This window comes from Trachypithecus francoisi, unplaced genomic scaffold (genome assembly GCF_009764315.1).
Source record: "Trachypithecus francoisi isolate TF-2019V2 unplaced genomic scaffold, Tfra_2.0 Lachesis_group4, whole genome shotgun sequence".
Lineage (NCBI taxonomy): Eukaryota > Metazoa > Chordata > Mammalia > Primates > Cercopithecidae > Trachypithecus > Trachypithecus francoisi.
The window spans coordinates 107,466,385-107,754,110 of NW_022681469.1; the positions used below are offsets into that span (position 1 = coordinate 107,466,385).

Below are 287,726 nucleotides of genomic sequence, written 5' to 3' on the forward strand. Positions count from 1 at the left end.
GAAACAGGAGGATCTGCCTCCAAGAAAGCTCCCTCACAAGGCCAGCAAGTTGGAGTAGTTGTTGGCAAGAGGCCTCAGTTCCTCATCACATCAGTCTCTCCATAGACTACTTGAGCATCCTCACAACATGGTGGTTGGCTTCGTCCAGAGTGAGTGAACCAGGACAGCAAGGGAGACACTGCAGTTTTTGTGTCGTAGCCTTGGAAGCCACACTCCATCTGTTTCACAACACCCTATTGTTAAACAGGTCCATCCTATTTGAAGTGAGAGCAGGGCTATGCAAAGGCAGAAATACCCTGAGGGGAGGATCCTTGGGTGCTATCTTGGGGTGGCTACTCTGGTTCTCTGTGAGACTTTGCTTGATATCGTGCCCTCCCTTGGCCACCTTCTCTTCCTGGTCTTGCCTCCCTACTTTCCAACTAGTTTTTCCTAGGAGCAATTTCTACCAGGGGATTTTCACTTTTACATGGATTCTCCCCCAAAGATCTGCTTCTACAGAACACAGCCTAAGACATGCAACATAGATGGGCAGCCCACCCATTTTCTGATTAGCCCTCTGGCTTTCTGCTGGGATGGGAGCACTCTGTGAGCCTCACCCACCTTGGCTGTGGCCCTGACCCGCTCCTTGGGGGCTTCATTCTCTCCTTTGTCTCAACAGTCGTTGGCTAGGGCCCTATTAGAATAGAGCCACTACCCAGAACCAATGATATCCTTTAGCAAACCCTCAGCTGACATCACCCCATCTAACATCCAACTCATCCTTTATAGCAGCTACTATTGTCTTTATTCTACAGGAGAGGGAACTGAGATTTAGACAAATTAAGTAACATATACAAGTGTGCATTGCTAGCACCAGAGCCATGACTTAAACCCATGTCTGGAAGGTCCAGAGCTCATGACCTTCACCTACATTGTGTTTGCTTTCTGGTCGTTCTCTCCACCTGCTGCCAAGCTGTGTCTGCAGGTCTGACCCCCACAAGGACAGAGTCAGATGGGGATGGAGCTGATGTTGACCACAGTTCCTTGCACGGCCAGCCATCCAATCCTGTTTTCTGGGTCCTCTCCCCTCCTCACCCACTACTCCTGACTTCCTGCCTCTCCATACCCACAGTGGAAACTCTTACCATGCATCTGTGCTTCCTGCCTGAACCAACCCAAAGCTGTGGTCACCCTGGTCGGGGCACATAGATGGAGCGGTTAACCCCACCCTTTGCCCTGTTGCCACCTGGGTTCAAGAAGTCAACATCCCTCATGCCACCAGGCTCCTGGCCTCGCTGTAGCAGATGGAAAGGTCTCTTCTTGGTTAAAAGATTTTGCTCCCCTGAAAATGTGCTTGAGTCTACGTAGGTTGGCACTGGGGTTTTTGTTTGAGGACAACGTCTGAGGGAAGGGGAGACAGCGTCCTGTGTGAGCTGCTTCAGGGAAGGAGTAAGCCGAGCCCTCTCCAATAGGGGCCAGTCCAATCCCTCAAGGGGAGATTAGGGCTTAGAGAAACCAGTCCTGGGGCTTTGGAACCTTCTCACTTGTAAAACACAATGGCTCCCAGGGCAGCACACTAATTAGCCAGTTGTTCTGCATAAATTTGCCTCTTAAATTCAAGAGACTCACACTCCTTGAACGTATCATAAAGCCAGGTTCAATTTTAGAGTTAAACTCCCTAAAAGGAATAGAGCATTCCAGCCCCCCTTATTCTCCCAGTCACTGCCCTTCTGCCTCCCAATTTCTAATACCATGCCTGAGTCATGCAGGGGTCATGTGTGTGTCATTTTCTGATTGAACTATAATTAACACACTATAAAAATGCACAGATTTTAGGCATTCCGTTCAGCGAGTTTTGATAATTGCATACCCTCAGGTAGCCGCCACCCAAACAAAACACAGACCGACTCTGTCTGATAGCAGTGGAACAAGAGCCGTACGTGTAATTTGAGTTTCTAGGAGCCACATTTGGAAAAGTAAAAAGAAACAAGTGAAAATTACTTTAATACTGTCTTTTTAACCCAGTGTATTTAAAACATTATGATTTGAATACAAAATGATAATAACTTTTTCTCTTTTTTCGGCAACAAGTCTTTGAAACTTTGTGCATGTTTTGTGCTTACAGCACATCTCAATTTGGAGGCTAATTTTTAAAAGTTCAAGTTAGTGCTGTGGCTAGTGCCTGTCATTCTAGGAGTTTGGGATGCTGAGGTGGGAGGGTTGGTTGAGGCCAGGAGTTCAAGACCAGCCTGAACACTACAGTGAGACCTCTTCTCTACAAAAAAAAGTTTAAAATGAGCTGGGCATGGTGGTGCACACCTACAGTCCCAGCTACTCCAGAGGCTAAGGCAGGAGGATTGCTTGAGCCCAGGAGTTCAAGGCTGCGGTGAGCTGTGATCATGCCACTGCACTCCAGCCAGTATGACAGAACGAGACCCTGCCTCTAAGAAAAACTTAAGTAAAATTAAAAATTTAGTCTCTCAGTCATACCGGCCACAATTCAAGTCACATTTTATGAGGTTAGTGGCCACCATATCAGATAGCAAAGATTAGATGCCACCATCAGCCCAGAAAGTTCTCTCTCCTCTTTTAGTCAATTTCCTTCTTCTCCTCCAGATGACCACTTTCTATCATTACAGATTGCTTTGTTTGCTCTGGGCTTCATATAAATGGGTTTATACAGCCTATACTCTTGTCTCCTGCTTTGTTTGTTCAGTATAGTTTTTGTTTGGTTTCTTTGAGATAAGATCTCAATTTGTCACCCAGGCTGGAGTGCAGTGGTACAATCATAGCTCACTGCAGCCTCAACTTCCCGGGCTCAAGAGATCCTCCCGCCTCAGCCTCTCAGGTAGCTGGGATTACAGGCATGCACCACAATGCCTGGTTAATTTTTGTATTTTTTTTTTTGTAGAGACGAGGTTTCACTATGTTGCCCAGGCTGGTCTTGATCTCCTAGTTTCATGTGATCTGCTCCCTCAGCCTCCCAAAGTGCTGGGATTATAGGCATGAGCCACTGTGCCCAGTCTCAGTATAGTTTTTAAGAACTATCCACATCATTATTCATATTAGTAGATCTTTTTTTTTTTTTTTATTGCTGCGTAGTATTCCACTGCATAAACACACCAAGATGGACCCAGATGCATGATACTCATTTGGACTGTTTTCAGTCTGGGGTTCTTCTGAACAAGGCTGCTATCCACATCCTACTACATGTCATTTAATGAACGTATGTTTTCATTTCTCTTGTGTAAACACCAAAGGGGAATTGCCGAGTCATAGGGTAGGCATGTATTTCACTTTGTAATCAGCAGCACTCCTGAGAAATGGTGCCATTCCACGTTCCAAACAGCAGCATGGAGCTGTCCATGTTCCCCACATCTTTGCCAGCCTTTGGGACTGTTGATCATTTAAAATTTAGCCACTGTGTCCACCGTGGTGATCACGTTCATTTCCTTGATGACTCAAGACATTGGGAATCTTTTTTTTTTTGAGACAGAATCTCACTCTTTCACCCAGACTGGAGTGCAGTGGCGTGACCTCAGCTCACTGCAACCTCCGCCTCCCAGGTTCAAGCAATTCTCCTGCCTCAGCCTCCCAAGTAGCTGGGATTACAGGCACCCACCACCATGCCCAGCTAAATTTTGTATTTTTAGTAGAGATGAGGTTTCACCGTGTTAGGATGGTCTCAATCTCCTGACCTCGTGATCCACCCGCCTTGGCCTCCCAAAGTGCTGGGATTATAGGCATGAGTCACCGCGCCCAGCCGGGAATCTTTTATATATTCATTGGCCATTCTTAGATCTTCTATGAAGGGACCTGATTAAATCTTTTGTTCATTTTTTAGGAGTTGTTCTCTTCAGGGTTAATTTGTAGGAGTTCTCTACATATTCTGCACAAATCCTTTGTCAGATACATGTGCTGCCAATTTTCTTTCCACTCTGTGGCTTATCTTGATTTTAATTTTTTTGAAACAGGGTCTCACCCTGTCCCCTAGGCTGGAGTGCAGGGGTGTGATCACAGCTCACAGTAGCCACAACCACCTGAGCTCAAGCGATCCTCCCACCTCAACCTTCAGAGTAGCTGGGACTACCACGCCCAGCTAATTTTTGTATTTTTTATAGTGATGGGGTCTCACTCTGTTGCACAGGCTGGTCTCAAACTCCTGAGCTCAAGCAATCCTCCCACCTCAGCCTTCAGAGTAGCTGAGACTACAGGCATGTGCCACCATGCCCAGATAATTTTTTTTTATTTTTTGTAGAGTTGGGGTTTCACTATGTTGTCTGGGCTGGTCTCGAACTCCAGAGCGCAAGCCATCCTCCTGCCTCGGCCTCCCAAAGTTCTGGGATGACAGCCTCTGTGGCTTATCTTCATGATGTCTTTTGAGGAGCATTTTCAAATGCCTGGGTAACAGAGCAAGATCTTATCTCTTTAAAAAATTACAATTCTCTATTCACAACAACCCACTGTTCATCTCCGTTGCCAACATTCCCTGCAGACAGGGATCAAAGCCAGCACCCCTATTGCAAGGCCTCTGCCATCCAACAGAACAGGCTTAACAGCAGCGTGGGTTGTGGTGTATTTTTCAGTCAATTCTGTACCGTAGCTACCCGGCTTCAACTTTTACAACCTGTTGTCCCACAAAGCAATCTCCTGCCACTCCCTAACCTCATGAAAATGAAATGGGAGCCCTGCAAAAGCAAATAATTAGTTTGAATCCGTTTGTAGCTGGTCTTTTGTTTCACTCAAAGACTGGAGTTCAAAAAGTCATTTCTCCTAACCAAACAGAAATATTTGCCCATCATTTAAACGTTCTGTAGCTCTCAGGGGTCTGCCTCACCTTAAATTGCTTGTTACGCAAAGTGTTCCAAGATGAAATTTGGCTTTGGTGTTTGGGGACGGGCTTTCGAAGGATTTATTAACCGACTCTGTGTCTCGCCTCCCTGGTATTTCAAGCTCCATCTTCTCCTTGTTATCTTTCATGCGGGGCCAGGACTGGTGGTGATTTTCCCTTTGTGAATCTTGTTTTCAGTAGAAACCTCACAGACACACAGAAATCTCCTCAGGCATGCGTGTGGGCAGCGGTATCCCGCCAGCCTTCTGCCTCCCGGCTCTGCGGAGATTGTAATCGTGTAATTACAGTAACACTCTGCATCCTCATCACACATTTCATCTAAGGTTGCCAAACGTTTCACAAACTATTGTATGACCTCTTTCATTTTACAAGTGGAGAAACCAAGGCTGGAAGACACTGGTGAGACGTCATGTCAGGGAGTGCCTCTGCCTCCCTGGGCTTGCTCCAGGCACAGCGGTCTTTCTGCTCCGATGGATGCAACGACACCCAGCATTTGTTGTTTTCACATAACGCATGTCCGATGTTGCTCTCAGAGCCTTTCACACATTAACAAAGTTCATCCTTGGCCGGGCGCGGTGGCTCACACCTGTAATCCCAGCACTTTGGGAGGCTGAGGCAGGCGGATCACAAGGTCAGGAGTTCGACACCAGCCTGGCCAACATGGCGAAACCCTGTCTCTCTTAAAAATACAAAAATTAGCTGGGCGTGGTGGCACATGCCTATAATCCCAGCTACTCAGGAGGCTGAGGCAGGAGAATTGCTTGAACCCGGGAGACAGAGGTTGCAGTGAGCCAAGATCGAACCACTGCATTCCAGCCTGGGCAACAGCAAGACTCTGTCTCAAAGAAAAAAAAAAAATCAAGGTTCATCCTCAGTTTAGTTTCATCCCTGTGTACCAGTGGCTAAAACGAGTCACAGAAAGGCTAAGAACATAGCCCAAGGACACAAAGCTATAACTGTCTAACAGGTTTTCCTTGTCTGCTGCCTAGATAGAGCCAATTTATCAAGACAGGGGAATTGCAATAGAGAAAGAGTAATTTACACACAGCCAGCTCTGTGGGAGACCAGAGTTTTATCATGACTCAAATCAGTCTCCCCAAAGATTCAGCGATCGGAGTTTTTAAGGATAATTTGGTGGGTAGGGGGCCAGTGAATCGGGAGTTCTGACTGGTCAGGAAGGAGATTAAATCATAGGGAGTTGAAACTGACTTCCTGTACGAGTCAGTTCCTGGGTGGGGCCCACAAGACCAGATGAGCCAGTTTATTGATCTGGGTGGTGTCAGCTGATCCATCCAGCGAGAGCACAGGGTCTGCAAAATATCTCAAGTGCTGATCTTGGTTTTACAATAGTGATGTTATCCCCAAAAGCACTTTGGGGAGGTTTAGAATCTTGCAGCCTCCAGCTGTGTGACTCCTAAACCCTGATTTATAATCTTATGGCTAATTTGTTCATCCTACAAAGGCACTCTAGTCCCCAGGCAGGAAGAGGATTTGGTTTGGGAAAGGGCTGTTATCATCTTTGTTTCAAACTATAAACTAAGTTCCTCCCAAAGGTAGTTTGACCTACGCCCAGGAATGAACATAGACAACTTGGAGGCCACCAGGCAAAGGAAAGGAAATGAGCAGCTTTTTACTGACTATTGTAAAGTCACAAGTACATCAAGCCCTAAAAACCCTCAAGATCACACAGTGATGGCTGCAGCTCCAGCCACTGTGTTCTCATTCTAAGCAGAAAAGGGAGGGACAGAGGGTGCAAGCCACACTGTTCCCTCTTCACAGGAAAGAGTGTGAGTGTGAGACCAGTTATGTGACTGGTCATTTGTAACCAAAGGATGTCAGAATGAAATGCAGTGGGGGAAGATGGCCATAAAAGCCGGCTGCGTGTTTATTCCATTTTAAAATAAGTACACGATTTCACACATGCGACCTAAATCTGTATGCAAAACGGAATCAACCCCAGAAGCAAAAGAGAAAAAAAAAATTGTCTGGACTTCCTCTTGTCTTAGAACGCATCCTCTAAGGATTTTTCTGTAAGGCCAAGTAAAATTACAAGGTTGGTTTTTTTTTTCTTCGGTGAAGTCACAAAATTACGGTAGCATAAAGGGCACATGAAAGGCCAGTGATCATGGCCTCAAATTAACATTTGTTAATACCAGAGGAAGAAATGCCATGGAGGAAGCCTCCAACATCAGATGCTTTCTCCACCTCAGCCCCGTCCAAGTGCACAAAGAGGTAAGGATTCCGGGGACCTTGGCGACCTTGGGAACAGGTGCCAGAATGAGACTGAGAAACCCTGACCCAACCCTTCCTCCTGGAGATTCCTCATCCATGAAATTGTCAGGCTGCAAATGTCTCTGAAACTCTGCATCTAACCACCTAGAAAACCTTCAGTGTCCTTCCTTGCTTGATTTGATAGCATTCAACAAATATGTGGAAACCTCCAATGTACCAGCCTCAGGGTAAGGGCACGTGATGGTGAACATAACAGACCCCGTCCCTAATCTCACAGTCCTTGTGGTCTGGAGGGGAGATGGCCTCTGAGAATACGAGTGTAGCATATGCGAGAAACGTGGAACTGATCAACAAGAATCCTGGCTACAGAGGCTCAAACCAAAGGGGGTTTATTTTTCTCACCTAACCAGAAAGGTCAAGTCATAGCTCCCTGTGTTGAATCAGCCACGTGGTAACATCAAAACCCACATTTCCCTCAAGATCACAGAGTGATGGTTGCAGCTCCGGCCACTGTGTTCTCATTCTAAGCAGAAAAGGGAGGGACAGAGGATACAAGCTGTACTGTTCCCTCTTCACAGGAAAGAAAGCATTTTCTCAGAGCCTTCCACTATGTCCCAGGGCCGGCCCAGCTGCAAGACAGGTTGGGAGAGCCAGTATTTAGCTAGGCACATGGCCACCTCAAACAAAACCAGAATTCTTTTAGCAAGGGAGAGGGAATGTGGGGAATGGGTATTTCATAGCCAGCTGTTCCACTTAATCTACTGCTATGTAAGAAACCACCCCCAAACATAAGGATATAAAACAATTGTATATGCTCAGAGACTGTGTGGGCCAGAAATTTGGACAGGGCACAGCAGGGATGGCTTGTCTCTCTCCCTGAAGTATAGGGGTTCGGTTGGGGAAATGATTTGGGTGGCTTAAATGTCTAGGGTTGGAATCATTGAGAGGTTTCTCTCCTCATGTCTGGCTCCTGGGCTGGAAAGTCTTGAAGACTGGTCCCTCCATGTGGCTTGAGCTTCCTCACAATATGGCGGCTGAGAGCCCAGCAGGGGCTACTGAGATGGGTGTCCTGAGAGTGTGCATTCCGAGAAACCAGGTGGGCACTGCATGGCCGCGGCTGATCTAGTCTTAGAGTCATACAGCATCACTTCCACCATATTCTATTGCTTACAAGCAAGTCCTTAAGACTCAGCCAAGTTCAAAGGGAAAGGAATTTGACTCTACATCGTGATGGGGGAGTGGTCAAGTGGATGTTACTTTCCAAGGATGACCTCAGCAACAGCTGTCCTTCTACTGTCCAATAGCTGTACATTGTGGAAGTACAAGGAAAAGGACAGCTATTGCCGAGATAATCCTTGGGAAATAAAATCCAGCAGTGTTGATCACAGGCACCCGAGCAGGATGTGGGGGTTTGGGGAAGCCTTGAGAGGAATCGTTGTCTAAGCTGAAAACTGATGAACAAATAGGAATGAGCCAGTGGAAAGAGGGTGGTCAAAGGTCACCTGTGGTAGACAAAGGGTGTGCCAGCCAGGCGTGGTGGCTCACACCTGTAATCCCAGCATTTTGGGAGGCTGAGGCGGGTGAACCACTTGAGCCCAGGAGTTCGAGACCAACCTGGGCGGCATGGAGAAACCCTGTACCTACCAAAAATACAAAAATTAGCCAGGCGTGGTGGTGCATGCCTGGAGTCCCAGCTACTCAGGAGGCTGAGCGCAAGAATCACTTGAACCTAGGAGCCATAATTTGCAGTGAGCCAAGATCCTGCCACTGCACTCCAGCCTGGGTGACAGAGTAAGACTCCGTTTCAAAAGAAAAAAAAAAAAAAAGTGGCCGGGTACAGTGGCTCACACCTGTAATCCTAGCACTTTGGGAGGCTGAGTTGGGCAGATTGCTTGAGCTCAGGAGTTTGAGACCAGTCTGGGCAACATGACAAAACCCTGTCTCTACAAAAAAAAAAAAAATCCAGGTGTGGTGGCACGCACCTGTAATCCCAGCTACTCAGGAGGCTGAGACACGAGAATCACTTGAACCTGGGAGGCAGACATTGCAGTGAGCTGAGATCACGCCACTGCACTCCAGCCTGGGCAACAGGGTGAGACTCTGTCTCAAAACAAAAAACAAAAACAAAACAAAAAAACAGATGTGCCAGGGTCATGAGGCAGGGAAGGGCATGGCCACTGGAGAAATGGAGGTTCCTGGGGCCAGAGTGGGAAGGACGGGTGGAGTCGGCAGGAAAATGTGGCTTAGCAGGTGGGCAGAAGCCAGGCCACACCGACCCCTGGGGCCAGAGAAGGGGCTTGTGCTTCATTCCGGGAGCAGGAGGAGTTCAGGGTGGGGTTTCCTTGAGAGGAGCAAAGGGATGGGTGTTCATGTTAGGAGGACCATGGGCCACAGTGGGAGGAGTGGAGGGCAGACACATGAAGGCGGGTTGATGGGGAGGAGGCTGCCATAGGAATTGAAAAGGCATCGGTGTGGGGTGGGGAGAAGCAGACCAGGATGGGGATGAAGTTTTAAGGTGAGCTCTCAGGACTTGCTAATTCCCTGAATTGCACTTGCAGTGGGAGAGGAGACAGGCAGGAAAGATGAACCCTGAGTCTGAGCCTGAGCCTGAGCACCTGGGGGATCTGATGCAGTGGACAGGCCCTTCACAAGAGGCTGTCATGGAGCGGCTTGTTAATAATGGAAGAGGAATCTTTCTAAAGTCTTTGTAAAACGCAAATCCATCCAAGTCCTCCCCTGCTTGGAAGCCTCTGTGAGTCCCCTTTGTCCTGCAGAGAAAGGCTACTCAATTTCCCTAACCTGGCCCATCAAAGCATCCTCCTGATTCCTTGGGATCCCTTCTTCCCACTCCTTCAACCCTATGGAATGACTCCGGAGCACCCAGCAATTCCTCTCTCTCTCAAATCCACGTCTTTGCCAGGCCGCTCCCCTGGTCTTCTCCTTGCCACTTTTCAGGACTCAGTAGAAAGGTCACTTCCTCCAGGGCCAGGGTTTCTGTCCCATCTCACCACTTCCCGTGGGGCTTTTATCTTGGCTTGGACCTGTGAGTTCCCAGATCCCAGCTTTGTGTCTCCTGCTCACTGGGGTACGGCCAAGTCCTGGGATGGGGTAACCACTCCACAAGGCTTTGGAACGTCCAATCAGTGCAGTAAATCCTGGAGACGAGGAGGACACAGGGGTACTAGAGGAGAAGGGTGAGGGATTGGGGTCAGAGTGTGGAGATGCCCAAAGTAACAAATTCGTTTGGCTTCTGCAGGAAGCCATTAGCTCTGTGCAGCTGCTAGTCTGCTTTCAGTTCCAAAAACTCAAAAGTTGCAGGTTCTTCAGATGCCGCTGGGCAATGGTAGGTTTCTGGCTGGCCCAATCTGACTGTGGCTCGACTTGGAAGTTAAGAGTACATAATGTTCCCACTTCTATGAACAGCTCAGAAGGAATCCAAAAAGCAGAAGTCAAAAACAGGGATTGGGAAGTAAGCACCCATACTTGGTAGAAACAGAACTCAAGCTATTCACTTTTATCATCCCTTTAAAACAACAAGAAAATCCTTAGAAAAAAGATCACATGGTTTCTTAAACAGATGCTCCCAGCAATGGGACAGAGGGGCCTCGTGGTCACACGAGGCTTTGGAGTCAGACTTGCTGACTGTAATTTTCCACTTTAAGCCTCAACGTCCTCATCTCTCATATGGGAACAGTGTTGGCTCGGGATGAAATGAAGTGTGTGCTCAGAGCCTGGGGTGACGCACCTGCCTTGACATGTTTGAATGCAACATGAGCTGCCCTTACTGTGTGGTTCTCACAGTCTTCAGTGACTTCAGAGTAACCACAGTGACAACAGTTTCATTTTTCCATGCACCCACCAGTACCCTGCCATGGGACAATAGTGCATGAATAAATGCAGCCAATTTACAAGCATGCCGGCTCATGCCTGTAATCTCAGCACTTTGGGAGGCCGAGGTGGGAGGATCGTTACAGTCCAGGAGTTCAAGACCAGCCTGTGCAACAGAGTGAGACCCATGTCTCTACAAAATAAATAATAAATAAATCAATAAAATTTAATTAGCTATGTGTGGTAATGCCTGCCTGTGGTCCCAACTACTCAGAAGGCTGAGGCAGGAGAATTGCTTGAGCCCAGGAGATGGAGATTACAGTGAGATGAGTTCATGCCACTGCACTCCATCCTGGGCAAGAGAGCAAAACCCCATCTCAAAAAAAAACTAAATTCGAAAAAATAAATAAGTAAATGTAGCCAATTACCAAAAGGCTTCCACCTCACCTGTCCCAGCACCACCCTGGGAGGCACATTGAATATAACAAGTGCCAGGGCCGGGTGCGGTAGCTCACACCTGTAATTCCAGCACTTTGGGAGGCTGAGGTGGGTGGATCACCTGAGGTCAGGAGTTCGAGACCAGCTTGGCCAACATGGTGAAACCCCGTCTCTACTAAAAATACAAAAATTAGCCAGGCATGGTGGCGGGCGCCCATAATCCCAGCTACTTGGGAGGCTGAGGCAGGAGAATTGCTTGAACCTGGGAGGTGGAGGTTGCAGTGAGCTGAGATCACGCCATTGCACTCCAGCTGGGCAACAAGAACGAAACTCTTTCTCAAACAAACAAGTGCCAAGCGCTTACATGATGCTCAATAAACACTCTGTGCTTTGTTTGTTTGTTTTGTTTCGTTCTGAGACGGAGTCTCGCTCTGTTGCCCAGGCTGGAGTGCAGTGGTGCGATCTCAGCTCACTGCAAGCTCCACCTCCCAGGTTCATGCCATTCTTCTGCCTCAGTCTCCTGAGTAGCTGGGACTACAGGCGCCCGCCACCACGCCCAGCTAATTTTTTGTATTTTTAGTAGAGTCGGGGTTTCACCGTGTTAGCCAGGATGGTATCGATCTCCTGACCTCGTGATCCACCTGCCTCGGCCTCCCAAAGTGCTGGGATTACAGGCTTGAGCCACTGCGCCCGGCCCCCTCCGTGATTTTAACATTTCCTTTTTGTTGGGGGAAAGTGAGAATCTCAGAGGCAGGATGACAGGCTCAGGCAGGAAGATGAGGCCTCAGATAATGTCTTTTCACGTAAGGCCTGTAATGTTGTTTCCTCTCATTAGGGATTGTTTTTGTTGCTACTGGCGCGTTTTCCAAGCTGTGTTAAATTTTAAGACCTAGTTAAACTTGTATGTCTTCAGGCTAAGTGGAAACTCGGTAGATTATTTTTTCCAAATTAAAATCATAATAAAACTGATTTGGATAAAATAAAAGAAAACAAGCTCGAGGAAACCCAAACGTATCTGTTTGTCAGTTTTACCATTACAAATGGAATTAAGCCAAACATGTAAGTGGTTTTTCACCAGCCTTCCTTCTGTGGGTCCTCTGTGTGTGTGTATTCTCTGTGCAGAATGTTCTTGGGTATAATTTATCCTCCTCTAATTTATTAGATTATGTCTACATACTGCTGTACTTATTTTAACAAAGAGGTTTTTAAACAAATAGAAGTAAATGTAGATTTAATTTATTTCATCAGGCGAAGAATTCTCAAGAAAATCAATTTTCATTTGCACAGGTATTCTGGTCGTCAGGCACCCCCGTTATTATACACCTGTTCCTCCTTTGCTGGCGTTTCCATGACAGATAGCTTCATTTCTCTGCCACGATTCTATTACTTACAGAAAAATATGTTTAAGGAGCATCAAAGGTCTTACTTAAACTGACAAAAGTCACCAAAGCTTGTGTTCAGGTTGACACGGTCTTTCACTTACTCCAGCGAATGGAAACCACTGGGAAATTCACATGCCCGTGGCGGTGTGGCATGTCCATTTTTATTTGCAGCTCTTCCTGTTTTGTTAATTTATAGAAGACCTTTAATGCTATCTAAATGGAAGCATGGATCTTGGCCCAGCATGAGAAGGTCTGATGAGGGACTTTCTCTCTCTTTGCTTGGAAACTGGGCTCTCTTCAGAAGTAGGATGTATCTGGGGTACCCACCGCCAAAGTTCTAAAGTGGATAGAGATTAGGTCTATGCCGAAATGCTCCAGGTCAGCCCATTATTTTCCAACCTCAGAGCTCATTGACAGATATAAATTAGATCATCCCTTCTATCCTCTGCTTAAAACCCTTGCAATGGCTTTCCATTTTCTTTTCCTTTTTTTTTTTTTTTTTTTTTTGAGACAGGGTCTTGCTCTGTCACCCAGGCTGGAGTGCAGTGGTGCAGTCATAGTTCACTGCAGCCCTGAACTCCTGGGTTTAAGGGAGCCTCTTTCCCTGGGTCACTCCCCTGGTTTCTCCTTGCCACTTTTCAGGACTCAGTAGAAAGGTCACTGCCTCCAGTGCCAGGGTCTCTGTTCCATCTCACCACTTCCTATGGGGCTTTTATCTTGGCTTGGACCTGTGAGTTCCCAGAGGCCAGCTTTGTGTCTCCTGCTTACTGCTGTACGGCCAAGTCCTGGGATGGGGTAGCCACTCCACAAGGCTTTGGAACGTCCAATCAATGCAGTAAACTGGGACTACAGGTGAGCACCACCATGCCTGGCTAATTTTTAAAATTTTTTATAGAGTCAGGGTCTTGCTGTGTTGCCCAGGCTGACTTTTCCATTTCCTTTCCAAACTCCTCCTTCAGCATGTGCTGGAGTCAGCTTGCCTTGGCTTTTAAGAGTTGAACGTGAACGTGCACATCTCTTCCCAGCTCTGTGTTCAGGGTTGACACTGGTAGCTTGAAGTCGGCCATGATGGGAGTATTTACACCATGGAAACTGGTAAACATGACAAACTAGTGCTCCTTCTTTTTTTAGAGCTGGTTGTATTTCCCAGCACACCACTGCCTTAACTCCTACCATTCTCCCCATCACTCTCCACGGTCTAGTCACACGGACCTTCTTTTTGTTCCTTGAACACATCAAACTCTTTTTTTTTTTTTTTTTTTTTTTTTGAGACGGAATCTCGCTCTGTCGCCCAGGCTGGAGTGCAGTGACCAGATCTTGGCTCACTGCAAGCTCCACCTCCCAGGTTTACACCATTCTCCTGCCTCAGCCTCCCCAGTAGCTGGGACTACAGGTGCCCGCCACCTCGCCCAGCTAGTTTTTTTTGAATTTTTTAGTAGAGACGGGGTTTCACAGTGTTAGCCAGGATGGTCTCGATCTCCTGACCTCGTGATCCGCCCGTCTCGGCCTCCCAAAGTGCTGGAATTACAGGCTTGAGCCACCGCGCCCGGCCCAAACTCTTAATTAGGACTTCTTTTTTTTTTTTTGGAGACAGAGTCTCACTCTCTCGCCCAGCCTGGAGTGCAGTGGCGTGATCTCGACTCACTGCCAGCTCCACTTCCTGAGTTCAAGCAATTCTGCTGTCTCAGCCACCTGAGTAACTGGAACTCCAGGCTTGTGCCACTACGCCTGGCTAATTTTTGTATTTTTTAGTACAGATGGGGTTTCACCATATTGGTCAGGCTGGTCTCAAACTCCTGACCTTAGGTGATCCACCTGCCTCAGCCTCCCAAAGTGGTGGGATTACAGGTGTGAGCCACCATGCCCAGCCAATTAGGACTTTTGTGTCTTCAAGTCCTTTAGCATAGAGCACTCCTGCCCCCTGTAATAGCAGCTGCCCACTCTCCATGACCTTCAGTGAACACAGGCTTCCAAAGCCCAACTGCCAGGACCACATTTATACCAGAGAACATTCTCAGGCCACCATTTGCTACCAGAGTGACAGGGAATGGAGGCACCCCCCACCCCCAACCATACCCATAATCCCTTAGCAAAGGCTCACAGGGACTGGTGAAGAAAAGCCCCACCACGGTGGCCCCTAGGGTGGGTAAGTCTAAGATCACGTTTTACCCGGCACCCTTCAATGACTGTTCCTCTTCCCCACCTCATTTACCATTCCTCCAATGGTGTTTCTTGGGATCGCCTCCCAAATAAGCTTATTTACACTTCCACTTCTGTGTCGAAGTCCGCTTCTAGGGGAACCGAAACCAACATACCCCGCTTTCCCTTGCCTGGTTCCTTCTTCTCCTTCATGTCTGAGCTCAGCCCTCTCCTGGAAGATGCTCATCCTGGTAACCAGCCACCTCATTGTTCCCCAACCAAACTCCAGGACCTGTGAATGCCAGAGCTTCGTTTTGAACTCAGATCTCTCTGGCTCTCAGACCAAGGACTCCGGAAGCACTATCACTGGGGGCCTTGAAAAGTCAGATTCTGCTTCAGTAGTTCCGCAGTGAGGCCCATGAATCCAAAATCCGGTGGTCCCCAACCTTTTTGGCACCAGGGACTGGTTTCATGGAAGACAATTTTCCCACGGACTGGAGGGGTTTTAGGGGGGATGCCTCGGGGATGATTCAAATGCATTACGTTTATTGTGCACTTTCTATTATTATTACACTGTAATATACAATGAAATAGTTATACTCAACACCATATAGAATCAGCAGGAACCCTGAGCTTATTTTCCTGCAACTAGACAGTCCCATCTAGGGATGATGGGAGACTGTGACAGATCAACCAGCATTAGATTCTCATAAGGAGCGTACAACCTAGAACTCGCATGCACAGTTCACAGTAGGGTTTGCGTTCCTATGAGAATCTAATGCCGCCGTCGATCTGACAGGAGGCAGAGTTCAGGTGGTAATGCGAGGGATGGGGAGTAGCTGTAACTACAGATGACGCTTCACTCACTCACCCGCCGGTCACCTCCTGGCAGGCGTTGGGGACACCTGCCATAACATACTTTTTTTTCTTTTGAGACAGAGTTTTGCTCTTGTTGCCCAGGCTGGAGTGCAATGGTGCGATCTTGGCTCACTGCAACCTCCGCCTCCTGGGTTCAAAGGATTCTCCTGGCTCAGCCTCCTGAGTAGCTGGGGTTACAGGCACACACCACCATGCCTGGCTAATTTTTTGTATTTTTAGTAGAGACGGGGTTTCACCATGTTGGCCAGGCTGGTCTCGAACTCCTGACCTCAGGTGATCCACCTGCCTTGGCCTCCCAAAGTGCTGGGATTACAGGTGTGAGCCACCGCACCTGGCCCCTACATATTTTTAATAAGCTTCCCCAAGGAATTTTTATTTATGATAAATAGTCACAGAAGAAAATGCTCAGGGTGGTTTGATAGTGGAATGTGTTCTCTTTGTAATACTACTTTACCATTTAATTTATTATGTGTTTATTCATTCAGCAAAGATTTGTCAAACTGAGGATTCAATGTTTGACAGGCATGGGGCTTCTGTACACACTTGTTATTTTTATGATTGGAAAATCAATTGATCCTGTTTTAACATAAATAGAAACCTCTGCTGATTGAGCGAGGGATGACAGTTTTCTGGGCTGTCCATAGATTGGTTCTATCTGGTGCCCTTCCCAGCAGCCTGGCCTCTCTAGGGCTGCCTTGGCTATCCCTGTAATTCAGGGGTCAGTTAGGTGGGTTTCTCCAGGACTTCCTACCAGCTGCTCCATTAGAATTTACTAAGTATCCCAGGAGAGGAGGCTATACAATCAAGTGACTTCAGGGACCACTGCGCATCCTCATCTTGGAGATGATACCATACACGTCGGCCTATTCAAGGTTCTGATAAGTCCTGCAGCGAGAATGACAAAAAGCCAGAGCAAACACCTGCTTTTATTTTTTCCATCTGTGTCTTAAACAGTGGTGTTTTGTGAGTCCCCCAAAGGAAGGCTTTTTATCTAGTTCCAAACATACTTGACCATGGAGCCTTTTTTTCCATGAAGAATCTCCTTCCTTCAATCCCAAAATATTATATATCTCCTTTGTGCCAGGCACCATAGTGGATCCCGGGAATGACGATAATGAACGAAATAGATACAGCCTCTATTCTTAGAGATCTTGCATGTATCAGGGAAGACAGACACCAAGGCATGCTTATAACTGATGCATTCCACAACCATGTGATCTGGGAGAATTCCAGGGTCAAGAGCCAGGGTATTGGAAGCCGACCTGCCTACAGGTGACCAGGATGGAACCTGCTTTGGGAAACACTGTTCTAGGGTAAGGGATCTCACACATTTTTTGGGGGGAGATCTTTTCATGACTGAAAGACTCAAAAGGTTACTCATTTTTATCCTCTGCCATTGCATATTCTTCTAGAAGAATGTTTCTGCTTCCATGAGTCATGAGACACAAAAAAGCCATGTTCAGAGTTGTGTTACCTTTATAAGCAAATCATTTCACATCAGGAATGAATATAGCACTTTCAAATTGGTAGTCACAAAAGCCCACTGAAAGGTGTTTGTGGAGTGCAGGGTGGGAAGGTTCTTGTATTAGTTCATTTTCACGCTGCTGATAAAGACATCAGAGACTGGGTGATTCATAAAGGAAAAGAGGTTTAATGGACTCAGTTCCACATGGCTGGGGAGGCCTCACAATCATGGCAGAAGACAAAAGGCACGTCTTACATGGCAGCAGGCAAGAGAGAATGAGAACCAAGCAGAAGAGGTTTCCCTTTATAAAATCATCAGATCTCATGACACTTATTCACTACCATGAGAAGAGTATGGGGGAAACTGCCCCCATGATGCAATTATCTCCCACCAGCTCCTCCCAGAACATGTGAGAATTATGGGAGCTACAATTCAAGATGAGATTTGGGTGGGGACACAGCCGAAACATATCAGTCCCTGTTGCTGGAATGCTGGCTGAGAATCCTGGGTTCAAATCCCAGAACCACCACTGAGCTAGTTTCTCCCACAATAATCCTAGCCACTTCCTTGTTCAGATATTTTAAGATGAGGAAAAAAGAAGACTGATTCTCTCAGCAACCAAAATCCACCTGGGTATACAGCCTACCATCTCTTTGGGGGGACTCTGAGGGTTTTTTGTTTGTTTGTTTGTTTGTTTGTTTTTTGAGACGGAGTCTCGCTCTGTCATCTAGGCTGGCTAGAGTGCAGTGGCGTGATCTCGGCTCACTGCAAGCTCCGCCTCCCGGGTTCACACCATTCTCCTGCCTCAGCCTCCCGAGTAGCTGGGACTACAGGTGCCCGCCGCCACGCCCAGCTAATTTTTTGCATTTTTAGTAGAGACGGGGTTTCACCGTGTTAGCCAGGATGGTCTCGATTTCCTGACCTCGTGGTCTGCCCGCCTCAGCCTCCCAAAGTGCTGGGATTACAGTCGTGAGCCACCGTGCCCGGCCTCCAAGGGGTTTTCTAACTCTTTCCAGCTTCAGATCCCATCCCAGGAGTACACAGTAAAACCGGACATGGAGGAGGAGGAGGAACCCTGATAATATTCAGGAAAACCCACTCCTGGTGAGCAGACTGTCTTCGATTCAATAAACCAAAGACTGATCTTGTCACATTCAGATGTGTAATTAATGCCTGCTACCTCACGAAAAGCGTCTATACCAGGTAGACCGTAATTTACTTTTCCATAAAACTTGAACACTTTTGCTAGAAACACTGTTTTTTTTTTCACAACACATTGAAAGACTATTATCCAGGCAGCCTCTCTTTTGCAGGGAGGTGGGGAGGGAGAATCTTTTAAGGGACTGGCATTCCATGTTGGTACTTGAGCGTCTTAGCAGTGGGATGCATTGCCCTCTCACAGGGATGACTGCCTGACTAATGAGGTCACTCCCAGCAACATCTACATTTTGGACTTTATTGTGTGAGCTGCCCTAAATTGAGGTGATCTCCTGTCTAGACCAGGCTGCACTTTGGTTATTTATTTGCAATGAGACACCAAGAGACTGAGAGTGGTAAAAAAAAAAAAAAAAAAAAACTCTTCCCTAATATATGGTGTTTTGGGGTTTTTTTGTTTGTTTGTTTTTTCTTTGTTTTTCTGAGATGGAGTCTCACTCCATTGCCCGGGGTGGAGGGTAATGGCGCCATCTCAGCTCACTGCAACCTCAGCCTCCCGGGTTCAAGCAATTCTCCTGCTTCAGCCTCCTGAGTACCTGGGATTATAGGCATGCGCCACCACGCCCAGCTAATGTTGTATTTTTAGCAGAGACAGAGTTTCTCCATGTTCGTCAGGCTGGTCTTGAACTTCTGACCTCAGGTGATCCGCTGCCTCAGCCTCCCAAAGTGCTGGGATTACAGGCATGAGCCACCATGCCCAGCCTTGTTTTTTTTTTTTTTTTTTTTTTTGTATTTTTAGTAGAGACAGGATTTCACCGTGTTGGCCAGGCTGGTCTCGATCCTCTGACCTCAAGTGATCCACCTGCCTTGGCCTCCCAAAGTGCTGGAATTACAGTGTAAGCCACCGTGCCTGGCCTCACATCCCCTCCTTTTAACAGGATAAACTAAACAGACCTCAAGAATGTGACCTCCAGGCCGGGCGCGGTGGCTCAAGCCTGTAATCCCAGCACTTTGGGAGGCCGAGGCGGGCGGATCACGAGGTCAGGAGATCGAGACCATCCTGGCTAACACTGTGAAACCCCGTCTCTACTAAAAAATACAAAAAACTAGCCGGGCGAGGTGGCGGACGCCTGTAGTCCCAGCTACTCGGAGGCTGAGGCAGGAGAATGACGTGAACCCGGGAGGCGGAGCTTGCAGTGAGCTGAGATCCGGCCACTGCACTCCAGCCTGGCCGACAGAGCGAGATTCCATCTCAAAAAAAAAAAAAAAAAAGAGATGAGGTCTCACTATGTTACCCAGATTGATTTCATACACCTAGGCTCAAGTGATCCTCCCACCTCAGCCTCCCAAACTGCTGTGATTACAGGCGTGAGCCACCACACCTGGCCAACCTCCTCCTCTTATCTGTGGGAAACCTTGGAGCATTACTGAAGAAATAATTGTGATGTCCAAATCCTGCACTATCCATGCAAGGTGGTAGGTGTTGAAGTAGAAAATGATAAGACCTAAATCGTCAACAAAAGCCAAAGAGAGCAGTAAAAAATGTATGAGCACTAAATGAATTGATTTTCATAAAATTAGCATTATACTGTATAATAATGTTTCCCAATATAAAATCTTTTTCATATTCATATTTATAACATTGTAAAGATTAAATCGTACCTTTGTGATTATTTTAATCTTTTTTTAACCTTATTCTGTTCCAAAGATAAAGCTTGGTTTTGTTTTTTTGTGGGGTTTTTTTTTTTTTTGGCCTTTATCTTTAGAATGTTCTAATGACATTCTGAATTCTTCCAACAGGGAGATATTGTTACTTTAATAATGGCTATGCACAACACATACAGGAATCTGTCAGGGAGTTGGGAATGAAAAGGCTACTTAGATACCCAGCTTGAAAAGCTTTCATGTTTTTATGTTTCATTTGCAACAATCTTCCTTCTTTGCACAGGAGGTGAGGAGATCAGGCCGGGTGTGGTGCCTCACGCCTGTAATCCCAACACTTTGGGTAGCCAACGTGGGAGGATCACTTGAGCCTCGGAGTTTGAGACCATCCTGAGCCACATAGCAAGTCCCCCTTTTCTACAAAAATAAAAATAAAAATTAGCTGAGCATGGTAGCATCCATCTGTGGTCTCAGCAAAAGCTCAGGAGGTTAAGGCAGGAGGATCACTTGAGCCCAGGAGGTAGAGGCTATGGTGAGCTATGATTGAAACATTGCACTGCAGCCTGGGCAATAGAGCAAGGCCTTACTCTAAAAAAGTAAACAATTAAAAAAAAAAAGGAAGGAAGAAAATAGGAAATCAACCAATACAGCTCTCACCACCTCCTACATCCGGTTCTGGGGTTCTGGGTGGTGGTGCACCTGCCTCCGAAGTAGGGTCAGGACAAGCAGGCATGGCTGCACAGCCGTGCTCCCCCTGGCTGGCTCCCGCAGGCTCCCGATGCCTTTGGGAGGTCAGCCTCTCAAGCTGCGTGCCCAGAAACTACACAAACCCCAACAGGCCATGCAGGAAATGAGACCCACAGCCACGTCACCAGCCTCATTTTTGCAAGCTGATGGAGGTGGGGAAACCCAACCCTTCTTCCTTTAGCAGCAATAGCTTTTTTTTTTTGCATCATGCTTTTTTTTTTTTCATACTTACCAATATTTTTAAGTTTGAGCTTTGTTTCAAATTTTTGACCTGAGTAATGATGCTATGCACACAGTTTGCCCAATCTTTTCCCAGCTACCTCTTGGGTCCTATATTAGTGTGCTGGGCCTGCCGTGACAAAGTACCGCAAACTGGGCAACTTAACAGAAATGGATGGCCTCATGGGGCTGGAGGCCAGAAGGCCAAGATCAAGGTTCCGGCAGGGTTGGTTCCTTCTGGGGGCGGAGAACCTGCCCCAGGCCTCTCCCCAGCTCTCGGTGGTCCTCCACAATCTGCAGTGATCCTCGCCTTGTGGACACATCCCTCTGATCTCCACTGTTGTCCTCACTTGGTGCCCTCCTGTGTGTCTGTCTCCATGTCCACATTTCCCCTTTCATGAAGACACCAGTCACCTTGGTCCCCAAGGACCTGGACTTGATCATCTACCAAGACCCTATTTTCAAATAAGACAGCATTTGCAGGCATTGGGGGTTAGGACATCATCTTTTGGGGGTTTAACATCGTTTGGGGGGGATATGATTTAGCCCTAACAGGCACCCTCCTTGCCTGGGTCTCTTCCGTCACCACCCCGGTGCAGGCCACGAGCTCGCTCCATCTGACTTAAAGAGCCCGTCCCCTCCTCCACTCTATACTGTCTCTGATTCCTTCTCCTGCCGGAGGGTGGAGTGGCAGGTGCCCCAGGAAGCTGACTCAGAGAGGGAGGAGACTGCGCAGGAGATCTGTCAAGGGGTTCTCTTAGGACTGGCATTCGGGGAAGGGAAAAGTACAGAATTAGGCAGGAAGAATATTGAGCTTTGAGGCAGCCTCCATGAAGGCTCCAGATAGCACTTAAGGGAGTCTGGAAATGGGGTGGAGGGACTCTCAGAGCTGAGTCTGGGCCTTTTTATCCCATGTTGATCATGCATCAGCTGCTGGCTGTCCTGGAATGCGTATGCCTCAGAGCCAGCACGTTCCCCACAGCCACTATCCCTGAGGGATGGGGAGCCAAGGCTTTCTGCCAGCAGCGCCCCCACCATCCGGGGACTGGGCCTTCATTTCTGCAGGGCCATGTGGTAGGAGCAGTCCAGGCCCCTGTGAGCAGCCAGGGTGGTCTTTATTTCTATTATTTTGTAAGATAGGGTCTCTCTCTGTCACCCAGGCTAGAGTGCAGGGACATGATTGTAGCTCACTGAAGCCTTGAACTTCTGGGTTCAAGCAATCCTCCCACCTCAGCCTCCTGAGGTGTGCCCAGCCTCCTGAGCTGGGACTACAGGTGTGCACCACCACGCCTGGCCAATTATTTTTTGTAGAGTTGGTGCGGGCGGGGGGGAAATCTCACTTTGTTGCTCAGGCTGGTCTCGAACTCATGAGCTCAAGTGATTCTCCTGACTCAGCTTCCCAAAGTGCTGGGATTACAGGCATGAGCCACCATGCATGGCCCCAGCTTGTCCTTCTAAAAGACAAATTTCACCAAGTTACTCCCTTTGCATCCTTCAGGGGTTCCCATTGCTCTTAGGATAAAGACTAAAGTGTCTTAGCTTGACCCTCCGAGCCTGGCCCTTGCCCCCTCCACACCTCCTCTTGCCCTGCACCCCTCCCTTTCCACTCTGACTTCCTGCTTGCTGTGAGCTCCCTGCCACAGGGCCTTTGCAAATGCTTATTCCCCAGCCTGGATGGCTTTTTTTTTTTTTTTTTAACCTAATTGACTCTGTCTCATCTTTTGGGCCATTTCTCAGAGAAGCGCCCCTCCTTTTGACCAAGTCAAACCCTCCTACTGTAGACTGTGAGAATGCTGTGTAACTCTTCTTTGTAGAAATTTGTAGCTGGGTATGGTGGCTCACATCTGTAATCCCAGTACTTTGGGAAGCTCAGGTGGGAGGATCGCTTGAGTCCAAGACCAGCCTGGATAACATAGGGAGACCTCTTCTCTACAAAAAACAATCTTTTAATGGCACACACCTGTGGTTCCAGCGATTCAAAAGGCTAAAATGGGAGCATCACTTGGTCCAGGAATTAGAAGCTGCAATGAGCTCTGATCAAATCACTGCACTGCAGCCTGGGCAACAGAGTGAGACCCTGTCTCAAAAGATAAATACATTAGTTTTTTTTTTTTTTTTTGAAGCAAGTTCCTTCTCTGTTTCCCAGACTGAAGTGCAATGCACCATCATAGCTCACTGCAGCCTCAACCTCTTGGGCTCAAGGGATCCTGCCACCCTAGACTCCCGAGACTCTGAGACTACAGGTCCACACCACTACGCCTGGATAATTTTTTTTTTTTTTTTTGAGACAGAGTCTCGCTCTGTCACCCAGGCAGGAGTGCAGTGGTGTGATCTTGGCTCATTGCGAACTCCACCTCCCAGGTTCACGCCATTCTCCTGCCTCAGCTTCCTGAGTAGCTGGGACTACAGGCGCCCGCCACCATGCCCAGCTAACTTTTTGTATTTTTAGTAGAGACAGGGTTTCACCGTGTTAGCCAGGACGGTCTCGGTCTCCTGACCTGGTGATCCGCCAGCCTCGGCCTCCAAAAGTGCTGGGATTACAGGCGTGAGCCACCACGCCCGGCATTTTTTTTTTTTTTTAAGAGACAGGGTTTTGCCATGTTGCCCAGGCTGGTCTCAAACTCCTGAGCTCAGGTGATCCACCTACCTCAGCCTCCCAAAGCACTGGGATTATAGACGTGAGTCACAGTGTGCGGCCTAAATTTTTGATTTTTTACATTTGTTTATGCAACTAGTTGGTTATTGTCTAGCTTCTCACTGCATCATAAGTGCAATGAGAATAGGGCCACATCTGATTTTTCTCCTGGATTGTCCTCTCAGAGCCTCGTACGGACCTGGTCCATAGTAGGTACCCCATGCATTAATGAATTAATGAATTAATGAATGCACTCATCAGTAACTTCCACGATGGAGCATATCACAGGAAATCAGAAGTGCATTCATATTCACTGTTTAAAAAAATAAAAAAGGAAAGAGGTTGATGGGTTCCTGTCCCCTAAAGCTGTAAGAGATTGGCTGTCCAGCAGGTTAACAAACAGCGGTGGGTCTTGAGAGACACGAGGGAGCCATTTGTCCCAGCGAGGATGGAATTCGCAGGTTGTGGGGATTTAGTAAATGTCCCCCTAGTGGACAGAGAAAGAATGCGCTGCCCCAAGCTGGGCCTGACCCGGCCACCTCCCTCCGGAGGGGTCTCCTGATGGGGGGGGTGGGGTACCACTGCCATCTGCCTGCAATGCAACCCAGAGATCTTTTCCAGTGGTTTGCATTCCTGCCATGCATGTCCCGGGCTAATATATTAAGAGCCAGAAGGAGGGAGGGCAGGAGTTCCTTGCCTGACGAATGACCCGCAGAGTCCCATTCGTGTAGCCCAATTGGAGCTGGCCATGATCCCGGTCAAGCTGCCAACGAGGTACCCTCTGGTGCCTCCCCACTTTCAGCAGAATCATTCCCTTCCCACCACATCCCATCATGCCTGCTTCCTGCTGGTCCCCAGACCCTTCTCTGACACTGTCGGCACCCGTCACCGGTCCCTGTGCATGGGCGCTGAGCTCCGGCATGCAGTATCTTCTGACATTTGCAGCTGCCCAGTGAGGTAGGCTCTGTCCCTCCCATTGTACAGATGGGGAAACTGAGGCCAAGTGACTTGCCCCAGCTTGAACTCTACTCAGTTAGTGGTCTTCTTGGAAGCCTCCCACTGGGGAGCTGAAATCTTAAACAATGGAACTCGTGGAGCTAGAGAAGTAGAAGGATGGTTACCAAAGGCTGGGAAGGGGAGTGGGAGGGGATGTGAGGGGGGAGTGGGGAGGACCGATGGGCACAAAAAATAATTAGAAAGAATGAATAAGACCTAGTATTTGCTGGCAAACAGGGTGACTGTAGTCAAAAATAATTCAATTGTACATTTCAAAGTAACCAAAAGAAGCCAGGCACAGTGGCTCATGCGTGTAATCCCTGCACTTTGGGAAGCAGAGGTAGGCAGATCACCTGCGGTCAGCAGTTCGAGACCAGCCTGGTCAACATAGCGAAAACCCATCTCTACTAAAACTACAAAAGTTAGCCAGGCATGGTGACAGGTGCCTGTAATCCCAGGTACTCAGGAGGCTGAGGCAGGAGAATCACTTGAACCTGGAAGGTGGAGGTTGCAGTAAGCCGAGATCATACCATTGTACTCCAGCCTGGGCAACAGAGGGAGAATCTGTCTCCAAAAAAAAAAAAAAGTAATCAAAACAGTAAAATTGGTCGGTTGTAACACAAAGGATAAGTGTTTGAGGGGATGGAGACCCCATTTACCCTGACGTGATTATTATGAATTGCATGCCTGGATCACGATATCTCATGTACCCCAAAAATATATACACCAACTATGTACCCACAAAAATTAAAAATAAGATTAAAAGAAAAAGTGTCCCATGAGTACTAGCTCCCCGACATGGGAACTGCGGCAGGCAGGAGTCTTGTAAAAAATGAAAGGGTTTGAGGGTGAAGGTCTGTTAAGAAGACGGGACAGCAGGTATTAGTGATTGACTTCTGCCCTTATCAACCACCCCACTTTCTAAAGCCTCCAACTGGGGCGAAGGAGCGCTCGATGCTGGTCTTTCTGTAGAGCCAGGGCCTGAGGAGCCCCAGGGGAGGACACACCAGGTCTCTGGCCATCTCTGCCAGAAACCTCTGGTGGTTCCATCCCACCAACAGCAACCTCTCACTCTCCGTTTTTTTTTTTTTTTTTTTTTTTTTGAGACAGAGTCTCACTCTGTCACCCAGGCTGGAGTGTAATGGCTCGATCTTGGCTCACTGCAACCCCTGCCTCCTAAGTTCAGTGGATTCTCCTGCCGCAGCCTCCTGAGTAGCTGCGATTACAGGCACCTGCCACCACACCCGGCTAATTTTGTATTTTTTTTTTTTTAGTAGAGATGGAGTTTCACCATGTTGGTCAGGCTGGTCTCGAACTCCTGACCTCATGATCCACCCACTGCAGCCTCCCAAAGTGCTGGGATTACCTGCGTAAGCCACCACATCTGGCCTTACTTGCCTTCTTTTTTTGCCTTCTTGGTTCCTGCCACACCAAGACAAAGCTTTCACCAGCCCTTTGAAGGAAGGTTGGCTCATGCCGGAGTATGGGGTCAGAATGACAAGCCTGCTCCTGTTCCTGGCTCCGGGCGTGGCCATGGACATGAGACAACGGCCTCCAGAGCCTCTGAGTGTTTTGTTTTGTTTTGTTTTGTTGTGTCCAAACCCTAAATGGCAGGTCAAGCTAAGAGCCGGCTGACAGGGAGAAGAAACACCCCTCGCCCCTGTGGCCTTCTGTTCCCCGCCCTGCACAGAAAGTAAATGTTATGCGGTAAATTCTTTCCTAACACATCATCAGTGCATGACCAAAGCATTCTCCCCCCACCGATAGGATCATCCATCAATGCCAGCAAGTGAAGATCCAGGTTTCCTGAGCTTCTGGCAAAACTCGGTGGCTGAAAGCACACACCTGTTTCAAGGAGGCTCTGCCAGGGTAGGACGATGACAGCATCGGCCAAGAGAACTCCATGGGGGAAGGTGTGGAGCTGGGCAGCTCTTCCTCAAGGTGAAAAGAGAGAACTCACGTCTCCTGCAGCCAGCAGCCCTGTTAGGTGGCACCCCAATGGCACAGCCATTGCTTCCACTGGGGCTAGAGTCTAGGTTTTCTCCCCCAGGTAAGAGGAGCCCACCTTGATTTGCTGCTGCAGTCTAAGAAGCCTAGACTTTTCTCAGGGAGAGAGGCAGGTGAGGCTAATGAGAAGGTGTGGACATGGGCTTCTAAAACACGAAAATGAGAAATGACACTTTTCAGCTCAGCAAAATATGAAAGCAAGACCACTCCTGAATCTCTGAATGCTTGCTTCGTAGCCTGCGGGCAAAGCTGTCATTTTGGACTAAACTCAGCCGGCGAGGAACTAATGCTGATGTCTCATCATTTTCTTCCACTTCTCCTGACTTTTTGTCTTGTTAATACATCATAGCTAATTCTTCCTCGTGTTAACAGTGGCCTCGTTTCACGCCCCAGCATTCTGCAAGCGTGACATTGAGTTCTGTGGGAGAAGGTTCCACTGTCACGCTTAGATAAATGAATAAGGTGAGATCGTCCACATTTTCCCGGCCCCACATCTCATCTCAAAATATTAAGCCCCTGCTTTTCAAATATACGGTCGGCATCTCGTGTGCGTTTTGTAAGGACAAAATAGTAAATATTATCTTCCTCTTCTCTGGCCATCAGTTGAGGACATGCGGGAAAAGAGTGTCGTAATTCTTCTCTTTATGAAGGTGGAAGGCATTACCTGCAGGAGATTAGCTCAGTCTGACCTTGACTCTCATGTGGTTTTGACTCCACGTTTCAACTATTTCAAAGAAGAAGGACTTTGAAGTGTTGAGGTAGGAGCCTATATCATCTCTTTGCGGGTTTGCAGGTAAGGAGGCTTGCGTCTGTGAATCTCTGAGAACCTCTTTATAATTTCTGAAACAAAAATGGGCTAAACCTACGTTAGTCAGAACTATGCTTTCCTAACGATGGGCTCTGAAAAAAACAAACAAACAAAAACAGCCGACGCAGAGGGAAAATATCACTTCATTCATCGGGTTTCTATTTGGGTTTGTTTCTTTCTTGTTTCTTTTTTTTTTTTTTCTTTTTGATCTATAAGATGCCAACAACTGATTTGACTGATTTCCTCTATTATTTCCAGAATGCTTAGCATTCTGCACGCACTGGGGTTTTCATATATTCATTTCTATTTTTGCTTTCATTGGGTTCATTTCAGAGCAATTTATCAGGTTTAAGCTGGAAGCTGTTTTCATCCTAAGAACCCTGGATTTAAAATCAGGGACCTGAATTCCTGAATCAGGCTTCTACGTGTTTTTCCCAATGAGTTTTCTATTCTGAGACGTGATTTTGTCACCTGGAGATGAGACAGGGGACAAGGGCCCTTCATACCTGCCTGTCTCCCGACCACTAAGAGTCCTTTGTAGGCTGTAAAGCTCTGGTCACTGCTCCCGTCTATCACTTAGTGACTTCAGGATCCCACCAGTGTCACCCCTGACATGTCATCAGAATGTTGTCACCTAAAGCTCCCAGCTCAGTCTTGGTCCTCTTCTCCAACTCCGAGATCGTGTCTCCCTCTGATGTCAGGAACATGAAGGGGTGTTGGATGGGACAGGGTCACTGATGACACAGAAATGGGAGAACCTCCCTTATCCCCCTCTCAGGGCATGCAACAGGGGTATGGCTCGATTCTTTTTTTTTTTTTTTGAGACAGAGTCTTGCTCTGTCACCCAGGCTGGAGTGCAGTGGCGGAATCTCGGCTCACTGCAAGGGGTATGGCTTGATTCTTTGGTGCCCCGGCTGCTCAAACCCCTGGGGGAGCATACAGACAGGCAGTTTGTGGGGAGCGTTTTGAGGCTGTGACCCCCAGCAGCATCTAGCGTTGAGGGCTTACAGCTCCCAAAGCCCCAGTGGGCGTGTCTTACGGTGGACTCTTTCAGCTTTGCTGTCTGCAGGCAGCTTGGGGTCATCAACCCAATTACACCCTCTGCCTTATCTCAAGGACAGAGCGCTACTTTCTGTATCCCAGGTTCTTGCCCTAGAGTACCAGAAAAATCAGATCACACATGGGCTTGGAGAATGGGTGCAAGGCTTTTTGGTTTTTTTCGTTTGTTTCTTTGTTGATTTGTTTTTGAGACATAGTCTCACTCTATCCCCCAGGCTGGAGTACAGTGGCACGATCTCGGCTCACTGCAACCTCCAACTCCCGGGTTCAAGCAATTTTCTGCCTCAGCCTCCTGAGTAGCTGGGATTGCAGGCACTCGCCACCATGACCGGCTAATTTTTATATTTTTAAAGAGACGGGGTTTCACCATCTTGGCCAGGCTGATCTTGAACTCCTGACCTCGTGATCCACCCACCTCAGCCTCCCAAAGTGCTGGGATTACAGGCGTGAGCCACTGCACCCGGCCAGGTGCAAGGTTTTATTGAGTGGTGGAGGTGGCTCCTAGCAAGATGGATGAGGAAAGACAAGGGGAATGGAGTGGGAAGGTGGTCTTTTCCTGGAGTCGGGCCACCCAGCAGCCAGACTCTCCTCCAGCCACCCCCGGCCAAATTCCCCTTGGCATCAGCATAGTTCTGCCATTGCTTGCTGCTGGCATCTGCGGGTGTCTGTTGGTGTGCTCTTCTGCTCCCCTTAACATCCAGCCACTTGTGTCTGTGCCCACTAGGGTCTGGGGTTTTCATGGGCACAGGATGGGGAATGAGGTGGGCCAAAAGGCAACTTTTTGGGTGTGAAAACAGAAATACCTGTCCTCATTCAGGTCCATAGGCACAGGTTCAAGGGTGGAGCTCTTGCCAAGGACACCGCCCTTCTCTACCCAGCACTTCCCTGCCCCCACTTCCATATCACCACCTCCAGGGACTCTCTAGGACCCACCATGGTCCCCATCTCTTCACTGTCCCACTGCAGGCCCCCTATCTCGGGACACCCACACCCATTCACCTCCATCTTCAGTCAGACAGGCATGCCTATTCCATCTGCTGTCACCACAAACCGTGGTGGCATCTTGTCCACATTGGAATTGCAAGCAACCCCCTCCAGAACTAGCTCAGCATCTCACACACCCCCTACCAGGACTGGTATCTCTTCCTTGCTTCTGACTCCTTCCCTGTGTCCGTGAGATGCCTGATTCCTCATTCTCACCAGGGCGTCCTGGCCTGTCTGTGCTCAGCTTCCTGGTGATACCCAGAACCCCCTGGTTCCTACATTGCCCCCTCCAGGAGACCAACGGCTCCTGGTTAATGGTGCCGTCAACACTCTCCTTGGGCCATCTCCCTATCTATGTCTTCTAGTGTGTCTTCTTACTCTATCCATTTGATGAATTGCAAACTACACACTCTGCTTATATTTGCATAGGAAGTTGGTAATTAGCTGCAGAGCATTTTGTTAAACTTCTACATGAAAGATGGTGGAGGAAAATTAATTGCATCGTATTGTATTGTACTCCTGAGAGAGTGGCGCGCTCCCTGGCCAGGCTCCGATCTGCCGGCTATATTACCATCCTGAAAATTGCTATTCTTGCCTTTGATTACTGGGTCTTTTCAGCCTCAGAATTAGTTTTCAGGGTACAGAGCAGTTTCTACCAACTCGATCTTTTTTCAGGAGGGTCTTATTTACCAAAGTTAATTTTGCTCATATTGCAACGTGCTTGAAAATAAGTATGAATCTTGTTTATTTTCGGTTGCTGTGTTCCACCAGCAAGTAGCAATTGGGACTAAATTACTAGCGTTCAAGGAATGTGCTCACATATTTCAGAGCTGTTGAGACACATTTGGCTGGACAAAGCCGAGTTCAAACAAAGCCATAAACCCAACCAGGGTTTGGTTTAGGACCTCCCTCTAGACAGTGAGTTCCTTGGTGCTGCACCTCAGCTGACAGGGTGGGTGGGGAGTGTTGTATTCGTTTTAGCTTCCAGAGCCGATCACAGTTTCACCGTCTGCCTCTCCCACACCCCTGGCAGGCAGGCTGAGGACAGCATCCACTTACTGGTACCTAGCCCATTAGAAATGCAAACCTTTTTATTTCCTTGTAAATATATCCCTGCTTCTTTCCAAGGCTGTCCTAAAGGAATGGGGCTGCCGAGGAGGGATGTTGTACCTTGCTCAATGTGGTTATTCTCAGTTTCTTCCCCAAAAACAAAGGAGCTCTTTCCCCTTGTTGTCATGGCAATGGCAGGGTTGCAAGACAGAGGGCGCTAGCGCACAGACTTCTTGAGACTTAGACTTCCAATGGGGATGTCATAACTTCTGCTGCCTCCTATTGGCCAAAGCAAATCACATGATCAGCTTAGATTCAAGAGGTGGGAAACAGACCTCACCTCTTGGTGGGAGATGTTACTGAGTCAGAAAGCAAAGGGATTTAGAAGTAAGGGGGCATGGGGAAGTCAATGGACAGATGTCTATGGTGGGCTTCCCACTTGCTGGGAAAATGATCCCAGTAAGCTTCCTGCCCTCATGCAGTTTGCAATTGGCTAACGACAAAGCCTACAGGGGCACGTGCAGTGGCCACTGTGAGAAGTGCTACCTTGGAGAAGAGTTCAGGAGTCTGAGAAACCAGAGCATAGCCACTTGCTTTTGGCTGAAGACCCAGACAAGGGCTTGGGGAGGAAGTGGCACTTCAGCTGCAGCCTGAAATCTTTTTATTTTTTGGAGACAGAGTCTTGCTTTATTACTTAGGTGGGAGTGCAGTGGTGCAATCATAGCTCACTGCAGCCTTGAACTCCTAAGCTCAAGCGATCCTCTTGCTTCAGCCTCCCAGGTAGCTTTGACTACAGGTCAAACGTGCCACCACACCGGGCTCATTTTTAAAATTTTTTGTAGAGATAGGATCTCACTATGTTGTCCAGGCTGCTCTTGAACTCCTGGGTTTAAGCGATCCTCCCACCTCAGGCTCCCAAAGTACTGGGATTATAGGTGTGAGCCACTGTGACTGGCCTGAAATCTTGACTCTTGCAGCCGAGATAGAGCCTTTCTTATTGGCCTCAAACCAGGGCTTATCCCACCTCTGTTATTTAACATGTATAGATTTCCTGGGTTACACCATAAACCTTAAAAGCCCTGTCACTGGAAATGTTGTGGGTCGATTCTGGGTTTTCCTTTGGACTTAATTTCAGGGAGCTGTATCTTCCTCTCTGATTGATGACTGCTTGGCAGGGCCTCCTAACTCTATGTCTAAGCATTTCTGTCCCTCGTAAGTACCTCCGAGCTCCTCGATCCCACCTGGGAGTGAATGCCCTGCCAGTGATCCCTTAGACATGCTGGGATGCTTTTGGAACTGGGAGATCCTATGGTGAATGCTTCTGTAAAGCCAAGAATCATTTTATTTGTTTATTTATTTATTTACTTGCTTATTGATGTATTATTTTGGGGACATGATCTTGCTCTTGCACCCAGGCTAGAGTGCAATCACAGCTCACTGCATCCTCGAACTTTTGAGCTGCAGTGAAAATTTTTAATGTTTTTAAATGTTTTTAATGTGGATAATTGGCTTCTCGATTAATGTGGACAATTTTTTAGTGTGGATCATTGGCTTCCAGATTACTCAAACTTTTTTTTTTTTGAGATGGAGTCTTGCTCTGTCGCCAGGCTGGAGTGCAGTGACATGATCTTGGCTCACTGCAACTTCCGCCTCCTGGGTTCCAGTGATTCTCCTGCCTCAGCCTCCTGAACAGCTGGGACTACAGGTGCGCACCACCACGCCTAGCTAATTTTTGTATTTTTAGTAGAGAGGGGTTTCACTGTGTTGACCAGGATGGTCTCGATCTCTTGACTTCGTGATCTGCCCACCTCAGCCTCCCAAAGTGCTGGGATTACAGGCGTGAGCCACTGTGCTGGGCCCAGATTACTCAAACATTTTAAGTTCAGATTTTTACATTCAAAAGGAAATGCTCAGTAATCCTCTAGACTGATGGCAAACATGACCCTGTTTCTCTAGACCCCTCTCTTTTTTTTTTTTTTTTTTTTTTTTTTTTTTTTTTTTTTTGAGGCGGAGTCTCGCTCTGTCGCCCGGACTGGAGTGCAGTGGCCAGATCTCAGCTCACTGCAAGCTCCGCCTCCCGGGTTTCCGCCATTCTCCTGCCTCAGCCTCCCGAGTAGCTGGGACTACAGGCGCCCGCCACCTCGCCCGGCTAGTTTTTGTATTTTTTAGTAGAGACGGGGTTTCACCGTATTAGCCAGGATGGTCTCGATCTCCTGACCTCGTGATCCGCCCGTCTCGGCCTCCCAAAGTGCTGGGATTACAGGCTTGAGCCACCGCGCCCGGCCTCTAGACCCCTCTCTAAATCCAGGCCTTCTAATCCCTTTGCTTTCTGACTGTAGCATCTCCCACTAGGAGGTGGGGTTTGTTTCCCACCTCTTGAATCTAAGATGATCATGTGATTTGCTTTGGCCAATAGGAGGCAGCAGAAGTTATGACATCCCCATTGGGAATCTAAGTCTCAAGAACTCTGTGCACTAGTGCCCTCTGTCTTGCAACCCTGCTGTTGCCATGACAACAAGCCCAGGCTCTCTGCTGGAGCATGGGAGGCCACGTGAATCATAGCCCATCAAGGACCTGCCAATGGCCACCCAAGCTCTGGCATAGGTGAGCTCAGCCCAGTTCAGCAGAGCCACCCAGCCCACCCATAGACCCCTGAGCAATGATAAATGGTTGGGGTGTATATTCATTTGCTAGAGCCATCAAAACAACGTACCACAGACCGGGCCCCTTAAATGATAGAAATTCATTTTCTCCAATTCTGGAGGGCTGGAAGTCCAAGATCGAGGTGTCTGCAGGGTTGGTTTCTCCTGAGCCCTCTCTCCTTGACTTGTAGAAGCCATCTTCTCCCCGTGTCTTCACATGGTTGTCCCTCTGTGCATGTCTGTGTCCTGATCTCCTTTTTTGTTTGTTTGTTTGTTTTTAATTTTTTGAGTCATGTACTACTGCCCAGACTGGAGTGTAGTGGCATGATCATAGCTCACTGCAGCCTCAACCTCTTGAGCTCAAGCTTCCTCCAGCCTCGACCTCCTGAGTAGCTGGGACTACAGGCACACAGAGCCATGCCTGGCTAATTTATTTTATTTTTATTAGAGAAGTCTTGCTATGTTACCTAGGCTGGTCTTGAACTCCTGGCCTCCAGCAATCCTCTCTTCTGAGCCTCCCAAAGTGCTGGAATTACAGGCATGAGCCACTGTGCCTGGCCTGATCTTCTTCTTCTTCTTTCTTCTTCTTCCTTCTTTCTTCTTCTTCTTTTTTTTATTTTTTTTTATTTTTTTTTGAGACAGAGTCTCACAGTCACCCAGGCTGGAGTGCAATGGTGCAATCTCTACTCTCTGCAACCTCCATCTCCGAGGTTCAAGTGCTTCTCCTGCCTCAGCCTCCCCAGTGGCTGGGATTACAGGCTTGTGCCACCACAGCTAGCTAATTTTTAAATTTTTAGTAGAGACAGGGTTTCACCGTATTGCTCAGGCTGGTCTCAAACTCCTGACCTCAAGTGATGCGCCCACTTCGGCCTCCCAAAGTGTTGGGATTACCGGTGTGAGCCACCGCACCCAGCCTGATCTTCTCTTCTTATAAGGACACCAGTCCTATTGGGTTAGGACGCAACCTAACGTCCTCGCTTCACCTTAATTACCTCTGTAAAGACCCTATATCCAAATGTAGTCACGTTCTGAGGTCCTGGGGGTTAAGATGTCAACATACGAACTGGGAAGGGGCAAGACACAATTCAACCCAAACCAGGGTGTTTTGTTTCCAAACATCACTGTTGGCATGAGTAGGAACTACTCTTAGTCAGTGCCAGGCACCGCATCTACACTGGGATTCTAAGCAAGGACAAACCAGAATTGTCCTCCTGGTTGTCAAGGAGCTCATGGGCTGTGAGTACTTCTTCAGGAACCTGCGCCGGGACCAGCCACATACATATGCACCACACACACGCATCCCAGCCTAGAACCTTCACTCCCTACCCCTCAAACTCAGAATCTGCCTTTGCCAAACAGACTCCAAAGAAACACAGGAAGAAAGAGAAAACGTCCCACTCCCCTTGTAGCTGAAATCTCGGTCACACAATCGGCAGTTACATTTCCCTGCCCCAGGCTACAGCTTGTTCTGTTTTAATTAACTTGCCTTTTATTGAATTTCCATATTCGTCACCAAACACCAACGCATCTCTACATGTGTCTATAATGTCAGCGATCACACTGCATGTCGCTCTGGGTCACGCATGACCTCTGATGGTGGGAAGGAACAGTAAAGCCCACATTGGGAGTTATTTGTGCTTTGATCTTGCTTCGGTAGGGTTGGGGTGAGGCTGCAGGGAGAAGGCATGCGGAGATACGGGGGATCTGGACATGCCGGCAGCCTCGAATCCACTCTCGCTAGCAGCACGGGGAGCATCGAGAGCCTTCGGGGCTTGGTTTTGCTGCATAAAGAGAGACTCGCATGGCACTGGTGGCTGCATGTAATGTACACTTTATTCCTTTATTTGTAAGAGCAAGAAACGTAAATGGTAATGGGGAACACAAAACGCACAAATCGAGTTGAAACAGAGGGCTACCTTCTCACCAAGGCCTTGTAGGGATAAGGCTGGACTGACAGTAACAAAGTGAGGCCAGCGCTCTCAGCATAGATGTATATATTCTACCCCTCCCTGGGAAAACCTTGGAGTCCCATCTGAATGGAAGGATGTCAGCTTTGGGAGTTGAGGGAATTTTGTCGGCTTGGTTCACTGCCCTGTCTTCCATGTCTAGAGATCATGCTTGGCACAGAACAAGTTGCTTGATGATTTTTTCCTTAATGAATGTTTTTCCTCTCTTCACGTGAGGGTCTGTCCTGGGTTGCATTCTGCAGACACGGATCTGAGATGAGGATTGGGGCACCGCAGAAGAAACTGAGGAGGGAGTGAGGGAGAGCGGGGAGCTGGCAGGGAAGGGGTGGAGCCCGGCAAGGCTGTGAGGTCCGGGAAGGCTCTGTTGAGTGTGGCTTCAGCCTGGGCCCATGGAGAGGGAGCACTGGAGGGAGAATTAGGGCTCCAAGTTGCCCTCCCGCCCCCTACCTCTTCACTCATTGGCAGTGTCCCTCTGGGGAACACCAACCCTCAAGTGCTCCAGCCAACTGTGCCTTCCAGGCCATCATCTCCAGGAGCCCAAGGGAGAGGTGAGGTGCAGGCCCGTTGGGAGCCAAAGCATGCTAAAGTGGGGACAGGTGCACCCGGAAATGCAGAAGGGATCCACGGGACCCCAGGGAGAAGTTTAATTTGGGAACCTGAAAGCCAGATGGGAGTCAGTGAGTTGGTTCATTACCCTCCAGTGTGGTTAATTTTATGTGTCAACTGGGCTAGGCCATGGTACGCAGATATATGGTAAACAGCAGCCTAGCTGTGGCTGTAAAGAGAATTTTTAGATGAGATGAATATTTAAGTCAGTAGATTCTGAGTCAAGCAAATTACTGCCCCACTCCATAATGTGGGTAGGGGCTCATCCTACCAACTGAAGGTTTTAAGAGAAAAAAGAGGTCAGGCACAGTGACTCATTCCTGTAATCCCAGCATATTGGGAGGCCGAGACAGGCAGATCACTTGAGGCTAGGAGTTCGAGTCCAGCCTGGCCAACATGGTGAAACCCCATCTCTACTAAAAATATAAAAATTAGCTGGACGTGGTGGCGCACATCTGTGGTCCCAGCTACTCAGGAGGCTGAGGCACAAGAATCACTTGAACCTGGAAGGCGGAGGTTGCAGTGAGCCGAGATCGTGCCACTGCACTCCAGCCTGGGTGACAGAGCAAGACTCTCAAAAAAGAGAGAGAGAGACAGGAAAAAAAAAAAAGACTGACATGGAATTCTGCCTGCAGACTCTCTTCAAACTGTTCAGGCTATTGATGCAGCGTCACCTCTTCCTTAGGCCTCAATTGCTGGCCTGCCCTGCAGACTTTGGACTTACCGGTCTCCACAATTGCATGAGCCAATTTCCTAGAATAAATCTCACTGTCTTTCACTCTCTGTGTGTATCTCTCTGTCTCTCACATAGTATATCATACACATGTATATACCTACATACATATATAGAGAGACAGACACACATACACACATACATATGTATATAATGTTGGTCCTGTGTCTTTGGAGAATCCAGACTTATCCACCCCCTAAAAGATCTTGGCCATGAACGCTCAATGCGCTCAGATTGGAACACGGAGAATATGCACATGGCAAACCTGGATGGGAACCTAGAGATCATTGTCATATCTGAGTCTGCAGAGCCAGCTGCCTGCAGGGGCCAGGCAGGTAGCTCAGATGTATGAAGTGGGCAGGTGTAGGAGATAAGAAGAGGACTGTGACAAACCAAAGAAGCAGTCAAAGCTGTTCTTGTCATCTGTTGGTGTGTGAGAAATCACCCCAAAACTTCGTGGCTTAAACGATAATCATCATATTATTTCTCATGATTCCGTGTGTTGCCTGGGCTTAGCTGGGCGGTTCTTCTGCTCTCTCTCTATGAATACATATCAGCTAGGGCTGTATCACTGGGAGGCTCAGCTGGGCTGTAATGTCCAAGATTGCTCGTTGACATGGCTGGCAGTAGGCATGGACTGCTCTTGGGGGGCTTCTCCGTGTGGTTCCCCATGCAGTGAGGGCTTGCTCACAACATGGCATCTGGGTTCAGAGAGGGAGCATCCCAGGAGGTAAAGGCAGAAGCTGCAGATACCTTAAGGTACAGCTTTGGAATTATGTAGTGTCACTCCTGCTGCATTCTGTTGGTCAAAAGGCCAGCCTGGATTCAGGGTTGGAGGTGACCACCCCATTGCATGGATACCAGGAGGAGTACCTCGTTGGGCTGGGAGGCTCATCTTTGCAAACTGACCATCAAAAAAGGGAATTCAGGTTTAGATTGTATTAAAAAAATATTGTTAAGGCCCAGTTAAATAACTGCTGGCCAAATGTGGTCTATAGACTAAGAGTTTGCAATCCCTGTTTCTAGTCCAACACCTTAATTTTCCCAGATGAAGACCCCAAGATCCAGTGCAAGATTGAGGATGGGAGGAACTTTTTTTTTAATTGAGGTGAAATTCAGATAATATAAACGTAAGCATTTTAATTGCACAATTCACTTTGAAATTTAAAGTTTACAACTCAGTGGCATTTAGTACATTCACAATATTGGGCAACCAACACCACTATCTAGTTCCAAAACATTTCATCACCACAAAATAAAGCCCCACATTCATTAAGCCGTCATTCTGCACTCCCTCTCTGCAGCCCCTGGCACACACAAATCTGTTTTCTATCTCTATGGATTTACCTATTCTGAGTATTTCATATAAATGGAATTATACAATATGTGATCTTTTGTCTCTGGCTTCTTTCACTCTGCATAATGTCCTCGAGTTTCATCCACATTGTAGTGTGTGTCAGTGCATCTCTCCTTTTGATGGCTGAGTAACATTCCATTGTATGGATACTACACAATTATTTATCCACTCATTCATTGGTGGACATGGGGGTTGCTCCCACCTTTTGGTTATTGCAAATAGCGCTTCTAAGAACATTCATGGAGAAGGATTTGTTTGGGTGCAGGAATTTATTTTTGAGACCCTGCAGACAGCTAGAGGCAGATCCTAAGTGAAAATGTAGGTTCTCTGATTCCCAGGCTGATGCGTATTCTAAACTGTGTTAGAATTAGACACAGCCAAGAGGTGCAAGGGGTGGAGGTGGGGAGATGCCAGGTCCTGGCTATTTCCAAGGTGATTTTCACAGTGAATCAGAACCAGAAAATTGCCGCTGTGTCAGATTCTTCCCAGATATTCAGACAAGTCTCATATACAAATAAAGCCACCCGACAATGAAGATTCAAAGATGAGAGGAGCGTTTGATCTTATTCTTTCCTTTTCAAGATAAACACACACACACACACACACACGCACACACCACCCTCGCATCAGCTGGGCCCTGAAACAGCACCAAATGTTTTGAAATCTTAGGGACGGTTCTCAAAAAATTCCTCCCAGTGAAGCTCTTCCAGAATGTTCTATTGAGCCATGGGGCTTCTTTTGTCTTTCCAAACCTAGGACAGCTCCTACAGCAAATGACAGCTGCTGAGAAAACATGAAGAGAGTAGCCAGAAGAGAAAGAACCTGACATCTCCAGCTTTAAAACCCAGACATTGCACAGGTCCCCAGAATGACCTTTGTTGCTATATTTTAGAAGAAGCCTGATCACCCCCAGGGGCCCCTGCAGGTTGCAGGCTTTGAGTTCCAGGCTCTGGAGCTTGCTATATGTTGGTTGTTATGCAAAATTAATTATTTTGGTCATTTGAATGTTTTCCTCCAAACATAATATAATCTCATTACAGACTACTCCATACCAGAGTGAATCTCGAGCCAAATTCCATTTAGGAAATTGAAGATAATTTAGAGTTATATGATTTGCAAAAAAAAAAAAAAAAAAAAAAAAGGAGAAGTCCCTTTCTCTGCTAAATGCTAATTTGGTCTGTCTGCATAATGTAAAAGTGACATTCGTTTGGTTGGGGAATTGCCGTAAGTGTGTAGGCGACTTGGGGCAGCAGAGGGGTGGTTCAGAATTTTTCAATGAGTTCATCTGGAAAGAGTCAGTGCATGATAATTCTGGGAGGCAGGGGGCAGAGGACAGAGAGCCAACAGGCTTTCCAGAGACTAGAACTTGTCTGCTGGTGGGAGGATGCTCCAGCAGGCAAGTCCATGGGAGATATGTCATTTATGGCTAAGAGGCTGCTGTGAACAATAGAGAGGTGCTGGGACATTTGGACGAAGCAGGAGGAGAAGGAGAGAGGCTGGATCACCTGGGCTGGCCCAATTTTAGCTCACACAGGGTGCATGAGTCAGCTCAGGCTGCCCTAACAAGCACCACGAACAGGGTGGTTTCAACAACAGACGTTTATTTTCTCACAGTTCTGGAGGCTGGAAATCCAAGATCAAGGTATTGATCACTAGGGTTGGTTTCTCCTGAGGCCTCCTTCCTTGGCTTGCAGACAGCCGTCTTCTCCCCACATCCTCCTATGGGCATCCCTTTGTGTGGGTCTGTGTCTTAACCCATTTATGCCTGAGGTTGCAATTTTTTGAATTTTTGCAGTCAGACTTCTGCGATGACCTTGAGCAGTAGGATATAAATAATTCTCACATGCTTAGTGTTCCAGTAATGGAACACTAGGCATAAGTGGGTATTAATCTCCTCTTCTCATAAGGACACCAGGCAGATTGGATTAAAGCCCACCCCGATGACCTCATTTTACCTTAGCCCCTCTTTAAAGACCCTCTCTTCAAATGCGGTCACATTCTGTGCTACTGAGAGTTAGGGCTTCAGTAGAGGAATTTGCAGGGGACAGCATTCAGCCCATCACAGATAATGCAGCCAAAGTGCCGTGCATCCAGCTCCCACCACATCACACCCAGATGCCCACAGCAGCCTCACCGGTTCCTGCCCTCACCCTTCCTGGAGCACTCAGGAGGTAGTGACCAGGTTGAATGATTTTTTTTTTTTTTTTTTGAAATGGAGTCTTACTCTGTCACCAGGCTGGAGTACAGTGGCGCGATCTCGGCTCACTGCGACCTCTGCCTCCCAGGTTCAAGCGATTCTCCTGCCTCAGCCTCCCGAGTAGCTGGGATTACAGGCATGCGTCACCACACCCAGCTAATTTTTGTATTTTTAGTAGAGACGGGGTTTCGCCACGTTGGGCAGGATGGTCTCCATCTCTTGACCTCGTGATCCACCCACCTCAGCCTCCCAAAGTGCTGGGATTACAGGCATGAGCCACCGTGCCCAGCCGAGTGATGTTCTTAAAACATCCATCAGCTCTTGTCTCTCTCTCCCAGACCTCCTGTGACTTTCCACTGAGTTTTGAATGATGCAAACCCCTCAACAGAGCTCCAGAGCTGGCCCCTGCCTGGATCTCCAGCTCTGACCTCCAGTCATCGTGGTGCTCAAGAAACTGGACTCTTTGTTTTCCCTGCCCCTCCCAGCCCTCCAAGGTCTTTCCTTTTCTGCCTCAAGGTATTTCACGGAGGTCTTCTGCCGGGAGATGCTCTCTGGCTCCCTCTGCTCCTGGTCTGGCTAACTCACTCCTTGGGATCTCTACTTGAATGTCACTTCCTCAGGACAACCTTCCCTGGTTCTCTCTCCTCGGATCTACAGGAGCCCCCACTGCCGGGCACAGGGCAGGCATTCATTAGGTACTTGCTCAACAGAAGGGAAAAGGAATGAATGAATGAATCAATAAATGAACAATCAAGTGAATAAACAAGTAAATATCTCCAAGCAGAGTGCATTGCCTTTCAGCCCCTCCAGTGAAAGCTGAAAGCCTTAACCAGGGAGTCTTGACCTTGACGTTGGTGCATAGATTACAGAGCTCCCGGAAACTAGAGTTGCTCTCATTCTTCTCCACCCTGGTGAAGGACCTACCAGGGGCTGGGCACAATGACTCACACCTTTTAATCCCAGCACTTTGGGGAGGGGGTGGCTGAGGTGGGAAGATCACTTGAGCCCAGGAGTTCAAGACCAGCCAGGGCAATGTAGTGAGACCCCATCTCTACAAAAATAAAAAATTTGCCAGGCATGGTGGTGAACACCTGTAGTCCCTGCTACTCAGGAGGCTGTGGCAGGAGGATTGCTTGAGCCCAGGAGGTAGAGGCTGCAGGGAGCTATGATTGTACCAGTGTACTCCAGTCTGGAAAACAGGAAGACCCTGTCTCTTAAAGAAAAAACAGAAACAAACAAAAAAAGTACCTACCAGGAAGAGTTCACCTGTGTCATCTGTTCCTAAGATTTCACCACCTACCCTCCCAACCCACTGCAAGTGACCATCCACAGCTATGAGGGTCTGTGATTCTCCCACCCCAACTTCTCTCTTGCTAGATCTATCAAATCATAAATCACAGAGTGAGGCTGAGAGATGTTTCAAGTAGCAGTGATCGTCCCCAGTAGGTTTCTCCCTCATTTCTTTTTCTTGGGTTATTACCACTCAAAAGCCTGTTCAAGCCAATCACCACCTCCAACTTGGCATTATGGTTGTGAGCTAATCAACAACCCTCATAGAATTTGACAACCTTGTTCAGACTCATGTAAGTACAATTGCTAGTGGAATGTGAGTAAAACAAATTAATAAATGATTCCTTGAAAGGTTGGCTCTCATTCCCTATGAAATGATACAGTCCGAGGTGAGGTCCCTCCAGATGCACATGCTGAGGGCAAAGAGTTGAGAGTAAGGAGTTTATTGGGAAATGGATCCCCAGGAAGCATTGATAGGTGAATAGGAAGTAAGGAGAGAAAGGGGAGTGTGGTGGGTCAGATGTTCACATCTTAATTCCTGAAACCTATGAATGTTACCATATGATATAGTTTGGATATTTGTCCCTACCCAAATCTCAGGTTGAAATGTAATCCCTAGTATTGGAGGTGAGGCCTGGCGGGAGGGGATGTCTCATGAATGGTTTTGCACCATCCCCTTGGTGCTGTCTTTGCCATAGCGATATGGTTTGACTGTGTCCCCACCCAAATCTCATCTTCAATTATAGCTCCCATAATTCCCATGTGTCATGCGAGGGACCTGGTGGAAGTAATTGAATCATCGGGGTGGGTCTTCCCTATGCTGTTCTGGTGATAGTGAATAAGTCTCACGTTCCACATTGTAGCGTGTGTCAGTGCATCTCTCCTTTTGATGGCTGAGTAATATTCCATTATATGGATACTGCATAATTATTTTACAGCACATAATTTTTTTGACCTGATGGTTTTATAAAGGGGAGTTCCCTTGCACACACTCTCTTGCCTGCCTCATTACAAGACGTGTTTTTCTTCCCCTTCACCCTCCGCTATGATTGTGAGACCTCCCCAGCCTTGTAGAACTGTAAGTCCATTGAACCTCTTTTTCTTTATAAATTACCTAGTCTTGGGTGTGTCTTTATTACCAGCATGAGAACAGACTAATACACATAGTGAGTGGGTTCTTGTGAGATCTAGTCATTTAAAAGTTAAAAGTCATTAAAAGTCCCCCAACTCTCTTTTGCTTTCAAGATGCCTCCTCCCCCTTCACCTTCCACCATGATTGGAAGCTTTCTGAGGCCTCCCCAAAAGCAGATGCCGCTGTGCTTCCTGTACAGCCTGCAGAACCATGAGCCAATTAAACCTCTTTTCTTATAAATTACTCAGTGTCAGGTATTTCTTTATAGCAATACAAGAATGACCTAATACACTTTAGGTGGAAAAAATGGGGACTTTGCAGATGTGATTAAATTGAAGTCCTTGGGATAGGGAGATTATCCAGGATTATCTGAATGAGTCCTTAATACTATCATGTGTATCCTTATAAAAGGGAAATAGAGATTTGACTACAGAAATCTTCACCCTTCTCCACCTTGATGAAGGACCTACCAGGGGGCCAGGTGTGGTTGGCTCACACCTGTAACCCCAGCACTTTGGGAGGCTGAGACAGGAAGATCACTCGAGCTAGTAAAAGTAGCTCAAGGTAGGCCAGGCACAATCTAGGCTTAACAAATATTTGTTGCGTAACAGAAGAGAAGGCAAGGTGAAGAAGGAGGCAGAAACTGGAGTGATGCAGGCACAAACCAAGAAACTCCAAGGATTAGCCAACAGCCACCAGAAACTGGAAAAGGCTAGGAATAGCTTCACCTCTAGAGACTATCGAGGGAGCATGGCTCTGTAGACACTTATTTCAGCTCAGCGATATTGATTTTTGGACTTCTGGCCTCCAGAACGAGGAGGGAATAATATCTACTGTTTCAAGTCACCAAGTTTTTGGTCTTACATTATGGCAGCCACAGGAAGCTAATACAGGAAGAAACCTAGTAATGTGTGGGTTACCAAGCAGCTCACTGCTGTGGGAGAGTGAAGCTTGGTCCTGCTGGGGACTCCGGAAAACAGTGTGACACGTGGCTCAGACTCATCCCAGCTGTGAGCAAGGGAGCTGGGAAATGTCTGCACTGATTCCCATCGGTCATTGGTTGAAGGATGTTCCTGAGGGAGGAGGGGGTGTTCAACTTTCTGTCCCATGTGTGAGCCAAGCAGGTGCCAACAGTCAGAGAGAGCTCTCAGGAAGGGTTGCAGCCGCTGCAGTTACTCCACTGCATGAGTCCACGTGCATAAAAATGAGGAGAGCTGAGGGCCTGTAGGCAGAGCACCAATAATGTCTGCTACATACACAAAAATAAATGGGAAACCTCAAAAGCAGATACCCAGACTGGGGCAAAAAGGTTGAGCCTACTACATTCAAACCTTTTTCAATGAATAAATCAGGAAGATGATAGATGAAGTTGAAAACTAACCCATAGCTCCAATGTTACCTATTCAATCAGCCTAGAAAGGAAAGAAGAATTAGCACTGGTTGAATGTCTATATCCATCAAATGCTGGCATCCATCTTTTCATTTACTGGGGCCATAATTCTATTTGGAGTAGTGCATTAGTTTCCTAGGGCTGCTGTAAAAAAAAAAAAAAAATGACCACAAGCTGTGTGGCTCAAAGCAGCAGAAATGTATTCTTGCAGAGTTCTGGAGGCCAGAAGTCTCAGATCTAGGTGTTAGGAAGGTTAGTTCCTTCTGGTTCTGAAGGAGAATCTGTTCCGTGACTCTTCTAGCTCCTGATGATCATTGCTGGTTCTTGCTGTTCACGGACTTGTAGATGCATCACTGCAATCTCTGCCTCCATATTCACATGGTCTTTCTCTCTGTGTGTCTCTCTGTATCCTCTCCCCTTCTTATATAGAAACCCATCATTAGATTTACAGCCAACCCTAAATCCAGAATGATTTCACCTTGAGATCCTTAACTAATTTCATCTGCAAAGACCCTATTTCCAAATACACTCACATTCTGAGTTTCCAGTAGACATGAATTTTTGGAGGAAACTGTTTAACCCACTACAACTCGTTTTTACAAATGAGGACGCTGAGGTTGCCCATGGTCACAGAGCTGGTGGGTGATGGAAGTATGACTCTGGCCTAATTTTGTATGACATCAAAACATTGGAGCTGCTATATGTGGGTTGTAGAGATATTTAAAGCCTCTGAGAGAAGGCTTCTAATAAAAGTAGCTCAAGATAGGCCAGGCACAATCTAGGCTTAATATTTGTTGTATAACTGAAATGAATATTCCCAGGGGACCCCACATTCCAGGCTCTAGACACAATGCATTTCTTTTTTATTTCTACATAATGGGACACTCCGCCCTGGGAAATTGGGAGGAAGGCATGATCCAGCCCAGGTCAATTGTCCACAGTTTGTGCTTCTGTCTACTGCTGTTGTGCTTGGCATTAGAAAAACCCTCAGCCATGGCCGGGCGCGGTGGCTCAAGCCTGTAATCCCAGCACTTTGGGAGGCCGAGACGGGCGGATCACGAGGTCAGGAGATCGAGACCATCTTGGCTGACACAGTGAAACCCCGTCTCTACTAAAAATACAAAAACTAGCCGGGCGAGGTGGCGGGCGCCTGTAGTCCCAGCTCCTCGGGAGGCTGAGGCAGGAGAATGGCGTAAACCCGAGAGGCGGAGCTTGCAGTGAGCTGAGATCCGGCCACTGCGCTCCAGTCCGGGCGACAGAGCAAGACTCCGCCTCAAAAAAAAAAAAAAGAAAAACCCTCAGCCATAATAAATTTTATATTTTATCGCCTTTTTACCTGTTTCTCAAACAGTTTCAAGGACACTGGAGCATCTTTTATCCTTAATGGTTTGTTTTCCCAAAGTTTATTTTTGGAAACAAATGAGTAAACAAGAGACACCAAACCCAGCTTGATACCAATAACCCTGAACCAAACAAATTAGATCTCCTTTTCAGTTTCTTTGCTGCTTCCAATGCTTTAAAGGGTCTTATGAGTCATTAATTTGTTGGCTCTTGTAGAAGTATTTATGCAGGGCCATTAAGTAGCACAAACTCTGAAGGAAAATTGAGACACTTTATGCACGTCGCCTCTGACCCTACCTGACAATCTCCCTGTTAGAGGAAAACACAGACAGGACTTTTGGCTTTGGGGGACCCACTTCATTGTGGCCTGGTTTTCAATCTCCAGGAAATAGTTTTCTCGCCCTCTTTCACATCTCTAGCCAAAAGCAGAAAATAAAACACAAGGGCAGAACTCTCAACTCTAAGGGGGTGAAATCTGGGTCCCAGAGCAAAAATTAGTCACACCCCAAAAACTGACTTCTCCAAGCAGAAATGACAAATTCTCATCTCTGTCATACGCTCTGAGCCACAGTAGAAGGCAATGCAGTTTTGACACCAGCCACCTGGACTTGGGTCACATTTCACAGGTTAAGGGCACAGTCTTCCACAAGACTGTCCTCCCTTCAGGCACCCACTGCAGGCTCCAGGGCTCCCAGGCCACCCACACTTCTGACCAACTGGCTACACATCCGGGGGCTCCCATTACTCTCTCAGGTTCAATAACTCATAGACCAACTCAAAGCACTAAAAAAGCACTGTACTTTCTATAATTGTTTATTATAAAGGAGGAACCATCTCAAAAAACACCCATGGGAGGGCCCAATTCACAAAGCTTCTGTGTCACCCTCTGAGCACTCAGAAGCATGACTCCCATCCCAGGGAGCTCAACTGAGTCTCAGCATTCAGAGGTCTTTTTGTAGTTTCGTTATGTAGGCAAGATTGACTAGATAATTGGCTACATGATTGAACTCAATCTCCAGCAACCCCTCCACTCCCCAGACATCATCAGGCTGATGTCACTGGTCCAAAGTCCCAACCCTCTGATCACACGGTTGGTCTTTCTGGTGTGGCTGGCCACCGTCCCGAGTCACCTTGTTAGCATAAACTCAGGCAATCCCATCACTTGGGAAATTCCAAGGATTAGAAGCTTCCTCTTAGGAACCAGAAACGAGGGTCAGACAAATGATTTATTATAGGACACACATATATACAACAGACAGAGCTGAAATTAATAAAGTGTCCTCTCTCTCTTCCTGTTAATAAAAATCTTCTGTCACTGGTCAATTTTCTAGCTCATAAAAAAAAGGGATTCTTGTTTGCTGGGATCATATTTATGGGACAGATGAGGAAGAGGGAAGAGGAGCCCAAGAACCAGGGGTTGGGAAGGGGAGCAAGAAGTGAGGTCCTTTGGAGCTTTTGGGGTTGGAGACAGAAGGAAGGGGATTTCAATAAATGTTCAAGAGGGCTTAAAATGGATTCTCTGGAATATGTTTGGCTTAAGAATGAAATTCGTTTTAATTTCTTTTCATGGTGGGCCTGTGCTGTTAAATATTTTTTTCCAGGAGAGACTGAGCTAGGAGGCTCATCCCCCTGGAATTTATCATTATTTTATCCATACCAACCTTCTTTTTCTAACAGTGAGCTTTTCTTTCTTTCTTTCTTTCTTTCTTTCTTTCTTTCTTTCTTTCTTTCTTTCTTTCTTTCTTTCTTTCTTTCTTTCTTTCTTTCTTTCTTTCTTTCTTTCTCTTTCCTTCCTTCCTTCTTTTCTCTCTCCCTTCTCTCTCTCTCTTTCTTTTTTTAGAGAGGGTCTTGCTCTGTCACCCAGGCTGCAGTACAGTGGCACAATCATAGCTCACTGCAGCCTCAAACTCCTGTGCTCAAACAATCCTCCCTCCTCAGCCTCCCAACTAGCTGGGACTACAAGTCCACACCACCATGCCTCACTAAGTTTTTTTTATTTTTTTATAGAGACAAGATCTCACTATGTTGCCCAGTCTACTCTCAAACTCCTGGCCTCAAGCAATCCTTCTGCACGACCTTCCAGAGTACTGGGTTACAGGCATGAGCCACTGTGCCAGGCAAGGGAGAAGACATTTGAAAGCACAGGTCCAAAGTCAAAAAAAAAATTCAAATGAGTTTCCTTCCTAAGCCGTGTCTCTCCAAGCATTCTATGACCTGTGCATCCATCCATGCCCCCTTTGCTGGCCGCCTTCCCTTCCTGTCTCACTTCCCATCTCTCCTACCAGGGTTTCCTGGGATCATTTCCCAAATAAACCACTTGCATGTGAGGATTTCCTGAGGAATAACTGAGATTCTATATCGAGGACTCTGCAGGGCACACAGGAAGCCTCCTTAAATAACAAGTGCCGTCATGCATTTCCACCTCTGTGAAACTTAGAAGGGCTTCATGGAGACGTCATTGAGATCAGCATGTGAGGGAAAGTTGGGAGTTGTCCAGGTAGAAGCTAGGGCTGCACCACTGTGGTGGATGAAGTCACCAAAGGAGGGGTGGGAAGGAAGGAGGAAAGAGCGCCAAGAGCAGCCCGCGGAGTCGAAGAGTTGCCCAAGGTCATCAACAAGAAACAGAAATCTTTGGTCTCCTGAACTCCCCACCCCCAGCAGGAATAGACTTAATTCCTCAAGCCCTGTGGCCCTGGTCCCTAGCTCTGTGGTCCTCTCTGCCTCAAGGTCTGTCCCCAGCAACCCATCCCAGAGGCCACAGTTTGGGTAGGAAACGTGGTGACTTGTTCACCTAGCCTGAACTTTTTTCTTTTCTTTATTTTTGTTCCTGTTATTTCTCTTACTTTGTGCATAAAGCTTTATTGCAATCAAAGCAGCATTTTATATTTACAAGCTGCCTTTCATCAGACACTGATCTGACACTCACCAGAGTCTGGGAACTTTGAAGAAGCCACACAACAAGCTCCTCTAATCTCAAAGGCAAGCGTTGGGGCGGAGAGGAAACAGGACACACACACACACACAGACAGACACTCGTCACCCCCAGTGCCAGGTTCTGAGTTAAGCATTTTACCAATATTGTTTCACTGACCTCTCACAGCAAACCAGTGAGATAGGGACTATAATTCCCACTTTACAGATATGGAAAAGAGCTGAAAAGTGAATTTCCTGGTTTCTCAATGCAAAGCCATTTGACCCAGACCCTACATCCCCCAGAGGGTTTCCCACATGGATTTATGACATTATCTCCAAATAAGGTCATACACACGGTCACAGAGCTACTCTGACAGTTTTAAAAGGAGACAACTTTCTTCACGCAACTGTAGATGATGTCTCCATATCGGCCCATGCCACCCATCCTGCAAAATGAATCAAAGCATTTAAAAAATAAATCCTCTAGTCAACTTGTGAAAAGCACAATTATATTGCATTGTGTGTTAAAAGAGTAAATTATTTCAGGAAAATACTTTAAATATATGCAGCATTGTAACTATTTTTGGCATGTTGTCCCATGTTAAGAATTGCAAGGATCTTTAAAAAACAGCTGAAGGCCAGGTGAGGTGGTTCTATGCCTGTAATCCTAGTGCTTTGGGAGGCTGAGGCAGGAGGATTGCTTGAGCCCAGGAGTTTGAGACCAGCCTGGGCAACATAGTGAGACCCCATCTCCACAAAAAATAAAATAACATTAAATAAAATTAGCTAGGCATGGTGGTGTGAGCCTATAGTCCAAGCTATTGGAGAGGCCAAGACTGGAGGAGTGCTTGAGTCCAGGAGTTTGAGACCAGACTGGACAACATATCAAGATCCCATCTCTGAAAAAAAAACATTATAAAAAAAAAAAAAAAAGGTGTCCCTGGCTCCTGGGATTCCCAAGAGAGCCTCTCTCAGACCTCTTCCCTTTGCCTTTTCTTCTTTTTTTGGGTCAGGAAACCCAGAAGTAGGTCCCTAGACAAAGATTCAAGGGTAAGTCATTTTTATGGGAGGGGGTTCCAGAAATCCCCAGCAGGGGAGTAAGGAAGTGAGATGCGAAAGGCAAGGCAATGGACCACGTATTCATCCTGGATCCAGTCCCCATGGTAGGCAGCCAGAACGCAGTCCTACTGGGAACCTCCAGGAGACAGGACAGAACGCACCTTGGAGTTACCCTTCCAGGGAGGCGAGATAACTGGGTTATTGATCCTCCAACTCCACCAGTTGTGGGCTGAGAGCTGCTCCTAGGGTCACTCATATAAAACAGAGAATGCCTTCAGGCAGAAAGTCCCAGGTGGTTACAGCTGATGCTAGTGGAGTCTTTGCACCCAGAAGTGATAAGCACGGGGGCACTTGGGTAGAGCCTGGCAGCCTCACCTCCTTTAAAGCTCCCTCAGGGGCATGCACTTCCTCATTCAAAACAATTCGCTCTCTTTTTCTAGAAATTGCTGATCTCAGTGGGCTTATGTAAGAAAGCCATATCCTCTCCACTTTCCCCTAATCCATGTAAAAAATAAAACACATCTTAAAATAGGTGTGTCACAGGCTCAAGAATGTGAGCCCCAGCCAGGCGCAGTGGCTCATGCCTGTAATCCCAGCACTTTGGAAGTCCGTGGCAGGAGGATCGCCTGAGCCCAGGAGTTTGAAACCAGCTTGGCCAACGTAGCAAGACCTCATCTCCACAAAAATAAAAATTAAAAAATTATCTGGGTGTGGTGGCGCGCACCTGTAGTCCTGCTGCTCAGGAGGTTGAGGCAGGAGGATTGCTTGAGCCCAGGAGTTTGAAACCAGCTTGGCCAACGTAGCAAGACCTCATCTCCACAAAAATAAAAATTAAAAAATTATCTGGGTGTGGTGGCGCGCACCTGTAGTCCTGCTGCTCAGGAGGTTGAGGCAGGAGGATTGCTTGAGCCCAGGAGTTCAAGGCTACAGTAAGCTGGGATCACACCCCTGCACTCCAGCATAGGCAGCAGAGCAAGACCCTGCCTCTAAAAAAGTAAAAAAATAAAAAAGAAGAAAAAGGAGAAGGAGAAGGAGGAGAAGGAGAAGGAAGAAGAAGGAGGAGGAGAAGGAGGAGGAGAAGAATGAGGAGGAGAAGAAGGAGAAGAAGAAGGAGAAGGAGAAGGAGAAGAAGAAGGAGGAGGAGGAGGAGGAGGAGGAGAAGGAAAAGAAGGAGGAGGAGGAGGAGAAGGAGAAAGAGGAGGAGGAGAAGCAGAAGAAGGAAGAGGAGGAGGAGGAGGAAGAAGAAGAAGAGAAGAAGAATGTCAGCCCCTAGGGGATAGGAATGATGTAAGCAGGCTGTTTCTCCCCCTTTTCATTCCTGACACCTCACTCCTCCCAAAGGCTCAATAATACAGCCACCTTAACAAAACTTTCCACTCTGAGGTGGGCAGGGAAGGAGGTGGAGGAGAAAGGGGAGGAGGTTGGGCGGTAGCAACAGGTTGAGACTGCACCACTGTCCTCATTTCACAGAAGAGAAACTGAAAGAGCTGCACCATGGGCCCCGGATCCCACGATGCACTCACAGTGGAACTAAGTGACTCAGACTGGGTCCTTCTAGCCTGTGTTTGCTCTGCCTAAAGGTTTTTGGACTGAAACACTGCAGCCCTGTGATTGCCATCCAGGGCTGTCTGCACATGGGCCCCAAAGAGCAGGGCTGGGGTAGAGCAGAGAGTGCCAATCAACAGGGCCCAGGCCATCTCAATTCCACTCTGAAGCATGTGTGCACAGTGTCGGAAGGGAGGCGGGAATGGGTAAGACCCATGCCATGCTCATGACTAAACTGGTATGCACATCAGAGAAAAATTTGTGTCCGAGTAGGCTTCAGAGGGTGTCAGAAAAGTGGGGTGGGCATTGGCACCCCAAGGGTGGACCGCACAGGGAGCCACCTACTCCAGGCTCCTGCAGAAAAGGGTCCGTTGCCTGTAGAGAATTTAAAATTAGCAATAAAACCAATGAAGAGTCGGACTATTTCTATTATCACCACGCACCAGCAATTCTACACAATTCCCATGATCAACTATTCCTTATTGAAAAAGAAAAAAGCCTTTGTTTGGTCTCAGTTCTAAACAATTGCTGTGGCCACTGTTGGGTTTTAATAATAGCTATGTGCACTCTGGATTAGCGCAGTTTTTATTACTCGAGCTTTAATACGTATTGTATACTACCTGAGAGTTAATTCCGAGAACTCCTGGTCCTACCATCGGCCCCCAACATCCCCCCAACTCAGTTGCTCCTCAACAGTGAGTTCCCATGGCAACAAGACAAGGTTGTCCACTCTGGCCACTGCTGGAGCCTCTATCCAGGGCAGTTAGGAAAGAAAAAGAAATGAAAGACTTCCGGATTGGAAAAGAAGAAGTAAAACAATCCTTATCCTCACATGACATGAGTTTGTAGAAAATCTCAAGGAACCTGCTAAAACTATTGAAGCTAAATATGAGTCCTGTAAAGTTGAAGGATACAAAATCAATATGCAAAAATCAATTGTGTTTCTAGATGATAACAATAAACCATTCAAAAATAAAACAATTCATGTACAATAGCATTAAAAAGAATAGGATACTTAGGAATAACTAAGAAGTATAAGACTTGTACACTGTAAACTACAACGCATTGTTGAAAGCAATTAAAGAGAATCTAAATAAATAGGAAGACAGCCCATGTTCATACTCCTCAAGCTGATTTACAGGTTCAACACAATTTCCTATCAAAATCCCAGCTGTTTTTCTTTTTTTCTTTGCAGAAGTTGAACAAGCTTATCCTAAAATTCATATGGAAATTCAAGGGCCCCAGAATATTCAAGACAGTCTTGAAAATGAAGAACGAAGTTGAAGGACTCACACCTCCTAATTTCAAAACTTAATACGAAATGACAGTATTCAAGATAGTGTGGTACTAGCATAAAGATAGACATAGACAAAATTGAATAAAACCGACAGTCCAAAAATAATGGATTTTTGACAAGCGTGTCAAGGCACTTCAATGAGCAAAGAATTGTTTCAATCATGGTGATGGATGGATGATGGACTCATGGATATCTACATGCAAAAGAATGAATTTGGATCTCTACCTCACACCATACATAAATATTCCATCAAAGTGGATGATAGTGGCCAGGTGAAGTGGCTCACGCCTGTAATCCCAGCACTTTGGAAGGCTGAGGCAGGTGGATCACTTGAGGTCAGGAATTCAAGACCAGCCTGGCCAACAGGGTGAAACCCCGTTAGCCGGCCATGGTCATGGGTACCTGTAATTCCAGCAACTTGGGAGGCTGAGGTGGGAGAATTGCTTGACCTGGGGAGGTAGAGATTGCAGTGAGCTGAGATCACACCACTGCACTCCAGCCTGAGCCACAGAGTGAGACTTTGTCTCAAAAATAAATAAATAAATAAAATAAAGTGGATCTTAGGCCTAAATGTAAAGGTTAAAACTGTAAAAATTTCAGAAGAAAACATGGGAATAAATATTTGTGACCTTGGGTTCACCAGTGATTTCTTAGCTATTTCACCCAAAGCACAAGTGATTAAAACAAATTAAAATTTCTGTGTTACAAACGATACCATCTAGAAAGTGAAAAAGCCCACAGAGTGGGGGAAAACACATGCAAATCACAAATCTGATGTGGGACTTGTAGCCAGCATATATAAAGAACTCTTCTAACTCAATAATAAAAAGACAACCCCATTTTTTAAATGGGCAAAGGATTTGAACAGACGTTTCTCTAAAGAAGATATACAAATGACCGGTAAACACATAAAAGGTTCTTAACATCATTAGTCATTAGACAAATGCAAGTCAAAACCACAATGAAGATACCACCTTACACCATTTAAGTGACTACCATAAAGAAAAGTGTTGGGGAAATTAGAATGCTTGGGCACTGTGGGAGTGGATGTAAAATAGTGCAGCTGCTTTGGAAAACAGTTTAGCAGCTCCTGAGAATATTAAACGTGCAGTTACCATATGACCTAGCAATTCCACTCTTAGGTATCTACCCGAGAGAAACAAAAACATCTGTCAACACAAAGCCTGCACATCGGTGTTTGTAGTGTTATTCACAACAGCCAACAAGTAGAAACAATATCAGTTCATCTGCTGATAAACAGATAAACAACTTGTCATCTATTTCTAGAAACAGATCATTGTTGGCAAAAAAAGGAAAGAAATACTGATACCTGCTACCACGTGGGTGAACTCTGAAAACATTACACTAAGGGAAAGAAGCCAGACTCAAAAGTCTGGCTATTGTATGATTCTGTTTATAGAAAATTCCCAGAACAGGTAACTCCACAGAAATAAAGAGAAGAGTGATCGTTGGTGAGGAGTAGAGAGGGGTGACGGAGGAGATGTGGGAAGAGGAGGTGGAGAACGGAGAATGACTGCTGATGGGTACGAGGTTTGTTTGGGGGATGAAGAAAATGTTCTAAAATTAGATAACAGGGCACAAAATATTCTAAGTCTGAAGTTGAAAAGCCTAAGTGTGTGCACGCTCAGAGATTCACGTAATTCTTGTCTGTAACCCCTGCAGTTCTACAGGTTCCTGCAGTTCTACAGGTTCCTGCGTTTAAAAGGTAGATTCCAAATAAATCAGAATAAGAACAATGAAAAGGACAACAAAACGGAGCTTGAGTTAGTTAATTGCTGCCGTTTTTGTGATCACTTGTAGTTCATGTTTAACTTTTAAAACACTGAAACAGGCGGTGAATCCCAAATTGCAATATTTTTGTTTGGTGGGTACAAATTTCAGTATTTACCCAGAATCTTTTCCTAAATTTGCATAACACCTTTAAAACTGAAAAATCAGCTGGGTACAGTGGCGCATGCCTGTAATCCCAGTGCTTTGGGAGACAGAGGCAAGAGGATTGCTTGAGCTCAGGAGCTCAAGACCAACCTAGGCAAGATTGTGAGACCGCGGCTCCATAAAAACAAAAAAAATTAGCTGGGCATGGTGCCATTCCCCTGTAGTACTAGCAACTCCAAAGGCTAAGGCAGGAGGATTGCTTGAGCCCAGGAGGTTGAGGCTGCAGTGAGCCGTGATCGCACCACTGCACTCTAGCCTGGGCAACAGAGCAAGACCCTGTCTCTAAATGAATTAATTAAATAAAAGAAAATTGAAAAATCCATTCTTTTTGTAACCGATCATTGTTTTAAAGCCATAGAACAGATTAAAATAATGATTGCTACAGATTATGATATAATTATTACTAAATATAATTTCAAAATACAAAGGAAGTTGTTCAGAATGCTTTGTTCCGGGTCTCGAATATGTAGTGACGTTACCGGGATGGGCCAGGTCATGAAGGAGTAGAACACCACACTTTAAAGGAACTAGCTGTATCCACAGTCATGTGTGCGGGCCCAGAGATCTTCACAGTTATTAATAAAATATTGATATCTTTCATTTATCTTGTCAAGTGCTTTAAAATTGTATGGGCCATTTCCACACAGTAATTTCATCTCAGCATCCCCTGAGACAAAAACTGGTGCTGAAAACCAATGGAGTGTGTGTGTGTGTGTGTGTGTGTGAAAGAGAGAGAGGGAGAGAGGGTGTGTTTGGCTGGTCTTGTTTTATTTTGGTTTAATTTTGCTCCGTGCGTTCCCCCCAGCTCTGCCCATTGGCAGTGCACAGAATGGGGGTCTTGGACTGTTTGCCAAATGAAGCCCCTTCCCCCTCCATGGTGGTTTGCCTATTTATTCAGTGTATTTGCCTCTTGTATTTCGTGCTGAATATTATTGAAACTTATTGATGTCCCCAGCATTGGCTTCTCTCTGATCAGAGTGATTTGTTCTACCTCTCACTTCTTTTCTATTTATTTATTTATTTGCTTTGAGACGGAGTCTCGCTCTGTCACCCAGGCTGGAGTACAGTGGCATCATGTCGGCTCACTGTAGCCTCCACTTCCTGGGCTCAAGTGATTCTCATGTTTCAGCCACCCGAGTAGCTGGAATTACAGGTGTGTGCCACCATGCCTGGCTAAATTTTTTTGTATTTTTAATAGAGACGGGGTTTCACCATATCGGCCAGCCTGGTCTCGAACTCCTGGCCCCAAGTGATCTGCCTGCCTCGGTCCCCCAACGTGCTGGGATTACAGGCGTGAGCCACCATGCCTGGCCATTCCTCTCACTTCTAACCATTCTTTTCTTTCTCCAGCGCTCCCTGCCTGACCTTGTAAAGTTTCTCTTCCTCCTGTTTTCCTCCCTCGGCTAATCCTTTCCTCGCAGCCCTGCCATTTCTCTCTGTGTTCTTACACTCTGAACTCAGTCATTTTAGCAGAAACATTTCAAATAGACACAATCCTTTGATTGAGAAAATCAAAGGTCAGAAACACGTCGATTTGCAAACATGCTATGCATGGTTTGAGTCCAAGCAGCTAACAATGCATTTGATTTTACAGGATGCAAAATATGCTAAGGCTAAAGTTAAAAAGTGTGTGTGTGTGTGAGCTCAGAGGTTCATGAAATTCTTCTAAATAGTTGCAACGTAACTGTCCACATCTGCAGTTACGTTGCAGTAACCACACTGATAAAGTGACAGTTGGTTTTCACTTTAATCACGGAATGTTTACTTCTTCCTTGGCTGGAGTGATTGTGTGAGTACTGCTGTGCCCAGCAGAACCTTAGGGAAATACGCTGGAGTGTGTTATGCACGTCGATACTGAGAGATGCCTCATAAAAAAAACCCAGACTACTATAAAACAGTTTGAGAACCGCTGGTGTGTGGACAACTGTGTTTAAAGTGGCCAATTCTATAAGCTGCAACATTCGTGTTTTTAATGAGCCCTGACTTGTGTACTCAAACATTGTGTGCTAAAAAACAGACATAACTCAAAGCTGTTTATACGGCCGGAGTGTTTCCAGTTTCTTCCTCTAAAAGCGAAGGGAGGGGAAAAAGCAATCGGCAGGCGTGGTGATGGATGAGCAGGGCTAAATATTTTCCATCTTTAAACAGGGGGAACCAAAAGCAAATATTGGACCACTGTTAAATTCTCGGCAGAGGAGAGCAGACTCAGAGGTGATGGAGCACCCTCCAGGCCTCAGGTAACCTAGAGCGTTTTAAAGCCTAATCAGTTACATGCTGGTAATACAGTCCTCGAAGACAAACAAAGCATCCATTACACGCTCGCCGTGACGTCTCACACACATTTCTGGTCATTACTGTGATTTTTTCATTATTTATAGAGAGCCGCAAGCACATATGCCACACTGTAAATGGATGTAGCGTGCCAATTACCCTAATGTTGATTAACTGGGAAAGAAAAGGGTGGTCAAGTTTCAGGGACTGTCATCTCTCCCCTTGGAAAGGAAAACCAGACAGTACACAGCCATGAGCGGTGAATCGGATGTTGCCACATTTCTCCGACATCTATCTGCCTCGCGCAGAAAACAGAGCCTCTAGGGGACCACCTGGAGCTGTCCTCAAGGCTTTGATCAAAAAGCCCTGAGTTCATTTTAGTCAGGGTAGTCTCATGAGCGTACAATCGTTTTGCACATTTCGTGCAGAAATGCCTCCATCCCAGCACCGTGGTGGAGTGAATTCCAAGGTCTCCTTTCGCCCCATGAGATATATAGATGGCTATCATCATATTTCATAGCTCAAGCAATTGAGAACTGTTGAATGTGTATTACCAGCCTACAGATGGAAAGTATTTTCCTCCTGGATATGAGCCGTGCTTTCTGCAAGAATATTTTTTTAAAAAAAAAAACAACCAACACGTCAGGGGTCGTTGAAGGTGTTCAGCAGACAGGAAAGTAAATGGACCTCTCCGTGGGTTATTTTTTTATCGGTGTGGGGTAATGTAGACACACTGATGCCTTTCTGGAATCATCTCTGCATAGGGAGATGGCATGGAAACAATCTGAAATTGAGAGGCATGAGCTTGCAGAGGCAGAGAGAGCAATAACCACGTAGAAGTATAAAGTACGTAAAACATAATTAAAGGCCTATAGGGTTCTGTTTTGCTCTTGATGCCATTTTGGGGGGTATTAATATATACCACGGCAATGAGGTGTGGCATCTGGGGAAAAAGCAATATATTAATTCTCAGATCAATAGTTTGTGAAATGCTTTCTTGCCGTCCCAAGCGTGTGACTATTTCACTGATAGGGAATGATTTTCCCGGAGTTAAAGGCAGCTGCCACTGGCTGAGATTGCTGTCTGGAGGGGAGGGAAGGAAGGGGGACTGCCCTAGCAATGGAGGGGTCATTTAAGAGACAGAACCACATCCTCTCCTGGGTTCCCTCTCTCATTCCATTTCATTCTCCACAAAATCCAGCAATGGCTCCTAACACAGCATTGAGACCAAGGTATGGCTTCAGCCTCTCTGTTCTCCCTGTTTTTTTTATCTCTTTGGGGCGGGGGGATGCAGACAACTCTTAAGCTACTATAAATGGCTGAAGTTTGTAGGGGGGAGAACCACGGAAGATGGAGAACATTGGGAGACATATGGAGGCGTATGGGGCACAGTAGTGAGGAAAGGAGAGTGAAGCAAGCCGAGCTGACAGTTTCAAAAATTGAACTGATTTAACGAACCACGTCTGATCCTGCAGCTGCAGCACGGACCCCTGCTGCTGCCCTCATTGTTTTTTTGTGTTTTTTTTTGTTTTTTTTTTTTTTTTTTGAGACGGAGTCTCGCTCTGTTGCCCAAGCTAGAGTGTGGAGTGCAGTGGCGCAATCTCGGCTCACTGCAATCTCCACCTCCCGGGTTCATGCCATTCTTCTGCCTCAGCCTCCCGAGTAGCTGGGACTACAGGTGCCCGCCACCGCACCCAGCTAATTTTTTTGTATTTTTAGTAGAGACGGGGTTTCACCGTGTTAGCCAGGATGGTCTCGATCTCCTGACCTCGTGATCCACCTGCCTTGGCCTCCCAAAGTGCTGGGATGACAGGCATGAGCCACCACTCCCGGCCTCTGTCCTCCCTGTTTCTAAGATGATCCCTCAGCTCAAAGTGATCCCGTTTTGAGAGAAGACATGTTACACACACCACCTCCAGGCAGGCCACAGCCAGTGACTGACGGACGCTGAAGCCCATCAGCCCAACAGGCAATTCATGCTCCAGAGCTCCCGGGAGAAGGGGTCAAGGCTCAACACCAGCTGGCATCACCTCCCCATCCAGCTCTTCCTCTCTGCTCTTCCCCTCCTCTCACTTTCCTGCTCCTGAGAGCACCCCCCAATTAACCACTCACACGAGAAACCCCTCTCAGGGTCTAGTCCAGTTGTCTGTGTTCAGATGGAAAAAGAGCGTGCACATGTCTGTCCACATATGGATGCATGCACTAGGGGCAGATACCACTTTTCTTTCTCAGCTTCCCCAGGGGGAGAGGTGGGTATACTGGTCTCCTCCCAGAGGGTACACAGAGCAGACAGAGAGGGGATAGTGGAGCAGGGCCAGACCTGCGTCTCGGGCTGCCCTTGCAAAAACCGAGTGCCACACCATGTCCTGCAGAGAGACCGGAAGCACGGGCTTTCCCAAGCTGCTTTTAAGTTCCGGGTGCAGTGACAGTGAGCTGAGATGCTGCGACATGACCCCTTCCCAGAGGCAGCAGGTGGACTTCCAGGCTGCGTAGGAATATGGCAGACACTCAGCCGAGCCAGGGGAAAGCAGACCGTGAGTTATACCTAAGCTGGAAATCAGCATGAATTCCAGCAGGGCCAGCACCATCAGGCAAGGAAGAGGCATTGTCGTAGAGACCCAAGAACCAGAGCACAGAGGCTTGGGACCCCAAGACTTCCTCTGGGACCCTCCAGACCCTATGAGCCACTCTCCTCCTGCACACTCAGAAAGCATCCAAAGGTGGGAAGCTGAGGGAGGGGACAGCTGCAAGAGAGACTCAACATATAAATCCAGAAAGACTGAGCACCGTCTAAAAGGACTAATCAATTTCTGGACTTTAAGTCAGGGAGAGCTAAAAGTTTTACTTTTCCTACTATCAGGGAGGAGGGGCCCAGAAGAAAGACAAGATGTTTTCCAGATAAAAGAGGGGTTTTCTCTAAACACAAGAAGGGTTTGAGTATGTGACCTGTGACTATACCACAGATCCATGCTACGATCACTTGACTGCTTGAATACAGGGAGGTAAGGAACTGATCTGCTCTGCCCTGGTATTTATTATTCAGTAGTGCACACACACACATGCACACACACACATGCACGCACACAAATGCACACACACATGCACACACACATGCACATATGCATGAATGCACCTATGCACGTATGCACATATGCACATGCACATGCTTCTTGTAGAAATGATTTTATTTTATGAAAGAATTACACAGTTGTGGCAATAGACATTTGCCAAAATAGATGGGCACACACTGAAAATTAAGCACACCCATGTAGCCCCTGCTCACTCCCTTCCTAGTTGAGCTCCTTAGAAATGACCATTTTTGATCAAATAAGACTTCCAGATGGATCTGGCTTAAAAATTAGTCCCATCCAGTACTTCAACAATTCTTTTCAGTTGTTTTAGCAGCTGGGATCTTTCCACTAGCTAGCCAGGGTTTTTACTGAAAGCTCAGATATTGGAAGGGATTTCAAAAAGTTCATGGAAAATGTATATTTTGAAAACACCATGCATGGATTTATTTATTTATTTTTTGCACCACAATGAACGTATATGAAAGTTTATAACATGTCTGAACAGGATCCAGTTTGCAGCACTAAAAAGGCTAAGGAATCAGTTTATGAAAAGTCCCTATTGGAGTAACATGAATTCTCCTAAAATTGAAGCAAGAAGCAACATCAAAATTATGGTGAAACTTGAGTGGAAAAATGGCGAAATCATGGATGCTTTGTAAAAAGTTTATGGGGGCAGTGCCCCCAAAGAAACCAGCAGTTTAGAAATGGACAGCTCATTTTAAGAAGGGATAAGACAATGGTGAAGATGAAGCCCCCACATCAAGTCGTGAGAAAGAAACTCATCTTGTCCACACCCTAATTGAAGAGGACTGATGATTAACAGCAGAAACAAGGGCCAACACCACAGACATCTCACCTGGTTCAGCTCACACCCATTCTGGCTGAAAAATTAGAATTGATCAAACTTTCCACTCGATGGGTGCCAAAACCATTGCACCCACATCGGCTACAGAAAACAGCAGAGCTTTTGGGGGAAATTTTAAACAAGTGGGATCAAGATCCTGAAGCTTGTCTTCAAAGAATTGTAACAAGAAATGAAACATGGCTTCACTGGTACCATCCTGAAGACAAAGCACAATCAAAGTAATGGCTACCAAGAGGTAGAAGGAGTCCAGTCAAAGCAAAGCAAGAGTGAACCAGTCAAGAGCAAAGGCCGTGGCAAGAGTTTTAGGGGATGCTCAAGACGTGTTGCTTGTTCTATTTCTGGATGGCCAAAGTACAATAGTATCTGCTTATTGTGAGAGTATTTTGAGAAAGCCAGAGCTTTAGCAGAAATACACTAGGGAAAACTTCATCAGACAGTCCTTCTCCTCCATGACAATGCTCCTGCTCATTCCTCTCATCAAAGAAGGGCAATTTTGTGAGAGTTTCAGTGGGAAATCCTCAGGCATCTACCATACAGTCCTGATTTGACTCCTTCTGACTTCTCTTTGTTTCCTAACCTTAAAAAATCTGTAAAGGGCACTCATTCTCCTTCAGTTAATAATGCAAAAAAGACTGCATTGACATGATGAAATCCCAAGGACCCTCAGTTCTTTAGGCGTGAACTCAATGACTGGTATCATAATTTTCAAAAGTGTTGATCTTCATGGAGCTTGTGTTGGGAAATAGCATTTATATCTTTTATTTTTATCTTTTAATTTCATTTCTCAATGAATTTTTTGAAGTCTCCTTGTATACCGACATTTTTGTAGGTCTCTTGCACAATTACTATTTTTTAAAATTGTCTTATTTATTTATATTTAAAAGAATTATTTTCACTTATTTATTTCAGTCTTTCTGAGATCCTTTTTCCTAGATTTTTTTTTTTTTTTGAGACCTGGCTCTATTGTTCAGGCTGGAATGCAGTGGTTCAATCATGGCTCATGGCAGCCTCCAACTCCAGGGCTCAAGGAGTCCTCACACCTCAGCCTCATGAGTAGCTAGGACCATACATGTATACACAGCCAATTTTTAGGTTTGTTTTTGCTTTTGTTTTTAAGAGATGGGATCTTGCTATGTTTCCCAGGCTGCTCTTGAACTCCTGGCCTCAAGCAATCGATCCTCTTGCTTCAGCCTCCCAAAGTGCTGGGATTATAGGTATGAGCCACAGCACTTGGCCCCTGGATTTCTTTTTCGTTTTATTGTCGTCCATTCTCAAGGAACTTTTTTCTTGAGGAATGCTTGGGAAGTAAATTTCCAAAGTTCTCTGTGTGTTGAGGAATGTGTTTATTTTGCTCTCACACTTAATTGATAATTTGGTTGAATACAGAACTCTAAGTTTAAAGTAAATGTCCCTGAGAACACTGATGTATGACTTCCTTGTCTTCTAGCAGCTAATGTTGCTGATGAGAATTCTGAATCCCACTGGGAACTTGGCATCAGTGTGGATGATTTTTCTCTCTCCAAGATTTTAGAGACTTCTCATTATCCATCTTTTTTTTTTTTTCTTTCCTGAAATTTCATGAGGCTATATGTAGGTACAGATCTTTTTCATTCATCCTACTTGGCCCTCGGTGGCCTGTCTCCTCATGAAGAATCATGTCATTCTTCAGCTCTGACAAATATTATCGTTATCTCATGATTAATTCCTCCCTCCACCTTCTCTCTTCTTGCCGGAACTCTTACTAAGTAGACACAGGTCTTTATAAATTCATCACTTATGTCTCAACTTTTCTCTCAAACTTTTCATTTCTTTTCGGGTTTTATTTTGTTCTCGCTTTCCAGCCCAGGGGGATAGACTTCACAGACATCTTCTTCCAGCCCTTCTATTGTATTTTAAAATTTATTTTATTATTTGGACAACCCTACTTTTAATTTCCATGACCTGTTCCTTCATTCAGGCAGCCTGTTTCATAGTCATTTGTTCTTATGTGATGGATGTGATCTCTGCTTGAATCTCTCTGTGGGTTCTCATTAGAGGATCTTTTTGGATCATTATGTTTCATTCCCTTCTCATCATTGTTTGTTCCCTTCCTGCCCTTGGGAGATGATTGTCCAATTTGTTCATCTTTTTTTTTCTTTTTCTTTTTCTTTTTTTAATTATACTTTAAGTTCTAGGGTACATGTGCATAACGTGCAGGTTTGTTACATATGTATACTTGTGCCATGTTGGTGTGCTGCACCCATCAACTCGTCAGCACCCATCAACTCGTCATTTACATCAGGTATAACTCCCAGTGCCATCCTTCCCCCCTCCCCCCTCCCCATGATAGGCCCCGGTGTGTGATGTTCCCCTTCCCGAGTCCAAGTCATCTCATTGTTCAGTTCCCACCTATGAGTGAGAACATGCGGTGTTTGGTTTTCTGTTCTTGCGATAGTTTGCTGAGAATGATGGTTTCCAACTGCATCCATGTCCCTACAAAGGACACAAACTCATCCTTTTTTATGGCTGCATAGTATTCCATGGTGTATCTGTGCCACATTTTCTTAATCCAGTCTGTCACTGATGGACATTTGGGTTGCTTCCAAGTCTTTGCTATTGTGAATAGTGCCACAATAAACATACGTGTGCGTGTGTCTTTATAGCAACATGATTTGTAATCCTTTGGGTATATACCCAGTAATGGGATGGCTGGGTCATATGGTACTTCTAGTTCTAGATCCTTGAGGAATCGCCATACTGTTTTCCGTAATGGTTGAACTAGTTTACAATCCCACCAACAGTGTAAAAGTGTTCCTATTTCTCCACATCCTCTCCAACACCTGTTGTTTCCTGACTTTTGAATGATCGCCATTCTAACTGGTGTGAGATGGTATCTCATTGTGGTTTTGATTTGCATTTCTCTGATGGCCAGTGATGATGAGCATTTTTTCATGTGTCTGTTGGCTGTATGAATGTCTTCCAATGTGTTCATCTAAGGCCCACCCTTTCAAGCTGCTGATCTCTGTCCATGTTTGGGAAGGTCCGTGTTGACTCGTGTGGAGTTTCCTTTGCCTTTTCCAACTTCTGTATGGAAGAGAGGCCAGCTGGGGTATCGGGAGCAGGAGGGCTGTGTCAACAGGCAGCCTTGACTGCAGGGCTATGCTCTGAGAAATCTGGCCTGGGGACCCGCGTCCTTCAGTGCACCGGTCTGCGGCGGGATAAGAGCAGAAATGGAGACGAAGCATTTGGAAACTTTTATAGCACTTTTGACATTGACACAATAACCAAGCGTGACTGCCCAGCTTGTGTCTTAGTGTCTTTTTTAAAATTCTATTTTCTAGTAATTAATTTTTATTGTATTTCACAAAAGTATCAGCCCGTAACAGATTAGAATTTTTTTTTAAAGGCAGGTGGGAGTGGGGGTGTCTTTTGCTGCAGATGGTTCCAGAAGCCCTGCTTTTGGGAACCCAGGCAGGGAGAGGCTCTCCCGGCTACCCCTCTGTTACCACATGAGGAAGGGCTTTGGGGCCCATGCCCCCATTCTAAGAGCACTTGCCCCTCTGAGCAGCTTTTCAAAAATTGATTCATAATATTTTATATATTTAGGGTGTATATGTGACTTTTTTTTTTTTTTTTTTTTTTTTTTTTTTTTTTTTTTTTTTTGAGACAGGATCTCATTCTTGTTGCCTAGGCTGGAGTGCAGTGATGTGATCATGACTCACTGCAGCCTCAACTTTCTGGGCTCAAGCGATCAACCCCATCAACCTCCTGAGAAGCTGGAACCACAGGTGCGTGCCACCACACCCAGCTAATTTTTTTTTATTTTTTCTAGAGATGGGGTCTTGCTGTGCTGCCCAGCCTGGCCTTGAAGTCCTGGGCTCAAGCGATCCTCCCACCTCAGCCTCCTGAGTAGCTGGAACCACAGGCACATGCCACCACATCCAGCTAGCTTTTTAAATTTTCTGTAGCGATGGGGTCTTGCTATGCTGCCCCGGCTGGGCTCGAACTCCTGGGCTCTAGCAATCCTCCCACCTTGGCCTCCCAAAATGCCGGGATTATAGGCATGAGCCACTGTGCTCAGTCTTTTGTTACATGCATAGAACGTGGAATGATCAGGTCAGGGTATTTGAGGCATCCATCACCTTGAGTATTCATCATTTCTCCGTGTTGGGAATAATTCAAATCTTCTCTTCTAGCTAATTTGAGATATACAATACATTGTTGCTAGCTGCAATCGGCCTACTCTGCTGTCCAGCATTAGAACTTGTACCTTCTGTTTAACTGCATGTCCGTACCCATCAAACCAGAGTTTTCACAGGAAAGATCTCTCTGGCTTCGGCCTGGGGGAGAAGCTGAAGCGTCACAGTCAGGGATTGGGGGAGGGAAGTGGGATGGCTGTACCTGCCCTAACAGTCCTTCAGATGATGCTCCCATCAGTCACTCTGTGTCTGCCCTTCCTCTGAGCCTGCCTTCAGTTCAATCCTGACAGATTTGAGGGGTTCTACAGTAGGAGAGCCACCCTCAGCTTTGCTGCCAACTCCCTGCTGCAGGCTCTGAGCCAGGGTTTCCTGTCCACTGCCTCCTGCCTTCCAGAAATGCTTCTCACCTCTTATCTGCATTCTTTCCAGGCACCTTTTTATAACCTATCCCCCACTGTTCTTGGCAGGTAAATTTTGTGTTTAGTTCACTATTACTTTTTTAGAGACAGGGTCTCAGTCTGTCACTTAGGCTGGAGTACAGTGGTGCGATCATGGCTCACTGCAGCCCCAATCTTCTAGGCTCCAGGAGTCCTCCCACCTCAGCCTCCTGAGTAGCTGGGACAACAGGCATCCGCCAGCTTGTCCAGCTAATTTTTTTGGATTTTTGGTAGAGTCAGGGTCTCCCTATGTTGCCCAAGCTGGTCTTGAACACCTGACCTCAAGTGACCTGCCCGCCTCGGCCTCCCAAAGTGCTGAGATCACAGGCCTGAGCCACTGTGCCCAGTAGATTGTTGCCATCTTTGTGTCTATGATTCAAACACTTTGGAATCCCCTTCTCTCCGGGATCACAGAGGAATCAAGATACAAAATGGTGTATCTAGGCATGAGGAACTCAGTGGGGCTGATGGTAATGTTCTATATAATACAGCACCACCCAATAGAAATAAAATGTGTAATTTTAAATTTCCTACTGGCAATACCAAAAAGAAACCAAGCAAATGCATGTTACTAATATATTTTATTTAACCCAACTTATCAAAAATATTATTTCACCATGCAGTCAATATAAACATTATTAACGAGACGTTTTGTATTCTTTTTTACACACGAAGTCTTCAATATCTGGTTTCTGTTACACTCACAGCACATCAATGCAGACACCATATTTTCCTCGGAGATACTTGACCTGTATTTAGATTTCATTAACTTTACAGTTGAAAGAGTAGATGAACATGTTCAAACGGCTCCAGATGTACTTAAAAGCTTTTCAATAACAGAATCAAGTGTTAGTTTTTGGATTTAGATGAAAAATTATTAAAATTGGTCAGGTGCAGTGGCTCATGCCTGTAATTCCAGCACTTTGGGAAGCCGAGGTGGGCAGATCACTGGAGGTCAGGAGTTCGAGACCAGCCTGGCCATCATGGTGAAACCCCGTCTCTACTAAAAATACAAAAATTAGCTGGATGTGGTGGCGGGCGCCTGTAAACCCAGCCACTCAGGAGGCAGAGGCAGGAGAATTGCTTGAACTGAGGAGGTGGAGGCTGCATTGAGCCGAGATCGCACCACTGCACTCCAGCCTGGACTACAGAGTAAGACTGCTTCTCAAATAATAATAATAATAATAATAATAGAAGAGAATTAAAACTTCGCTTCCTAATCTCACCAGCCTCCTGTCAAAGTGCTCAACAGTCAAATGTGACTAGTGGCCATCACATTGGACCACACTGTTCTATGTCCTCATAAGGACGTGGCTTACACAATATGTACATTTGTCAAAACTCATTACATCACATAGTTTTTAAATCATTTATTTATGTATGTACGTATTTATTTGAGATGGAGTTTCGCTCTGTCACCCAGGTTGGAGTGCAGTGGTGCAATCACAGCTCACTGCAGCCTCGAACTCTTGGGCTCAAGGAATCCTTCCGCTTCAGCCTCTGGAGTAGCTGAGACTACAAGCACCTGCCACTGTGCCCAGCTTCATTGCATCGTATGGTTAAAATCTGCTTGTAAATTTCACCTAAACAAACCTCTCTAGTAAATGATATGCAAGATGGAGTGTTTAACAGAGACATATACTGATGATGTCTGCAACTTACTGTGAAATACACCCCAAAAAAAAAAAGACAGGAGGTTGGGAGGCCGAGGCGGATGGATCACGAGGTCAGGAGATCGAGACCATCCTACTAACATGGTGAAACCTCGTCTCTAATAAAAATGCAAAAAATTAGCCAGGAATGGTGGCAGGCGCCTGTAGTCCCAGCTACTCGGGAGGCTGAGGCAGGAGAATAGCGTGAATCTGGGAGGCGGAGCTTGCAGTGAGCAGAGATCATGCCACTGTACTCCAGCCTGGGGGACAGAGCAAGACTCCATCTCAAAAAGAAAAAAAAAGGGCAGGAGGACTGATGGAGAGATAGATAGATAGATCTGTGATAAAGCCAGTAGAACAAAATGCTAGTTGTAGAATCAAGTGGTGGGGTATATGGGGATTCAATGGAAATTCATTAGATGATTATTCTAACTTTTCTGAACATTTAAAATTTTTAATAAGATGTTGGGGGAGAAAGAGGCTTGTCTTACGGAACTAGACCCACATGCAGTCCCATCTACAAAACTCAGAAACATAACACTGAGTGAAAGGGTCCAGGCTGCGGAAAGAACCCACGCATGCTGCCGTTTACATACAGTTCACAAACAGGCAAACTGGCCGATGCTGTCAGAGGCAGGAATGTGGCTACGCTTGGTGGGGGAGTGACAGGAACCAGACACAAGGAGGTTTCTGGGGCACAGATGAAGTTCCATGTTTTGATGAATGAAGTGTGGGTGTGGGTTACACTCGCATTTAGGATAATGGCTTCCAGTTCTATCCAAGTTGCTGCAAAAATTCATCAGACTTTGCAGCATTTGTGGACTTTACTTTATACATATCTCTAGAGACATGTTTCGCTGTTTTAAGGCATTGCCCTCATTTCATATCTTGCAGGAGGGAAATCTGAGCTCTTCTTTAAAATGACAGGCCAGATGCCGTGGCTCATGTCTGTAATCCTGACACTTTAGGAGGCTCAAGCAAGAGGATCACTTGAGGTCAGGAGTTCAAGACCAGCCTGGGCAACGTAGTCAGACCTCATCTCTATAGAAGATTAAAAAATTAGCCAGGCATGGTGGCATGTACTTGTAGTCCCAGCTTCTAGAGAGGCCAAGGAGGCAGGATGGCTTGAGCCCAGGAGGTCAAAGCTGCAGTGAACTGTGATCAAGTCACTGTACTCCAACCTAAGCGGCAGAGCGAGACCCTGTCTCAAAAATAATAAAATAAAATAAATTAAAGTAAAATAAAATGCTGGCCAGGTGCATTGGCTCAAGCCTGTAATCCCAACACTTTGGGAGGCCGAGGCGGACGGATCACAAGGTCAGGAGTTTGAGATCAGCCTGACCAACATGGTAAAACCCCATCTCTACTAAAAATACAAAACTTAGCCAGGCGTAGTGGTGCATGCCTGTAGTCCCAGCTACTCAGGAGACTGAGGCAGGACAATCGCTTGAACCCGGGAGGTGGAGGTTGCTGTGAGCCGAGATCACGCCACTGCACTCCAGCCTGGGCAACAGAGCAAGACTCCATAATTAATAAATAAATAAACAAATAAATACCACTGCCTGATTTAGAGGTTTCATAGAGTACAAGCAGCTTCCCCGGTCCTGGGTACGCAGTGAGATGTGTCCTTAGGGACGAAGGCCTAGAAGGCTGTGGGTCTTGGTGTTCATTTTAGAAACTTTCTTTGCGGCCCTTGCTTGCATTTCTGAACACGCTTTACAGGAAGCAAACCGGTGTCTTCCTTCATCCCTAGCACATGCGCATCAGTGCAAACACATTCCTCACTGGTATTTCAGATTCTTCCGTGCTTGGACCAAAATTCCATTTTTTATTTATCATCTTGCTGAAAGTTTAATTTACTGAAGACCTTTCCTTCTAGCACCTCGAGGAACTTTTCTCAGAACACTTAAAACATGAAACAGAAGCCTACATTCTCTAGCCATAATGAGGGGATCAAAAGAGAGGGAGAGAGATGAGAGGAGAGTGGTAAACTGAGGCAGAGTAGAATGAGAGGTGCAGAAGCTGGGGAAACGGGCGGGGAGGGGGGCGGCGCGGGAGGCAGGGGTCAATTGCAGCAAGAAAATAGAAACTAAGGTTTTCTGGGTAGGCACGGTTCATCCAGATTTTTATTTCAATAGCTTTAGGGGTACATGCGGTTTTGGGTTACGTGGATGAAGTGTGTAGTGGTGAAGTCCAGGCTTTTAGTGCTCCTGTCCCCGGAATAGTACACAGAGTACAGTGTACATTGTACCCAGCAGGTGATTTGTCATCCCCTACCCCCTCCCATTCTTCCCCCTTCTGAGTCTCCAATGTCCACGATCCCACTCTGCCTGCTTTTGCCTACCCATAGCATAGCTCTCGCTTTTAAGTAAGAATGTGTAGTATTTGGTTTTCCACTCCTGAGTTACTTCACTTAAGATAATGGCCTCCAGTTCCATCCAAGTGCAAGTTGCTGCAAAAGACTTTATTTCGTTCTTTTTCGTGGCTGAGTAGTATTCCATGGTGAGCGTGTGTGTGTGTGTGTGTGTGTGTGTGTGTGTGTATCACATTTTCTTTCATCCAGATTTTTGAGTCCACAATCCCTGTACACCCTTGGGACCATCCCACCCACGACGCTGGCCATTTGGGGTAAATTATCAAAATGCTGACATCCAGCCAGACACGGTGGCTCACGCCTGTAGTCCCAGCACTTTGGGAGGCTGAGGTGGGCAGATCACTTGAGGTCAGGAGTTCGAGGCCAGCCAGGCCATCATGTTGAAACCCCATTTCTACTAAAAATGCAAACATTAACCAGGTTTGGTGGTGCATGCCTGTAGTCCCAGCTACTTGGGAGGCTGAGGTGGCAGAATCGCTTGAACCCAGGAGGTGCAGCTTGCAGTGAGCTGAGATCATGCCACTGCACTCCAGCCTGGGTGACAGAGCGAGACTCTGTCTCAAAAAATAAAAATAAAGTAAAATGATGACATCCAAATCACAATTTCTCTTAGAAACATAGTTCACCAGAACATCGAGGGCACAAGCTGATGATGGATATCTTGAACCCCAAAGCTTTTGGGGTGAGGAAGGCCTTTGCAGGGGTGTTGACCACCCAGCATGCCCAGGAAGCTTCCAGAACAGGGGCTGAGGGAGGAAAGAGGCTTGGGGTGTAGGAGGCTGCAAGATTTTATGTGGGACACCCCGTTCCCCCGCACACATACACATTGCAGTGACAGGCTCTGGAATTTCTTGAGAAATTCGGCTAGACCTCGGCTAGAGCCGGAGGCCTGGAGAACCTAGAAAGGGGATAGCCCCTTCCAAGGCCCCACCTGGACTCTGCCTGGGGTCACAGCTAGGTGGGGACTGACGCCCAGGCTGGTCCAGCCTCACCCCAACTGATGCAGGTGGCCTGGACCCGGAGACTCTCCCCATCCCCGGCTCCCTGATCTGTCCCCAAGCACCCCCACCCCAGGCCCTGTCCCCACTCCCACCCCCACCTCCTTACCGCCCTCCTCCCGAGGCACCGACTCCGCCCCCTCCCTCTCTTCCTTATCTTTTTCTAACCTTTCGCATTTTTTAGTCTCATTTCCTGTCGGGTTTTGCATTTCCCTCCCCCGCCCCTCCTAGCCTATGACATACTTTCTCTCCTTTTTTCTCTCCTGCCTTCTCTGGCCTTCGGACTCCTGCCCGCGCCGCCCGCAGCCCCCTCCTGGCCCTGCAGCCCCTGGGCGGGCGGCGTCCCTCGGAGGACGGGTCCGTGCCCGCGGGGACGGAGGGCCCGGTCGCCTGGAGGAAGCCGGAGGCCTGCGCGGAGGAGGCGCCCCGCGCAGCTGGCGGAGCATGAGCGCCCCAGGTAGGCGCAGCCGGGATGGGGGAGCTGGCAGAGGGGGAGCACGAGGCGGGGAGTTGGGTAAAGAGAGGAGGATACGGGGAGGAGATGGGGGGCATCAGTGAGATGACATGGTAGTGGGGCTTGGGGGAGATGGGAGTGGCTCCTGCTGGCCCCGCGATGATGGGGGTATCCGTCCCTCTCCATCTCTGTCCCCCTGCCCCACTTCTCTCTCTTACTCTTATCTCCCCCTTTTCCCTTCCAACCCTTTTTCTCCCTCACTTTCCACCTCCTGTACCTCTCCTCCCTGTCTCTCTGACCATCTCTGAGTATCACTGCCCAGCAAAACCCCCACCTCCTCCTACTGGACAGGAAAAAATCAGGGGTCAGGAGGCTGCAGCCCCCTGGTGCACCTGCCCCAGAGGGAGGAAGAGAAACTTTTCTGACACCTGAAAGGCCCGGAAGTTTGCAGACCACAGCCCAGCCTGACTCAGAGGCTCCTGGGAAGGTGGGGCCTGGCTCAGGGAGGAAGGGCAGCCCCACCAAAAGCGGGTGTGGAGCTGGGAGATGGGAGAGGACAGCCCCCACCGCAGGGACTCTACTAGAAAGGGAGTGGTGGGGGCACAGGAGGGGGCCCAGGTTCCCCACGGAAACCCGGACCAGGACCAGTCCCCAGCGGCCTCAGGCCTGAAAGCCACCTACCCCAGGAGGCCCCTCCAGGCCCGATGGGGCCACCAGGCCTTCTGCTGAGCCCCCTCTGAAGATAGGGGCAGAGAGGGTGTTTCTGTCCCTCGGGGGCTCTGAGCACCGCTGGAGGCTGTCACGGGGACCCAGGTTCATGGACAGTGGTCCCAGCTGTGAGCTTCAGGGCTGCCCACACAAACTCGGTCTTGGACCAAACTGACCTCTGTCTGTCCCGCCTGCTCTCAAAGCCTTTGATTTGTAGTTCAAAAATGTTTCTCCTGATGTTTCTGACTCGTCTTGAAGGTATAAGGTTACCAGCCTACCAGAAAGGGGAGAGAAACAGTCGATCGTTCATTCCACGTTTATTAAGTGCTCAACCTGTGCATACTACGTGCCGGAAATCCCAGGAGCCGGGAATTAATATGAGGACAGGAATTTCTCCGTCAGTGTCCATTTTTGTGCTTCATATGAGGACAGGAATCCGTAAGGGTCCATTTCTGTGCTTTCGCGGAATCTCCCGTTCTTTCCCCAGCAAGGCATCTGTAAAGAGATGATACCCCTGCCTCGGGCCGGGGCTGCCCTGAGGAGAGTAACAGTGACCGGGACTCAGCGTAGCCAAGGCCAGGGACTGCTTGGACCGGTGTAGATGTTACTTGCCTGGGTATCAGATAGGCAGGCTGTGGCTCCCCTGGCCCCAGCAGTCTTCAGTTAATGCATGAATGGTCCTTGATGTGATTTTTTAAAAAATCGTGGTGAAATACACATGACATAAAAGGAGCTCACTGAACCGCCTTGAAGCGCACAGTGGAGTGGCATTAAGCCCATTCACATTGTCTTGCAGTGGTCACCACCATCCAGCTCTTCCCAAACTGAAACTGTGTCCCCCATTAAACATCTCCCTGGCTCCCTCCTCAGTCCCTGGCAGTCACCCTTCTTCATTCTGTCTCTAGGAATCTGATGATTTTCCGGACCCCGTATAAGGGGGCTCATACAACCTGTGTCCTTCCCGTGCCTGGCTTATTTCTCTGAGCCTCATGTCCTCAAGGTTCATCTGTGTTGTAGCCTGTGACCGAATCTCCTTCCTTTTTCAGGATGAATAATATTCTGTCGTGCAGATAGACTATATTTTGTGTATCTGCTCATCCTTTATGTGATTTTTTAAAAATGACTTCTGGCCGGGCGCAGTAGCTCACACCTGTAATCCCAGCACTTTGGGAGACCAAGGCAGGTGGATCACCTGAGGTCAGGAGTTCGAAACCAGCCTGGCCAAAGTGGTGAAACACGATCTCTACTAAAAATACACACAAAAAATTAGCCCGACGTGGTGGTGCATGCCTGTAGTCCCAGCTACTTAGGAGGCTGAGGCAGGAGAATCGCTTTGAACTGGGGAGGTGGAGGTTGCAGTGAGCTGAGATCGCACCACTGCACTCCAGCCTGGGCGACAGAGCAAGACTCTGTCTCAAAAAAAAGACTTCTAAACCTAACTCTTGTAAAGATGACAACGCTTGTGTGAATCCATCAGTGGGCGTGTGTGGGTGGCTTTGTACTTGGTGGCACAGGGGACGCAGGAGGGATGTGAGAAGCTGTGCTCCAACCTGAGTAGGTTCATCACACAGTCTGTGTATGCTGTGGTCAGAGTGTGGCTGAGATGCACATGAGATGGAAAAGAAATAGGAGGAGTGGGGAGGGAAGTAGGGAGTGAACTTGGGAGATGGTAGGACTCAGAAGGTCCAGGGATCCCTGGAAGGTTCCAGGCTGAGATGGTGCTGAAAATCTCAGGGAGGAAGGACAGCCCCACCGAAAGGGGGTGCAGAGCTGGGAGATGAGATAGGACAGCCCTCTGTGGACACTGTACTAGGAAAGGGGTGGCAGGGTCACAGGAAGGGGTCCAGGTTCTAGGAGTCCAGGAGTTCGAGACCAGCCTGGGCAACATGGCAAGACCTTGTCTTTATAAAAAATACCAAAAAATTAGCCAGACATGGTGGTGTGCATCTATAGTCCCAGCTACTTGAAGGCTGAGGCAGTAGGATCATTTGAGCCTGGGATGTGGAAGTTGCAGTAAGCTGAGATGGTGCCACTGCACTCCAGCTTGGGCTACAAAGCAAGGCAATGTATCAAAAAAAAAAAAAAAAAAGCGAGGGGCAGTGTCTAGACTTCTTTATCCTATACAATAATTCTGGGCCCTTCCAATAAAAGACTTGCTTCCTGGGACTGAGGGGCTGTGTGACTATGGTTTGGTGGTGGCTGGCAGGGGCCGTGGAGATGAAGATACACTTGTGATCATAGCTCCTCATAGCATGTCATGCAGGAAAGGCCAAATGGGGTCCTGATTTTCAGATGGCGATGATGAAAAGGCATGTCAAGTGCTGAAAAATGCAGCCTCTTGAATCCATTTTTAAAACCCCCTTTAGGCATGGCGGCTCACGCCTGTAATCCTAGCACTTGAGGTCAGGAGTTTGAGACCAGCCTGGGCAACATGGTGAAACCCTGTCTCTACTAAAAATACAAAAATGAGGTGGGCGCCTGTAATTCCAGCTACTCGGGAAGCTGAGGCAGGAGAATCGCTTGAACCTAGGAGGCAGAGGTTGCAGTGAGCCGAGATTGCCCCACTGCACTCCAGCCTGGGCAACAGAGTGAGACTCTGTCTCCAAAAAAAAGAAAAAACAAACAAACAAAACCACTTTCCATTTCCTCTTGCCCAGCCCCTGCACTCTCTGCTTTGCAGGCCGTGCTCCCAGCGGCATTCCATCTTTTGGGTTGGAGCCCATGAAGGCATGGGTTCGAGGCATGACTACTGATCAGTGCTAGCCGTGTGACCTTGGCTTGCCGTGTGACCTTGGCTTGCCGTGTGACCTTGGACAGGCTTCCCGTCACATAAGCTCTCCGAGAGTCATTTCCCTAATGAAATCAGGATATCGATACTGGTTATTTTCAGTATTGTCAGTTACACCAAGCATAAAATGAGAAAATACGGCGTATGACATAGGATACCTTTGCCGTGATGACTAAGGTCTGCAGCAGATCAGAGGCTGGACTCTGGAGTCCAGACCCAGGGCTGCAGTACCAGCCTCCCCGCAAACACCAGTTGGATGGACCTCGTTACTTTTTTCTGGTGCAACCTCCGATTCCTTATCTGCAGTCTCAGTCTTACAGGGGAATTATGAGCCCGAGGAAATCACAGACCGAGCTGATGTTCCGTCAATCTACCCTGCAGAAAAACTCTCACTCTTGGTGGTTGCAGTACCCAAATCAGTCTAGAAAATATCTTGATTGGCTGGGCACGGTGGCTCATGGCTGTAATCCCAGCACTTCGGGAGGCCAAGGTGGGTGGATCCCTTGAGTCCAGGAGCTCCAGACCAGCTAGCCTGGGCAACATGGTGAGATCATGTCTCTACAAAAAAAAAAAAAAAAACTAAAAAATTAGCCAGGCATAGTGGTCCCTCCTTACTTGGGAGGCCGAGGCAGGAGGATCATTTGGGCCTGGGATGCAGAAGTTGCAGTGAGCCGAGATCACACCACTGCACTCCAGCTTGGGCAACAGAGTGAGACTCTGCCTCAAACAAAAAAAAAGAAAGAAAGAAAATATTTTGTTCAATTGATTGAAATACAGAAACAAAAAGAGAAGGGAAAGGCAACCTTCGAGGAGGCCCCTTAAACATGCTCTTCTGCTAAAGAAAAATTAGAAGGCAACCAGGCGCAGTGGCTCACACCTGTAATCCCAGCACTTTGGGAGGCCAAGGTGGGCAGATTCCCTGCGGTCAGGAGTTCGAGACCAGTCTGGCCAACATGGTGAAACCCCATCTCTACTAAAAATACAGAAAAAATTACGCAAGCATGGTGGTGGTCGCCTGTAATCCCAGCTATTCGGGAGGCTGAGGCAGGGGTATTGCTTGAACCAGGGAGTTGGAGTTGCAGTGAGCCGAGATCGCGCCACTGCACTCCAGCCTGGGTGATAGAGTGAGACTCAGTCTCAAAAAAAAAAAAAAAAAGAAAAGAAAAGAAAAGAAAAGAAGGGGAATTAGAAGGCACAGATTCCAGATGCCAGCCTCTTCCTATGGCAGGCCATATAAGAAAAGCACAGCCAGGGCACTGCACACTCCATACAAAGAGCAGGCCCCATGCCTTGTCCGTACTCTCTCCTTGAGGGACTGCCGCTCTCTGGGTCAGTGGTTTTGATGGGGTGATTATTTTTGGGAGGGTAACCTTTTGGGTTGTGATTTGTTCAAGGGCTCAGAGATTATAATGGTCGCTGTCACATATGTGTAATAGGTGTTGGTGGCCGAGAGCCAGAGGGTGATAAAAGTCCTTCCAGTCCCGTCTGTGTGGCTGTCACTTCTTCTTCCCCTCTCCTGCTCCTCGAAGCACACTCGTTCCTCCAAAGTGCCGGGTTCCTCCTGGCCCAGCCGGGGCCATTCCTCAGTGGACATTATTCCTTGCAAGTCTGGGAGCCAGAAAGGGGCATGTGCAGTATCCATGCTCGCGAACAGGGTCCATCCTCCTCTGTGTGGTTTCTGTGTCTAGCGTGTCATCTTCCTTCCTGCCTCTCTGCAACTCAGGAATTTGCTGTCTTTATACCCAAGTATGACAGCACCAGCGGGGCTGCCCTGTGCCATGTCCTTGGTCCTGGTGGTGCCAAAGGCAACACCTGCCAGGACAGTGCTGATTAGGATCGCTGCCATTCCCTGGAACTGGCCTCATTCATTAAGAGGCAAGATGAAAAAAAAAAAAAAAAAAGCCAGGCACAAGGGCTCACGCCTGTAATCCCAGCACTCCAGCACTTTGGGAGGCCAAAGCAGGAGGATTGCTTGAACTCAGGAGTTGGAGACCAGCCTGGGCAACATAGCAAGACCCCATCTCTATAAAAAATTTAAAAATGAGGCAGGTGTGGTGGTATCCACCTGTGGTTCCAGCTACTCAGGAGGCTGAGGTGGGAGGACTGCTGGAGCCCAGGAAGCTGAGGCTGCAGGGAGCCGCAATTGCACCACTGCACTCCAACATGGGCAACAGAGTAAGACCCTGTCTCAAAAAAAAAAAAAGGCAAAGCTGCTTTCTGGAGAGATCTACAGACTTAGAGCCTGGCAGACAAGGTGTCTATTCCGGCTCCACTACCTGTACTCTCTGTGACCCCAACAAAGTCACATGATGATTTTGAGCCTCAACTGCTGCACGTGTAAAATGGATATAAAATTACCACCCCTAGCTGGGCACGGTGGGTCACGCCTGCAATCCCAGCACTTTGGGAGGCCGAGGCGGGCGGATCACCCGAGGTCAGGAGTTTGAGACCAGCCTGGCTACCGTGGCAAAACCCTGTCTCTACTAAAAGTACAAAAATTAGCCTGGCGTGGTGGTGGGCACCTGTAATCCCAGCTACTTGGGAAGCTGAGGCAGGAGAATCACTTGAACCCGGGAGGCGGAGGTTGCAGTGAGCCAAGATTGTACCACTGCACTCCAGCCTGGGTGACAGAGCGAGACTCTATCACAAAATAATAATAATAATGAGGCCGGGCGCGGTGGCTCAAGCCTGTAATCCCAGCACTTTGGGAGGCCGAGGCGGGCAGATCACGAGGTCAGGAGATCGAGACCATTGTTGCTAACATGGTGAAACCCCGTCTCTACTAAAAAACACAAAACACTAGCCGGGCGAGGTAGCGGGTGCCTGTAGTCCCAGCTACTCGGGAGGCTGAGGCAGGAGAATGGCGTGAACCCGGGAGGCGGAGCTTGCAGTGAGCTGAGATCCGGCCACTGCACTCCAGCCCAGGCCACAGAGCGAGACTCCGTTTCAAAAAAAATAATAATAATAATAATTAATAATAATAATAATGATGATGATGATGCCACCCCTAGATTAGCATAGACCAAAGTGTTTCCAAACACACCAAATGTGTCAAGGGGTTCTGCAGCTTCTGCTTTTAAGTTTTACTTCTGACTTGCTCATTCAGAGGCCAGGAGGGAGAACAGAGAGAGATGAAATGCAAAACAGAATATATGCAGCAAAGAGCTATTTCCTTAATTTACTAAGAACTCTTGTAAACCAATTAGACACGGGAACTGGCACACTTTTTCTTGAAAGCTCCAAATAGTAAATATTTTAGGCCTTGTGAGCCAGAGGGTCTCTGTCGAAGCTACCAACTCTGTCCTTGTGGGGTGGAGGCGGCTGTAGATGGGAGTGAATGTGGCCACCTTTGGCCCAGTGGACGGCACAGGACTGGACCCTCAGTGGGAGTGTCCAGACCCCAAAATTAGAGAATTCAACCAATGGAAAAAATGGTGAAGGGGTACACACACACAGAATATCAGCCGGTCAGTCAACATGCTTCATTTACAATTAAATCCATGTGAAGTAATACACTAGGGACATAGCGTTTTCCACCTGTCAGACTGGCAAACATCGAAAAGTTTGATAGGCCTGGCATGGCAGCTTACACCACGCACGTGATCCCAACATTTTGGGAAGCCCAGGTGGGAGGATCACTTCAGCCTAGGAGTTCGAGATCAGCCTGGGCAGCATAGTGAGATCCCACCTCTACAAAAAAACTTTAAAAAATTAGCCAGACATGGTGACATGCACCGGTAGTAGTCCCAGCTTCTCCAGAGGCTAAGATGGGAGGATCACTGGAGCCCAGGAGTTTGAGGATGCAGTGAGCTAGGATTGCACCACTGCACTCCAGCCTGGGCAATAGAGCAAGACCCTATCTCTAAAAATAAAATAAAAAGAAAGGTAAAAGTGATTGCCCATCAGTAATAATAATAATAATAATAACTTTTAAAAATTAAGGTATAACACACACACAGTACAGTCTTAAGCATACATACAGCTTGATGGGCTTTTAAATGTCTTTCCGGAGCCAATCACCCAAATCAAGATTTGGGTCCCTTCTAGGTTCTGGGGAAGTCCCATATTCCCTCCCAGTCGTTACCCCTCCCCGTCCCCTTCCAACCTCTATCACCATCCCTGTCCTTGAACTTCACATGGACAGAGTCACATTCAATGTTTCTTTTTCCTTGCTACACAGTATTTCATGGTACAAATTTACCTCAATAGGGGCAGGCGCTGTGGCTCATGCCTGTAATCTCAGCACTTTGGAAGGCCAAGGCAGGCTGATTGCTTTGAGCTCAGGAATTCAAGTCCGGCCTGGGCAACATGGTGAAACCATCTCTACAAAAATTCAAAAATTAGCCAAGCGTTGGTGGCTTGTGCCTATAATTCCAGCTCCTTGGGAGGCCGAGGCTGGAGAACTGCTTGAGCCCAAGAAAGAGGAGGTTACAGTGAGCCAAGATCGTGCCACTGCACTCCAGCCTGGGTGACAGAGTGAGACCTGTCTCAAAAAAAACACAAAAATTTACCACAATTTACTTATCCACCTGACCGTTGATAAACATTTCTGTTGCTTGCAGTTCGGGGCTATCATGACGAAACCACTGTGAACATTCTTATACGTGTCTTGGTGGTGATGGCCCTTTAAAAAAAAAATAAAAATCTGGAAGCAGCCTGGGCACAATGGCTCATGCCTATCATCCCAGCACTTTGGGAGGCTGAGGCAGGAGGATCACTTGAGCCTACTTGTTTGAGACCAGCCTGGGCAACATAGCGAGACCTCATCTCTATAAAAAAGGTAAAAGTTAGCTGGGTGTGGTGGCCATGCCTGTGGGCCTAGCTACTTGGGAGGCTGAGGTGGGAGAATCTCTTGAGCTCAGGAGGTAGAGGATGCAGTGAGCTGTGATTGCACCACTGCACTCCAGCCTGGGCAACAGAGGGAGACCCTGTCTCTGAAATATAAAAAATCCAAGGGTAAACAGAGGCCCTGTGCCGGCGTTTTCTGCAGTTTAGTATATTGCTATGTCGGTGGGTAAATGTTGGTATGAAGTAAAACTGTAACGTTATTGACATCAGTGCTTCGTTGCCTGCCTCTGCGTAAGGATTATGTGATTCATGGAAGTCTTCTAAGAAAAAATGGCCTATTTTTAAAGGGATTCAAGTATCGTTGGTTCCGGGGGAAATGTTCAGTAGAATAATAACGATACCTCACACTGCCTTCCGACACTCGTGACTTCAGTTCTCAGACGCATTTCAGAAACCAACGTGTTAACCAGCAGAGAGCCTCTGGGAGCTGACACGGTGATCCCTGTTTGCCGACGAACAGGCACCGTGATCCCTGTTTTAGTTCCTGAGGCACACAGAGGTTCTTGGCTCTTTGTAGGAGAGTTCTCTATCTTTGACAAGTGTTTCTCCCGCTTCTTAGTGGACGGCCTTTTACCGGGCCCTGTTCCGAGTTTTCTGAGCTCGGGGAGGTCTTAGACTGGCGAAGAGCATGACGTAGTGGAGAAAGGATCCAGCTGCGGTACAAGCAGAAGGCCGTCTGTGCGCCGGGGACGGGGTCACCCTGTCTCCTCACTCATTTTATGTGGAAGTTCGATATAATTTTGTCTTGCTCTGTTGCCCAGGCTGGAGTGCAATGGTGCCATCATAGCTCACTGCAACCTCAACCTCCTGGGTTCAAGCAATCCTCTCACCTCAGCCTTCCAAGTAGCTATGACTAAAGGCACGTGACACCATGACCGGCTAATTTTTTTAATTTTTTGTAGAGATGTGGGTCTTGCTATGTTGCCCAGGCTGGTCTCGAACTCCTAGGCTCCAACTATCCTCCCACCTCAGCCCCCAAAGTTCTGGGATTACAGACGTGAGCCACCATGCCCAGTCCCGTATCTTTCTTAACTAATTTATACATATATACATATTATTTTTTAAAAATTATATATGTAATTATATGTCTAATTATATAATTATATATAATTATATTTGTATAATATATAATTATATTTATATAATTATATATATAATTTAATAATTTTATATATACACTTTTATTTTATTTGAGTTAGAGTCTCACTCTTGTTGCCCAGGCTGGAGTGCAGTGGCACAATCTTGGCTCACTGCAACTTCCACCTCCTGAGTTCAGACAATTCTGCCTCAGCCTCCTGAGTAGCTGAAATTACAGGTGTGCACCACTACACCCAGCTAATTTTGTATTTTTAGTAGAGACAGTGTTTTACCATGTTGGCCAGGCTGGTCTCGAACCCCTGACCTCAGGTGATCTGCCCACCTCAGCCTCTCAAAGTGCTAGGATGACAGGCATGAGCCACCGTGCCCAGCTGTAATTTAAAAATATATTTTAAAACTCAACCTTATGTCTTGTGGCAGAGTCAGACTGATGGGCCTCAGAGGCCCTCCTGCCACTGCACTGGTGGCTCTACTTCCCCCTCCCACCTGCCTGGTGCCTTCTGCCTCTGCGCCTGGCACCTCGCCTGAGATGGTGATCCGGCCACCTGCCAAGGCCCGCTCTGCACAGGCACCAGAGTCCACCTCTCTCCAATCAAAGACGCTTCTCGAGCAACTGCCTTCTCTCTCTGCTGCATCTTCCATTCTGTATTCCCTCTCTCCGGGGACCATTCCTATCCGAGTGCTGATCTACTGCGGTTTCACCCACTTTAAAACAAACAAACGACAAACCTGTCTTGATTTTACATTCCCCTCCAGCCTTCGCCGCATTTCTCTGCACCCCCTTTGTACTCATTTGCTGGGGTTGTCATAACAAAATCCCACAGACTGGGACATTTATTGCCTTGCATTTTTGGAGGCTGGAAGTCCTAGCAAGGTGCTGGCTGGGCTGGTTCTTTCTGAAGCCTGTCTCTGCAGCTGCCAGGTGCCGTCTTCTCCCTGTGTCCTTGCCTGGGCTTTTCTCTTGGGTGTGTGTCCCCTGGGTCTCTGTGCCTCCAATTTCCTCTTAGTATAAAGACACAGGTCAGATTGGATTAGGGCCCACTCCAATCACTCCACTTTAATTTCATCACCTCTTTAAAGACCCTGTCTTCAAATACAGCCCCATTCTGAGGTCCTGGGGGTTAGGACGTCCATAATAGGAATTTGGAGGGACAGAATTCAGCCCGTAACACCTTTATAGTAAAGTGTTGTCTGTACTCCCTGTCCTAATTCTTCTCCTCCCCTTCCATCTTGAGCCCACTTTAGTCAGGCTTTGGCCCCAGTACTCAATTTAAACAGCTCTAGTCAAAACCACCCGTGTGGCCAGGTGTGGGCTCACGCCTGTAATCTCAGCACTTTGGGAGACCAAGGCAGGAGGATCCCTTGAGGCTATGAATTTGAGACCAGTCTGGGCAACAGAGGAGATGCCATCTCTATAGGGGGGGGAAAAAAAAGGCATGTATTGTGGTGTGCACCTGTGGTCCCAGCTACTCAGGAGGCTGAAGTGGGAGGATCACTTGAACCCAGGAGGTAAGGCTGTAGTGAGCTATGCTATGATCACACCACTGCATTCTGGCCTGGATGATAGAGTAAGATTCTGTCTCAAATAAATAAATAAATAAATAAAAATAAATAAAACAAAAACACAAAGTCACCAATGCCGTTATCTGATGGTCCATCCTCAGTCCTCATAGATTTTGATATCAGCAGGATCTCATAAGAACCATTCTTCTCTCCTCTTTGAAACACACGTTCCTTTATCTTTGGGGCTTCTCCCTCTTGTTTTTTTTTGCCCCCTCTTTGCTAACTACTCCTTCCTGGCCTCTCTTTTCTGACTCCTCTGTCTCCCTCACCTCGGAGGTGAAACTGCCGGGAGCTCAGTCTGTAGGCCTCTTTCCCCGGGTGGTCTCCTCCCACCTCTTGCTTTAAAAGTCATCTATATGCCAATGACTCCCAAGTTCATATCTTCTGCCCAGGCTCTCCTCTTGAACTTTAGACTTTAATATCCAACTGTCTTCACGTGTCTGCCTGGACATGGAGTGAATCCAAAATCGAACTTGTGATTTTCCGCACTCTGTCTTCCATCCTGCGCGGGGCTCGGACTTAAGATCCTTGGAACTGTCCTTCACTTCTCTGTTGGTAGTTTGCCCGTTTGCTGGGCAGAGAAAAGAAAATTTGCTCTGGCTCAGTCATGAAGAATGTCATTCTCAGGCATCTTTTGATAGGGAAATCTTTTCTTTTTTTTTCTTTTTTTTTTTTTTTTACGCACGTCTCACTCTCGCCCAGGCTGGAATGCAGTAGCATGATCTCGGCTCACTGCAACTTCCGCCTCCTGGGTTCAAGCGATCCTCCTGCCTCAGCTTCCCAAGTAGCTGAGACTGTAGGCGTGCACCACCATGCCCAGCTAATTTTGGTATTTTTTTGTAGAGACAGGGTTTTGCCATGTCACCGAGGCTGGTCTCGAACTCCTGGATTCAAGTGATCTGCCCCCCTCGGCCTCCCAAAAGTGCTGGGATTATAGGCGTGAGCCACCTTGCCCTGCCTTGATGGGGGAATTCTTTCTGCAGTAGATGGGACACCGCACAGTGCCCTGGAGAGGCCACTGGGCTCAGAAAGAGGGATTTGGTTTTCGGCCACTGACCCATTGAGCAGTCTGGGCCAAGTTCCCCTTCACCTCTGGAGCTCAGTTTCCTCGTAAGTCAAATGAGAAGACTGGACAGGACTTGGGGTGGTAAATGCGTTGCATCTGGCAAGCCATTTCCAATCAACTAGTAATGGCTTGCTGGAGGGCCACGTTGAGGACCCAAGCTCAGGGATCGATCACCGATGTTTGCCCCTGGGTGTGAATCTGAATGTGGAAGCTGGGCTGCCCCGTCAGTCATCTGCTCTTGCTCTGCATGACCCAGAGCCCTTCCAGCCTTGCAAATCCATGATGTAAAGACGCATGCACGTGAATGTTCACCGCAGCACTGTATTCACAATAGCAAAGACATGAAATCAACCTAAATGCCCATCAATGACAGACTGGATACAGAAAGCGTGGTACATATACACCATGGAATACTATGCAGCCATGAAAAAGAATGAGAGCATGTCTTCTGCAGGAACATGGATACAACTGGAGACCATTATCCTAAGTGAATTAATACAGGTACAGAAAACCAAATACCGTATGTTCTCCCTTATAAGTGGGAGTTAATGCTGAGAGCACATGGATGCAAAGACAGGACCAACACACACTGGGGCCTTCTTGAGGGCAGAGCATGGGAAGAGAGAGAATCAGAAAAAAAGTAACTACTGGGGGCTGGGCATGGTGACTCACACCTGTAATCCCAGCACTTTGGGTGGCCAAGGCAGGCAGATCACTTGAAGTCAGGAGTTCAAGACCAGCCTGGCCAACATGGCAAAAACCCATCTCTACTAAAAATACAAAAATTAGCCAGGTGTGGTGGCAGGTGTCTGTAATCCCAGCTACTTGGGAGGCTGAGGCAGGAGAATCACTTGAACCCAGGAGGTGGAGGTTGCAGTGAGCCAAGATCGTGCCACTGTACTCCAGCCTGGGTGACAGAGCAAGACTCCACCTTGAGAAAAAAAAAAAGTAACTACTGGGTACTAGGCTTAGTACCTGAGTGATGAAATAATCTATAGAACAAACCCCCATGACACTGGTACTAGGCTTAGTACCTGAGTGATGAAATAATCTATAGAACAAACCCCATGACACTAGTACTAGGCTTAGTACCTGGGTGATGAAAATCTATAGAACAAACCCCCATGACACTAGTACTAGGCTTAGTACCTGAGTGATGAAATAATCTATAGAACAAACCCCATGACACTAGTACTAGGCTTAGTACCTGGGTGATGAAAATCTATAGAACAACCCCATGACACTAGTACTAGGCTTAGTACCTGAGTGATGAAATAATCTATAGAACAAACCCCATGACACTAGTATTAGGCTTAGTACCTGGGTGATGAAAATCTATAGAACAAACCCCCATGACACTAGTACTAGGCTTAGTACCTGAGTGATGAAATAATCTATAGAACAAACCCCATGACACTAGTACTAGGCTTAGTACCTGGGTGATGAAAATCTATAGAACAAACCCCCATGACACTAGTACTAGGCTTAGTACCTGAGTGATGAAATAATCTATAGAACAAACCCCATGACACTAGTACTAGGCTTAGTACCTGGGTGATGAAAATCTATAGAACAAACCCCCATGACACTAGTGCTAGGCTTAGTACCTAAGTGATGAAATAATCTATAGAACAAACCCCATGACACTAGTACTAGGCTTAGTACCTGGGTGATGAAATAATCTATAAAACAAACCCCCATGACACTAGTTTACCTATATAGCAAACCTGCAGGTATACCCCAGAGCCTAAAATAAAAGTTAAAAAAGAATGCACGATGACCTGGTGACCTGGAACAAATCACTTCACTGTCCCAAGATTTTGTTTCGTCACAAATAAGAGGGAGATAAATCATTCCTGCCTTTTGCCACTACACAAAATTGCTCTCAGGACAATGTAAGTAGATGAAACATGGCGCTGGAGGTGTATATGCACCGTTATATAAAGGGGAAGTTTTGTTTTTGTTAATCGATCTCCCCAGTTGTGGATTCCTGTTGGACACGCACTCCTCTGAACCATCTGACCGGGTGGTTTGAAAGCCCTTGCTTTCCCTGTTAATGGATTCCGTTTGCTGCCGCCCACTCTGGGAAGACAATGTCATTTGGATTTCCCTGGTGCGGAGGAGAAAGGGGATTAATATGGGTGTTGGATATGGGATGTGATCCTTCTGTGCTTGGAAGATCTCAGCATTTTTTTTTTTTTTTTTACTGTAAGTTCTGGGATACCTGTGCAGAACATGCAGGTTTGTTACATAGGTATACGTGTACCATGGTGGTTTGCTGCACCCATCAACCTGTCATCTAGGTTTTAAGCCCCGCACGCATTAGGTATTTGTTCTAATGCTCTCCCTCCCCTTGCCCCCCAACCCCGGACAGGGCCAGTGTGTGATGTTCCCCTCCTTGTGTCCATGAATCTCAGCATTCTTTTTTTTTTTTTTTTTCTTTTTTTGGAGACAGAGTCTCTCTCTGTCGCCCAGGCTGGAGTGCAGAGGCGTGATCTCGCTCACTGCAAGCTCCACCTCCTGGGTTCAAACGATTCTCCTGCCTCAGCCTCCGGACTAGCTGGAACTATAGGCACCCGCCACCATGCCCGGCTAATTTTTTGTATTTTTTTTTTTTAGTAGAGATGAGGTTTCACCGTGTTGGTCAGTAAGGTCTAGATCTCCTGACCTCGTGATCTGCCCGCCGCCTCAGCCTCCCAAAGTGCTGGGATTACAGGTGTGAGCCACCGCGCCTGGCCAGATCTCAGCATTCTTAACAGCCCCTAGGCAGGTGGCAGCCTGGAGGTCACTCAGCTAATCAGTGACCAGGGGAGTCTTGCATCATAGAACCCACAGCTTCCGGTTCCCACCCACTGTTCCCCCCACTTAACAATGCTCCTGTACAACAGGTGGGGACAAAAATCTTCCCAAAGTAAATTTTTATCTCCCTTAAGGATTCTTTCTTGTTATCCAAATCTCTGGAGTTAAATTAATTCTCCAGTCGGGCAGCTAGGAGCAGTCGGTCTCCCTGGCATGCTGCCGAGTGCAGCCCTGGTTAATTTCTGGAGAGGGCACGTGCCCTGCAGTCTGTGGGAACCCAGAGGAGATATCCAGATATATCTATTTTTGTTATCTGATGAAAATGTCCCTGTTCCTAAATCTACAAGCCCTCTTTCTTTCACCTTGAATCTTGTGAATGCCCTGTGTTTTCCGCCCAAATCCCAAACAGAGCCTCTATCTGCAGCCTCCTGTATCTGTTAACTTTTCCCAGAGACCCGGGGGAGCCATCTGTTCTTCTATTATTTGGTTTAAGTAAAGCTTTGGGGCATTTCTTCTTGCCAGTGGTATGTTCCGAGCCGGATTCATTGCCCAGGCCCTTATTTATTAGCGTGTGTGTTTTATTGTAATGAGTTTCATTTCCTTCTGTCTTTTAGTCTGGACTTCATTCTGGAGCCTCTGTCATGAACAATGTTTGGTGCTGTATGAAATGAGATGCATTCAAAACCCTTGTAAGACATAAAGGGCTTTTTTTCTGGTTTGATTTTTTTTTTCCTTCTTCTTCTTCTTTTTTTTTTTTTTTTTTAGTGGCAGATAAATAAAGGACCTGCGTTTCCTGTAGGACTGGAAACAGTGAATCAGATTTTTGTTTTGTTTAAAACCTGAAAATCTCAAGCAGGAGTTGAGAGTGTCTGGACGGAGTTGAATGCTGTGTTTAGGTGTTCAAGGTGTTACCCCGTTCCCGGCGAGCCATTCCATGGGAGAGGGGGTGGCCACCCACGGGGACTGATTTGAGAGGTACCGGAAAGCTTGCTTGAGTCAAAAGATGGCCCGGGGCAGACTGGGCACTTCCTCTGTTGACTTGCCTGTCCCAGGAGGACATTTTAGTGATTCAGCGTCTGCTGTGATTCACGGAACAGCCAGGGCCATGAGTGTGTGGTCTGCTACATGCCGGCCATGTGACCTTGGGTAAACCATTGAACTGCTCAGCACTTGTCTTCCTATCTGTGACACGGGGATAAGACCAGCACCCTTCTCCTGGGAAGTTAAATGAAACACTGGCAACTCATTAGCAGAGGGACTTAGAGCATCATTTTCCCTTTCCCTTCCCTTCCCTTCCCTTCCCTTCCCCTTCCCTTCCCCTTCCCTTCCCCTTCCCTTCCCCTTCCTTCCCCTTTCCTTCCCCTTTCCTTGACAGCGTCTTGCTCTGTCTCCCAGGCTGGAGTGCAGTGATAGGATCATGACTCACTACAGCCTCCACCTCCCTGTCTCAAGTGATCCTCCCAGTACAGCCTCCTGAGTAGCTGGGACTACAGGCATGCACCACCACTGCCCAGCTAATTTTTGGTTTTTGTTTTGTTTTGTAGAGACAGGGTGTTGCCATCTCTAATTCTAAAATGAAGTGTGAACCCTTTACAGAGCCCTTCGATCTCTCTGCTAGTCCCCATTCATTAGCACCCGTTACTGTCATGACCACTTAACACCATACCCAGAGCCTACCACGCACAGAACACTCTGAGTTGCTAGGAATAAAAAGACAAAAAGACAGGGTCCCTGCCCCAGCAAGCCTGTCATCCGGGGAGGAGACAGACGTATAAACAGTCAGTTGCGAAGTAATGGAGTTGCTATAATGGATGCTGAAATGAAGACAGACCTTGGGGAGAGGAACAGACAGGTCTGCCTGAAGGAGTCAGGAAAGACCTCCCAGAGCTGACAGAAGCTGAAATGAGACTGGGAAAATAAATAGGTTTTTGCCTGGCAGAGCAGTAGGCGAAGCGGCAGGCACAGAGCTGTGGTGGTGTGGTTAGTGTCAGTGCTGGAAAAAAGATGTGAGGACGTGGAAATGGGGCAGGGGAAGCCACAGGAACCCTGGGGTGCTGTGTCAAGGAGGGCAGATGCCATCCTGTGGGCAAGGGTGCATCGCTGGGGTGTTTTGAGCAGCGACTGCAAGCCAGGATGGATGCACGGGTTATAGAGATCACAGACAGCAGAGACGACAACAGATGGAACCCTCAAGGCAAGAGGCAGGCCCCCATTTAATGGGCCACGGGCCAGGGATAGTTTGATTGTGATTTTAGATAAACTTTGTATTGAAGTAGCGAATGCACACAAGAGACCTGCACTCATCCTAAGTGTGGAGCTCGGTGGATTTTCACAAAGTGAACGCATCCGTGTCGCCCAGTGACACCCAGATCAAGAAACAGAACATGACCAGCTAAAAAATAACATTGTAATATAATAATAACATTTAATAGGATAAGAATTTTTTAGTGTAAGTATATCCCAAATATTGCATAGGATATTCTTGTGCTAAAAAAAAAAAAAAAAAAAAAAAAAAAATTCGTTTGGGCTGGACACAGTGGCTCACACCTGTAATCCCAGGGCTTTGGGAGGCCAAGGCGGGCAGATCACCTGAGGTTGGGTGTCTGAGACCAGCCTGGCCAACACGGTGAAACCCCATCTGTACTGAAAATATAAAAATTAGCTGGGTGTGCTGGTGGGTGCCTGTAATCCCAGCTACTCGGGAGGCTGAGGCAGGAGAATCACTTGAACCTGGGAGGCAGAGGTTGCAGTGAGCCGAGATCCTGCCATTGCACTCCAGCCTGGCCTGGGCAACAGAATGAGATTCTGTCTCAAAAAATCATTTGTTTTTAATTCAAAATTTAAATGTAATTGAGTGTCCTCTATTTTATCTGGCAAGCCTAGCTTAATCCATGTTGTTGCTTACTGCGGTCGCTCATTCATTTTTTATTGCCAATAATTCATTTTTTATTGCAAATGAGTAGTATAACATTTTATTTATACTACTATTGATGGATATTTGACTTGTTTCCAATTTTTGGCTACACTGAATAATGCTGCTAGAAGTATTCATTTTTTTGTAGAGTTGGGAGGTCTCACTATGTTGCCCAGGCTGGTCTCAATCTCCTGGGCTCAGGTAATCCTCCTGCCTTGGCCTCCCAAAGTGCTGAGATTAAAGGTATGAGCCACCATGCCCAGCCAGGCATTCATTCTTATGCGTCTTTTGGAAACATGTGTTTGGCCACTCAAGAGTGGATTTTCTGGATCTTTGAATATGTTGATGTTCTGCTCTAATAAATACTACCAAATAGATTTTAAGGGTGTTGTTTCAATCTACACTCCCATAAGTAGTGTATGAGAGTTCCAGTTGCTCCACACTCTTACTCACACATGATATTGTCTGTGTCTTCATTTTAGCCACTCTTGTGGGTGTTTAGGCAAAACAAATAATTTTGTGGCTTTAATGTGCATTTTGCTTATGACTAATTAGCATATGTTTTCATGTGTTTATTGTTCATTTCAGATAGCCTCCTTTGCAAAGTGCCTGTTTAAGTGTTTTGCCCATTTTTCTCTTGAGTTGTCTTTTACTTATTGAATTGTAGTAGTTCTTTATATATGATAGACATGAGTTCTTTATCAGATGTATGTATTGTGGATTTTTTTTCAGTTTATGGCTTAGCTTTTTACTCTCTTAATAGTCTGCTGATGAACAGAAGTTTTTAATTTTAATGCAGTCCAATTAATGTGTGTATTTTTTTCTTATAGTTAATTTGTTTTGATTCCTGTTTAAGAAGCATTCACCTATCCTAAGGCTTATGTTTCTTTCTAAAAGCCTTATTGTTTCATCTTTCACTTTACGTCTGTAATGCATCTAGAATGGGTTTTTTCCATTAAAATCAACTTTATGGAGGTATAATTTACATACAATAAACTCAGTGAGTTTTGATCAATGTATATACTCCATGTAACCACAATCAAGATTTAGAGCATTTCCGTCACCCCCAAAAAGTTGCCTCAAGTCCTTTTGCTACTCAGAGTGTGTTCCAGGGACCACCATCAGCCTCCCCTTGGAGCTGCTCCCCTGAGGCAGACTCTCAGGCCCTACCCCAGACCAACTGCATTTTAACAAGGTTCCCAGGTACTCTGTATGCCCATTAAAGGTTTAGAGACAATCTGGGCTCTTTTGGAGAAAGGTGACAAGCCAAAAATGCTGCTTCTATTGTTATAAATAGTGTAGCCTGAAGCAAGTCTAAGGTAAATGATAGATGATAGAGTTTAGAGAGAAAAATGAGAGAAGAACCAAGTTGGGAAGAAATTGCAAAGTCATTACAAAAACACCCCTTATTTTCCTGGACCAAACACCTATTCTCCCTGAGGCCTGGCCCCACTGACATTATGGCAGGCATGACACCTGCAGATTGAGGGGCAGGATTTTCCACTGGAGAGACTATTGGCTCCCAGGGAAGCTGCTCCTGGTCTTCATTCTGGACCACAATGGAGAAAGCCATTCCGGTGACCACATCCAGAAGAGAGCTTAATTTTAGGTTGCAGTTGTTTTCTTTGTTTTTAAGCTTGCTTTCTATTTTTATCTAAACAATATATGTACTTGGTTTACAAAAGTCAAACACAGCCAGGTGTGGTGGCTCCTGCCTGTAATCCCAGCACTTTGGGAGGCCAAGGCAGGTGGATCACCTGAGCCCAGGAGTTTGAGACAAGCCTGGGAAACACGGCAAAACCCTGTTTCTACCAAAAAAAAATACAAAAAATTATCCAGGCATGGTGGCACGCACCTGTGGTCCCAGTTACTCGAGAGGCTGAAGTGAGAGGATCACCTGAGCCCAGAAAGTCGAGGCTGCAGTGAGCCATGATCATGCCACTGTACTCCAGCCTAAGCAACCGAGTGAGACCTTGTCTAAAAATAGAAATAGATATAAAACATCAAATACTATCACATGACTTAAACTAAAAAATAGCAGTCCTCTAACCTGCCCCTCCCCACTTCCAAATCCCATTCTTCCAACATTTTAATCATCTACCCTTCCAGATGGCACCTTATCCCCACACCTGTTGTCCCCGTAATTTTCCAGTGAGTAAACCTACCTTCTCCTATCAGTTGGGGAGGGAATCTGGGGGCTCACCTGCTCTTTTTACATGTCCTCCACTTATCTGCTGGTCTCAGCCCTGCCCTGCACACCACCTCTTGCAGTACAAGGTGCTTCCATTTTCTGAGCCCTTCTAGGGTTCTGCAGAGAAAACTGTCTCTCTCCTTGCCAGCTCTTCCACCATGAGGCAGTCAGATTTCATCCTTCTCTAATGTGAAGTCTGTAAACGTTTTGAAATTATAAGTTAGATTTCTTGAAAATTTCAGACAAAAGGATATACAGATACTCCTTGACTTATGATAGGGCTACATCCCGATGAACCCATCTTAAGTTGAAAATATGTGAGTCGAAAATGCATTTAGTAGGCTGGGCGCAGTGGCTCACGCCTGTAATCCCAGCACTTTGGGAGACCGAGGCAGGTGGATCACCTGAAGTCAGGAATTCAGGACCAGCCTGGTCAACATGGTGAAACCCCATCTTTACTAAAAAATACAAACATTAGCTGGGCATGGTGGCAGGTGCCTGTAATCCCAGCTACTCAGGAGGCTGAAACAGGAGAATTGCTTGAACCCGGGAGGCAGAGGTTGCAGTGAGCTGAGATTGCGCCACTGTACTCCAGCATGGATGACAAGAGCAAAGCTTCATCTCAAAAAAACAAACAAACAAAAAATGCATTTAGTGCAAACCTGCTGAACATCCTAGGTTTGCCTGGGATACCTTAAATATGCTCAAAACACTTACATTAGCCTACAATTGGGCAAAATCCTCTCACACAAAGCCTATTTCCTAATAAAGTGTTTAATATCTCATGGCGTTTATTGAATACCATACTGAAAGTGAAAAACAAAATGGTTGTTTGGGTACTCAAGGTAGAGTTTTTACTAAATGCCTATCACTTTTGCATCATTGTAAAGTCAAAAAATTGTAAGTCGAGCCATCATAAATCAGGGATGATCTGTATAGATCCATATATAAGAAATGCTAGCAATAAGATTTCACACTAAAGTATATGGTATTTATTTATGTGAATGACTTATGGGAGAAATCCAGTTACATTTATTTCCAAAGGAATATCCAGTTGTTTTTGCAGCATCTTTTCCCCACTGATTTGCAATGCCAAGTTTCTTATATATCAAAATTTTCAAATAATCGTGGCTTCAAATCTGAACCCAAATTCTGTTTCATTCCTTAGATCTACTTGTCCTTCTTTGAACAAATACCAAGCTCTCTTCCCCCTGGCCTTGTTTTCTGACTTCTCAGGTGTTTTCTTGTTTTTTCTTCTTTCTTTTTTTTTTTTTTTTGAAACAGGGTCTCACTCTATCACCCAGGCTGGAGTGCAGTGGTGCCATCATAGCTCACTGTAGCCTCAACCTCCCGGACTCGAGCCATCCTACCACCTTAGCCTTCCAAGTAACTGGGACTATAGGCACACAACACCACACCCACCTAAATTTTGTATTTTTTTGTAGAGACACAGTCTCAATATGTTACCCAGCCTGGTCTCAAACTCCTGGCCTCAAGCGATACTCCCACCTCAGCCTTCTAAAACGTTGGCGTTACAGATGTGAGCTACTGTGCCTGGCCGACCTCTCAGGTTTTAACTGAGCGTTTTATGTTCTGTCATAGCATATCAACTATATTTCTTTTTAAATATTTTTAGTGGTTGTCCTAGAATTTAGAAAATGCATTTTTAGCTAATCCAAATTCACCTTCAAATAATGCTATACTGTTTCACATATAGTGAAGATAACTTGTAGCAGAATTCCCAATTCCTTCTTCCTGACTCTGTGAGATGGCTGTCAATCACTTCACTGATTCATTTGCTAGAATTACCTGATACATCATTACTGTTATTACTTTAAAAACAGTTATCTTCTAGGCCGGGCGCAGTGGCTCACACCTGTAATCCCAGCACTTTGGGAGGCTGAGGCAGGCAGATCACGAGGTCAGGAGATCGAGACCATCCTGGCTAACACGGTGAAACCCTGTCTTTACCAAAAATACAAAACATTAGCCAGGCATGGTGGCGGGCGCCTGTAGTCCCAGCTACTCAGGAGGCTGAGGCAGGAGAATGGCATGAACCCGGGAGGCGGAGCTTGCAGTGAGCCAAGGTCGCACCACTGCACTCCAGCCTGGGCAACAAAGCAAGACTCTGTCTCAAAAAAAAAAAAAAAGAAAGAAAAAAAAGAGAAACAGTTATCTTCTAGATCAATTAAGAATTTTTAAAAATATCTTATTTGACTTTTACTTATTTCTTCTCAATTGTTCTTCCTTTCTTTATATCATTTTTCTTCTCCTGAAGACATTCTTTTAACATTTCTTGCAGAGCAAGTCTGCTATGAATTCTCTCTATTTTTGCTTATCTGAGAGTCTTTATTTCTCCTTCACATTCAAGGACTCCCTCACAGAATTCTATTCTAAGTTAGTGTTTTTTTCTGTCAATATTTTACTCCACTTCCTTCTTGCTCACATGGTTTCTGATGAGATGTCTGCAGTAATTCTTATCATTATTCACTTACAGATAAGGTAGGATTTTTTTTCCCCTCTTTGACTCCTTTTGAGATTTTTCTCCTTATTTTTGGTTTTCTGGAGCTGGACAGGATATGCCTTGGGGTGTATTGTTATTTGTCCTGCTTGGTGTTCTCTGAACTTCCTGGATTTGTGTCATTCATTTTGCAAAATTTTTGGTCGTTACTACTTGAAGTATTTCTTTTGCTTCCTTCTCTTTTCTTCTCCCTCTGCTTATCCAAGTATGCCTTACACACTTTTGATATTATTTGATACTTCTTAGATGTTCTGCCCTGATTTTGTTTTAATTTTTATTTTTAGCTCTGGGGTACGTGTGCAGGATGTGTAGGTTTTTTACATAGGTAAACGTGTGCCATGGTGATTTGCTGCACCTGTCAACCCATCACCTAGGTATAAAGCCTGGCATGCATTAGCTATTTTTTCTAATGTTCTCCCTCCCCTTACCCCACCACCCAACAGGACCTAGTGTATGTTGTTCCCCTCCCTGTGTCCATGCATTTTCATTGTTCAACTTCCACTCCATCTTCATCCATGTCCCTGCAAAGGATATGATCTCATTCCTTTTTATGGCTGCATAATATTCCATGGTGTATAGGTACCACATTTTTTTATCCAGTCTATCATTGATGGGCATTTAGGTTGATTCTGTGTCTTTGTGATTGTAAACAGTGCTGAAATGAACATACACATGCATGTATCTTTGTAATAGAATGATTTACATTCCTTTGGGTATATACCCAGTAATGGGATTGCTGGGTCAAATGGTATTCTGGTTCTATGTCTTTGAGGAATCGCCACACCATCTCCATGATGGGCGAACTAATTTACATTCCCACCAACAGTGTAAAAGCGTTCCTATTTCTCTGCAACCTCGCCAGCGTCTGTTGTTTCTTGACTTTTTAATAATAGCCATTCTGACTGGTGTGAGATGGTATCTCACTGTGGTTTTGATTTGCATTTCTCTAATGATCAGTGATGTTGAGCTTTGTTTCATGTTTGTTGGCTGCATCAATGTCGTCTTTGGAGAAGTGTCTGTTCATGTTCTTTGCCTATTTTTTAATGGGGTTGTTTGTTTTTTTCTTGTTGTGAATTTGTTTGAGTTCCCTGTATATTCTGGATTCTGATTTTTTTAAATTCCTTTTTCTCTTTGCATTTCAGTATGGGACATTATATTCATCTGTATTCAAGCTCACCGATTCTCTCCTTGGCCATGTGCAGTCTACTGATGAACTAATTGAAGGCATTCTTCCTTTCTATTCTGTGATTTTTATTTCTGGCATATCCTTCTGATTCCTTCATAGAGTTTCCATTTGTCTGCTTACTTTATCCATCTGTTCTTACATACTGTCTAATTTTTTTTCCATTTGAGCCCTCAACATATTAGTCATAATTATTTTAAATTCCCTATCTGTGTCCCATCTGAGTCTGGTTCTGATCATCAATTTGTCTTTTCAGAGGGTGTTTTCTCTTGCCTTTTGGTATACCTTGTACTTTTTTGTTGACAGCCATACATCCTGTATTGGGTAATAGTAACTGAGAAAAATGAGCTGTTAGTGTGAAGATTCTTTGAATCTTGCTAAGATTCAGGTTCTGTTTAATGTTTGTTGTATTTCAAGGTACTAGGAGCTTCAGACTCCTCAAATGTCCTTGCTTTTGTCTAGTTTCTTGACTTTGGGCTTCCCTATATATTCCTCCTTAGAGCAAGTCTGTGATTTGCAGCTCTTTCAGCTCTAACCCACTGTGATTATACTGGAGCCCTGGTGTAACTGGAGTGTACTGGTAAAGTACACTCTTTATACTGGGGTGTACTGGTAAAGTGTGGGGGAGGGGAACTGTAACCTGTAACTAGAGTGTACTGTAACCTGTATACTGGAGTATACTGGTAAAGTGTGGGGGAGGGGAAATGTTCTATAATCTGTGATTACATGTAATTCTTTTAATGAGCCTGTGTTTCAGAGCTGTGTTCTCACATGGTGAAAGGGGTGAAAGAACTCTCTGGAATACCTTCTATAAAGGCACTAATCTAATTTGCAAGGGCCCCACCCTCATGACCTAATCACCTCTCAAAGGCCTCACCACCTAACACCATCGCCTTTGGGGAGAGGAATTCAAGCCTATGAATTTGGGGGAAGACACACACATTGAGACCACAGCAATAGTCTCCTAGAAATGGTAGTCTCTATCTACTTTCCTTCTTCCAAAATTTTGTCAACATCTCTCATCTACTGTGATCATCTCTGTTCTTTATGTTCATATGAAAACACACACATATTTCATTTCTTAACCAGTGAATTGCTCCATTTTCAGGAGGGAGCAGAGAGAAATATATATGCATTTCACTGGAAATCCAGCGGGAAGCATTTTCTCCTGGTGCCCCTTTCTCTTACTCCTCAAAGTGTGGTCCTCAGACCAGCAGCACTGACGTCTCTTGGGCCTGTGTTGGAAATGCAGACTCCCAGGCCCCACCCCAGACCTTGTGAATGACTTCAACAAGAGCCCAGAGGGTTCCTACACACAGTAAACCTGGAGAAGCTCTGCTCAGTCCACAAGCTTCACCTGGGCCCCCTTTCTCCTCCGCTGCCTCTCCTCTCACCCTTCATGTGGGTCCTTGTTAAAGCTAGGAGCTCTGGTGCAATGGTTCCCAGCCCTGGCTGCTGGTCAGAATCCCCTTTTAAAATTGCCATTGCCTAGGCCCTACCACAACTAATTGCTTCATTATCTGGGGTAATGGAGTTTTAAAAACTCCACAAGTGATTCTAACACATGCCAAGGAGAAGCAAAGAGAGCACAAAACAGGCCCTGCCCTTAAAAAGTTCCCAGCCTGAACATGGGAGAACATTCTGGAGATTAGGAAACAGCCCTTGAGGGAAAAGAGTAGATTTCTGCACATTTAACATAAGTGACATGTAGTTCCAAGAGCACAGAATTTTTTTTTTTTCAGACAGAGTTTCGCTCTTATTGCCCAGGCTGGCTGGAATTACAGGCGCCCACCACCATGCCTGGCTAATTTTTGTATTTTCAGTAGAGACAGGGTTTCACCATGTTGGCCAGGCTGGTCTCAAACTCCTGACCTCAGGTCATCCGCCTGCCTCGGCCTCTCAAAGTACTGGGATTACAGGTGTGAGCCACTGCATCTGGCCTCACAGATTATTTTGCATTCAAATACTTGGACTTCTGGTAAATGTTCCAGAACCTTGTTTTCCTGGGACCTTGGATTCAGCTGAAGCTCTCAATGTTTTGCGTCATCTGATGGGTTGCCAGAAGTTTCCAGGTTTGCCACGATTTCATGATGCTCAGAGACAAAGGGTCTCTGCTGTGACCCCCACCGGTTCTCCCCCTGTGTTTCGTGTGCACCTGAGTCAAAGTGTCTGAGGAGGGCTGGGCTGTGTTCTCAGCCAGGAGCCCGCACTGGTCACAACGTCCATTTCCTCCCACGCCACCATCCTTGCTGCCAAGCTCAGGCCCAGGGTGATGATGTTATAGGAAAGGGGTCTCGATCCAGACCCCCAGAGATGGTTCTTGGATCTTGTGCAAGAAAGAATACAGGGCGAGTCCACAGTGCAAAGCAAAATCCAGTTTATTAAGAGAGTGAAGTGGGCTGGGCATGGTGGCTCATGCCTGCAATCCCATGAGCCACCCTCAGCACTTTGGGAGGCTGAGGTGAGCGGATCACCTGAGGTCAGGAGTTCGAGATCAGCCTGACCAACATGGTGAAATCCCGTCTCTACTAAAAATACAAAAATTAGCTGGGCATGGTGGCGTGTGCCTGGAGTTCCAGCTACTTGGAAGGCTGAGGCAGGAGAATCACTTGAACCCAGAAGGTGGAGGTTGCAGTGAGCCGAGATCGCACCACTGCACTCTAGCCTGGTGACAGAGCGAGACTCCGTCTCAAAAAAAAAAAAAAGAGGTGAAAGAATAACTACCTGCATAGACAGTAGGGCGATCCTGAAAGTAAGAGGAGGGATGCGTCTACCTAGGTACAATACTTGTTTATATATAGGATTAAAAAAGAATCATGGGGAAATGTGCTGTGCTACAAAGGTTTATGATAAAGGATTAATTTTCTTAATTACTGTATTTTGCAAGAATTGATATTGCTATCTTTAAAGCAAAATTAGGAATGCTTTTGTTCTAAAGATATCAGAGGGCCAGGTGGGGTGGCTCAAGCCTATAATCCCAGCACTTTGGGAGGCCAAGGCAGGAGGATCACCTGAGCCCAGGAGATCGAGATCAGCCTGGCCAACATGGCGAAACCCCATCTCTACTAAAAACATAAAAATTAGCCAGGCATGGTGACATGTGCTGTAGTCCCAGCTACTCGGGAGGTTGAGGCAGGAGAATCACTTGAATCCGGGAGATGGAGGTTGCAGGGAATTGAGATCGCACCTCTGCACTCCAGCTGGGGCAGCAAAGTGAGACTCCATCTCAAAAAAAAAAAAAAAAAAAAAAAAGATACCAGAATATCAGGACACTCCCAAGTCTGGGTCTGTTTATTAAACACTATCACTGTGTTCTCTTAACCGTTAACATCTAGAAACCAGGAATGCCTAACTTTCTGGGAATGCAGCAGCCCACCAAGTCCCAGCCTCATTTTCCTCAGCCTCACTCAAGATGGAGTCGCTGTGGTTCGAATGCCTCAGACAATAATACTGTCAAACCAAAAATCAATCATTCCAGGAGCCTTAGTGGGACCCAGCACTGATGTGAAAAGAAATGCAAAAGCCCTGTTTCCTCCTGATGTTTCTCCCAGACACTCACGGCTTGGCACCTCCGGCATCCTGTTTGATCTACAGGGGCCAGGTTGTCCACACCCTCCATCCCGGGCAGCCTGAGCCAGGCAGCCTGTCCCCCTCAGAGGTAAAGCAGGACTCCACTGCCCACCCTGCCCTTCCTGCTGGCTGTGCATCCAATTTCTACCTTTTTCTATGAACTTGTGGCGTCCAATAAAGAGGTGGAAGATGAGGGATACTCTGAGTCCGGTTCTCCAGGACTGTTTCTTACCTGCCAATTGGAGGCTCACCTAAGTTTCCACTGAGATGCTGTGAGATTTCATGGAGGGTGCGGTGAGGGTGATTTTGTTACTGGAAAGGGACCCGGATCCAGACCCCAAGAGGGGTTCTTGAATCTCATGCAAGAAGGAATTCAGGGTGAGTCCATAGAATAAATTTAAAGCAAGTTTATTAAGAAAGTAGAGGAATAGGCCAGGCGGGTGCGGGGGCTCACGCCTTTAATCCCAGCACTTTGGGAGGCCAAGGTGGGCAGATCACTTGAGGTCAGGAGTTCGAGACCAGCCTGGCCAACACGGTGAAACCTCTCTCTACTAAAAATACAAAAAATTAGCTGGACGTGATGGTGGGCACCTGTAATACTCAGGAGGCTGAAGCAGGAGAATCGCTTGAATCCAGAAGGCAGAGGTTGCAGTAAGCTGAGATCAGGCCATTGCACTCCAGCCTGGGCAACAAGAATGAAACTCCATCTCAAAAAAAAAAAAGTAGAGGAATAAAAGAATGGCTAGTCCATAGACAGAGCAGCCCCGAGGGCTGCCAGTTGCCCATTTTTATGGTTATTTCTTGATGGTATGCTAAATAAGGGGTGGATTATTCATGCCTCCTCCTTTTTAGACCACACGGGGTAACTTCTTGACGTTGCCATAGCGTTTGTAAAGTGCCATGGCGCTGGTGGGAGTATAGCAATGAGGATGACCACAGGTCACTCTTGTTGCCATGTTGGTTTCAGTGGGTTTTAGCCAGCTTCTTTACCGCAACCTGTTTTATCAGCAAGGTCTTTACGCCAACCTCCCATCTCATCCTGTGACTTAGAATGCCTGACCATCTGGGAATGCAGGCCAGTAGGTTTCAGCCTTATTTTACCCAGTTCCTCTTCAAGATGGAGTTACTCTTGTTCAAATGCCTCTGAGAGTTTGCGATTCCTGGACACAGTCCCAGGGGAAGGGTCAAGTGCCTAATACAGCTATCTTTTCTTTTATTAGAGACAGGGTCTTGCTCTGTCACCCGGGCTAGAGTGCAACGGCTCGATCACAGCCCACTGCAGTCTCGAACTCCTGGGCTCAAGCAATCCTCCCGCCTCAGCCTCCTAAGTAGCTGGGACTACAAGTGTGTGCCACCACCCCCGGCTAATTTTAAAATGTTTGGTAGAGATGAGGTCTCACTTTGTTGCCCAAGCTGGTCTCAAACTCCTGGCCTAAGCGATCCTCCTTCCTTAGCCTCCCAAAGTTCACAGGTGTGGGCCACTGTACCCAGCTGGCTGCTATCATCAGTAAGAGTCTCAACACATTCTGTTATTTCCCTGGGGTGGTTCTGGAATGAGAGTCTGGAAGTGTTGCCAGCCAGAGTTACCTGACGCAGCCAGGTGAGGAGAAGGCAGACCTGGGGCCACTCCAGTGCCAAAGTCTCCAGGGGGGATCATGGGCTGGTGTGTCCCCCCAGATCCATATGTTGCAGGTCTAACTCCCAGGACCTCACAGTGTGACTGTATTTGGAGACAGGGTCTTTTAAGAGGTGATTAAGTTAAATGAGGTCATGGGGGTGAGCCCTAATCCCATGTGACTGGTGTCCTTATAAGAGGAGGAAATGAGGTCTGACCCAGTGGCTCACGCCTGTAATCTTAGCACTTTGGGAGGTGGAGGCGGAGGCGGGCAGATCACCTGAGGTCAGGAGTTCGAGACCAGCCTGGCCAACATGGTGAAACCCCATCTCTACCAAAAATACAAAAATTAGCCAGGCGTGGTGGCACCTGCCTGTAATCCCAGCTACTCGAGAGGCTGAGGCAGGAGAATCGCTGGAACCCAGGAGGCAGAGGCTGCGGTGAGCCGAGATGGCGCCACTGCACTCCAGCTTGGGTGACAGAGCAAGACTCCGTCTCAGAAAAAAAAAAAAAAAAAAAAAGATCAGAGAGAGATGCTCACAGAACAACTACCTCGTGAGGTCATAGGGAGAAGATGCTGTCTACAGGCCTGGGAGAGAGGCCTCAGGAGACGCCTACCCTGCTGTCACCTTGATCTCGGACACCAGCCTCCAGGACTCCGAGATGATAACATGTCTGTTGTTGAAGCCGCCTTGTCTATGGCACTTTGTTATTAACGCATGAATCCCGGGAAACTCATCTAGGGGCTTGCTGGCCCTTCCCTGCTCTGGAGTGACTACTGCCTCCACGTCTGGAGCCTCCATCTCCTGGGCTTCCATCCACAGGATGGGAGGCGGACCCTGTCACTAGCCACCAGAAGTGCTGGTGCACCAATCCGTTTTCCCGCTTGCTGCAACGCAGGCTTTGGGGGCTCCGCAGAGCTGTTTCTGATGTACATGCAGCCCGCGGGTCTCCAGGGCAGCACGGAAGGGCCTGCCGTTCCATCCTGTGCCCTCGCCATCGCCACTGTCATCCCCCCTATTATTCAGCTCCTCTGTGGGCACGATGCTGAGTTAATTTTTTTTCTTAATTGGCTCTGCCCGACCCACCGCTGGAGCTTCCGGGAGTTCATTTTAAAGTCAGAGAGAGAAGAAGCAGGAGCCAACTCAGTCCCTGGTTCAATTGCATGTTAAACCTAGTTTGATGTCCTCCCCACTTGCCACATCTCTTTTATGACAGTTGGAAGCAGATGATGACAGTTCCAGGCGCCCTGCCTCTGCACCACAGGGTCAGGAGGACCAGAGACCTCATTACCCGGCCTGCCACTGCCCTCTCACTCTCCTGCGTCTTCCAATAGATTCCAGGATGCACCTAAAAGGGAAGAGGCAAGGGGTCCTTTTACAGATGACCAGATGGTGGGCTGGGCGCGTGCCCGAGGTCAGCCTCTGCATAAAAGACTTCAACACCCCTCCCCAGTTGCTGTTAAGTAGGCTTCCCCATGACTTTATGCACTCAAGCCCAGCTCCCTCCCTCCCCAGGCCATGTCTGGCTCTGCTTCTGTCTGAACACTGACCTGCCTGCCTTCCTCTTGGCCTGGGCAGATTCCACCCTCCTGCACACTCACTGATGCCCAACAAACCTTTCCTTTCCTGGCTGCTCCCTCTGGTATTCCCACTCCCTTCCCGGAATTTCTTTTGCATTTTGTGATTAAAGAAGAAATCATGGTGTGAATGTGATATGGTGCAGCTGCCGTGGAAAACAGCTGGGCTGTTCGGCAAAAGTTTAACACAAAATTACCATATGAGGCTGGGCGCGGTGGCTCAGGCCTGTAATCCCAGCTCTTTGGGAGGCAGAGACAGGTGAATCACTGAGGTCAGGAGTTCGAGACCAGCCTGGCCAAAATGGTGAAACCGTGGGTCTATTAAAAACACAAAAGTTAGCCAGGCATGGTGGTGGGCGCCTGTAGTCCCAGTTACTTGGGAGGCTGAGGCTGAGGCAGGAGAATCACTGGAATCCAGGAGGCAGAGGTTGCAGTGAGCCGAGATTGCGCTACTGCACTCCAGCCTAGGTGACAGAGTGAGACTCTGTCTCAAAAAAAAAAAAAAATAGTGTGGTGTCTCCTATTGATGGGCATTTAAGATGACTTCCAACCTTTTGCTGTCTTTTGTGTGTCCATGGACGTGCAGAGGAATGAATGTTTCTCTAGGTTGGGCGCCAAATAGGAATTGCTGGGCATCTTGTCCATTCAGGTTGCTATAACAGAATATTATAGACTGGACAGCTTACAAACAACAAACATTTATTTCTTATGGTTCTGGAGGATGAGAAGTCCAAGAACAAGGCACCAGTAGATTTAGCATCTGGTGAGGGCCCGCTTCATCATAGATGGTATCTTCTGGCCATGTCCTCCCGTGGTGAAGCGGGCAGGGGGTCTCTCTAGGATGTCTCTCTGGGGCCTCTCTTGTAAGTGTCCGAATCCCATCCCAGAGGGTTCAGCCCCCCTGACCTAACTGACTCCCAAAGCTGAGGTACTCTCCCTCATCTCCTAGTACCATCTCCTTGGGGTTAGGATCTCAACATAGGATTTCAGGGAGACACAATCACACAGCAGCACCTGGTGTCAGATGTGTGGTGGCGTGTGTTCAGGGATATTGCCAAATTGCCCTCAAAAACTGACTGGAACCATTTAGATTCCCCTGAAGACAGTGGGAGAGTCCTTTATTTCCCTGCACCCTTGCCAAAATTTTATATGATCCGGCTTGAAAATGTTTGCCACTCAGATGGCGGAAACATGCTAAGGATAATGATAGCAACTGCCTGTGTTTACCAGCCGCCGATCCTGTCCCAGGTGCTATACCATAATGAGAGCAGAAACTGCTAGAACCAATGAGCAGTGATTGCACCATTGCACTCCAGCCTGTCTGAGTGATGGGAGTGAGACTCGTCTCAAAAAAAAAAGAAAAAAATTCACTTCACAGGGTTGTTGTGGGATTAAGTGAATGGATATCACAGCTCATTGCAGCCTCAACCTCCCGGTCTCAAGCCATCTTCTCACCTTATTTTTTGACTTTTTTTGTAGAGACGGGGGTCTCACTATGTTGCCCAGGCTGGTCTCAAACTCCTGGGCTCAAGCGAACTTCTGCCTTGGCCTCCCAAAGTGCTGGGATTACAGGCATGAGCCACAGTGCCTGGTAGAGGTGAGCTCTCTTCTCATTCCTGTTTTGCACCTCCAACTCAAGTGCAGAATGGAATCTCAATGTTCCAATCCTTTTCCTTATTAGCGAGCCTAATCATCACTGCCACGTTCATTGGTTGTGTAAAGTTCTGTGAACTCCTGCTCTGTTCCCTTCTTTTCTTTCTCACCACGTGCCTTGTCTCTTTCTTATTGACAGTCTGCACATTAATCTCTATTTCATATATTACAGATGTTTTCCTGGACCATAACTTACACTTTAACTTTGTTGTGCTGTTTTTCACCACATAGAAGTGGTAAATTACAATGTACGCGAAGGCATCAATCTTTTCCTCAATGATATTAGCATACGATGCCTTCTTTAGGAAGGCCTTTCCTATACCAAGGTTATCGGCGTATTTAACAGCTTTTTTTTTCTTCTAATACTTTGGAATTTATTATTTCATTTGTAAGTCATTCATCTATCTGCAAATTATGCAAAGAGGCAGGTAGGAACATAATTTTTTCTGAATCGTTAGCAAATTATCCATCAGCACTTGAATACTCCTATTTTCTACCTTAGTTTGAAATGTCACCCTAATCATATGCTAAATTTTTACACCTACACTGACTGTCTGCTAGACTTTTGTTCATTGATCTAATTATCTGTTTCTGTACCACTGTGGCCTGTAGTCTTACAATATGTTTTAATTTCTGGAGAGATACAAGTTGACTTTGGATTTAGCCACCTTATTGCACTCTCATATTGGTTCTAGCAGTTTCTGTTCTCATTATGGTTCATTTTTAAATAATTTTAAATATTCTGGTTTATAGATTAGAGGGGGTATTCTTTTGTCACTTTAAAAATTTTAGTATGTCTTTGTCAGCAAATATGCCATATGCTATTTCTGCTTTTCATTATTACTTGAAATTTCCTTTGTGGCTAATTCGTGTTGAATTTTTGTAGAATTTCCATGTGTAATTGAAAAGAGTTTTTTTCTCCCATTTGTTGGGTACAGAGTTCTGTAGCTCTATTAGAGCAAACATACTCATTATTTGAATCATCTCTCCCTGTACTTGCCGTCCCTGTCTCAGAGGACTGCAGGAAGTCTCTTTACTGTGGCACTGTCTTTACTGATTTCTTCCTGTATTTCTATCAGTTTTGCTTTATGTGCTTCGAAGCCAGATTGTGAGGCATGCAAGCATTCATGGTTGTTAACAGACTCCTCTTAATAGCATGAAAAGTGGCCAGGCACAGTGACTCACATCTGTAATCCCAGCACTTTGGGAAGCTGAGGCAGGAGGATCGCTTAAACTCAGGAGTTTGAGACTGGCCTGGGCAACATAGTAAGACCCTGCCTGTCTCTACAAAAGATTAAAAAATTAGCTGGGCATGGTGGTGCACACTTGTAGTCTCAGCTACTCAGGAGGCTGAGGCGGGGGGATTGATTGAGCCCAGGAAGTCAAGGCTGCAGTGAACCATGGTTGTACCACTGCACTGCAGCCTGGGCAACAGAGCAAGACCCTGTCTCAAAAACAGCATAAAAATCTTACTTGTTACTTTTCATGCTTTTTTTCCTCAAATTCTATTAGGTTGGTGCAAAAGTAATTGTGGTTCTTACCATTATATAATGGCAAGGATTGGAATTACTTTTGCACAAACCTAATGTATTCTCATATGGACAGTAGGCATATTGGATTAGGGCTCCACTTAGCTCTCATTTTAGCTTAGTTACCTCTTTAGAGAACTTATCTCCAAATACAGTCACATTCTGAGCTACGGAAGGTTAGGACTTCAACATGTGCTTTTGGGTGGATGCTGTGCAGCCCGTAACAGGCAACTACCATTGTTCCTTATATCCTATTTCTTCCGCTTAGAGTCTTTCTTCCTCCCTGCCAGTGTATTTCTTTTGGTGATTGTTTCATTGAATGTCTATGGATGGGAAACTTTTTCAGTCCTTGCATGTGTGAAATTTTTTTTCTGTGTTTATACTTGAAGTCATTGTCAAGCTGAATATAGAATTCTAGTTTCAAAACTGTTTTTCCTCAGAATGTTAAAGATACTGTCTTCTCGGACCTGGCATTGCCAGTTGATCCATCTGATTCTACAGCTTTGCAGGTAACAGATCCCTGCAAGCTTTCAAGACTTTTTCTTGCAAGCCTGGCATCTAGACTTCAGCATCACGTGAATTGCCGTGTTTTTTTTTTTCTCTTCCTTCTTCCGGGCACTTTGTGCGTCTTTTTGATCTCAGGATTCCTATCTTTTTTCAATTCTGGGAACTTTTCTTCTAGAGTTGTGTTGAGTTTATCTTCCTCTCTGTTCTTTTCATTTTCTCCTGCTGGGTCACCTGTAAGATACATGTGGGAACTTCCGGATCTATCTTCCACATCTCTTAACTTTTCTTTTATCCTATCCAGGCCACCCCCAATGCCTTTTTTCTCTGGATTGGGGAAGAATTCCTCAATTCCGTCTCCTAACTCAGTGATTTGGTCATAAGCTGCGTCCATTCTGTAAATTCAGTCCATCTACTGTCTGGTTTTGTTGTTGTTGTTTTGGTGATGTTTTGTTTTAATTTCTATTAGTGGAGCCAATGCTCTCTTTCTGAGGACATGAAACATGCATATTCTAAAGGCTTGTTCTGCTGACCCTGTGAACGCTTTCCCTGACTGTGCTTGGTTGTTTCTCTTATGGCATTGACTTTCCTCCAGTGTCTAGTGTTTCCTGGTGAGAGGACCATGTTCACATTGGACATCCTCTCTAAATGGTGTGCTCTGACTGCATCTGTGCCTACAACCTTTTTGTGAGTACGAGATGATCCCTGCTGTGTTGTAGGGACTTCAGGGACTCCTTTTCTAGGATCTGAGGCTTTCTGTTCCTCCTGGGTCTCACCTGCACAGCCCAACCCTCCCCACAAGCACTGTCCTGCCTCTCTGACCACCAGGCCCACAGTCTGTCTGCAGGAGGGAAGACATCTCTCTGGGGTGCTGCCTGGCAATGGAATGGGGTGAGGAGAGTTGGCAGAAGGTTCAACCTGGGCGGCTGTCCCTGTCTCAGGCAGAGCTCTAACTCGTCACCCTAGAGCTATCCTTTGTGTCTGGCATCTCCAGTCTTGCTGTTGGTCTTTCCTGCAGCCTTCTGGACTCGGGTTTTCTCTTTTAGCTCGATTCTGTCTGCTCGCCATAAAATGATTTCTCGTAATTTCATATCCACTGGGTTGGGAGTGGAAGAGAAGGGAGAAATTACAGCATCTACAGTTTGCCTTCTTCATATAATCTCACCTTGTGGTTTAAGTGTCATTATTACATTACCGGGTCATATGGAACATTTAGTTAATTAAAAGCCCACAATGTTTTTCTTCCCTTTCCTTCTTTCCTTCCTTTTTCTTTCTTTCTTTTCCTTCCTGTTTTCCTTCCTTCTTTATTATATTAACCATCTTTCCCAACTTTGTGTGACCTGCTAAAATCTGATAAAGTCGGTCCTTCCTTCCTTCCTTCCTTCCTTCCTTCCCTCTTTTCTTCCTTCCTTCTCTCTTTCCTTCCCTCTTTCCTCCCTTCCCTCTTTCCTTCCTTTCTTCTTTCCTTCCTTCCTTCTTTCCTTCTTTCCTTCCTTCCTTCCTTCCTTTCTTCCTTCCTTCCTTCACAAGCCTCTGCCATGCCAATTCTCCCCCATCCTGCCCTTGGGCAAAATTTTAAGGCAAAATTCAACACTTTACATTAATTTCTGTTGAATTCCATCTCGTGGTTTGGGCCCTATCTTCTTGCCTGTCAAGTCTTTTTGAATATTGATGAGTGCATTTATCATGTTAACCATTTTTCCCAACTTTATGTGACCTGCAAATCTGATAAGGTTCTCCGTTATGTCATCACACACATCATGGCCAAAGGTGTTGAACAAAACAGGATCCAGAAATGAGCTCTTTCGTCTAACCCCTTAGACCTTCTCCAAGGCTTTTAAAATGTATTCAGCACAAAGATAACGCTATTATCGATACCGTTTAGGTAATGCTGTTCAACCACCTGTGAGTTCACCTATCAGGAAAACCAGTCCCACTTCTATCATCTTGTTCTCAAGGTTATCATAGAAAATTGATCAGACTGTAATCCCAGCACTTTGGGAGGCCGAGACGGGCGGATCACGAGGTCAGGAGATCGAGACCATCCTGGCTAATACGGTGAAACCCCGTCTCTACTAAAAATACAAAAACTAGCCGGGCGAGGTGGCGGGCGCCTGTAGTCCCAGCTACTCGGGAGGCTGAGGCAGGAGAATGGCGGAAACCCGGGAGGCGGAGCTTGCAGTGAGCTGAGATCTGGCCACTGCACTCCAGTCCGGGCGACAGAGCGAGACTCCGCCTCAAAAAAAAAAAAAAAAAAAAAAAAAAAAGAAAATTGATCAGAAGCTAAAATCAAGAGGTACAATTGTCTTCTTGTTTTTTGATTCTCTGGTGTATTGGTTGGTCTTCCAAGCTGAAGTATGAGTTTTTTGGAGGAGGGTATTGATGTCATTTCATTCAATGTTGTTTCATTGTAATGTCAATGAGAAAAAAAGTTGATTCCTGGCTGGGACCACTGCCTGTGTGGAGTCTGTGAGTCTCCATGTGTCTGTGTGGTTTTTCTCCAGGTATTGTGGTTTCCTCTCGTATCCCAAACGTGTGCATATTAGGTTCATTGGTGTGTCTACATGGCTCCAGTCTGAGTGAATGTGGAGTGTGAGAGTTGCCCCGTGATGGTGTCCTGTCCTGGGCTGGTGCCCATCTTATGTCCTGAGCTGCTGCGATGGGCTCTGACCACCCGAGACCCTGAACTGCAATAAATGGATAATTATTTGCTATTCTTAATGAATGTTTCTTAAGCTCACAGTTATTGTATATATAGCACACATTTATTTCCATGTTTAATACTAGAAGTGTTCTGGTCTTGAGAAGTTTGATAGGCCAGGTACAATGATTGATGCCTGACATCCCAGCACGTTGTGAGGCTAAGGCAGGAAGATCGCTTGAACCTGAGAGGTCGAAGCTACAGTGAGGGAGCCATGATTCCACCACCGCATTCCAGTGTGGGTAATAGAGTGAGACCCTATAGAAGGAGAAGGAGGAGAAGGAGAAAGAAGAAAGAAGAAGAAAGAAGAAGAAAGAAGAAGAAAGAAGAAGAAAGAAGAAGAAAGAAGAAGAAAGAAGAAGAGGAAGAGGAAGAGGAAGAAGAAGAAGAAGAAGAAGAGCAGGAGGAGGAGGAGGAGGAAGAGGAGGAGGAAGAGGAGGAGAAGAAGTGGTAGTAGTAGTAGTTGTTTGGTGATGTTTTTGGAGTAGGAACTTAATTCCTGTTTGTATTCATTAGCCTGTGGTAAAATTCGTTTCATTACAGGTCATTTTGCTTAAAGTCACAGTTTCTAAGAACCAATGGGGAATGCCGATTGAGGACTTACCGTACAGCTGTGCACATGCACTCACTGGCGTGGAAACTGTTGCATTATTTGAGCTCAGGATTCCTATATTTTTTCAGATCTGGGAATTTTTTTCCAGAGTTTCTTTGAATTTCTCTTCCTCTCCATTCTTTTAATTTTCTCCATCTGTATCACCTGTAAGACAACCATTGCAACTTCTCAATCTATCTTCCACGTCTCTTAACTTTTCTTGCATCCTGTCTGGCTCCTTCCACCACCACCTTTTTCCACTGGATTCTAGGAGAGTTCCTCAGTTTCCTCTTCTAGAATAAATCTATAGAATGTATAAATCTGAACTCACCACCCACAGTGGAGGAGCTGTTGTGGTTTTGATTTCATAGGCAGGGAAGTGGCTTGATGGTTTATTGTGCTCTGGACCAGGCCACCCTGCTGGTTGCAGGAGAGCTTGTTTGACTGTCTCGTCCCAAGCCCTCTGCACTTCCACCCGCTCCCTCCCCTTTCCAGAATTTGGGAGCAGGCTCAGAAAATGCCATGCCCTGAAATTCCACCTGATAGGAACTGAAGAGAAATGCATGTTCCCAGCAGGGATCAGTTGCCCTAAAAGATGAATGGAGCCGAGTTTCCACAGTGCCTGGGTCCTTCCCACACCTCATCAGTAGACTCCAAGCCAGAATGTAACTGAATGCAAAGTGATCTCATTTATTGAGCTTATCCATCATGGATATTGGTGCCATGACTGAAGGGGGTGTTCTTGTCCAAGAGTAAGACTTGTGCATGTGCTTTTCCCCTCCACTCTGCATGGGAGGGAATGGCCTGATGCTGCCAATCAGTCCTCATTCTCTGAACAGATGTATCCCCAGCGTGCATGTGAGTTCATCAGGCTTCTCCAGGCCATCACATGGCCTGTGATGATGTTTCTCAAAGTAAATGCCACACAGAACACTAGATCGTGAGTTGCTCCATCAACCAAGGGTGCCATGGTCAGATAAGCTGGGAAATGCTGCCTGCTGCACCTCTCTTGGCGAAATTCATGTGCAAAGGCTCTGAGAAGTCACGCAATACCCAGCCTTACCAATCCATTTGGCCACATTATACACCCCACTCCTCACTGTTTTTTTGGCGAAACACACTGTCTACTAGGGACACAGTTCTGTGTCGTTAACAGGAAATGTTTACTGAGTTTCTATGTGGCAGGCCCTGAACTAAGCTTTCTTATGTATGATTTCATTTGCTCCTTAAAGCAACCCTGTGAAGTTTATGTATTGTCATCATTCCCATTCGACAGGTAAAGCATTCAAGGCTTGGAGAGTTCAAGCCACTTTCCCTCCTCACTTAGCCAATAGTGGTAGTGCCAGGTTCAAACCCAGGCCTGTCTCCCTCCAAAGTCCAGTTTATCATGCTTCCCCAGAAGACAATGGCCACTTATAATAAAAAAGTAAATGAGGGCCAGGTGCAGTGGCTCACGCCTGTAATCCCAGTGCTTTGGGAGACCGAGGCAGGAGGATCACTTGAGCTCAGGAGTTCAAGTCCAGCCTAGGCAACATAACGAGACCCCATCTCTACAAAAAATAATAATAATGTTTTTTTTTAATTAGCCAGGCATGGTGGTGAGATCCTGTAGTAGTAGCTACTCGGGAGGCTGAGGTGGGAGGATTGCTTGAGCCCAGGAGGTCAAGGCTGCAGTGAGCTGTGATTATACCACTGCACTCCAGCTTGGGTGACAGAGGAAGACCCTGTCCCAAATAAATAAGCATTATGGTTTATGAGTCAGCCTCTTAAGCATTCAGTGACCAGAATGAAGGAGGAAATGGTAAATTCCTTGAGCTTACAAAACAGAGCCCCATATCCTGAGTGCAGGGTGACCCCACTAAGGTGTAGCCAGGTTCCTGGTCTCTTCCTGGATACTTTCCTTACCTTCCTATGGCCAGCCTCTGTTGTCAAAAGAAATCCAGCATGCTTGCTAGGCTCATTAGAGGCCTGTGTTAAGCCAGGGGCAGCAGCACCTTCCTATAACCCCAGCTACTTGGGAGGCTGAGGCAGGAGGATAGTTGAGCCTAGGAGTTCAAGACCAGCCTGGGCAACACAGCAAGACCCTGTCTCATAAAAAAATTACATTAAATATGTATCTATTTAATCTATTGTTATTAATTATTATATAATTTATAATAAATTAAATAATAATTTATAGTAATCTGTTGTTATTAATTTATTATATATTAATATTATATTTATTATACATACATATTTAATTTATTATATATAATATATGATATATATTATTGATATCAATATCAATATCAATTATGATATCAATATATATATCAATGATATATATTGTTATATTATATATGTGTATATGTAGTTATATATGATATATAGTTATATGTGTATATGTAGTTATATATGACGTATAGCTATATATTGACATTGATATATATATATATTTTTTTTTTTTTTTTTTTCCTGTGTGGCAGGCCCTGAACTAAGCTTTTCTTTTTTTTTTTTTTTTGACGGTGAAAAATATATATTTATTCTCATATATTTTAGTGAAATGTCTTAAATAACAACAAAAAATGACTGATGGTGAAAAATATATAATTTATTCTCATATATTGGGAAGACTGTCAGTGAAAGTTGAGAGCTCAGAAATAAGCCAATGAGAAGGTCTCCAATGCATTTCCACTGTTAACAACAGCATCATTGCTAGAAGTGCTGATATGAACCAGTTCCATGTTATATTTTAAAATACTGAGATGTCAGCAAGGATGAAAGTCTAGAAGGAATGGTTTCTTTTAACCTTATACTTTATACCCTTCCAGATGATGGAACCATGGGCAGTGGTGAGGTGGCTCATGTTTGTAATCCCAGCGCTTTGGGAAGCTGAGGCAGGAGGATCATTTGAGACTAGGAGTTTGGGACTAGACGGGGCAATAAAGTGAAACCTTGTCTGTACAGAAAAAACTTTAAAAATTAGCCAAGTGTGGTGGTGCATGCCTGTAGTCCCAGCTACTTGGGAGGCTAAGGTGGGAGGATCGCTTGAGCCTGGGAGGCGGAGGTTACAGTAAGCCAAGATTACACTACTACACTCCAGCCTGGGTGACAGAGTGAGATTCTGTCACCAAAAAAAAAAAAAGAAAAAAAAATTCAATCAAGAAACTTAAATGAAGACCTGTGCAAAAGAGAATAAGGCAGAGACTTTAAAAAGTGAAAAGGCTTTTCCTTCTGAGAAGATGAAAAAAATAAAATAGAAACTTAATGAGATGATGTACCATGTCAGATTCTCTACATATGGTTCACCTTCTGTCTCCCAACCCCTGTCTTTTCTCCCCACTTTCCAGTATGGTCTTATCACACTATCAGCAGCCACTTAACAATAAGCCAGCGGACAATGTGGTATAATGAAAACAGTACAAGCTCTAGGGTCAGAGATCTAAGTTGGAAGCCATCCTCTGCCACTTACTATTTGTGTGACTTCAGGCAAATTACTTATTCTCTTGATGTCTAAGTTTTTCTGCAGTAAAATGGGAACAACACCTGCTTTCAAAGTTGTTTTAAAGACTAAATGAAATGATACGTGCAAAGTGTTTTTAAAAGTATTAGCACCTGGCCTGGTGTGGTGGCTCACGCCTATAATCCCAGCACTTTGCAGGGCTGAGGCAGGAGGACTGCTTGGGGCCAGCAGTTCGAAACCAGCCTGCGCAATATAGAAAGACCCTGTCTCTATTTATAAATAAAAAATAAAAAAATAAAAAGTGTTAGCACCTGTACCTCCTTTTCCCTTCTTCCCTATTAATTTAGGTTTACTCAATACCTCCATTCAGGGCTCTTTGTAAGGGCTTAATCAAGATATTTTTATCCCCAGTACCATGAAGCACAAACTGTGTCTGAGGCCCACTAAGCTGATCATTCTGGGACTAACTTCTATTGGTGTGTCAAAGGCAGGATGCATCTGATTCTCATCCAGAAATCAGAAGGAAGGCTCATTGGTGTGGATTTTTTCTTTCTTCTCTTCCTTTCTTCCTTCTTTCTTTCTTTTTTTTTTATATATTTTTTATTATACTTTAAGTTCTAGGGTACATGTGCATAACGTGCAGGTTTGTTACATATGTATACTTATGCCATGTTGGTGTGCTGCACCCATCAACTCGTTAGCACCCATCAAGTCATCATTTATATCATGTATAACTCCCCAATGCAATCCCTCCCTCCTCCCCCCTCCCCATGATAGGCCCCAGTGTGTGATGTTCCCCTTCCCGAGTCCAAGTGATCTCATTGTTCAGTTCCCACCTATGAGTGAGAACATGTGGTGTTTGGTTTTCTCTTCTTGTGATAGTTTGCTAAGAATGATGGTTTCCAGCTGCATCCATGTCCCTACAAAGGACGCAAACTCGTCCTTTTTGATGGCTGCATAGTATTCCATGGTGTATATGTGCCACATTTTCTTAATCCAGTCTGCCACAGATGGACATTTGGGTTGATTCCAAGTATTTGCTATTGTGAATAGTGCCGCAATAAACATACATGTGCATGTGTCTTTGTAGTAGAATAATTTATAATCCTTTGGGTATATACCCAGTAGTGGGATGGCTGGGTCATATGGTACATCTAGTTCTAGATCCTTGAGGAATTGCCATACTGTTTTCCATAATGGTTGAACTAGTTTACAATCCCACCAACAGTGTAAAAGTGTTCCTATTTCTCCACATCCTCTCCAACACCTGTTGTTTCCTGACTTCTTAATGATCGCCATTCTAACTGGTGTGAGATGGTATCTCATTGTGGTTTTGATTTGCATTTCTCTGATGGCGAGTGATGATGAGCATTTTTTCATGTGTCTGTTGGCTGTATGAATGTCTTCTTTTGAGAAATGTCTGTTCATATCCTTTGCCCACTTTTTGATGGGGTTGTTTTTTTCTTGTAAATTTGTTTGAGTTCTTTGTAGATTCTGGATAGTAGCCCTTTGTCAGATGAGTAGGTTGCAAAAATTTTCTCCCATTCTGTAGGTTGCCTGTTCACTCTGATGGTAGTTTCTTTTGCTGTGCAAAAGCTCTTTAGTTTAATTAGATCCCATTTGTCGATTTTGGCTTTTGCTGCCGTTGCTTTTGGTGTTTTAGACATGAAGTCCTTGCCCATGCCTATGTCCTGAATGGTACTACCTAGATTTTCTTCTAGGGTTTTTACGGTATTAGGTCTAACATTTAAGTCTCTAATCCATCTTGAATTAATCTTCGTATAAGGGGTAAGGACAGGATCCAGTTTCAGCTTTCTACTTATGGCTAGCCAATTTTCCCAGCACCATTTATTAAATAGGGAATCCTTTCCCCATTTCTTGTTTCTCTCAGGTTTGTCAAAGATCCGATGGCTGTAGATGTGTGGTATTATTTCTGAGGACTCTGTTCTGTTCCATTGGTCTATATCTCTGTTGTGGTACCAGTACCATGCTGTTTTGGTTACTGTAGCCTTGTAGTATAGTTTGAAGTCAGGTAGCGTGACGCCTCCAGCTTTGTCCTTTTGACTTAGGATTGTCTTGGCAATGCGGGCTCTTTTTTGGTTCCATATGAACTTTAAAGCAGTTTTTTCCAAATCTGTGAAGAAACTCATTGGTAGCTTGATGGGGATGGCATTGAATCTATAAATAACCTTGGGCAGTATGGCCATTTTCACGATATTGATTCTTCCTATCCATGAGCATGGTATGTTCTTCCATTTGTTTGTGTCCTCTTTTATTTCACTGAGCAGTGGTTTGTAGTTCTCCTTGAAGAGGTCCTTTACATCCCTTGTAAGCTGGATTCCTAGGTATTTTATTCTCTTTGAAGCAATTGTGAATGGAAGTTCATTCATGATTTGGCTCTCTGCTTGTGTGTTACTGGTGTATAAGAATGCTTGTGATTTTTGCACATTATTTTGTATCCTGAGACTTTGCTGAAGTTGCTTATCAGCTTAAGGAGATTTGGGCTGAGACGATGGGGTTTTCTAATATACAATCATGTCATCTGCAAACAGGGACAATTTGACTTCTTCTTTTCCTAACTGGATACCCTGGATTTCTTTCTCTTGCCTGATTGTCCTAGCCAGAACTTCCAACACTATGTTGAATAGGAGTGGTGAGAGAGGGCATCCCTGTCTTGTGCCAGTTTTCAAAGGGAATTTTTCCAGTTTTTGCCCATTCAGTATGATATTAGCTGTGGGTTTGTCATAAATAGCTCTTATTATTTTGAGGTACGTTCCATCAATACCGAATTTATTGAGCGTTTTTAGCATAAAGGGCTGTTGAATTTTGTCAAAAGCCTTTTCTGCATCTATTGAGATAATCATGTGGTTCTTGTCTTTGGTTCTGTTTATATGCTGGATTACGTTTATTGATTTGCGAATGTTGAACCAGCCTTGCATCCCAGGGATGAAGCCCACTTGATCATGGTGGATAAGCTTTTTGATGTGCTGCTGGATCCGGTTTGCCAGTATTTTACTGAGAATTTTTGCATCGATGTTCATCAGGGATATTGGTCTAAAATTCTCTTTTTTTGTTGTGTCTCTGCCAGGCTTTGGTATCAGGATGATGTTGGCCTCATAAAATGAGTTAGAGAGGATTCCCTCTTTTTCTATTGATTGGAATAGTTTCAGAAGGAATGGTACCAGCTCCTCCTTGTACCTCTGGTAGAATTCAGCTGTGAATCCATCTGGTCCTGGACTTTTTTTGGTGGGTAGGCTATTAATTGTTGCCTCAATTTCAGAGCCTACTATTGGTCTATTCAGGGATTCAACTTCTTCCTGGTTTAGTCTTGGGAGAGTGTAAGTGTCCAGGAAATTATCCATTTCTTCTAGATTTTCTAGTTGATTTGTGTAGAGGCATTTATAGTATTCTCTGATGGTTGTTTGTATTTCTGTGAGGTCGGTGGTGATATCCCCTTTATCATTTTTTATTGCGTCTATTTGATTCCTCTCTCTTTTCTTCTTTATTAGTCTTGCTAGCGGTCTGTCAATTTTGTTGATCTTTTCAAAAAACCAACTCCTGGATTCATTGATTTTTTGGAGGGTTTTTGTGTCTCTATCTCCTTCAGTTCTGCTCTGATCTTAGTTATTTCTTGCCTTCTGCTAGCTTTTGAATGTGTTTGCTCTTGCCTCTCTAGTTCTTTTAATTGTGATGTTAGAGTGTCAATTTTAGATCTTTCCTGCTTTCTCTTGTGGGCATTTAGTGCTATAAATTTCCCTCTACACACTGCTTTAAATGTGTCCCAGAGATTCTGGTATGTTGTATCTTTGTTCTCATTGGTTTCAAAGAACATCTTTATTTCTGCTTTCATTTCGTTATGTACCCAGTAGTCATTCAGGAGCAGGTTGTTCAGTTTCCATGTAGTTGAGTGGTTTGGATTGAGTTTCTTAGTCCTGAGTTCTAGTTTGATTGCACTGTGGTCTGAGAGACAGTTTGTTATAATTTCTGTTCTTTGACATTTGCTGAGGAGTGCTTTACTTCCAATTATGTGGTCAATTTTGGAATAAGTGCGATGTGGTGCTGAGAAGAATGTATATTCTGTTGAATTGGGGTGGAGAGTTCTATAGATGTCTATTAGGTCCGCTTGGTGCAGAGATGAGTTCAATTCCTGGATATCCTTGTTAACTTTCTGTCTCGTTGATCTGTCTAATGTTGACAGTGGAGTGTTGAAGTCTCCCATTATTATTGTATGAGAGTCTAAGTCTCTTTGTAGGTCTCTAAGGACTTGCTTTATGAATCTGGGTGCTCCTGTATTGGGTGCATATATATTTAGGAGAGTTAGCTCTTCCTGTTGAATTGATCCCTTTACCATTATGTAATGGCCTTCTTTGTCTCTTTTGATCTTTGATGGTTTAAAGTCTGTTTTATCAGAGACTAGGATTGCAACCCCTGCTTTTTTTGTTCTCCATTTGCTTGGTAGATCTTCCTCCATCCCTTTATTTTGAGCCTATGTATGTCTCTGCATGTGAGATGGGTCTCCTGAATACAGCAGACTGATGGGTCTTGACTCTTGATCCAGTTTGCCAGTCTGTGTCTTTTAATTGGAGCATTTAGTCCATTTACATTTAAGGTTAATATGGTTATGTGTGAACTTGATCCTGTCATTATGATATTAACTGGTTATTTTGCTCGTTAATTGATGCAGTTTCTTCCTAGCCTCGATGGTCTTTACATTTTGGCATGTTTTTGCAATGGCTGGTACTGGTTGTTCCTTTCCATGTTTAGGGCTTCCTTCAGGGTCTCTTGTAAGGCAGGCCTGGTGGTGACAAAATCTCTAAGCATTTGATTATCTGTAAAGGATTTTATTTCTCCTTCACTGATGAAACTTAGTTTGGCTGGATATGAAATTCTGGGTTGAAAATTCTTTTCTTTAAGAACGTTGAATATCGGCCCCCACTCTCTTCTGGCTTGTAGAGTTTCTGCCGAGAGATCTGCTGTTAGTCTGATGGGCTTCCCTTTGTGGGTAACCCGACCTTTCTCTCTGGCTGCCCTTAAGATTTTTTCCTTCATTTCAACTTTGGTGAATCTGGCAATTATGTGTCTTGGAGTTACTCTTCTGGAGGAGTATCTTTGTGGCGTTCTCTGTATTTCCTGAATTTGAATGTTGGCCTGCCCTACTAGGTTGGGGAAGTTCTCCTGGATGATATCCTGAAGAGTGTTTTCCAACTTGGTTCCATTTTCCCCCTCACTTTCAGGCACCCCAATCAGACGTAGATTTGGTCTTTTTACATAATCCCATACTTCTTGCAGGCTTTGTTCATTTCTTTTTCTTCTTTTTTCTTTTGGTTTCTCTTCTCGCTTCATTTCATTCATTTGATCCTCAATCGCTGATACTCTTTCTTCCAGTTGATCGAGTCGGTTACTGAAGCTTGTGCATTTGTCACGGATTTCTCGTGTCATGGTTTTCATCTCTGTCATTTCGTTTATGATCTTCTCTGCATTAATTAGTCTAGCTGTCAATTCTTCCACTTTTTTTCAAGATTTTTAGTTTCTTTGCGCTGGGTACGTAATTCCTCCTTTAGCTCTGAGAAGTTTGATGGACTGAAGCCTTCTTCTCTCATCTCGTCAAAGTCATTCTCTGACCAGCTTTGATCCGTTGCTGGCGATGGGCTGCGATCCTTTGCAGGGGGAGATGCGCTCTTATTTTTTGAATTTCCAGCTTTTCTGCCCTGCTTCTTCCCCATCTTTGTGGTTTTATCTGTCTCTGGTCTTTGATGATGGTGACGTACTGATGGGGTTTTGGTATAGGTGTCCTTCCTGTTTGATAGTTTTCCGTCTGACAGTCAGAAGGACTGTCTGTTGGTCTGTTGGAGATTGCTTGAGGTCCACTCCAGACCCTGTTTGCCTGGGTATCAGCAGCAGAGGTTGCCAAAGATAGAATATTGCTGAACAGCGAGTGTACCTGTCTGATTCTTCCTTTGGAAGTTTCCGCTCAGGGGTGACTCCACCCTGTGAGGTGTGGGGTGTCAGACTGCCCCTAGTGGGGGATGTCTCCCAGCTAGGCTACTCAGGGGTCAGGTACCCACCTGAGCAGGCAGTCTGTCCGTTCTCAGATCTCAACCTCCGTGTTGGGAGATCTGCGGCTCTCCCCAAAGCTGCCAGACAGAGTCGTTCGCGTCTGCACCGGCCCCCGCTGCTTCCCCTATTGGACTTCAGCTGTGCGCTGTCCCCAGAGATGGAGTCTACAGAGACAGGCAGGCTTCCTTGAGCTGCTGTGAGCTCCACCCAGTTCGAGCTTCCCAGCGGCTTTGTTTACCTACTTAAGCCTCAGCAATGGCGGGCGCCCCTCCCCCAGCCTTGCTGCTGCCTTGCGGATAGATCGCCGCAGACTGCTGTGTTAGCAGTGAGGGAGGCTCCGTGGGCGTGGGCCCCTCCCGGCCAGGTGTGGGATATATTCTCCTGGTGTGCCTGATTGCTGAAAGCGCAGTATTGGGGTGGGAGTTACCCAATTTTCCAGGTGTTGTGTGTCTCAGTTCCCCTGGCTAGGAAAACGGATTTCCTTCCCCCTTGCGCTTCCAGGTGAGGCGATGCCTCGCCCTGCTTCAGCTCTGGCTGGTCAGGCTGCAGCAGCTGACCAGCACCGATTGTCCGGCACTCCCTAGTGAGATGACCCCAGTACCTCAGTTGAAAATGCAGAAATCACCGGTCTCCTGTGTCGTTCGCGCTGCGAGTTGGAGACTGGAGCTGTTCCTATTCGGCCATCTTGCTCCGCCAATTAAGCTTTTCTATGGATGCTATCATTTGGTCCTTAAAGCAACCCTATGAAGTTTACATATTGTCATGATATATATATATATATGTGATATATATATATGACAGCATGTCTTAGATAGCTGCAGAAGTGACTATTGAGATTATCCAGTGTTTCCCTACCTGGGAAGGCATGTGGGGTCTTTGTGGTGGGCTGTGGACTTAAGGAGCTACTGACCTCTTGGCTGGCCCAGACCTCTGTGCCATAGTCAGGGTCTGGTTTCTTTAGTTCACCAGAGTTCCACGCGCGGTTGGTCTGGTCCTTCAGACGCTCACGGATGCTGCCCTTAGTTCTGTGCACATTCAGCAGTTTTTCTCAGCCGCCTCCTTCCCCCTTGGCCTCTCTTGCCTGCGTGGACCTCTGCATGGCCCCACTCTGGGTGATCCTGGATCTCACAGTGTCCCTTTGCCCATGAATACTCCCTAGCCCAAGGACTCTGAATGTCCCATCCCAGTGGGGACCCCACATGCCATCTCCATGGTAACCGGCAGGAAGCTGGTGATGGATGGGGGCCTGGCGTGGAGCATATTGCAATATTGCAGTCCTCACATACTGTTGCTTCCCACAGAGTGAGTCCAGGCGGGGAAGTGACTGAGGGGTGTGGGGAAGAAGAGGTCGCAGCAGCACCTTCTGGGGCTGATCAGACATGGAGGCATCATTCCCGTGCCCTTCTTGACTTCAGGTTCTTGCCAAAACCCAGCAGTAAGCTGATGCTGCAATGGGGTAAGGCTAGAGAGAGGCTCTTCTGGCAAGGAATTGTTCTTAATAGGCCAGGCTGTGATGATTAGTTAGGCAGGAGACTAGCAGATCACTTTGTGCCATCTGCTGCAGTGTTCATGGCCTCCAAATGACTGTGGGTGGCTCCTTTACTGTAGGGTTAGAGTCAGATTGGACTCTTCCACATGGTCAGTGGTTGTTTATTGAGCTCTGGGCCAGCCGCTGGGGATATAAGAGTTGTCGACATCAAACAGATTACAGAGACGAGTCTCTAAAATCAGAAGTTTTATTTGAGAAGTAAAATCTGCAATTTGGGCTGGGCATGGTGACTCACACCTGTAATCCCAGCACTTTGGGAGGCCGATGGGGGGAGGATTGCCTGAGCCCAGGAATTTGAGAGCAGCCTGGGCAACACAGTGAAACCCTATCTCTAAAAAAAAAAAAAAAAAAATAGCCAAGCATGGTGGCACACGCCTGTCATCCTAGTTCTCGGGAGGCAGAGGTGGGAGGCTCTCTTGAGCCTGGGAGGTCAAGGCTGCAGTGAGCTATGATGGGGCCACTGCACTCCAGCCTGGGCAACAGAGCGAGACCCCGTCTCAAAAAAAAAAGAATTGCAATTTTGGATGTACACACAGACCTGGGTGGTCTTTGTTATGTCCAAAGAACAAAGGTTAGAGGTTTTATTTTAAAAACAGAAGTGTTATGTATTGTTCTTTAAGTTCACTGTCACCAGTGAAGTTTTGGGGAATGGCAGGCCCCAATCGGTGAGTGACAGCGGTAGGTAAAACTAGCCTTAGAGTGGTAGCAGGTTGTTTCAGTAGCTATTAGAGAAAACTGGTTTCAGGTTACAGCCAGCAGTGTTCGCAGTGTCTGCAGCCCAGCTTGCAGAGAATTTCATTTTCGGAGCCATGTTATGTGTCCCAGGTGCTTTTTACCTCCTCCCCTCCCAACTCTGTTTTAGGTGGGTGTGATAAGAATGACCCAATTTGCCAGGTGTGGTGGCTCATATCTGTAATCCTCGCATTTTGAGAGTGATACGGTTTAACTCTGTGTCCCCACCCAAATCTCATGTTGAGTTGTGACTCTCAGTGTTGGAGGAGGGTCCTGGTGGGAGGCGACTGGGTCATGGGGAGGGACATCCCCCTTGCTGTTTTCCTGACAGTGAGTGAACTCTCATGAGATCTGGTTGTTTAAAAGGATGTGGCACCTTCCCCTTCTCTCTCTCTTCCTCCTGCTCCTGAATAAATGTGCTGGCTTCCCCTTCGCCCTTCCACCATGATTGTAACTTTCCTGAGGCCTCCGCAGAAGGTTTTTGTTTGTTTGTTTGTTTTTGAGATGGAGTTTCACTCTTGGTTGCAGGCTAGAGTGCAATGTCACGATCTCAGCTCACTGCAACTTCCACCTCCTGGGTTCAAGTGATTCTCCTGCCTCAGCCTCCTGAGTAGCTGGGACTACAGGCCTGCACCACCATGCCTGGCTCATTTTTGTATTTTTAGTAGACAGGGTTTCCCCATGTTGGCCAGGCTGGTCTCGAACTCTTGACCTCAAGTGATCCACCCGCCTCAGCCTCCCAGAGTGCTGGGATTACAGGCGTAAGCCACCCTACCCAGCCTGTATGTTATTTTATGTGTTTAAAAACATTGTTCTGAGCTGGGCACAGTGGCACACACCCATTGTTCCAACTATTCCGGAGACTGAGGCAGGAGGATTGCTTGAGCCTAGGAGTTTGAGGCTGTAGTGTGCTATGATCCCGCCTGTGAATAACCAGTGCCCTTCAGCGTGGACAATGTAGCAAGACCCCTTTCTTCAAAACAAAAAAACACCACGTTATTCTGGAAGTAGTTCCAGATGAGTTCAAGAAAGATACGAAGTGCTGTCCCTGATGAAGGGCTTCCTGTACTGGAAACACTTTGGGTGGTCCCTGCAGTGGAAAGAGTGATCCAGCCTAGGAGGCAAAGGACTGACCCACAAGGGTCCAGGTAGCCAAGGAAAGTGGCTGCCCAGAGGCCCCAGGAGTGAGGCTGCTGTTCTCGGGGCAGCCACACAGCAGGATGAGGATTGTCATGTTCAGTCCTCAGTGGGCCCGGAGGAACGTGAGTCGCCATGTGTCAAATGGGGGACAGGATGGCCAGAGAGTTCTTGGATTTCAGAATGAACAGCTTCTTTAGAAGGAAGCAACTCTATCAACCCTCATGCATGTCTCTTGATGAGCTGGCCTTCTCTGCTTGAAAAGCACTGGGAGGGAGAGAAGATGGAGACAGTTCCAAGGAACTTTCTGAAATACACAGCCGGGTGGGTGGAGGGGGTGGGAGGGATGACGAGCCATTCTTATCCCAATGTAAGAAGAGAACGCTCGATGTCAGAAAGGTGATTAAATGAATGCGAGTTTCTATTGCAGAAACAAGCTGGGGAGGCGCGTTAAGGATGGCATGTCAACCTTCACTGAGCGTTCTCTGGTTTTATTGGTCTGTGTCATCACCTCGGCGTTACTTAAGTGTAGTTTGGTGGTGTTTTTTATTACAGCCTCCCCTTTCTTTCCCTATGGCTGCCAATATTTCGCGAGGCAGCTCCTCACTCTCTTGTCACCCGTTATCTGTTACTGTCACTGCCCCGCCAGGGTGTCCTTGCAAGGGACTCTTAATGGAGCTGTCCTGATTAAAGAAATTCAATGTGATTGAGCTGCAGCGAAGAATCAAAACCCAAGTATCTGAAAGGGATGAATAATAACTAGGTATTAAAGCATATTGGTTATTTATTACGAGCAGAAGGCAGGAAAACATTAGCATGTAAAAAGCTGTAAATTAATCACGGCTGGAGCTGGGGAACCTGAAAAAGTCACCTCTGTCTTTGTTAACTCTGGTTTGTTATTCCTGCGTGTCACTGAGTCCCCATTTCTGTCCTTCTGTGATAGATTTTCATCCCAGCTGCCTTGCTGCAGGCATGAAGGGGTGAGATTTTTTTAAAACATGGTTGACCTCACATCACCTGGTACTCGGAAGAGAGCATGGAGGAGCTGACTTCAGTGCAAGTCCTGGCCATTACCACCCACCAGCTGTGGTCGTAGGCACATCCCCAGACCTCTCCAGATGCTGTGTCTCCCATCTGTAAAGTGCACATGATTCTAGAGCCTTCCTTGGGAGTTGTTCTAAGATTAAATGAGATACTGCCGGCCGGGTGCAGTGGCTCACAATTGTAGTCCCAGCACCTTGGGAGGCCAAGGTAGGTGGATCACGTGAGCAAGCTCAGGAGTTCGAGACCAGCCTAGGCAACATGGTGAAACCCCATCTCTACTAAAAAGGCAAAAAATTAAGCTAGGCATGTTGGTATGTGACTGTAGTCCCAGCTACTCAGGAGGCCGAGGCAGGAGGATCGCTTGAACCCGGGAGGTTGAGGCTGCAGTAAGCCATGATCACACCACTGCACTCCAGCCTGGGTGATGGAGTGAGACCCTGTCTCAAAAAAAAAAAAAAAAAAAAAAATACCGCCTTCCCTTTTAATCCTGTGGGTAAGGATGGCTATTGGTAACAGACAAACAAAGGGACCTTGCTACTCAAAACGCTATCAGTGCTACTCTGGAGGCTGAGGCAGGAGAATTGCTTGAACCCTGGAGGCAGAGGCTGCAGTGGGCGGAGACCACACCACTGCACTCCAGCTGGGTGACAGTGTGAGACCCTGTCTCAGGCAAAAAAAAAAGCAATCAGTGGCTGTGTGCAGCGGCTCATGTCTGGAATCCCAGCACTCTGAGAGGCCAAGCAGAAGGATTGCTTGAGGCCAGTTCAGGACCAGCCTGGGCAACAGTGAGACCTCATCTCTTCATTTAAAAAAACTTAGCTGGTTGTGGTGGCACTCACCTGTAGTCCTAGCTACTAAGGAGGCTGAGACAGGAAGATCACTTGAGCTCTGGTGTTCGAGGCTGCAGGGAGATATGATTGCACCACTGCACTCCAGCCTGGACAAGCAAGTGAGACCACATCTTGTTAAAAAAAAAAAAAAAAAAAAAAAAAAATCTGGGCTGGTGGCGCACACCCATAATCCCAGAACTTTGGGAGGCTGAGGCAAGAAGACTGCTTGAGCCCAGGAATTCAAGAACAGCCTCAGTAGCATAGCGAGACCTCGTCTCCACAAATAATTTTTTTTTTTAATTAGCTAGGTATGGTAGGTGTGCACCTGTAGTCCCAGCTACTCAGGGGGCTGAGGTGGGAGGTCACTTGAGCCCAGGGAGGTTGAGGCTGCCATGAGCCATCATGGCACCTCTGCAGCACTCTAACCTGGGCAACAGAGTGAGACTCTGTCCTGAGTCAAAGAAAAAAGAGAAATCACATTAAAATGCAGATTTCCGGGCCCCGCCTCTGACCTCCTGCATTAGAATCTGCATTGAACAGGGTCTCCAGCTGAGTCATGTAGGCATCGATGTTTAAGAAGGACTGACAAAGCGTTCTGGTCCTTTTAGGGAATGCTTTGATGATCTGGAGAAAGGGCGTTAGGCGTTACAATAAAACCAGGAAAGTGATTCACTAACATTGAAAGAATGCATTGAGTATTTGAGTTGAAATGCACTTTGCACCTTGAGAGTTTATTTGGAGGTTCTAGCAGGGGGAGCGTAGCTACTTGTGTACCCTTGACGGAAGACCGGTCCTCCTCTCTCGGGGATAGTCACCCTCTTTGAACGAGTACGCAGCCTCAGGAGGGACACACGTGGAGCGGTGAGGGAGGAAGGGGACACCTGCCCAGCCAGCCAGATCACCTGAATCAACCCTGGTGACCAATGAGGGTGACAGCTGTTGCAGCCAGATCGCCCTCACATCCTGAAATGCACTTTGGAAGCCTTTGAATCCTATTCCCTTTACAGACGAGGAAAACCGAGGTCTGGAGAGGTTAAGCATTTGCCCCAGGCCACAGAGACGGTGTTCTGGTTGTGTGTTGTGTCAAAGCCACCCCAAAACTTAATGACTTCAAACAACAACACTTTATTGAGCTCACGGATTCTGCAGTTCGGGCAGAGCCTGGCAGGGAAAGCTTGTCGCTGCTCCTTGCAGAGTCAACTCGGGCAGCTCAGCTGGGGCCGAGGGATCCACTTCCCAGACAGTGCTCTCACGTGACTGTAAAGTGCTGCTGGCTATTTGCTGGGATCTCAGCCAGGGAGGGCTGGAAACCTTGATCCTTGTCTACATGGCCTCTGCATGGGCTGCTTGGTGTCTCGGCTTCTTTTTTTAGAGACAACACGGGCTGCATGGTGTCTGGGCTTCTTTTTTTTAGAGACAGGGTCTTGCTCTGTTGCCCAGGCTGGAGTGCAGTGGTACCATCATGGCTTACTGCAGCCTCAACCTCCCAGGCTCAAGTGATCCCCTGCCTCAGCCTCCTATGTAGCTGGGACTGCAGACGCGTATCACTATACCCAGATAATTTTTTTTTTTTTTTTTTTTTTTTTTAGAGATTGGGTCTTGCTATGTTGCCCAGGCTGGTCACAAACTCCTGAGCTCACGTGATCCTCCCACCTCAGCCTCCCAAAGTGCTGGGATTACAGGCATGAGTCACTGTGCCCGGGCGTGTCTGGGCTTTAAGAGTGAATGTCCCAGGACACAGACAATGAAAGCTGTGTGTGTGTGTGTGTGTGTGTGTGTGTATATATATATATATATTTTTTTTTTTTTTTTTTTGAGACAGAATCTCACTCTGTCACCCAGACTGGAGTATGGTGGCACAATCTTGGTTCACTGCAACTTCCGCCTCCTGGCTTCAAGTAATTCTCCTGCCTCAGCCTCCTGAGTAGCTGGGATTACAGGTGTGAACCACCACACCCTGCTAATTTTTGTATTTTTAGGAGAGATGGGGTTTCACCATGTTGGCCAGGCTGGTCTCGAACTCCTGACCTCAGGTGATCTGCCCGCCTCGGCCTCCCAAAGTGCTGGGATTATAGACGTGAGCCATCGTGCCTGACGAGGAAGCTGCAGTTTCTTAGAGCCTGAGTCCAGACACTGTTACAGTATTACTTCCAGCTTTTTCTGTAGGTCAAGCAGTTACAGAGCCCGGGTTCAAGGGATGAGGACACAAGCCCCACCTATCAGTGGGAAGAGTGGCAGAGAATTTGGGGATCATGTTTTAAAATTGCCACGGATAGACTTTAAGAGAACGGGGATCTAAACGCAGATTTTCCAGCACAGAGCTCTTTCTGCCATCCCAAGTTCAACCTCCCCCCTTAATCTTCCCTTGGGGAAAGAATTAGATCCTGTCAGCTTGATTCTGCATAAAAATAAAAAGCCATCCATCTTTTCACTGTAGAATGTGAGCTGAGAGCCCAGGACCCAGACCAGCATCCTGTCCCCAGAGCCCCTGGGAGCTGCCGGGTGGGGTGTCTCAGTTCTGGGCAGCTTGGTTTTTCTCAGCACGGAGGTGGTGGCAGCCGCTGCTGTCCCTGCTGTGGGCCTGAGGATCTCAGGACTGCCTCTCAGCTAACTCAAGCCTACAATAAGACTTAGAACTGAGCCATGCCTAGGACCGCTCACCCACAAGCACCAGCCTCCATCCTCACCCCGCCTCACCCGTGGGCTGAGATGAAGGGAGTTCCAGGATGACCCTGGCTTTCCCTCTCCTGAGAAATGGTGCCCTGTCCATCTGCACCATCTGAGGTTCTCATCTGAGATTTGTTGGGGTTGTGGGGGGTGGGTAGGGGAGGCCGTTTTGCTTGTGGTTTGCTTCGAATCCGACCAGCTCCAACGAGCCTTTATCGGAGCTGGGACCTGAGCTCCATGCCACCTGTCCAGAACCACGTCTGCCATTCCAGACTGTGTCATCATTTGCGTGCCCCGCAAAGCAGTCTCTGAGATGAGGATTTGAATGCAACTAGTTCATCTGGGAGTTGCCGGGGACGAGGATCTTGAGGTGGGGAACTGGGACAGGGTCGAGGGGCAGCTGGTAAAGGGTATGTTATGGAGCCTGTCGCCACGGTGAATGACAGGGACTCCATCCCATGGGGAGGCTGGGCAGACAGGCAAAACTCACGCCCAGGGATTCCTCCGAGACCGAGGTACCTGGGGTGTTATCCAACCCCAAACACCCTTAATTGTTACACTCTGCGTTTGGTGGTCTAAGATAGTCCCAAAAGGCCAGGCGCAGTGGCTCATGCCTGTAATCCCAGCACTTGGGAGGCTGAAGTGGGCAGATCACTTGAGGTCAGGAGTTCAAGACCAGCCTGGCCAATACAGTGAAACCCCATCTATACTAAAAACATAAAAATTAGCTAGGCGTGGTGGCACACACCTGTAATCCCAGTTACTTGGGAGGCTGAGGCAGGAGAATTGTTTGAACCTAGGAGATGGAGGTTGCAGTGAGCCGAGATCATGCCACTGCACTCCAGCCTGGGCAAGAGAGCAAGACTCTGCCTCAAAAAAAAAAAAAAGTATTGAAAGAAAGGTCTCGGGCACAGAGCTGGGAATAGTGGCAGAAGGTCTGGTGGTGTCACTTTATTCCCTGTTTTTCTTTGTGACAAAACCAGGCAGTGGCAGCTTTGGGTGTGGGTGGGGTTGGGGGGAGCTGGCTAGAACATCATCTCCGCAAGATTAGACAGACATCTACAGAGTGCCTTGATGACTGAGGCCCTCCTGGTGACAAGACAGGTCTGCTGATTTCCAGGGCAAATTGCCAAGTGAAGGAAGCCAAAAAGCTGAAATCCACGAGTGCCAGTCTGAAAGTTGCAGCTTGGGAGGGGTGGAGGAAGGAGACATGGAGCTGCTATGGAGTTCGGGCAACAGTGGCCCAGAGCCCCAAGGGGTGTACCGTGTAAATGGACATGATGGGAAGGGCATTCCCAGTGCATGGAACAGTATGAACGCATGCGCAGAGGCTGGGAAATGTGAGGTCATTCGATGTGGCCGCTCTTTGATCTCTGTGCCTATCCCAGCGACGGTGTCACTGTGCAGGGAAGAATGTGGATTCTCACCCTCTACTACTGTTCCTCAAGCTTTAGAATTACAGGAGTTCAGAGGAGGACATTCCAGAAGACACATGGAGCAACTGTCAAATTGTCGGAAACACTGTCTTAAAGGACTGTTCGTTTGGGTGTTGTCAGGTCAAGTCCCCTTTCTTAAAAAAGTCCACTTTGATTCACACATTCCATCAGGACGGGGAGGGACAGCAGGCTTGGTTACTGTGATGGACTGAATGGTATCCCCCAAATTCACATGTTGAAGCCCTAACTCCCAATGTGATTGTCTTTGGAGATGGGGCCTTTAAGTGGGGAGCGATTGTTTTTCTTTTTAGTTATTGTTTCTCTTTTTGGAAATTTTAGATTCAGGGGGGTATATGTGCAGGTTTGTGACATGGGGATATTGTGTAATGCTCAGGTTTGGAATTCTGTTGAACCCATCACCCAAATAGTGAACATCGAATAGGTAGTTGTATTAGTCTGTTCTCATGCTGCTAGGAAGAAATACCAGAGACTGGGTACTTTAAAGAAAAGAGGTTTAATTGACTCACAGGTCAAATGGCTGGGGAGGCCTCATGAAACTTACAGTCATGGCAGAAGGCACCTCTTCACAAGGTGGCAGGAGAGAGAATGGGTGCAAACAGGGGAAATGCCAGATGCTTATAAACCATCAGATCTCATGAGAACTCACTCACTGTCATGAGAACAGCATGGTAGAAACTGTCCCTGTAATTCAGTTACCTCCCCCTAGTCCCACCCTTGACACATGGGGATTATTACAATTCAAGGTGAGATTTGAGTGGGGACAGAGAGCCAAACCATATCAATCGGTAATTTTTCAACCCTTGCCCTCTTCCTTCACTCCCTGATTTTGGAGACCCCAGTGTGTGTTGTTCCCATCTTTATGTCCATGTGTTCTCCTCATTTAGCTCCCACTTATAAGTAAGAACTTGCAGTATTTGGTTTTCTGTTCCTCTGTTAATTCACTTAGGATTATGGCCTCCAGCTGCATCCATGTTGCTGCAATGGACATGATTTTGTTCCTTTTTATGGCTGTATAGTACTCCATGGTATATGTATGCCACATTTTCTATATCTAGTCCCGTTGATGGGCACCTAGGTTGATGCTATGTCTTTGCTTTGTGATTAGCACTGCCATGAACATAAGGGCATGGGTGTCTTTTGGTAGAATGATTCGTTTTCCTTTGTGTAGACACCCACTTGTGGGATTGCTGCATCAAGTGGTAGTTCAATTTTTATTTATCTGAAGAATCTTAAGGAGGCAATTTTAAATAAGACCATAAGGGTGGGGACCTAATCCCACAGCACTGGGGTCCTTGTAAGAGGAGGAAGAGACAGCAGGTTCACACGCATGGAAGTAAAGGCCATTTGAGGACACGGCCAGGAGGTGGCCACCTGCAAGGCAGGTAGAAGGGCCCCACCAGAAACCAACCCTCCTGGCACCTGGATCTCAGACTTCCAGTGTCTGGCACTGTGAGAAAGTGAATTTCTGTTGCTTAGGCCACCCAGTCTGTGGTATTTTGTTAAAACAGGCTGAACAGACCAGCACCGTTACCAACAGACAACCAAACGCTTTTAATGGGGCATCTTTAAATGTTTTTGAAGACTTCTGAGCCGCTGTCTGGCAAGGCAGTCCTATGTACAGCCCATTCCAGTTCAAGCTTCTAAATGCATCTTTTCTCATCTGTAAACGGCGCTATGTATTGAGACCCCCTTTTCCAGAAATGATCTACTGCACTCTCCCCAACACACATACAGATCCCTGGAGCTTGCAACTCCTCTGTTAGAAATAGCGATTTCCACCGTTCAGAACAGGTGTTCATAGAAAAGGTGACACCTTCAACACAGCCAGGCACTGAAACCCTAGCGGGAGGATTTAGAGGCCACCAGCCCTGCCTTGGGGTCAGACATGCGTGAGTGAACGGGGCTGGGCCAGTCCCTGCTATGTGACCTTGGGCAGGAATCCAGGGCTCAGGGCCTGACTGTGAACAGGAACGACTGCATCCCAGGTGAGGTGTGGATGCGTTCCACCTGGAGAAGGCAACTGCTCACTGTGTGTGTCGCTCTTTGTGCCATTCCTGAAAGCAGAGTTTGATGGGACAAGATTTTTTTAAATATAAGGACCTTGGCCGGGCGCAGTGGCTCATGCCTGTAATCCCAGCACTTTGGGAGGCCGAGGTGGGCAGATCACAAGGTCAGGAGATCGAGACCATCCTGTCTAACATGGTGAAACCCCATCTCTACTGAAAATACAAAAAGTTATCCAGGCATGATGGCGGGCGCCTGTAGTCCCAGCTACTCAGGAGGGTGAGGCAGGAGAATGGTGTGAACCCGGGAGGCAGAGCTTGCAGTGAGCCGAGATTGCACCACTGCACTCCAGCCTGGGTGACAGAGCAAGACTCCGTCTCAAAAAAATAAATAAATAAAATAAAATAAAATAAAATATAAGGACGTTGGGCATTTAGTGAGCTAGAATGGAGACACCTCCAGACAAGGAGGCAGGGGCAGGAGCTTTGCAGGGTGTGGCAGGGACAGGTTTACCGAGAGCCAGTTCTGCATCAAAACCCACAGGACGTTTCCCCTGCTGAGGATCAATTACCCATGCTGCTAAAGGTTAATTCTTCTGCAGAGAAAGCCAAATGGCCCAGACTCCTTGGTGGAGGGAAAGCAAAGGCAATTAAAAGCAGCTCTGACCTGGAGCACAGGGCCCACCTTCTGCTCCGTTCCTGGATATGAGCTTCCCTCTGGTGAGCCCCCCTCCTCTCTCTCCCGTAGACGTCGCACGTGTCACGGGTGTGTTCTCGAAGCTTTTCAGGGTCTTCAAATTTTAGTGATGTCTCTGGGTGGATCAGATGCCAGGGTGGTCACTAGAAATGCACTTTCTTCCCAAGAACCCCCAGAAATACCTTCTCCATCCCTCCTTTGGTGGGATCATGGTCCCGCACACACACACACATCGTGTTCTTTCGAATTCTAATTCATGAGCTACTTTTCCATGGCCGGGGCCTCCATGTCCCAAACCCACACATGAACTGTTGAAGGCTCCCTGGAAGACCCATGCCCTGTGCTCTGTTTTCACCTTCACTGAAACTTGCCTGTACTTTGGCCAGAGCATGGACTGCAGTGGAGGGAATAATGTCTCCCACATTTCCTGCCCATCTGGAACCTCGGAGTGTGGGCTTACTTGGAAATGGGGTCTCTGTACATGGGGTTAGTTAAGTTAAAAACAGATTATACTGGATAAGGAGGTGGTGGCTGCATCTAATGACTGGCCTCCTTACAAAAAGGAGAACGAGAGGAGAGAGAGAGAGAGACTGGCCAGGCCTGGCGGCTCACAGCTGTAATCAAAACACTTTGGGAGGCCAAGGTGGGAGAATCGCTTGAGTCCAGGAGTTCAAGATCAGCCTGAGCAACATGGCAAGACCCCATCTCTACCCCCCTAAAAAAATTTTTTTAATTAGCTGGGCATGGTGGCATGTACCTGTAGTCTCGGCTACTTAGGAGGCTGAGGTGAAAGGATCACTTGAGCCTGGGAGGTCAAGGCTGCAGTGAGCCATGTTTGTGCCACTGTACTCCGGCTGGACAACAGAGTGAGACCCTGTCCCTAAATAAATACATATTTTTTTAAAAAAGAAATAAAAAGAAGAGAGGCTATGCAGAGATGCACAGGGAAAGCCGTGTGACGAAGGAGGCAGAGATTGGAGTGAGGTATCTACAAGTCAAGAAATGCCAGGGATCATCAGAAATCACTAGAATCTGGGAAAGAGGCTTGGAACAAACTCGCCCTCTGAGCTTCTAGAAGGAGCCCATCTGGCCGACACCCTGATTTTGAACTTCTGGCCTCCAGAACTGTGAGAGAATACATTTCCATCATTTTAAGCTGCTCAATTTGTGTGTGTTTTTTTTTTTTTTTTTGAGAAGGAGTCTCGCTCGCTCTGTCGCCCAGGCTGGAGTGCAGTGGCCAGATCTCAGCTCACTGCAAGCTCCGCCTCCCGGGTTTACACCATTCTCCTGCCTCAGCCTCCCGAATAATTGGGACCACAGGCGCCCACCACCTCGCCCGGCTAGTTTTTTGTGTTTTTTAGTAGAGACGGGGTTTCACCGTGTTAGCCAGGATGGTCTCGATCTCCTGACCTCGTGATCTGCCCGTCTCGGCCTCCCAAAGTACTAAGATTACAGGCATGAGCCACCGCGCCCAGCCAATTGTGTTAATTTTTTTACTGCAGCTCTAGGAAACAGACACAGATGTTGTCTAACTTAACCATCCCCCATCACCCGTGTGCATGGGGATCACAGGCGCAAACAGCACCAAGGGCCCAGTGGGACCTGGTTTATGCCCAGAGCATCTGCTGGAATTCTACCCCCTCCCCAACCCACTGAGCTATATGATTTCAGATTTCAAGGGTGTGTGTGTGTGTATCGCAGCACAATTCGAAATTGCAAAAATATGGAACCAGCCCAAATGCCCATCAGTCAACAAGTGGATAAAAATCTGTGGTTTGTGTATATGTGTGTGTGTATATATATATGACGGAATACTACTCAGCCATAAAAGGGTATGAATTAATGGCATTCGCAGGGCCCTGGATGAGATTGGAGACTATTATCCTATGTGAAGTAACTCAGGAATGGAAAACCAAACATCGTATGTTCTGGCTCATAAGTGGGAGTTAAGCTAAGAGGATGCAAATGGATTTTTGCAAATGGACACAGTGGATTTTGGGGACTTAGTGGGGAAAAGGTGGGAGGAGGAGAGGGATAAAGGGTCACATATTGAGTTCAGTGTATACTGCTTGGGTGATAGGTGCACCAAAATCTCACAAATCATGTAACCCAATACCACCTGTACCCCCAAAAACCCATGGACATAAAAAATTAAATTTAAAAATAACATAAAAGATTTCAGGGGTATGTAAGCACAATATTGTATTGGAGGGATCATTTCAAATCCATTCTCATTTTTTTCTAAATTGAGATATAATTTCTACACCATGAAATGCACGAATCTTAAGTGCACGGTAGACAGTTTAACCATTTTTGACAAACGTAACCCATAATCCATCAAGATCCAGAACATCTTCAGTGCTCGCAAGAGTCTCCTCATGCCCCTCCTGCTCAGTTTCCATCCTCCCCACCAGAAGCTGTTGGGATAATCACCGTTCTGGTTTCTTTCACTTTGGGTAGCTTTGTCCGGAGGCTTCACACACCTGGAATCACACAGTATGTACCTGTTTGCGTCTGACTTCTTTCACTCTTCATGTCTTCGGAATCTCCCATGTTGTTGCAAGTCTCTTTCCTGTTTATTTTATTTTGTTTTTATTACCACAATTTGTTTATCCTTCCTCCTGTTGGGTAACTGGGGTGGTTTTCAACTTGAGGCTATTGTGAATGGAGTTGTTATCAGTCTACCCACATACAAATCTTTGTGTGGATGTATTTTCATATTCCTTGAGTAAATACACAGGGCCCTGGGTCCTAGAACCCTAGGTATTTGCTGAGTCATCAGAATAGGTATATGTTTAACTTACCAAACCATTTTCTAAAGTGGTTGTCCTATTTTACATCCCCGCCAGATATGGATGAGAGTTCCAGGCCAGGCATGGTGGCTTATGCCTGTAATCCTAGCACTTTTTGAGAGGTTGAGGCAGGAGGATTGCCTGAGCTCAGCCTGGTCAACATGGTGAAACCCTGTCTCTACAAAAATATACAAAAATTAGCTGGGTGTGGTGATACGTGCCTGTAATCCCAGCTACCTGGGAGGCCGAGGCAGGAATATCACTTGAGCCAAGAGTCTGTATTGGAGGGATCACTTCAAATCCACTTCACTCCAGCCTGGGCAACACTGCAAAACCCTGTCTCAGAAAAAAAATAAAATAAAATAAAAACACCAATAACCAATATTAAAGAATCTTCCAATCAATGAACATGAAATATCTGTTTGGCTTAGGGCTTCCTTAATTTTTCTTTGCAATGCTTTGTAGTTTTCGGTTCAGACACTTTACAAAGCTTTCCTTATCTTAAATCCTAAGTGTGTTATGTTTCTGGATATTAGGGTTTTTGGTGTTCGTATATCGACCTTCTGTGACTTTGCTAATTTAGCAAATAATTATTAATCATTGTTAATTGATTATTATTAATTCTAGCAGAATTTCTGTAGATTACTTTGGATTTCTTTCAGACAATCATGTTTTCTGCAAATAATGGCAGCTTTACCTCTTCCTTTCCAGTCTTCGTCCCTTTTTTTTTTTTTTTTGAGATGGAGTCTCGCTCTGTAGTCCAGGCTGGAGTGCAACGGCATGATCTTGGCTCACTGCAAGCTCTGCCTCCCGGGTTCACACCATTCTCCTGCCTCAGCCTCCTGAGTAGCTGGGACTACAGGCACCTGCCACCACGCCTGGCTAATTTTTTTTTGTATTTTCAGTAGAGATGGGGTTTCACCGTGTTAGCCAGGATGGTCTCGATCTCCTGACCTTGTGATCCGCCCGCCTCAGCCTCCCAAAGTGCTGGGATTACAGGCGTGAGCCACTGTGCCCGGCCGTCCCTTTTATTTTCTGTCTCATTGGATTAACTAGAAACTTCAGCACAATGTTGAATAGAAGTGATCAGTATGAATATCCTTGCTTTGGTCCCTGTCTTTGGGGAACAGCCTCTTCTATTCTAATTTGGGGAAGTTTTTAATATAAATGGATGCTGAAATTTGCCCAGTGACTTTTCTGCATAGATTGAAGTAATCAGATGATTTTTCCCTTCTTTATTCTCTTAATATGGTGATTTACATTCGTTGATTTTTTTTTTCTTTGAGATGCAGTCTCACCCTGTCACCCAGGCTGAAGTGCAGTGGCACAATCTCGGCTCACTGCAACCTCTGCCTCCCAGGTTCAAGCAATTCTCCTGCCTCAGCCTCCTGAGTAACTGAGATTACAGACACATGCCACCACACCTGGCTACATTTTGTATTTTTAGTAGACACAGGGTTTCACCATGTTGGTCAGGCTGGTCTCAAACTCCTGACCTCGTGATCCGCCCACCTCTGCCTCCCAAAGTGCTGGGATTATAGACGTGAGCCACCACACCCAGCCACATTGGTTGATTTTTGAATGTTGAACGGACTAGCATAAACCTCGCTTGTTCATGATGTGTTATCCTCTCTATATATTTTTGAAGTTGTTGCTAATTCCATTAAGGATTTTTGTATCTATGTTCATGAAGGATGCTGGTTCCTAGTTTTCTATTCCTGTACTGCTTTTGTCTGATTTTGGAATCAGCATAATATTGGCCACATAAAATGAGGTGAGAAGTGTTGCTTCTTCCTCTGTTTTCTGAAAGTGTTTATGTAAGAGTGGTGTTATTTCTTCCTTAAATGTTTGACAGAATTCAGCAGTGAAGTTGTATGAGTCTGGAATTTTCTTTGTGGGAGAGTTTCTGATGATGACTTCAACTTTTCCAATAGATATAGGGCTAATTCAGACTGTCTATTTCTTCTTAAGTCAATTTTGGGAATGTATATCTTTTCAGTAATTTATGTTCTTATCATTTATATTATAGAATTGTGGGCAAAATGTTTTAAAAATAATATTCCTAATATATTCTTAATGTCTGTTGCATTGGTAGTGATAGCTCCTCTTTCATTTCTGATATTGGTCATTTTGTTTTTTCTCTTTTTTTGTTAGTGTATAGCTAGAGGTTTATCCATTTTATTGCTCTTTTTAAAGACCCAGCTTTTGGTTTTCTAGACTGTTTTTAAGCTTTATTTTTCTGTTCTTATCTTTATTTTCATTATCTTCTTTCCTCTTCCTTCTTTCTTTTTCTGTTTTTTTTTTTTTTTTTTCTGGGGGTTTTGTTGTTGTCATTGTTATTTTGTTTTGTTTTGTTTTGTTTTGAGACAAGGTCTCACTGTCACCCAGGCTGGATTGCAGTGGTGCAATCATAGCTCACTCCAGCCTCAAGTTCCTGGACTTAAGTGATCCTCCCACCTCATTCTCTGAAGTACCTGGGACCACAGGTGCACACCACCATGCCTGGCTAATTTTTTTTTTATTTTTATTTTTATAGCAGTGAGGTCTCACAATGTAAATCTCACTGGTTGATTTTTTGGTCTTGAACTCCTGGCATCAAGTGATCCTCCTGCCTCAGCCTCCCAAGGTGCTGAGATTACAGGCATGAACCACCACTCCCAGCCTGGCTCCTTAATGCAGAAACTTAGATCATTAATTTTAAATTATTCTTCTTTTCTGATATGATCATTTAAAGTTATAACGTCCTCCCTAAGCATTGCTTTAGCAGCATTCCACACATTTTGATGTTTTGTTTTTATTTCCATTTAGTTCAAAACATCTTCAAATGTTTCTTTCGGTTTCTTCTTTAATCAATGGGTTATTTAGGACTGTGCCATTTCATTTCCAAACATCTAGAAAATTTCTAGGTTCCTTTTTATTGTAAGTTTCTACTTTAGTTCCATTGTGACAGAGAACATATTCTATATAATTTTAGTCCTTTTAAAGTTGTGACTTGTTTTATAGACTGACAAAAGATCTTGGTGAATGTTCCACATACACTTGAAAAGAGTACATATGGCTGAGTGCAGTAGCTCGCACCTGTAATCCCAGCACTTTGGGAGGCCGAGGCGGGCTAATCATGAGGTCAGGAGTTCGAGACCAGCCTGGCCAACATGGTGAAACCCTGTCTCTACTAAAAATACAAAATATTAGAGGGGTGTGGTGGCGGGCACCTGTAATCCCAGCTACTCGGGAGGCTGAAACAGGAGAATCGCTTGAACCTGGGAGGCAGAGGTTGCAGTGAGCCGAGATCGTGCCACTGCACTGCAGCCCGGGCGACACTCAGTCTCCAAAAAAAAGAAGAGTATGTATTCTGCAGCTGTTAACTGTAGTGTTTTATGAACATCAATTAGGTCAAGTTGGTTGATAGTATTATTCAAATCTTCTATAGCCTTCATTTTTATCTATTGGCTCCAACAATTAGTGAAAAAGGACTGTTGAAATCAACAACCATCATTGTGGATTTTGTCCAAATCCCCTTTCAGTTTTATTTCTTTTGGCCTCACATGTTTTGAAGCTTTAGAATTGGTGCATACACATTTAAGATTGTTGTATATTCTTGATGAATTGACTCTATTTTCATTATGAAATGTCCCTCTTTATCCCTGGAAATACACCTCTTCCTGAAATCTACTCTTCTGATATTAATATCTTTTGCCATTTCAGTTTTTATGAATAGCATTTCCATCTTTTTACTGTTGCCTTCTCTATGTCTTTATATTTAAGGTGTGTCTGTTATCAACGGCATAGAATTGTATCATCTTTAATCCACCCCGATCACCTCTTTATTTTCACTGAAGCGTTCAGTTCTTTAAAAATCAGCCAGGCATGGTGGTGGGTGCCTGTAATCCCAGCTGCTCAGGAGGCTGAGGCATGAGAATCACATGAACCAGGGAGGCAGAGGTTGCAGTGGGCCAAGATTGCGCCACTGCACTCCGGGCTGGGCAACAGAGTGGGACTCCATCTCAAAAAAAAAACACACCAACAACAAAGCGGATCAGATGAGATGCTGCGGTTTTGGCAGGGCTTACCACATGGATTTATTACATCTTCCATCAGGGTCTGTCCTGAGCTAGCAGTCAGCCAATGCCTGCCAACAGGTGTTTCAAATGCCTGTCCCATTTTATAACCGTCGAATACTCCCACCATGACTAGTAACCTGTTCCTTTCCATACTGCTCACAACTGATCTGAATCTATTAGGAAGTGGGTGTTACACAAGGTTGGCCATGAGGTGGGATATGTGGAGGGTTGGATTCACTGGGCATCCTGTCCCCAAAGAAGACTTCAAGTACACCGAAAAAACTTGTACAAAATATTATTTGATTTTTAAATATTTAACTTGTTTGGGTTTTTAAAAGATTTTTTAAAATTTTCTATTGCTTTTGGGATACTAGTTGTTTTTAGTTACATGGACGAATTCTACAGTAGGGAATTTTGAGATTTTGGTGCACCTGTCACCTGAGCAGCATACACCCTACACAATGTGTAGCCTTGTATCCCTCACCCCCGCCACCCTCCTCCCCCGAATCCCCAAAGTCCCTTATATTGTATCACTCTGTATGTCTTTGTGTTGTTACAGCTTAGCTCCTACTTAGTTTTTTTTTTCTTCTTTGAGACAGAGTCTCACTCTGTCGCCCAGGCTGGAGTGCAATGGCACAATCTCTGCTCACTGCAACCTCTGCCTCCCGGGTTCAAGCAATTCTCATGCCTCAGCCTCCCAAGTAGCTGGAATTACAGGCACATACCACCACACCCAGCTAATTTTTGTATGTTTAGTAGAAACGGGGTTTCACCATGTTGGCCAGGCTGGTCTCAAACTCCTGGCCTCAAGTGACCCACCCACCTCGGCCTCCCAAAGTGCTGGCATGAGCCACTGCATCCAGCCTTAGCTCCTACTTATAAGTGAGAATTTGCAATATTTGGTTTTCTGATCCTGAGTTACTTCACTTAGAATAATGGCCTCCAGCTCCATCCAAGTTGCTGCAAAAGACATGATTTTTTTTTTTTTTTTTTTTTTTTTGTGGCTGAGTGGTATTCCATGGTGAATCTATCATGTTTTCTTATCCACTTATCGGTCGATGGGCACTTAGGTTGGTTCCACATCTTTGCAATTGTGAATTGTGCTGCTATAAACATGCATGCATGGGTGTCTTTTTGATATAATGACTTCTTTTTTTTTTTTTTTTTTTTGAGGTGGAGTCTTGCTCTGTCGCCCAGGCTGGAGTGCAGTGGTGCGATCTCGGCTCACTGCAAGCTCCGCCTCCCGGGTTCACACCATTCTCCTGCCTTAGCCTCCCGAGTAGCTAGGACTATAGGCGCCCGCCACCACACCCAGCTAATTTTTTATAATTTTTTTTTAGTAGAGATGGAGTTTCACCGTGTTAGCCAGGATGGTCTCGATCTCCTGACCTCATGATCCGCCCACCTCAGCCTCCCAAAATGCTGGGATTACAAGCGTGAGCCACTGCGCCCAGCCATGACTTCTTTTCCTTTGGGTAGATACCCGGTAGTGGGATTGCTAGACTGAATGGTAGATCTCTGTTTTTTGTTGTTGTTGTTGTGTTTTGTTGTGCTTTTTTTTTTGAGACAGTCTCTCTCTGTCTCCCAGGCTGGAGTGCAGTGGCGAGATCTCAGCTTGCTGCAACCTCCACCTTCCAGGCTCTAGGGGTTCTCCTGCCTCAGTCTCCCAAGTAGCTGAGATTACAGGCACATGACACCAGGCCCGGCTAATTTTTACATTTTTAGTAGAGTTGGGATTCTACCATGTTGGCCAGGCTGGTCTCAAACTCCCAACCTCAGGTGATCTCCCACCTCGGCCTCCCAAAGTGCTGGGATGACAGGCGTGAGCCACCGCACCCGGCCAGTAGATCTACTTTTAGTTCTTTATATTATTCTATTTTTACAAGAAACAATTGTTGGGCTTAGTCCTTATTTTACACTTCACTTTATAAAAGGAGAAGGACTAGCTATAAGTCAACTGTGCTTTTTTTTTCTTTTTGAAACAGAGTTTTGCTCTTGTCGTCCAGGCTGGCATGTGGTGGTGCAATCTCAGCTCACTGCAACCTCTGCCTCCCAGGTTCAAGCGATTTTTCCGCCTCAGTCTCCCGAGTAGCTGGGATTACAGGCACCCGCCACCATACCCGACTAATTTTTTGTATTTTTAGTAGAGACGGGGTTTCACCATGTTGGCCAGGCTGGTCTGAAACTCCTGACCTCAGGTGACCCGCCCACCTCGGCCTCCCAAAGTGCAGGGATGACAGGCATGAGCCACTGCGCCCGGCCGTCTGTGCTCCTTCTTAACCCACTTCAGAGCTAGGGAGACGAGCTAGAGATCAGCAGCGGCCCTCAGAGCCCCAAGTCCTGGAAGTGGTTTCCAGGCGGAGCTGGCAGTTAGGAATGAAGCTAATGTACCACAGAAGGGTTGCAGTGTGTCTGAGCATCTGGGGCTCACCAGCAAGGCCGAACCAAGGTGAGGGCCACCCCAGAATGAAGCGTGAAGACCCGGGTCACCTGGGGCTCGGTCACCCAGAGGAATCTCTGGTATGTGGAGCTACGATGGGAAATCAGAAACACCATCAGCAGGCCAGACACTGTGGCACACGCCTGTCATCCCAGCACTTTAGGAGGCTGAGGCAGGAGGATCGCTTGAGGCCAGGAGTTGAAGATCAACCTGGGCAACATAGCAAGATTCTGTCTCTACAAAAAATTCAAAAACCTAGCCAGGAGTGGTGGTGCGCACCATAGTCCCAGCTACTTGGGAGGCTGAGGCAAGAAGATGGCTTGTCCCCGGGAGGTCAAGGCTGCAGTGAGCCATGACTGTGCCACTGCACTTCAGCCTGGGCAACAGAGCAGGACCCTGTCTCTAAAAAACAAAAAGAAACACCATCAAAGATCAGGCAGAGGTATGAGCCGGGAGGGATGGGCACGTGCTGCAAACCAAAGTCCTAAAAGACTCAGGCAGGAAGTGAACCAGAAGTTGGCGACCCAAATCTCTGTGCACGGGAAGGGGTGAGTTGGAGTGGCGTTTATCAATGTGTGTGAGCATCACCTGGGGAACCTGCTAAACCGTAGGCTCCGTTCCGAAGGGCTGATGCGAGGCTCGAAATGCGGCTGGTGAAGCACCAGTTCGTGCTGACACTGCAGCCGACGGGCGACACTTTGAGTGAGGAATTTGAGGCTGTGAGCAGGGGCGTGTGGAGGGCAGTTGCATATATGGGGAGTCAGCTCTAAACCCAGTCAATGGGGAGAAGAGAGTTTGATTTGCACAAACTCAGCTTACCCATAACATTTCATCCCGGAAGCCAGCCGCGCCTGTTGGGGCTGACCTTGATACCGGAGGGGTTCCGGCTCCAGCGTCCCAAAACCTTCAGCCATGACCCTAGGAGGGTTCCCTGCAGAGGCACAGGAAGCAAAACTTAAGCTGTTCCTACTCGTTCAGGAGCTGGGACCCAAATGCCTGCAGAATTGCAATACGCTTCTGTTAAAAAAAAAAAAAAAATCTATCAAGAAAAACATCCCTCAAAAACTCTATTACCTTCTGTCATAAACTTTTTACTAGAATATAATCCTGTGCGCCTTGACCACAGACTACATCTAAAGTTTAACGTTGCAGGCTGTATCCGGGGGAGCACGGCTCCTTCTCACTTCTGACGCGTATTTGCGTTTTGCAGGGAGGGGTCTGTGTACCAGCTCCCGTGTCCAGTGCATGTGCAGGCTGTCTGCACAGGCGTGATCTCTGTGCAACGAAGTGACACATCCCCACACTATCCACATACGCTGGGACTGTAGACCCTGTGTTCCACACACATGGACATGCTTGAGTAGACATTAGCATGGCGTCGGCACCGACCAGGGGGATTGGGTTTTTCCGAGCATGTTTGGGAAAGTAACAGTCACGTTCTCACTTCAGCTTCCTGAATCATGCTTGAAATAGTCCGTGTCTTCTCCGTAGGACTTCAGATATTAGTGAGTTCTGGATTTGGGACTTAACTCATCAACTCATGCAAGATGATGATAATAACGATGATCATAAAGGCTCCCGTTTATGGAGCTCCTACTGTATGCCAGGCATGTTCTTTAGAAATTTGTTTAATCATCCCTAAGATCCTGCAAACTCTGGACATTATTATTCCTGCATTACAGGAAGAGAAAATGAAGCCAGGGTTAGTGGGAGGAACAGGGTGGTCCTGGGTTTCATGTGTTCCGTGGAGGGTGAAGGAGGAACTATAGGGTTCCTCTGACGTTTTTGGGTTGTGAGCAGAAGGTATCTGGAAGTCACTACCAGGAAGGCTGGCTGGTGGAGAGAAGGACTGCGCACCATCCAATCCATTGTAAGCCAGAGTGGACTACGTTGTGTGCCCCCAGCTCACATCCAGCATTGAGCAGAGGCACTGGGCGCTTTCTGAGCTCCAGTGGCTTCCTTTTAGCTCCTGTGCAGAGCTCCGTATTATTCCCAGTGCTTCCCTTCTGATGTGGACAATGTTCCATCACAGGGTTTTATTGTTATTATTAAAGACAGGGTCTCGCTCTGTTGCCGAGGCTGGAGTGCTGTGATGTGATGATGGCTCGCTGCGCCTTGAACTCCTGGGCTCAAGTGATCCTCCCATCTCAGCCTCCCGAGTAGCTGGGACCACAGGTGCGCACCACCATGCCTGGCTAATGTTTTAAAGTTTTTTGTAGAGTGGTCCCACTATGTTACCCAGGCTGGTCTCGATCTCCTGGGCTCAAGTGATCCTCCTACCTCAGCCTGCCAAATTGCTGGGATTACAGGTGTCAGCCACTGGGCCCAGCCTATCAGAGGGTTTTTAAGAGAAGACAGAAGCTGGGTCTCTGATCTGGGGCAAAGTGTATTAGTCAGAGATGTGGAAACAGTAGGATACATAGAGACATATATAAAAGGGGATTTAATTATGGGAATTGGATTACATGATTATGGAGGGCAAGAAGCCCCACGATATGCTCTATGCAAGCTGGAGAATCACAGAAGCCAGGGCCGGGCATGGTGGCTCCCACCTATAATCCCGACGCTTCCAGAAGCCAAGGCAGGAGGATCGCTTCAGCCTAGGAGTTCAAGACCAGCCTGAGCAACATAGTGAGTCCCCATCTCTAAAAAAAAATTTAAAAACGTAGCCAAGCATGGTGATGTACACCTGTAGTCCCAGCTACTCGGGAGGCTGAGACAGGTGAATCATTTGAGTCCAGGAGTTCAAGGCTACAGTGGGCCATGATCACGCCACTGCACTTCAGCCTTGGCAACAGAGCAAGACCCTGTCTCAAAAAAGAAGAAAGGAAGGGAGGGAGGGAGGGAGGGAGGAAGGGAAGGGAAGGGAAGGAAGGAAGGAAGGAAGGAAGGAAGGAAGGAAGGGAGGGAGGGAAGGAGGGGAAGGAAGGAAGGAAAGAAGGAAGGAAGGGAGGGAGGGAGAGAAGGAGGGGAAGGAAGGAAGGAAAGAAGGAAGGAAGGGAGGGAAAGGAAGGAAGGAGGGAGGGAGGAAAAGGGAAGGAAGGAAGGGAGGGAGGGAGGGAAGGAGGGAAGGGAAAGAAGGAAGGAAGGGAAGGAAGGAGGGGAAGAAAGGAAGGGAAAGAGGGAAAGGAAGGAAGGAGGGTGGGGAAGGAAGGAAGGGAAGGAGGGAAAGGAAGGAAGGGAAGGAGGAAAAGGAAGGAAGTAGGGAGGGGAAGGAAGGAAGGATGGAAGGGAGGGAGGGAGGGAGGGAAGGAGGAAGAAAGAAGGAAAGAGGAAGAAGAAAGGAGAGAAAAAAAGAAAGCTAATGTATAATTCAGTCCCAGTTTGAAGGTCCGAAAACAAGGGAGTCCATGGTGTAAGTCCCAGAGTTTGAAGGCCCAGAACCAAGAGCTCCAGTGTCAGAGGGCAGGAGAAGATGGAGGTCCCAGCTCAAGAGGAGAATTTTTCCTTCCTGGGACTGCCGGTTCTATCAGGGGCCCTCGACAGATTGGATGGTGCCCACCCACACTGGGGAGGGCAGATCTTCTTAACTCAGTGTACTGATTCAAATGCTAAGCTCCTCCAGAAGCATCCTCACTGCCACACCCAGATGTTTTACCAGCTCTCTGGACATCCCTTAGCCCAGTCAGGTGGACACATAAAATTAACCATCAGAAGGCGTGCGCAGCTGCTGTGCCCAGAGCTTCCTGGAGACCCAAGGAGGGGACGTCTGAGCCACATCCAACTCTGCCTGAACGAGCAGCCCCTCCTTGTCCTTCCAGGCCAGAGGCTGCCCCTCTGCAGCGGGGCCCAGTGAGGGGCAGCAGGAGAGGAAGGGTTAACCGGGCAGTGGGTTCTGTTGCCTGCAGGTGTTCACGTTCCGTCCGCCTCCCCAGGCTGACTTCCACGGCGACTTCATTAGCAGCAGGCTGCTAATTAAATTTCATATTTATGATCAGAAAATAAAATCACTGGACCTTTTTGAAATAGGATTTTATGAGTTTTGGCTCAGGCAGCTGAATCAGCAGTGAAGGGCCTGCCTGTTTGGAACTACAGCTTCGAGGCGGAGATAAAGAAAACCAACAGTGCCAGGGAGGAGGTGGGATCCTGAGTGCTTGGACAGGCCTAGGTCTGAACTGCTTTGGGGTCCTCGGAAGGACAGACTTGGCTCCACGGGAGAAGCAGCATTAGGAAAGAGGGGTCCTGGCCGGGCGCGGGGGCTCTCGCCTGTTATCCCAGCACTTTGGGAGGCCGAGGCGGGTGGATCACCTGAGGTTGGGAGTTTAAGACCAGCCTGGCCAACATGGTGAAACCCCGTCTCTACTAAAAATACAAAAATTAGCTGAGTGTGGTGGTGCACGCCTGTCATCTCAGCTACTCAGGAGGCTGAGGTGGGAGAAATTGCTTGAACCCAGGAGGCAGAGGTTGCAGTGAGCCAAGATTGTACCACTGCACTCCAGCCTGGGCAACAAAGTGAGACTCTATCTCCAAAAAAAAAAAAGGAAAGAGGGCTGCCTCCCAGTCTCCTTGTTAAGGCTCAAGAGTCCAGGCTGGGACTCAAACCCCAAAACCCCTAAGTCCACATCAGGTTGGACCTGTCTCCAGGGTCACCAGGTTCCTCTGCGGCAGACTTATTGGCAGAACCACCTGTTTTGTATTTTCTGTTTCTTGCCATGCTAGAAAAAATCACTCCTCACCCACAAGCTCAGGCTCCCACCTCCCTGGGCGTGCATGCCGGAAGCTCTCAGATGCCACTTCCTTTTTGTGTGTGACTTAGTTACTGCCGCCTCCTCCGAGGAGTCCCTTTCCTCTGTGGCCTCAGGTGACCCCCTCTTCTCCATGCCGCCCGTGGGGGGGACTCAGCTCCTTCTGCCCCATGGCGCCGGTGATCCTTGCCGTGCTCCTTGGAGCAGTCCAGTAGGAACCTTCTCACCCTCTCACGGGGAAATGGTAATCAAGCCTGAATTCCACAAGCCGTGTTTTGGCCTCTCCAGTGGGGTGTGTTTCAGAATCCAAAGTTGGAAGGGACTTTTACCTCCAAGGGGTCTGGCCCCACCTTTGAAGATGTTGACATCTTTTCCCCCCGAAATTGCCAACTCCGTATTGAATCAGCTTTCTTCCGACTCCTTTTGGTGGGTTTCAGCCTCCCGATATCATCAATACTGTCTGTCCTGCCTAAGCTGGGAAGGATGCGGTCAACATCCCCTCCGCTCCTATGCAAGTGAACACCGGTTTCTCAGCCCTTGCGTTCCGGCCCTGTGCAACAGCACCCAAATCTACTATCTTAGCCGGCTTCCTCCATTTCCCAGCCTATACCGATCACAAGAATTCTTGCTGTTCCCCTGCTTTTCTTCCAAAAACTTGAGGTGTGATCAGTGAGCTGCACGGATCTTCCCAGCCTTCCCAGACAGGCTAGTGCCAGAATGATCAGAGAGCGGAGGTATAAGGAGATCAGGGTCAGTCCCTGCTGCTCCCCTAATTCTCCATGGCGGCCCTGGGCTGGGGACACCATGTCTTCCTCTCCCAGACAGTTCTTCTCCAGGGTGTTTACTCAAAAGAAATGACAACTCGTCCACATGAAGATCTGTATGGGAAGGTCCCAGTCAAACAGGAAACAACCCACATGTCCAGCGAAAGATAACACAAGTCAAGAAAATGTGGGACACGCATCGATGGGACACTGCCCAGTGACAGACAGGAACGCAAGACTGACACCAGCCTCACAACGCTGCGTGAAAGGAGCCAGACCCTAAAGAAGACAGATGCCCCAGCTCAAGAGGGCAAATTCTTCCTCCCTCTGACTTGCTGTTCTCTCAGGGGTCCTCAGCAGATTGGATGACACCCACCCACGCTGGGGAGGATGGGTCTTCTTGATTCAGTCCACTGATTCAAAGGCTGAGAAATAGCCTCACCAACACACTCAGAAATGTTTTACCAGCTATCTGGGCATCCCTCAGCCCAGTCAAGTTGACACAGGAAATTAGGCATCACGCAGAGTACGCAGCTGCAGTGCCCAGAGCTTCCTGGAGACCTAAGGAGGGGACGTCTGAGTAGAACAGCACATTATTCTACACTCGTAAGGTTCAAGAAAAGGCAAAGCTGATGGAAATCACAGGAGCGGTTGCCGTTGGGGCCACAGGGGGATGGAAAGGGCCATGGAGAACTTCTTAGTGGCAGCCACCGTACTCTGTATCACAATTGAGGTCTTAGTTGCATGGGCGTCTTCCTAACTCATTGAATTTGGTTGCGTGGGCGTCTTCCTAACTCATTGAATTGTGTACTGAAGATCTGTGCAGCTCACTGATTGCACCTCAATTTTCTGGAAGAAAAGGGGGAACAGCGAGTATTCTTGAGATCAGTATAGGCTGGGAAATAGGGAGGAAGCCAGCTCTGATAGTAGATTTGGGTGCTGTTGCACAGGGCCAGGAAGCAATGGCCGAGAAACTGGTGTTCGCTTGTATAGGAGTGGAGGGGATGTTGACAGCTTTGGGAAAGGAATTGGTCACCTGCCTCCACAGGACGCTGGGGTGGGCGGTGTTCACACATTGCCTCCATTCATTCCCACAGCTCTGGTTGCCCCCATTCCCTGGTGAAGACACAATGTTCCAGTCCATCTGCCCCCCCAGGCATCTATCCCACAGGGCCTCCCAGGGGAATGAGGTGGTCAGAGCTCTGCAGGCAGCCTGCCATGCAAAGACAAGACACAGGTTGTCAGAGGGGGTTAGGGTTCAAGGTGGATCCCGGGTAGGGGCAGCAGATGGGGGAGTCCAAAGTACTTTGGGCTCCACACCCACTAACAAACTGCAGAGAGACAGAGGAGAAAGGGTATGTGTCATGGGATGCACGCTCATAGAAGAGTGTTCCCTGGAATGTCCGAGGCCCCGCACTTGCTGCTGGCCAGTCTTCCTCCTCTGTGGAATTCAAAGGCAGAGGAGGCCAGAGGGGTCCCCTAGGTGAGGTCTGGCGTGGCCCGGGGCCCAGTGGGGAGAGCAGAGCAGAGGTGTGAACAATGACTGACAATGCCAGGTTCCCGCCCTGTCCCCCTGCCCCACCGCCCTCCTGGCCCTGATGACAGACGCACCCTGTTCCCTGCAGTTCCTGCCTGCCTTGCACGGCGTGGGTCCCTTTCTGCTATCCCAGCCTCACCCGCCTCCATGAGTGGAAAGTCACCCACAGATTCTGCTCAGAACAAAAAAAAAAAAGAGGGAAGTAAGGCAGCCCACCCCCAGCCCCGACTTCTGCCCCTGCTAAAAATAGAGGTGGCATCTGAGTGGGGCGTCGGTGTGGGCTTCCGGGGGAGGTGGCTGCTCTCCTGCAGCCTTGGTGTTTTCTGGGGAATCAACAGGAGAGAATTTGAGAGGAACACGAGGGACCCCCACGACCCAACTGGCTCACTACCGCGTGAGTACGTTTCCCAACTGGCAGATCCCTTGACTGAGGCCCGCGGGTGCAGCCCTGGTGAAGCCCTGTCCCTGGGCGGCTGCCGTGGGACCCCCTCTCCCCAGCACCTGGCCCCCTTGTCCTGTCCATGCCCATGTGTTTTCATGGCTTCATGCACGCCTCTTTGCATCTCCTAATTTCCTAAACCGGATGTGCAGTCCTAGCAGCAGGTGCTAGGGCGACCGTCTCATGCCGTGGCTTGGATTACACAGAGTTCCGTGGATTCAGCTCCCAGACGCTCTCCATACGTGCCCGGTGACCCACACGGGTCAGGATGCTCCCACTGTCATGCAGCACTGGGTCTTATTTTCTTCTGACTGGGACGGTGCTGGGGCCGAGGAGTGGGGCTCAGTGTACAGAGTGTGTCTCGAGGCCCGAGATGCCCGTGGCCCCAGCCGGGTGGAGAGGAAATGTGTACAGGGTCTGTTTCCAAAACGTGGGGCCTTGCAGCCTGGCCCTCCCTGGGTCTGGGAAGGGTTCGTGTTTCCCAACGTCAACCCCGCAAGCACCTTCCAGACGGTTCCTCTGGGATCTCTTGAGACTGCAAATGCTAAGAAATGAGCCTGTGGCTCGCTGGTGTCCACCAGGGCACCCAAGGCCCAGCCCCTGCCCACAAACACCGGAGGACCAACCAGGCGATTGTGGGGCAAGGAGCTTCCCAAAGAGGCAGTAGGACTGAGGACCCCAAAGGGGAAGTTCCCCTCCCCCCCGGATCCCTGAAAGGGATCCGAGTAGATTCCTCAATTCCTGGTGAAACACTTCGGGAATTTCTTAAGTCCTGCGGGTTTGAAGACCCTCGGCAGCCCCTTAGTAACTTTTGCTTACGAGAGACTACGGCCTTTGGGGGGCTTCGCTGACTTAAGTGGTTTGAAAATGTTAACTGGTCCTCAGGGGCCTCCTTTAAAATGTGAAACAGAATGATAGGCTCTTGGTGTCTCTAGTTCATGCACTGCATAATATCCCTCTAACAGCCATGGGTGCAGAGATTTGGGGGTGACTCCCAGCCGTCACTGACTGGCGAGTGGAGCCTCACCTGCAACACTCTTCTGTCACCTTAAAGCCTGCCTTCCTAAGTGGGCTCCTTCAGAGCTCCCTGCATACAGGGAAGAAGAGACCAATGATCAGAGAGCAGCCAGTCGCCCCCTCTCCGCTGCTAAGGAAACACATTCGTAACAACCTCACGTCCATACCGATCGACTGTTTCTGGGTGCAGTTTTGACGGGTGCCTTATTTCATTATTGGGGGTTGTATCATGTGGCGCAAACGTAAGAAAGACTTCCCTGTTTGCATCTCATTTGTCATCTCGCACTGACATGACGGGAGGGTACAGAGGATCTCTGCGCCTGCAGAATCCCAGGGTTGTCTTGCTGTTGCTGGGGAACGTATTTCCGTCACCACTGGGGTGGCAGAGGCATAAACCATTGGAAAAACGTGGTCTCATGTTTGCTGGTCTTGGATTATAGTAGAGAAAGTGAAAAGAAATGGCCACTCCAGGCTCCAAGCCTGACAAATTTATTTACAGACGTTTTTACACAATAGAGGCATTAAAAGAGAGGGTGGGGGCACACCACAGGAGTCTGCCCCCTTAGAAGAAGAAAAATCGGTGCATTTCAAGATGTGTTTGGCTCGTCTTACCTTGCATGGATAGGCGGAAAGCATGAGTCGGAGTATTTTTAAGTTTCAAGATCACTGATGGGTTGGAAACAGGTGAGCTGGCCTCCGGGAAATTACTCAAATTCTTGAACAAGTTGCCTGCAGTCCCGGGAGCTCTCAGGAGAAGGAACGTGACCTGAGATGGTTGCAGCACCCCCACCCCCTGGCCGGACCGCCCTCTCACTTTCTCACCCTGTACCCGGTGCCCGCGCCACCCCCACCATCTCCTTCCTCCGAGTTGCCCTTCTTCATTTCTCTTTCCTTTTCTCAGCTCTGCACCTGTGGGTACAACGTAAAACCCTGAGTTCTTGTTCCCTTTTCTGTCACAAGGCCCCTGTCCCACCGTCCCCTCTTCTCCCACTCACCTCACCCTCTTTCTCCGCCTCTGCTTCTGTCTTGTCTTTTCCTTGACCCAGCGTCCTGTAAGTGCAGATCACAAGGTCAGGAGATCGAGACCATCCTGGCCAACATGGTGAAACCCCGTCTCTACTAAAAATACAAAAATTAGGGCATGGTGGCGGGTGCCTGTAGTCCCAGCTACTCAGGAGGCTGAGGCAGGAGAATCGCTTGAGCCCAGGAGGCAGAGGTTGTAGTGAGCCGAGATCACACCACTGCACTCCAGCCTGGTGACAGAGTAAGACTCTGTCTCAAAAAAAAAAAAAAAAGGGCTGGGCACGGTGGCTTACGCCTGTAATCCCAGCACTATGGGAAGCCGAAGCAGGTGGATCACGAGGTCAGGAGATCGAGACCATCCTGGCCAACATGGGGAAACCCCATCTCTACTAAAAATACAAAAATTAGGACATGGTGATGGGTGCCTGTAATCCCAGCTACTCAGGAGGCTGAGGCAGGAGAATCGCTTGAGCCCAGAAGGCGGAGCTTGCAGTGAGCCGAGATCACACCATTGCACTTGCAGTGAGCCAAGATCGCACCATTGCACTCCAGCCTGGCGACAGAGTAAGACTCTGTCTCAAAAAAAAAAAAAAAAAAAAAAAAAGAATGCAGGGCTGGGCACAGTGGCTTACGCCTGTAATCCCAGCACTTTGGGAGGCCGAAGTGGGTGGATCACAAGGTCAGGAGATCAAGATCATCCTGGCTAACACGATGAAACCCCATCTCTACTAAAAATACAAAAAAAATTAGCCAGGCGTGGTGGCAGGCACGTGTAATCCCAGCTACTCGGGAGGCTGAGGCAGGAGAATCACTTGAGCCCAGGAGGCGGAGGTTGCAGTGAGCCGAGATTACGCCACTGCACTCCAGCCTGGTGACAGAGTGAGACTCTGTCTCAAAAAAAATAAAAATTAAAAAAAAGTCATTCCTGCAATTCCCCCGTGAACTGTCGTCTCCCATGACGAGCACACGGCCTCCCGGCAGGGCTCAAGTCCCAGCTTCCCCACAACCTGTCTCATCCCTTGGTGTCACCTCCCCTAGACTGGGAAGTCTCAGGTCTTCACCAGAGATGATCGTAGCTTCCTGCCCAGGCTGTTTGGGGCTTCGAGTCACTGAGGGTTTGGGGCCTGGCACCTGCTCATCTAGGCTCAAAAAATTGTAGCTGTTTTTATTTTAGTTTAGTTTGGTTTTGAGACAGGGTCTTTCTCTGTCGCCCAGGCTAGAGTGCAATGCTGTGATCGTAGCTCAGTGCAGCCTGAGACTCCTGGGTCAAGCAATCCTCCCGCCTCAGTCTCCTGAGTAGCTGAGACTATAGACGCGCCCCACATGCCTGCCTAATCTTTTTACTTGTTCCCGAGATGGGGCCTTGCTATGTTGCCCAGACTGGTCTCAGACTCCTGGGCTCAAGTAATCCTCCTGCCTCAGCCTCCCAAAGTGCTGGGACTACAGGTGCGAGCCACTGCACCCAGCCTGTTTCTATTTATTTATTGAGGTAAGATTCATATAACATAAAAGTCACCATTTTAAAAATCAATAATCTGGTGGTGTCTAGTACATTCACAATGCTATGCAACACCCACTTCTATCCAGCTCTAAGACACTTTCATCACCACAAAAGGAAACCTTGTCCCCACTGACACTCAATCCCTCCTCCATCCCTGCCTCCCCACAGCCCCTGGTACCCACCAGCCTGCCGTCTGTCTCTATGGATTTGCCTATTCTGGGCATTTCATCTAAATGGCATCTTACGGTGTGTGGCCTTTTGTGTCTGACATCCTTCACTGAGCGTAGTGTTTGCAAGGCTCATCTGTGCCGTAGCAAGCAGCAGTGCTGCTTCATGCCTTTGTATGGATGAATAATATTCCATTCTATGGATAAGATGTCTTTTTTTTTTTTTTTTAGACAGTTTTACTCTGCTGCCCAGTTTTACTCACTGCCCAGTGCAGTGGCGTGATCTCAGCTCACTACAACCTCTGCCTCCCGGGTTCAAGTGATTCTTCTGCCTCAGCCTCCCGAGTAACTGGGATTACAGGGGCCTGCCACAACGCCCAGCTAATTTTTGTGGGGTTTTTGTTTGTTTGTTTGAGAAGGAGTTTTGCTCTTGTTGCCCAGGCTGGAGTGCAGTGGTGCCATCTCGGCTCACTGCAACCTCTGCCTCCTGGGTTCAAGCAATTCTCCTGCCTCAGCCTCCCAAGTAACTGGGATTGCAGGCACATGCCACCGCAACTGGCTAATTTTTTTTATTTTTAGACGGAGTTTTTTTTTTTTTTTTTAGACGGAGTCTCACTCTGTCGCCCAGGCTGGAGTGCAATGGCACGATCTCAGCTCACTGCAAACTCTGCCTCCTGGGTTCACTCCATTCTCCTGCCTCAGCCTCCCGAGTTGCTGGGACAACAGGCACCCACCACCACGCCTGGCTAATTTTTTTTATTTTTAACGGAGATGGGGTTTCACCGTGTTGGCCAGGCTGGTCTCGAACTCCTGGCCTCAAGTGATACACCCATCTCCACCTCCCAAAGTTCTGGGATTATGGGCATGAGCCACTGTGCCTGGACTGGTGTCTTTTTTAAATGTCACTGGCATGAAGGGTTCAGGGCTTCAGGGACTGAGAAGGGAGCGGGGCAGAGAGAAAAGGGGATACCTTACTCAGCACCAAATGCAGCAAACAAAGCAGACTCCAAGTATCTCAGCCTCTCTCCCTCGTCATCCCACAGAGCAGCTCTGTCTTATTGGTGAAGGTGGAGCTCCAAGCCAGCCCTTCCAGGAGGCCGGTTAGAGGAACAGAGCAGCTTCAATCAGCCTTCCCGAGCTGCAGCTTGGCTCTGCTCCTGAGTACATTGTAACAATTAATTAGAGCCAGTCCTGAGTTATCTGGAGTACTAGGGGACCCGAATAACACAGAGCTAATTGAAACGTGGGCTGCAGGGGTGGTGGGAACAGAGAGGGCCCCATTCCATGAGAGAGCTGTTTATTTTGTAGTTAATTATAAGTAAAGAGACTCTTTCTGAATCCTGCTCTCTCTCTCCGTCTTTCTCCCTCTCAGATGCCCCACATTTAATTGGATGCACAAACCTATTTTGCTCCCAACATAGTGGTGCTCAATTAATGTGCTTTAACTCAGGGGCTCCCCTGGCATCTCTTTGGCAGAATTCTCCAAGATAGAAAATCCAACTGGTTTGAATTCCATTTCTGTGCCCGCCTAACCTCAGATGGAGACATTCATTGTTATAATAATTGTAATAGTAAGAGTGCCGGATGTAGGCTTCATGCTTTATTCTTCTAGAAATGCCTCCTGTAAATGGTGATGTTACCATAAGACATACAGCAGAGGCCGGGCACAGTGGCTCACGCCTATAATCCCAGCACTTTGGGAGGCCGAGGCAGGTGGATCACTTGAGGTCAGGAGTTCAAAACCAGCCTGGCCAACATGGTGAAACCCTGTCTCTACTAAAAATACAAAAATTAGCTGGGCGTGGTGGCATGTACCTGTAATCCCAGCTACTCAGGAGGCTGAGGCAGAATCACTTGAACCCAGGAGGCAGAGGTTACAGTGAGCCGAGGTGGCACCACTGCACTCCAACTTGGGCAAACTCCATCTCAACAAAAAATCAAAAACAAAAGACACATAGTAAAAGGTGAAATCAGACAAACCAGGAATCTAGAACCTGCCCCACTGGGTCGTCAGTTCCTGGGGATTGAGAGGTGGTGGGGTCACTCTTTGGAGGTCTCTCGAGAACCCTTTCCGGAATGGGCAAATGTGCTTCAATATTGAGAAGCTGCTTTTATTGTATTTTTATTGTATTTTATTGAGACAAGATCTTGTTCTGTCACCGAGGCTGGAGTGCAGTGGCGCAATCATGGTTCACTGCAGCTTTAACCGCCTGGGCTCAAGCGATCCTCCCGCCTCAGCCTCCTCAAGTAGCTGGGACTACAGGTGTACACCACCACACCCAACTTGTTTTTGTATTTTTGGAAGAGACAGGGTCTCCCTGTGCCGCTCAGGCTGGTCTCAAACTCCTAGACTCAAGCTATCCACCCGCCTTGGCCTCCCAGAGTGCTGGGATTATAGGTGTGAGCCACTGTGCCTAGCCTGAGACACTTATTTTCCTGTCTGGTTAAGACTAAAAATCTCTATTGTGTTCTGAAGTTTTCCATCTCCAGCATCTTAATTATTCATTTTCCTTGCTGGAAGCCCAGCCACAACCTAGAGTAATCCTGGTGAGGTCACAGACTGCCCAAGCATGACCGTCTAGAGCATGAGATGGGGGCTTCCCAGCTCTCCTGCACCATGGTGGTCTCCCCTTAGAGGCTGTCAGTGTCCACCTGCACGTCTAGCAAGTGGGTCTGGTTACTGAGACATTCTGTCGTCCTGCTCTGAGGTTGACTGAGTGCCCACTGTGTGCAGACACCCACCACACAGAGACATTGTACCCTGGTTGTCCGGAAATATGTCCTCTGAAGGTCAACCGGTAAAGAAGTTACCATACACCCTTCATTCCCTTACACAATGAGAGAGTGATGAGTATCATTCCGAAAAATGATGGCTGGTATGGGGTTATCAATATCCCACAAACATGAGTGAACTCCAGAAACACTCCGGTGGACAGAATGGACTTTCTTGTTTTTGAGACAGGATCTGGCTCCATCACCCAGGCTGAAGTCTAGTGATGCAATCACGGCTCACTGCAGCCTCCACCTCCTGGACCCAAGTGATCCTCCCACCTCAGTCTCCTGAGTAGCTGAGACCACAGGTACACACCACCATGCCTGCCTACTTTTTAAATTTTTTTGTAGAGACAAGGTCTTACTATGTTGCCCAGGCTGGTCTCAAACTCCCAGTCTCAAGTGATCCTCCTGCCTCAGCCTCCCAAGTAGCTAGAACTACAGGCACATGCCACCACACCCAGCTAATTTTTTAATTTTTTTGTAGAGATAGGGTCTCACTATGTTGCCCAGGCTGGTCTTGAACTCCTGGGCTCAAGCAATCCTCCCGCCTCAGCCTCCCAAAGTGCTGGGATTACAAGCACGAGCCATGGTGCCCAGCAGAATAGACTGGCTTTGATGGTGAAGAAGGCCCTTCGGAGTCTGGAAATTGCCCAGGGTGGGAGCAGGTGGCAGATATGTCTGTTGCTGCCATAACACTGATGTTTGGGGACACTGGCAAATGAAGAGCTCCCCTGGTGGGACATACGGCCAGCTGGCCTTTTCACCGGGTAAAGACAGTTTGCACCCTGCAGGTTAGAAATCAGAGGGCCATCTATTCTAGGCTTCTAACCCATAAGTGATAGGGAGTGCAAGATGGATTGGCACGTACCTCCAAACTGCAGGCACAGCAGAACCATCTAGGTGGGAACAGCAGGCACCGGAAAGCAGTCACGGTGGAAGGTCTCCCCACACACGGGGAGGCAGAGAGGACTGATCAGCTGAAGAGAAGAAGTTATAATGACTGAAAGAAAGCCAGCGTTTGGCCACTGGACACCAATCACTTGATGAATATGCAATGCCGATTTATGGAAGACACTTGCTAAGCCAGGGTATACGAGGAAATATGAGATGTGTCCCTGCCCAGAGGAACATGGAAGGCACAGAAAGATGCCAACACCACCGGCTGGGTGAGTTTCCAATCGGAAGCCCAGACAGAAGGTCCGAGGGTAAATCTTTGAAGTTTTTCTCTCAATTCTGCTTGGAATGGAGGCAATTGTACAGGAAGAGTAGGTTGTAACTTCTTGTTTCTATCTTGAGTTTGCTGCTAGCTTCTGACAGGGGTGGGCTGAGTAGCTAAGGAGCATTGCCCACTGTACGTGCCACAGTAGCCTTAAGATGTTAGTGCTACTCGTGGCTGGGAGCGGTGGCTCACGCCTGGAATCCCAGCACTTTAGGAGGCTAAGGCCAGTGGATCACTTGCAGCCAGGAGTTCAAGACCAGCCTGGCCATCATGGCGAAACCCATTCTCTACGAAAAATACAAAAATAAACAAACAAACAAATAAATAAATAACCAGGCACAGTGGCACATGGCTGTCATCCCAGCTACTCCGGAGGCTGAAGTGGGAGGATCACTTGAGCTCAGGAGGCAGAGGTTGCATTGAGCCAAGATAGTGCCACTGCACTCCAGCCTGGGCGACAGAACCAGACTCCATCTCAAAAAAAAAAAAAAAAAAAAAAAAAAAGATGTTAGTGCTACTCATCCAATAAAAGGGGGCTCAGAGAGGGTAAGTAACATACCCCAGGCCACACAGCAACAAATGGCAGAACTGAAGTTTAATCCCAGGGCTCTCTGACTGCAGGACCACATCCTTCCTACTAGAACACAGAGGGGAACTGCTGTTTTTATCTCTTTATGCAAAGATTTTGGTTTTTTGTTTGTTTGTTTGACTTTCTTTTTGTGTGATTACAATTCCTGCAATCCTTTCCTCTACACCCCCTGCCCTTTTTTGGAGGGAACAATGTCACTTCACACCAACAAGTACAACATAACAATATTTTAACCTCCTGAGTGCAGGAGTTACGGCTTCCTTATTTGTGGGTTCCCAGCCTGTGGAACCCTGGCCACCCAACTCTCTAAATCTACAACAGAAGGCTTCCTCAGAGACTCTCATTTTAACAGAGTCACTCAAGCCTAGCCCTCAAAAACCACCCCACTTCTTTTTCTTCTGCTGCCTGGAAATCTGCCCACTGAGCCTGATAGATGAGAAAATGCATGTTGACCTCAAGCCTTGAACACCTTGGGTTAAGATAAGGAAGTCCAAGACCTAAATAAAACCCAGATCTGGCAGGGCATAGTGGCTCATGGCTGCAATCCCAGCATTTGGGGAAGCTGAGGCTTGAGACCAGGAGTTCAACACCAACCTGGACAACGTAGTAAGACCCCCATCTTTAAAATACAAATTTTAAGAAGCAGCTGGGTGTGGTGGTGTACATTGCAGTCCCAGCTCCTGGGGGAGGCTTGAGGTGGGAGGATGACTTGGGCCCAGGAGGTCAAGGCTGCAGTGAGCTCTAATTGCACCACTGCACTCCAGCCTGGGTGGCAGAGTAAGACCCTGTCACACACACACACACACAAAAATTAAAGTGTCTTTTTTTTTTTGAAAAGGAGTTTCGCTCTTGTTGCCTAAGCTGGAGTGCAATGGTACAAGTTCGGCTCGCTGCAACCTCCACCTCTCGGGTTCAAGCAATTCTGCCTCGGCCTCCCTAGTAGCTGGGATTACAGGCACCTGCCACCACACCCAGCTAATATTTTGCATTTTTAGTAGAAACGGGGTTTCACCATGTTAGCCAAGCTGGTCGTGAACTCCTGACGTCAGGTGATCCACCCGCCTCGGCCTCCCAGAGTGCTGAGATTACAGGCATGAGCCACCGTGCCTGGCCAAAAAAAAAAAAGCTGCTTCCTGAAACTTGGGCTGACCAGACCTGAAGGCCTTTCTAGAAGGAAGAGCTGGGAGCCCTGTGAAGCTCCAGGGAAAGTCACGCAGACCCCTCCCTGGGCTCTTCTGCTGTGGTTGAGGCGACTTGCCCTGACTGCACCTCTTGGTGGATCCTGGGATGAGAATGGGAGGATTAGAAAGCGAGAGGCAGAAGCCTCCACCACCACATCCCTGTCACGATGGAAGAAAACCTGAAATCTGCATTAAAAAAAAAAAAATACTAACCTTCTAGCTGATGGAAACAGTTGGCAAAGGTCCTTTCAAACACCTGGGAATGTGTTTTGTAGCATTGCTGCATTTATCCGTCTGCAGGGTATTTCATAAAATAGATGGCCCCACAACTAGAAATGCATTTTAAATTGATCGCTGCGTCGATTCTAAGTGTATTTCCTGCGTGTCTTGTAAATGCAGAAGGCAGCGACGGGTGCCTGGTGTGCGTCCCACTGCCTGCTGACTCTCAAAGGAAGCTTGTGATGCGGCCAGGGCCGGCTCTGGGCCCCGGAGATAACTTCATTTGAGCGGCAGGTAGTGACCCGAGTGATCACGCCGCATTCCCTTGGTAAATCACTCTGCTGTAGCTCTGATTTGCATTCTCTGAGCTAATGCTTGACTTTAAACTACGGGCCAGACTGGGCTGGGATCCAGATTTCCTTCTTTTCTCCAATCTCCTTCTCACTGCTCCTCAGCCCCCGGTCTTTCTTGCCACTTCTTTCTTCTTCCAATGAGTCTGGGGGCTGTTTTCACCATCTTTCTTCCGAGTTTCTCTTTCCCTGTCTCTTTCTCTCAGCTCTGAACCTCCTGTATTTGTCATGTGTGGCATATTCTTACTTATCATTTTTCGTTCCCTGAATCTTCTCATAGTCAAAGTTTCTTCCATTTTTTTGCCTTCTGCATCTAGGAATGCTTTTTGAATCTAATGAGTGAGTCAGTGAGTGAGTGAGCAAATGAATAAATGAGTAAATGAATTAATGAATGAGCAGATGAGTGAGTGGATGAGTGAATGAATGAGTGGATGAGTGATTGAGTGAATGGATGAGTGAGTGTATGGATTAGTGAGTAAATGATTGAATGAATAAATGAATGAGTGAGTGAATGTGTGAGAGAATGAATGAGTGAATCCATGAGTGAATGAGTGAGTGAGTGATGAATGAGTGAGCGAATGGATGAGTGAATGCATGAGTGAGTGCAAGAGTGAGTGAATCAGTGAATGGATGAGTGACTGAATGAATGAGTGGATGAGTGAGTGAGTCAGTGAGTGAATGAGTGAGTGAATGAGTGAATGCATGAGTGAGTGAGTGGATGAGTGAGTGAATGAATGAGAGTGAGTGAATGGGTGAGTGAGTGGATGAGTGAGTGGCTGAGTGGATGAATGAGTGAGTGAATGAATGAGTGAGTGAATTGATGAGTGGATGAATGAGTGAATGAGTTAATGGATGAGTGAGTGAATGGGTGAGTGAATGCATGAGTGAGTCAGTGGATAAGTGAGTAGATGCGTGAGTGAGTGGACGAGCGAGTGAGTGGGTGAGTGAGTGAATGTGTGAGTGAGTGAGAGAATGAGTGAGTGAGGGATGAATGAGTGAGCAAATGGATGAGTGAATGCATGAGTGAGTGCAAGAGTGAATCAGTGAATGGATGAGTGAGTGAATGAATGAGTGGATGAGTGAGTGAGTGAATGAGTGAGTGTGTGAGTGAGTGAATGAAAGAGAGTGAATGGATGAGTAAGTGGCTGAGTGAGTGGACGAGTGAGTGAATGAATGAGTGAGTGAATTGATGAGTGGATGAGTGAGTGAATGAGTTAATGGATGAGTGAGTGAATGGGTGAGTGAATGCATGAGTGAGTCAGTGGATAAGTGAGTAGATGCGTGAGTGAGTGGACGAGTGAGTGGGTCAATGAGTGAGTGAGTGAATGAATGGATGAGTGAATCAGTGAGTGAATGGATGAATGAGTGAATGGATAAATGACTGAATGGATGTGTGAGTGAATGACTGAGTGGATGAGTGAGTAAATGAGTTAGTGAGTGAGTGAATGAGTGGATGAGTGAGTGAATGAGTGAGTAAATGTGCAAGCAAGTGGATGTGTGAGTGGATGAATGAGTGGGTGAATGAGTGCATGGGTGAGTGAGTGAGTGGATGAGTAAATGAATGAGTGAGTGAGTGGATGGGTGAGTGAATGAATGAGTGAATGAATGAGGGAACTAGTGAGTGGGAGTGAATGCGCGAGTCAGAATGTGCAAGTGAGTCAGTGAGTGGGACCCCTCCCCGCAGTCTCTCTGGAATATCCTCATTACCATGCTTTGCGGACTTTCCCGGGGTTGACATCCAAAGGCATCCAGCCCGGCCTGGCCTAACCCTGTCGCAGGCTCCTTGGGGGTTCTAGTGCCAGCCGAGTGAGATGAGAGGATAATGAGGAAGATTTAAGGTCTGACTGTGACTCCTGCAGACTCTTCCACCTCTGGTTCTTGGCCACTCTCCGAGTGGGACTTATTTGATGATACTGGTGACCTTTTCTATAAAACTCAAGGGCCCAATTCTCACTGAGAAGATTCTCAGGGCCGCTGGACCCACCCCACACATTCGCATGCCAGCCCTAAGGGCTCCCAGGGGCAGGGTTTTGCTTGCTAATGCCCAAGTCTCTGGCAGTGCCTGTCCCGTGTCTGATTTTGCACCTTCCAAACTGTCTCTCGAATTCCCAAAACCAAAGAGTAACACAATTTCCTCCCACCTCTCCTCCTCCCGAATTTAACGTATGCACAAAAACACAGGCTCTGTATCCCACCTTGCCGTTGCTTTTGTGTCAAGTCTCCAGGCTAAACGCTGGAAGGAGACTTGTTTATTCAGTCACTCTACAAAGGAGGGCCAGGTGCTGTGCTGGAAAGGCGCCGATGGGTACACATGAGGCCTCCTCCAGGGAATTCACAACAGGTGTAGGAACCAGCAAAGGCAAAAGAGGGTAAGAAGCACAAACTGGGCCCAGAAGGCTGCCTCATGCCTGAAATCCCAGCACTTTGGGAGGCCGAGGCAGGAGGATTCCTTGAAGCCAGGAGTTCAAGACCAGCCTGGGCAACATAGGGAGACCTCCATCTCTTAAAAAACAAAGTTATCCAGGGGTGGTGGTGTGCCCCTGTAATACCAGTGCTCCGGGAGGCTGTGCTGGGAGGATCACTTAAGCCCAGGAGTTGGAAGCTGCAGTGAGCTATGATCATGCCACTGCACTCCAGCCTGGATGACTGAGCAAGACCCCATCTGTAAAAACAATTACAAATTTAAAAAAGAAGTGGTACAAAATTTTGTTCTGTGCCCAGCACACAGGTGACCTGAAGGGAGGGTCTTCACTCCGCTGGAGCAGTCAGACGAAACTGCAGAGTGGCCGTCCCGGGCCCATCACAGCACTTAAGCTCACTGCATTCTTCTTGGTGGACTGATACTGAATGTAATTATGTGACCACGGAATGTTTTTATCATAAAACGTCAGAGCACTCAATTCAGCAAATATTTATTAAAAACCCACTCCATACTGGATAGCATGGCCCAAACAAGTCATGACACTGACATGGAGAACTCAAAGAGGGACAATGGGCTCCCCAAGTTGCTTCCAACTCAGACAATAAAATGACAGCCAGGACACTGAAGAACATAGCAATGAAACAAATTCCATCCAGTGCACAGGTGAAGCCAAGAGCCCATCTTTGAAAGCACAGCGAGGTCTTGAATTGGAATCAGTTGGTGGTCACAACTGCTTATCAGTCTCCTGTGGGGAAGGCAGATTTGCTGACCAGGCTTCAAAGGCAACAGCAGGAGAGAAGCGTATTTCATTATCAAGGCCAGGGTTTCCCCCAGCCAGTCCTGTAGCAAGCCTGACTGGACAGGAGTCCGAGAGGACTCACTCTGGGATTTGGGTCTGGCTGAGTGGTCCCATCATGGTTCCTGGTGGCCCTCAGAGCTGTCAATCAGCCCTGTGCACAGACCTGAAATCCAGATGAGGCCAATGCTCATAAAAAGTGGACGTGATAAATTGATGTGCATTTCAGAACAATTTAAATCTGTCACTCCTAATTGGGCTTCTATCAAAAGCTTTTCTGCAGTGATGTTAGAAAAAAGGAGACCCAGGAAGCACTGTCCTTTGGGAATACAAGGGGTGCGTGCCCTTCCACACTTCATGGTCTTTGTACAAATCTGAAGCCACTGCAGAATAAGCGTGGATTTATTCTGGAGGGCTGGTGGATGATGTGTGGTGGTGCCCTTGGTCTCTGGGTTCAGGGCACATGAGCCCCTTCTAACTTACTACTGATGCTCTCGCCTTTCCTAAAAAGCTATCAAGATGAGACATTTTCATCTTTGGGAGCCATTGGCCCTTTGCCTGAGTCAGCTAAAAATGATGTTGCCCCTCGGAGAGCTTCAGGTGTGAATATTAGAGGCAGCCTGGTGCCCAGGGGGATGCTTGGGGTGGTGGGCAGTGCTCTGGATCGAGGGGCTAGGCCTTGCCAGGGATGGTGACCGGGAAGCTTGGCTGTGACGTGACATGGGGAGGAGGTTAGGTGTATACGGAAGAGTAAGAGCTGATGCAGGGGGAGATGCAGCCCAGGGGATAAGGCAGAGGCTGGAGAAGTGACGGCATTGACTGCACAGTGAGGGGTGTGCTGGGGAATCAAAGTGCCACAGCAGGCAGGTGAGATAAATCATCCTGCCTACATGCTGAAAGCTGGGAATGGCTAAACCAATGGCTGAGGGTGTCGTCCCTGAGTTACAATTTCCTGGGCGATCCTTATCTCCTTGTGGTACTGCTCACCCCTCAGAGCCGCACCATTTGTTTCTGTCCACTGCAGCACTTTAGACATGGATGGTATTAAACACTTAGTTCTTGTTGACCACTTGCCAACTCTGGTTTTGTCTCTAGGAGAAAGGAATGGGAAGGAATAGATGGATAAGAGAGTTGCTCTGATTTCAGGGCTCAGAGATCTGTGGCCAGGACCAATATGACTTAGAAAGTGTGGGTTGTGTGTGGCACTTGTATCTGTTAGGACTGTTTGCAGCTGCAAATAATAGAAACAGAATCAGATTTTCTGCCTGCTAGGGATTTTACTCTTCTCATGGAACAAGAACTCAAAGGTTAGCTGTCCAGGGCTGCCATCAATGACCTGAAGTTCTTGTAGCATCCTAGTCAGTCATCCTTAGAGCAAGGCCTTGTCTTCATGGTCACAAAATAGCTGCTATGCCTCCAGGCATCACACCCACATTCCAGGTAGGAAGAGAAGGACAAGTAAAGGGCTCTTCTCATCTGAAATCTGCCTCCTTTTAAAGAGCCTTCCTGTATGTCTCATCCAGAAACTTCCACCTACATCTCACTGGCCAGAGTGGTGTCAGATAGCCACCTAGCTGCAAGGGATGCTGGAAATACAGGTTTTTGGATGGGTACAGTAATGCCCCCAGACAAAATTGGTGATCCATTAATAAGTAAGAGAGAATGGCTATTGGGCCAGCAGCTGGCAGTGCCTGCCACACCACAGCAAATTTAAAATAATTGCTACTTTCAAAATATGTACCAGTGAAGCTCTGCTGATTGCTCAACACTTGTTAACTGATGGGAAATAATATCATCTCAGGATTTTGGTTGAATGAGCTGAGATAGACAGAGGTTAAAAAGTTAACTGGGATACAAGGGAATCGTCTTGCAGGGGGAATTTTCTAGCTGCTTCTTCAAGTGCCCTCTTTGTAGGAATGAAGGGGATGGGGCAGGTGGTACACGAAGGGATGATTCTGGCTCTTTTCCATCAAGCTTTCATTTCAGAGCTGTAAACACTGAGTATAGCTGGAGTCCGGGCATGTATCCACGTCTCCTCAGTCCTTTCTCTTGGGCAGTAGATTGTCCTTTTAAATAATCTCTTTCCCTTTTTTTGCTAGAAGCCCTTTCAATTAAGTGGAGGTTTCATTGGAATAATTAAACCCTGCATATCAAGCCATTCACTCCAATCATGCAGGCAAATCAATTAACCAGAGATGCATTTATCTAACTGACTGTTTATCTCCTCCTGGTTCCAGAGCTTTTGCACTGAGGCAGCTCTTGGCAAAAAGAGGTGTCTGCCCCCCAAAGACAGCTCATTTCCAGAGGACTCCCTGGGTTTGAAGCAATGGGAATCTTAATGTTTATTTTATTCAAGATTTGATATTTATTTGTATTTATCCACTCTACAAATATATATATTGAACACCTACTAAGCGTATAGCTCCATGCTAAGTTCTCCTGGGGATACAGAGATGAGACAGACATGTGGCAAGTTGCTGGAACTCTCTGTGAGTGCCTCAGTTTCCTCTTCTATAAAATGAGGAGGGTAGGAGTATTTACCTCATAGTGTTGTCTTGTGTATTAAATGAGATAATCCACATAGAGCATTTAGCACGATATCTGGCAAATAGCAACTCCATATGCCTTTTCAGAGGCAGCTATTCGAGTATAAGTTCCAGCAAAATGACAGCTTAAATAAAGAGGCTGGGCACAGTGGTTCATATCTGTAATTCCAGAGCATAGTGAGGCCCTGTCTCTATACACACACACACACACCACACACACACACACACACACACACACAGTAATAAAGAGGAAGATTTGGAGCTCAGGAAGCAAGGAATATAATTGGTTCGATTAGATGCTATGCTTAATAAACGTTAGCTGGGATGATTGCTAGTTTAATTAAGATCAGATGATGTGGAGTTCAGGGAGGCTGAGTGGGAATCTCTGCTCTTCCACTTATTGGCTGTGAGATCTCACTCCATTACTGAATGCTCTGATCCTACCTTCTCATCCATAAAATGGGAGTAATAAAACCACCTAACTGAGCTTCTGTGAAGATTAATCAAGGTGATATCCATGAATAGCCAGGTACACAGTCAGCAGTTTCAGTTTAGGAAGGGGTGAGCTGACTCACAAGCATTGCAAAAGATGGAACGTGGTGTGTGTGCGAAGACTGAAGATAACTATTTTGTTCTTCATACTTAAATGCATTATCCATATTTCCAATGACTGACATGTGGTTTTTTTTTTTTTAGTTAGTTTTATTTTTTATCAAAGTAATACATGAGTCATGCAAAGGAGCAAAATACACCAGGCATGGTAGCTCATGTCCGTAGTTCCAGCACTTTGGGAGGCCAAGGCGGGTGGATTGCTTGAGTCCAGGAATTCAAGACCAGACGGGGCAACATGACAAAACCCCATCTCTATTATATTTTTTAATTAAAAAATTAAAAATAAGAAAGTAAAATAGGCTTGTAAGAAAAACATCGCTCCTCAACCCAGCCATCATCATCCCTTAGTCCTGATACCCAGAGGCAATCACTTCAAACTCTTCTTCAGGCCAAGCGCAGTGGCTCACACCTATAATCCCAGCACTTTGGGAGGCCCAGGCAGGTGAATCACTTAAGGTCATGAGTTTGAGACCAGCCTGGCCAACATAGTGAAACCCCATCTCTACTAAATATACAAAAATTAGCCGGATATGGAGCATACCTGTAATCCCAGCTACTCGGGAGGCTGAGGCAGGAGAATCGCTTGAACCTGGGAGGTGGAGGTTGCAGTCAGCCGAAATCGTGCCACTGTACTCCATCCTGGTGACAGAGTGAGTAAGACTCCATCTCAAAAAAAAAAAAAACTAGACAAAAAAACAAAACAAAACAAACAAAATCACCTCTTTTTCACCTCACCTTGTTTTCTTCTGTTATTTCTTCTGTTCTTTTTTACTAGGTCTAAATAATGTTTGCCTTGCTATTTGTTGATGTATTAGTTTTAAGATATTATCGATTGACATACTGTTAGATAGATGAGAATTTAGTTCTCTTTTACTAATAACCCATTCAAAGCACTTCCCCTTCCTCCATTCTCTCATTGCATTAGGTCACAACCTGTTGCGTTGATTCATCTGTGGTGGTTATATTATTATAACTAGGTAAATATTGTTCATGTGAAGGCAAGTTGTGTGCTATGATTTTCTTTCATGTCTGCACTTTCCTTTTTTCCTGGAGTTAATATTGCCTCTTTTTTTTTTTTTTCCTTTGCATTTGCTTGGGGTTTCTTTTAAATTACTTATTCTTAATTTTTTCCCATCTGACTCTCAGATCTGTCATTTGCCTAACAACATGATTTCCTGAGTTATCAAATATATCAGAAAATCATTCTGTTTTTCCCCTGGCCACCTCTCCCTTGTGGACCCTCCACGATCCTGTTGCAATCTTGGCTGATCGCTCCTGGCCGCTTTGCTTTCATCCTGGGACTTTCCTTGCTGCTTCCCCAAGTAGATTCCTTGCTTTGTGAGCTCCATACCTTCCTCTTTATTGCTGACTTCCTCTTTTTGCTGCATCGTATCCTCTAGTAGCTTCCAATGAAAAGGTGCATAGGAGACAAATATTTGGAGTTCCTGCTGCTCTGAAAGTAATTTTATTGTATTTTCACACACAATAGTTTGGGTGGATATAGGATCCTAGGTAAGAAAGTATTTTCCATCAAAAACGTGAAGGTGTTGCCTCATTTTCTCCCAGCTTCCAGTATTTGTATTGAGGAATTTGATGGTATATTTGCTTCCATTCTTCTTCATGTGACCCGAGGTTTTCTCTCTGGAAGCTTCTAGGGTCTTTTCTTATTCCCTGGTGGCCAGAATTTTTGTAACAATGTGCACTGAGAAGATTCTTTTCCACTGATTGTACTAATATTCAAAGGGCCTATTAAGTCTGAAGTCTCATGCTCTTAAATTCAGAGAATTCTCTAATATTACTTCTCTGATAATTTCATGCCTTGGTTTATATTCTATCCCCAGAAGATATATAACAAGAAGACACAGTCATTGTCATCTCTTTTTAGGATTTCTATTTATTGGTATTAGACCTTCTAAATTGATCTCATTCCCTCCCCTCTTATCTTCCTTCTCTTTAACTTTTTATTTAACTTTTCAGGAAATTTCCCCAACTTTATCTTCCAAGCCTTCCATTGATTTTAAATTTCTGCTGCCTTATTTTTAATTGCTAACAACTTGTTCTTTGATTGTTCCTCTTCTTAGCACCCTACCATTGCTTTATGGATACAATGCTTCATCTCATCTCTAAATGATTCTTAATTATCAGGTTATGTTTTGGGGGTTTCTTTTGAGACAGGGTCTCACTGTGTTGCTCAGGCTGGAGTGCAGTGGTGCAAACATGGCTCACTGCAGCCTCAATCTCCTGGGGTCGAGCAATCCTCCTGCCTCAGCCTCCTGTGTAGCCGGGACTACAGGTACATATCACCATGCCCAGCTAATTTTTTGATTTTCTGTAGAGACAGTGTCTCGTCATACTGTCTAAACTGGCCTCGAATCTTCGGGCTCATGCAATCCTCCCACCTCAGCCTCCCAAAGTACTGGGATTACAGGTGTGAGCCACTGCACTAGCCAGGTTATGTTTTTTAAAATTTTTTCTTATTCTGTGCATTGTCTGCTTCTAGCAGGTTCCTTGTGTCCCTGTGACCCTTTTGATCTCTGCCTTTCATGTGGAAACTTTCCTCAACCATCAAGTGATCCTTGTCTATCTATTTATTCTTAAGTGAGAGGCAACAAAAAACAGCATTTTCCAGCCAGACACGGTGGCTCACACCTGCAATCCCAGCATTTTGGGAGGCCAAGGCTATTGGATCACCTGAGGTGAGGAGTTCGAGACCAGCCTGGCCAACATGATGAAACCCCATCTCTACTAAAAATACAAAGATTAGCCAGGCATGGTGGTGCATGCCTGTAATCCCAGCTACTTGGGAGGCTGAGGCAGGAGAATCACGTGAACCGAGGAGGCAGAGGTTGCAGTGAGTGGAGATTGTGTCACTGCACTCCAGCCTGGGCAACGAGAGCAAGACTCCGTCTCAAAAAGAAAAAAAAGGAAAAAAAGAAAAACTAACATTTTGTTTGTCAACTAGCAGGCTTCATCGTGCAGTGAATGGGCATTGATTGTACTTGGAAAACACCACCATGAGGAATCTACAGTGCACTAAGCAATTGATTCGTCTTTTGAGAAGCAATAGTTGTTCTTTTTAACCTTGAGCCAGTATCTGCCATCTCAGAGCACGGTTTTCACTCTGTCTTAAGCTTATATGTAAAAGTGACATTTCAGGGAGCTTTTGCACATATACTTTCTGGTTACAACCCTTTAAAAAGGTAAACTTAAAAAAATAAAAAGCAATTCTAGATGCTATATAGTAGCAATCAAGGGGAAGTCAGAAAACCTTGGGTCCAAATCCTAACTTTATGCTAAGTATATGAACTTGAACCTCTGTAAGCATTTGTTTTGTTTTGTTTTGTTTTGTTTTGTTTTCAGACAGAGATCTCCCTCTGTCACCCAGGTTAGAGTGCAGTGGTACCATCTTGGCTCACTGTAGCCTCGACCTCCCAGGCTTAAGTGATCCTCCTGCCTCAGCCTCCCAAATAGCTGGGACCACAGGCGCGTGCCACCATGCCCAGCTAATTTTTTGTAAAGACGGGGTTTTGCCATGTTACCCAGGCTGATCTTGAACTCCTGAGCTCAAGTGATCCGCCCACCTCAGCCTCCCAAAGTGCTGGCATTACAGGCATGACCCACCGTGCCCAGCCCTCTCTAAGCTTTTGTTTTCTTGGTTGTAAGGTGGTGGTGGTGATGATAATACCGCCTACCTCAAAGAGTTCTGGAGGTTCGTCAGTGACGTCTAACAAAGTGTCTGGCACACCCCGGATAGTCTGTAAGCACGAGGGATGATGTTTGGTCAGTTGCATGTTATACCTCTGAGCCAGTCTTGCAAGTGTCAAGAGATTGACTTTTAATCCTAGAAATCTTCCCTGACCTGAGGACCAAGTTCCCAAATGCTCTCATCAAAATTCTAAGGGCAGAAACAGCCCAACCTCAGTATTGGTTTTCTTGTGCCTCAGTTTCCCCAACCTACATTGACATAGTGGGTAGGGGGTAGGGGTAGAATAGCAAGGGGAGTTGTTCAAGCCTATTTCTCCTTTTTTTTTTGAAACAGAGTTTCGCTCTTGCAGCCCAGGCTGGAGTGCAATGGCGCGATCTCGACTTACTGCAACCTCCGCCGCCTGGGTTCAAGCGATTCTCCTGCCTTAACCTCCCAAGTAGTTGGGACTACAGGCATGCACCACCATGCTCAGCTAATTTTTGTATTTTTAGTAGAGACGGGGTTTCTCCATGTTGGTCAGGCTGGTCTCAATCTCCCGACCTCAGCTGATCTGCCCACCTCGGCCTCCCAAAGTGCTGGGATTACAGGTGTGAGCCACCACGCCCAGCCCTGTTTCTCCTTTCTTGTAATTAAAACCTTTCTTTTTTTTCTCTTTGAGACAGGATCTTGCTCTGTCACCCAGGCTGGAGTACAGTGGCACAGTCATGGCTCACTATAGCCTCAACCTCCTAGGCTCAAGCGATCCTCCCACCTCAGCCTCTTGAGTAGCTGAGACTACAGGTGTATGCCATCAGGCCAGATAATTTTTTTTTTAAGAGATGGGGTCTCGCTATGTTGCCCCAAGCTGGTCTTGAACTCCTGAACTCAAGCAATCCTCCCACTTCAACTTTTCAAAGTGCTGGGATTATAGACATGAGCCACCATGCCTGGCCACAATTGAAGCCTTCCTTATAATTTTTTTAAAGCCTTTTTTCTTTCTGATGATAAACACATTCTCTTTTTTAAAAAATGCAGATGATATAATTTCCCTCTGTGTTTGCTGACTGGCCTGTGGACTGCTCTGTTGACCCTGCAGAGGTCCTTGGTTCTGTGATTCCCTTCCCCACTCAGCCCCGGTCCCCAGCCCTGTCCCAGCCACAGGGCAGGGAGGCCGTGAGGAGACCAGGGAGATGGTGTCCTCCAGAGATGCCTGTCGCCACCACCTCCCCGGGGCTGAGGGCTTCTGACAGTTCCTCCAACCCCAGCCGGTGCCCGACAGGAACAGCTTCTGTCAGCCCTGGGAGATCTCATGTCACCTCCGATGAGTCTTCAAAGCCAAAACCAAGCAAGTCCCTGATTAAACATCAGCGGCTCAGGGTCCCTGTCACTTCTGAATGCAGCCGTCCTAGAGCAGCAGCCTGAGGCCCGCCGCCCACCAGGTTCCAAGCAGCGTTGGGGACTGGCATAAGGCTCTTTCCACCATACCAGGGTTTGAACCCCACCTTTCCCTCTTACCATGATTGTGCCACAGCACTCCAGCCTGGGCAACAGAGTGAGATCCTGCCCTCCTTTCTCTAGAAGGAGAACTGACCCTTCCCCCAAAAAACCCAAACCCCCAGCTGGGCTCCTAGATGGCTGAGCAGGACATTAGCGGTGGCCTCGTCAGTCACCGTAAGGAACACCGCCCTTGGGAAATTACAGCGTGTGTGGGCCACCACGTGTTCCTGCCCAAATCCATGGCAGGCTGGAGGTTAAAGACATAATTCACAGTGACGGGAACTCTTCAGGGTTTGGGAACGGGGTTTGCTGCTTTTGACCTAATGAATTAGCACTGATTAGAGCGGCTCCAGTCTGCAGAGGTTTCCATCAAAGCCTTTTCCATCAAAGATCTTCCACACTGGCCAAGAGCATGCCCAAGGCTCCTATCTTCCCTCCTCCCCATCCCCAGGGCTCTCGGGGCCTGTGTCAGTGGCCTCCCAGGCTGTCCGCTCCACGGGGTGGGACAGAAGCCTTTCTCCCCCTGTAGCCCCTGGTGTGGGGTCCACTCTGCCAATGTCATCGAGGGTGACACGCCTCTCAGGACTTCCTGGCCTTTTCTTCCAAAGCCGAGCATCGCTTTGATCCCAGAATGGTTCCCTTTCCCTCCATCCTCTGCCTCCCACTCCAAGGCTGATTATCTCTTCCTTTTCAGATCCCAAGCACTGCAAGTCCAGATGCAACGGGAGCCTAGCTCGAGGGAAGACAAGATCTGGCCGGAAAGTGTGAAAGTCACACCCCAATGACGGGATAGCAGCCCTTGTGTGTGAGCACCCCTCCATGCCAGGTACTCAGCATCTGTTATCCCCTCTATACCTCTCTACATCATGGAGAGACAGGGTCTTGTTCTGTCACCGGGGCTGGAGGCAGTGACGTGATCATAACACTCTGCAGCCCTCCACCTCCTTGGCTCAAGTGATCCTCCCATTTTAGCCTCCCAAGTAGCTGGGACCACAGGCACACACAACCAAATCTGGTGAATTCTTAAATCTGTTGTAGAGACAGGGCCTTCCTATGTTGCCCAGACTGGTCTCAAACTCCTGGCCTCAAGCGATCCCCCTGCCTCTGCCTCCCAAAGCACTGAGATTACAGGCAGGAGACACTGTGCCTGGCCGTTCCTTTATATTGGAAAAAAGGCAAGTGAGGGTAACCTGAGACTTGGCGGAGGGCCTAGGGTAGTGAAGGGAGGGAGGGGCAGGGATCAGGCTCTGACACTAGCTGGAGCTTGGGAGACAATCAGAGAAAAGGCTGGCGGGCCCGGGATGCAGTCGTGATAAGATTGTGGGGCTGGCAGAAGGCAAACCTCGCAGGGCCTCAAGATCAAGATCAAGATGCTGAACATGGGCCAGGTATGGTGGCTCACACCTGTAAATCCCAGCACTTTGGGAGGCCGAGGCGGGTGGATAATCTGAGATTGAGAGTTCAAGACCAGCCTGGCCAACATGGTGAAACCCTGTCTCTATAAAAAATACAAAAATTAGCCAGGCACGGTGGTGGGCATCTGTAATCCCAGCTACTCAGGAGGCTGAGGCAGGAGAATCACTTGAACCCAGGAGGCCGAGGCTGCAGTGAGCCGAGATGGTGCCACTGCACTCCAGCCTGGGCAAAAGAGCAAGACTCTGTCTCAAAAAAAAAAAAAAAAAAAAAAGTCGATCGTGGCTTGGCATGGTGGTCATGCCTGTAATCCCAGCACTTTGGGAGTCCAGGGCGGGAAGATCACTCGAGCCCAGAAGTTTGAGACCAGCCTCGGCAACATAGCAAGACCCCATCTCTACAAAAATAATTTTTAAAATATTAGCTGGGCATGGTGGTTTTGCCTGTGGTCCCAGCTACTCAGTAGGCGGAGCCAGGAGGATTGCTTGAGCTCAGGAGGCAGAGGCTGCTGTGAGCTGAGATCACGCCACTGCACTCCAGCCTGGACAACAGAGTAAGACCCTATCTCAAAAAATAAAAATAAAAAAAGATTGGAACTTTATCATAACAGCAAGAGGAAGCCACAATAGAGGTCTTGAATGAGTGAGTCGGGACATGAGGCCAGCAGCTCTCATGGAATTCATCCTCCGCTGGGTCACCTCCAGATCCTTTGGTTCCCAGGGAAGGTGAGCAACACAGCCCTTCCTGTGGAGCCTGGCCTGGGGGCCTGGCACTTGCTTTTCAGCCGTTTGCAGAGAGACTCGTGTGGCCTAGGACCTGTCTCACACTGGAAGTCAAACCCTGCCGAAGGTTGGGTCTGAGCTGCGGGTTGCGACAAGCTCTGGTTAAAACTTAGGCAGGGACAGGCCATCCAACCTGCAAGGCTGTTAAAGCTCAGAGCCTCGGGGCCTCCGGGTGCATTTCTGAGAAAACTGCCTTCAAAGAAACTGCCCAGAGCTTGACAGAGCCGCTGGGTTTCGTCCCGGTGATGAGGCTGAGTCAGGCTGAGTTAGAGAGAAGTGCTGGAAGGTAAAATACATTTCAAATTGTGTCTGAGACATTTTTTTTTCTTTTGAGGCTGGCTACACTCTCCATAGATTTAATTTCCATGAAATATTTCATACATATAAATATGTATACATAATGTGTATCCATGAGACAGAGAACAATGACATGGACACTCATGTCCCCAGGGGACACTCATGGCCCCTCCCCAGGGGAAGCCACCATTCTGATTTTCATCGGTCCCTTGTTTCTTGGTATAGTTTTGCCGTATATCCTTAACAGTAGGGTTTCGTTTTGTATGTTTACAAAAAAAAATTATGCTCAGCTGATGTTTTGTATTTTTAGTAGACACTGGGTTTCGCCATGTTGGCCAGGCTGGTCTTGAACTCCTGACCTTAAGTGATCTACCCACCTTGGCCTCCCAAAGTGCTGGGATTACAGCTGTAATCACCACACCTGGCCAAATGAGATAATTTCTATAAAGGGTCAGGCCCGGTGCCTGGCACACGTGCAGCCCAGAGGGGAAGCACTTCCTGTTCCGCCAGCAGGGCGTGTGGCTGCCCTCTCTGCAAGGTTCCAGAGGATGCTGTTCCTCCCACCGGGGCTTGTGTGGGCGGCTGACACTTACCACCAACCTCTGAGCAGCTTGCAGCTCAGGAACTGTGTGGGAAATGTCTTTGCACCCTCTGTTCCCAGCACAGTGCTCAGCAAAGAGCCAGTTCTCACTCGAGTCAGCTGAGGATGAAGAGACCCTTTCACTCCAGGCACTCACAAACTGGTTGGCTTTCCCAAGTTCCTCTTCACCCCTGCTTGCTAAGCAACTGCGCTGCACAGGGGCATTAACGATGGGACAGGTTTCAACGAGATCCAGGGTCTGTGATTTCACTGCATCTGGGGTAGGAGGGTCTCTTAACTGGGCATGGTGGTGTGTGCCTATAGTCCCAGCTACTTAGGAGGCTGAGGTAGGAGGATTGCTGGAGCCTGGGAGGTCGAGGCTGCAGAGAGCTATGATGAGGTAGAAGCGTCCCTTTCATCTCTGCTTTGGAAAGATTTTGCCCTATTTTCTGCTTAGCTGACAGGCTGCTGAGGTGGCTGCACCGGGTCACCCTGGTCCCGGGAGGAAGGCTTTCTATTTCACTGAGCACTCTTGTAACAGATGGTTGGCATGTGCCAACTACAACCTCCTTGTTCATGAAGGCTGATAAGTAATGCTTCTTGGTCCATCCAGACCTGCCCGTCTTCTTGCCTTGAACTGCTGTTTAATTCCTCGGCACGTGCCTTCTGACCCCGCAAAAGGTGTAAGCTTCTTAACACCTGACTTTCAGCTCTCTTGTGCATTCATGGTGCTAAGCAAGTCTTTGTGCTAAGTAGATGTATTTACTAGTTAGGAGGCTTTGGGCTTGCAAATCACAGTAGACTCAACTTCACAAGGCTTGGAACAAAGAGCATTTATGTTTTACAGGAGTCCAGAGGTGGGAGGAGCCCAGCGCTAGTTCATTCAGTGCCCAGGAGATGACATCAAGGACCGAGGATCTTTCCAGTCCTCATCCTCAGGATGGCAGAACAGAGAGGTGGAAAGACCCTCGGTCCTTGATGTCACCTGAGGGGTACAGGCTGAGGGGCAGCAACCCAAACGATCACATCCATCTTTACACAGTCACAGCCAAAAGCCCAAGGACAACGTGTCCCTGTTAAAGATCAAGGAAAACCTCCAGAGCCGCCCCCAGGGTGTGTTCCTGCAGGCTGCATGGCCAAAAGCACTTCACCTGCTTGTTTCTACACTACTGGTAGAGACCAAACGAGGGCCGCTCTTTGCAGCTCAAAAGATATTCAGCCTCCCTGAAGCATCAGACTGCCTGGTTTTTTGGGGGGGGCGGGGGAAGGACTCCATTAGCAGGAAGTCAGGGGGTAGTGTGGAGAGACACCAGCAGTGCCTGCCACCTAGTCAATAAATAATTCGTTGAATAAAATTCTTAGGCTGTCCACTTCTTGAAAATAATAAAAGCAAATACATTTTCCTTTGTGAATGCAAATGATCACGTGGTCATGTTGTCAGAATGAGCCATTGTTGTGGGCATGTCTATGGTGTTGCTGGCTATGACTCAGGTGGCCAGTGCCATGTGTTAGCAAAAGGCTTGTAGAGGTCAGGACTTAAGGCAGGGAACTAAGGAGGGTGTCGTCTATGCAAAGTTCATTGGATTGAATGGAGACCGAATCCTCATTTTTAATTACTTTAAATATAACTTTTGCTCACAACAGCAAATACACATTTTCACTCAAGGCACTTTGGTTGCAGGGAACAAAATCACACCTGAAATATCTCAAACTGTCCAAGAGTGGTGGCTCATGCCTATAATCCCAGCACTTTGGGAGGCTGAGATAGGAGGATCATTTGAGGCCAGGAGTTTGAGACTAGCCTGGGCAAACTACAGCACGGTGGTGCATGCCTGTAGTGAGACTCTGTCTCTACAAAAAATGTTCAAGATAGCCAGGGGTGGAGGCATACACCTGTAGTCCTAGCCACTCAGGAGGCTGATATGGGAGGATTGCTTGAGCCCAGGAGTTTGAGGCTGCCATGAGCTAGGATTGCCCCACTGTATTCCAGCCTGGGTGGCAGAGTGAAACCCTGTCTCTAAAAATAATTTTTTAAAAAAATTTAATAGCTCAAATTAATGGGGAAGGTGGAGGGATATAGAAGGCCTACAACAAGGACCAGACACCACAGAAGGCCAAGGTTCATGAGGTTGGGAACTGAGTTATGCACCAAGAGAGATGACCCCGGCCATCTGCTTCTCATGGAACCTCGTGGTCTCGCCATGGTGCCACTTGGCAAACCAGCTTCCTCTGCTTGCTTGTCTCTTCTCTGTCCTGATAGCCTTGACCTGCCTGCATGTCTCTTCACCCTGGCTGAGCTCCAACCTCCATGGCTACACCAATGCCACCTTCTAGCTCAGTTGCCCCCAGCACGCTCACCCATCCCACCACATATGAAATCCCCAGGTCCAGGAATTTGGCTGTGGCTAAAGAACATCTCATAATGATAAAATGGTCAATCCACTGGGAAGCTATAAGAGTTATAAGCATGTGCACCTATCAGAGCCCCAGATACATGAAGCAAAGACGGAGAGAGCTGGAGGGAGAGATACACAATTCAACAATAAGAGTTGAAGACGTTGGCTGAGCGCAGTGGCTCATGCCTGTAGTCCCAGCACTTTGGGAGGCCGAGGCGGGTGGATCACCTGAGGTCAGGAGTTCGAGACCAGCCTGGCCAAAATGGATAAACCCCATCTCCACTAAAAATACAAAATTAGCCAGGCGTGGTGACAGGCGCCTGTAATCCTAGCTACTCGGGAGGCTGAGGCAGGAGAATCACTTGAACCCAGGAGGCAGACGTTGCAGGGAGCCGAGATCACGCCATTGCACTCCAGCCTGGGTGACAGAGTGAGACTCTGTCTCAAAAAAAAAAAAGAATTGAAGATGTTATTATTCTACTTTCAATAATGGATAGAACTAGGCAGAAGATCAACAAATAAGAGACTTGCACAGCACTATAAACAAACCAGACCTGGCCGGGCTTGGTGGCTCACACCTGTAATCCCAGCATTTTGGGAGGCCAAAGCAGGTGGATTACTTGAGATCAGGAATTTGAGACCATCCTGGCCAACATGGTGAAACCCTGTCTCTACTAAAAATACAAAAATTAGCCAGACACGCTGGCGGGAACCCAGGAAGTGGAAGCTGGGTTGAGCCACGACTACGCCACTGCACTCCAGCCTGGGTGACAGAGAGAGGCTCTGTCTCAAAAAAAATAAATTAGACCTAACAGACATCTGTAGTACACTCCATCTGACAGCAGCAGAATAATACATTAATCTATGAACTAAGTTCCTCCCAAAATCAGCTTGGCCTCTGCCCAGGAATGAACAAGGACAGCTTGGAGGTTAGAAGCAAGATGGAATTGGTTACGTCAGATCTCTTTCACTGTCAGAATTTTTGTTATAAATTTTGCAAAGGCAATTTTACCTCCTCTCTTACAAAAGTAGAAAAAGAAGTGCTAACTAAACCTAAAGCAAGGAAAAGAAAGGAAATAATCAAGACTAGAGCAGAAGCAAATGAACCTGAGAATAGAAAAGGAATGCAGAGAATTAATGAAACCAAAAGTTGGTTCTTTGATATATCAACAAAATAAGAGAAGATGCAAATTACTAGAATCAGAAATGAAAGGGGGGAAATTATAACTGAACTTACAGAGATACAAAGAATTGTGAAGGGAACTGTGAGCAATTGCTGCCAATAAATTGGATAACTTAAATATAGTGGACAAATTCCTAGAAAGACACAAACTACTGAAACTGGCTCAAGACAAACAGAAAATATGAACAGACCTGTAATAAGTAAGGAGGCTGAATTTGTAAAAATAATCCACAAAGAAAAACCCATGCCCAGATGTCTTCACTTGTAAGTTCTACCAAACAAAAGAAAAATTAATACCAATTCTTAAAAGCCACTTCCAAAAAGCAGGAGAGGAAGCAACACTTCCTAAATCATGCTGAGGCCAATATCAAAACCAGACAATGACATCACAGGAAAAGAAATACCCTGATATACCCTGATATCAAAACCAGACAATGACATCACAGGAGAAGAAAACTACAGACCAATATCTCCTATGAATATGAATGCAAAAATCCTATTTTTAAAAACTGGCTAATTAAATCCAGTAACATATAAAAAGAATTATATACCATGACCACGTGGGATTTATGCCAGGAATATAAGGTTGGTTTAACAGCTGAAAGTCAGGTAGTGTAACCATATCGATAGAATAAAAAACAAAAACCACATGGCAGCCTCAATAAATGCAGAAAAAGCATCTGACAAAATTAAGAACCCTTTCAGGGTAAAAACATTCAATAAACCAAGAAGGTAAGAAAACTTCCTCAACCTGATAAAGGACGTCTATTCTAAAAACAAAAACAAAAGCCTACAGCTAATGTCATACTTGACAGTGAAAGACTGGATGCTGTCTGCTAACATCAGTAACAAAACAAGGATTCCTGCTGTCAACACTTCTATCTGACATAGTACTGGAGGTATTTTAGCCAGAGCAATTAGGCAAGGAAGAGAACTAAAAGGCACCCAGATTGGAAAGACAGAAGTAAAACTATCTTTATCTGCAAATGACATGATCTTATATATAGGATATCATAAGATGTCTCTAACAAATTATGAGAACTAATAAGTGATTTCACAAGGTTGCAGAATACGAGGTCAATATACAAAAATAAATTATATATCTATAGACCAGCAATGAATATTCCACAAATGAAATTAAGAAAAAAACTCCCATTTACAATGTCATCAAACACAGTGAAATACTTAGGAATATATTTAACAAAAGAAGTGCAAGACTTGTACACTGAGAACTATGAAACATTGCTGAAAGAAATTAAAGAAGATTTAAAGAAAGACATCCCCATGTTCATAGATCAGAAGATTTAATATTGTTAGGTAGCAGCACTCCCCAAATTGATCTAGATATTCAGCAGATTCACTACCAAAATACCAACTGCATTTTTTGCACAAATTGACATCCTAATCCCAAAATTCGTAAGAGTTGTAAAAGGCACCTAATAGCCAAAACAATCTTGAAAAAGAACAAGTTTGGGAGACTCATATTTCCCAATTTCAAGGCCTACTACAAATCTACAAATCTTCAATAATCAAGACAATGTAGTACTGGCATAAGGATACACATATAGATCAATGGAATAGAATCAATAGTGCAAAAACAAATGTTTACTTTTATGGTCAGTTGATTGTCAACAAGGATAGCAAAATCATTCAATGGGGAAAGAATAGTCTTTTCAAACAAACTGTGCTTGGACAACTGGACATCCACACACAAAAGAATGCAGTTGGACCCCTACCTCACACCATACACAAAATTAACTCAAAATGGATCATCCTCAATGTAAGAGCTAAGGTATAATATTCAAAGGAAAAAAACAGGAGTAAATCTTCATCCTCTTGAATTAGACAATGGTGTTTTAGATACATGCCAAGAGCACAAGTGAAAAAAAGAAAAAAATAAATTGGACTACCTCAAAATTTAAAACTTTTATGCTACAAACAATGCTTTTAAGAAAGTGAAGACAACTGACAGAATGAAATATTTGCAAGTCATATATCTGATAAGTGGCTTGCATCCAGAATACATGACAAAATCCTACAACTCAATAATAAAAAGACAAACAACACAATTTTAAAACGGGCAAAGGATTTGAATAGACATTTCTCAATGCACAAATGGCCAATATGCACATGAAAAGATGTTCAACATTGTTAGTCATTAGGGAAATGCAAATCAAAACCACAATGAGATGCTACTTCACACTCAGTAGGAGAGCTGTAATAAAAAAAGACAGACAATAACAAGTGTTAGCAAGAATATGGAGGAATTAAAACCCTGATGGCTTGCTGGTGGCAATGTAAAATGATGCAGCTGCTTTGGAAAACAGTTTGGCAGTTTCTCAAAATGTTAAATATAAAGTTGCCATATGGCCTAACAATCCACTCCTATGTATCTACCCAAGGGAAATAAAAACATACAGTCACACAAAAACTGGTACATGAACATTCATAGCAGCATTGTTCATGATAGACAAAAGGCAGAAACAACTCAAATGTCCATTAGTGAATGAACAGACAAGCAAAATGTGGCGTGTCCATGCAATGAAAAAATCACTGAGCAATTTCAAATAAATGAAGTCCTGATACATGCTACAACAGGAACAAACCTTGAAAAGTTGCTAAGTGAAAGAAGCCAGCCATGAAAGACCATAAATTGTAGGATTTCACTTGTATAAAATGTACAGAAAAGGCAAATCTATACAGACAGAAGGTGAATGAGTAGTTACATGGGATGGAGGGGCAGGGATTAGAGGGAAATTGAGAGTGGCTAATAAATGGTGAGGAGCTTCTTTTTGAAATGACGGAAATTTTTTTTTTTTTTTTTTTGAGGCGGAGTCTCGCTCTGTCGCCCGGACTGGAGTGCAGTGGCCAGATCTCAGCTCACTGCAAGCTCCACCTCCCGGGTTTACGCCATTCTCCTGCCTCAGCCTCCCGAGTAGCTGGGACTACAGGCGCCCGCCACCTCGCCCGGCTAGTTTTTGTATTTTTAGTAGAGACGGGGTTTCACCGTGTTAATCAGGATGGTCTCGATCTCCTGACCTCGTGATCCGCCCGTCTCGGCCTCCCAAAGTGCTGGGATTACAGGCTTGAGCCACCGCGCCCGGCCGGAAATGTTTTTAAATTGATTGTGGTGGTGGTTGCACAATTCTATGAATATACTAAAATCATTGAATTGAACATATTAAAAAGGTAACTTGTATGGTATGTGAATTATATCACAATAAAGCTGTTTTTAAAAATGAATGACTTAGATCTATATGTATCCACCTAGATAAATCTCAAAAAAAAAATGTAGAGGGAGAAAAACATGTTGAAAAAGGAAATATACAGTATGACACCATTTATGTGAAAATTTAAAACAAAAACCAATAGTATATATTGTTTAGGGAACTATACATTTTTAGTAAGACATAAAAACTTGGATGGAAAGGGTAGACTGCAACCGCAGGATTTTCCTTCTCTGCCCTATAAATAATCTTTTAAAATTTTTATGGCTTAAACTTCCATTGTTTATGTTTAGTATATAAGGAAATATATATTTTTATATTCATACACCCTTTCTTAAATAAAAGGTAAAATGCCATATATACTTTACTGTACAGGACTTTTTTTTAACTTAATATATTCTAGAGATCACTCCAGAGGAGTTTATAGAGCTGTTCCGGTGAGACTCTTTTATTAAGCTTGTTGGGGTTTATGTCTAAAAGGAGGAGGGCCAGAGATGGATGACTACATGGAGACGCTGAAGGATGAAGAGGACGCCTTGTGGGAGAATGTCGAGTGTAACCGGCACATGCTCAGCCGCTACATCAACCCCGCCAAGCTCACACCCTACCTGCGTCAGTGTAAGGTCATCGATGAGCAGGATGAAGACGAAGTGCTTAATGCGCCTATGCTGCCGTCCAAGATCAACCGGGCAGGTAACCTTAGGACCTCTTTGCGGGACAGGGAGGGCTACAGCACACGGCAACTTCCAGACATACCCTTTGGTAGCTGTACCAAAATGAGGTTGCTCTAGGTCAGGGATTTTTAAACTGGGGTCCACAGACCACCATCCACTCATCTGTGTACAGAACTCAAGCTGTCTGTGTATATAACGCAAAGAATGCGTAAGCTGGGAGTGGGGAAGAAATGCCGTCTTTATTTTACTAACCTCAACAGCAATTTAGCATTGCCCTCGACTGCAAATGTCAGGAGGCCACAAATTACAGTAGTGATTAATAACTCCTGTGACTTAGGCAACAATGAAAATTACAGATCTCTTCCTATCACTACAGCTACTGTAAATCTCTCAAAATGCCACTTACACTCATCTCTCTTTCAAAATTACAGTACTTATTAGATCTGCCAAGAGGTCTTGTTATTTAATGCATTAATAAAGAAGTACGTTACTGAAACACAAATTTAATATTTGATAACTGGATTTTATTATAATTGGTTTCTTTTGTAATCTGATGTACTTTATCTGTTTAAAAATATTATTCCGAGAAGGGTTCCACAGGTTTTTCTAGCCTGACTTCCAGGGGGGTGGTTAGGACACTTTATCATACTCAGTAAAGGTAATAAATATGGTTTGTGAAGCTTGTTTTAATTGTATATTATGTACATGTGTATACACATGTATTTGTAGAGTTATCTTTGTTTATGGTCACTAGACCACAATGTTAAATGTTTTTCTTTCTATGGATCAGTTTAGAAGGTTTGATAATCACTGTCCCCCAGCGTGGCTGGTGGTAAATGGCTCATCAGCTGTGACTCTCTGGCATCCATGGCAGACATCACTAATCAGCATGCTTTCCCACTGAGCTTGGATGTAACTTTGGAATATTTATCAAAACAGTACTGCAGGCAGCTTCACCAAACCATCGGGGTTGACATCACATCAAATTTATTTCTTCTGTCCGTCCTAAGGAAGAGGTCGAGTTTTAAGACCTACCTTTCTTCTTCTGAAAATAAAATGTTTAAGGAAGGGCCCAGAAATGTAAGCAATAAGTGGAATCAATAGTATAGAAACTGGGACCTGCTGGGGAAATTACACTTAAGGTGTTTCCAGGTTGTATCATAATCCCAAAGAAAAGCCTAGAACTATCCCTGCTTCCTATGATTTTTTCCTAGCCCCTCACCCAAATATTTATCTTCCTGCTCTCAATCCCAGAGAACCATATATTATTCCATAATTTTTATTGTGCTTCCAGCGTCCTTCAGTCATAGAAGACCTGGTGCCTACATGGTTCATTTTGGCCCTGGTCAGTTGGGAAACTTCAAAACTGGGGCGGCAATTCTGTTTAGCCTGGTTCTACCAACTTATTAGAAAAAGAAAACAAACGCTCAACGAATCCCTGCGGAGGGCCTGGCACTTTGATTTACATCATCTGGGCTCCAAGATACAACTCAGAAGTGATAGAATGTGGGGAGAAGTCTTCTTAGAGTTGACTGAAGGACACAAGTCCAGGATGAGACCAGCCACAGAGACTTGTGTTCCATCAGATACGTATTCTCACAGAGTGATCTGGTCTTTCCCCTAGGCCGGCTGTTGGACATTCTACATACCAAGGGGCAAAGGGGCTATGTGGTCTTCTTGGAGAGCCTGGAATTTTATTACCCCGAGCTATACAAACTGGTGACTGGAAAAGAGCCCACTCGGAGATTCTCCACTATTGTGGGTAAGTGCTTTTGCCATTGGGAACATCAGGACTCTAATAGGACGGGCGTACGTGTGAGTGTGTGTGTGTGTGTGTGTGTGTGTGTCCTCAGTAGTGGCATGGTTCTAAAGCTGTGAATCTATGACATATAGAACTGGGGTCTGTCAACCACTTATTTTGCTTGATGATGAAAGATAGGTTAACAGGGGCAAAGTGAAGCAGGAGCCAAGAGAAGTGGGTGTTCACAGACCATCCCCCGTGAATGGCGCAAGTTCATTCTACCCAGCAGATCTTGTCCTTGCCTTGACTGCATTATTTCGGGTGTCTCATGGGCCAGAGCCCTTGAGCATCTTGCTTTCTTAATCTTCCTTTCTAAACATTCTTGAATCAGTCTTCTCTCCCTCCCCAACACTTCCCACAGTCCAGACTCCCACAACCCCATCAACTCTCTATATCAATTCCCTATCTGTTTCAGTGCTTTCTCCATTCTTCCTCCCCTATTTAAAACCCTCTGGTGGTTTTTCATTGCTTCTTTGTAAAGACCCAGGTCTTGTCCAAGCACAGTGGCTCATGCCTGAAATTCCAACACTTTTAGAGGCTGCAGCCACAGAATTGCTTGAACCCAGGAGTTTTAGGCTGCAATAAGCTATGATCATGCCCCTGAATTCCAGCCGGAGTGACAGAATGAGACCCTGTCTTAAAATATAAAAAAGACCCAGGTCTTTAATGCAGCCCACAAGGACCCTTCATGATCCAGTCCCTTCTGACACCCCCAGCCTCACCTTTCTCTTCTATCTCTCTCCTTCAGCCACTTTGGTCTTTGTTCAGTTCCTGAAATATGCCAAGTTCCTCCCTTCTCCCCATATGGCCTTGGCAATGTTGTTCCCTTCCTAGAATGCCTCTTCCCTCCCGAACTTAACATTGTACCTCAACCATCAGGAGCCTTCTCCAATCCCCTCAGACCAGGAGGCTGGATCTGAGCTTCTGCCACACACTCTCATAGCTCTATCTACCTTTACTTTGTGAAATCCTCACGGTCTGTAATTCTGTTTGTGGTGATCATTTGATTTTTTTAAATGCGTTTCTCTTATTACACTATAAGCTCTCCCGGGGCCAAAGCTGTGAGTCTTGCTCACTCTGAATCCCCAGTACCTTGTGGGCAGAGTGACTAAAGAGCTCGGCACAACGTTAGTGAGTGAGTGAGTGAATGAATGGCACCTGCCCTGCGTCTGGAACCTCCTTTTTCCACTTCCCAGTCCTCAGGCCTGACTGGGTGCCCCCTCTCCACAGTGGAGGAGGGCCACGAGGGCCTCACGCACTTCCTGATGAACGAGGTCATCAAGCTACAGCAGCAGATGAAGGCCAAGGACCTGCAACGCTGCGAGCTGCTGGCCAGGTTGCGGCAGCTGGAGGATGAGAAGAAGCAGATGACGCTGACGCGCGTGGAGCTGCTGACCTTCCAGGAGCGGTACTACAAGATGAAGGAAGAGCGGGACAGCTACAATGACGAGCTGGTCAAGGTGAAGGACGATAACTACAACTTAGCCATGCGCTACGCACAGCTCAGTGAGGAGAAGAACATGGCGGTCATGAGGAGCCGAGACCTCCAACTCGAGGTGAGGGGTGCCCAAGGGCTACTCTGCCAGGGTGACCCGGGGGAAATAAATGTCACCGGGGCTCAAGTCCCCCATAAAGCAGGTACAGGCACATGCACATGGTCTGCCAGAGCTTCGTGCCAGCCAGGTGAGAGGGAATGGAGGACACAGGGCCTCTGGGGGTCCTGGGTCCACCATGCGCCTGCACAGGTACCCATAGTGCTTAGCGCTACGGGTTCAGCGCCTACCTCCCCTATGCGCATGGGCAGACATGCGCACAAGGACGGACCCAGTGCGGCTTTCCACCTCTGGGTCCAGATTGACCTTGTGCATGCGCACGCACACCCGGTGGGGCTCCCAGAATGCTTCACTCCGCAAATGAATTAAGGAGATTTACATCTTTCTTTTGTCTTTTTTCTTTTCTTTTCCTTTCTTTTTTTTTTCCTTTTCCTTATTTCCTTTCCTTTTCCTTCCTTCCTTCTTCCCTCCTTCCTTCCTTCCTCTTTCCCTGCTTCCTTCCTTCCTCTCTCTTCTTCCTTCTTCCTTCCTTCCTTTCTTTTCTTTCTTTCTTTTCTTTCTTTTTTTTTTTTTTTTTTGAGACAGGGTCTTCCACTGCCCAGGCTGCAGTGGTGCGATCATGGCTTGGCTCACTGCACCTTCACCTCCTAGACTCAAGTGATCCTCCTGTCTCAGCCTCCAAAGTAGCTGGGACTACAGGTGGCCACCATCACACCAGGCTATTCTTTCCATTTTTTTTTGTAGAAAAGGGGTCTCGCTATTTTGCCCAGGCTGGTCTGCAACTCCTGGGCTCAAGTGATCCACCTGCCTTGGCCTTCCAAAGTGGTGGGATTACAGGTATGAGCCACTGCAACCGGTCTCATTCATTCCTTCTGTTTATTGAGTGCCACCAGGTACCAGGCTTTTTGTTTTTGGTTTTTTGGGGTTTTTTTGGACAGAGTCTCACTCTGTCACCCAAGCTGGAGTGCAGTGGTGTGATCACAGCTCACTGTAGCTTTGGCCTTGCAGGCTCAGGTGATCCTCCCAACTTAGCCTCCCAAGTAGCTGGGACTATAGGTACATGCTATGCCAGCTAACTTTTTTCTATTTTTTTCCTACCTGCCCCCTTTTCTCTATTTTTAGCAGAGACAGCGTTTTGCCGTGTTGCCCAGGCTGGTCTTGAACTCCTGGGCTCAGGCAACCTGCCCACCTTGGCCTCCCAAAGTGCTGGGATTACAGGTATAAGCCACCACACCTGGCCCCCAGGCTCTTTTCCAGGGATACATAGCTGAAGACTAAAACCCTGCTCTGGTGGAACTAACATTGTAATCAGAAAATAAATGCATAAATACTTGGTAGAAATGAGTGTTATCAAGAAGAGAAGACAGGGCTTGAGGACAGAACATGAGGGTTGCTACTTTAAAGAGGGTGGCCAGGAAAGGTCTCTGAGAAGGAGACACATGAACAGTGATCTGAAGGGATGAAAGCAGCCACCCATGCAAGTCTCAGGGGGAAAGCACTTGCAAAGGCCACAAGTAGGAGGCATGTTTTTTTGTTTTTGTTTTTGTTTTTGAAGAAATAGCAGGAAGGCTGGGCTTGGTGGCTCACACCTGTAATCCCAGCATTTTGGGAGGCCAAGGCGGGAGGATTGCTTCAGTCCAGGAGTTTGAGACCAGCACAGGTAACCTGATAAAAACCGCATCTCTACAGAAATAAGCCAGGCATGGTGGTATGCGCCTGTAGTTCAGGGGGATAAGGCAGGATGATTGCCTGAGTCCAGAAGGTCGAGGCTGCAATGAGCCATGCCTGTCGAAAAAGAGAGAGAGAGAGAAGAGGGAGGGAGGGAGAGAGGAAGGAAGGAAGGAAGGAAGGAAGGAAGGAAGGAAGGAAGGAAGGAAAAGGAGGAAGGATGGAAGGAAGGAGAGGGAGGAAGGAAGGAAGCAAGGAAAGGGAGAGAGAGAGGGAGGAAGGAAGGAACGAGAGGGAGGGAGGGAGGAAGGAAGGAAAGGGAGAGAGGGAGGAAAGAAGGAACGAGAGGGAGGGAGGGAGGAAGGAAGGAAGGAAGGAGGGAAAGGGAGAGAGAGAGGGAGGAAAGAAGGAACGAGAGGGAGAGAGGGAGGAAGGAAGGAGAGAGAGGGAGGAAGGAAGGAAGGAAGGGGAGAGAGGGAGGAAGGAAGGAAGGAGAGGGAGGAAGGAAGGAGAGGGAGAGAGGGAGGAAGGAAGGAAGGAAGGGGAGAGAGGAAGGAAGGAAGGAAAGGGAGAGAGGAAGGGAGAGAAGAAGGGAGAGAGGAAGGAAGGAAGGAGAGGCAGGGAGAGAGGGAGGGAGGAAGGAAGGAAAGAGGGAGAGAGGAAGGAAGGAAGAAAGGAAGGAGAGGGAGGGAGGGAAAGAGGGAGGGAGGAAGGAAAGAAGGAAGGAAGGAGATGGAGGAAGGAAGGAGGGAGGGAGGGAGGGAAGGAAGGAAGGAAGGAAGGAAGGAAGGGAAATGAAAGAGAAAAGAAATGGCAGGAGAGTCAGTGGGGCCAGAGCCAAATAAACAAATGGTGCAGAAGGGAGTGGAAGGGATGGCGGGGTCCAGATCATGGGGCCATGGTAAAAACTTTGGGATTTATTCTAGTTGTGATGAGAAGCCTCTGAAGGATTGAGAGCTGAGGAGTAACGATTTGTATCTGAGAAGGATCACTCTGGCTGCTGGGTGGAAAATAGACTCACAGAATATTTATTAAGCACCTGCCACGAGTGAGGCACTGTGCTAAGCGCTGTGGGAGACACGGGGATAAATCACGTGAGCTGTGCTTAGGTCACTTACAGTTTAGTGAAGCAGACAGATCTGTAAACAATCCACTGGGATTCAGGTGAATTGAGTCAGTGGCATAGCCAGCAATAGTGTTTTGGTTAGGAGGATGAGCTTTGTAAGTCCTGTAGTTTTGAGTTCAAATTCTGGCTGTATGCTTTACTACTTACTTAGCTATTGGCTTCAGTTTCCTCATTTGCAGATGGCAATAATGAAAGTAATAGCTGTGCCATAGGATTGCTGGGATACTGAACTGTAAGTCTTGGGCGGAGTGGCTGACCCTGTAAGCACCCCACAATGCTAGCACCCCATGCCTGCTCGTGTGGGACTTGGGACTTAGCATGGAACGCTTGAGTTGAGCTTTGAAGATGCTGAGGAGTTTTTTTTCTTTTTTCTTTTTTCTTTTTTTTTTTTTTTTTTTTTGAGATGGAGTCTCGCTCTGTCGCCCAGGCTGGAGTGCAGTGGCCAGATCTCAGTTCACTGCAAGCTCCGCCTCCTGGGTTTATGCCATTCTCCTGCCTCAGCCTCCTGAGTAGCTGGGACTACAGGCGCCCGCCACCTCGCCCGGCTTTTTTTTTTTTTTTTTTTTTCTGCATGAGCAGGAGAGATTTCTATGCTGTTTTTACCTAGGATTTGAGCAAGTTACCCTGTGGCAGGGACTTACAAGTTTCTCTCCTGGAACTTTCTCCTGTGTTATGTTTCCCTGGAGCTATATTAATAGTGAGAAAGTATAAGTAGAATTTGGAAGAACATATGGCCAGCAGAGTCCCTGGCTGGTTTTCTTGGCCTCAGGCTGCTTCCTGCACGCCCCTTCCTTCATTGTCTCAGGTTAATCACTGGGGTGCAGGAGCTGGACTTTTCTCGCTAAAGCCACGGCTCTCTACCTGCCAGATTCCTTGAGACGATTCTCCCTCCAAGACTAGATTTGAAAAAATGACACTCTCCCCTTTGGTGCCTCCTTTCTTTATAGCCCTTGAATGCAACCTTCTTATCTGGGATATTTTAGCCAAGCCCTTGTGTTTGGGGAAGCACACAGTTTAATCTCACAAGTTGAAGAAGTCTTCTGCTGGTCCCAGTTCCTGACACTAAACTCTTGAGTGTGAAAATCAGCACATCTCCACTTGTCTCATTTCCAGATGCGATAGCTGCCTCCTCCAGGAAGCCACTCTTTCTGCCACTAAGTCTAGGGAAGATCTTTAGGCCGGAGATCCTGTGAAATTACAATTAAGTGGATTTCAGGCTATCTTCTTCTTCAGTCACTCTTTCTGCCACTAAGTCTAGGGAAATTCTTTAGGCCAGAGATCCTGTCAAATTACAATTCAGTTGATTTCAGGCTCTCCTCCTCCTCCTCCTCCTCCTCCTCCTCCTTCTCCTTCTTCACCTTCTCCTCCTTCTCCCTCTTCTCCTTCTCCTCCTCCTCCCCTCCTCCTCCTTCTCCTTCTTCTTCCTCTTCTTTTTTCTCCTCCTCCTCCTCCTTCTTGTTTCTTCTTCTTCTCCGTCTCCTCCTCCTTCTCCTCCTCCTTCATCTTCTTCCTCTTTCTCTTCCTCTTCCTCTCCTCCTTCCTCCTCCTCCTCTCCTCCTCCTCCTTCTTCTCCTCCTCCTCTTCTTCCTTTTCTTCCTCTTCCTCTCCTTCCTCGTCTTCTGCTTCTTCTCCTTTCTCTTCTTCTTCCTCTTCTTCCTCTACTTTTCTTCTTCTCCTCCTTCTGCTTTTTCTTCTTTCTTTTTCCTCTTCCTCCTCCTCCTCTTCTTCCTTTTTAGCAACAGTGCTATTTATCCAAATAAAATCTGTGTGAAACCCCAAAGAACAAACCACACAAGCAGAGCTGTTCTGGGACGTGAAGTCAGGGTGGACGCCCAGAACCCCGATTTCTCAACCATCTCCTCCTTCCCCCTGGATGACCCTGGGATTCTTCAGGGTAATCCTTGAGTTCCGAGGATCAGAATTTGAAAAACCCATCAGAGAAGGGCGTTGAAGTGAGAAACACCAACTTGGATCTCTTTTATCCCAAAATCCATAACCTGTTCCACCTGACAAAGGTTGAGGGAATTTTCTCTGAGGTCTGTAGCCCCTTTGGAGCTATTTCTAAATAGACTAATCAGGAACTCTCCATCAATAGGGAAATGACAGTTTGTTTTACTGGAGAAGGTTTCTTGGAGCCCTTCTCTGCCCCTGAAAGAAGGAGAGAGAGGCATAACTCAGGTTATGCTGCCAGCCCAGTGGGACCTGGGGAAATGTTGCCTTTTCTGAGTGTTTCTTGCCACCTGCCTTCTCCCCTCGGCACCCTTGGGGTGTTTCAGATCGATCAGCTAAAGCACCGGTTGAATAAGATGGAGGAGGAGTGTAAGCTGGAGAGAAATCAGTCTCTGAAACTGAAGAATGACATTGAAAATCGGCCCAAGAAGGAGCAAGTTCTGGAACTGGAGCGGGAGAATGAAATGTTGAAGACCAAAAACCAGGAGCTGCAGTCCATCATCCAGGTGAGGGCCTGGGGGTGGGGCCGGCGCGGGCAGCGGGAGGGTGAGGGCTTGGGGTTGGGGGCAGAGCCTCACTCACACCACGCTGACTGCAGGATCACAGACATGCATGCCATCCTTGGGCACCTTTGTCTCCTCCTCTGTAAAGCGGTGACCCCCCCACCACGCATTTGTCAGAGACAGTAGATCATACTTGGGAAAACATGTCCTTATTTGAAGCACTCCAGAAAAATCACCATCCATGTGGAAATCAATGCCCTGGGCACTGTGGGAAGAGACAAGGATGTCTGGGAAACCTACGTGCCCTGAAAGATTTCAGGAAACTCAACTCTAAGCTCCATGCCACTTGTTCCAGCCTCAAATGCCTCCTCGCACTTGTCAAAGTGGAATCACTTGTGGGCACGGAGGAGGAAGCTGCTGAGGAGTGACATCCCAAAACATATCTACAGGGCAAGAAAAAAAACATGCATCCTCCTGCTCGCTGCAGAACAGTCCCCACCAGGAGTGGCTGTCTGGTATTTGAGGCTCTCTTTCGGAGCCGAGGATGAACCCAGCTTCATCAAAACAGATTCCTCAGTATTTCAGGGATGGCATCTAAAAAGCAGATCCACCTTCCCTTTGCTGTCACCTGTGAAGTGTTCTAGGTGCACCAATTGCTCCTCTGAGCTCTGATAAGCGCCAGGGAGAACAAAAGGCCCAGGATACTCCCAAGCAGAAGCCAGTTTTCTGTTTCTTTCCAGGCGATAAACTTGTTAAATGATAAGCTTCTTAGAGACCCCAAGGGACATACATCTCTTCCTGCCTTTACCTTCCAGACACAAAACCTTCTGCTCTGTCCGTGTCTGTTGCTGGCTCTTCTGTCCCCCGCCTTCCAGGACCACCTGGCTCCCCACCCCGATCCTGACCCTGTTAAACCTCCTCCCTCCCACCCAGGCTGGGAAGCGCAGCCTGCCAGACTCGGACAAGGCCATCCTGGACATCCTGGAACACGACCGCAAGGAGGCCCTGGAGGACCGGCAGGAGCTGGTCAACAGGATCTACAACCTGCAGGAGGAGGCCCGCCAGGCGGAGGAGCTGCGGGACAAGGTGGGAGCGGGGAGCGCCTGCCCAGCGGTGCCCTTGGCCAGCCCCCTTCACACCAGGGGGCAGTGGTGTCTGTCAGCAGGACCTCCCTGACCTCACACTCCTGTTCGGGGACTGGGTCAGACCCCTGGCATAAATCCCCTGTACTTCCCAGTATTCAGCCCCTGGCAGGAGCTGCAGTTTATCAACCAGATGAGGGCCTGGGGGCAGGAGCAATGTGGGCAGAGGAGAGGGAGAGGGCTTGGGATTGGGGGAACCCACATACTTACCAACGTGTGAGTGTCAGAGCCTCACCCACACCTTGCAGATTGCAGGATCCCAGATGTGTCGGCCACCCTTGAGCATTTACAAGCTATTGCACCAGCTGAGCACCCGTGTCCCCTCCTGACTGAGACCGCACTGTCCTCCCATACGTTACCTGGTCCGTAGTGAGTTCACGACAATGCCAGGTTCATTGGTCTCCTACCTTGAGCCCCAGTGGTCAGATAGCTGGTTCTCAGAAGGGCAGGCCATGTCCTGACCATGCCAGCTTAGGGAGGGACAGGCCTGCTCCAGCCAGCCGGCGGGAAGGCACGAGCAGAGAACAGCTTTCAGCCCTGACCTATTCATTGCTTGATGCACGTATTGATTTCTCTGTGTCGTTCACAGTACCTGGAGGAGAAGGAGGACCTGGAGCTCAAGTGCTCGACCCTGGGGAAGGACTGTGAAATGTACAAGCACCGGATGAATACAGTCATGCTGCAGCTGGAGGAGGTGGAGCGGGAGCGGGACCAGGTACAGGCACCACCTGCAGCGTGCAGGGCGGCAAGGCTGCACAGCGGGGCCCACGCCCCAGGCCACGGGCTCCTTCAGAGTGCTTTGTCCCGTGCAATGTCACTGACAATGCAGGGATCACTCCTGAATCCATCTTTCCCATTTCTGTGCCAACGATGAATTCTATCCCAAAAGGCTTTTGGAAGTCACAGGCGTTTGGGTATCAGGGGACTCTGAGCTGAGCTCCAGCAGCTCCCACAACCAAGCATGGTTCTTAAATGATGTCTGTTCTCTCGGGTGAGAGGATGGGTTCAGATCCAGCCCTGTCATTCATAAGGTGTATGCCCCTAGGCAAGCTGCCACCCTGACCTCAGTGCCCTCATCTGTAAAATGGGGATAATTACGGTAGCACCGCCTCATAGGGACAGGCTGTGGCCTTCCAGGGATACTGCATCAAAGCTGTCAACACGGAGCCTGCCACTAGCAAGGGTCGAACCATCGGCTCTGTGATCATGTTAATGAAGAAGGCAGTGACTGACACGCCTGGGAGTCAGGCTGCAGATGAGAGCCACAGACGATGTGGCTGGCCCCTGGGTTGGGGACGATGCCTGTCCCTGGGCCCAGCTGGAGTTGACTGGGGTGCAGTCCCCAAAGCGGCCTTTGTCCTGCTTCTCCCCGGCAGGCCTTCCACTCCCGAGACGAAGCCCAGACGCAGTACTCGCAGTGCTTAATCGAAAAGGACAAATACAGGAAGCAGATCCGCGAGCTGGAGGAGAAGAACGACGAGATGAGGATCGAGATGGTGCGGCGGGAGGCCTGCATCGTCAACCTGGAGAGCAAGCTCCGGCGCCTCTCCAAGGACAGCAACAACCTGGACCAGGTGGGGTGGGACGGGCAGGGCCCACGTCTGAAGCCTGGTGCCCCTGGCGCCCACGGAGGGCTGTGGCCAGTCCCCGCCTCCCTGTGGGGCCCCACATCTGAAGCCAGGTGCCCCTGGCACCCACTGAGGGCTGTGGCCCGTTGCCACCTCCCAGTGCAATGAATGGCTCCTTGTCCTTTGTTTAGTTTAGTTTTGTTTTTGAGACGGGATCTTGTTCTGTTGCCCAGGCTGGAATGCAGTGGCACCATCACAGCTCACTGCAGCTTCAAACTCCTGGGCTCAAGCCATCCTCCCACTTCAGCCTCCCGGGTGACGGGACTAAAGGCACACACCACCATGCCTGACTAATTTTGTATTTTTTTATACAGACAAGGTCTCACTGTTTCCCAGGCTGGTCTTAAACTCCTATCCTCAAGCGATCCTCCCGCCTCAGCCTCCCAAAGTGCTAGACTTACAGCCATGAGCCACTGTGCCCGGTCGGCCCTTCATATTTTTGAAGCCAGAAGTTCCCTCCCACACCCAGCATAATCCACATCTTTTAGTCTTGTGTTTGTGTCTATTTAGTGATGAGTAGAAGCCACTCATTTTGAAGTTAGAAGATGCAGGGTAGGGCTGGGCACAGTGGTTCATGCCTCTAATCTCAGCATTTTGGGAGGCTGAGGTGGGAGGATCGCTTTAGGACAGGAGTTCAAGACCAGTCTGGGCAACAGGGTGAAAACTTTTTTTAATTTAAAAAATTAAAATTAAAAACATAAATAAGAAGATGCAGGGGGCTGGACGCGGTGGCTCACGCCTGTAATCCCAACACTTTGGGAGGCTGAGGCAGGTGGATCATGAGGTCAGGAGTTTGAGACCAGCCTGACCAACATAGTGAAACCCTGTCTCTACTAAAAATACAAAAAAATTAGCCGGGCGTGGTGGTGTGTGCCTGTAGTCTCAGCTCCTCGGGAGGCTGAGGCAGGAGAATTGCTTGAACCCAGGAGGCAGAGGTTGCAGTGAGCCAAGATCTTGCCACTGCACTCCAGCCTGGTGACAGAGCAAACCTTCGTCTCAAAAAACAAAAAGAAGATGCAGGGTCAAGCCTGACCCGGCCACTTCCTCGCTGAGCAGCCTCCCCACTTAGGAGCCTCAGTGCCCTCTCAGTTGACCACAGCCAGCTACTGGCCTCCCACTAGGGTTCCCCCACACACCTGAACTGTCACTGGGTTTAAGACACCCTGCGGTCATTAGGGTTCCTAGTGCCTGTGAGTAAACCCTCATTTATGGACAATGTGAATTGCAGAGTACATTTCCCAGCAGCGCCCCAGGCACTGAGAAGTGAAGGAATGCCTCCTCCAGGGTAGATGTTACCACTATTGTAGCTCTGGGTTTACTGAGCGCAGTCACGTGCAGGTGCCACGCAACGTGCCCTCTGTGCGTTGCCTCATTTACCCCACAGAACTGTCCTGCATGGAAAGCACATGCTCAGTGTCCTCATTTACAAAGGAAGGGACCCTGACTGGGTGCGGTGGCTGAGGCCTGTAATCCCAGCACTTTGGGAGGACCCACATTCCCGGCTGCAGTTACAGCGTGAACACAGGCCTGGCACGTAGCCCACCGTGCTGCCAGCAGGCCGTGACCGGCGCTTCCACCCATCTGCAGAGTGGGCGTCAAGGAGCAGCAGGCGGGTAACGAGATGTGCCAAGGTGGGCTGTGCGTACCCAGGAATGTTCTACTGCTATTCTGAGTCCCTGAAGCATTTTGCACAGGGAGCGGGACAAGACGCTTTGAGTTTGGAGGCAGCGCAGCATGAGGGTGCCGTGTGGCTTTGCGGGCCACGTAGTTCCTTCATGCCACAGCACTCCGCTCCCTATTTTGTAAAAGGTGGTGATCAACAACCTCTACTTGCCAGGAAGGATTCAATGAAGTGGCAGCTATGAAGTGCTCCAGACAGTACCTAGCACTGTTTTTGTTTTTAATATCATTCAGTCATTCTGAATACTTTTTATATTTTTAGCTCAGGCACAGGGCTAGAAATTGGAAATGTAATGGGGGCAGATGAGATGTAAGGGGTTGAGGCCGGTCAGGAGGCAATGCCTTTACCATTATACAGGAAGACCTGGGCTTGCTTGGGAGACCGGACCAGAAGCCTGGGGGGAGGAGGCATTGTTAGGCTGGAATGGTGGGGCTCAGTGTCTGGGGTTATGGTTGGGATCAGGAAAGAAGAATGGCTGAAGTGAGCTTCAAGCTCGGGTGGCTGAGGGAATGATGATCCCGTCAGCCCAGCCACTTCACCTACTGGTGGCACATCGCCAAGCCCCATCACTAATGCGAGGTTTTCTCTGTCCCCAGAGTCTGCCCAGGAACCTGCCAGTAACCATCATCTCTCAGGACTTTGGGGACGCCAGCCCCAGGACCAATGGTCAAGAAGCCGACGATTCCTCCACCTCGGAGGAGTCACCCGAAGACAGCAAGTACTTCCTGCCCTACCACCCGCCCCAGCGCAGGATGAACCTGAAGGGCATCCAGGTGCATGGGTGTGGAGGGAGGGGTGCAGGTGCAGGGCAGAGGGTCTGGGAGCCGTAGGCCCCTGCAGGCAGCAATGAGGCAGCACAGTCACGCCTGCTTCTGGGTGGGTTTTGGGTGCCCAGACTGTGATTCAGCCTATTTCAACCCTGTAAGCTGGAAATCCTGCCAACTCGCTTTTTACTCATTTGTACATTTTTACTGATTCCTTCACTCTTATAAATGTAATAGACATTAAAAGAGAGAGAAAGAAAGACAGGCTGGGCATGGTAGCTCATGTCTGTAATCCCAGCACTTTGGGAGGCCAATGTGGGAGGATCGCTTGAGATCAGGAGTTCCAGACCAGCCTGGGCAACATAGGAAGATCCAGTGTCAAAAAAGAAAGAGAGAAAGAGAGGAAGGAAGGAAGGAAGGAAGGAAGGAAGGAAGGAAGGAGAGGAAGGAAGGAAGGAAGGAAGGAAGGAGGAAGGAAGGAAGGAAGGAAGGAAGGAAGGAAGGAAAAGGAAAAAGGAAAGAAAAGAAATTAGCCAGGCATCGTGGTACATATCTGTAGTCCCAGCTACTCAGGAGGCTGAGGCAGGAGGATCTCCTGAGCCCAAGAGCTGGAGGCTGCCGTGAGCTATAATCGCACTACTATACTCCAGCCTGAGTGAGAGCAAGACCCTGTCTCAATAATAAAAGAGAGAGAGAGAGAGAGAGACAAAAGAAAGAAAGGAAGGAAGGAAAGAAAGAAAGAGAAAGGGAAAGAGAGAGAGAGAGGAGGGAGGGAGGGAGAGAGAGGAGGGAGGGAGGGAAAGAGAGAAGGAAGGAAGGAAGGAAGGAAGGAAAGAAGGAAGGAAGGAAAGAAGGAAGGAAGGAAAAGGGAAGGGAAGAGAGAAAGAGACAGAGGGAGGGAAAGAGAATGAAATGAGCATCATTTCCAAATTCAGGCTGGGCACAGTCACTCAAGCCTGTAATCCCAGCACTTTGGGAAGCTGAGGTGGATGGATCACCTGAGGTCAGGAGTTTGATACCAGCCTGGCCAACATGGCGAAATCCCATCTACTAAAAATACAAAAATTAGCTGGGCGTGGTGGTGGACACCTGTAGTCCCAGCTACTTGGGAGGCTGAGGCAGGAGAATCACTTGAACCCAGCAGGGCAGAGGTTGCAGTGAGCCAAGATCATACCACTGCACTCCAGCCTGGGCAATAGAGCAAGACTCTGTCTCAAAAAAAAAAAGAACAATCTGTTTATTCTTCACAAATGTATTGAGTGCCAATCACATGCCTGTCACATGTCAGGCACCATCCTGGGAGCAGGAGTTAGCAGTAATCCTGTCGCTTTGCTCAGAATCTCGTGCAACCCGAAGCTCATGGCTGGCTCTCGATGGGGAGTGGAGTGAATGAATGAGATGCCACAGCAGGGCCTGACAGTGCCTCCGCCTCTCCCAGCCTTGCACACGCGGAGCCAGAAGGCTGAGGCAGCACATCTGAGCTGAGACTCCGTTAGCACTCTGGGCCGGGGGTGGCCAGGGCACCTGCCCGGCAGCCTCACCCTCTTCTGAAACCCCCTCTGCGTTGTGTACCCAGCTCTGCTCAGCCTCACACTCCCCGCACATCACTTGGTCCCCTCCGCTGCTCTTGGCTTTTGTCCTGTCTTCTGCCATGAGCCATATTGCACGGCTGCCCTGGGAGGAAAGCTTGTCTGTACCAGCAGCTGCCTGATTCAAGCCCAGGGGAGCCGCTGTGTCTTGTCGTCCCAGCCACGGGAGATGAGCATCGGTCCGTGTGCGTTCCGGGCCAACCCAGGCGGCTGTATGACGAGGGACAGGATGGCTGGCCTCGCTTTATTTTTTTCTAAGCCCCAGTGACATGTGTCTAGGGCCCTGTTTGATTTGTGTCTTATGTCTTGTTTCTTCCCCTCCCCTCCCTTTTAGCTGCAGAGAGCCAAATCCCCCATCAGCCTGAAGCGAACATCAGATTTTCAAGGTTAGTGAGATGCCCGGATCTCTCTCGGCCTGTCTCATCTGTCACTCTGTCTCTCTCAGTCCATCTGTTTCTCCCACTGTAGCGATCAATCCTGCAGGGTAAACATGGCGGGCTCTCGGGGGTCTCAGGGTGGCGGGGGTCCATCCAAATAGCAGTTAATGTGCATCGTCATTCGAAGCAGGCAGGAGCCCCGAGCACTGAAAGGTTCCCTCTGTGGTTCCCTGCACGCCTCCCCGCCTCTCCCGATGGGTCTGTCCGGAACCCCTGGTGCATTAGCTGAACTGTGCATTTTGCCTGTGGCTTCTCACTGAGGGGACTCTTTGACCCTCTTCCGAGACTTAGCTGGGTGGTCCCCCACAGGACCTCACAAGAGGCTGGTTCATTCGTCAGTCCCTGGTTCTCCGAGACACACTGCCTTCAGAATCTTCTCTTTTGTCCTCACCATATCTCTGGGAGTGACAGATCGGCTAGAAGGGTTTGCCTAAGCAAATCAAGCACCTACTATGTGCCAGGTGCTGGAAGGCCCAAGTAGATGCCCATAGACCCCACACACTGAGGCAGGGCCACAGCCAGGAGGTGGAAAGTGCATGGGTCCCGAGAGTGGTTGGACAAAGGTCAGAGAAGGATCCATCAAGAAGGGTACATTTGGCCGGGCATGGTGGCTCACACCTGTAATCCCAGCACTTTGGGAGGTCAAGGCAGGCAGATCACCTGAGGTCAGGAGTTTAAGACCAGCCTGGTCAACATGGTGAAAACCCATCTCTACTAAAAATACAAAAAATAGCTGAGCGTGGTGGCGGACGCCTGTAATCCCAGCTACTTGGGAGGCTGAGGCAGGAGAATCACTTGAGCCCAGAAGGTGGAGGTTGCAGTGAGCCAAGATGGCACCACTGCACTCCAGCCTGAGCGACAGAATGAGACGCTGTCTCAAAAAAGGAAGGAAGGAAGGAAGGAAGGGAGGGAGGGAGGGAGGGAGGGAGGGAGGGAGAAAGGAAGAAAGAGAGAAAGAAAAAGGTGGGAGTGGGGTGTACATTTAAACTGGGGCTGGAAAAGGGAGCCTTTTGGTGGATGGACACAGTGTCAGGTCAGAGAGGGGCCCATAAACAGAGGTGTGGAGACCAGGAGGTGCACGGGGCAGAAGCTGCCCTGCCACCCCAGAGCGCAAAGCAGGAGAGCACTGGGCTGAGACTGTGGGTGCCTCGCTGAAGATATGGACTTCATCCCTCACGGCAAGGATGAAGCCTCCCCCAGGTGGCTTTGGGGTGAGCAGGAGAGTGGAGAGTGCAGACCCATGCTTAAGGCTATTCTCTCTGGGCATGGAGGTAGAGGAGGGAGGCCAGGGCAGGGGGCCCCATCCAGCTCCCTCATGGCCACATCCGGTGTCTCAACGGCCTTCTTTATCAGAAGGGAGGCGCAAAGGGCCTGGGGCCTGCAGGAAGCAGAGAAGGGGGTTGCACCAAAGGGAAGGGACATGATGTAGTGGCCATGGGGCTTCTTCGCTCCTCATCAGACCTTAGGCTGCCCAGTGCCAGGTGCTGGGGGCCCAGGGAAGGACAGCATATGGTTCCTCCCTACAAGACATCCGCTGATGGGGGTGCATGTACGTGTATCTGTCTGTGCACACAACACGGGCACACACAGCAAGGGTGGGAGCAAGGAGGGGACACAGACAGCAAAGCCGTCAGACGAGGGCTGAGAGGACATGCACATGGTCCCCAGGCTACCCGCAGCAGAGCCAGGGGTTGGGGCAGGGACATCAAGGGAGGCTTCACCCTGTCTCCCTCCAGAGTGCCACCCGGGCCCCAGCTCATCCCCCAACACCCTCTCCTGCTGCAGGACACCGTTCCAGGGCCCCAGCCTCGTCCACCGCACCAGCCCCGACCCACCTCACCTTCCTCCCCAAGTCCCAGCCTCTGAATGGCGCTGCTGCGTGCTCTGGGCTGCAGCCCCAGCCTCCCGTATGTTTATTTAGAGAGGTTTCCACAGACTTGGCCCCCAGTTTGTCCTCATCCCCATCAGCCAGCCCTGCTTGTCAGGGAGAGGCAGAGTCCATGGTGATGGCAGAGAATTGGACAGGAAGACTCAGGCCCCAGTTGTCCATTGTTCACAGAAAATGCCAGCCAGGGACCCCACACAAGTCCTCAGAGACACATGGCATTGTCCAGCTTTGACCCAGGCTGCCCAGGGGGTGACCCCCACTGGGAGCTGGGATATGTTGGCAAACGAGACCCACCCCCCGCCAGGAGCCTACTGTGGTGGGGGGGAGACGGGAAAAGAAGAGATAATTTTATGCCTGGGATACCAGCGCTTTGGGAGGCCAAGGCAGAAGGATCGCTTGAGGCCAAGAGTTCAAGACCAACCTGGGCAACATAGCAAGACGCCATCTCTATAAAAAACTTAATAAAAAACAAGAGGAGGTTTCTGAGAGCTCTTTCTCCAGCAGATGCCACAGAGAGGGGAGTGAGCCCCCAAGGGAGAGAAGAGGCCCCGGACCCACCTCATAGGAGGTTTGGGATGACACCAGACAGCCCCACGTGTCTATTGGCCATGGGCTCTGATTTCCCTTTCCCTGCCTTTTCTCTCCCTTCCCTCTCTCTTCCACCTCAAACCCTCCCCGGCCCCCTTCTCCTTTCTCTGTCTCTCCCACCTTGTCTCCCATGAGGACAGCCAAGGGGCACGAGGAAGAAGGCGCGGACGCCAGCCCCAGCTCCTGTGGATCTCTGCCCATCACCAACTCCTTCACCAAGATGGTGAGCTGTGGCCTCTGCCCGACCTGCAGGTCCCCTCCGTTGTCCTTCCCTGCAGAACACTGTCCGGTGCCCCAGCTCATGCCCACTACCCACTCTCCCTCCAGAGCTCATCCCACCGCCCTCTTCCCCTGCAGAATGCCATCCAGGGCCCCAGCTGTTCCCCACCACTCTCTCTCCCTCCAGAGTGCCATCCAGGGCCCCAGCTCATCCCCCAACACCCTCTCCTGCTGCAGAACACCATCCTGGGGCCCCATCCTCATCCACCCCACCAGCCCCAACCCACCTCGCCTTCCTCCCCAAGTCCCAGCCTCTGAATGGCGCTGCTGCGTGCTCTGGGCTGCAGCCCCAGCCTCCCTTATGTTTATTTAGAGAGGTTTCCACAGCCTCGCAATGTATTTACACCTTCTTGCTGCCTCCTTTCCCAATTTAACACTTGGTGGGAGGAGGAGCTGGGCCTCCCAGGGGCTGTCACGCATGGCACAGGCGGTGAAAATTCTGCTGCAACTTATCAGCCCCTGGCAGCTCCAGCAGCCTGGGGAGCCGGTGGCAGGCAGGGCACAGAGCTGGGAGCAGCTGGAGCCGCTACAGAGCTGAGGCTCAAGGTCCCCTCACCAGCCCAGAACCCCTACCCAGGCAGAGCCGGGCAGGGTCCCAACCAGCATCCAGCGTTGCCCACTCCCCACCAGGCAGCAGAAGGCCCAGGATGAGAAATTCTAACCCCGAGGGGAAGCCCTGAGAAGCCTGTCAGCTCAGCTTCCAAAATCAGGCCCTGGGGGAGGCAGAGATTTTATAATGAATGATTCCTGTCTGATCGCGGCCCTGGGTGGCAGAATCCCAGGCTCTTACTAAGAGCAGCTCTGGCCAGGAGCCAGCAGGCCTGCTTTCAAAGGTCGCCCTCCAGCAGCTGTGCCATCCGGGGGCACCACTGCCCTCCCCACGCCCCAGGCCCACACTGTTCACCATGTTTAGAGCAGGTGCCCACGGCAGGTGCAGCCCGAGAGCCTCGAGCTCAGCCTGTGCACCGTGGCAAGGCAGCGCCCCAGTCCCCCAGTCGGCCAGCTCCTGCCTGCGTCCTCCCTGTGAGCAGATGTGCAAGCAGATGTGTTCCAAGCTCAGCGGCTGCGGCCGCGCCGGGCTGAGCACGAGCCTGCTCCAGCCAAGGTCGCCCCTGAGAGCCAGCTCACTGCCCCCACGCTGCCTGAGTAGGAGGCAGGCATGATTTTGTGTTGAATTTAGTCCCTGTGCCCGTAACGTGTGTGTGTCTGTGTCTGAAGCAGCCCCCCCGGAGCCGCAGCAGCATCATGTCAATCACCGCCGAGCCCCCAGGAAACGACTCCATCGTCAGACGCTACAAGGAGGACGCGCCCCATCGCAGGTGGGTGGCAGGTGCGGAGGACTGGGCATTTGCCCCATGCCACCGTGCCAAGCCTCCTTACCCCGTCTCTGGGCCAGTCCATGCTTGCTGACCCAGCCATCCTCAAAGCTACCCTAAAAGGCAGGGTGCTGCTCATCGTACGGATGAGGAGGCTGAGGCTCGGAGGAGGGAAGTGGCCGCCCCAGGTTCACCGAGCTGCCTATCCAAGGACGAGACCCATGACCCACGGCTCCATGCTGACCAGAAATCAGGTTCTGGGGCCCCACGGCCCCAGCCCTTGGCATTTTCTGCCAAAGAATAAGAAACTCAAGGCCGGGTGCAGCGGCTCACGCCTGTAATCCCAGCACTTTGGGAGGCCGAGGTGGGTGGATCACCTGAGGTCAGGAGTTCAAGACCAGCCTGACCAATATGGCGAAACTCCATCTCTACTAAAATTACAAAAAATTAGCTGGGTACGGTGGCGGGCGCCTGTAGTCCCAGCTACTCGGGAGGCTGAGGCAGGAGAATCACTTGAACCCAGCAGGTAGAGGTTGCAGTTAGCCGAGATCGTGCCCCTGCACTCCAGCCTGGGCGACAAAGCGAGATTCCATCTCAAAAAAAAAAAAAAAGAAAGAAACTCACGAATGGCTTCTCCAATCTCCTCTCCCACCTTCCTTACTTCCTAAAAACCATTAGTGTCCTCACAAGGAGAACTACAGCAGAAGTATGCCTGGGCTATGGGTGTTTCCAGCCTGCCAGGATTTGGCGTGTCACCTACAAAGTCAGAGGTTGTTGGGCGGTTTCCCGAAGGGCAGAGAGCAAGCGTGGCCGAGGAGGCTGGATCCACACCCTGGGTCCCGCTGGGGCCTGGGTTTGGGCCTCTCAGCATGGCCTTCCCTGGTTGGCTCCAGAGATCAGCAGCAAAGATCTGCTTAGGCCGGGCACAGTGGCTCACACCTGTAATCCCAACACTTTGGGAGGCTGAGGCGGGTGGATCACCTGAGCTCAGGAGTTCAAGACCAGACTCGCCAACATGGCAAAACCCCATCTCTACTAAAAATTAAAAAATAAAAAATAAAAATAGCTGGGTATGGTGGCATGTACCTGTAATCCTAGCTACTGGGGAGGCTGAGGCAGGAGAATCGCTTGAACCCGGGAGGCAGAGGTTGCAGTGAGCCAAGATCGCACCATTGCACTCCAGCCTGGGTGACAGGAGCAAAACTCCATCTCAAAAATTAAAAAAATAAAAATAAAAAACAGACCCACGCCAGCCCCTCCACCAGCAGCTGTGTTGTGGGGGCTCCCTCTGGCCAGCCGGGGGCAGGTGTTGAAAGCAGCTTTCAGAAGCCACATGTGGCGTCTGCACCAAAGCCACCTGCGCCTTGAAGCATTATTGCAAAAACCACATGCAGACAATTGAGAACTCCAGAGCACAGCAAGCTTGCTCCGTCCACTCCTGCTGAGGGGCGCTCTGCTCCCAGACCCATCACACAGGGCAGATGGATCTCTGTCCTGTACCATGTCAGAGAAGAGTGAGAGAGACATAAACAGCAGGTGGGGCCGGTGGGGCCTCTGTTCACCTGCCCTGGCTTTCCTCCTCCCCCACCTTAGGACGCAACCTCCAAGGCCTCTGGGCCACCCACCCTTCCGGGGAGGCTCCTGCCTCCTCCACCCCTCCTTGTCCCAAACTCCTCTACCCACACTGCCCTCTCAGAGGCAAGGCCACTCAGAAGCCCGGAACCTTCCAGAAGCTTCCCTCTCCCTCACCTGCGCGCGCGCACACACACACACACACACACACTCACACGCGTGCTTTCCCTGCCCTCTCTTGTGTCTTGCAGCACAATCGAAGAAGACAATGACAGCGGCGGGTTTGATGCCTTAGACCTGGACGGTACGTGCCTCTCAGATCCGGGAGGGTCCTGGGTAGGAGGGGTCATAGAGGGTCACAGGTGGAGGATCACAGGTCCTTAAGGCCTACTATGTGGAATGGACTCAGAGTCACTCTTGAACACAGAAGATAAGCCTCTGTCCCCAAGGGCCTTGCCCGTGGCCGACAGACGCCCTGTGAGCTTGTTCTTTACCTTGTAGGTAATGGGGGCCCATCTAGCTGTTGTGCAGAGGGCTCGAGCTAGGTCTGGGCTTTTAAAAAGCGTAGCTCTCATGTACTGTAGCCAGGCACCGTGGAGGGGCTCGACCTGCATACCTGATCCAGTTTAATCTCAACAACCGCTCTCAGAAATGCTATTGTTACCCTCATTTTATAGATAAAGAAAGGAGCCTCAGAGACAGGAAAGAACAGGAGGGCAGAGGGTGGGCTGGGAGCAGGGCGTTCTCGTAAGAAATTCATGTATTGAGCTGTTAACCAGCCTGTGCAAAAGGAGTACAGAATGCAGATGAAGAGGCCGATATTGGAGGGGCAAGGCCAGGGGGAGAGGCCAAGCTTGGAGGTGCAAGGCTGTGGGGAGAGGCCAACTTTGGAGGGACAAGGCCATGGGGACAGGCAGACCTTGGAGGCGCAAGGCTGCGGGGAGAGGCCGACACTGGAGGGGCAAGGTCAGGGGAACAGGCTGACACTAGAGGGGCAAGGCAGGACGGGGAGAAGTAGGGAGGGTGAAGGCAGGACGGGGAGAAGTAGGGAGGGTGAAGGCAGGATGGGGAGAAGTAGGGAGGGTGAAGGCGGGATGAGGAGAAGTAGGGAGGGTGAAGGCGGGATGGGGAGAAGTAGGGAGGGTGAAGGCGGGATGGGGAGAAGTAGGGAGGTGAAGGCGGGATGGGGAGAAGTAGGAGGGTGAAGGCGGGATGGGGAGAAGTAGGAGGGTGAAGGCGGGATGAGGAGAAGTAGGGAGGGTGAAGGCGGGATGGGGAGAAGTAGGGAGGCTGAAGGCGGGATGAGGAGAAGTAGGGAGGGTGAAGGCGGGATGGGGAGAAGTAGGGAGGGGCGAGATGGGGTGGGGACAAGTAGAGAGGGGCGAGGCGGGATGGGGAGAAGTAGAGAGGGGCGAGGCGGGATGGGGAGAAGTAGGGAGTGTGAAGGTGGGCTTGCAGGGTCACCGCCTTCAAGCCTGTCTCAGCACCGAGGGAGGGTGGCAGCATCCCCTGGCCCCGACAGAGCTGGCAGCAGGGGATACCGTGGCTCAGAATCCTCCGGGTGTGCCCTGCCAGCCCCCTCTCTTCCAGGGCTCCCCCAGCCGTTGCCAGCTAACGCTGCCAACCGATGAAACGAAAGATGAGTGGTCCTCCTTGATGGGGGAAGCATCAACGCTATCAAGTGTTAAAGAGAGGCTAGCACCTAATCGAGGCTGGGTAATGAGAAGAATTGAAAGAGTTTTGGAAAGGGGAGAGAATCCCGGGCAACCGTCCAAAGTATTTTGCAGTGTCGGGAAAAATTCCATTTGCAGAGAAGCCTTTGTTATCAGTCCCGAGCAGGTTTGCAGTTCCCTCCATCCCAGCCGCCCGGAGTTCTGTGCAGCAGATGTCTTTCCCCCAGGTGTTCCGGGTCCACCTGGGGTGAGAAGATAGGGAGGGGCCTCCTATGGGGGCCAGACCCTCCTCTTCCCACCCTGCTTCAGGCCCCTGCAGGCCGGGAAGCTGATGGATGATGGTGAGGCCTTAGGGTACCAAAATGAAATCTGGGAGCCCAACTCAAAAACAGAATGAAGCCAGCCACGGTGCCTCATGCCTGTAATCCCAGCACTTTGAGAGGCCGAGGCAGGTGGATCACTTGAGACCAGGAAGGGTGACATAGCAAGACCCTGCCTCTACAAAAAAAAAAAAAAAATTAATTAGCCAGGCATGGTGTTATACCCCTACAGTCCCAGCTCCTTGGGAAGCCAAGACAGGAGGATAGCTTGAGCTCAGAAATTCAAAACCAGCCTGGACAGCATAGTGAGACCCCATCTCTATAAAAAAAAAAAATGTTTAATTATCCGGACATGATGGTGCACACCCGTAGTCCTGGCCACTCCAGAGGCTGAGGCGGGAGGATCACTTGAGCCCAGGAGGTTGAAGCTACAGTGAGCTATGATCATCGCACTGCAGCCTGGGCAACAGAGCAAGACCCTCTCTAAAAAAAAAAAAAGACTAGAACAAGCAACTGCTAATGGGAAGTCCCCCTTTTCCAGATACCAAAAAAAAAAAAAAAAAAGGAATCTTAAAAACCAGATACCTGATAAGGCTTCCCACTAAGAGGAAGTTCCTGGAGGCTGGGGAAGGTCTGTGTTGGAGACATTCAGTGTGGGACTCAGCCATCTGCGCCAGGGAACCTCAGAGACCCATCTCCCAGGAGGCTGCCCGTGAGGAGCAGGGCAAGAGGGCTCCGAGCCTGCCCCAGTGCCAGGGCAACCCCAGCAGGTCCCGGCGCTGTCTCTGGAGCTCCCCGCCACCCCTGGTACTGATGGGCCCTCGTCCCTTTGCAGATGACAGTCACGAACGCTACTCCTTCGGACCCTCCTCCGTTCACTCCTCCTCCTCCTCCCACCAATCTGAGGGCCTGGATGCCTATGACCTGGAGCAGGTCAACCTCATGTTCAGGAAGTTCTCTCTGGAAAGGTACCCTGGTGAAGGGGAAGCCGGGGTTAAGGGTGGGGATGGGATAAAGACCCTTCACCCCCTCACTCCCCTGCAAAGGGGACCATTCATGTGGGCCTTGTTCTCCTAGAGCCAGCACCAGAATCGTAGCATTCAGGAAGTCAGAAATCACTTCCTGGCCGGGCGCGTTGCTCACACCTATAACTTTGGGAGGCCAAGGCAGGAGGATTGCTTGAGCCCAGGAGTTCCAGACCAGCCTAGGCAACATGCAAGACCCCATCCCTACAAAATAATTTAAACATTAGCCAGGCGTGGTGGCACACACCTGTAGTGTCAACTACTCAGGAGGCTGAGGCAGGAGGATCACTTGAACCTGGAGGTTGAGGCTGCAGTAAGCTATGATTGCACCACTGCACTCCAACCTGGGCGACAGAGCGAGATCCTGTCTCAAAAAAAATGAAATGACTTCCTCTGACCTCCCAAGTGTCCAGGTGCAGAAACCGAGGCCCACAGAGGGAAGGGCTTGCGCAAGTCCGCACAGCGTGGCAGAGGCAAAGAAGTGGGACCCAGATACCCAGCAGCCCCCGTCCATGACACATTGGAGCCTGGTGGGCCGTGCTCAAGGGGCCCCTCCTAACATGGCCCTTGCCAGTCCCACTACAGCCGCTGCGGGCCATGGAGGGCGCGTCAGCTCCTCTCCTCATCTGCATGTCTCGCAGCAGGAGCCGCTTGTGAGCTCTCACTTCCCTTAGCCATTAAGGGCCATTCTCAGAACCAGGACACCGAGGTCCCTGATGACCACAGGAGGCCATGCCACCGGGATCCCAGCACCCACCACCAACCCCCGGTGTGTCCCAGTAGGGCTTTTCTCTTTTCAGCCCAGCTGCCTAACTGCCAACTGCCATTCTGTTTCCTGCTGCAGACCCTTCCGGCCTTCGGTCACCTCCGTGGGGCATGTGCGGGGCCCAGGGCCCTCAGTGCAGCACACGACGTTGAACGGCGACAGCCTCACCTCCCAGCTCACCCTGCTGGGGGGCAACGCGCGAGGGAGCTTCGTGCACTCGGTCAAGCCTGGCTCCCTGGCCGAGAAAGCCGGCCTCCGCGAGGGCCACCAGCTGCTGCTGGTGAGGGGCTGGCGGCAAGGGAGGTGGCTGCAACCGTAGTGTCAGTGGTGACATTTAGGGCCCCTAAGCCTTGCATTCAGCCATGGATCCCCGGGCAGGAGGAGGGAGCTGGAAGGTGGTCAGACCATCCGCATCACGGGGCCCATCTCTCCCCAGCTCCCCGCCTGTGCTTCTGCAGTCTGTGTCCAGCCACCGGCTCCTGCAAGCTCCCAGGGTACAGGCAGGAGGCAGATGCAGCCCCCTGAGCAAAATGCTGTTTCCCCCTGTTGGCACTGAGCTAGTCTTTGTTCGGGGAGAGATGATTTTTTTCCCAATGTACAGAGAGCGGCCTCGCCCCTGCGGCTCTGCTGCCTGTGGAGCGGGGAGACAAACACTGTCTCTGCTCTCCAGCTAGAAGGCTGCATCCGAGGCGAGAGGCAGAGTGTCCCCTTGGACACATGCACCAAAGAGGAAGCCCACTGGACCATCCAGAGGTGCAGCGGCCCCGTCACGCTGCACTACAAGGTGAACCACGAAGGTGAGACCTCCCTCCGCCGTCTGGAGTGACCCTTGGCCAGGGAGGCAAGTCTCTGACCTGGACAAGTGACCTCGCTGCCTAGAGCCTCCGCTTGCTCTTCTGTTCAGTGGAAGGCATGGGCAATTCCTGGCAGCATCACGAGGCTCAGGGGCAGGTCTGAGAGAGCACACAGGGATGGCGACAGCTGTGAGCAGGGCTTTGCTGTCTGGCGCTGACTCTTTGGACATGTCTGCACGCACCTGCCCGGGTGACTCAGGCTACCCGCCAGGTCACAGAGGACACGGCATCCCCAGGCTCAAGCACACCTGTTGGAGTCCTGGCTGGCCCAGCTGGAAGTTGCCTCCTCTCTCGGGCTTCCCGTTCCTAATGTACATAGGCAGCAGCTCTGGGGTCAGAGCACGGACTGGGGATGGAGAAACAGAGGTTCCCTGTCGGGTCCTGCTGGGGGATTCCTGGCTTTGTTCAGCGTATCTCAGAAGCCTGCTCACCCACCAGGCCAGGGACCACAGCAATGGCTACCTGAACTCTCTCACTCCTATGAGAACAGAACCTACAAACAGGACCCTGCTGGAGTGAACTTTCTCTCCCTGGAATTCCAGACTGCAGGACGGTGCTGCTGCACAACCCTGGGGGGCGCTGTTCACATCGTATTCTGTGGCACTGCTGGTCAGGGGGCCCAGAGATTTCTCTACCCAGGACCAAGACCACCGAACCACATCCCGCGACTCAGGCTTCTTGCTCTGAGATCCCCCAGCTCCGGGGCAGGTGGGCCTCACCCTTCATAGACTCAGGGAAACGGAGGCCCCGCCCTGGTTCTGGCCTCCCCAGCTGCAGCTGAGTATGGTGCCTTTTCACAGGGCCCCAGCATCCTTTGAATGGGATCTCCTCTTTCTCAGCCAAGACTCCTGGGCGGTGAGCTCTGAGGTTTGTTTTCTGCTCTGAAGGAGTCTGAGTTCTCGTTCTCACCTCTGGGTTTTTCTACATGATTATCTCTGCAGCTGGATCTTATTTTTAACCACCAGGGCTCATGAATGTTTCAGCAGAGCATAAATAGCCAGTTTCTCTCTATCCGCTCTCCAGAGCCGCCTGCTCGAGCTCCTTCCCAGCAGTGCCCTACCCGTGCAAAGACAATAACGATGCTTTATCCCTACATGCAGGGCAGGCTTCTCCCCAGGCCTGCACCCTGATCTTCTAGCCCAGCAGAAAATCGATGGGCCTGCAGAATATGATGTGAGCAGCGCCACCCCTCCAACCCCCGACCCCCGACCCCTGACCCCCGACCCCGGAGTTGTGCAGCAGCACAGCCCTGCAAGTCTGGAATTCCAGGGAAAGAAAATTCACTCCGGCAGGGTCCTGTGTGCAGGTTCTGTTTTCACAGGAGGCAGAGAACTCAGACAGCGATCACAATGGCCCCTGGCCAAGTGGATGGGCAGGATTCTGAGATGTGCTGGACAAAGCCAGGATCCCCCGGACAGACCTGACAGGGAATCCCTGTTTCTCCAGGCACAGTGGGCGGGAACATTCATCAGATAATCCAGCTGGCTGGCATGGCCCTGGAATGTGGGCGTGGACAGTTGACGAGCTACTCTAGTTGTTAGAACCATTTTAGCTCCCGCAGTGTTATGCAGCCCTCAGCATGTGGGGCTGATTTGGGGGTTTATATTATGGTTTTGTATCATAGCAGAGCTTGCTGCGTTTATCATGTTCATGGTTTATGCCCCGCTCACTCACAAAGTATTTGCAAAACTTTACTTGGGAGGCTGATGACATTTAAATAAGATTCAAACGACATGTGCCATGGTCTCTTTGGGAAACCATTTGGCAGTATCTTCTAAAGATAGATAGATAGATGATGATAGATAGAAGACAGATAGATAGATAGACAGACAGACAGATAGATGATAGATATTAGATAATGGATACGTAGATGGATGATGGATGGATAAGTAGATAGATGATTGATAGATAGATAGATAGATAGATAGATAGATATTCTATGACCAAGTAATTCTAATTCTGTGTATATACCCAAGAGAAATGAGCACACATATCCACAGATAGATGATTGATTGACTGATAGATAGGTGATTGATAGATGATAGGTAGATAGATAATAGATGAATAGATAGATGATAGATAGATAGATAGATAGATAGATGATAGGTAGATAAATAGATGATAGGTAGATAGATAGATATTCTATGACCAAGTAATTCCACTTCTGTGTATGTACCCAAGAGAAATGGGCACACATCTCCATAGACAGACAGATAATAGGTAGATAGATAATAGACAGATGAATAGATAGATATTCTATGACCAAGTAATTCCACTTCTGTGTATATACCAAGAGAAATGGGCACACATCTCCATAGACAGACAGATAATAGGTAGATAGATAATAGACAGATGAATAGATAGATATTCTATGACCAAGTAATTCCACTTCTGTGTATATACCCAAGAGAAATGGGCACATATATCCACAGACAGCAGTGTATATGAATAACTCTTAGCAGAGTTGTTCACAATAGCCCAAAACTGCAGACAGTGCAAATTGCACATGGGAGAATGGATACATCCACATACCATGGAATACTATACACCAGTGAAAAAGAGCCCCCTCCAGCTACGTTGCAGCATCACAGACAAATCTCACAGGCGTAATGTTGAACAGTGGAAGCTGGAAGTGAAGAGAACATATACTGTTTGGTTCCACTTATATGAAGTGAGATTCAGCCTGTTTATAGCAACGTCGGTTAGGATGATGGTTCCCCTTGGGAAAGGTACTGACGGACAGGGCTCTGGTTGTTACTGCCCACACATATATATCTGTGGAAATTCATTGAACTGAGTACTTAATTTATGCTATATGTAAGTTGTGCAGCAATGAAAAAAATAAAAAACAAACCATTGCCATTTTTTAACGGTGGGGAAATATGAAGAGTGTAGCAGGAATGCTAGTAAAGGTGATCATTGCAACTTGGCAAAACTTTTAGCTCTGAGCTTCCTGGCAGCCAAGACAAAAAGAGAAACTGGTAAACAACATGGCTACCCTTCACTAGGGAGGTAGAACTTTCCCCTAGCTATAAGCTTTAAATTGGGGGTAAGGGAAGCTGCTCTGATGGTTGGGGGACCCCATACCGATAGACAGCTGGTGCATCTTTCCCTCCGCAGGGTACCGGAAGCTGGTGAAGGACATGGAGGATGGCCTGATCACATCAGGGGACTCATTCTACATCCGGCTGAACCTGAACATCTCCAGCCAGCTGGACGCCTGCACCATGTCCCTGAAGTGTGACGATGTTGTGCACGTCCGTGACACCATGTACCAGGACAGGCACGAGTGGCTGTGTGCGCGCGTCGACCCTTTCACAGATCACGACCTGGACATGGGCACCATTCCCAGCTACAGCCGGTGAGGCCAGAACCAGGGCGAGGCCTCCGTTTCCCTGAGTCTGTGGAGAACCAGGCAGGATGCCATGAACATCAGCAGAGGGGCTTATAGAGAAGCCCAGGCCAAAGAAGGCCACTGCTTTCCGTTTCACAGCGAGGTCCCCCAGGCCCTCCTCCTCCAGGACTTCCTGCCTCCTCAGGGATGTTTCTCTTGACCTTCACTAGAATCCTGTAGAACCCTCTTCCATCTGGTGGTGACCAGACCACTTGGTATTCAATTCTATGCTCTCCTGCTGGGTTCACTAGTCATTTCTTTTCCATAGACCACATCCCAATAACAACGTTGTCATTATAACAGCACTAGCCCCCAGGGACCGAGCACAGGTAGTGTGTCAGGCACACAGCGGGTATCCGGAAGCATCTATAAGACTGTAACACTACACATCCATACCACAACATCTGTAAGACCATGACAATGCACCTCAGGCCAGTCCTCAAAGGAAAGCATCATCACACCAGATTTACAGAGGAGGAGGTGGTGGCTCAGAGGGGTTCAGCCACTGTGCTGCAGCCCCACAGCGAGCCAGTGCTGGAGATGGGATCCCAACACAGATACAAGGAGCCACATCTTCACCCCGGGTGGCCCTTGGGCTCAGAGCACACACCAGCCACAGGGCCATCCCTATGCAGAGTCAGACACGCACCCCACCCATACCGGTGCGGTGCTGCGGCCCCGCTGGCTTCCCGTTGCTTGACCCGTGAATTTCAGCCCCTGAAGCTCCTCTCTTCGCTCCGCAGAGCCCAGCAGCTCCTCCTAGTCAAACTGCAGCGCCTGATGCACCGGGGCAGCCGGGAGGAGGTGGACGGCACCCACCACACCCTGCGGGCACTCCGGGTAGGTCTGCCAAGCACCCTGTGGGAGTAGCAGGGCCAGGGACCTCGCCAGCTTCAAACCTAACTCCCGGGTCTTTTTTAGAGGCAGTAACAAATGCAATCCATCCATATTGGGATGACGAATTCTAGGGGACTTAGTTCCTTAGGAATGAGACGCTCTCTGTAGAAGGAGACCGGTCCTCTCATGCCCTCTCACAGGTCCTGACTTTCCAGGACAAGGGGTTGATGTCTGGCCAGGCACAGTGGCTCATGCCTGTAATCCCAGCACTTTGGGAGACCAAGGTGGGCAGATCACTTGAGGTCAGGAGTTCGAGACCAGCCAGGCCAACATGGTGAAACTTTGTCTCTACTAAAAATACAAAAAGTAGTCAGGCCTGGTGATGGGTGCCTATAATCCCAGCTACTTGGGAGGCTGAGGCAGGAGAATCGCTTGAACCTGGGATGCAGAGGATGCAGTGAGCCGAGATCGTGCCACTGCACTCCAGCCTGGGCGGCAGAGCAAGACCCTGTCTCAAAACAAAAACAGGGCTGGGCGCAGTAGCTCACACCTATAATCCTAACACTTTGGGAGGCAGAGGTGGGAGGATCATGAGGTCAAGAGTTCGAGACCATCCTTGCCAACATGGTGAAACCCCATCTCTACTAAAAATACAAAACTTAGCTGGGTATGGTGGTGCGCCTGTAGTCCCAGCTACTCAGGAGGCTGAGGCAGGAGAATCATTTGAACCTGGGAGGTGGAGGTTGCAGTGAGCAGAGATCACACCACTGAACTCCAGCCTGGTGACAGAGCGAGACTCCCTCTCAAAAAAAAAAAAAAAAAAGGTGAGCCTAGATGTCTGGCTCCAGCTGGACTGCAGGCCTTTGCTCTACCATCCGTGGTCTCTGTTGAAGCAAATCACCTCTCTCCCAAGTCTCCAGGACTCCTCTCCCCTACTCCGCCTGCCCCCGCCCCTTGCCTGCAGGCTTTTGATTTCCCTAAGGAAGCTTTAGCACGGAGGGGGCTTGAGGACAGGTCTCCGGTTCTCACCAGCATCATTGTGTTCTTGCCTCCTGCCAAGCCCAGCAGGGCCTGACTGATGGATAAATTCATTTCAGAACACCCTGCAGCCGGAAGAAGCGCTTTCAACAAGCGACCCCCGGGTCAGTCCCCGTCTCTCCCGAGCAAGCTTCCTTTTTGGCCAGCTCCTTCAGGTAAGGCTCTCCAGAGTGCCTACCGACTTTTCAATCATATTCTGCTGTGGCCCTGCCCTCTCCCCACTGAGAAGAGACACCCGAATCAAAATAATCGTGCTTTGTGTTTGTACACCACTTGCAACTCTTCACAGTGCCGCACATCTCCTGTCCCATTTTATCCTCTCAGTGACAGGTTGGTAGACAGTCTCTGTGCCTGCGGGAAGCAAATCCCACTTTCATAAAAGATTGAGGAACCTTATGGTGAAAAGAAACTGAAGTTAGCTGTTCAGATACAAATAGAAAGATCAGAAGCAGTGTATCAGGAGATGAAAACAAACATCCTAAATATCTAGGCCAGTTTAGGTCCTCATTAATCGAGCATTCAACTTATCTGAGCATCCCAGCAGCCAAGGTAAAAAGGGAACCCAGCAGATTCTTTCAATCTTATCTGTCTAGGGAAACATTTTAGCAATCAGGACCAGAAAGGACTTTTCCCTTCTACTTAATTCTAAAAGGGATTTTTTTTTTTTTTTTTGGCATGGATCATTACACAAAGAACATTGACTAGCATTGTTTGTGATATCTTCAGAAATGGTTTCTCATAAATGCAGAAACACTCTTTGGGATCGTTTCTTTTATCGCCCGTGGACGAAAACCAAGGGGGTAATATGAAAATGTGGCCCCATGAACATGTTCCTGTGTAGCTACCTCACTCATTAGACCCCAGCAGAGACAGTGTTACGTTCCGCTGCTCCATCTTGATGTTGGAACGGGGAAACCCAGGGAAATTACGAGCAATGTGACCCTAAAATCCAGGTAGACACAAACAAGTGTCAGAGAGCCACCCAGGTGGAAAGGAACCCTGGCCAAGTCTGAGGGGTTTACAAGGGCAGGACCATTTGAGATGACGCATTTTTACACCTGCGTGTCATGCAAGAGTGGAACCTTGGGGCCAGGCGCAGTGGCTCACGCCTGTAATCCCAACACTTTGGGAGGCTGAGGCGGGTGGATCACTTGAAGTCAGGAGATCAAGACCAGCCTGGCTAACATGGCGAAACCCCGTCTCTACTAAAAATACAAAAAGTAGCCGGGTGCAGTGTCGGGTGCCTGTAATCCCAGCTACTCGGGAGGCTGAAACAGAAGAATCGCTTGAACCCGGGAGGTGGAGGTTGCAGTGAGCCAAGATTGCACCACTGTACTCCAGCCTGGGCGAGAGTGCAAGACTCCATCTCAGAAAAAAAAAAAAAAAACAGTGAAACCTTGCGAGTCTCATCCAGAGTCCTGCATCCGGTTAACAGAGAGACAGCTGACACCCCAGAGACCATGTGTTTTCCTTCCTGCAGAAGGAAGAGTGTGGAGAGACTCAAAGTAGCCTATAGAATATGGTGTGAACCTGCTTCTGTGCCCATTGCCGGGGCATCTGTTTCTGCCCTCCAGGACACAACTCTGTGAACTGTAGAAAAAAGTGGGTGCCCCCATTAAACTTGGGGATACCGAGGCAGAAAGGCATGGTGAGCACAGTGTCAGAGGGAGGTGACATTGTCCAGCACATGCCCAGCAGAGGGGCAGTCCCTGCCCACAGGGGTGTCCAGCCAGGGGTCTTCACGGCTGGGGCGGCTCAGGTCCCATAGTGCCTGCAGAGCTGCACCTGAGGTTCCCATGGGGATGCAGATGGGCTTGACCTGAGACTCATCCAGCTGGGGAAGACTGTGGGCACCGATTCATTCATTTACCTACTCAGGACATCTCTCCAGTGGCTAAAGGGCTCGAGCCACCTGCTGGGAGTCTCCTGTTTTTATAGGGGAAATGACTGGCCCAGGAACCCCCGGGGCAGAGGAGGGATTTGAACAAAGGTCTGACTTTGCCTGGTTGAGAGCAGCGCCCTGTCTGTTTAGAAGCGGAAGCAAAACAGTCCTCCCCCAACCCTCCCTCTGCTCCTCCAGTTCGTCAGCAGGTCCGAGAACAAGTATAAGCGAATGAACAGCAACGAGAGGGTCCGCATCATCTCGGGAAGCCCGCTAGGGAGCCTGGCCCGGTCCTCGCTGGACGCCACCAAGCTCTTGACTGAGAAGCAGGAAGGTACATGGGGACCGCCTGGCCCCTCCCACCACTCCCAGCCACAGTCATACATGCCTCACCCTCACCTGGGGGCACACTGGTCCTCGTGAGGGGGCCTAGAAGTCCTCAAAATGGAGAGGAAGGAGGACATAGGTGGCTCATGCCTGTAATCACAGTGCTTTGGGAGGCCAAGGCAGGAGGATCGCTTGCGGCCAGGAGTTCAAGACCAGCCTGGGCAACATAGTAAGACCCCCATCTCTACAAAAAATATAACTATAAAATATATAAAAACATTCAAAATAAAAACATAAAACATTAAAAATAAATCTTAAAAAATGTAAATACATAGCTAGGCATGGTGTCACGTGCCTATGGTCCCAGCTACTTGGGAGGCTGAGGTGGGAGGATCACTTGAGCAGGAGGTTGAGGCTGCAGCAAACCAAGATCACACCACTGCAGTCACCCTGGCCTGGTCCATACAGCAAGACCCCTAGCTCTAAAAGTAGAAATAAAAGACAAAAATAAATTAAGGGTGAGAAAGCCTGGCCTTGGCTGTGAGGACCATGATGCCTCGGGGTGACGTCCCGCCAAGCTCGCCGATAACGACGCTCTCGTTGTGGTTGCTTCACGCCCAGGTACCCGTGTTCATTGGGGCTGTTTGCTGTGAAGTGATTGATTTCTCTACCCACTGAGTGCCTCTTATCATTTATCAACCCGGCGAGGGGCCTCCCGGTCCACCATCCCCCACCCCGCTGGCCCTGGCTGGCCCTGCTCAGGGAAAGGGAGGCCACAGCCCTGGCTGGATCTCAGAGGAGGCCCTGGGGCAGCTCCCCAGGCTGGCCCTTTGGAAGTTGGAGTGGCCAGGCCAGCGACAAGGCACAAGGGACAAGGGACAAGGGACAGGCTGCCTGTTTCTGGGAACCATTTCCTCTGAGTGCCTGAGGTGGTTTCATCAGAACCCCGGGCTTCTGCATGACTCCCCTACCCCAGCCAGAAAGGGATGGAGAAGGCAGAACTGAGGCCAAGTTGTCCCTCCCAGTGCTCCTGGGAGACACCCAAGGCCTTGCCCGCTGGTCCTGGTGTCTCATGGGCACCCGCCGGCACTTGCTTTCCTTGCCCTCGCCCTCCCCTCCGCTGGGCTGTACCCAGTCCATACCCTTCCTCCAAGAAGCCCTCTTTGATCATCTGCCAAGGCAAACTTTCCCTCCAGAGCTCAGCCAAGGTTCCTGCATTTGTCACACACTCTGCCTGCCCCCCACCCACCTCCCCTCCCCGGCACACGAGCCCCAAGCAGTGCCAGCCCAAAGTGACCTCAGACATTCGATGCCCGGGGCAGCAGCCAGGCCTCCACACTGATGGGGGCCCCCAGGACCCAGCCCAGGGACCCCATCCTCCCTGGAAGGTCTTCGGAGCCCCAGGGCTCTGACCACTGCCCTCTCCTGCCCCTGCCAGAGCTGGACCCCGAGAGTGAGCTCGGCAAGAACCTCAGCCTCATCCCCTACAGCCTAGTACGCGCCTTCTACTGTGAGCGCCGCCGGCCCGTGCTCTTCACACCCACCGTGCTGGCCAAGACGCTGGTTCAGAGGCTGCTCAACTCAGGAGGTGCCATGGAGTTCACTATCTGCAAGTCAGGTGATCGGCGAGCCATGGCCACCTGGGGAGCCCCGCGGGAGCCACGGACAAGGACGACTTCCCCTCTTCTCTTCCCTCCTCCCCTCCTCCCTTTCCCCTTTTTCCCTCTTTCCTTCCTCCTCCCTTCTCCCTCCTCCACCTTCTCACTCCTCTCCTCCCCCTCCTCACTTCCTCCTCCCCTCCTCCCTTTCCCCTTTTTCCCTCTTTCCTTCCTCCTCCTTCTCCCTCCTCCACCTTCTCACTCCTCTCCTCCCCCTCCTCACTTCCCTCCTCCCCTCTTTCCTCCCCTTTTCTTATTCCTCATCCTCCCCTCCCTCCTCCCTCCTCTTCCCTCCTCCTCCTCCCCATCACCCCTCCTCCCCCTGGATGGGTGGATAAATGGATGGATGAATGGATGAATGGATGATGGGTGACTGGGTAGGTGGACAGATTTATAGATAAATGGGTGGGTGGGTGGATGGATGGATGGAAGGATGGGTGGGTGGATGGGTGGGTAGGTGGATGGATGGATGGATGGATGGATGGATGGATGGATAAGTGGATGGGTGTGTGGATGGATGGGTGGGTGTGTAAGGGGTCGGTAGACGGGTGGGTGGGTGGGTGGATGGATGGATGGATGGATGGATAAGTGAATGGGTGGATGGGTGGGTGGACGGATGGATGGGTGTGTAAGGGGTCGGTAGACAGGTGGGTGGGTGGATGGATGGATAAGTGAATGGGTGGATGGGTGGGTGGACGGATGGATGGGTGTGTAAGGGGTCGGTAGACAGGTGGGTGGGTGGATGGATGGATAAGTGAATGGGTGGATGGGTGGGTGGACGGATGGGTGGGTGTGTAAGGGGTCGGTAGACAGGTGGGTGGGTGGGTGGATGGATGGATGGATAAGTGAATGGGTGGATGGGTGGGTGGATGGATGGGTGGGTAGGTGAGGGGTCGGTAGATGGGTGGGTGGATTGATGGGTAGGTGGATGGGTGGGTGGAACAGGAGATTTATTTAGACTGGTGATCAGCCTTGCACCACAGTGCCTGAGCTGCTTTGTCCAGTGAAAGGTATTGCTGAGAAGCCAAACCATGAGTATTTGCCAAGCACCTGCTCCATGGGTTGCCATGGGGAGTATGAAGAAGGTTAACCTTAGCCCTGCCCTCAAGGAGCTTCACAGTCTTTCTGGTAGAAAGGAGATAAGATTCATTTAAACATGGCTGGAAGGAGATTGGACATCGAGTTCTGTAGAGCCCAGAAGGTGGCAGGCAGGGCCTGGGTGGGATGGTCAACCCAAGGCCACCTGGTGCTGCCCTCAGGACTGGCTCCTCTCTCTGCAGATATCGTCACAAGAGATGAGTTCCTCAGAAGGCAGAAGACGGAGACCATCATCTACTCCCGAGAGAAGAACCCCAACACGTTCGAATGCATCGCCCCTGCCAACATTGAAGCTGTGTCCGCCAAGGTGAGGCAGGGGCTGGGAGGTTGGACGGGGCCGGGATCCTCCGTGATGATCCTCATGAGGCCACCTGGGCCAGGGACAAGGGTGGGATGAAGAGTTGCTTTCACCTCCCCGTGGCCAGACGTCTCCTTTTCCCCTTGTCCCAGCAGCTGCCCCATGTTAACGTCCTCTCTGCGCCCTTGTCCCCTGGGCTCCGACATGAGTTTTTATTTTGGAGCCGCTTTCTGTTTGTGATGGCTTCCTGGAGCTGGTGTGTGTTCGCATTATTTAGGGGTGTGTGTGTCTGGTTGTGCTAACAAGGGCCAGAGATAGAGAACCAGCTCATCAGAGCAAGAGACAGGATGAACGTGAAGGTGACAGGTATTGCATTCACCAAACGAGGGGAAAACAGGACATCACGAGGCTTGTTGGCAACGTCTGTGTGCAGTGTGGAGTCTTTGCAGCCACAAAACGTGACCTAAGCATTGAGTTCTTCCTCGTCCCAGCACTGGATGAAGGAAAGGCTCCCTGTCCACGTCAGTGGAGGGCCGGGGGCTGGCTCCGTGGTGGACTCTCAGTCTCCATCAGTGGAGGGCTCCCCCAGCTGCTGGGGGCTGGCTCTGTGGTGGACGCTGACCTTGGGGATGGCAAGAGCAGATGGTGGTGTTTTTGTTTTTTTTAAAGTCTGGGCCACAGCTTTAGGAAATTCTGGCGGCTGGAGCAGACAGAAAGTAAGCGGACAGGGTTGGAGCTGAGATTGTTTTTAGCTGAAAAGAAGAAGCCGTCCAGCAGATCTGTGCTGTTAGAAATGTGGGCCATGGCCCTGCTCACAGGGAAGGGGGAGCAGTGGCCTGCAGAAGGCCCAAGGGGACCCTGAGCAGGGTGGGCCATTCCTAGTTCCAGACCGGGTGCTGGTTCCAGGCTGTGTTCAGTTTGTGAAATTCATTGAGCTGTACACTTAGAATGTTGTGTTTATGTTCTATTCCAATGCAAAGTCTGATGTTTTATTTATTTATTTAGAGACTGGGTCTCGCTGTGTTGCCCAGGCTGGAGTACAGGGCACGATCCTGGCTTACTGCAGCCACGACTTCGTAGGCTCAAGCAACTCTCCCACCTCTGCCTCCCGAGTAGCTGGGACTATGGTTATGCACCACCATGCCCAGCTAATGATTTTCTACTTTTTTTAGAGATAGGGTCTTGTTATATTGCCCAGGCTGGTCTCGAACTCCTAGCGTCAAGCAATCCTCCCACCTCCCAAAGTGCTGGGATTGCTGGCCTGAGCCACCACGCCCAGCCAACATTTGGTGGAAATTTTTTTTAAGTGATGCCTTCAGCAAAGCAGAGATTGTCCTTTCTCAAAATGATGAGCTCGTGGTTGAGAACCCTTGCAGATACTCCTGGGACCTGCCAGCCTGGCTGACTCACCCTTCATGTGTTCCCTACTTTCTTAATTGAAGGCGGGCTAGGGTAGCGGGTGTTTTGGGGCAGGTGTGTGTGTGTGTGTGTTTGAGTGTTTGAGACAGTGTCTCACTCTGTCACCCAGGCTGGAGTGCAGTGGCATCATCTTGACTCACTGCAACCTCCACCTTCCGGGTTCAAGCAATTCTCCTGCCTCAACCTCCCGAGTAGCTGGGATTACAGGCGTGGGCCACCACACCTGGCTAATTTTTGTACTTTTAGTAGAGACAGGGTTTTGCCACGTTGGCCAGGCTGGTCTCGAACTCCTGACCCCAAGTGATCAGCCCACCTCGGCCTCCCAAAGTGCTGGGATTACAGGCGTGAGCCACCACGCCCAGTTGGTAGCAGGTGTTTCATTCAAACTCATTCACGCCACCTGGTTCACCCCGGCCGCAGCCTCGACTCTGCTCATGAACATCACTGGGGTCAGCAGAGTCCTGCAGTGTCCAGACTCCTGGGGGGTCTCATCTCCTGGATCAGTGGCAAATGGCTTTCAGGGATCCCACCAGGCTATAGACCCCAACCCTGCATCCAGGCCCTGCCACAGGCACCTTCACAGGAGCGAGAGGTGGGCGGGCTGCTGCTGACCGAAGCCACTGTGCCCACAGAACAAGCACTGCCTGCTGGAGGCTGGGATCGGCTGCACGAGAGACTTGATCAAGTCCAACATCTATCCCATCGTGCTTTTCATCCGGGTGTGTGAGAAGAACATCAAAAGGTTCAGGTAGGGCTTCCAGACCCTAGGGGCTGGCCCCTCCTGTCCCTAGCACCCCACCAAGTCTCCATGGATCGCGGGAGGCCTGTATGCCCCCACTTCATGCACTCCCCTTAGTAAACCCTCACCAAGTACGGGACTGACCTTGCAGAGCTGACGCCGAGGGCAGCGGCCGAGATGATGACTCACAAACGGGGCACATCCCAGGGGACAAGAGCTAGGAGGGTCGGGGCAGAGTGCCCATCACCCGGGGTGGTCAGGGAAGGCCTGGGGGATCTGTCAGCGAGACCCATGGCAGTGAGGGGGGCCTAGGAGATGAGAAAGAAGACGCAATCTGGGCAGCGGGGGAACAGCTGGTGCTCAGACCCTGAGACAGGTGTTTGGGCGGAGTGGTGAGGGGCGGAGGGGTGAGGGACGGAGCAGTGGGAGGCAGAGGGGTGAGCGGCGGAGGGTGAGGGGCAGAGGGATGAGGGGCGGAGGGGTGAGGGGCAGAGCGGTGAGAGGCAGAGGGTGGGGGTGGACGGGTGAGAGGCGGACAGGTGGGGATGGAGGGATGAAGGGTGAGGGTGAGGGGAGAAGGGGTGAGGCTGGAGAGGCGAGAGGCGGAGGGGTGAGGGGCAGAGGGGTGAGGGGCCGAGGATAAGGGGCGGAGGGGTGAGAGGCGGAGGGTGAGGGGTGGAGGGGTGAGGACTGGAGAGGTGAGAGGCAGAGGGGTGAGGGGCGGAGGCGTGAAGGGGTGAGGGGTGGGGGGTGGGGGCAGAGCAGTAAGGGGCAGGGGTGAGGGGTGGAGGGGTGGGGGCGGAGCAGTGAGAGGCAGAGGGTGAGGGGCAGAGGGGTGAGGGGTGGAGGGGTGAGGGCTGAAGAGATAAGAGGCGGAGGGGTGAGGGGCGGAGGGTGAGGGGTGGAGGGGTGAGGGGCAGGGGTGAGGGGCAGAGCGGTGAGGGGCAGGGGGTGAGGGGTGGGGCGTGAGGGGCTGAGGGGTGAGGGGTGAGGGGCAGAGGGGTGAGGGGCAGCTGGTCCAGGCCCTATGGGGCCACGGGAGCCACAGGAGCCACAGGAGGATGCGGCGTCTTGTTCCGAGTGCATCTGGAGGCCACTGAAGTTTCTGAGCGGAGGCGTGGCATGGTTCACTTTAGGGTATAAACGCACCTCTCACCTCTGTGTGGACAGGGGCAGGGTGGTGGTTTGGGCCGGGATCCTGTCTGGGAGGCGATGAGAGGCAGTGTGACTTTGGATCTGTGCTCAGGGTCGAGTCTGCAGGATTCGGGAAAGGGTTCACTCTGGGGTTCCAGAGAACGAGAGGCTGGGCGTGGTGGCTCACACCTGCAATCCCCACACTTTGGGAGGCCGAGGTGGGTGGATCAGCTGAAGTTAGGAGTTTGAGACCAGCTTGGCCAACGTGGTGAAACCCCATAGTCTCTACTAAAAATACAAAAACTTAGCCGGGTGTGGTGACATGCACCTGTAGTTCTAGCTACTCGGGAGGCAGAGGCAGGAGAGTCACTTGAACGTGGAAGGTAGAGGTTGCAGTGAGGTGAGATCGAGCCACTGCCCTCCAGCCTGGTCGACAGAGTGAGACTCTGCCTCAAAAAAACAAAACAAAACAAAAGAACGAAAGGATGGCGCTGAGGTTTGGGGCCTGGGTGACGAGGACAGACTGGCCCTTAAGTGGCTTCATCTCAGATCCCCGCCCCTCCTCGCACGTACCTGCAAAATAAATGTCCTGCAGCTATTTTACAGAGGGAGTAACAGACAGTGTTTAGGCCGCTTCATTCCTTTTCACCAGATACTCACTGAGCCCCCACGAAGGGTTAGACTCTGGGGAACCCAGCAGTGAGCAGAAGAGACCGGCATCCCCCCTCGATATCTCACACCCGTTAGGCTGGCCAGGACCAAAAGCACAGAAACTGACAAGAGTTGGCGAGGAGGATAGACGTCGAAACCCCAAGTGCAGCGGCTGGAAATGCAGAAGAGAGCGGCCACGGTGGAGGACAGCATGGCGATGCCCCAAAAAGTTAAAAACAGAATACCGTATAATCCAGCAGCCCCACCTGTGGGCGTGTCCCCGAGAGAAGTGAGAGCAGGGTCTCTAAGAGACATTTACACGCCTGTGTTCACAGCAGCGCTACTCCCAGTAGCCAAAACATGGACTTCGCCCAAGGGTCGGTCCGTGGCGGGTGAATACACACAACAGGGCCCACCCATGCAGGCTAGGAAGGTGGCAAGAGCTGAAAACCTTGCAAACTGCTAACAAAAAATAGTTAAAACAAAGCAATAATAATGCGTTTAATGCAAGAGAAATAATAGCATGGTACACACCCCCTTCCCTGATCTGCCCTGCTTTGGAATGTGTTTGCGATGCAGTGTGTATTGCACCAAAAATACTGTATGGAGTTTTTTTGTTTGTTTGTTTGTTTTGAGACAGAGTCTCACTCTGTCACCCAGGCTGGAGTGCAGTGGCACAATCTCGGCCCACTGCAGCCACCACCTCCAGGGTTCAAGAGATTCTCCTACCTCAGCCTCCCAAGTAGCTGGGATTACAGGCGCCCACCACCATGCCTGGCTAATTTGTGTATTTTTACTAGAGATTGAGTTTCACCATGTTGGCCAGGCTGGTCTCGAACTCCTGACTTCAAGTGATCCTCCCACCTCGGCCTCCCAGAGTGCTGGGATGACAGGCGTGAGGCATCGCACCCAGCCCATACAGTGGAGTATTATTCAGCCTTCAAAAGGAAGGAGATTTGGGTGTGAGATGAACCTTGAGGATGTTATTCTCAGTTAAATAAGCCGGTTACAAAAACACACGTGCTGTATGTGATTCCACTTCTATGAGGTCTCTAGAGCAGTCAGATTCCTAGAGACAGGAAGCAGAACGGTGGTTCCTGGGGGCTGCGGGAGGGAAGATGGGGAGTATTTAATGGGCCCAGAGTTGCAGTTTGGGAAGATGAGAAAGTTCTGGAGATTGGTTGCACGGCGGTGTGAATATACCTCATGCTATTGAATTACTCACTTAAAGAAAAGGTGAAATGGTCGATTTTCTTTTATGCGTATCTTAGCACGATTAAAAATAAAAAGGATGTGGCCGGGCCCAGTGGCTCACACCTATAATCCCAGCACATTGGGAGGCCGAAGCAGGCAGGTCATTTGAGGTCGAGAGTTCAAGACCAGCCTGGCCATCATGGTGAAACCCCATCTCTACTACAAATATAAAAATTAGCCGGTCATGGTAGCACATGCCTGTAATCCCAGCTACTCAGGAGGCTGAGGCAAGAGAATCGCTTGAATCCGGGAGGTGGAAGTTACAGTGAGCCGAGATCGTGCCACTGCACTTCGGCCTGGGCGACAGAGCGAGACTCCATCTGAATCAATCAATCCATCAATCAATAAGGATGTGTTTGGAATTTCCAATAAACAGCTTAAGGGGCACGGTCCCTAGCGTTAAGAGGCACGGACACTATAGGGAGAAGCAAGACAGGGAAGGCGTGGGGACCGCAGCAGTCAGGGGTGGCCGGGCAGGTGGTGCCACACCAGTGCCACGGCTTGGCAGCCCTCCCCACAGCCCCTGCATGTCTCCTCCCAGAAAGCTGCTGCCCCGGCCTGAGACCGAGGAGGAGTTCCTGCGCGTGTGCCGGCTGAAGGAGAAGGAGCTGGAGGCCCTGCCGTGCCTGTACGCCACGGTAGAACCCGACATGTGGGGCAGTGTAGAGGAGCTGCTCCGCGTTGTCAAGGACAAGATCGGCGAGGAGCAGCGCAAGACCATCTGGGTGGACGAGGACCAGCTGTGAGGCGGGCGCCCCAGGCAGAGAGACACTGCGGTGCGGGGCATCCTATGAGGCAGGCGCCCCGGGCAGAGAGATGCGGTGGGTGTGGAGGGATCCTGTGGCCCACGGAGCTGCCCCAGCAGACGCTCTGCCCCACCCGGTAATGGAGCCCGGGGGGCCCAGGTGCGCCTGGGGAGGAGCAGGGCGCAACCCATTCCCCCAGCCCCGGCTGACCTGGCCCAGCGGTTTGGCCTTGCTGGCCTGAGCAGGGAGACAGGGGAGCAAAGGACGCCAAGCTGGAGGCCCGAGGCCAGCCGGCCTCTCCAGAGTCAGAGCAGCAGCTGAATGTAATGCTGGGGACAGGCGTGCTGCCACTAGTAGGGCAGGGACCCGGACAGTCAGGTGACCACCCCTGGGGACACACTCACCGTAAACACATCCCCAGGCAGGACAGATCGGGGAAGAGGGTGTGTACCAGGCTATGATTTCTCTTGCATTAAAATGTATTATTATTTCTTTGTTTCAACCCTTTGTTTGTGAACAGCTTGCAAGGCCTTGAGTCCTTGCCACCCTCCTAACCTGAAAACCACGCCCAGGAAGCTTAGCTGGGGACTCAGGCCCCACGTTCCTGTGTAGGGTGCCTGGACACACCCCAGGGTCCCAGGACAGGCCTAATTTATCCCTGAGCTTAGGGCAATACTTGCTAATCGCACCCTGTGGACTCAAATGCCTCCTGATTTGGAAGATCAACAAATTATCTTGTCACCCTGGGAAGGGCCCATCCTCTCACAGACCCTGGGGAATCCTTGCAGTCTGTGCCTGGCCTGCCCCATAATTCCAGCCCTGAGGCCAGGCCCCCATCACTCAGCTCTTCTCTGCACGAAACTGCCCCTGCCCTGCGTTCAATGTCCCCAGAGGGCAGCCCAGCTTCCTCCTGCAGGTCAGGAGTAAGCATGTGGGGTGCAGCCCTCTAGGGGGTTCATACCACACTGCCCAGGAGCTTGAGGGTTGCAGGAAAGTCGCGCCTGCTCCCCAGCAGGTAACAAAAACCTAGGAGTGCTAGAACCATTCTTCTCCTTCACCCGCTTGATGCAAATTTGCAGAGGGTGGACCTGACAGGCACAGCCAAACCAGGCCAGGTTGCACCCTCACAGGGCGCCATGCTGCATATGCAGGAAGCTGCTGGGTGGCAGGCTCAGATTCAAACCCAGGTCTGTCTGTCTGTGGGAACCGTGGGAGCAACTGCTCACTAACAACCTAATTCCCAGAGAATTTATCCCTGGGCTTAGGGCAATACTTGCTAATCGCACCCCGTGGACTCAATGCATCCTGATTTGGAAGATCAACAAATTATCCCTAATTCCTTCCTTCCTAAGAGAATCCTGACGTATCCTGGGAATCTATGTGCACAACTCAAAGAACATATATACCAGCCTCCCTTGCAATTAGGGAAATGTAAGAGGAGGTTTGGGGGAGAGACAAATGGTGCGTCCTCCAGTTTTGTGCCAGGGATGCAGATGCAATGGCTGGAGCACCAGCAGTGTTCTTGCATCTTGAGGTGACTATGAGGATGGAGACCCCACTTGCAGGATGGTAGATCAGAAAGAAAGAAGAAGCTACAGTCACTGATGACACTTGGGGGCCCAGGACTGCTGCTTGGGTTTCTTTTACATGACACAGAAAGAAATCTGTGTCTTGTGTTAAATGGCTGTTATTTCAGTTCTCTGTTACTTGCAGCGAAGAGCAATTGCTAACATATACAGGAGAAAACTTTCTAGTTTCAAATACCATGGGCATGGGTTAATCCTCTGCTAGGTTTTTACCACCTAGACAAGGTATGAATTATTAATAAAAGAACTCTATTAATAAAGATCTCTTCCAAAAAAAAAAAAAAATACTGTGTGGCCTGTAGCATTTTCTGACATTTTGACCTGCAGAAGACAAATTAGCAGCAGAAATCTCTGGGAGGTGGGAGTGGATGGATGCGGGTCCTAGGAGGACACCTTGTTCTTGCCTCCTCCCTGACAATCCATCTCTGCACCACCAGCTCTGGGTCTGCCAGGGACTGTGATACCTTGAAAAACAGAATGTCTCCCTCCGAGAGCCCGTGAGCAATGCTCCTTTTCCAAGACAGCCCCCAGAAACAAGCTAGACGTGCTGGGTGTAGAGAGGCCGTGACTCCGAGGTGCAGCTGCTGTTATTTAGGGCCAAATAAACCACCACGCGAGGTAACGCTAGGGCCGGAAGGCCTCCTGCTTCCATCTTGTGAAAGCCTTAAGTTAAACCGTAATCTCCCCCGCAAGCCGAGGCCTTCGTGTTTTGGCCTGGAAGCTGTGCTGCTTTGCTAAGTGTTCTGTGCTGAGTGGACAGACATGACCGGGAAGGCTTCTCGGATAAAAAGCCAGTTGAGTGATTTATATCTATTTATTTGACTTCAGAACTCTCAGGTGGCTGAGCAGAATAAGCAGACAGGTGGCTTGCATGTCATGTGGGAGGACAGGTGGGGTGAAGATGAGCTGTGCATGGGGAAAGATATCTGAAAAGAAGCTGTGGTGGGGTTTCTTCTCCCCCTTGCCTTGCCCAAGTGATTTTAACCAGGATCAAGAGTGCAGGGCTGCGGGGTAGATACTTGTTAATAAGCAGGTGAGAGGAGACAGGGGCCGAGGGCTGGAATGAGGTTCCCTGTTCCCTTCTCTGATGAAACAGTGAAGGCAGCAGAGGAGTGGGGTTGGCACCCCGAGGACTGGTTCCCATGAGGATTTCCAAGGAAACTTCCAGCATCATCGCCTTCTGCCCCCGGGTCCTGCCTGTCAGCTGCCAGCAACCCCTGTGTCTGCCTGGAGAGCCCTGGTTCTGGGAGGCCAGGGAGGGAGGCACAGAGCTCTTTGCACCGTCTGCCTGCAGGTCCAAGTATTACACAAGGGCCTGTGAGCTGAGTTTTGACTGCAGAGACATCCCAGGGCTCAAGGAAGCTCCGGCACAGCAAAGCCTGGAGCCCGAGGCTCTGGATGTTTGTGCCAAGCCGATAATGCCACGACAATGCTTGGTTCACACCACGGGCACCAGCCACGCAGCTCAGAGCCACCATGAGAGGCGAGCACCAGAAATTGCGTCATACGTGTAGACAACACACTTTTCTGGGGAGAGAGTCCAAGCTTTCTCTGATTCCCAAAGGGTCCTGCAATCCCAAAAAGATGAAGAATCATTGCTCTGGGATTCAGCAAATAAGAGCAAATGTTTTTTGAGCGCCTGCTCTGTGCCAAGCACCTTGTAAATGTTATTTTACTTATCCCCAAACTCTTCTCCACGTTATACAGGAGAAAACTGAGGCTCAGAAAGGTTAAGTGGCTTGACCAAGGTCACACAGCTGGTAAGCTGGAACTTCACCCAGGTCTGGTGATTTGCAACTGTAAGCTCGGGGCTGGATTTTCCGATTCTGATGTGCTGTTTGGGGTTCTGGGGCCTTTGGTCATGTGTCCGCTCTGCTCTTCTAGGGACCAAGGAAGTGGTTGGTGTTCCAGGCAGTGGCTGGCTGGGGGCTGGGTGACATAATGACCACACTGAGAGGATGTAAATTTCCTCTCTTGTTTGTGGTTTTTTTGTTTGATTGGGTTTTTTGTTTTTGTTTTTGGTTTTGGTTTGTTTTTTTTTGAGACAGAGTCTCACTCTGTCACCCAGACTGTAGTGCAGTGGCATGATCTCGGTTCACTGCAAACTCCACCTCCCAAGTTCAAATGATTCTCGTGCCTCAGCCTCCTGAGTAGCTGGAACTACAGGTGCGCACCACCACCATGCCCAGCTAATTTTTGTATTTTTAGTGGGGACGGGGTTTTACCATGTTGGCCAGGCTGGTATTGAACTCCTGACCTCAGTTGATCCACCTGTCTCGGCCTCTCAAAGTGCTGTGATCACTTGAGGTCAGGAGTTCCAGACCATCCTAGGCAATGTAGTGAGACCTCATCTCTACAAAGCATGTTTAAAAATTAGCTGAGCATGGTGATGCTTGCCTGTAATCCCAGCTACAGTGCTGGGATTACAGGATTTCCTCTCTTGGAAGAGGCAGTCTGCTCACCGCCTGGTGGTGCCAGCCCAACTGGCCCTGGGCTTCTATGTAACCAGGTCACAATTCTGAGAAATGCTGGTTTACTCACCCAACCCAGGAAGGGGGCTGTTTTGGGGAAGGGGTGAATGCAGGAGTGAGATGTCTTTGAGCCCTGGCATCATGCCACCATGCTGTTCTCAAAAGCCATCACAGTCTGGGTGTGGGGGCTCACACCTGTAATCCCAGCAATTTGGATGGCCAAGGTAGGCATGTCTCTTGAGCTAGCACCCAGGCTGGAGTGCAGTGGTATGAACATGGCCCACTACAGCTTCGACCTTCTGGGCTCAGTCCTCCAGCCTCATCCTCCCTAGTAGCTGGGACTACAGGCCTGCATCACCACGCTCAGCTAATTTTTAGATATTCTTTGTAGAGACGAAGTCTCACTACCTTGCTCAGGCTGGCCTGGAACTCCTGACCTCAAGACATCATCCCACCTCGGACTCCCAAAGCGCTGGCATTCCAGGAGCGAGCCACCGCGCAGCCTCTCGCATTCCTTTTGACAACCATGTGGCACTCTGCGGGGCTGGCCTGTCCTTCCGTCACCAGTCCTTGCTGGTAGACAGCCGGTCATTTCCACGGAATCACTGTTGAGCATCATTTTGCACAGTTCTTCTCTGCAGAATAAAGTCCCCCAAGAGGGGCCATGTACTGGTTTCCTTGGAGGGAGCCTCACGGCCCTTCCCGGAGGGAGCATGCACACAGACGGGGCTTTGTGATGCCCATAGCAGGCGGGCGGCCCTGGCCTGGGACATTTCCATTTCGGCCTGTCTGACCATAGGGGCAGGGGTCAGTGTGGATGGTGGACTCACCTATCTCAGTTACACCCTAAGCTCTGGGAACCGGGCCCCAGGGCCGCTGTTCTTTACTGCAGAGCAGTGCGTGTGGTTTGTAAACCGTAGTGGTTCTTTCCCAGGAGAGTCTTGGGAGACGGTGGGAACTGGGACCCCACCACCTCTACGAGATACAGACAGATCCCTGTCCCCCATCCTGTGGGGGCACTAGTCCAGTCCACACAGGCCTAAAACCCACTCACCTTCTTATCCCCAAACCTGCCCCTCTCCTCCCCAGCCCACCCCTAACTCAGTCACTCAGCCAGAAACCTGGGTAACACGGGCATCCTCTCTCTCCCCTCTCCTCTCCTCTCTGTCCGTGCAGGCAGCTGTCCACACACATTCACAGCAGCACTGTTCACACCAGCCAAAAGGTGGAAGCCAGCCAAGTGTCCATCAAGTGGCGAATGGATACGCAAAATATAGTCCATCCGTACGATGGAATATTACTCACCCATGAAAAGGAACGAGGCTAGGCGTGGTAGCTCATGCCTGTAAGCCGAATACTTTGGGAAGCCGAGATGGGAGATGGTTTGAGCCCAGGCATTCGAGACCAGCCTGGGTAACATAACAAGATCCCATCTCTACTAAAAATAAAAAACAGGCCGGGCACGGTGGCTCATGCGTGTAATCCCAGCACTTTGAGAGGCTGAGGCAGGCAGACCACCTGAGGTCAGGAGTTTGAGACCAACCTGACCAATATGGTGAAACCCTGTCTCCACTAAAAATACAAAAATTAGCTGGGTGGGATGGCGTGTGTCTGTAATCCTAGCTACTCAGGAGGCTGAAGCAGGAGAATAGCTTGAACCTGGGAGGCAGAGGTTGCAGTAAGCCAAGATTGCACCACTGCATTCCAGCCTGGATGATAGAGCAAGACTCCGTCTCAAAAAAATAAAAATAAAAATAAAAAAGATCTAACTGGGTTTGGGGGTGCACACCTATAGTTCCAGCTACCTGGGAGGCTGAGGCAGGAGGATCGCTTGAGCCCAAGAGCTCGAGGCTGCAGTGAGCTTTAACTGTGTCACTGCACTCCAGCCTGTGCATCCAAGTGAGACCCTAAGGAATGAAATGCTGATATGCATGGCAACCTAGATGAACCTTGAAAACACTATGCTCAGTGAAGCAAGCCAGCCACTAAAAGACAAATATTGTAGGATTCCATTTATATGAAATGTACAGAATAGGCAAATCCCTAGAGGCAAAAAAAAAAAAGATGAGCAGTTACCAGGCGTCAGGGAGAGAGGAATGGGGAGTGGCCACTTAATAAGTGCAGGGTTTCTTTTTAGGGTGATGAAATTGTTTGAAACTAGACAGTGATACTGATTGCATGGCACTGTGAATGTACTGAGTTGTATACTTTAAAATGGTTAAAATGGGGACATTTATGTCATATGTACTATTGCACCATTTTTTTAAAAAAAGAAAAAGCGTGGGCCGGGCGCGGTGGCTCATGCCTGTAATCCCAGCACTTTGGGAGCCCGAGGCGGGTGGATCACGAGGTCAGGAGATCAAGACCATCCTGGCTAACACGGTAAAACCCCGTCTCTACTAAAAAATACAAAAAATCAGCTGGGCGTGGTGGTGGGCACCTGTAGTCCCAGCTACTCGGGAGGCTGAGGCAGGAGAATGGCGTGAACTCGGGAGGCAGAGCTTGCAGTGAGCCAAGATCGATCATGTCACTGCACTCCAGCTTGGGCAACAGAGCGAGACTGTCTCAAAAAAAAAAGCAAAAGAAAAGAAAAAGCGTGAGCAAGAGCGAATCTTTCCTCTCCCTCTGGCTGCAGGAAGTGAAAGGCCGTCAGGAGGGGCAGCCTGCAGGGCCCCCCACCAACGTTCCTTGGCTTGTTCTAACATTCACTTAACAACCAATTTCAGGGCATCCTCAGGGTGGACATGCCCAAGGGGAAGGGGTTCTGGTGAAAGGGTAGGAGAAGAACGATCCATTCCGCCAGGGGCTCCAAGTGGGAGGGTGAGAGGCGAGGCCTGAAGGATGAGTTGGGCATCGCTGAGTGTGTCCTCATAGACTGTGCGTAGAGGAAAAGCGGAAGCTGAGGTACGAAGCCTGGAAAGAGTTGTCAGGGACCAATCAGGGATTCAGCTGGTCATGCATGGCCTTGGCAGAGCTGATCCATTGGGACAAATACTGGATTCTTCCTTCCCAGTTGATAAGCAGTTACCGTTCCAAGCCCCAGCGTCTGCCTCCCTGGCTCTGTAACCCTAATGGGGTTGTTGCCTGTTGCACATGGCAGGTCAATACACCAAGACATCAGGTTGCAGCAGAGAAAGGGGTATAATCACAGGGTCACCAAACCTCAACTCCATCTCCCCGAGGAATTTGGGGTTTGGGTTTTTAAGGGTTTTGGAGGGGCTGAATTGTGGAGATTGCTGATTGGTTGAAGAGTGTGGGGTGAAGTTCTGGGGTGGGGAGGGGAAGAAGCTGTATTATTGCTGATTCCGGCCCTTGTGAGGGTCCTGTGTACTAGTTGCTGGAATTCTTATAAACATCTTAAGCCATTTATTTATTTATTTATTTATTATTTTTTTTTTTATTTTTTTATTTTTTTAGATGGAGTCTCGCTCTGTCACCCAGGCTGCAGTGCAGTGGCACCATCTCGGCTCACTGCAACCTCCACCTCCCAGGTTCAAGCAATTCTTCCTGCCTTAGCCTCCTGAGTAGCTGGGATTATAGGCACCTGTCACCATACCCGGCTAATTTGTCTATTTTTAGTAGAGACAGGGTTTCACCATGTTGGCCAGGCTGGTCTCAAACTTCTGACCTCAGGTGATCTGCCCACCTCGGCCTCCCAAAGTGCTGGGATTACAGGTGTGAGCCACCGTGCCCAGCCGTCTGAAGCAATTCTTAAACAAAAGCCTTCCGATTCTAATGTCACAAATCCTGCCTATGGGAACAATGAGGGGATGCAAGTCAATTCGTAAACAGTCTTTGATCCTGATGTCAGAGACCCCATCTGTAGGATCACTGGAGAGGCAATGGTCAGCATCTAGTGGCATATGACCTTTAGCAACAGGAAATGGGCCAGAGTTCAGCCTTACTCTTGCTTAATTATATCTGTATTTCTCCCCAGAACCCAGCATGCAATTCTTGTCAACCCTACAGGATTGGTTTCAGCTTTGCACCTCCCACAATCCAGCAACTGAAGGGTGAAACCCTGGGTAAGTGTCCTTTCTGGCCGATAGAAGCCTGGTAGACACCTGTTGTAAACTTTCTGTACATTGCCCCAGAAACAACCTGATGAATTGCCTGTGAGTGTCTCCATGGGGTGACCTCCAATTTGACTGTGTCCAGCCGTGAGTCAGTGGCTGCTGAAGCAGAGGGTAAGGGTGGGCATAGGGGGAGGTCCCATATGACTCGTGTCTGGTTATCAGTTCCTGCATGATATGGTGTGACTGTGTCCCCACCCAAATCTCACCTTGAATCATAATAATCCCCATGTGTCAAGGGAGGGGCCAGGTGGAGATAACTGAATCATGTGGGCAGGTTTCCCCCATACTGTTCTTGTGGTAGTGAATAAGTCTCACAAGATCCGATGGATTTATAAATGGGAGTTCCGCTGCCCACACTCTCTTGCCTGCCACTATATAAGACATGACTTTGCTCCTCGTTCATCTTCTGCCATGATTGTGAGGCCTCCCCTGTCATGTGGACTGTGAGTCAATTAAGCCTCTTTCCTTTATAAATTACCCAGTTTCAGGTATATCTTTATCAGCAGCATGAGGATGAACTAATACACTGCATAACAAACTACCCCCAAAGCTAGTGGCTTAAAACAGCATCCATTTTTATAGAATCTCCCTATTTAGTAACCCAGGTATGCAGGCAGGGCTCAGCTGGTTGACTCTTCTACTTCTTGTGTCTACAGAGGTCCCCAGGTGCTTCTCTATGGTGCTGCCATGGGGATGGCTGAGAGGCTGGGCTCAGTGGGGGCTGTGGATGGGGGTACCCATGAATGGTCCCTCCATCGTGGTGGCTTCAGGGTATTCAATTTCTTACATGGCAGCTCAGGCTTCCAAAAACAGCATCCCAATAAGCTACCTATGACCTAGCTTTGGGAGTCCCAGAACCAGTGAATCATGAGGGCCAGCCCAGATTCAAGAAAAAGGGAAATAAATTCTGCCTCCAGTGGAGGAGTCCCAAAGAATTTGCAGCCTCATCCCCAAACCCCATACTCTGGGAACTCATGGGCTAAAACAACAGTAAATGTCCTCAGCCAGTTACAGAGCCAAGAGAATGTCCTCTACAAACCTCTCCCTGGCCCCTGCTGTAGTTGCTCAGGGTAAAATTTTACCTGGATGACAAGAAGTCTCCTTTTGCTCAAACAGTAAGGACCAGCGGAGGTGGGAAGAGAAAATGCCCAGGGTGTCCAGGAGCACTTCTATCTACCACCTCACCAACCAAACAGCTCTGAAAACAGAGGAGCAGAAAACAGCTCTGGAAGCTACAGAGAGAAGGGCTTGATTCTCTGCTACACTAATGGTAGCCATTAGCCACAAATGGCATTTAATTTAAATCAATTAAAAGTCAATAAAAATCCAGTTCCTCAGTCACATAAGCCACATCTCAAAGGTTGAAGAGCCTCATGGGGCTAGTGGCTACTGTATGGGGCAAAGCAGATTATAGAACATTTCCATCTTTGCACATAATTCTATGGGCCTGCCCTGCCTTGGACAGTTGCTGAGTTCCTACCATGTCCCTGGAACCACAGGGATGGGGCGAAGAGTCCAGAGATTCATCAGCCTCAGTCCCTGTTCTCAAGGGGCTGGCAGCTTGTTGGGATAGGCACGCAATTAAACAAGTTATTGTGTTGCCACTGGAGGCTGCAGGTGCCAGCAAGGATGAAAATGAGTGAAGGGGACCAGAGTAATACAATAGGGACAGGGGGGACCATGGTAAATTGGAGAGCACATAATCCAGCTAAAAGGGGAAGCTGGTACTCAGCCTCAATTGCTTGGTGTCATGCAGGAAGCACACACTTTCTGGCCAGAACTGATTGTTCAAGAAAACTGTTGGTTTTCTTTGTCAGGTAGGTTGCCTCATTATGACAAAATAGCTGCCACCGATCCAGATATCACATCCTCACATGCTGGTGCCCAAAGCAAAAATGGAGGGCCTCATCCTTGGGTAGGGTTTCTCCTTTTTTTTTTTTTTTTTTCAGAGACCGGGTCTTACTCTGTCACCCAGGCTGGAGTGCAGTGGCACAATCACAGCTCACTGCAGCCTCCAACTCCTGGGCTCAAGCAATCCTCCCACCTCAGTCTCCAGAGTAGCTGGGACTACAGGCACATGCCACCACCACACCTGGCTAATTTTTAAAATATATTTTATACAGACAGATTCTCACTATGCTGCCCAGGCTGGTCTCAAACTCCTGACCTCAAATGATCCTCCTGCCTCGGCCTCCCAAAGTGCTGGGATTACCGGTATGAGCCACCATGCCTGGCCAAGAAGCAAAAGTCTTCAGTTCCTTTACTTGGTTGCTGGGCTGTGTTTCTTGGCTTCAGACACTTCTGAGAGACTGCCTTTGGGTCACACCTTTGGAGGGGCAGAGAATATTCATGGCCAAAAATAGACAGCCGCCAGGCCCCGTGAGGATGGTGAAACCATCAGAACCTGAGATCACACCCAGCCCAGACCAGCAAGAGCCAACTGTGGATACTTCTTCCCAAGTCCCTATTCAGTGACTTTACAGGGGCAGCTTAATATTGGCATGATATGGGTGTTTACAGCAGGGAGTTGGCAAGAGCCATGAGCCATGAGGATTTTTCCCCACAGAGCAGAGAACCTTTTTTTTTTCCCCCTATGAAAATGGAGTTTCACTCTATTACCCAGGCTGGAGTGCAATGGTGTGATCTCGGCTCACTGCAGCCTCTGCCTCCTGGATTCGAACAATTCTCCTACCTCAGCCTCCTGAGTAGCTGAGACTACAGGTGCATGCCGCCATGCCCAGCTAATTTTTTGTATTTGAGTAGAGATGGGGTTTCACCACGTTGCGCACGCTGGCCTTGAACTCCTGAGCTCGGGCAATCCGCCTACCTCGGCTTCCCAAAGTGCTAGGGTTACAGGCATGAAACACCACACCGGGCCAGCAGGGAACCTTTCCTAGCACATCTGTCTATACCTGTCTCCCAGACAGGGGACACCTGGTTCTTCTCATCTCTGCCTTTCACACAATGGGATCCTCTCTCTCCTTCTCTCTCAGTCTGCTTCAAGTGACCATTTTTTATATTCAGCTCCATATCCATATGCTTTCCAGCCCAGTACTGCAGGAGGAATCTGACTGGACCAGCCGGCTTCTGGTTCGACTCACTGCGGGACCGGGCAGGGTCCCATGGCGGGAAGGTGGCTGCCCAGGCCTGTGCGTTCAGTGGGGTTGTGGGGACTGGCCATCCTCAGGGAAGAGGTCAGCAGTGGGGAGCACACCAGGGACACCCACTCCCGAGAGCCCACGGGGTCCACCCTACTCTGTGATCCAGGCTTTTCTCAAGGCCCCTTTCATTCTCCTGGGCCTTCACCGACCCGTATGCTGAGGACGAAAATAAAATAAAATTCCAGAAAAACACCAGAGGGATTAGAGGGACCTTTTGGCAGGTTGGAGACGCAATTCAGAGAGAAAGGGGGGGCCGAGAGGGCATGTGGACGGCTCCCTGGGCAGCCCTTCCTCAGGTCATGCCTAACTTTTCTCTCGATGCACATATTTCATTGAATTTTTATGTGTTAAAAATAATTGGCAGGGTGCAGTGGCTCACGCCTGTAATCCCAGCACTTTGGGAGACCGAGGCAGGTTTTTGACCTGAGGTCAGGAGTTTGAGACCAGCCTGGCCAACATGGTGAAACCCCGTCTGTACTAAAAATGCAAACATTATCCGGGCGTGGTGGCGGGCGCCTATCATCCCAGCTACTAGGGAGACTGAGGCAGGAGAATCACTTGAACCCAGGAGGCGGAGGTAGCAGCGAGCTGAGATCACACCATTGCACTCCAGCCTGGGTAACAAGAGCCAGACTCTGTCTCAAAAATAATAATAATAATAATCAGAAACTGAAAGCAGAGGTCTCTTTTGCCCATGGCCAGCTCATGGCGGGGCCTCTGGGGAGCTGCTTCACCTAAGAGGTCAAAGAGCTTCCCGTTCCCACAGGCCTGGGTCCCTTTGCCATCGGCAGCTCCCCTTCTGCCCCAGCACCTGACCTGGCCTCTTGTTATCAGATCTCTGTTTATGAACTAGAGCAGTAACTCCAGGGCTGGGGCAGTCACAGCCCTGGCTCAGGCAGCTGCCCGTGTTCCCATTGATCTCCCATCACATCCCATTACCGTCACTGCCACACACATGCCTCTGAGCTCCCGCTTCGGGGGAGCAGACTGGGGATTGCAGCTCCTTTTGCTTGAGGCCTCTGGGTCTTCTAACCTTGAAGGTGACCTCCAAACTAGGCGAAGAGAACAGGCTCCTCCAGCAGACAAGGGTACCTACCATGCACCTGCCCATTTACACCTGGTGTTTACAAACCCGGCACAGACCTGCTCCCCTGGTGATCACTACTCTCACTTTACAGATGGGGAAACTGAGGCTCAGAGGGGTCTCACATTTAGGAACAGAGCTGAGATTTAAAGACAGAAACCTCCAGCTGGGCGCGGTGGCTCACACCTGTCATCGCAGCACTTTGGGAGGCCGAGGTGGGAGGATCACTTGAAGCAAGGCGTTCAAGATCAGCCTGGGCAACATAGTGAGACCTTGTCTTTGCAAAAAAAAAAAAAAGTTTAATTGGCCAGCATGGTGATGCACACCTGTAGTCCTTGCTACTCAGGAGGCTGAGGTGGGAGGATCACTTGAGCCCGGGAGTTCAAGGCTGCAGTAAGGCCATGATGATACAATCCAGCCTGAGAGAAAGAGTGAGACCCTGTCTCTAAAAGTAATTATAATAATGAACAGGGGAACTTTCGAGGGCTTCTCACGGCCGCCTCAGGGCTTACTTGGAACAGGCTTCACTGAGGTATGCATCAAGTCCAAGGACAGAGGTCAAGGTCAGACAAAATTCAGGAAGACTGGAGTGCCCAGGTGCTCAGGAGGCAGTGCTGAAAAATGAGAGGGGTCGGGGGGGCGGACGCGGTGGCTCACACCTGTAATCCCAGCACTCTGGGAAGTAGAGGCGGGAAGATACCTGAGGTTGGGAGTTTGAGACCAGCCTGGCCAACGTAGTAAAACCCCATCTCTACTAAAAATACAAAAAATTAGCCAGGCTTGGTGGTGTGTGCCTGTAGTCGCAGCTACTCAGGAGGCTGAGGCAGGAGAATGGCTTGAACCCAGGAGGCAGAGGTTGCAGTGAGCTGAGATCTCACCACTGTACTCCAGCCTGGGTGACAAAGTGAGACTGTGTCTCAAAAAAAATAATAATTTTTTAATTAAAAAAAAAGAATGAGAAGGGTGGGTCACCAATACTGGTACATATGTGGGGGCTTGGCTCGGAGCCCCGGCCCCTCCTCCCTGCAGACTCAGGTATGGAGAGGTTGGTCCTGACTGAGGGTCCCCAGCATGGCCCACTTTCTGCATTGTCCATGAGGTCAACAAAGCCCCTAGTGCCAAGAAGATCCTCTGCCCACAGGAGCACCCCAGCCTGGGTCCCTGAACTCCCCGGCATTGTCTTTCCCTGGCAGCCCCAAGGCAAGACAGTCGGGTAAGACAGCCGGGGCCCTTAGCAGGAAGCTGGGGTTCACGGTGTGGGCAGGAGCTGCAGCTGTACCGGGAAGCAGGTGGGTGAGGAGGGGGCATGGAGGAGAGAGAGGAGAAAGGATTGGGGGCTTTCTGGTTTGTTTGGCTACTAAAATTAGCTGTTTGTGAACAGGAGGCCAAAGGCTCGCACCCTCTCCTCTCAGCACGATCTGCTTTGAAACCCCAGGTGCTTGGCTAAAAATTGTATTGAAAGTTTCCACACGGCTTGGGGTGACTGGAAATGAGTCTCTGATACAGGATTGTCTTTCTTTCTTATCACATGTCACATTCGGTTCTGATCTTGTTTTGACCGACGCCAAGTGCCTCCCCTAGCTCATATGATGGGTGGGATATGAACGCAGGTATGAGGCTGTGAAATTGCATTTACTTCTGTGTGTGCGAGGCAGGGAGACAGAGAGAAAGAGGAGGAAGAGGAGGAGGGAGGGAGGGAGGAAGGGATAAAGAAGGAGACACAGAGAGGAAGGACGAAGGAAGGGAGAGAGAAGGAGAAGGAGGCAGGGAAAGAGGGAGGGAGAGAGAGACAGAAACAGGAAGAGAGGAAAGAGAACAGAGAGAAAAAGAGAAACAGAAAGAAATACACACAGAGAGCCTTTGAGACCACTAGCTGTTTGGCTGTTACCAGCCAAAGCCCAGCTCAGGGTGAACATTAGGTGTCTTGTTTTTGTTTTTGTTTTTGTTTTGAGACAAGGTCTTGCTCTGTTATCCAAGCTGGAAGGCAGTGGTATGATCACAGTTCACTGCAGCCTCGACCTCCCGAGCTCAATCTCCCGCCTCGGCCTCCTGAGTAGCTAGGACTACACACATTACACACGTGCACCACCATACCCAGCTAATTTTTTTTTTTTTTTTTAAAGAAATAGAGTCTCATTATGTTGCCCAAGCTGGTCTCAAACTCCTGGGCTCAAGCGATCCTCCACCTCAGTGCTGAGATGACAGGCATGAGCCACCACGCCTGGCCTGGGGTCTTGGTGACGGAGTAGCCGGGCCCCCAGCTGTGCCATCCCGTGTGATTTCACAGTGAGGAGTCCTAGGGTGTCTGTTGGCCGGGAGATGCCCGTAATGTGGGATGATGTGGAGCCCCAGGGATGGAAATGGCCACACCTGGGCTCTCAGACAGCTTTCTGTAACCCCAGGGAGGTAACGTGACACTAGAAAGCCTGGATGATGAGCCATACAAAGTGGCTGTGAGGGCCCAGTGAGTCCATGCAAGAGGACCTCCCACATGCAAGGAGACCCCCACATAGGCAACTCCAGCCCAGCCGTTAAGTAGCCAGCCTAGTAGAGCCAGGTCTCCTTGGTTCCTCTGCTTGGATTACCCCCAATTCAGTGTCCAAATCCAAACAAACCTCTGGGCACGGTGGCTCACTCCTGTAATCCCAGCACTTTGGGAGGCCAAGGCGGGCGGATCACCTGAGGTTGGGAGTTTGAGACCAGCTTGGCCAACATGGTGAAACCCTATCTCTACTAAAAATACAAAAAAAAAAAAAAAAAATCAGCTGGGTGTGGTGGCAGGCACCTGTAATCCTAGTTACTCTGGGAGGCTGAGGCAGGAGAATCACTTGAACCTGGAAGGCAGAGCTTGCAGTGAGCCGAGATCATACCACTGCACTCCAGCCTGGGCTACAGAGGGAGGCTCCCTCTCAAAAAAATAAAAACTAAATAAAAATTGTAAAAAGCAAACCCAACATTTTCTCCCTGGACAGAGGAAACCTGTTCCTCTTCCCCCTCCACCAATGACATCCCCACCCGCCAGTCACTCAAGCTCGAAGCCCAAGTCTTAGCCCCGGTTCCCAGCTGAACCCCAACAGACACCTCAAATCCCCTACTTCTCTCCAGCCCCACCCTCTGCCCCATCTGAACCATGAACTCCCCTGAGCCTCTGAAAGCCCAGAGACCCCCCTTCTCAAAGTAACATTTTCAAATGCGTGAAATAAAACACACAGGATTGCAAAGGAAGCCAACTTTCTTATCAAAATATTTAAAGAGCAAATGGGTAATCCGGTAATTTGCATGCTTTTTTGTTGTTGTTGTGAATGCGTTAAATCACAGGATTGAATAACAAGCTCTGGCGGCGAGGCCAACAGCTGTCGTTATTCTGGAGTCGTGACAAGCACGCTTGGTGTTTCACGCTACCTGCGGCAGCTGCAGCGGGATGGGAAGACACCCGTGTTTCTACTGGTGAACGTGTCCCAGGCGCTGTGCCACGCCTCTGCAATTTTTTTTATTTTTTTATTATTTATTATTTATTTATTTTTTTTGCTTCCATTCATTCATAATGCAAGAAAATGCTCACTTTCCATTAGGGGGGTAGGGAAAATAAAGATGTCATTTTTTTTTTCCATTCAACATTCAGACTCCCTGAATTCTCTACCCATGGATTCGAATGAAGGTCCATCCCTGATGGAGAGATCTTTCTGGAACACAAATTGGAATGTCACTCTGATGATTGAGACCTTCCCATTGGAAGCTACTGGAATTACTAATTTTTTTTTCTTTTCTTCCTTTTTTTATTTTTTTTTGAGATGGAGTCTTGCTCTGTCACCCAGGTTGGAGCGCACTGGCGCCATCTCGGCTCACTGCAACCTCCGCCTCCCAGGTTCAAGCTATTCCCGTGCCTCAGCCTCCCAAGTAGCTGGGATTACAGGCTTGCACCACCACACCCAGCTAATGTTTGTGTATTTTTTTTTTTTTTTTTGGATAGAGATGGGGTTTCACCATGTTGGCCAGGTGGGTCTCGAACTCCTGACCTCAAATGATCTACCCACCTCGGCCTCCCAAAATGCTGGGATTACAGGCGTGAGCCACCATGCCCAGCCTGGAATTACTATTTTTTATGGATTTTTTAGTAGAGAGGAGGTCTCGCTATGTTGCCCAAGCTGGTCTTGAACTCCTAAGCCAGGGCAACCCTCTAGAGCACCTGGGCTTCCCAAAGTGCTGGGATAACAGGTGAGAGCCATAGCACCTGATCCCCTGCTGCTGGAATTAAATGAGAATAATCTGCCCTGCTTACATGACCTGGCCCCTTCCAGAACCTTCTTCCTCCTACTGGCTACATTCAACCACACTGGTCCCCTGTTGGTCCCCAAAACTCTTTCTGTGCAAGGCCTTTGTGGCGGTGTTCCCTCTGCTGCCCCTTCCCCTGCCCACCTCCTCCTAAGTCCCTCTCCCGCTTCCCCTCCCTCCTCCCCTGGTGTGGGGCTCAGGCCCGCCTTGGCCTCCGCATTTTCTCCCTTCTCAGCTGCTGTGTGGTTTTCTTGGACTGATCAGGTTAAGATGTCATACAGGATTAGGGTGGGCCCCCAAATCCAGTGACAGTGTCTACCTAAAAAGGAGGGAGGCAGAGCACGGTGGCTCACACCTGTAATCCTGACACTTTGGGAGGCTGAAGCAGAAGGATAACTTGAGGCCAGGAGTTCAAGACCAGCCTGGGCAACATAGCAGGACCCCGTCTCCACAATAAAAAATACAAAAATTAGCTGAGTGTGGTAGTACACAACTGTGGTCCCAGCTACTCAGGAGGCTGAGGCAGGAGGATCACTTAAGCCCAGGAGTTGGAGGCTTCAGTGAGCTGTTATCGCACCACTGCACTCCAACCTGGGCAATAGAGCAAGACTCTGTCTCAAAAAGAAAAAAAAAGGAGGGAGATGTGGATACAGAAACACGGAGAAGAGAGGGAGGCAGAGGCTGGAATGACAAAGCCATGAGCCAAGCAACTCCAGGAGCCACCAGAGGCTGGAAGAGGCAGGGAGGACCCTCCACAGAGGTTTTGTAGGGGATGAGGTCCTGCAGACACCTTGACCCCAGACTCCTGGCGTCCGAAACTGTGAGGGAATCCACTTCTATTGTTTTAAGCCACCTGGTTTTCAGTGATTCCTTAGGGTAGCCACAGGGAACTCCTGCCAGAATTTAAATGTCAAAGAGCAGCGACCCTGTCTTCCTAGGCACTGCTATGCACATGCCTGGTACCCAGTTGGTGCCTAATAAGTGTTGTTGAAAGCATGAATGTGTTCTCAAAACTGCAAACCTGTGTCCAGGCGTGAAGTATTGTTTTTCTCCTCCTGAGTCTCAGTGCTGACCACCGCCAGCCGCTCCGTCCACCTCATCATTGGTGTCTGCCAGCAAGGATGGCTTAGCTGCTCCCCTCTCTATCAGAACGCTCTCCTGAATCTACGGCATCCACAGAGCCTGGAGCGTGTAGGAAGTGCTTGATCAAGGAATGTTGTAGACACAGGGTCCTGGGTGGGCAGACAATGAGGCCAGAAAGCCCAGCCCTGCCTCCACCATAGACAATAGGACCAAGGTCTGGTGTGGGGAAAAGCCCTAAGCAGGCGGGGCCCCCCGTGGACATGCTCTGGACAAAAGGCCTGGTGACAGCTGAGGGTTCCATGACAGCGTCCCCTCCAGCCATCTCACAGCCAGCCCTGACCTTCAGAATGGCCAGATACAGGCTGCTCCAGAGCTCAAAGCAGTGAGGAACACAGACCCTCAAACAAAACTGGAGCCTGGGAGGTCTGGCCCAGAAGTCACCTCCAAAACAAGCCCATCTGGAGAAAGTATTTGCAAGCCATGCGTCAGACAAAGGACTAACATCCAGGGTCTATAAGGAACTTAAATGAACAAGAAAAAAAAAAAACAAGCCCAGGGCCAGTGGCTCATGCCTGTAATCCAAGCACTTTGTGAGGCCGAGGCGGGTGGATTGCCTCAGACCAGGAGTTCAAGACCAGCCTGGTCAACACAGCAAAACCTTATCTCTACTAAAAATACAAAAATTAGCCAGGCGTGATGGCAAGCACCTGTAATCCCAGCTACTCAGGAAGCTGAGGCAGGAGAATCACTTGAACCCAGGAGGTGGAGGTTGCAGTGAGCCGAGAGTGCACCACTGCACTCCAGCCTGGGCTACAGAGGGAGACTCTGTCTCAAAAAAAAAAAAAAAAACTCCATTAAAAAGTGAGCAGGCCGGGCGCGGTGGCTCAAGCCTGTAATCCCAGCACTTTGGGAGGCCGAGACAGGCGGATCACGAGGTCAGGAGATCGAGACCCTCCTAGCTAACACGGTGAAACCCCGTCTCTACTAAAAAATACAAAAAACTAGCCGGGCGAGGTGGCGGGCGCCTGTAGTCCCAGCTACTCAGGAGGCTGAGGCAGGAGAATGGCGTAAACCCGGGAGGCGGAGCTTGCAGTGAGCTGAGATCCAGCCACTGCACTCCAGCCTGGGCGACAGAGCGAGACTCCGTCTCAAAAAAAATAAATAAATAAAAAAAATAAAAAGTGAGCAAAGGAAATGAAAAGACACTTCTCCAAAGAAAGCATACAAGCAGCGAACAAACATATGAGAAAACGCTCAACGTCACGAATCATCAGAAAAATGCCAATCAAAACTGCAATGAGAGAGAGCATCTCACAGTAGTCAGAATGGCCGTTACTAAAAAGTCAAAATGCAGATGCGGGCAAGGCGGCGGAGAAAAAGGAACGCTTACACACTGCCGGGGGAATGTAAATTAATTCAGCCCCTGTGGAAAACAGTTTGGGGATTTCTCAAGGAACTAAAAATAGATTGGCCGCATACAGTGGCTCACACCTGTAATCCCAGCACTTTGGGAGGCCGAGGCTGGCGGTTCATCTGAGGTCGGGAGTTCGAGACCAGCCTGGTCAACATGGTGAAACCCTGTCTCTACTAAAAATACACAAAAAATAATAATAATAATAGATCTACAATTCAACATGGCAGTCCCACTACTGGGTGTCTACCCAAGGGAAAAGAAATTGTTCAATCAAAAAAACACCTGCAATGGTATGTTTATTGTAGCACTATTCACAATAGCTAAGACATGGAGTCAGCCTAAGTGTCCATCAATAGTGGGTTGTATAAAGAAAGTGTGGTGCATATACACCATGGAATACCACGCAGCTATGAAAACAAATGAAATTGGTGTCCTTCACAGCAACATGGATGTAGCTGGAGGGCATTATCCTAAGTGAATTAATGCAGAAACAAAAAAGCAAATACTTTGTGTTCTCACTTATAAGTGAGAGCTAAAACAGTGGGTACACACAGACATAAAGATGGAAACAATACTGTAATCCCACCACTTTGGGAGGCCGAGGCGGGAGGATCACAAGGTCAGGAGATTGAGACCATCCTGGCTAACACAGTGAAACCCCGTCTCTACTAAAAATACAAAAAATTAGCCGGGCGTGGTGGCGGGCGCCTGTAGTCCCAGCTGCTGGGGAGGCTGAGGCAGGAGAATGGCGTGAACCCAGGAGGCGGAGCTTGCAGTGAGCCGAGATCACGCCACTGCACTCCAGCCTGGGCGACAGAGCGAGACTCCATCTCAAAAAAAAAAAAAAGAAGAGAAAAGAAACAAAAGACACTGTGATTCCAAAGGTGGGAGGAAAGGTGGGGGGAGGGTTGAAAAACTACCTGTTGGGTTCATCATTTGGATGATGGGTTCAGTAGGAGCCCAAACCTCAGCATTACAAAACATACCCAAGTCACAAACCTAGACATGGGTTCCCTGAATCTAAATTTTTTTTTTTTTTCAGATGAGTCTCCCTCTGTCACCCAGGCTGGAGTGCAAAGGTGCAATCTCAGCTCACTGCAACCTCCACCTTGCAGGTTTAAGCGATTCTTCTGCCTCAGCCTCCCAGGTAGCTGGGATTATAGGTGTGCATCACCATGCCCAGCTAATTTTTTGTATTTTTAGTAGAGACGGGGTTTCACCATTTCGGCCAGGCTGGTCTGGAACTCCTGACCTCAGGTGATCCCCCTGCCTCAGCCTCCCAAAGTGCAATGATGACAGGCATGAGTCACTGCACCTGGCCTAAAATAATTTTTAAAAGTTAAAATTAAAAAGCCCATCTTTCCCTGTCCTTGGAGACCCTGACAGCATAAAATTATCAACTACACAGACACGCACATTTGCCATCGGCCGTGAATGAGAATGAGGGAAGCTACTCTGCAAACAGGAGCCATCTGAAGGCAGCTGCTGCTGGTCCTGGCTCCTCATGCACTAGGGTTGGGGATACAGGGTGGGGTCTCTTTGCTGCGGTTGTCCCTCCTGGGACTGAGCAGCAGACCCCAAGCAGGGGAGGTGGCAGCGGCCCAGCCATGGCTGGGATCCCAATGGGGCTCCTGGCCCAGCAGAAAGAGACCTTGGCAGGCTCAATTCCCTGCTGCAATTCGGGTCACCTTTGGAGAACATAACGACCAGCTAAGACCCAGGGGCATCGCCATCAGAAATGTGATTTCTCACCCCCGACCCCTATGCAGCTCTTAGTGGTGCAAAGAGAAGTTAGAAGAAGGAATTGGAGTCCAGGCTCTGTGGCTCACACCTGTAATCCCTCGGCCTTGGGAGGCCGAGGTGAGCAGATCACTTGCAGTCAGGAGTTCAAGACCAGCCTGGCCAACATGGTGAAACCTCGTCTCTACTACAAATACAAAAAATCAGCTGGGCCCGGGGACACGTGTCTGTAATTAGCCAGGCGTGGTGTTGCATGCCTGCAGTCCCAGCTACTTGGGAGGCTGAGACACGAGAATCACTTGAACTCAGGAGGCAGAGCTTGCAGTGAGCCGAGATGGTGCCACTGCACTCCAGCCTGGGCGACAGAGTGAGACTCCGTCTCAAGAAAAAAAAAAAAAAAGGAGGGAGTTGGGACGGAGGTGAACACAATGCCCACAAACCTATAATAGGGGCCAGCTCGGGGTCCGAATGTCGGGAAAAATCTCAGTGCGGCTTATTGATCCGGGTGGCAAAGCATTAAATATCTCAGTTAATCTGGCACCGTTCTGTTCATATTTTATTATTGTTATCAGCTTCCAGGATTTACGGGTGTCGTCGACTTGAATTACCATCAACGGCTATATTTTTAGAGGGATTTTCTTTTCTTTTTCTTTCTTCTTTTTTTTTTTTTCTGTGTGTGTGTCCATCGGTTTCAGCCAATAAATTTCTGCTGGGAAGACTTCTAGCACCCCCTAATGGTGGGAAGACTCCACTGTGCTCTGTGTGTGCACGTGTGTGTTTGGCTCTGTGTGCGTGTGTGCATATATGTCGAGAGGTGTACATACGTGTGTACACACACATGTCTGTTCACGGTGGGTTGGGGGGGTGTCAGGTCCGTGGTGGGGCACACGTGGGTGCTGTACCCTCACTGTCGTCTCACGCACATGCATGGAGACCCCACCCCTGACTGTCCTCTCCACCCTGGCCCCCCTGGTGGCCTTGACACTGCAGGCTGTGACTGCCAGATGTCTCCTAGCTGCACCCCACCCTCTTCACATCCCCCTAGACAGGTCCAAAGCCAGCCGGGCTAACCCAGCCCCCTGGTAGACCCTCCCTCTCAGGCCTACTACCCCACCTTTTAACCAGAGCAACAGGGGTGGGGTAGTAGGGGTGACCAGGACTCCCTTCCCCTCACCCAGAGTTCTACCATCCTTGATCACATCCATCCCAGGATTAAACCGTTCCGTGCTCTGCAGAGAAGGTGCCTCCCAGCTCCAGTCACCTCACAGGCCACAGCTTCATGCAGGCTGCTGGAGCAGGGAGGTATTGATTTCCTTTCTGCAAAAGAACATGGAGTCAAGGGGCAAGCGCCCTGTACATTCTTCCCTCCTGCCCCGCGTGACCCGGACCACCTGAGACCTGGCACCACCCAGCAGGTCCCCAGGCCCTAAAAGCCATTCCAATAAATCCAAGTGTCTTTATCCCTGACCCAGGGCAGCCTTTGTGCAGAAGAAATGTATCTCCAGGGCACCTCCACCCACGGTCACTGAATTTCCCCATGAGAGGGACTTCGGAGGGAGGACCCTGGGGTCTGAGCCCAGCTCCACCACTCACGACCATGCGCACGTGAGCAAGTGGCTCAGTCCCCTGGGCCACAGGGTTTCCTACGATAAAATGGGCACGGATCTATGAAATTGAAAAACAATACTGTATATAATATTTATGGTTATGTACATACGCAGTAACAGTATAAATTCGTGCAATGGAAAAATGGATAATCAACTGAGAGTGTGGCTCTTCTTCAGGAGGGAGAGAAGGGGAAAGGCCTGTGTTGGAGCGAGTGGGGAGCGGAGTTTCAGTAACATCTGTCAAGGTCTGTTTCTTCATAAGATACCAAGAAAATACCTGCATACTGGGACCGGATGGGGCTAGAAGGCAGGTATCTGGCAGGTTCATTCTGCTACTCCGCATTGTTCTGTATGTTTAAATTATTTTAAAAGAAGAGGATACAGCCAGGTACTGTGGCTCACGCCTGTAATCCCAGCACTTTGGGAGACCGAGGCAGGTGGATCACCTGAGGTCAGGAGTTCCAGACCAGCCTGGGCAACGTGGTGAGACCCTGTCTCTACTAAAAATACGAAAATTAGTCAGGCATCATGGCAGGCACCTGTAATCCCAGCTACTCAGGAGGCTGAGGCAGAAGAATCGCTCCAGCCCGCAAGTCGAGGCTACAGTGAGCAGAGATTGAGCCACTGCACTCCAGCCTGGGTGACAGAGTGAGACTGTCTCCAAAAAAAAGATACAAATGTAAAATAAAGTGAGGATATCAGTCCCCTTTCAGGACTGCAGGGAAGCTGCTTGCAGGGCATTGAGCCCAGTGTCTGGTGCTCAGTCAGAGCTGGTTCCATCCCATCCCCTGCCACCTGCTATCGGCATCCCACCTCATGGCACCTGCCCAGCCCTGACCCCCAGCCACGGTCCCCATCAAAACTCAGCTATCCTCCATTCCTTCCCCAAACCTCAAGAGAGCAACCTGATCAGTTAATCTTCAAGAGTGGGTTTGCTTGCACTTCAGATTTGCACTTTTTTTTTTCGAGACAAGGTCTTACTATGTTGCCCAGTCTGGTCATTAACTCCTGGGCTCAAGCGATCCTCCTGTCTTGACCTCCCAAAGTGCTGGGATTACAAATCTTTTACAATAATATTATACAAATATAAAGTATGTATATCCATATATGCATATATGTCACATATACATATTTATGTCATAAATGTTATAATAATATAAAATGGGGCTGGGCGCGGTGGCTCACACCCGTAATCCCAGCACTTTGGGAGTCCGAGGTGGGAGGATCGCTTGAGCCCAGGAGTTCCAGACTAGCCTGTGAAACCCCATGTCTACAAAAATACAAAAAGATCAGTGGGGCATGGTGGTGCCTGCCTGTAGTCTCAGCTCCTCAGGAGGCCGAGGTGCGAGGATTGTTTGAGCCCAGGAGCTGGAGGCTGCTGTGAGTTATAATTGCACCAGTAGGCCGGGCGCGGTGGCTCAAGCCTGTAATCCCAGCACTTTGGGAGGCCGAGACGGGCGGATCACGAGGTCAGGAGATCGAGACCATCCTGGCTAACACGGTGAAACCCCGTCTCTACTAAAAAATACAAAAAACTAGCCGGGCAAGGTGGCGGGCGCCTGTAGTCCCAGCTACTTGGGAGGCTGAGGCAGGAGAATGGCGTAAACCCGGGAGGCGGAGCTTGCAGTGAGCTGAGATCCGGCCACTGTACTCCAGCCTGGGTGACAGAGCGAGACTCCGTCTCAAAAAAAAAAAATAATAATAATTGCACCAGTACACTCCAGCCTGGGCCATGGGGAGAGACCCTGTCTCTGGGGGAAAAAAGAGTACAAAATGTATTGGAGACATACTTATTTTTGTGTTACCATCTACGTTTGGCAAGCAGTGCTGGCTGCCCATAAATTATGGCTATAACATTTCCTTTTATAATCCGTTTGTTTAAGGCGGGGTCAGGAATGGCACTTTGGTGCCAGTTGGGGCCCTTTGAACGCAGTCAGAGGTCCCAGCGGGCTGAGCCCGGCCTGTGCCTGCTCACTGGCCACACGCCCTGGTGCTGGGCCGGGCCACCCAGAGGATGGGGCATCTTTTTCTATGCACAAAGGCACCGCCTGCTCACTGAAAATCGTAAGGGTAGAATTTGACACCCAGCCTCCTTTTTGAGGAGCCAGGAGCAACCTGAGTCTTCCACATCTTCCTCCTTCCAACTCCCCGACTCCCTTGCTGTGTGACCTTAACCAAGTACCTGTCCCTTTCTGGGCCTGAGTAGTCTCACCACCTGAAAATCAAAAGGTAGGAGCTAAAGATGTCTCCTGGGTTGTAAAGGCGCCCCCAGCACAGTCAGTGTGGGAGTCTCTCTTTCCCCCAGTCGCTCTCCTACACACATGCCCTGCGTCTAAACCGATGGCTTCACTTGACAGATCCGCCAGCAGAAAACAATTTCCACCAGCAGCCGATGGATTTATGCCTCGCTCATCAGCCGCAGCCTGATCAACCTGTCCTAAGTCACTGAGGGAGGCAACTGCCTTCCGCCCCCACCACAGGTCCTGCCACAGTGCACACTAGCAGGGCTGGGAGCAGGACTGGCCCGGAGGCCCCGAGAGCCGTGGCCCCACACTTGGATTCCGGGGCTTGTGGGTGCTTGTGGGTGGCACGATGGGCAGAGCACGGGGTGGGGAGGGGTCCACAGGCCCTCAGGAGCCAGGACAACCCCCCACTAAACTAACAGGGGACCTGCAGCCTACAGATAAGACCAGGCACCCAGGGTCACAGAGGAAGCCACTACAGGGTCCAGATGCACGTCCAGGGGCCCTGCTGGGGCCACCACAGTGAGGAAGGCAGAGAACAAGCCTAGATGTTGTTCTCAGCCTCCCAGGCAAGTCGAGGGAGGCCGGCAGCCCCCACTTGCCTGCCTCCTGAGCCCCTCCGTTCAGCCGCAAGGGAGGCCCTGGCCCTCCTAGCCCCTGTCCCAGCAGGCGCAACCCTTACATGGGAACCCCGCTCCTGGGATGCCCTCATGCCTCCCAACCCCTCTGTGAGGCCCCTCCTCACTGCGCCGTAAGGAGACCACTGTTCTGCTGTGGCCACAGGGGTGGTGTCCTGGTGGCCATCACCACCACCCCCAGCTGACCCCCAGGACATTGCAGCACGAGCTCAGAGCAGGGTCTGGAAAAGCGTCGCTGCAGAACCACAGCTCCTGCAAACTTCCTGTCTCTTCAGATGCTCTGGGCGGAGGTGTGCTCATCTCCAGCTTGCAGATGCAGAAACTGAGGCTCAGAGGCGGAAAGTGGCTTTCCGAGGCCAGGAAATGTGCAGCTGGGATTGGCAGCCAGGCCAGCCTGCCTCCGAGGTGTGGCCCCTCCTCAACCACCCAGAGCAGGTGCACCCCGACAGAAGGCAAAGACCACACAGGTGCCCGTGGAGCCTCACCCGGCGCTTGGCAAGCCCTCGAAAGCCCCATGCTATATATGGAAATCGGGTGCAGCGGTTGTCATGTGTCATCTGGGAACCTTGGAGAGGTGAAGGAGCTGGGGGCTCCCAATGAACCCCACAAATCATTACGCTCCCCCTCTCCCCAGCCTTCACCCCTGCAACCTGGCAGAGCTCCCAGTTCTCACAATGAAGAGACGGGGACTCCCGTAGGGAGTCTGAGACTGAGCCCCGTAGGGGCTTGCACCCGAGCAAGGCAGGAATGACCAAACGGGAGCTGCACCCTGCCCAGAGCCCACACTGGCAGGACCTCAAAACTTTGGGGTGGAGAAGCTCCCCTGGGTGCCCATCCTTTTCTCCTGTAGGACTTGGCTGCAAGCCCCTCTTGCGGAAGGAGCCCCCATCCTAGGGCTGAGCCCACCTCTGCCCGGGCACACCCTTGCCCCCCACCTTGGGCTGGGATATAAATTAAAATTCAATTTCATTAAAGGCAGTGAGCAATCAATCCCTGGCTGGGGCTAACAATGCCGGGCAGGGGGCCTCCACTTCCTCTCGGGCTGTAATTCACTCGGCCTCCCCCGCTCTTGTTCGCAAACTGCTAGAGCTGCACTTTCCGCCCAAATTTATGGCGCTGGCAGCGTCTGGGGCCTGAGTTACAGCTGCAGGTTTGATCGGGGACTGCATTATTCTGCATCTAATCCTCACGCCTTGACAGCCGGGGAAGGGCCTGTTGTTCTCCCCAGCCGGGCATTGTCCTCTGGTTGGCCAGGCTGGGGTGTGGAGGCCGGGTTCTGGGCCCATGCCCTGAGCCACCCACACCCAGGTGAGACATGGAAATCAGAGAACTCATCCCACATCTCGCAAACACTCTCCCTCCTTTCATCCTGTAAAGGAGGAAGGGCTAGAATCCATCTCACACATCAGCAAACTGAGGCACAGAGCCGCCATCTCAGGACCCAGCAAGTGACTCTAACCCTCCGCACCTAGAAATACTCCCCGCAGGACACACAAATGGTGCCCATGGGTACCCCCTGCAGTGTGGCTTATAATAGTCCAACATCAGAAAAAAAAAGGGGGGGCCTGGTGGCTCACACCTGTAATCCCAACACTTTGGGAGGCCAAGATGGGCGGATCACCTGAGGTTAGGAGTTCGAGACCAGCCTGGCCAACATGGTGAAACCCTGTCTTTACTCAAAATAGAAAAATTAGCCGGGCATAGTGGCGGGCTTCAGCTACTTATTTGGGAGGCTGAGGCAGGAGAATCGCTTGAATCTGGGAGGTGGAGGTTGCAACAAGCCAAGATCACGCTGCTGCACTCCAGCCTGGGTAACAGAGTAAAACTCCATCTCAAAAAAAAGAAAAAAAGAAAAGAAAAAAGGGACAAATGATTACCAATAGGCCACAGAGCAGCTGGATATGGGACCCACGGAATTCTGGGCTTGTGAAAAACAGTAAAGCAGGCCAGGCGCGGTGGCTCAAGCCTGTAATCCCAGCACTTTGGGAGGCCAAGACGGGCGGATCACGAGGTCAGGAGATCGAGACCATCCTGGCTAACACCGTGAAACCCTGTCTCTACTAAAAAATACAAAAAAAAAAAAAAAAACTAGCCAAGCGAGGTGGCGGGCGCCTGTAGTCCCAGCTACTGGGGAGGCTGAGGCAGGAGACTGGCGTAAACCCGGGAGGCGGAGCTTGCAGTGAGCCGAGATCCGGCCACTGCACTCCAGCCTGGGCGACAGAGCGAGACTCCGTCTCAAAAAAAAAAAGAAAAAAACAGCAAAGCAGCCATGTGGGTCCCGACATGTCCAGGATGCACTGGCGCGAGGAGGCAGCTAAGGGTAACAGTATGGGCTGTCCACGTGGGAAGCTCAGACGTTAACTGCGCAGGCTGCCTGTGCACAGAAACGCCTGCAAATGTGGAGTCCATGGTGTCGCCTGTGGGAACCATAAGGATTTTTTTCAAGACCCATATTTCTCCCCACTGCAGAGCAGCTGGCTGCATCTAGAAGTTTCTGCACCTCCATCTGGGCATCAGATGTTTACCTCTGGTCTGGGTGCAGGAGGGTGGGCTGTCTGCCCGCCACTCCCAGCTTCATGCAGAATCTGACCTCCCACACAGGCTGGGGCAACCAGCCCGGACTCCCCAACCTCTGACCACCTTGGCAGCCTTGTGGGAGGGGCTGCGGGGTGGAGAGGAGGACAAGGCCAGGAGAAGCTGGGACGTTTTCCAAGGGCAGCCCCAAGGCAGCACCTCCCACCCTCTTTCGGAGACGCTGTGGATCCTGAGCTGTTTCTGGCTCCGGCTCATGGGGCTGGGCCTCCACTGCCGCCCGCAGCCTCTGTGAAATGGGACTGAACCAAGCATCTGCCCCTGTAAGGATCAATAGAAGGCAGGTCCCTCCCATTTAGCATTTTTCTTTTTTGAGTACTGGTATCCATTGGAGCCTCTTTTGTATCCCTGAGGGCTACAAGCAATTTTCAGACACCATCCCTGCCTCGTGGGCTGGGAAGAGAAGCAGGATCAACGTGTGTGGGAGAGTCGGAGGGGGACCCAGGGCAGGCTTATGCCAGCCTGGGCAGAGGCCCACCTGGGGAAACTGAGGGGCGAGGGCCACTTGGGGGAGGACCCTGGCCAGCCTCCTGCCTGGATGCATCTCACAGCCCCTTTCTCTCCATCATTGCCCTGCTCCCAAGTCCGGCCACCATCACCTCCCACTGGATACAGCCGGTCTCCTCCTATCCACTCTGGTTCCCTCTAACTCACTCTCCTATCTGTTCCCAGAGGGGTCTTTGTGTATGCAAATGTGGGCAGGAAACATCCAGGGCTCCCTGCTACCCTCTGGCAGAATCGGCCCTCTGTAGCCTGGTTTCCAACACTCTGCACAGTCTGATCTCTGCTTCCCGTGCTGGCTTTACCACCTTATCCCTACACACACACTCCCACAAATGCATGCATGCACACACAGGCACACATGCTCACACTCACATATACAGGTACAAATACACACGTGTGCTGCACACATGCATATGCCCGCATGTATGTACACATTCACACAGAGATATGCACATGCACGCAAACATGCACTTGTGCAAATGCATTTGTCATGCACAGATACATGCACACTCACAGGCACACATAGACATGTACAAGTAGATGTGTGTGCTGCACACAGACATGTCCACATGCACACACATTCACACACACATGCACGTGCACATGCAAATGCACTCGTCATGCAGTTACACACATGCAAACTCACACACATGTTCATATACACATGTGTGCTACACACAGACATGAACACATGCACACACTACATATGCCCACATGCACACACACATGCACATGCAAATGCACTTGAGTCACGCACAGATACATACATGCACACTCACATGCACATGTTCATATACACCTATGTGCACACCACATATGCCCACATGCACACACATACACACATATGTACACACACATGCGCACACCACATATGCCCACATGCACACACATATGTACATGCAAATGCACTCGAGTCATGCACAGATACACACATGCACACACACACGTTCATATACACATATGTGCTGCACACAGGCATGCATACATGCACATGGCCACATATGCCCACACATACACACATATACACACATACATGCACGTGCACGTGCAAATGCACTCAAGTCATGCACAGATACATGCACACTCACACGTGCATATACACATATGTGCTACACACGGGCATGCACACACACACCACATATGCCCACATTCACACACACATAGACACATATGCACGTGCAAATGCACTCGAGTCACGCACAGATACACACATGCACACATGTGCATACACACATATGTGCTGCACACAGGGATGCACACATGTACATGGTCACATATGTCCACATGCACACACATTCACACACATATGCACGTGCAAATGCACTCGAGTCACGTACAGATACATGCACACACATATCCCATGACACACATATCCGTGGACTACACATCTGTGCTGCACTCCGGCATGCACACAGCCACACATGTGCTGCACACTCAAGTCACACAGATGCACACGTGCACGCGCGCACACACACACACACACTCCAGCTACAGTGAGCACTCTGCTACCCTCCTTCCCTGCTTCTGCTGGGCCACCCCTCTCCCACGTCAGGCCAGTTCCTACTACTTTCAAACTCACTCATGGTAGCATTTGCCCGTGCACACCTAACTGGGGGCCCCTCTCCCGGAAACCCAGGCAGCTTACACTTCCTGCCCCCTTGAAGAGGCCAGTTGCAGCCTGTGTTGCTTCCCAGATCAAGGTGGAATTGGCCACAAGGGACTCTCCGCGTGCTGGCTCCCCTTTCACAGACCGGTCCGCATCAAGAGGGGGCACCAAAAATTGAAGGACAGGATGGGCGCGGTGGCTCACGCTTGTAATCCCAGCACTTCAGGAGGCTGAGGCGGGCAGATCACCTGAGGTCAGGAGTTCGAGACCAGCCTGGCCAACACGGTGAAACCCCATCTCTACTAAAAGTACAAAAATTAGCCGGGTGTGGTGACAGGCACCTGTACTCCCAGCTACTCAGGAGGCTGAGGCAAGAGTAGCTTGAACCCGGGAGGCAGAGGTTGCAGTGAGCCAAGATCACGCCATTGCACTCCAGCCTAGGCGATAAGAGTGAGACTCCATCTCAAAAATAAAAAAGAGGCCGGGCGCGGTGGCTCAAGCCTGTAATCCCAGCACTTTGGGAGGCCGAGACGGGCGGATCACGAGGTCAGAAGATCGAGACCATCCTGGCTAACATGGTGAAACCCCGTCTCTACTAAAAAAAAAATACCAAAAAACTAGCCGGGCGACGTGGCGGGCGCCTGTAGTCCCAGCTACTCGGGAGGCTGAGGCAGGAGAATGGCGTGAACCCGGGAGGCGGAGCTTGCAGTGAGCTGAGATCCGGCCACTGCACTCCAGCCTGGGCGGCAGAGCGAGACTCCGTCTCAAAAAAAAAAAAAAAAAAAAAAAAGAGAGAGAGAAAGAAAGAAAGAAAAAAAGGAAAAACAACGAAAGACAGCTGCCCAAGGGCATTGCAGAGACCCACAGCCAGGCTGTGTGACCAAGATATGAAGCTTTGATGTTCTAAGCGACTTTGACTTCAGAGCATTTTTTACTGCACCCACCCCCACCACAAAAAAAAGGCTAGATCACCATCCTCGGTTGTCCAAATCCCCGTACTTCCTCCATGAACAACCTCCCCCGTTCATCCTAGGACCTTCTCTGCACACATCGGTACCCCCACCCTGGACAGCAGTAAGCTGTAAATTCATGAAGAGCAGAGGCTGGTCTTGTTGGGCATATATCCTCCGGCAGGGCCCAGCAGAGAGCAGGAGTTCAGTAAGTGATGTGGAATGAATGCATGAATTAATTAAGAGTTGGAAATAGAGGCCGGGTGTGGTGCCTCACGCCTGTAATCCCAGCACTTTGGGAGCCCGAGGCGGGTGGATCACGAGGTCAGGAGATAGAGACCATCCTGGCTAACATGGTGAAACCCCGTCTTTACTAAAATTACAAAAAATTAGCCGGGCATGGTGGTGGGCGCCTGTAGTCCTAGCTACCAGGGAGGCTGAGGCAGGAGAATGGCGTGAACCCAGGAGGCGGAGCTTGCAGTGAGCTGAAATCACGCCACTGCACTCCAGCCTGGGCGACAGAGTGAGACTCTGTCTCAACAACAACAAAAAAAAAGAGTTGGAAATAGAGTTTGGGTGCAGTGGTCCACATCTCTAATCCCAGCACTTTGGGAGGCCGAGGCGGGAGGATCACCTGAGGCCTGGAGTTTGAGACAAGCCTGGGCAACATGGTGAATCCCCATCTCTACACAAATACAGAAACATTAGCCAGAGCTGGGCATGGTGGCTCACGCCTATAATCCTAGCACTTTGGGAGGCCAAGGCGGGTGGATCATTTGAGGTCAGGAGTTCGAGACCAGCCTGTTCAACATGGTGAAACCCTGTCTCTACTAAAAATACCAAAAAAATTAGTCAGGGGTGGTAGCATGCGCCTGTAATCCCAGCTACTTGGGAGGCTGAGGCAGGAGAATCACTTGAACCTGGGAGGCAGAGGTTGCAGTGAGCTGAGATCGTGCCACTGCACTCCAGCCTGAGCAACAGAGCAAAACTCTGTCTCAAAAAGAGAGAGAAGAAAAAAAAGATTATCTGGGCGAGCATGGTGGCATGTGCCTGTAGTCCCAGCTACTCAAGAGGCTGAGGTGGGAGGATCACTTGAGCTCAGGAATTCCAGGCTACAGTGAGCTGTGATTGCACCACTGCACTCCAGTCTAGGCAACAGAGCAATACCCTGTCTCATAAGAAAATAAGAAAGAAAGGAAATAGATAGAACTAGACTTTGAACGATGGCTAGGAGAAAGTGAGGCAGATGGTCATACAGAGGTCCCCTCGCAAGCAAAGGCAAGAGGCAGAGAGGAGACGAAAAAGGAAGGTGCTGGGGCTCAACTGGCTGGGTGGGGCGTGGCAAGAGGTGAACCTGGGGGGCTTAGGGTGAAGGTCTCCCTCCGTGAATATTTCTAATTTTTTTTATTGTTATTATTGAGATGGAGTCTTGCTCTGTCTCCCACTCTGGAGTGCAGTGGTATGATCTTGACTCGCTGCAACCTCTGCCTCCTGGATTCAAGCGATCCTCCTCCGTCAGCCTCCCAAGTAGCTGGGATTGCAGGTGCCCACCACCACACCCAGCTAGTTTTTCTGGTTTTAGTAGAGATGGGGTTTCACCATGTGGGCCAGATTGGTCTCAAACTCCTGACCTCAAGTGATCCACCCGCCTCAGCTTCCCATAGTGCTGGGATTACAGGCATGAGCCACCGCGCCCGGTCCTCCATGAGTATTTCTGAGCACTCACTGAATGTGATCCATGACGCCTGCTCCTGCACCAGGATGCAACTCCAGGACCTGGTCCCCAACCTGGAAGTTGAGGACCCAGCTCACCTCACTGGCAGGGCTCAGGCCAGGACCAGGCGGGGCACAGCCCAGGCAGAGCTCCACCGGGTAGCCAGCATTCTCACCCTCTTGCACTGGGCCCTGGCACTTCCAAGGTGACATCCTTCCCAGTCCTGTGTGCCCCTTGGTGGGACCAGGGATGGCAGACTCTCCCTGAGAGTGACCCCTTGGAGGGGCCGGGCTGTTCTCTGCTGGCTCACTGGGCTTCTTGTGAGTTGAAATGTATTTTTTTCTCTTTCCTAATTAACTCCCTGCCACCCCATTTGCAGTAAAGGCTGATTTATTTCCGGCTCTCCGCATTCCAGGGACGGGCTATTTAATCTCAGCGGCGTGGACTCCAACCCACCGTCTCAATGAAATGCAGATCCTTCATCCTGCCAGCATCCTGCCAGCCCCACTCCATCCCCCTGCTGCCCGCGGGCTCGGCCAGCCCAAGCCACCGTTGCCGTAAATCACACACTCTCTTTTATAATAACACCCTTTACCCTTTGACCACACCTGTCAGCACGGCTGGGGACTCTGCCGGGCCACAGCCGGCTGCGCACTTCTATGGGCAAACTGGGCCTCGGACAGGGCCCCGCTGGGAAGCCAGCAGCTACTCCCAGGCGTCCACCACTGCACTCCAGCCTGGGTGACACAGTAAGACTGTGTCAAGAAAGAAGAGGAAGCAGAAGAAGAAGAAAATTTAGATCCAGACACACAGAGAGAACGCCCTGTGCAGACACAGGCACACCCACGCATGGGGAAGATGGTCACATGATGGCGGGGGCAGAGATTGGAGCGAGGCATTCGCAAACCAAGGAACGCTGGAGCTGCCAGAAGCAGAAAGGGGCAGGACAGATCCCCCTAGATCTGTCAGATAGCCCTGTGGCCAACACTCTTGGTGCTTGCTCAGCCAAGTCTAGAGGTTACCTGCAGGCAGTATCCCCACACGAGCCTGCTGGGGTGTCCTCGGGCCAGGACCACATACAGCCTGTTCACAGGGCAGGCCAGACCCATCTTTCTCCCCATGAATCAGCTCACTGCACTGCTCCTACACCAGGAAGGGGCCAGAGTGGTACAGGAGGCTGATTCACGGGGAAAAAGAAGCCTGATTTGTGACATCCACTGATGTCTGTGTTGTCAATATCCCACTGTGGCTGATGGACAGACAGTGATGTGATGCCTGTGAATGCCACATTGGGAGGAGAACCCCAGGGCTCAGGGACACCGCCAGGGAGGGGGCGGGTCAATGCCGCGGCTCCTCACCCCTCATGGGGGCAATTCTCAAGCACATTCCACACAGCCTCTTGGAGGGAGGGGTACCACCAAGACTGAGCCCCAAGTGCCTGCAGCTACAACCTTCTCTTGTAAGTTGAATTATGTTCCCCAAAAGATATGCACAAGTCCCAACCCCTGGTAACTGCGAACATGACTTTATTTGGAAATAGCGTCATTGCCGACATAATTAGTTAAGATGAGGTTACACTGGAATAGGAAGGGCCCTAGCCCAATGACTGGAGTCAGAAGAAGGAACTTGACCAGGCACAGTGGCTCACGCCTGTAATCCCAGCGCTTTGGGAGGCCAAGATGGGTGGATCACTTGAGGCCAGGAGTTCGAGACCAGTCTGGCCAACATGGTGAAACCTTGTGTCTACTAAAAACATAAAAATTAGCCAGGTGTGGCGGCAGGCGACCATAGTCCCAGCTACTCAGGAGGCTGAGGCAGGAAAATCACTTGATCCTGGGAAGGGGAGGTGATCCTGGGAGGTGATCCTGGGAGGTAAGCTGAGATTGCACCACTGCACTCCAGCCTGGGTGACAGAGTAAGACTGTGTCAAGGAAGAAGAGGAAGCAGAAGCAGCAGCAGAAGAAAATTTAGACCCAGACGCACAGAGAGAATGCCCCGTGCAGACACAGACACACCCACGCATGGGGAAGATGGTCACGTGATGGCGGGGGCAGAGATTGGAGCGAGGCATTTGCAAACCAAGGAACGCTGGGAGCTGCCAGAGGCAGGAAGGGGCAGGACAGATCCCCCTAGAGCTTCCAGGAGGACAAGGGCCTGCAGACACCTTAAATTTGGGCTTCTGACCTTTAGAACAGTAAGAAACAAACTGTGGTTGTTTTCAGCCACTCCATTGTGATTTGTTACAGCAGTAAAAGGAAGCATACGTGCCTTCCATGTCTTACCCTTGATAGCCTTCCTCCCACCCTGTCTCAGCTCTCACGTCTTTATGGTGTTCCTGGGGTCACCTCCCAAATAAACCACCTGAACCTGTGTCCTTGTCTGAGAGTCAAGGAGCACGTTGGACTCGCAATCTGAAAGTCCTGCTCCAGGTCCGGCAACACCATGCCCAGGTGTGGCACCGTGGGCAAATCCCCCGCCACACCCCACCCCTGCCTCATCATCTCTAAGTGGGACATTAAGGACTCCAAGAGGAGAAGGTCGCTGTGTTGGCGGGTGTGGTGGCTCACGCCTGTAATCCAGCACTTTGGGAGGCCAAAGTGGGAGGATCACTTGAGGCCAGGAGTTGGAGACCAGCTGGGCAACATAGGGAGACCCCACCTCTACAAAAAGTTAAAAATTAGGGGTGCTGGTGTGAGCTGGTGGTCCCAGCTACTCAGGAGGCTGAGGCGAGAGGATCACTTGAGATCAGGAGTTTGAGGCTGCAGTGAGCCATGATGGTGCCACTGCACTCTAGCCTGGGTGTCAGAATGAGACTTTCTCAGAAAGCAAAACAAAACAGAACAAAACAAAAAATGGTCACTATGAATGAAAGTGTGGTGGCCTGAACAGACATGCAGTGGTGTTGACAGACTGCCCGGGAAAGCTTGTATCAAAGGCTCACACAGCCAAGTGACTTTGACCCTCCCTTCTCCTGTGGTCCTCTGTGTCCCTAAAGGGTGATTGACGGGCAGGTTGTCCTCATCAATCCATCGCCCTTTGGGGCCTCCCACGTCCCCACCCAGCATTATCATTGACCTGCCCTTGACCTCTGATGGTCTTTGCCTGTGTCATTCCCCAAGAAAGGGAATGTCTTGTAAGTCACCCCCACACAAGACAAGATAGGGCAGAACAAAGCAGGGATGGAGCAGGGGAGGTCTAACATTCAGCCTGCTGCTACTATCGAAGACATTGCTCCATCTCTCACAGTGTGTTCCTGAGTTTTCCCATGATGCCCAACTCTTCTCTTAATTATGGTGAGTTATTCTCGTTCTTGAGGGATTTTTTTGCTCCTCCCCATACTTGTCTTCCATGGCCCATACGTCTCCACCCCATCTGACACATCTGCACATGTTTAAAGCCCTGGACATGGGGTTTAAATTTCTTCCCAGGAGACTCCTGGGCCATACGCAAATCAAAGGCCTGTGGCAAAAGCCAGGAGGCGCAAACAGGAAGACAACGGAAAGGATTTTCTAATTCCATACGCCAGTCTAGACCCAGTACATCAGTCAGCTTTGGCTGCCTAACAAACAGCTGCGAAAACCTCAGCTGTGGAAAACAATATGTATTTCTTACATCCTGATGATTTAGACTGGACTCCCTGGGTTTGGCTCCAAACTGCAGCTGAGTCTCAGCCCTGTGGCCTGGCAGGCTAGCCCAGGGCTGTTCTTCCCATGGCGAAAAAGAGGCAGGCAAGAAGTGCATGTCAAGCCTCTGCTCCTGCTACATCGCCCTCAGCAGCCCACTGCCCAAAGCAAGTCTCTCGGCAGAGCCCAAATTTGAGGTACAGGGAAGGGAACGGTCATGAATGATAATACCACCTGCTATTGCCCACAACATAAGCGTGTCACAGAATCTTGTGCTCCAGTTCTCATCAAAGCATAAACCTGCTGACTGAGTTTGCAACAGTTGAGACCAGACATGATTGACTTTGCGGGAAGAAAGCACTGGCTTCTCTCTACTGAAGTGTCGCTCCAGTCTGGCCTCTTGCCAGGACAGAGGAGGTCATCCCTGATGGAGCTGTGATCAGCGTCTCTCAGCCTCTGTCCCTGCTGACACATCCTGAGAACCTCACACTACTGGACCTCACAAGGAATAATCAGGCAATGAATAATCAGACCTCTTCCCGCCATGGCCAAAGCCTAACTGGGGAGACAGGTGAGCCTGCCCTCCATGCAGAAACAAAAATAAGCACCAGAACAAAGGTACAGGCCGAGTGTCCTGAACACTTAAGGATGGGGTGGGCCGGGTGTGGTGGCTCATGCCTGTAATCCCAGCACTTTGGGAGACTGAGGTAGGTGGATCACCTGAGATTAGGAGCTCGAGATTAGCCTGACCAACATGGTGAAACCCCATCTCTACTAAAAATACAAAATAAGCCAGGCATGGTGGCACATGCCTATAATCCCAGCTATTCGGGAGGCTGAGGCAGGAGAATTGCTTGAACCCAGGAGGCAGAGGGTGCAGTGAGCCAAGACTGCGCTATTGCACTCCAGCCTGGGCAACAAGAGCAAAACAACATCTCTGAAAAAAAAAAAAAAAAAAGGACAGTGTGAGGAAGTTGATGCACGCAAATGGGAAGAAGGGGACGTTTGGACTGGGTATCAAAGGGTGAGTAGGAGTCTGACCTGACAAACAGGAGAGGAAGGACAGATCCTGGGGAGAGGAAGAACAAGGCCTGAGCATGGGCACCTTACATGGCTTTTTTTTTTTTTTAATTTTTTGTCTGTTTCAGGAATTGTGTGCAGGGCAGGACCATCTTGCTGGAAGCATGCCGTTACCAAGGCACCTAACACGGCATCTGGTGTTACGTGAACATCCTCCTCAGACTGCAAACAGATGGGTGGATTGTTTTTCCAGAAGGATGAGCTCTATTTCATGATGAAAATCACCCAGGTGTTTTTGCACAAATCATAAGTTTAGTCTTCCATATGCGTTTTTTACTGAAGGCTCTGGCCACGTTCCTCACAGCCTAGAGGTCTGATGTGCTCTCTGTCCCCACTCAGTCATTGTCTGGGTGTGGGACTCAGAGTGAGCCTCAGTCCAAGTCCCCACCCACGTGGAGTGAGGAGATTGCACTAGACCAGTGGTGTTCCTCAAACTTGGGTGGGTATAAGAATCATTGGGAAGCCGGGCACAGTGGCTCACGCCTATAATCCCAGCACTTTGGGAGGCCGAGACGGGTGGATCACGAGGTCAGGAGATCGAGACCATCCTGGCTAACACGGTGAAACCCCGTCTCTACTAAAAAATACAAAAAAAATTAGCCGGGCGAGGTGGCGGGCGCCTGTAGTCCCAGCTACTCGGGAGGCTGAGGCAGGAGAATGGCGTGAACCCGGGAGGCGGAGCTTGCAGTGAGCTGAGATCCGGCCACAGCACTCCAGCCTGGGCGGCAGAGCGAGACTCCGTCTCAAAAAAAAAAAACAAAAAACAAAAAAAAGAATCATCGGGAAAGTTCATAACATGCAGATTCTTGGACTCTACCTCCAGATATATTTTGATTCCATAGGTCTGGGCTTGAGGCCAAGTATCTGTGTTTCTAATAAGCTCTCGGAGGATGCTGCTGGCTTACGGATCACTCCGGACTCGGACCCCAGACCCCTGCTCACCTGGATCTTCTCCAAACCTTGCACTGGAGAGAAGGTTCTTGAACCTCATCCTGGGACATGCACCCATTCCCTCAGAATCCCACTCTACCAGACCTCACAATGAATAATCGGGCAATGAACAAGCAGATCCCCTCCCACCATGGCCCCAGCCTAACTGTGGAGACAGGCAAGCCTGCTCTCCATGCAGGAACAAAAATCAGTGTTAGAACAAGGGCACAGGTCAAGCTGTATTGGCAGGAGTTGTCAGAATGCCAGAGAGAGAGCCTCAGGCAGCATTCCCAAGGTAGGTGGTAGACCCAGGGCCCGGGGGTACGCTCAGCCAGTGGCAGGGGTGTGGTTTGAGCTGGTCTGCCGACTGGAATCAAAGTGGGCTGGTACACAGGACCAAAATCCCAAATACATCCCTCGGGCTCTGCAAGCCTGGCCCATGTCACGTTCACTGCCCCCATAAGCCGTGACTCCTGCCCTCAACTTGCTTCTGTGATGCTGTCCTCGTCCAGTCCCCGAGAGATGATCTGCCTCGGGGCTCCTGCGTAAGCCCTGCCCTCTGACAGTCAGCCCCCATCTCCTTTACACTGGAAATGTCTCAGGTGTCAGCCCTCTCCAGGAAGCCTCCCTGACCCTAGTCCCTTGGTTGGTGCATTTTTTTTTTGGCGGGGGGGGGGCAGAGTCTCACTCTGTTGCTCTGTCACCCAGGCTGGAGTGCGTTGATGCAGTCTCAGCTCACTGCAACCTCCACCTCCCAGGTCCAAGTGATCCTCCTGCCTCAGCTTCCCCCGTAGCTGGGACTGCAGGTGCACAGCACCACGCCTGGCTAATTTTTGTATTTTTAGTAGAGACGGGGTTTCACCATGTTGGCCAGGCTGGTCTCAAACTCCTGACCTCAAGCGATCCACCCGCCTCAGGCTCCCAAAGTGTTGGGATTACAGGACTGAGCCACCGCACCTGGTACTTTAGTCAGTGCTTTGACATATGTGTCACATCAGCCTTTGTGTCACCGTCAGGGTGGCCCTGGAGGTGCACGGCCCTGATTTCCCTCCCAGAGTCACCCTCCACTGGGAATTCCACATTCCCAGGAATGCAGTAGCACCTGGGGCCTGGCAGCTCCTGCCCCACCCGGGACCTTGCTAGAGCTCCCCGTGGATCTGGAGACGACTTTCTCACAGCTGCACTGCAGCCTGGGGCTCCTCCCACTTAACCCTCCTTCCTTCCCCTTCTCCTCTTGCAGACACCAGCCCTGCGTCAAGGTCTGGAGGTGGTCCCCACCCACCATGCACCCTCTCCTTGTATCCTGCTTGGGCATTGCATTTCATCAATCTCTTGCTCATTTCCTCTGTCTTGACGTCTGCTTCCCAGATGACCAACTGACACAGTAACGAAATGAGTCTCTCTAAAGAGTTCCCTAAAGTCCTTGGCCTCCAACGGCTGAAAGCTCCGCAGGGCAGGCCCTGCCTCCTCTTACTCATCGCTGACTCCAGGCACCCCGCGTAGAGCTTTGCAGGGGCTCCATAGCTTCCTGTCCCGCCCAGGCGGAGAGGGGCAGGCAGGGAGGGTCTCACACTCTGGGGAAGCGGTGCTGCCTTTGCAGAGTTGAAGCAGAGTGTGTGGGGGAAGGTGGGGGAGTCCTGGGAGACCGTCAGCCACTCCTTGTGCTCGTGGGAAAGGGGGGCCAGACAGGACGGGAGGACGCAGGGTGCGAACAGCATCAGACCCCACAAAGCACTCCTGGCCCACAGAGGTAAGGTCTGCTGGCTCAAGTATCGCTAAAAGCCACGGAGTGGCTCACCGAGGCCAACAGGGCCCACACCAGGCGCTCAGCTTTCGCTAGGTCTGATCCCCGCCTTGCCTCCCCCTAAGCTGTAGCCCTCTGTAGACGGGGGCACTCCTGCCCACAGCAGCCAGACCCCTCCACTGGAACACACGGGGCTATCACAGCCCAGCACCCTCTTTCTCCTCCAGGCAGGGTAGACTCTCCTGGGTGAAGACTGATATGGTGAGGCTTTGTGCCTCACCAAATCTCATCTTTTTTTTTTCTTTTCTTTGAGACTGAGTCTGGCTCTGTCGCCCAGGCTGGCGCGATCTCGGCTCACTGCAGCCTCTGCCTCTCGGGTTCAAGCAATTCTCCTGCCACAGCCTCCCAAGTAGCTGGGACTACAGGCATGCACCATCACTGCTGGCAAATTTTTGTATTTTTAGTAGAGACAAGGTTTCGCCATGTTGGCCAGACTGGTCTCGAACTCCTGACCTAAAGTGATCCGCCTGCCTCAGCCTCCCAAAGTGCTGTGATTGAGCCACCGCGCCCGGCCCCAAATCTCAACTTGAATTGTCATCCCCATAGTCTCCATTGAGTCATGGGAAAGACCAGGTGGAGGTCATTGAGTCACGGGGGTACTTTTCCCCCTCATGCTGTTCTCGCGATAGTGGCTGAGTTTTCACCAGATCTGATGGTTTTATGAGGGGCTCTTCCCACTGCACTCAGCACTTCACCCTCCTGCCACGTTACGAAGAAGGTCTTTGCTTCCTCTTCGCCTTCCGTCAAGACTGTAAGTTTCCTGAGGCCTCCCCAACAATACTGAACTGTGAGTCAATTCAACCTCTTTATAAATCACCCAGTCTCAGGCAGTTCTTTACAGCAGAGTGAAAACGGACTAATACATAGACCTACCCTTAGGCCACGTTACTGTTGCCAAAGATGTAAAGAGGTCCAGGTTACAGGACCATGCCCCTGGGGATGTGTGTGGGTGGGTGTGTGCGTGCACACGCATGCATGCTTGCGCCTGTGACTATGCATGGCCGTGGTGTATGTGCATGTGTGTGTGACTCCATGTGGTACATCCATGTGTGTCTATGTGTTTGCATGTGGCTTGGAAAGGCCCCACCAGGACTGGAATGGGGCATGGGGAATCCCCCAGAGGAAAATGGAAACCTCTGCTTTAAGAGTTATGATATGGCTGGGCGTGGTGGCTCAAGCCTGTAATCCCAGCACTTTGGGAGTCCGAGACGGGCGGATCACGAGGTCAGGAGATCGAGACCATCCTGGCGAACACGGTGAAACCTCATCTCTACTAAAAATAAAAAATACAAAAAACTAGCCGGGCGAGGTGGCGGGCGCCTGTAGTCCCAGCTACTCGGGAGGCTAAGGCAGGACACTGGCGTAAACCCGGGAGGCGGAGCTTGCAGTGAGCTGAGATCCGGCCACGGCACTCCAGCCTGGGCGACAGACTCAAAAAAAAAAAAAGAGTTATGATATGTGAATTCGCTGCGTTTAATCATTCTACAATGTATACGTGGATCGAAGCATCACACAGTGTCCCTTCAATACACATACTTATTATTTGTCAATTACAGGAAAAAAGAATTGCCCCAAGTTAATTAATAAATGCAGCCTTTGCTAGCAAACTAGGAAATAATGTGGAAAACAAAATCTAACCCTTATTTAAATTGAGACATCTTGTATTTTGAAAATGCAATCAAGTATTTTATTTTATTTTATTTTATTTTATTTTTTTTTTTTTTTTTTTTTTTTTTTTTTTTTTTTTTTTTTTTTTTTGAGACGGAGTCTCGCTCTGTCGCCCAGGCTGGAGTGCAGTGGCCGGATCTCAGCTCACTGCAAGCTCCGCCTCCCGGGTTTATGCCATTCTCTCGCCTCAGCCTCCCGAGTAGCTGGGACTACAGGTGCCCACCACATCGCCCGGCTAATTTTTTGTATTTTTTTAGTAGAGACGGGGTTTCACCGTGTTAGCCAGGATGGTCTCGATCCCCTGACCTCGTGATCCACCCGTCTCGGCCTCCCAAAGTGCTGGGATTACAGGCTTGAGCCACCGCGCCCGGCCAAGTATTTTATTTTTAATCGAAGTTTCACCATGTAGACGGTAGGTTTTACGTGTTCTCACCACAAAAAAATAATACGCATGGGAGGAATGCATATGTTAATTTGCTTGATGGAACCATTCTACAAGGTATGCGTATTTCAAAACATCACATTGTACGTGATAAACATATCAATTGTTATTTGTCCACTTAATATAATATAAATAGCTGGGCACAGTGGCTCACACCTGTAATCCCAACAGTTTGGGAAGCCAAGGCAGGAGGATCACGTGAGCCCAGGAGTTCAGGATCAACCTGGGCAACATAGTGAGACCCCCATCTCTACAAAAGAATGAAAATAAAATTAGCCAGGTGTGGTGGTGAACACCTGTAATCCCAGCCACTTGGGAGGCTGAGCTGGGAGGATCACTTGAGCCCAGGAGGTGGAGGCTGCAGTGTGCAATAACTGAGCTGCTGTACTCCACCCTGGGTGACAGAGTGAGATCCTGCTTTCAAAAAAAAAATTGTAATTATAAATAGGCCGGCGCAGTGGCTCATGCCTGTAATCCCAGCACTTTGGGAGGCCAAGCCAGACAGATCACTTGAGGTCAGGAGTTTGAGACCAGCCTGGCCAATATGGTGAAACCCCATCTCTGCTAAAAATAGAAAAATTAGGCTGGTTGCAGTGGCTCACACCTGTAATCTCAGCACCATGGGAGGCCAAGGCAGGTGAATCAACTGAAGTCAGCTGTTTGAGACCAGCCTGGCCCACATGGCAAAATCCCTCCTCTACTAAAATACAAAAATTAGCAGGGCATGGTGGTGCATGCCTGTAATCCCCGCTACTCGGGAGGCTGAGGCAGGAGAATTGCTGAACCTGGAAAGCAGAGGTTGCAGTGAGCTGGGATCATACCACTGTACTCCAGCCTGGGCAACAGAGCAAGATTCCACCTCAAAAAAAAAAAATTATGTGTATATACATATATATGTTTGTGTGTGTATATATATATATGTATATATGTGTGTATGTGCGTGTATATACATATGAATATTTGTAGGCTGGGCACGGTGGCTCACACCTTTAATCCCAGCACTTTGGGAGGCCAAGGCGGGTGGATTGCCTGAGCTCAGGAGTTCGAGACCAGCCTGGCCAACATGATGAAACCCCATCTCTACTAAAAATACAAAAATTAGCAGGGCAGGTGGTGTGTGCCCATAATCCCAGCTACTCGGGAGGCTGAGGCAGGAGAATTGCTCGAACCCGGGAGGCAGAGATTGCAGTGAGCCGAGATCGTACCACTGTACTCCAACCTGCGTGACAGAGCGAGACTCCATCTCAAAAAATAAATAAATATATATATATATATAGAGAGAGAGAGAGAGAGAGAGCATGGTGGGGGGGGTGGCGGGGGAGAGAAGTTTAACAGGAAGAAAAGAACCCAAAATTGTGACCACTGTGTTACAAAAGAAAATGTAGTACCCCACCCCCAGGCTGCAGGGGAGGAGGAAGCCCACATGTGCTGGACACCTGGAGACAGGTGGTGATACGGTTTGGATGTGTGTCCTTCCAAATCTCACGTTGAAATGTGATCCCCGGTGCTGGAGGCAGGGCCTGGTGGCAGGTATGGGATCGCGGGGTGCAGACCCCTCACAAGTGGCTTAGCGGCATCCCCTTGGATGAGTGAGTTCTTGCTCAGTTTCCGTAAGATCTGGTTAAGAGTCTGGGGCCTCCCCCTTCTCTCTCTCACTCCTGCCGCCTGTACCTTTCGCCATGATTGGAAGCTTCTGGAGACCTCACCAGCAGCAGAGGGCAGCGCTGTACTACTTCCTGTACAGCGTGCAGAACGGTGAGCCAATTAAACCCCTTTTCTTTATCAATTACCCAATCTCAGGTACTCCTTTATAGCAAAGCAAGAACAAACTAACACAGATGGCACCCAGGGAAATGGCAAGTCAAGGGCACATCTCACTAACACAGAAGGCACCTGGCAGGGGGGCCAAGGAAGACCGTCCCCATGTCTCCCAAGGCCCCCATGGGAGCATGTGAGGGTGTGAGGCAGGGGAAATTAGTCAGGGACTGCTAGCAAGATGTAGAGAAAATGCCCTCCACAGAGAACCAGGTACCTCTGGGATAACCAGCATGGAGGGTGGGGGACGGCATGTGACAGTGTCCCTCCAGGAGATGTCTGTGTCAGAGAGGGAACCAGAGCCTCCCCAGGGCCATAAGTTTATACCACCCCCTAGAGCATACCTGCCGCCCCAGGTGAGCAACGGAACGCTCAGAATTCAGCTTAAATGACCAAGTTCATCTGGAATTGGCCAATATGACATTTTTCATCATCAGTCTGAAAAGGGTCTGGAAATAACTATTAGGTTGGGTTACAGAAAAACACAGTCCTAGCCGGGCGCCGTGGCTCACACCTGTAATTCCAGCACTTTGGGAGGCTGAAGTAGGAGGATCCTTTGAGCTCAGGAGTTCGAGACCAGCCTGAGCAATATGGCAAAACCCCATCTCTACAAAAAATACAAAAAATTAATGAGTCAGGTGTGGTGGCATGCACCTGTGGTCCTAGCTACTCAAGAGGCCGAGGCGAGAGAATCGTTTGAGCCGTGGAGGTTGAGGCTACAGTGAGCTGTGATCATACCACTGCACTCCAGCCTGGGCAACAAAGCAAGACCCCGTCTCAAATAAAAGAAAAAAGGGCCAGGTGTGGTGGCTCACACCTGTAATCCCAGCACTTTGGGAGGCCAAGGCAGGTGGTTCACTTGAGATCAGCAGTTCAAGACCAGCCTGACCAACATGGTGAAACCCTGTCTCTACTAAAAATACAAACATTAGCTGAGCGTGGTGGTGGGCACCTGTTATCTCCAGCCTGGGTGACAGAGAGAGACTTGGTTTCAAAAAAGAAAAGAAAAAGGAAAAAAACACACCCTGGTTTTGCTTCACTCAAGTACAGGGAATAAGAAACGCATGCCTACTGGCCAAGTGACCCTCCCACAGTGGTCAGGAAGCTTCTAGAACCTGGTTATGTTGGCTGAAGGCAGAAACGGCCAAGTCAACTTCAGTGTGATATTGAGGGGACCCCTGGGGCTGGAAGTATGCACCCCAAACTTAGACCCTGGCAAAAGAAGTGGGGAAGATGCCAGGGCCATGAGGGCAGGAAGCTGAGTTTGCTGCTAGGGGCCTGGGAGTGTTCCCGGGGGATAGGAGCCCTGGGAGGGGCATCTGGCAGCTGACGCTGATGAATGGCTGTGCCAGGCCAGCCTTACCTGGGCAGCCAAGGCCAAAGCTGCGGGGCAGGAGGAGTGGCAGTGACAGAGCTGCAGCTGGATGGAATCCGGGGCCTGAGCCCCAGCATCCTTTCCCTGACACCCTACAGCTGCCCATAGCCAGGGAGGTGGGGGGGCACCGGCCCTCGGCCCACAATCCTGATCACATCTGTCTGGTTCTGCGGGAGGAAATCCAGGGCCTAATGAGAACAAATGGTAGCCTGGAGAACTCATTTGTGGTCACAGATGAGATTTCCCCACCCCCTGCACCCCTAATTCCGCAGAGCCCATCTGTGGGTTTCCTTGTGTGGCGTGAGCGACACCTTGTGGTCACAGGTGAGAATTTCAAGTTATGTTCTTCAGGCTGCTTGGGACCCCCGACCTGGACCCCATTCCACTCAGGGCAAACGCAAGATCATCACTGAGCTCAAGGTGCACCTGAGATTTGGCCGCAGCAAGGACGTGTAGATACAGGGATCATGTCAGAAGACGTTTCATTCATTCATTCACGTCCCCAAGCATTTAGTGAGCGCATACCAGGTACTAGGGAGAGATGAATAAAATGGTGTCGTGAAGTTTGCATCCTAATGGGGAAGGCAGATAACAAGCATGTAAATATCAGACAATTCCTCACTGTTAAGTGCTGTGAGAATTCATAAAGTTCAGAAATTGAGTCGAAAATCTTTCTCAGCACCCTCAATAAGCTTCATCTCAGGCCGGGCGCAGTGGCTCGCGCCTGTAATCCCAACACTTCAGGAGGCCAAGGCGGCGGATCACTTGAGGCCAGGTGTTTGAGACCAGCCTGGCCAACAGTGAAACCCCGTCTCTACCAAAAAACAGAAAAATTAGCCAAACGTGGTGGCGCGTGGGAGGCTGAGGTGGGAGAATCATTTGAACCTAGGAGGCAGAGGTTGTAGTGAGCTGAGATCTTGCCACTGCACTCCCGCCTGCGTGACAGAGCGAGACCCTATCACATAAAAAATTTAAGCCTTGTCTTAGCTGAATCCCTGGACACTCACCTTGCCACAGGTCCCAGGCCCCAACCTCAGGTACTTGATATGGACTCTTACGAAAGTGAGGCCGTGGAGTGACTGATCAATGGATGTGGAATCAGGAAGACCTTGGGTTCCAATCCTAACTCTGCCACCTCCTAATTTTGTGGCCTTGGGCACATTACCTACCTTGTCTCAGCCTGTTTCCTCAACAGAGAAAAATGGGAATTACAACAGGACCTTATAACAGGACCTACCTCCTAGTTACAAAACTTAATGCCATAATGTATGGTCAGAAAAGTGCTTGGAGCATCTCCAGACCCAGCGAACCACTTGCGATAAATATTAGCTGCTATTGTTATTGATATTACTATTGTGCCAATACTCCAGACCTTCTCTTCCTCCTCTTTCTTCTCTTCCCCTCCCAACCCCAGAAGTGAGGGAGAAAGAGGAAGGACCGCAGCCAGTCCCCTCCATCTCCCCCTTCCCTGTCCAGGGCTCTCTGGCCAAAGTTCAGGCAGCCCTACAGCGGGAGACAAGATGAGTGTGAAATTGCATGTGAGATGGAAGTTTTAGACTCAACCAGACCGGCCTTTCTATTGCCCAAAAGTACCCAAGTCATGGCTAAGGGACAGGAAGCAGAGATTGGAAAGGGCAGGGCTGACGGGAGTGAGTCACCGGTAGGGAGAAAATGAACCACTTCCTGTGTGTTCCCACAGAGTTCAGAGCCCTCAGCAAACAGCGACAGGCTCGTTCCCAGGCCTGGAGGAGGCTCGGTGCCCAGCGTCTCCAGAGGACTGGCTCTTCCCTCTGCCTGGGGAGTTTGCGGGCCCCAGACACAGTCCCCAGGGAGGGACTCAGCTCTGGGCAGCCTTGGCCTCTTTCCGCAGATTCCCCCAGCACTCACACTCTTAGGAGGCTCAGGGTCTGCACTGAGAAGGACCCTTGCTCAGCGTGTTGCTCTGCTGTGGCTGTTTGGAAATTCGTAATACGTTTTGGACAAGAGGCCCCACATTTTCGTTTTGCACAAATTATGCAGCCAGTCCTGGGATCGTTGCTGGCTTTCCAAGGTCACAGCCAGCAAATGGAGCCAACTCCAGGGCTCCTGGTCATCTGTGCCCCAGAGACACCTTCTGGGGATCTCTGAGGTCAGGCGCCCTCACCCACCTCCTTCCCCAGGACACAGTTTTGCAACTACTGCCCACTTTGCCGCTGCTGCACCCTGAGCAGTGTGGCCTGTGCAGACCAGCAGAAGGCTCCCGGGAGCCAGGACAGGGCAAAGAGGTTACTTGTCAGGGCAGAAACAGGGCTACTGGTCCCCCAGGGCAGAGAAGACTGCAGGAAGTGGGGAAACCTGCCAGACAGCCACCCTGGGAGAGGAGGAAGACCTGTCATCCAGTAGCAATAACTGCAAGTTCCCTGGTGGTCTAGTGGTTATAGGGAGGGAAAAAAATGCAAACACTTAGCAAGCACTGCCAAGGCGCCCGGCAAGTTCTGAGTTCATTCTGTGCATTTACCCCTTTATCTCCACTCATTCGCTTCCATTTTACTAACCAAGGGCCAGGCACAGTGGCTCACACTTATAATCCCAGCATTCTGGGAGGCTGAGGACGTATCATGAGGTAAGGAGTTCAAGACCAGCCTGGCCAACATAGTGAAACCCCATCTCTACTAAAAATACAAAAATTAGCCAGGCGTGGTGGTGCGCACCTGTAATCCCAGCTACTTAGGAGGCTGAGGCAGGAGAATTGCTCAAACCCGGGAGGCAGAGGTTGTGGTGAGCCAAGATCCTGCCACTGCACTCAAGCCTGGGCAACAGAGAGACACTCCATCTCAAGGAAAAATAAAAAGAAAGAAAAGAAAACCAAGGCACAGGGAAGTAAGGAAGTTGTTCAAGAGCCCACAGACCTAGTACCTGGCAGAGCCAGGGTCTACGTCAGGACACACTTTGCACCCTGCCTGTTCTCCATACGTTAACTCTAATCTGTCCTATCACCCTACAGCACTTATTAGCACTGACCAATTATCTGTGATGTCTTCATTGATAGAATTGTACTTCCTGGGACCTTAGCTGGGAAAGGCACAACTAGTACTGTATTACTTGGGGGTTCTCCAGAGAAACAAAATCAGTAGGAGTTTTTTAGTATATAATAAGTTATAGTATACACACACGCACACACTCAGCCCCTCATAGCTGCTTATTCTGCATCTACGAATTCTATCAACCAGGGATGGAAAATATTTCTTAAAATAGCAATAAAACAATAAAAAGTGAACACCTTAAAAATACAGTCTAACAACTATATTTATTGATTTATTTATTTTTGAGACAGAGTCTCGCTCTGTTGCCCAAGCTGGAGTACATTGGTGTGATCTCAGCTCATTGCAGCCCCTGCCTCCCGGGTTCAACCGATCCTCCTACCTCAGCCTCCCAAGTAGCTGGGATTACAGGTGAGCACCACCATGGCTGGCTCAATTTTTCTTTTTCTTTTCTGTTTTTTTTTTTTTTTTAAGACAGGGTATCACTCTGTGGTGGCACATGCCAGCATGCGTGGCTAATTATTTTGTCTTTTTATTAGAGACGGGGTTTCGCCATGTTGGCCAGCTGGTCTCAAACTCCTGACCTCAAGTGATCTGCCTGCCTCAGCCTCCCACAGTGCTGGAATTACAGGGGTGAGCCACCGTGCCCAGCCATTATCTTTTTTTTTTTTTTGTAAATTTTTCTTTAGTGGAGATGGGGTCTCACTACATTGCCCAGGCTGGTCTGGAACAGCATTTACATTTCATTAGGTATTATAAGTAATCTAGAGATTATTTAAAGTGTACAGGAGGATATGTGTAGGTTATATGTAAATTCTATACCATTTTATATTAGAGACTTGAGCATCCAGGGATTTTGGTATCCTTGGGGGGTTCTGGAACCAAGTCCCCATAAATACTAAGAGAAAACTGTAATATATTTATAGTTATTCTATAACATAATAAAATACCAAATATGTTAATGATATTATATACATACACAGGTAAAGGGATTTTTTTTTTTTTTTTTTTCCTGAGACAGAGTTTCACTCTTTGTTGTCCAGGCTGGAATGCAGTGGCACAATCTCAGCTCACTGCAACCTCTGCCTCCCGGGTTCAAGCAATTCTTTTGTCTCAGCCTCCCGAGTAGCTGGGATTACAGGCACTCGCCACCATGCCCGGCTAATTTTGGTGTTTTTTTTTTTGTTTGTTTTCAGTAAAGATGGGGCTTCACCATGTTGGCCAGGCTGGTCTTGAACTCCTGATCTCAGGTGATCCGCCTGCCTTGGCCTCCCAAAGTGCTGGGATTACAGGTATGAGCCACCGTGCCTGGCCGGGATTTATTTTAAGAAATTGGCTCCCACAATCTTGGGGGCAGGCCAGTCTGTAGTCTTTAGAGCAGGCTGGCAAGCTAGACACCCAGGCAGGATCTGGTGCCACAGTCTTGAGTCTGGAGGCAAAATTTCTTCTCCAGGAAGCCTCAGTGTTTGCTCTCAAGGCCTTTCAATGGACCAGATGAGGCCCACCCACATTATTGAGAGCACGTCCTTTACATAAAGACAATTGACTGTGGATATTAACCACATCTCCCAGACACCTTCACCACAATGCCTCGATTTGTGTGTGATTAAATAATTGAGTAGGATCCTAGCCAAGCAGACACATGAAACTCCTCAGCACCGTTCCGTCCAGTACGCTGTGTGCAGAACTTGCGTATCACTTACAGGCCGTGCACCTGCTGTCAGCACAGAACCTTCCCAAGCTCTTTCCTTCCCTCTCGGCTCAGTGGCCGACAACGTTCAAGACGGTGGCTGCTGCGTCAGCCTGGATCCTGGGGTGAGATGAAATGGAAGAGAGTCCCCAAACCAGCAAATAAGTCTTGGGGGTTAAAAGCCATGAAAAGGGCCGGGTGCAGTGGCTCACATCTGTAATCCCAGCACTTTGGGAGGCCAAGGCCAGCATATCAGTTGAGGTCTGGGCAACATGGTAAAACCCTGTCTCTACTAAAAATACAAAAAAATTAGCCAGGAGTGGTGGAGGGGGGCACCTGAAATCACAGCTACTAGGGAGGTGGAGGCAGGAGGATTGCTTGAATCCAGGAGGCAGAGGCTGCAGTGAGCTGAGATTGTGCCAATGCACTCCAGCCTGGGCAACAGAGCAAGACTCTATCTCAAAAAAAAAAAAAAAAAGGCTGTGAAAGGTAGCTCCCCACTTTGTCACCACCAGGCTGATCCTTTCTCATACCACTCCCATGCGGCACAGAGTATCACAGTTCAGAGGTGGGCTCAGGGCCACCTGTCTGTCTTTGAATCCTGGCTCTGCAAGTAACTTGCTGTATGATTCTAAGCAAATTCCTTAACCTCACTGGGCTCACTTTTCCTCATCTGCAAAGTGGGAACAGTAAGAGTGTGTACAATAGCACGATAGGACTAAAATCAAGATTCAAGGAGATAATACACATAAAACCCTAAGAGTGCCCAGCACAAAGTAAGCTCTTGAAAGATATTAATTATGATCACTATTATGATCTTCATATTACACAAAATACAAATGACACAGTGACGTAAAACCTCTAGCTCAAAATCACATGCTCGGTTGGGCCCAGTGGCTTACACCTGTAATCCCAGCACTTTGGGAGGCTGAGGTGGGCAGATCCGCTGAGGTCAGGAGTTCGAGACCAGCCTGGCTCACAAGATGAAACCCGGTCTCTACTAAAAATACAAAAATTAGCTGGATGTGGTGGCATGCAGCTACTTAGGGGTGCTGAGGCAGGAGAATCGCTTGAACCCAGAAGACAGAGGTTGCAGTGGGCCGAGATTGCGGCACTGCACTCTAGCCTGGGCAATACAGCAAGGCTCCATCTCAAAATAAATATAATATATAATATTTATATATAAATTATATATATATATATATATGAGGTGATTGGGCCAGAGGGCTCTACCCCACAGGTGGGATTATAAAAGGGTGAGTTCAGCTCCCTTTTGACTCTTTTTTTTGTTTTTTTTTTTTGAGACAGAGTCTCACTCTATCGCCCAGGCTGGAGTGCAGTGACGCGATTTCGGCTCACTGCAAGCTCCGCCTCCTGGGTTCACGCCATTCTCCTGCCTCAGCCTCCCCAGTAGCTGGGACTACAGGTGCCCACCACCATGCCCGGCTAATTTTTTGTATTTTTAGTAGAGGCAGGGTTTCACCGTGTTAGCCAGGATGGTTTCTATCTCCTGACCTCGTGATCTGCCCGCCTCGGCCTCCCAAAGTGCTGGGATGACAGGTGTGAGCCACCGCGCCCGGCCCCTTTTGATTCTCTTAGTCCCTCTGCCATGGGAGGTTACAGCAAGAAGTCCCTTGCCAGATGTTGGTACTGATTGATTGATTGACAAGGTCTCACTCTGTTGTCCAGGCTGGAAAGCAGCGATGTAACCATAGCTCACTGCAGTCTCAAGCTCCTGGGTTTAAGCAATCCTCCAGCCTCAGCCTCCTGAGTAGCTGGGACTACGGGCACATGCTAGCATGCCTGTTTTCTTTTTTAAAAAAATGTTTTGTAGTGACTGGGTCTCACCATGTTGGCTAGGCTGGTCTCGAAACTCCTGGCCTCAAGGAATCCTCTTGCTTTGGCCTCCCAAAGCACTGGGATTATAGGTGGGAATCACCATGCCCAGCCAGGTGCTGGCATTTTAATCTTGGACTTTCCAGGCTCCAGAACTGTGAGGAAATAAATTTCTATTCATTATAAATTCCCCAGCCTCGGGTATCCTGTTGTAGCTGCACAAATGGACTAAGAGACTGGCCATGAGCATGACAGCTGGGACCGGCCCCCTTGGCATCTATCTCTGAGTTCATAGACGCCTCTTCATGCCTCTTTCCTTCATAGCTGAAGCAGATATTTGTTGAAGGGCTTCCGCCAGGGAGAGTGGAGTGCCTCTGAGCTGCCCCTGTCCCCTGCCTGTCCCCACGCCAGCTCAGCCATGCACTAACGCATGTACCTTCTAAAGGGACTAAACACAGATCTGGCACTTAAAAGAGATTCAAGGATTTTGCGTGTTACAGATGAGGAAACTGAGGCTCTGTTTCTGACATGGGGCTTTGAGAGGGCTGAAGTGTACAGCATCCACTCTTTCGGGTTTTGTGGGTTTTTTTGGTTTTTTTGGTTTTTTGTTTGTTTGTTTTGAGACAGGGTCTCCCTCTGTCATCCAGGCTGGAGTGCAGTGGTGCAATCTCAGCTCACTGCAACCTCCGCCTCCCAGGTTCAAGCGATTCTCCTGCCTCAGCCTCCCAAGTAGCCGGGATGACAGGCGTGAGCCCCACCACGTCTGGCTAATTTGGGTTTCACCATGTTGACTAGGCTGGTATCAAACTTCTGACCTCAGGTGATCCACCCACCTCGGCCTCCCAAAGTGCTGGGATTACAGATGTGAGCCACCGTGCCCAGGCTTTGGGGGCGGTTTTTGGCTTTAGGATGAACCAGACAGAGGCAGTGCTCAGGGATGGAAGAGCCACAGGGGCAAACACACAAGGGACACAGACAATCAGTGGACGCTGTAAATAGCCATGGAACACAGTCGATCTCCACACGGGGCCTGGCTATGAGCACGGTCTCCCTGGAGACACTTAGCTATCCTGACAGCACCTTGCAGGGGCTGAGGCCCTGCAATTATCCAGGTGCTGGTTTCCATGGCAACAAAACTCAGGCGGTAAAGTCAACAGGACCTTGTTTATTTTTGCAACCTGTGAATCCAGGGAGAATACAGGCAGCACCAAGGTGTTTGACTAAAAACAACATCCCATTCCCCAAACAGGCTAGGTAATAAAGACATTCCTGGGCTGTCGCTGTTAACACAGGAAAGCCCTTTCGCCCTAGGACTACAGTTGCGAAAAAATCAGGTAATAGATTTTGTTTTCATCAGGCCGGGCGTGGTGGCTCAAGTCTGTCATCCGGCACTTTGGGAGGCTGAGGCAGGTAGGTCACTTGAGGTCAGAAGTTCGAGACCAGCCTGGCCAACATAGTGAAACCCCATCTCTACTAAAAATCCAAAAATTAGCTGGGTGTGGTGGTGCACACCTGTAGTCCCAGCTACTCGGGAGGCTAAGGCAGGAGAATCACATGAACTTGGGAGGTGGAAGTTGCAGTGAGTCAAGATCACACCATTGCACGCCAGCCTGGGCGATACAGTGAGACTCCCACCATCTCAAAAAAAAAAGTATTCATCAGCTATTGCCATAGTAACACTGAATAACTAACTATCCTAAATCCAATGGCTTAAAACAGTAGCCACTTCTTCTCACTCACATGCCTTTGGTTGGACTGCGAATCAGCCTATCTAGGCCGTGTGCAGCTGGGATGTGTCGGGTCCAGGCCTGCTGTGTGTGTGTCTAGGTTTGCTGTGTGTATCTCTAGGCCTGTTGTGTGTGTGTGTGTCTAGGTCTGCTGTGTGTGTCTCTCCTCCTCCTTGGATGTTTCCTCTCCAAGGCACAAGAGGCCAAGCCAACCCAAATATGCCATGCCTATTTCAAGCCTCTGCTTGCATCCTATCTGCTGATATCCCATTGGCCAAGGTAAATTACAAGGTCAAGCTCAAAGACAATGGGAGAGGAAGAGCACTTCTGTCTGCTGGGAGTCAGTATCAAGGGTATGAACATATAATCCAGCTACAAGGCAGTGAAGAATCGGTATCAGTAATTCAATCTACAGTTTTTGAAGGCTTCTCATATTAGCCTCTTTCGATGATACAACAAGAAAGACCAGAGGGCCGGGCGTGGTGGCTCAAGCCTGTAATCCCAGCACTTTGGGAGGCCGAGACGGGCGGATCACAAGATCAGGAGATCGAGACCATCCTGGCTAACACGGTGAAACCCCGTCTCTACTAAAAAATACGAAAAAAACTAGCCGGGTGAGGTGGCAGGCACCTGTAGTCCCAGCTACTCGGGAGGCTGAGGCAGGAGAATGGTGTGAACCCAGGAGGCGGAGCTTGCAGTGAGCTGAGATCGCGCTACTGCACTCCAGCCTGGGGGACAGAGCAAGACTCCGTCTCAAAAAAAAAAAAAGAAAGACCAGAGGAAATAATAGTCACACAGCAACCTGCCCCAGACAGAAAGAAGTATGTTCAATCCAGGGGCACAGGGGCTCACGCCTGTGATCTCCACATTTGGGAGCCTGAGACAGGAGGATTGCTTGAGTCCAGGAGTTTCAAGACCAGCCTGCACAACATAATGAGACTCCCATCTCTACAAAAAATAAAAAGTTATGCAGGTATGGTGGCACATGCCCGTAATCCCAGCTACTCAGGAGGCTGAGGCAGAAGGATCACTTGAGCCTGGGAGGTCGAGGCTGCAGTGAGCTATGATCACACCACTGCGCTCCAGCCTGGGCGACAGAGTGAGACTTTGTCTCTAAAAGAAAAATAAATATATTCAATCTGAGCAGTAAGATAGGTGAAATATTTTTAAGAGATCTTTAAGATTATTAAGGATGGTCAGGCACGGTGGCTCATGCCTGTAATCCCAGCACTTTGGGAGGCCAAGGTGGGAGGATCACTTGAAGCCAGGAGTTTGAGACCATCCTGGCCAACATGGCAAGACCCTGTCTCTAATAAAAATACAAAATAATTAGCCAGGCGTGGTGGTATGTGCCTGTAATCCAAGCTACTCAGGAGGCCGAGGCAGGAGAATCGCTTGAACCCAGGAGGCAGAGGTTGCAGTGAGGTAGGACGGTGCCCCTGCACTCCAGCCCAGGTGACAGAGCGAGACTCCATCTCAAAAAAAAAAAAAGATTATTAAGGATAATTCCAGAGCTGGGCTAGCCAAGCAAAATGAGGGCCAGCCATCCACTCACACAGTGTCAGGCTGGAAATGTAGCGTGGCTTCCATGAGCTATTCTGCTTGCCCTAGGTTAGTGCCAGCCTTGACCAACACCCTGCAAAGGGTTTGGTTTGCACCTACGTGGTGCTGACATCATTAAACTTCTCACACCTGACTCACTTGGCCATGCTTGAGTCTCTTGTATCCTGTTAGCCTTTTTCCTTCATAAGGTTTGTTGCGCTGTTCTTTTTCTAAGTCCTCCTTTTTCTTTTTCTTTTTTTTTTTTTCTTTTTCTTTGAGACTTTCTCACTCTGTCGCCCAGGCTGGAGTGCAGTGGCATGATCATAGCTCACTGCAGCTTCAACTTCCCTGGCTCAAGCAATCCTCACACCTCAGCCTCCCAAGTAGCTGGGACTATAGGTGTGCACCACCATGTCCAACTTAACTCTTTATTTTGCATGCTGAGCTCAATACTATGCAACTGTTCCTCTTTTCTTTTTTTTTTTTTTTGAGACGGAGTCTCGCTCTGTCACCCAGGCTGGAGTGCAGTGGCGTGATCTCGGCTCACTGCAAGCTCCACCTCCCAGGTTCATGCCATTCTCCTGCCTCAGCCTCCCAAGTAGCTGGAACTACAGGCGCCCGCCACCATGCCCAGCTAATTTTTTGTATTTTTAATAGAGACGGGGTTTCACCATGTTAGCCAGGATGGTCTCGATCTCCTGACCTCGTGATCCGCCCGCCTCGGCCTCCCAAAGTGCTGGGATTACAGGCGTGAGTTACCGCGCCTGGCCACAACCGTTCTTCTTATAACATAAATCTGTAAGCCTGTGAATTTCCCGCTAGTGTCAGCCTTAGCTGCATCATGTATGTTTTGATATGTAGTAATTTCATTGTTGTTCATTCTTAAATACATCAAATTTTCTTTACATTTCATCTTTGCTTGGTGAGTTTATTTAGAAGTGTATTTTTAATTTCTGTATCTGTGGAGTTTTTAGAAGATATATTTTTGTTAATGATTTCAAATGTAATTCCAGCATGGTCAGAGAATGTGGCCTATATGATACCACTCTTTTAAAATGTATTGGAAAGCCTGTAATCCCAGCACTTTGGGAAGCCGAGGCGGGTGGATCACAAGGTCAGGAGATCGAGACCATCCTGGAGAACACGGTGAAACCCTGTCTCTACTAAAAAAAATACAAAAAATTAGCCGAGCATGGTGGTGGGTGCCTGTAGTCCCAGCTACTCAGGAGGCTGAGGCAGGAGAATGGCGTGAACCCAGGAGGCGGAGCTTGTAGTGAGCTGAGATCACACCACTACGCTCCAGCCTGGATGACAGAGCCAGACTCTGTCTCAAAAAAAAAAAAAAATGTATTGAAACTTACTTTGTGTCCTAGTATTTGGTCAGTTTCTGAAAATGTTTCTTGTATTTGAGCAGAACATATATAACTCTAATTCTTGGACACTGTATCAGTCTGTTCTCATGTTGCTAATAAAGACATACCCTAGGGCCAGATGTGGTCCCTGTAAGCCCAGCACTTTGGGAGGCCAGGGCAAGTGAATCAAGAGGTTAGGAGTTCGAGGCCAGCCTCACCAACATGGTGAAACCCCATCTCTACTAAAACCACAAAAATAGGGCCAGGCACGGTGGCTCAAGCCTGTAATCCCAGCACTTTGGGAGGCTGAAGCGGGCAGATCACGAAGTCAGGAGTTCAAGACCAGCCTGGCCAACATGGTGAAACCCCGTCTCTACTAAAAATACAAAAATTAGCTGGATGTGGTGGTGTGTGCCTGTAGTCCCACCTACTCAGGAGGCTGGGCCAGGAGAATCGCTGGAACCCAGGAGGCCAAGGCTGCAGTGAGCTGAGATCACACCACTGCACTCCAGTCTGGGTGACAAACTGAGACTCTTTCTCGGAAAAAAAATAAAATAAAATAAATAAATAAATATATATTTTATATATATATATACACACACACACACACACACACACACACACACATACACACACACAAACACAAAAATTAGCCAGGCATGGTGGCATGCACCTGTAATCCCAGTCACTCAGGAGGCTGAGGCAGGAGAATTGCTTGAAGCCAGGAGGCGGAGGTTGCAGTGAGCCGAGATTGTGCCACTGCACTCCAGCCTGGGTGACACAGCAAAACTCTGTCTCAAAAAAATTAAAAAAGACATACCCAAGACTGGGTAATTTATAAAGGAAAGAGGTTCAATTGATTCACTGTTCCACATGACTGGGGAGGCCTCACAATCATGGCGAGAGAGTAAGGGATGCCTTACATGGTGGCAGGCAAGAAGAACTTGTGGAGGGGAACTCCCCTTCACGAACCATCAGATCTCATGAGACTTATTCACTATGGGGAGAACAGCACAGGAAAGACCCACCCCCATGATTCAATTACCTCCCACTGGGTCCCTCCCACAACACGTGGGAATTGTGGGAGCTACAATTCAAGATGAGATTTGGGTGGGGATGCAGCCAAACCATATCAGACATATTGTTCGAAATGTATTCATGAGGCCAAACTTGTTCACCGTTGCTTCAGTGATCTATTGGTGTGTAACAAACCACTACAGATTTTAGTGGCTTAAAACACTTTATTTCGTCATGAATGCACCCTGGGCTGGGCTCAGCTGGGTGGTTCTGCTAGTCTTTCCTATGACTGTATTCAGCTAGCAGATTGACTGAAGGCTTGGCTCAGCTGGGACGTTGGGATGGGTAGGACTCTCTCCCTCCCTACATACTCTCAGGCCCTTTACCTCTCCCATGGATCTCTCCAAAAGAGTAGCTGGACTTCCTACATGGCTTACAGGGCTCCAGGAACACAAAAATAGAAGCTATCAGGCTTTCTTAAGGCTTAGACTTGGAACTGGTAGAATATTGCCTCTACCACATTCTATTTGTCAAAATAAGTTCCAGCCTAATCCAGATTTAAGTGGAGGGGCTCCACAAGGGAATGGATACCAGGAGAAGTGGTTCATTTGGAGACTACTCATATAATAGAATGCTACAATTGTATTTTTCAGCTGTTTGAACTATGAATTACTGGAAGAGATATACTTAACCCACACTCACACCCTAGCAATGAGGATGGATTCCTCAGTTTCTCCTTTATGTTCTCTTAGTTTTGAGCCTTACATTTTTATTTCTTTCTTTTTTTCCAGACAGGGTCTTGCTCCGTCTCTCATACTGGAGTTCAGGGGCACAATCATGGCTCCCTGCAGCCTCAACCTCCCCAACTCAAGTGATCATCCCACCTCAGCCACCCAAGTAGCTGGGAAACAGCCATGTACCACTATGCTTGGCTAATTTTTAAAATTTTTGTAGAGTCAGGGTGTCTGTCTCTACAAAAGGTGGTGATGTTGATGGTGTTGATAGTGACGGTGGTGATATTGATAGTGTTGGTGATGGTGATAGTGATATGATGATGATGGTGATGGTGATGGTGATAACGATGGTGGTGATATATTGCCTGGGCTGGTCTGGAACTCCTGAACTCAAGCAATCTTCCTGCCTTGGCCTCCCAAAGTGCTAGGATTACAGGCATAAGCCACTGCAGCCAGCTTGGCCTTAAATATTTGAGGCTATATTATTAGGTGCATGCAAGTTTAGAATGGTTATACCTTGCTTATGAATTAAACCTTTTATTGCATACATGGCCCACTCTATCACTAGCAATTCTAATTCTTTTAGGCTTGAAATCGATTTTGCCTTCTATTAATATTGATATGCCATACTTATTATGGTTAAAATTTGCATGATAAATCTTTCTCCATTCTTTTACTTTGATCTTTTCTGGGTCCTTACTGGGTGTGTCTCTCTCTTTCTTTTTGTTTTTGTTTTTAAAACAGAGTCCCACTCTGTCACCAGGCTGGAGTGCAGTGGCACAATCTCGGCTCATTGCAACCTTTGACTCCCTGGTTCAGCCTATTCTCCTGCCTCAGCCTCCTGAGTAGCTGGGACTACAGGCGCCCGCTACCATGCCTGACTAACTTTTGTATTTTTAGTAGAGACAGGATTTCACTATATTGGTCAGGTTGGTCTCGAACTCCTGACCTCAGGTGATCCACCCACCTTAGCCTCCCAACATGCTGGGATTACAGGTGTGAGCCACCATGCCCGGCCAGAAGGTCAGATTTACAAGGGTTCTGCAGATGCCCCGAGGCAGCTAGAGGCCCCACAGTGTGTCAGTTTAACTGTGAATTTCTGCTTTCACTTTGATTTGGGCCTCTGAGGCTTTCTTATTTAGCTCAGTAACACTTAAAAAAAATTATTTTGAGTGGTTTGTACAGCATTCTAAATTGTTGCTGCAGGAGGGTTGACCTGAGTGTTTTGCTCACTATACTGTCAGAAAAGGGAATCTATTATTTCTTTAAATATTTCCTCCTCTACATCTCTTTCCCCTTCCTCCTGGAACTCACAGTTCACATGTTAGAACTCCTGGATCTCTCCTCTAACTGTCCTGCTCTTCTTCTTATAATTCCCATATCTTTACACTTTTTCTCTGGGTTTTGAGATTTTTTTTCATTTTCTATTCTAGGTCTCTCATTTGGTTATCAATGTTTACCATTCTCTCTTCCATTAATTTTTTAAAATTATGATTTGCTGCTGTTGTACAATGTCTTTTCTTTTCTTTCTGTGGTGTGATCTCGGCTCACTGTAACCTCCACCTCCTGGGTTCAAGCAATTCCCCTGCTTCAGCCTCAGGAGTAGCAGGGATTACAGGCATACACCACCACACCTGACTAATTTTTGTATTTTTAGTAGAGACGGGGTTTCACCATGTTGGCCAGCTGGTCTTGAACTCCTGACCTCAGGTGATCCACCCGCCTCAACCTCCCAAAGTGCTGGGATTACAAGCACGAGCCACTGCGCCCGGCCAAATACAATGTCTTTTTATGCCATTGACAATTCTTCTAAGGTGGAACCATGGTGATAGTGATAGTCATGATGATGAAGACGATGGTGATAGTGATGCTGATAGTGATGGTGATGATTTGATGATGGTGATGATGGTGATAATGATGGTGATGATAGCGAGGGTGATAGTGATAGTGATGGTGGTGGTAATGATGGTGGTGGTGATTGCGGTTATATGTGGTGATAGCGATGGTGGTGGTGGTGGTTATATGATAGTGATAGTGATAGTGATAGTGGTGATTACAGTGATGGTGATAGTGATGGTGGTGGTGGTGCTGGTTATCTGATGGTGATGGTGATAGTGATAGTGATGGTGGTGATTATAGTGATGGTGATAGTGAAGGTAGCGATGGTGATGGTGGTGATGGTGATGATGATGGTGTTGGTGATGATGCTGATAGTGATGGTGATGGTGATGATGGTGACGGTGATAGTGATGGTGATGATGGTGACGGTGATAGTGATGGTGATGATGGTGTTGGTGATGATGGTGATGGTGACAGTGATGGTGGTGATGGTGATGATGATGGTGATGGTGATGGTGGTGATGGTGATGATGATGGTGATGGTGATAGTGATGGTGGTGATGGTGATGATGGTGATGGTGATAGTGATGATGGTGTTAGTGATGATGGTGATGGTGATAGTGATGGTGGTAATGGTGATGACGATGGTCGTGATGGTGATGATGGTGATGGTGATAGTGATGGTGGTGATGGTGATGATGGTGATGGTGATAGTGATGATGGTGTTAGTGATGATGGTGATGGTGATAACGATGGTGGTGATGGTGATGGTGATAGTGATGGTGGTGACGGTGATGATCATGGTGATGATAGTGATCGTGATGATGGTGATGATGGTGATGGGGATAGTGATGGTGGTGATCATGATGATGGTGATGATGGTGATGGTGATGATGATGGTGGTGATGGTGATGATGGTGTTGGTGATAGTGATGGTGATGGAAATGATAGTGATAGTGATAGTGGTGATGGTGATGATGCTGATAGTGATGATGGTGATGGTGATAGTGATGGTGGTGGTGATGATGCTGATAGTGGTGGTGGTGATGATGCTGCTAGTGATGGTAGTGATGGTGATGATGGTGTTGGTGATAGCAATGGTGGTGATGATGATGATGGTGATACTGATAGTGATGGTGGTGATGGTGATGATGCTGATAGTGATGGTGGTGATGGTGATGGTGATAGTGATGATGGTGGTGATGGTGATGATGGTGATGGTGATAGTGATGGTGGTGATGGTGATGATGGTGATGATGATGGTGGTGATAGTGATGGTGGTGATGGTGGTGGCGATGATGCTGATAGTGATGGTGGTGATGGTTATGATGCTGATAGTGATGGTGGTGATGGTGATGATGCTGATAGTGATGGTGGTGATGGTGATGATGCTGATAGTGATGGTGGTGATGGTGATGATGCTGATAGTGATGATGGTGATGGTGACAGTGATGGTGGTGACGATGATGGTGATAGTGATGGTGGTGATGGTGATGCTGATATAAAGTTTCCATCTGTTTACCATTATGTGAGGTATCCTACTTTTTCTTCTTCTCTCTGGCACCTCGGTCCCCTTAAGTCTATTGACACTTTCCTATTCTCACTCATAGCTCTTTGGCTTTCAGGGGAAGCCTTTAGTCTCCTGTGCAGTGGAGAAAGGTAAGGTAATAGGCAGGATGCTACTCCTGTGATGAGCACCAGGAGGAAGTGTCCAGGTCTCAGAGCTGAAGTTGTTGGCAGCTCCCATGTTCAGGGATGGGGGAAATCTCCCAGTCCTCTCATCCCACAGAGCTCTCACACTGTATTAGTCTGTTTTCTCACTGCTAATAAAGACATACCCGAGACTGGGCAATTTACAAAAGAAAGAGGTTTAATGGACTCACAGTTCTACATGGCTGGGGAGGCCTCGCAATCATGGTGGAAGGTGAAAGGTGCTTTTTACATGGCGGCAGACAAGAGAAGAATGAGAGCCAAATGAAAGCGGTCTCCCCTTATAAACCCATCAGATCTCGTGAGACTTATTCACTACCATGAGAACAGTCTGGGGGAATCATGGGGGAAATCACCCCCACAATTCAATTCTCTCTCACTGGGCCCCTCCCACAACACAAGGGAATTATGGGAGCTACAATTAAAGATGAGATTTGGGTGGGGACACAGCCAAACCATATCACCCACATTCTCCCCAGGCCAGACAGGCCCTACTGGGACCTCATAAGGAGACTGCATGCATGGGACCCAAGGGGACCCTGTCATTTTGGGAATCCCAGAGTCCTGGGCCCTATACCAGGTCTCTGAGTTCCTGATCCCCTCACTGCCGGCCCAATGGAGAGTGAGAGTCCCTGTGGCTGCTTCCTTTCCTAGAGATTTCAGGTGAGCTCACTATATCACATGAAGGTTTCAGGCCCTGCCGTCGGACTCCACCTTCCTGGCTGCTCCTTAGCTCAGGAGGTGGAAATGAACACAAGTTGGGAGGAACATTCAGTCTACTCCTCCTATTCGCTACCAATTTTTTTAACAGCTGGTAGACCAAGAAAGCATGTCTGTGGGCCATCTGTTTATACGTTTTAGTCTTGCATACTCTTTTTGGGAATAATACGTTATTTTGTTTGTTTTTTGAAACAGAGTCCCACTCTGTTGCCCAGGCTGGAGTGCGACCTCAGCTCACCGCAACCTCTGCCTCCTGGGTTCAAGCGATTCTCCTGCCTCAGTCACCCGAGTAGCATGTGCCACCACACCCAGCTAATTTTTGTATTTTTAATAGAGACAAGGTTTCACCATGTTGACCTGGCTGGTCTTGAGCTCCTCACCTCAGGTGATCTGCCCGCCTCGGCCTCCCAAAGTGCTAGGATTACAGGTGTGAGCCACCGCACCTGGCCAGGAATAATGTGTTATTGCACTTATATTTAGTACCTTAATTTATTTAACCAGACCACCTCCCAGGTTTTAATTTTTAATATCATACCATACAATGTCTTTCCTTACAGATTCTTCACCATCCTGCCATTATTATTCTAAATTTGTAATACCTGATTCCCAAAGCTCCACGATTATAATAGTAACAATATTACTATTTACTGAGTGCCTGCTATGTGCTAAGTCTCAGTGCTAGGACCTTATATGTATTACCTTATTTAATATGTAGTACAGCTTTATTTTCATCCTGATTTTACAGACAAGGAAACTAAGTCTCAGAGATATTATATGACTTGTTCAAGGTCACACAGCTAGTAGGTGATGGAGGCAAACTTCAAAGTTCTCGTGTTTTTCTCCATCCCATTATACACAGAGAATGCTGTGTGTCCGGCTTCCAGTTCGAGGTTTGCCGTATACTAACCCTACTTCTCTCGCCAGGTGAGGTTAGCTGCCTGGATTCAGCTACTTCTAAGGCAGTCACCTCTCCCTCCCAGCAGTGTAGAGAGGACAAATGAGATCATGCACCTGTAAGCACTTTAAAACTTTTAGCATGGGACCGGGCACCGTGACTCATGCCTGTAATCCCAGCACTTTGGGAGGCTGAGGCAGGCGGACCACGGGGTCAGGATATCGAGACCATCCTGGCTAACACGGTGAAACCCCGTCTCTACTAAAAACTACAAAAAATTAGCTGGGCGTGGTGGCAGGCGCCTGTAGTCCCAGCTACTCGGGACTTTTAGCATGTCATACAAACAGAAGGGATAATTAAGAGATTATTGGGCCGGGCGCGGTGGCTCAAGCCTGTAATCCCAGCACTTTGGGAGGCTGAGGCAGGCGGATCACGAGGTCAGGAGATCGAGACCATCCTGGCTAACATGGTGAAACCCCGTCTCTACTAAAAAATACAAAAAAAAAAAAAAACTAGCCGGGCGAGGTGGCAGGCGCCTGTAGTCCCAGCTACTCAGGAGGCTGAGGCAGGAGAATGGCGTAAACCCGGGAGGCGGAGCTTGCAGTGAGCTGAGATCCGGCCACTGCGCTCCAGCCTGGGCGACAGAGCAAGACTCCGTCTCAACAAAAAAAAAAAAAAAAAGAGATTATTGTGGAGTATGCAGATAACCTTGTTTATTTCAAGCACCTTAGCCCATTGACACATGTGGAGATGTCCAGAGACCTGGTCAAATCCTCAAATCAAATATTGCCAACAGCACAATCATTTCTCCCATAAAATGCCATAATGTCATTTAAAAATGTAAGTAACTCTTGGTCAGGCATGGTGGCTCACGCCTGTAATCCCAGCACTTTGGGAGGTTGAGGCAGATGGATCACTTGAGGTACGAAGTTTGAGACCAGCCCAGCCAACATGATAAAACCGCATTTCTACCAGAATACAAAAATTAGCCGAGCATGGTGGCACATGCGTGTAATCCCAGCTACTCAGGAAGCTGAGGCAGGAGAATCGCTTGAACCTTGGCGGTGGAGGCTATAGTGAGCCGAGATCGCACCACTGCACTCCAAGCTGGGCAATAGAGCGAGGCTCTATCTCAAAATAAATAAATAAATAAATAAGTAAATAACTCTTTAAAATGTTTAATGATTACATAAACACAAGGCATAAAGCTATTCATAAACATTTAAACAAAAAAAAAAGAGACAGAGTCTTGCTCTGTTGTTCAGGCTGGTGTGCAACAGTCCAGTCATAGCTCACCACAGCCTCAAATTCCTGGACTCAAGCAGCCCTCCCATCTCAGCCTCCCACCATGCCTGGCTTATTTATAAGGATTTAAAGTTATTTGTGAATGAGCACTTGCTGAAACTGTTTTGTGAATCAGTTTTTTTCTTAATTTCTTAAAGCTGAATGAGGAGCCAAAAACCTGTTCTGAATCCCAGTCCAATCTTTAGTGGTTCAAAATTCCCTATTTCTGTCTCAGAAACATTGCTTTCTTTGGATTCTCCCATTTCTCCTCCTTTCTATTTCAATACTGGTGTTTGGCCTTTTTTTTTTTTTTTTTTTTTTTTTTTTTTTTTTTTTGAGACAGAGTCTTGCTCTGTTGCCCAGGCTGGAGTGCAGTGGTGTGATCTCAGCTCACTGCCACTTCGGCCTCCTGGGATCAAGCAATTCCCATGCCTCAGCCTCCCAAGTAACTGGAATTACAGGTGTCCACCACCATGCCTGGCTAATTTTGGTATTTTTAATAGAGATGGAGGTTTCACCATGTTGGCCAGGCTGGTCTCAAACTTCTGGACTCAAGTGATCCGCCCGCCTCAGCCTCACAAAGTGCTGGGATTACAGGTGTGAGCTACCATGCCAGGCCTAGTATTTGGCCTTCCTCTTTTTTTTTTTTTTTTGAGGCAGAGTTTTGCTCTTGTTGCCCAGGCTGGAGTATAACGGCATGATCTCGGCTCACTGTAACCTCCGCCTCCCGGGTTCAATCAATTCTCCTATCTCAGCCTCCCAAGTAGCTGGGATTACAGGTGCCCGCTACCATACCCATCTAAGTTTTGTATTTTTTAGTAGAGACAGGGTATCGCCATGTTGGTCAAGCTGGTCCTGAACTCCTGACCTTAGGTAATCCACCTGCCTCGGCCTCCCAAAGTGCTGGGATCACAGGCATGAGCCATCGCGCCCAGCTGTATTTGACCTCCTATGGGAGGTCATTTCCACAAACAAGTAAGACTTTCTAATTATTTTTCAAGGATTACAAAGTCTTGACTCATAACTGATACAAATTCATGCTGTGATTTGTAGTATTTGTAGCAAATGACAAATGATACATATTATGTGCATTCAGGGTCACCAGGGAGTTTTTGGTTTTGGTTTAGAGACAAGGTCTTGCTCTGTTGCCTAGGCTGGAGTACAATGGCATGATCATAGCTCACTGCACCCTTGACCTCCTGGGCTCAAGTGATCCTCCCACCTCAACATCCCAAAGTGCTGGGATTGTAGTTGTGAGTCACCGTGCCCAGCCTTCCAGGGAGTTTAGATCTGTGACTAAGCAAAAAGAACAAATCTGGAGGCATCACTTTACTTGACTTCAAACTATACTATAAGGTTATAGTCACGAAAACAGCATGGTACTAGTATAAAAATAGGCACAGAGACCAATGGAACAGAATAAAGAACCCAGAAATAAAGCCAAATACTTACAGCCAACTGATCTTCAACAAAGCAAATAAAAATATAGTGGGGAAAGGGCAGCCTATTCAACAAATGGTGCTGAGACAATTGGCAAGACACATGTAGAAGAATAAAACTGAATCCTCCTCTCTCACCTTATACAAAAATCAACTCAGGATAGATCAAAGACTTAAATCTACAACCTGAAATAGTAAACATTCTAGAAGATAACGTCGGAAACACCCTTCTAGACGTTGGCTTGGGCAAAGACTTTGTGACCAAGAACCCAAAAGCAAATGCAACAAAAACAAAGATAAATAGACGGGACTTAAACTAAAAAGTTTCTGCACTGCAAAAGAAATAATCAGCATAGTTAACAGACACCGCACAGAGATTGGACTTTGGGGACTCAGGGGAAAAGGTGGGGGGTGGCAAGAGATAAAAGACTACACATTGGACTAGGCGCGGTGGCTCACGCCTGTAATCTTAAGGGATACTTGAGTTCCTTCTAAGAGGTTCTGATTTAGTAGATCTGGGACAGGCAGGAATCTGTAATCAGCTGATCTTTATCAAGAGCTGATTTGGGGCTAGTTCATATGCTAAGTGTCTTGTAAGGTCGTGTTCTCAGTTTATATCTTCATGACGATTTGAGCAATGTCAAGCCATGACCAATGCCATTGTTAACACCCCCGGTTTTACAGGTGAGGAAATTGAA

General features: G+C 48.6%; 1 protein-coding gene across 5 annotated transcripts; it reads left to right on the plus strand.

Moving 5' to 3' along the window:
- Positions 1 to 69,967: 69,967 nt before the first annotated feature.
- Positions 69,968 to 221,241, plus strand: CARD11 (caspase recruitment domain family member 11). Of its 5 annotated transcripts, none has more exons than XM_033193776.1 (25): positions 69,969 to 70,244; positions 168,290 to 168,421; positions 177,954 to 178,166; positions 179,772 to 179,909; positions 181,179 to 181,504; positions 186,572 to 186,751; positions 187,682 to 187,834; positions 188,480 to 188,605; positions 189,267 to 189,464; positions 191,796 to 191,972; positions 193,887 to 193,938; positions 196,606 to 196,688; positions 197,966 to 198,063; positions 199,884 to 199,936; positions 202,461 to 202,593; positions 203,495 to 203,696; positions 204,087 to 204,213; positions 207,391 to 207,631; positions 208,408 to 208,504; positions 209,599 to 209,694; positions 211,620 to 211,755; positions 213,187 to 213,366; positions 214,687 to 214,811; positions 216,854 to 216,969; positions 220,541 to 221,241. In XM_033193776.1, exons 2-25 carry the CDS (start codon positions 168,415 to 168,417, stop codon positions 220,743 to 220,745), a joined length of 3,462 nt encoding a protein of 1,153 aa, XP_033049667.1. In that variant the 5' UTR covers positions 69,969 to 70,244; positions 168,290 to 168,414; the 3' UTR covers positions 220,746 to 221,241. The 5 variants fall into 5 exon arrangements, with proteins under 5 accessions (XP_033049669.1, XP_033049667.1, XP_033049664.1 ...); XM_033193773.1 differs by having other exon boundaries at positions 69,970 to 70,244; positions 197,963 to 198,063; XM_033193774.1 differs by lacking the exon at positions 69,969 to 70,244 and adding an exon at positions 145,813 to 145,951 and having other exon boundaries at positions 197,963 to 198,063.
- The last annotated feature ends 66,485 nt before the right edge of the window (positions 221,242 to 287,726 follow it).

What these genes read in the sequence shown, in the direction of transcription:
- CARD11 (XM_033193773.1), top strand. An exon ending in TGAACCTGAAGGGCATCCAG is followed by an intron (nt 191,973 to 193,886) that starts GTGCATGGGTGT and finishes CCTCCCTTTTAG; the next exon opens with CTGCAGAGAGCCAAATCCCC. An exon ending in GTTCACTATCTGCAAGTCAG is followed by an intron (nt 213,367 to 214,686) that starts GTGATCGGCGAG and finishes CTCTCTCTGCAG; the next exon opens with ATATCGTCACAAGAGATGAG.